At 44.5% G+C, this 261,123-nt stretch overlaps 2 protein-coding genes across 2 annotated transcripts; both read left to right on the top strand.

Annotated features, from left to right (window-relative positions):
- Positions 1-15,786: 15,786 nt before the first annotated feature.
- On the top strand, positions 15,787-77,865 carry LOC126282179 (UDP-glucosyltransferase 2-like). The gene is made up of 7 exons (XM_049981708.1): positions 15,787-15,974; positions 40,168-40,352; positions 49,623-49,801; positions 53,708-54,167; positions 56,023-56,245; positions 63,486-63,705; positions 73,846-77,865. The coding sequence occupies exons 2-7, from the start codon at positions 40,173-40,175 to the stop codon at positions 74,123-74,125; spliced, it is 1,542 nt and encodes a 513-aa protein (XP_049837665.1). The 5' UTR covers positions 15,787-15,974; positions 40,168-40,172; the 3' UTR covers positions 74,126-77,865.
- An 11,281-nt stretch (positions 77,866-89,146) lies between these two features.
- On the top strand, positions 89,147-241,680 carry LOC126282177 (UDP-glycosyltransferase UGT5-like). The gene is made up of 7 exons (XM_049981705.1): positions 89,147-89,269; positions 167,218-167,408; positions 174,949-175,127; positions 210,397-210,856; positions 211,355-211,577; positions 229,771-229,990; positions 240,914-241,680. Exons 2-7 carry the CDS (start codon positions 167,223-167,225, stop codon positions 241,191-241,193), a joined length of 1,548 nt encoding a protein of 515 aa, XP_049837662.1. The 5' UTR covers positions 89,147-89,269; positions 167,218-167,222; the 3' UTR covers positions 241,194-241,680.
- The last annotated feature ends 19,443 nt before the right edge of the window (positions 241,681-261,123 follow it).

The raw sequence follows: 261,123 nt of genomic DNA, 5'->3' as shown, positions 1-261,123 counted from the left end.
ATTTCTTTTTGCCTGCTTCATTTACTGCATTTTTATATTTTCTCCTTTCATCAATTAAATTCAATATTTCTTCTGTTACCCAAGGATTTCTACTAGCCCTCTTCTTTTTACGTACTTGATCCTCTTCTGGCTTCACTACGCCATCCCTCAGAGCTACCCATTCGTCTTCTACTGTATTTCTTTCCCCTCATTCCTGTCAATTGTTCCCTTATGCTGTCTCTGAAACTCGGTACAACCTCTGGTTTATTCAGTTTATCCAGGTCCCATCTCCTTAAATTCCCACCTTTTTGGAACTTCTTCAGTTTTAATCTACAGTTCATAACCAACATATTGTCGTCAGAGTCCTCATCTGCCCTGGAAATGTCCTACAATTTAAAACCTGGTTCCTAAATCTCTGTCTTACCATTATATAATCTATCTGATACCTTTTAGTATCTCCAGGATTCTTCCATGTATACAACCTTCTTTTATGATTCTTGAACCAGGTTTTAGCTATGATTAAGTTATGCTGTGTGCAAAACTCTAACAGACGGCTTCCTCTTCCATTTCTTATCCCCAATCCATATTCACCTACTACGTTTCCTTCTCTCCCTTTTCCTACTATCGAATTCCAGTCACCCATGACTATTAAATTTTCGTCTCCGTTCACTACCTGAATAGTTTCTTTTATCTCATCATACATTTCTTCAATTTCTTCGTCATCTGCAGAGCCAGTTGGCATATAAACTTGTACTACTGTAGCAAGCATGGGGTTCGTGTCTATCTTGACCACTATAATACGTTCACTATGTTGTTTGTAGTAGCTTACCCGCACTAATATTTTCCTATTCATTACTAAACCTACTCCTTCATTACCCCTATTTGATTTTGTTTTTATAACACTGTAGTCACCTGACCAGAAGTCTTGTTCCTCCTGGCACCGAACTTCACTAATTCCCACTATATCTAACTTTAACCTATCCATTTCCCTTTTTAAATTTTCTAACCTACCTGCCCCATTAAGAGATCTGACATTCCATGCTCCGATTCGTAGAATGCCAGTTTTATTTCTCCTTATAACGACGTCCTCCTGAGTAGTTCCCGCCCAGAGATCCGAATGGGGGACTATTTTACATCCGGAATATTTTACCCAAGAGGACGGCATCATCATTTAACCATACAGTAAAGCTGCATGCCGTTGGGAAAAATTACGGCTGTAGTTTTCCCTTGCTTTCAGCCGTTCGCAGTACCACAACAGCAAGGCCGTTTTAGGAACCACACGTTTGTCTGGCCTCTCAACAGATACCCCTCCGTTGTGGTTGCACCTACGGTACGGCTATCTGTATCGTTGAGGCATGCAAGCCTCCCCACCAACGGGAAGGTCCATGTTTCATGGGGGGATCGCAACCACAGGTGGAAGCAGAATCGTCCAAAGACACTTCTTAGTAGAGGAACATAACAACCTACGGCAAGCTAAGGCACACAAACAAAGCAAATAGCAAAACATGCATCACAATAAAGCTGACTGGCAGCGCTAGGTGAATCACACAGCTGCTCAACCGGCCACAGCAGGGCAGCCAAATTTTGCACACTAAACACAAACAGAGATCACACAACCTTGATCGATTCTGTGACCAACAGACCACTAAAATGACGACTGTCGCTGCTGCAGTTACGCAGACGCTGCAGTTGACCCAGGAGGCATCGTCGGTGCCCCGTCTAGTTCTTCACGTCGATTCGGACTGATACTCTTACGAACCTAAACTATGACACTCTAACCAAGCATTGCTCGATACCCAATCACTAACTAACTTACCCTTGCATGACGATTGTTCTTACTATCCGCCCAGACTGTCACAGAGTCTTTTTTTCCCTTGGCTCTTGCCTTGGCACTTTTTTCCCTCTGCCCTTAAATCCGCTAAAATTCATCGTTTTTCTTCCACTTGTATCACCTATCTGGCACAGTGTTAGTGGGTAATCCTACCCAGACGTACGGACAACATCACGGCTCCACATTCCGTGAACTCCTCGATTCCCAAATAACAGTATAGAAGTGATAGTAAAAACCTGTTGAGATTGTCACCACGTCGATGAGAGCGTGGAGGGGCTCCACCCTTTCTAAAAAAAAATTGCTCAGAAGTTATTGCTCTGCAGTATAATAAGTGGTACAAACATAGAAGCCCGTTTATTAATGCAGATATGTAACCTTCCGCGAGCGGTGCCAAATTCATCGAAGTCCTTCTTACTGCCAGGTCGTATTTAAAGCACTGACATAACCGAAGATTCTGTTGTGTCGAAACAATCTCCCTCAAAGCGTAGATCGTTTTTGGCGGAGATAGGCACCGCACGTTTGGGTATTGCGTCTCTGCCGGTGTCATAAGACCACCATTGTCTGTATTATAAGTTTAGACTTTACGACTTACCAGTGACGTTTTGGGACCAATTTAAACTCGGACTCGGACTTTGTAGTTCTGGAAGGGACGCATTATATATACGTACCCACCTCCAGTAAAACCAGTAAATGCAATTTGTAACTTATCTTTCGTTTCTGGCAGATAATAGTAAGAGAAATAGACTGAAAAGCCAAACAAACTGGTACGCCTGCCTGATATCGTGTAGGGTCCCCGCGAGCACGCAGAAGTGGCGTAACATTACGTGGCGTGGACTCGACTAATGTCTGAAGCAGTGCTGGAGGGAACTGACACCACGAATCCTGCAGGGCTGTCCATAAATCCGTGAGAGTACGAGGGGGTGGAGATCCCTTCTGAACAGCTTGTTGCAAGACACCCCATACATGCTCAATAATCCTCACGTCTGGGGACTTTGGAAGCCAGCGGAAGAGTTTAAAGTCAGAAGAGTGTAACTGGAGACACTCTAGCAGCTCTGGGGTGTCGCATTGTCCTGCTGGATTGCTCCAGTCCGTCAGAATGCGCAATGGACAAGAATGGGTGCAGGTGATCAGACAGAATTCTTATGTACGTGTCACCTGTCAGAGTCGTACCAAGACGTATCAGGCGACGCATATCACTCCAACTGCACACGCCTCACACCATTACAGAGCCTCCAACAGCTTCAATAGTCCCCTACTAACATGCAGAATCCATGGATTCCTCAGATCGTCTCCATACCCGTGGACGTCCATCCACTAGATACAATTTGAAATGAGACTTGTTCGACTAGGCAACATGTACCCAGTCAACGATAGTCCAATGTCGGTTCTGACAGGCTCAGGCGAGGCGTAAAGCTTTGTGTCCTACAGTCGTGAAGGGTACACGAGTTGGCCTTCGGTTGCGAAAGCCCATATCGACGATGTTTCGTTGAATGTTTCGCACACTGCCACTTTCTGACGGCTCAGCACTGAAATCTGTAGCAATTTGCCGAAGGGTTGCGCTTCTGTCACGCTGAACGATTGTTTTCAGTCGTCGTTGGACCAGTTCTTGCAGGATCTTCTTCCGGTCTCAGCGATAACGGAGATTTGATATTTTACTGGATTTCTGATATTCACGGTACATTCGTGAAATGCTCGTACGGGAAAATCCCCACTTCATCGCTATCTCAGAGATGCCGGGTCACTCCCCGACTGTAACACCACGTTCAGACTCACTTATATCGTGATAACCTGCCATTGTAGCAGCAGTAGCCGAACTAGCAACTGCGCCAGACACTTGTCTTAGACAGGCGTTGCCAACCGCCGTATTCTACCTGTTTTACATACCTCTATATTTGAGTACGCATGCCTATACGAGTTTTTTGTGCTTCCGTGTATTTCAATGTTATTGAAGTTGTGCATTTCAAGAATAAATGTTTGCCTCGGGAAAGATACGCCACAAATCTGATGTCACGATGCGGTTAATAATATGACACACTACTAGATTCAACCAAATTTTCTGCTGTACTGAATCACTGTTACTGAATACTATACCATGTCCCAATGTGGTATTTTGATGTATCAGGCACTTGTGGGTACTGAACATCATTTACTGTAGGCTCGCTGAACGTGAAAATGCTAAGTGAACTTCAACGTAAAAGTGGTAATGAATATTAATTCGCACTTCATAAAAACAGCATCTGCAAGTTAGACTTGTGGAAGATAAAACGCTTAAACGACGTGATGCGACAAGTGATCTGTCGTTATGCCTTCAATCAATGTGTGCACAATTTCCTGAAACAGCTTCTGGGACACATGAAATCATCAGAATAAAATTAATATGGTAATGATAAAAGGTGATTACAATGAATGCAGACATCAGCAATTATGGATAAAACGATTACTGTTCATAAGTCAGATATTACAACACATTACTCCTAATGCCTCAGAGTCAGAGCTGACAATGCATGCAACTTCAAGCATCAGAAATGGTTCAAATGGCTCTAAGCAGTATACGACTTAACATCTGAGGTCGTCAGTCCCCTAGACTTAGAACTACGTAAACCTAACTAACCTAAGGACATCACACACATCCATGCCCGAGGCAGGATTCGAACCCGCAACCGTAGCAGTAGCGAGATTCCGGACTGGACCGCTCGGCCACAGCGGACGGCCTTGAAATATCAACTAGCATGACATATACCCAGTTTCTTTCACAATTTGAGAGTATATGATTCTCACTTTCTTATTGAGCAATTGAGAAATTTTGGTTTCAAAGCAAGTAAGGTTAGTGTCTTGGCTGCTAAAGTTGAAAAATACATGTGCTTCGCCAAACGACTCACGCCAAAATTGTCGCTACAGTTACTGGGTTAGCTTTGTATCACGCACGCACCTCTTCAAAAAATTGGCTGAGACACTACGTCAGCAGAACATGGGTATTTCAGCACGTCCTGATGACGCAGTGTTTCAGTTTGTAGTGGAAAGGGGAATCTTTCCTTGTGAATACCTGGATTCGAAGGTGATACTCGACGAAATGACATTGTCTTGGATAGGTGCATTCACCAGTAAACTTAACAGACACTGCCATAACGGATCTAGATTACGGGTACGCGGCGAATGTTTGACAGAAGTTTGTCATCCCTGTTTTAGGGGAATGTGCCCGACTGTATTTTGACACAGACGTGCGCCTACTCGCCAACATTTTCAAGGAATCCCGGGATGCGTGCATGAACACACACACTCTGGATCTTGCTTATTATTACACAGCACCAGGGCTTTCGTGGGTGGCAAGGTAAAAAAGACACAGGTCAAACATTTTAGGTTGGACTTCGCCGGGACCATTCTTGAACGCTTGCACCCCTCCTCCCTCATCCACAGGTTATTCGCCTTGGCGTACCTATGCACACACTGGTAAAGAGGAACGCGAATCCCGCCTTTGGAAAAAAGAAGCATGACAACATTCGACAATAATTCGATATCGGCAAGTGTCTCGAATGAAACAACAAGTTTACTATTGCCAGTCGCTGTTTATTTAACTCCGCGACGCATTTCGGAATTTTAAACACCCATCAGCGGATGGCCGTATATGTGTTAATGCACTACTGGCCATTAAAATTGCTACACCAAGAAGAAATGCATATGATAAACGGGTATTCATTGACAAATATATTATACTATAACTGACATGGCCCGCATCTCGTGGTCGTGCGGTAGCGTTCTCGCTTCCCATGCCCGGGTTCCCGGGTTCGATTCCCGGCGGGGTCAGTGATTTTCTCTGCCTCGTGATGGCTGGGTGTTGTGTGATGTCCTTAGGTTTAAGTAGTTCTACGTTCTAGGGGACTGATGACCATAGAAGTTAAGTCCCATAGTGCTCAGAGCCATTTGAACCATTTTTTTTTTTTTTTTGAACTGACATGTGATAACACTTGCACCCAATTTGGGTGCAAAGATACTGAGAAATCAGTACCCAGAACAACCACCTCTGGCCGTAATAACGGCCTTGACAAGCCTGGACGTTACGTCAAATAGAGCTTGGATGGCGTGTGCAGGTACAGCTGCCAATGCAGATTCAACACGATCCCTCAATTCATCAAGAGTAGTGACTGGCGTATTGTGACGAGCCAGTTGCTCGGCCACCATTGACCAGACGTTTTCAGTTGGTGAGACATCTGGAGAATGTGCTGGCCTGGGCAGCAGTGGAACATTTTCTGTATCCAGAAAGGCCCGTACAAGACCTGCAACATGCGGTCGTGCATTATCCTGCTGAAATGTAGGGTTTCGCAGGGACCGAATGAAGGGTAGAGCCACGGGTCGTAACACATCTGAAATGTAACGTCCACTGTTCAAAGTTCCGTCAGTGCAAACAAGAGGTGACCGAGACGTGTAACCAATGGCACCCCATACCATCACGCCGGGTGATACGCCAGTATGGCGATGACGAATACACGCTTCCAATGTGCGTTCACCGCGATGTCGCCAAATACGGATGCGACCATCATGATGCTGTAAACAGAACCTGCATTCAACCGAAAAAATGACGTTTTGCCATTCGTGCACCCAGGTTCGTCGTGAGTACACCATCGCAGGCGCTCCTGTCTGTGATTCAGTGTCAAGGGTAACAGCAGCCATGGTCTCCGAGCTGGTACTCCATGCTGTTGCAAACGTCGTCGAACTGTTCGTGCAGTGGTTGTCGTCTTGCAAACGTCCCCATCTGTTGACTCAGGGATCGAGACGTGGCTGCACGATCCGTTACAGCCATGCGGATAAGATGCCTGCCATCTAGACTGCTAGTGATACGAGGTCGTTGGGATCCAGCACGGCGTTCCGTATTACCCTCCTGAACCAACCGATTCCATATTCTACTAACAGTCATTGGATCTCGACCAACGCAAGCAGCAATGTCACGATACGATAAACCGCAATCGCGATAGGCTACCATCCGACCGTTATCAAAGTCGGAAACGTGATGGTACGCATTTCTCCTCCTTACACGAGGCAGCACAACAACGTTTCACCAGGCAACGCCGGTTAACTGCTATTTGTGTATGACAAATCGTTTGGAAACTTTCCTCGTGTCAGCACTTTGTAGGTGTCGCCACTGGCGCCAACCTTGTGCGAATGCTCTGAAGAGCTAATCATTTGCGTATTACAGCATTTTCTTCGTGTCGGTTAAATTTCGCGTCTGTAGCAAGTCATCTGCATGGTGTAGCAATTTTAATGGCCAGTAGTGTATGACATGTGTGTGTTATGTTAGGATTCTGAAGGAGCTTGTCGCACTACCTAGAGGAGAAACACACTCTATTTCAGAATGTGGTTTTGGGGGATTTTTAGACTAAAAGCTAAACATCTGTCTAATGTGGAGTACCTCCAGTGGTAACAGGTACCTTTCACTGTAGTAACGTGTTACGTGTAAACAGTCACATTTTTTAAATAACTAGGTGCAAACAAACTACCCAAAACCAAGTTCTGAAATTAGTGTTTTGTTTCCCCCGAAATCGTAACACTCACATATCGTGCTAAAACGTATAAATGCACTTGATTATGGAGATTTAAACCTTCTAAACGCGTCGTGGAGATAAATATACATTGTCTGGTAACAGTAAACTTGTTGTTTCATTGGAGACACGTGTCGATATCGAACTATTGTTGAATGTTGTCATGCTTTTTCCAAAGGCGAGACCCGCGGGGCTCTTTGCCAGTGTGTGCATAGGTACGCCAAGGCGAATAACCTGTGAATGAGCGAGGAAGAGTACAGGCCTTCTTACGATCTGAGGTACATCATATACTTGGATGCAAACAAGCAACACTATGCAACAGTCTCTGCCGGTTGGAGAGTTCCGATGGTTGTCCGCAAAGGAAATGATCAGATAGGGTAAGTTCGGAGATGCGGCTGCAGGTAAGGGATAAGCCGTGGAGGCAGAACTGGCATATGCAGTCCATTTCCATGGCGAGCACGGTGACGTGCGGCTGTGTCCGGAGCAACCAGTCCCATACAGTGGTTCATATGCCCAAGCTGACGTCGACGCTGGAGAAAAAACAGAGATAAATCTTGTACTACAGAAGCCTCTAGCAGTGGATCATTTTGGGACTAGAGCTTATTAAAGTCATCCGCACCATCTCCTTCGACCTTCATCCCTGGTTGATACCGGAAAGAGTGCTATCGCGAGGTATGATTTTGAAAGCAACTTTTAATATTAATAAATGCGTCAATTTTAGGAGAAAAGTGTGGCAAAATTCTTTTAGTTAACCGCTGATTTAGTTACATCACCAGGTAAAAGCACCCTACTATCTTTTGTCAAGGATTAGTCGCTGTCGAGATGGCTAAGGTTGCAGTGGAGTTCTTGTAACTCGTCTGTGTTCGTATGTGTGCACTGGATCTTTCCAAACTCCACATAAAGCATTCCAATATAACCTTACAAGACGAAAATTTACCGATGCAATGTTACTTTATACGGACGCAAACGGTTTCATCTAGGAGGTGAAAGGCTGCGATCCATATCAAGTAATAAGGTACCACCCTGAAGCTTCGACGCGTTCAGATACGTGGCATAAACTCATGAAAACGAGAAAGTTGTCGGCCTGATAAAGGACGGAGCTAATGGTACACGGACTGTGGAGATTGTGTGGGGCTCGGATCGAAAATATAAGCATACTGTACAGATGCAGGCGCTACTCAGAGAGATGCTAACGGTATGCATTGCGCGGCCTGAAACGTTCTCTCAGTCGACGATTACGAGAGATGCCTGCTAGAGGGCATTGGTACCGTTCCACTAAGTGCTCCAAGTAGTCTTTAGATTGTGAGGCCTTCAGGTCCATAGTCCACTGCAGTTGGGCTGTTGGGTCATGATGACAAACGGTTCATCCGTGGGGAGACGATTGGCACCTTGCCGTACTCGTCCTGTTAACTGACTGAGAGTGTGGCTGTATATTTATTTATTTGTAAACAGTGAGTATGTGTGGAATAGATGGACGAACCACTTGTCATAGTTGTTTTGTTTGTGTGTGTATGTGTTGTAAACATAATGAATCTGTATTTGAATATTTTTTTCTATAAAAGTAAAAGTAACAGTTATGTTTTTAAGTAACTTTGCAAAAAAAAGAAATGTTTTGTAAAAAAATTCTTAATAAAAAAGAATTTTGTTATGTACTCGTTATAATTTACAAAGTGAAAGACCCTGATCCTTCCAGTACTGGGTACAGACCTCGAATGAATGTCGAAACTCACACAAGTAGAATAGTAAAAAGAGGGGATGGGGAACTTTATCCCTATTGGCCCAGTGACCTCGGCACACGAGAACAATGGCCCTTTGTTCCAGTACCGGCCCTCTGATACGATGACCTCGCCTTGTGTTCGAGAGGGGTCGGAGGGTGTTGACCCAGGCATACTAAACCTAAGGACCCCTTTGTTCCAGTACCTACTCCGCCATACTACTCAAGTCATGCTGGTAAGTGGGCTCATATTGCAAAGTTTCGTTGTAAATTTGACTCGGTATTGTAATCACAGAAATAACCTCACATAGCCTGTAACCCAAGCAGCTTTATTTCTTTTACTGCTCCCCTTCTCCTCCTCAACAGGCGGTGTGTTCTAGTAGTCAACCATCAACCTGCTGCATCACATCACCAGTCTGAGGTGCTTGACATAATAAAACACTGACCTCATTCTGCAGTGAGGTGTGACATCGCTGCTCTTAGCTCTAGCACGTTTTACTGTACTACATCTGATCATTATTGTTTTCATTACCCATGTCAAATAACTTTCGACAGAAGTTAGAGAATCAACATCAACAAGTTTGGTATTCTTTCGATAGTCAAGTCATTAAACACAGTATGTCAGCTCAGTTTTCTAGCAATGTGTAGAAATAATGGCCGACGATTTGCTTTGCGAAGCACATTTTGTTATTCGTGGTTTATGTAAGATGGCTTCAGTTGGGCTTGATTAGGTTTCCTCCAGGAAACGATTCCAGCTGTGAAGCGTTACATATGTCATCTCTGTGACGATAAGTTAGCCACATAGTAAGTTACGTAGTTAACATTCAGAAGAAAATGTATTCAGTATTTTACAAAAGTGTTACTATACAGTAGACTCAAATTTAATGACGTTGGACAGGATTTAGAATCTCGCGACAGCCGACAAAGAGTAGGTACTTCATTCATTTGTAAATTCTTTGATGGTCTCAGAGCTTTTCAAAATTTGTATACACGTTCTGCTAATAGACGGTCTCACCTCACGACACCCGTCTATTTTTAGTTTGGTTCTAGACAAAGTTATCAGATAATTTGATAGTAAGCTTGAAGATAAGCGTCAAGGACGTATCACAAGTGGGTAATTAGGTGTTTCCGCCGCCCATCCACGTCATGTATCGTAGTAGCAGAACTGTTCAGAGAACGTTTGGAAAATCGCGCGTAAATTCCCCGGTTGTGCCACAATGACATGAGCAGATTCAAACCCCCTATCTAAGGAATAAACGTACGCGGAGATCAATGGAGTCGAAGCACAATGATTCTTGTCACGTTGTGCTAAAAGTAATAACCGAACATTACTTAACAGTATTATAACACCTCAGTCGCGACAGAAACACTACATTTGGTGACAACATTTTCTTCGGTTCAGTGAATATAGATATAGCAAAAAGCAATTAAAGGATAAAATAACATTATCACTAGCGCTGTTTTCCATATGTTTTCGACGATTTTGTGTATTTTGAGTCTAATGCTTTCGTGGTCTCCTTTACAGATTCCTGCAATCATGCTTTCTTCTCCAGATGCTGTGTTATTTTTCAATGATTCTATTACTTACATGATCTTCTGGTGTGTTGGGGATTTGGAATCGAGGTTAGGTTCTGGCTTCTCGAACTGTAGACTCTACATCGAGTTCTCACGGTTTAGTTCTGTGTCGGAGAATTGCGCCAATATTTCACAGTTCTTTTTCGGGTATGCCTCAAGCGTTCCGTCTTGCCTTTTGAAACGTAAGTTCAGTGGTCCATATACTGACATATTTTCTCTGAATGTTCAACATAAACAAAACATGAATTTTTTGAGGAGTCCGCTTCTATCTATTTCAGTATGTTGTTTTCGTAACCTCTTTTTCCTCGACGAATTATTTTCGAAGTGGTCTTCTTTATCTTGTTGAATTCTTCCAATTTAACGGATGTTCTATGACCGTTAAATTTATGGCAGACTTGTATTTGTCTTCTATGGCTCTGTGACATGTCATTTTACACCAGCTACGTTTCCTCTTTCTCGGTGGTTGCCTCAATTTTATCAGTCCTTTCATTTTTTGTTACAGTTCTGTGCAGTTATTGCTGTCAATATTCTTAATTTTATGTGCTATTTCTTTCTTTTTCAACTCTAGGTCTGTTCTGAAAGTTCTTTTGGTTCTCTTGATCTGTACGTTGGTTATAAATTTCGTTCTGATTACTAGTAGGTGATGATCGGCTTCGAAAAATCCTACCCTCGTTCTTACATTCATAATTTCTCTGGCATTTTTCGTAGATATTGCTATGTGATCTATCTGAAATTCTATTGCTTGGTTTCTGGAATTTCATTAACATGATCCTGAAGTCTCAATTCTTACAGAAGCTTATAATGTTCTCACCATTCTTGTTTGTTCTTTCGGGCCGTGCGTATTCCCGTTGAATCTACGAATTGTCTTTCCCTGCTAGTTGGGCATTAAAAAATCTCCTGGCAATATTATCACGTGCTTCGTGGGAATTTTGTTGGTGGTTTCGTACAGGTCTTCTGTCATCTGATGGCTTTTCTTATTATTCGTATGGGGATAGGCTTTGTTTCCAAATCGTGAGTGTGGATGTTTTTTCTAACTTTGAAGTCAACTCTATCACAGATTCCAGTACTGATTTGAGTACTCCAAATCCTGTTCAGAAGAGTTTGAGATTTCTTCCTGGAATGACTTCCCTCTGTATATTCTGTAGTTTTGTGGTTAAAAGTGGTTCTCCTCTGAGAATCGTGTTTCCTGTATTGACACTGAATTTATCCATGGTGTTTGGCAGTTGTTTCAAGTTATCTGGTTTCACTAGTGTGTTGGTGTTGAATATTCCTATTTTCATAGACTTGCGGATTTTTGAGAAGCTCTGATTCGCCTCTTCATGAGATGCCTGATCCCCTGGAATCCGATGATCAGGGCTATTTACCCAGTCCTACTAACAGGGGTCCAGGGTAATTGGTTCTTACCCATTGGACGTTTTTATTGGTTTTTGTTGGGGTTTTTGTAGCGAAAACCCAAAGGACCGCCGGAACCGCGCGACCGCTACGATCGTAGGTTCGAATCCTGCCTGGGGCATGGATGTGTGTGATGTCCTTAGGTTAGTTAGGTTTAAGTAGTTCTAGGGGACTACTGACCTCAGCAGTTGAGTCCCATAGTGCTCATAGCCATTTGAACCATTTTGAACCCAAAGGACCTCATCTAATTTCGACCGCAGTTTTGAGTGCTAGAAGATTTAATCACGGCCGAGTTCACAGAGCCAACAGACGCCGCCCAGAGTACCGGTGACAACCACACACACGTCTCTCGTTTTGCAGGTTTCATATACGGTAATATCATTCACACGAAAAAATGATCGGTTGAAAAATTCAACTTATTCTTGGGTATAATTCGAAGATAAGAAAACTTAACAAGGTGGATTAAAAGAGGAGAAATACGATTCAGAGAAAGGCTGCACCCATTCCACAGGATCCTTCGTTACCGTGAGAATGTGACAAAATACTCGAAAAATTGTAGCAGTAGATGATGCTACAAAGGCATTATACTTCCTACAGAGTCTTACAAAATTCCAAGTATCCGCTTTAAACAGAAATCAAATAAGACATTATTTCCTCCAACATATCGCACGACCTTTATAACGACCACGCCGGTAACATTAGAAGAACTTGAGTTTATACAGACGAATGGCAACAATGTTTCTGTATGGTAGTCTATTACTCCGCAAATACACTCCTGGAAATGGAAAAAAGAACACACTGACACCGGTGTGTCAGACCCACCATACTTGCTCCTGACACTGCGAGAGGGCTGTACAAGCAATGATCACACGCACGGCACAGCGGACACACCAGGAACCGCGGTGTTGGCCATCGAATGGCGCTAGCTGCGCAGCATTTGTGCACCGCCGCCGTCAGTGTCAGCCAGTTTGCTGTGGCATACGGAGCACCAACGCAGTCTTTAACACGGGTAGCATGCCACGACAACGTGGACGTGAACCGTATGTGCAGTTGACGGACTTTGAGCGAGGGCGTATAGTGGGCATGCGGGAGGCCGGGTGGACGTACCGCCGAATTGCTCAACACGTGGGGCGTGAGGTCTCCACAGTACATCGATATTGTCGCCAGTGGTCGGCGGAAGGTGCACGTGCCCGTCGACCTGGGACCGGACCGCAGCGACGCACGGATGCACGCCAAGACCGTAGGATCCTACGCAGTGCCGTAGGGGACCGCACCGCCACTTCCCAGCAAATTAGGGCCACTGTTGCTCCTGGGGTATCGGCGAGGACCATTCGCAACCGTCTCCATGAAGCTGGGCTACGGTCCCGCACACCGTTAGGCCGTCTTCCGCTCACGCCCCAACATCGTGCAGCCCGCCTCCAGTGGTGTCGCGACAGGCGTGAATGGAGGGACGAATGGAGACGTGTCGTCTTCAGCGATGAGAGTCGCTTCTGCCTTGGTGCCAATGATGGTCGTATGCGTGTTTGGCGCCGTGCAGGTGAGCGCCACAATCAGGACTGCATACGACCGAGGCACACAGGGCCAACACCCGGCATCATGGTGAGGGGAGTGATCTCCTACACTGGCCGTACACCTCTGGTGATCGTCGAGGGGACACTGAATAGTGCACGGTACATCCAAACCGTCATCGAACCCATCGTTCTACCATTCCTAGACCGGCAAGGGAACTTGCTGTTCCAACAGGACAATGCACGTCCGCATGTATCCCGTGCCACCCAACGTGCTCTAGAAGGTGTAAGTCAACTACCCTGGCCAGCAAGATCTCCAGATCTGTCCCCCATTGAGCTTGTTTGGGATTGGATGAAGCGTCGTCTCACGCGGTCTGCACGTCCAGCACGAACGCTGGTCCAACTGAGGCGCCAGGTGGAAATGGCATGGCAAGCCGTTCCACAGGACTACATCCAGCATCTCTACGATCGTCTCCATGGGAGAATAGCAGCCTGCATTGCTGCGAAAGGTGGATATACACTGTACTAGTGCCGACATTGTGCATGCTCTGTTGCCTGTGTCTATGTGCCTGTGGTTCTGTCAGTGTGATCATGTGATGTATCTGACCCCAGGAATGTGTCAATAAAGTTTCCCCTTCCTGGGACAATGAACAGCAGTTCTCAGTGTGTGTGTGATCCTGTGTTTTATCGGTGGATAAAATGCTTGTATTGACGATTGCATCTGAATGGACACCCAAAAAGAGTATTAACAGTTCCCATTGTGCTTTAAAATATGGATGTTATTTGTCAGATAATAATGCAACTGAATATGGTTCGAAGTTACTGAAAGCACTCAATTTTCAACCAGTACTGCAATTACAACTCACCGGTTCATAAGAAAGTTGATATCAATTTGTATTTCATTTGAGCAATTACTTTTCACACTTGTTTCTCCATTACTCTTACTCCAAATCCCATTGCGTGCATGGGTGAATAAGTTCAGTGGTTGATGAAGATTCCCTTTAAAAGCGCAGTATTGAAGATTGTTGTGTGTTCCCAGTATTACTCAATCTGTAGACTGAGCAAGCTGCGAAGAAAACCAAGGAGTAGGTTGGAAAGGGAATTAAAGTTGGCGGAGAAGAAACAGAATTACAGTTTCAGTGGTAAACCTCAGAGTTTTTGTCAGAGAGGGCAAAGGGTTTCGAAGAGGACTCGAACGAAATTTATACTCTGTTGAAATTATGATTGTAATATGAACAACAAGGAAGTGAAGCAAGGGTAGTGGGCAGTATTCGAATTAAATCAGACGATGCTGAGAGAATTAGATGAGAACACTATGCTATGTGGGCAGTAAAATAACGGAATTTTACACTCTCTCTACTTCGACCATCATCAGACTGGCAGTATGAAGGGAAACACTGCTGAAAACGAAGAACTTGTTAGCACCTAACATCAGTCCGAGTGTTAGAAAGTCTAGACTTTGTCAAGTATGAGAGATATGTGAGAATGAGATTAACGTACCAAGACCAAAGGAACTTCAGATTGTCAATTGTAAAGAGCATCCAGAATCAAGTTACGTAATGTCTATGCTTTTTATTATTTTAATAAAGGTGTGTGAAAATTAATCAAGTTCTGTTTAAAGTTGGTCACTCTAAGCGTGCAAGTGGCATTTCTATCGTCTGACCTAACGGCAGAAGATAAACACTCCACAATAAGACCATGAGACATATTGCTGACACTCGCCTACTTCGTTAGAGCGACAAGTCAAATAATCTGATGGTGTGTGTACCGAAGGTCTTACAGTATTATCAGGGAGTTATTATTTTGATAACGGTTGGAAGTTTTGGTAGGTAAGAATTGTAGAGGGATGCCAAGATGGTACGCAGATTCAAATGAATATAGGTTGCGGTAGTTCTGCTGAGGTGAAGAGGCTCTCAGAGGACAAAGTAGCTTCGATAACAATCAAACCAGTCTTCGGACTGAAGACTGCAGCAGCATTCGTTATCAAATTCTGAATGTTGATGCAGATTGTGGTAGGGATCGGGCCGTGTGAGTGACAGAGTGGGGGACTGAGAATGAGTGGGAGAGGAGTTGACAGCGATAACCAGCTCCCCACTCCTGAAAATGACCAACAATTTCTCGTTCGTTCTTTTCCCGATGATTCACGGCAGACAGTAACGGCCGGGTCTGAACCCGCAACATCACGCTGCGGTGAGTGCCTCACGGATGACGCAACACGGCTGGACCATATATAAGCGCGCCGTGCGCCGTGCAGCGTCCAGTGAGCGCCGGAGCCGAACTGCGCGGTAGCGGTCGCCGTCCTGCCGAGACACCACGAGCGAACGAGCCCGAGGTGCTGCTGCGCACCGACGGACACGCCCGATTCTCAGAGCTGCACGGCAAAGCGCTGGCGTTCTGCCGCCTTAGACGGGGATTCCGGGGATCGCGCTCCGAAACACTTGCAGGTACTGGTTACCATTATCACTGGTCCCTAGTGACTTCAACGCAGTAGGAGATCACTGTAGTGGCGCGTGCATCTTGGAGTCGGTGATAAGAATTGTTGTTGTTGCCTCAGTGCCAGATAAGCGTCTTATCGTTGAGGAAGTTTCAGATATTGTTAAGCGGTGCTCAGCAGTGCTGTCGCTGAATTTGATTCTGCACCGTAAAAGCTTTGAATTTTCGGAGCCTGTATTTCAATCCATTTATGACTGCCATTTGTTGCAGAATGAGATTTAGTGTTGCTCCCAAGCACTGTGGATGAAACGCGAAGTTCTCCTGAGGAAACTCCAGAATTCGGATGTCTACCGTATCCCGTGCAGTTGCGGCATGTCGCACATCCACATCGGTCAGACCTTCGAGACCGTGGAAGACCAGTGCACAGAGCACGAGCCTTACGTATGCTATCAAGAGCCGAACGGTCTTGCAGAACATGGTCTCGACACCAGTCAACAGACTGAATTAACAATGCACAGAGCCCGGCGTAGTGATAGTGACGTAGATGATGAAATTAAATCAGCCAGAGACGTTATAAATAGAGAGTGAGGTTTCTTCTTGAATTGTACCTAGAACTCTGTTCTCTCCCTGGTAAAACAGCACAGGAACACATTTGGCGATGCTTGCTCATCCGTTGTTGAGTAACATTCTCACCGTGGTTCTTGAGTTTCTCCCGGCGTATTTGATGATCAAAATATCCACGGGTGTACTGCCGGTCTACAGTGTCCAAAGGGCACAATATTTCGGCGATCATACATCTCGCCATCATTAGGTGAACTGACGGACTGAGCTCCTGTGAACGTGCCGGCACGGACATCCGTACACTATGGCTGCTCAGAGGGAAGTGGGTTCGGTCGCGGCGGCGGCCGATTTAAATACCCTCCGCCCGCGGCGGCACTGGCCTTTGCGCACACTCGAACCTGCTGTATCCGAGCAAGTCGGCGGTCGCTGAACATTGTTTGTCAGAAAATCAAGGTGCGCGCTGTGTGGCAAAAACCACACGGCGGGTTACCAATGTTGTGAGGTCCACAAACGACACACGCAACAGGCAAAGGGCGCAAAGGCCGTCCCCCACACATGCAAACAAAACACGTTAAACCCATCCAGACACACAAGAAAACAAAACACGACAACACACACGGACAAGGCCTGGGTAAAACCGAGGCCGGACACACCGAGGGCGACTTATGCGGAAGTGGTTTCTCCTCTGAGGAACCATGAAAGCGTGGCCCAATCATCACAACAACAGAAACAATCACAAGAATAACACCAGGAAGCACACAGCAACAACGACCAGGTCCACCATGACAGAGGAAGCCCTAGGGAACACCACACACACTTCCCCCCCCCCCCCCCCCCCCATGGATCAGTTGTTAGGCGTAATGGTGCAGACCATGAACCTCGTCATGGAAATGATGAAGGAATTCAGAGAAGCCCAGAAGCAGAACACACAGATCCTCGTCGCCCTTCAGGCAACAGTCGAGCAGTCGCTCCCCTCTGCGACTCCCTCAGTAGTTTCAAAACCCCATCATGAATAGACGATCATACATCTCGCCATCATTAGGTGAACTGACGGACTGAGCTCCTGTGAACGTGCCGGCACGGACATCCGTACACTATGGCTGCTCAGAGGGAAGTGGGTTCGTTCGCGGCGGCGGCCGATTTAAATACCCTCCGCCCGCGGCGGCACTGGTGGGAAGCGCCAAAGATGACCTCGGTTTGAGGAAGGCCGGCGTGTACCAGATTCCGTGTCAATGTGGCAAGTCGTATATAGGTCAGACGATGCGTACCGTCGAGGATCGATGCCGTGAACACCAGAGGCACACTCGAACCTGCTGTATCCGAGCAAGTCGGCGGTCGCTGAACATTGTTTGTCAGAAAATCACGCAATGGAGTATGAACGCACGAGGATTCTGGTACAGACGTCGAGATACTGGGACAGCGTTGTTAGAGAGGCCATCGAAATTCGCACCAATGACGACCCCATAAACCGTGACCGTGGCTATAATCTTAGCAAGGCTGGGAACCAGCGATTGGGTTAATCAAGAGTAAATCGAGGAAACGGCGGACAGAGCCATCACTCCGACGTCATCTCAGACGCCGTCGCAATCTGTTCCACCGCGCGACTGTGGCGCGGGGCGCGGACAGCGGAGGGAGCGCGCCGCGGGCGGAGGGTATTTAAATCGGCCGCCGCCGCGGCAGAACCCCACTCGCTGAGTAGCAGACGAGGGTTGAGCATCGCTTCTCTGACTCGCTCACTGTCAGCCATAGGCCCCCGCTTGTACGGGTGACACACCAGGGGTATCTTCGGCTTTGCTTTTATTAAAGCATCGGCGGGAACTCAGTCAAGGTCTGCAGTAAGAAATTACGGCGGGCAGGATATTTTTTGGCGACGCCCGGCAGCAGAGTTGTGTTTTCTCTTCTAATTGCGGGATGTCGAGCTCCAGTGGTGCCTTGGGGTCGAAGCGGTCCACCGCTGTCGACAAAGGGCGCGTCTTCTTGTTGCCGCGTGCCGCGTCTCCGGCGATCTCGAGTACTTCAGCTGCCGCAGAGCTGGGCTCTGTCACCCCCCCCCCCCCCATCCAATCCAAGGTTAGGGAAAATGTGGGCCAGGACTTGGCAGCCGGCCGCGGAACTGCAGAGAAGGTTTCCGCAGCCGCCGATCAGACCTCCGCGTCCACTAGTAAAGTAGGGCCAGCAATGCAGCCGGGCCACCTAACGGTGTCAACGATGGCTGTATATGGCATCCCCCTGGCAGCAGCCCCACTCTCCGCTCCGGACATGGCGAGAAAAACTTATAACCCAGTCATACACAGTACGCCGACAACATAATACATAGTCAGTACTTGCGATCCTGCCCCTCCTAACCTCGTCCTAAGTCCGCTCCTGCTTGCCAACGCCACCGGCACACTACCCGAATACATTGCGTCCATGAAGAATGGCAAGCAGACGACCCGTCTGCCGACCAAAATCCTCCCCAAACCCACCCCCTCGTCTCAGTCTTCCATCCGTTTCAAATACCTTAAATCCCCCCCCCCCCCCACACACACACACAAGTCCACCACATCCAACCAGCGGCGTGTAAGGAAGGATAGGAAAGAGAAGCACTCCAAGGGAAAGAAGCACTCCACCACCCCCACCCCAACCACCTCCACACACTCCGAGGAGCCTGCGGCCCCGACAGCACCTGTCGTCGCACTTGGAGGGGACCAGGAAACAGCGGCACTGGAAGGGAACCGCGTAACCGGACAGGATTCGGATGGTTTCGTGCTGGCGAAGAAAACGTTTCGCCAGCCGAGGCTTCCGCCAGCCCGGGGAGTGGAACCCACCCCGAACAGATTTCAGGCGGTTGATGAAGAGCCAGAGACAACAGAAAACACAACACAAACACAGAACCAAGTCATCCACCATCTCCCCCCGATTGTCGCAGAGTTTGCGCAAAGCTACAAGGACCTGTTTGAGCTATTGAAGGCAAAAAAACGGGGGAGGCAGTTTCCAGGCAAAACTTGCTGGTGGGGACAAAATTAAAATCACACTACACACACTTGAAAACTACACCACAATCAAAACACTTTTAAACAACAAAAACATACCCCACTACACGTTCCCCACATCCAAGACAAGAAACAGAAACATAGCAATAAGAGACCTCCCAAGACGAGTGTCTCCCCAAGCAATCAAAACAGATTTGGCTGCCCAGGGATACATCGTCAAGGCGGTCCAGCAAATGGGCAATATTAACAACAAGTGGCCACTATACCAGGCCACACTCCCAGACATCCCCCAGAACAAAAGGGAGATAAAGATGGTCTTGGCTGTGACTGTCACCACTGAACCAGAACAAGACAGTGCAGTGCTTCAGATGTCAGGGCCTGAAACACATCGCCGCCTACTGCACCATGCCAGTAAGGTGCAGGAAGTGCGCAGAGGCCCACGACACAAGAACATGTACACTAGTACACACAGACCCACAAATAAGGTGCGCGCTGTGTGGCAAAAACAACACGGCGGGTTACCAAGGTTGTGAGGTCCACAAATGACACACGCAACAGGCAAAGGGCGCAAAGACCGTCCCCCACACATGCAAACAAAACACGTTAAACCCATCCAGACACACAAGAAAACAAAACACGACAACACACACGGACAAGGCCTGGGTAAAACCGAGGCCGGACACACTGAGGGCGACTTATGCGGAAGTGGTTTCTCCTCTGAGGAACCATGAAAGCGTGGCCCAATCATCACAACAACAGAAACAATCACAAGAACAACACCAGGAAGCACACAGCAACAACGACCAGGTCCACCATGACAGAGGAAGCCCTAGGGAACACCACACACACTTCCCCCCCCCCCCCCCCCCCCCATGGATCAGTTGTTAGGCGTAATGGTGCAGACCATGAACCTCGTCATGGAAATGATGAAGGAATTCAGGGAAGCCAAGAAGCAGAACACACAGATCCTCGTCGCCCTTCAGGCAACAGTCCCGCAGTCGCTCCCCTCTGCGACTCCCTCAGTAGTTTCAAAACCCCATCATGAATAGACGACCGAATATTCAAGGCCTGACAATGTGCGTCTTTAACGCAGACGGCATTGTTAATCAAGAGGTCGAGTTCAGAGAACTCATGAAGGAGTTCTCCATCGACATATGCATGATGGGAGAAACCCACCTAAAACCGGGAATAAAAGCGACAGTCCCCAACTACGTTAGCTACCGCAAAGACAGGCCAACTCAAGGCGGAGGAGTGGCCATATACGTAAAAAAGAGGGATCCCCCACCACCAGATATTCTTACCAGCTACCAACAAAATCGAAGCAGTGGCTGTGGAAGTAACCACTGCCACCGGACCCCTAACAGTTGTTGCAATCTACCGACCCCCACAAGACCAGATAGATGAGGGAGACATAGCTGCTCTAGGGCAAATTGAAGGCAAACTCATAATAGCGGGCGACTTCACTGCCAAACACCCTGATTGGAATTCTAGAGTAACCTCCAGAGCAGGCGCCAAACTACAGCAACCAGCGCCCACCCACCATTTTGAAACATGGGGTCCAGTCGAGCCCACACATTTTCCAAAAAATGGAAGCAGGCCCGACGTGTTAGACATAGCTCTCACCAGGAGGATCGCAGCGTTTGTGGCCGCAAGGACAATCAACAGAATGTCCTCCGACCACAACCCAGTGACTCTGGAAGTCGATGTGGGAGAATGGGTAGCATTTCCACGGTACCAGACGTCGTACAAACGTACAGACTGGGAGCGATACCAAGAAACTGTCGCCTTTGATATCGCTCGCGCTCCGCCACCTACTGCCGAAACAGTAGAACAAGCGATACAAGACCTAACAGGCACCATCTTGCAGGCAGCGGAAGAAGCCACCCTTCCACAAAGGGATGGCCCACCACCGCAAATACAGCTCCCGGAACATTTGCTAGCTCAAATTCGACATAAGAACAGAGTGGCAAAAGAGTGGAAGTTCACCAGAAATCAGGCCACCAGGAGGCTGCTCAATCGTCTACAGAGAGAACTGAAAGTAGCGCTCAATGAGCACAGAAACCAGCAATGGCAAAACCGCCTCACAGCTCTCAAAGTGGACGATCATACACTACGGCAAGCCACCAAACAGTTTACAAAAAGACGTGCTAGGATGCCGCCACTGCACGGCGAGCGGGGACTGGTCTACAGCCATGCTGGAAAGGCCAACGCCCTCGCCGACTCCTTCGAGAAGCAATTCCAAGCGGCGGAACCCCAAGATGAAGAGCATGAAGAGGTAGTCAGTCGTCAACTGGCTGTCTTCCTCAAAGCCGATGAGGACCCAGAGGACGAACCCATACTCTTTGCCCCCGAGGACGTGGCAAGAGTAATTATGTTCCTCCCTACAAAAAAGGCACCAGGGCACGACAGTGTCACCAATCAGTTAGTCAAAAATCTCCCACCCACAGCAATTACACACCTCGCGAACGTCCTCAACGAGATTACTCGATCCCGTGAGTTACTAGCTTGCTGGAAATATGCGGAAGTGGTCGCGATACACAAACCAGGAAAAGACCCTCTATTCCCGCAGCACTACAGGCCGATTAGCCTCTTACCAACACTCAGCAAGATCTATAAGCGCCACCTAGTAAAACCCATACAGGAACGTATTACCAGAGAGCAGCTCCTGCCGGATTTCCTATTTGGGTTTCGGCAGAACCACTCTGCCCCACAACAGGTCATGAGAGTGGTCGAAGAAGCCACAGAGGGCTTCAACCACAGAGTCTACTGCGGGATAGTGCTACTAGATGTAGCCAAAGCCTTTGATTCAGTATGGCATAGAGGGCTACTCTACAAGTTGTACACGCAAGGATTCCCCGGGAGCACAGTTAAGCTGATCAAAAGCTATCTCACCAATAGGACTTTCTCTCTCAAAGTCGAAACTGTCACCTCCACCAAAAGGCGTATTCGTGCTGGGGTGCCACAGGGATCGGTCCTGGGGCCCGTTTTGTACAGTTTGTACACCACGGACACTCCAACAGCCCCCCTGGTGCACACTGCGCAGTACGCTGACGATACAGCCTTCTACCTACACGAGAAAGGCGAACAAGGACCTGGTCATCCGTAGGCTACAAAAGGTTTTAGACGACACAGAAACTTGGGCCCGTCGCTGGCGCATCACCATCAATTCTGAGAAGACGCAGGCAATGCTGATTACCCGTAGGCTCGGAAGGCGCGAACCTCCTCAACGTCCCCCCCTCCATCTTCACCTAAATGGAACCCAACTCCCCTGGCGCAGAACCGCCAAGTACCTTGGCGTAACCTTGGACTCCCGTCTCACGTGGAAACCCCACATAGACGAGGTCCACATTCTGCGCCAGAATGTCCATCCTATACCCCATCCTGAACTCAAACAGCTCCCTTCCATGTCCAGTAGCAGTAAACGTGTACCTGGCCCTGATCCGGCCAGTCATGGAATATGCGTGACCTGTCTGGGGATACGCGGCAAAGCAGCACCTGGACAAACTTCAGAGGCTGCAGAACCGCGCCCTCAAGAGGGCATTGCACTTACCCCTTGGGTTCCCCATAGATGACCTGCACGCCGCAGCTGCTATCCCACTATTGAGAGAGCGCTTCCAAGATATGGCAAGGGCTTTCTACGAAGGTTCTTCCAGATCAGGAAATGCCCTCATCCACTCCCTAGGTCGGTACGACATGTCCCGCGATAAACATAAGCGCCCTATGACGATCTTTGACGATTAAGTCGAAGAGAAAATCCCAACACCCAATCCCTAATCCTGTTCCTTCCCACAAAACGCCAATCATCTCGCCTACCCCAGGCAAGTACCAGACACAAACAGAACAATCATCACAATATCACAGACACCAGAAAAATTAAAGAAAAATCACACACACACATTCAAAGGGGAGTAAAAGCCGAAAGGCTACAGACTCCCACCTCACACTTCCCCAAAGAGGGGAAAATACAAGATGAGAGCAGCAGACAGAACCCAGTTCCTCCTGAGCAGCCATAGCGTAAGGATCTCCGTGCCGGCACGTTCACAGGAGCTCAGTCCGTCAGTTCACCTGATGATGGCGAGATATATGATCGCCGAAACATTGTGCCCGTTGGACACTGTAGACCGGCAGTACACCCGCGGATATTTTCAACATTCTCACCAATTAACAACAGTCACGTCTAAGCCAGAAAGCGGGGTCGTCAGTGAAATACAACATTTAACACTGAAAGGACTTCTATGAGGACACTAACGTACAGTCCGAACAGAACAGACCTCTTCAACGGAGGGAGCAACTATTTATTCAAACCTCGAATATTCCAGAATGCTGGTACTTACACAACCACCGAAAATTTCATAGTATACAAGCATTACTCACATAAAATATTCCAGCAACCTTCCAGAATAAGACTCCTGCTGTATGTGTTTGAACTGGCTACCAGCGAAACTGACCATCATGCCGCAAAGCACGCAACACAGCTGGCGACAGTATCTCAATACCCAGGACGTGTCGCGTAGGACATGGTTGTTTTTAGTTCGTAGTGACGCTAGATTTTTAGCGCGTGTGTTTTCTTTCCTGCATACGCCGCCGTCTTTTGTTTCCCCGTTACCGTAGCACCGCACACCGACGGCTTAAATCGCCCGTTTCATTTGTGCCTTGAAAATAACGGAGTGATGACCATTCGAAATATCGGCTGTTGCCGACCACGTTAACCTATTGCGTCCCCGTAACTTATATAAAGATAACGGATGAAAGTTATGACAAAATTCTCGCCTCAAGAACAATTTACTTTGTATTTCCTGTCACATCCGTGTTTTCGTAAAGTTTCTTGGCACTTGATAGCATTTAGTTTCACTCCAGAGAAACTTTCCCTCTTTCGCGCTCTCCTCCCCTGCACCACCATTGTTCTTTAAGGAATCGAACACCCATTCATTTCACGCACTTCAATTTTATGGCGTCATATTCTCTGAAATATGTATCGTACAATGACACAATTCTGAAGGTACAGGGTGTTTCAAAAATGACCGGTATATTTGAAACGGCAATAAAAAGTAAACGAGCAGCGATAGAAATACACCGTTTGTTGCAATATGCTCGGGCCAACAGTACATTTTCAGGTGGACAAACTTTCGAAAGTACAGTAGTTACAATTTTCAACAACAGATGGCGCTGTGAGTGATGTGAAAGACAACGCAGTCTGTGGGTGCGCCATTCTGTACGTCGTCTTTCTGCTGTAAGCGTGTGCTGTTCACAACGTGCAAGTGTGCTGTGGACAACATGGTTTATTCCTTAGAACAGAGGATTTTTCTGGTGTTGGAATTCCACCACCTAGAACACAGTGTTGTTGCAACAAGACGAAGTTTTCAACGGAGGTTTAATGTAACCAAAGGACCGAAAAGCGATACAATAAAGGATCTGTTTGAAAAATTTCAACGGGCTGGGAACGTGACGGACGAACGTGCGGGAAAGGTAGGGCGACCGCGTACGGCAACCACAGAGGGCAACGAGCAGCTAGTGCAGCAGGTGATCCAACAGCGGCCTCGGGTTTCCGTTCGCCGTGTTGCAGCTGCAGTCCAAATGACATCAACGTCTACGTATCGTCTCATGCGCCAGAGTTTACATCTCTACCCATACAAAATTCAAACGCGGCAACCCCTCAGCGCCGCTACCATTGCTGCACGAGAGACATACGCTAACTATATAGTGCACAGGATTGATCACGGCGATATGCATGTGGGCAGCATTTGGTTTACTGATGAAGCTTATTTTTACCTGGACGGCTTCGTCAATAAACAGAACTGGCGCATATGGGGAACCGAAAAGCCCCATGTTGCAGTCCCATCGTCCCTGCATCCTCAAAAAGTACTGGTCTGGGCCGCTATTTCTTCCAAAGGAATCATTGGCCTATTTTTCAGATCCGAAACGATTACTGCATCACGCTATCTGGACATTCTTCGTGAATTTGTGGCGGTACAAACTGCCTTAGACGACACTGCGAACACCTCGTGGTTTATGCAAGATGGTACCCGGCCACATCGCACGGCCGACGTCTTTAATTTCCTGAACGAATATTTCGATGATGGTGTGATTGCTTTGGGCTATCCGAAACATACAGGAGGCAGCGTGGATTGGCCTCCCTATTGGCAAGACATGATCCCCTGTGACTTCTTTCTGTGGGGACACTTGAAAGACCAGGTGTACCGCCAGAATCCAGAAACAATTGAACAGGTGAAGCAGTACAGCTCATTTGCATGTGAAGCCATTCCGCCAGACACGTTCTCAAATGTTTCGGGTAATTTCATTCAGAGACTACGCCATATTATTGCTACGCATGGTGGATATGTGGAAAATATCGTACTATAGAGTTTCCCAGACCGCAGCGCCATCTGTTGTTAACAATTGTAACTTCTGTAATTTCGAAAGTTTGTCTGCCTGAAAATGTACTGTTGTCCCAAGCACATTGCAACAAACGGTGTATTTCTATCGCTGCTCGTTTAGTTTGTATTGCCGTTTCAAATATACCGGTCATTTTGAAACACCCTGTACATACAGCGGCATATAAGAATACTGCCTTCAGAATGTGGTACGAGTGCAGTTAGTAGTGAAGAATTTATGATTTAGAACGTCGCTCGTGATGATGTTTTACTGTACCAAAAGCGAGAAGGTACTTAGAAATAAAGGGTTTTTCTTTTCATTTCACTATTTTGTGAGGTGTGTGGTGAAAGGGGACGGGCGGTCACTGAGAAAAATTTTCAAAAAGGTTTGACATTACGTGTAAATTCTGCTGAAAGTCGCTAAGTGCTCTCAAATACTGGATGAGGTTTGCTGCATCAAGACGGTCGTACACAGTTCCTAACTTTGATACCTTACTTATTCCGTTCAACTTTTAACGTACAATTACGTCTCTTAATGGTTAGTCCATTAGAAGTACTGACAACCTTGAGAGAGCCAGTCATGTCAAAACTCTACCATCTGCTCAGCAAGATGCATCAGACAGGCGAAATACCCTCAGACTTCAACAAGAATATAATAATTCCAATCCCAAAAAAGCAGGTGTTGACAGATGTGAAAACTACCGAACTATCAGTTTAATAAGCCACGACTCCAAAATACTAACGCGAATTGGTTCAAATGGCTCTGAGCAGTATGGGACTTAACATCTGAAGCCATCAGTCCCCTAGACTTAGAATTACGTAAACCTAACTAACCTAAGGACATCACACACATCCATGCCCGAGGCAGGATTCGAACCTGCGACCGTAGCAGCAGCACTGCTCCGGACTGAAACGCCTACAATCGCTCGGCCACAGCGGTCGGCACTAACGTGAATTCTTTACAGACGAATGGAAAAACTGGTAAAAGCCGACTTCGGGGGTGATCAGTTTGGATTCCGTAGGAATGTTGGAACACATGAGGCAATACTGGCCCTATGACTTACCTTAGAAAATAGATTAAGGAAAGGCAAACCTACATATCTAACATTTGTAGACTTAGAGAAAGCTTTTGACAATGTTGACTGGAATACTCACTTTAAAATTCTAAGGGTGGTAGGGATAAAATACAGGGACCGAAAGGCTATTTACAATTTGCACAGAAACCAGATGGCAGTTATAAATGCCGAGGGAATGAAAGGGAAGCAGTGGTTGGGAAGGGAGTGAGACAGGGATGTAGCCTTTCCACGATGTTATTCAATCTGTATATTGAGCAAGCAGTAAAGGAAACAAAAGAAAAATTCGGAGTAGGTATTAAAATCCATGGAGAAGAAATAAAAACTTTGAGGTTCACCGATGACATTGTAATTATGTCAGTGAGAGCAAAGGACTTGGAAGAGCAGTTGAACGGAATGGACAGTGTCTAGAAATGAGGATATAAGATGAACATCAACAAAAGCAAAAAGAGGATAATGGAATGTAGTCGAATTAAGTCGGGTGATGCGATGGTAATTAGATTAGTAAATGAGACACTTAAAGTAGTAAAGGAGTTTTGATATTTTGGAAGCAAAATAACTGATGATGGTCGAAGTAGAGAGGATATAAAATGTAGACTGGCAGTGGCAAGGAAAGCGTTTCTGAAGAAGAGAAATTTGTTAACATCGAGTATTGATTTAAGTGTCACGGAGTCGTTTCTGAAAGTATTTCTATGGAGTGTAGCCATGTATGGAAGTGAAACATGGACGATAAATAGTTTGGACAAGAAGAGAATAGAAGCATTCGAAATGTGGTGCTACAGAAGAATGCTGAAGATTAGATGGGTAGATCACATAACTAATGAGGAGGTATCGAATAGAACTGGGGAGAAGAGGTGTTTGTGGCACAACGTGACAAGAAGAAGGGACCGGTTAGTAGGATATGTTCTGAGGCATCAAGGGATCACCAACTTAGTACTGAAGGGCAGTGTGGAGGGTAAAAATTGTAGAGAGAGTCCAAGAGATTAATAGACTAAGCAGATTCAGAAGGGTGCAGGTTGCAGTAGGTACTGGGAGATGAAGAAGCTTGCACAGTATGGAGTAGCGTGGTGTGCTGCATCAAACCAGTCTCAGGACTGAAGACCGTAACAACAACAACAATGGTTAGTTTATGACAGCTCTTTAAATTCCGCCAGTAGTTATGGGACATACTGAAAATGAAGCAATTGTCGCTCCTTCAAGCCTGTAGATAGGCGACCTGCGACTGGAACGAGGTAACCGTATGACCTTTCATACCTTTGCTCGTATAAGGGGCGATGAAACAGTTTCCGTTCGATGGCCAGAATCGGTATGCCAATATGGCGGGGGGGGGGGGGGGGGGGGGAAGAGGGGGCAAGCATCCCACAGACACCTGAGGTGTAAGTTATGCGTTTGGCAAAACACCGTGCACAGTGTCCTGGGCTATGAAGTCTGTGACTGCCGGCTGCACATCCTCGTCCGACAGGAACCGTCGACCGTGGACGGCCCTTTCTAAGCGACTGAAGCCGTGATAATCGCATGAGGGGACATGAGGACTACACAAAGTGTGCCTCTAGTGTCTCCCACTCGTCCGTAACGTGTGAGGCTGGCTTCCCACATCGGCCGGCGTCTGGTGTCGAACCGCGCCCAGTACGGAACTTGACGCACGGTTCCACAACGGTGGTTATGGCAGACACACTCTTCACTCTCCAATGGATGTCTGTCGGTGTTTGTCCTTCGCAGCCAAGAAAAGAATAAAAACACGCTGGTACTGTTTGGTTGCAACTGGTAATAACGTCGTCTTCGTTGAAGTTTCGCATTTACGGGACGCACGTTGTAATTACGTGAATGGCACACTAATCGCTTGCCTACGTGACCGTGCTAATACACTGAAGAGGCACAGAAACCGGTAGACCTGCGTAATACCGTGCAGGGCCACCGCGAGCACGCAGAAGTGCTGCAACGCGACGTGGCGTGGACTGGACTAAAGTCTGTAAAAGTGCTGGAGGGAATTGACACCATGAATCCTATGGGGCTGTCCATAAAACACTAAGAGTACGAGAGGGTGGAGATTTCTTCTGAACACCACGGCGCAAGACATCCCAGATGTGCTCAGTAATATTCATGTCTGGGGAGTTTGATGGATAGCGGAATTGTTTAAACTCAGAAGAGTGTTCCTGGAGCCACTCTGTAGCAGTTCTGGAAGTGTGGGGTGTTACGCGGTCCTGCTGGAATTGGCCAAGTCCGTCGGAATGCACAATGGACATGAATGCATGCAACTGATCAGACAGGATGGTTACGTACGTGTCACCTGTCACAGTTGTGTGTAGGCTTATCAGGGATCCCATACCACTCCAACTACACAGGCTCATCGCCACTATATTTGAAACGATACACTTACGACCAGGCAACATGTTTCCAGTCATCATCAGTCCAATGTCGGTGTTGACGGGCCCAGACGAGGCGTAAGGCTTGGGTCGCGCAGTCCAGTCATCAAGGGTACAAGCCATCAAGCCCCTATCGATGATGTTTATGTTCGCACACTGACACTTGTTGATGGGCCAGCACTCAAATTGCAGCAATTTGTGGAAGAGTTGCACTTCCGTCACGTTGAACGATTCTCTTCAGTCGCCGTTGGTACCTTTCTTGCAGCATCTTTCTCCGGCCGCAGAGATGTCGGAGATTTGATGTTTTACCGGATTCCTGATACTCACGGTACACTCGTGAAATGGTCATACGGGAAAATCAACAGTCCATGACTACCTAGGAGGTCCTGTGTCCCATCGCTCGTGAATAGACTATAGCACCACGTTCAGACTCACCTAAATCTTGATAACCTGCCATTGTAGCAGCAGTAGAAGAGGTAACAACTGCGCCAGACACTTGTTATATAACCGTTGCCGACCGCAGCGCCGTATTCTGCCTGTTTACATATCTCTGTATTTGAATGCGCGTACCTGTACCAGTTTCTTTGGGGCTTCAGTGTATAAGAGCATCGGGTTTGCGCTACGTTGCATGTACATTGCAGCAACGTCCTCATACGGAAACGTTTCGATCGTGCCTGATAGTAATACTGATTAGATGACCGTTAGACACAAATTAGGTAAGTGATATCTCTGCGTTTCGCTGACCATTCGATACGGTTTGCGCTGTTCGTGCTCTAATCCGAAGGTCGAATGTAGAGTGTGCAGTTGTCCCTCTGTGGCGCGACAAGCGGCGGAGCGTGCGGTAGCAGCTGAGAGCAGGTCGGCGACGTCTGCTCCTCGGTGCCAGCCGCTACCGCCTCAGCAGCCGGGCAAGCAGGCGGCCGCGTGCTGAGCACGTGGTCACGCTGACATAGCGACAGCTGTGCGAACAGCAATGGTGTTCACTGTTACACACTGGGAAAAGAGCAAGAGTGACAGTATGCAAAAAAATCGTGTGAATAACCGCTATCTGTACCATCCGAGCTATTGCAAAGCCGCGTACAACATAGAAAGGATATTTTCTTGTGTAAGTGGATAACTAATCGATGAAAAGGACTTATTTTCGATTTTAGATAAGGTGTGTAATTAAGTGCTGGTCGGAGTGGGCGTGCGGTTCTAGGCGCTACAGTCTGGAACTGCGAGACCGCTACGGTCGCAGGTTCGAATCCTGCCTCGGGCATGGATGTGTGTGATGTCCTTAGCTTAGTTAGGTTTAAGTAGTTCTAGGGGACTGATGACCTCAGCAGTTAAGTCCCATAGGGTTCAGAGCCATTTGAACCATTTGTAATTAAGTTCACAACTAGAAAATTAACATCTCTAACACAAAATGGACACGGTGACAGGTGCTATCGAATTGCTACAGACATTAGCAATTAGCCATCACACAGGACACACTGCTAATTACCTTGTCATTAATTCGTAACTAATTAAAAATAGACAAAAAGGTATGCGTCCCTGCGAGGCAAAAATAATACATAGTAATAAGAGAATTTTGCGTTTATGGATTCGTACGTATTTTATGTAATTACAGACTCCAAAAACTTTATGACGCTATTATGCTCAGATAAAATGCTTTGACGGATACTATGCCCTTCACTGGCGTACCAGCATATCTATTTTGGGACACCCAGAGCCAAGGTAGCTTGTATTTCTCCAATATTGTAAAACAATTACAGAACGAATCTTCCATTACGCAGCGAGATATTCGCTGGTATGAAACTCCTGCGGATTAAAACTGTGCTCTTGGAATGACAATTGCGTAGAAGGGCAGCAGCATGCGATAAATCTCGAGATATATGGGGAGGGGGGGGGCAGGGGAGGGGAGTAGCGCACAGATAATGGACACGTGGAGGCAGACAAGGGAAAACACTGAGAGGAACGCCAATCAATGTAGGTGGCAGCAAAGCCACAGTGCTATTTCTACATAGCGTATGCCTGTTCGTTGAGAGTAAAGACGCATTTTTCACAGAGTATGTATATTGTTCTTATTAAGTTTGGGACACGGTCGTATGTCAAGGTAACTTCGTACACATACACTCAACCAGCGGTTGTGTAAATGACTAGAGATGCAAGTTTCCGCTGAAACGTCCCCTTTGGAAAATTAAGAATGACAGTGGTGGAAAACTATGTTACTTGATTTTCAAACAGCTGAGCAAAACTCAACGCACTCAAACAGTTTTCTCTTTAGTTATTCTGATCATCACTAAACTGACACACAATATTTTTAGCGCAACGCAATCTGACTTTCATTAATCCCTACAATAGAATGGCCCTGACAAACAATAACCTATGCCTTTCATGATTAACTTACCTCACAAAAATCTTCGGTACTCGAATTATTGCAATAGAGCGAGCGCCAATACTGCCTGCTAAATAAAAGATTCTAACTACAGAAGGCGCTAACTACTGATAGGCATAGTTAGCAAATGAAAGATTTCGATAGCGAACAAACAGTGTATTTACCTTAATAGCGTTCAAAAGTCATTATGTGACATCCAATTTTTGTGACGGACACACGTCTAGATCGTCTGCTCAAAACTCTGCCATATCCCTCCCCATATCCCTCCAACAGCCGAACGCTACGCGCTGTTCACTTTCAACTGCCCAACACTACACAAGCGAATATTCCAACAATGAGTCCAACCAGCCACAGACTGCACATAGCGCAGTCAGCGATTTTCATACAGAGCGTTACGTGGCGTTACTAACACAAATATCTAAACAGCCTACTTAAAAGGTGACGAAAGTTATCGGATTGCGGATTGCGGATACACACATATACCCAAGGACACAATACCGCGTAGGCAAGGGCAGCGCATTATCGAAGTTGACATTTGTACTCAGGTGATTCATGTGTAAAGGTTTCCGACGTGATCATGGCCGCACGACGGTAATTAACAGACTCCCGGAGCTAGAGGCAAGCGACATTCCATTTCAGAACTCCGTTAGATTCAAATGGTTCAAATGGCTCTGAGCACTATGGGACTTAACATCTGAGGTCATCAGTCGTCTAGAACTTTGAACTACTTAAACCTAACTAACCTAAGGACATCACACACATCCATACCCGACGCAGGATTCGAACCTGCGACCGTAGCGAACGAGCGGATCCAGGCTGTAGCGCCTAGAACCGCTCGGCCACCTCGGCCGGCTTTCGCAATTATGGACGGCAATAAATGCATCATGGCTAAATATTTCTGCAAGTGACTTCCATTACTTTTGAGTCCTTGCCACATCGAGCTGTGGCACTATGTTCTGCAAAACGAGGTCCGGTACGACCTTGGGAGGTATTCCACGAATTCTGTCACCTTAGTGCAAACGAGCTTTCCGCCATGAGGTGAAGGCCCAAGGGACGTTGTAATCACCCCCACCTTCCTTCTTCCATCTATTGTCCATATTAAACAATGCCCAGTCCAAGTAATAAATAATCAAAGTCTTTTATGAAGATATGAGAGGAGCGTGATCACAATAATCTTTCAGGTTTACTTAGCTTGTCATGTTGAGGTGGATCCAGTTCTTCTTGTCTAGGGGTCTGCTTCTTGAAGCTGAAAATCTAACATCAGGTCATTTCGGTTGGTTTGGACTAAATAAATGTGAAGATTTCTGTTGCTCATTTTTTTTACGTAAATATATTTTCCACAGATTTTCTCACAGTATTTTGGATTCGGACATTAATTACACCTACTATACAAAAGTACGTCCGATCACATCAAAGGCAAGTTTACGACTCTCTCGCTCTGTGGATATTCCAAAGGGTTCACAATTTTTCTTAAGAAATGAATTCCTTCTAGTTTTCGTTACATTATTAATTTCGATTCATAAATGAATCCAGAAATAATCATTGTAAACAGCAGAAATATGCGTAATTAACAATAGAAATTTTGTGTGTGCAAATAATTCGTAATTTCAAATGTTTTAAAAAAGACATTCAGAACTAGTACTTACCGATTATAACATCGAAACTAAAATATTTTATGAAATAATTCTTTTTCATAAATTTTAGCTTGAAATATAACATGGTGTGTATAAAATTATATGAAAGTTTTCAGAAAAGCAACTGAGAAAATAGGGACCTGTGCAAAACTCGAAAAAAAAAAATAATACTGGTATCGACAACTACTGTAGAGGGAAAGTAATGCTAGAGGCGGATGTCCCGTTAAAACGTCAACCGTCAAGCGGGTCATGTCCTGCCTTGTGGCGTCGTGCAGACGCGGCATGAAGAATCACGTGGCCGGCACGCCGCTCTCTGCAGAGCTTCCAGAGCGTGGAGCTGCTGCCGCTAGATCCAGCAGCCCTTCATCTCGCATCACGACGCTGAGTCTTCTAGCCAGGGATGCAGTACCGGGAACCAACTCTAGCTCCTCCGCATGGCAGCTATCCATGCTGACCACCCAGCTATGGAAGTATGCTGGCAAGCTATGTACACAAGTGAGAAGGGTCAGATGTTGAGTGAGCACTGCGAAGCATACTGAAGTGACGCTTACTGGTGTGAGGCGGCATGTCAGCAAATGACACGGTTTTAAAGAGATTTCATCTGGCCGCCTGGTAAAATCGTGTAGTATCCAAATTTGTGGGGCATTCGGATGTGACGGTGGCCTCATGTAGGGCTGCTTCGGAATATGAGGGCAGCATCCTCGTCGTCAAGTTTCCGGTTGATAACGTCTGACCACCACAAAGGAGGTCTGCAGTATGGCTCACCACGTACAGTAAAAGCCCTTTACATTTGTGGCAGCACCCGAGAACAAGTGATGGACTCCCTTCAAGATTCTGTACCATCCCACATCAGTGGTCAGAAACAACCAGCATCTGGACTGGGGAATTTATGTTCCATGTGTAGGCTGCCATTAACACCGCAACTTAAACGGCTGAGTTTTGGAGTGGTCGGCAGGAAATACAGACTGCTAATGAATGGCGACGCACTATGTTCAGCGATGAACTGCGATTATGCACTACTCCGTAGGACCATCGCCGGTGAGTATGTCGGCGTCCTGGAGAGAGGTCCAATTCTTCCACTGTTTCGAGAGGACAGAGCGGTGTTAACCTCGATGTCACGGTGTGGGAAGGCATCGGGTATGACTTCGGGACATGCCTGGTACTGATTAAGACAATTCTGATGTCACAATGGTGCATCACGAAAATCCTGCTTTGTCATGTATTACCTCTTATACGACATCATCGTTGTGGCATTTTCCAGCAGGAAAACTCTCGTCCAGACGTGGCACATGTCTCTACGAACTATATGTGTGATATTGCACGGAAGACCCCCAAATCTATCCCTGACAAAACGTGTGTGTGACTGTGTATCACATCAAGTCCGTTCCAGTGGCAATACCAAGAATATGAAACACCAGTTACAACAGTTGTGACCTACCTTACCTGCGTAGTGGATACATGGCTACATGGCAGCTTTCCCAACCGAATCAGTGCGTACATGTGGGCCAGTGGCAGTGCAGTGTTACACTGATAAGTTGGATCCTACTCCAGTCTCGTAGAACATTTGACTCTATAATCACAGAAATAACATCACTTGCCGTCTGAAAGTGTGAAATTTCATTTCGTCTCCTCCTCCTTTTCTCGTATGAACTTTTTTTTCTGTCAGGCACTGTAGAGCTTGGACTGAGTTACAGTTCAGGAACATATAGATTGCAGAATTGTGGGCTATCTAATTTCTTAATTACCTTTGGATGCTACCTCTGATACATTGATGTAGTATCACATATCGATACCACTCCACTGGCGTTCTAAAATTGGTAGCGGAATGACAGGTTTTCGTTAGACGTGTGGGATTCGGTGGACCCAGTGGAGCACGCCCGATGAGCCACACCTTCAGCAGCCCCGTACCAGGAGCGCCCTCTGTCGCAGCAATATAGACGGCCGGTGGCAGCTACTGAGCCCACTTATTTTTGGGGTCAATGCTCTAGGACACCTTCGTCCGTGCTTCATCTTCATTGAGACTGAGATACCTGGACTTTGATTCTTGGTGCATTAATTGTACCACTTGGAGCAATACAAGTTAAGCAAACGTTCTGTTCACTATGTTAATCGGTTCGTTAATCGTTCCTGCTCCTGTACAGCTTTCCTTCGACGACAGCTGCAGCACCATTCCATAGCCAATCTCTCCATATGTTGTGTACGAAGTTGTACAGAACTGTTCACATTTGTTATGTAACATCCTGGCAGATCAAAACTGCGTACCGGACCGAGACTCGAACTCGTGACCTATTGCCCTTCTACCATCTCAGCTACCCAAGCACGACTAACGCCACGTCCCCACGGCTTCAATTTTGCCAGTATCTCGTTTCCTACTTCCAAACTTCACACAAGCTCTCCTGCGAACCTTGCAGAACAAGCACTACTGGAAGAAATGATATTGCGGAGACATGGCTTAGCCACAGCCTGGGGATGTTTCCAGAAGGAGATTTTCACTCTGCAGCGGAGTGTGCGCTGATATGAAACTGCCTCACAAATTAAAACTGTGTGCCTGTCCGAGACTCGAACTCGGGATCTTTGCCTCTTGCGGGCAAGTGCTCCACCAAATGAGCTACCCAAGCACGACTCACACTGGATCCCCATAGCTTCACTTCTGCCAGTGCCTCGTCTCCTACCTTCGAATCTTGGTCTGGCACACAGTTTTAATCTGCCAGCGAGTTTCACATCAGCACACACTCCGCTGCAGAGTCAAAATCTCATTCAGGATTTGTAATGTAGTCTGGATTCAATAAAATTGCTTCAGATATACAAATATTTCAGCGAGTCACTTGAGGAGTTACTACTCTTGAATGTAGTAGTAAATTTCATGATGTTGAACATTAACTTCGAACTTAATTTGTAAACCGAGCTTGGCAACGTTATTGATGCGCTTTCGAGCAATCGAAGCTGTTAGTCACCGTGTTCTCAGTTAAGCATTTATTAATATCAGTCAACAGTCTTCTTTTGAGCAAAAAGGTTCTCATATTGAATATTAATTTATCGTGTTCAACCTAAACACTGTTCAGAAATGAGTCTACGTTTGTATAATTTTTATTACAGCTTGATTAATTGCAGATAATAAACGTCTGCTCGCCTCTTGAGCATAAGCAGGCGATAGCAGCCGATCACGATGACCACGCATTGTTCGACCGACCTCTTATGTTGCCACTCGTCCACAGTTAACTGATCATAGGCAGCAGTATTTCACCTGAGAGCAAAACCGTAAGCCATAGGTATAGTACGAAGCCAGAGACAATCATTCATCGCGCACGAGAACAGGATTGCACCATATCGAGAGGACTTAATTTTGCCACTGTGGCCACTTCACGAGATGCATGTTGAAAAAAGAGATATGCCCCTCGGTTGATAGTATTGCAACATGAATTTTGCGCATAAATCTCCCTGCGACACATAACGCCAATGTTGTGGTTTGTCTCATTGAGGTTTCTTTGATCTTTGTTTTTGTGATGCTCTCGCGCTGATTAAAGAAACACACCACGAATGGCGCTGCTGTTCTTTGAATCTTATATATACACATAACAAATTTTTTTTTGCATCACCCCGGTTCCCAGAACTCCTGAAGATAGACGTTGACTGTGGATTTCACAGACGCGCAGTCGCTTTCACTGTTCAGAGATGTCGCTAAACCCGCCCGAAGATGTAAACAACCATGCATGAACAGCGCCTATTACACGGAAGGGGTCCGACAGCCCATCTGTTCCAGTCATTCCACCAGGAAGGAGATACACGGATCGTGTTGTCTGTAGTTCAAACATGCATAGATGGTCAATACTGCGGTTCGATAGCGTCCGCATTGTTACTTTGTGCCAGGCAGGGCTCTCAACAAGTGTGCAGGCGTCTCGGAGTGAACCAAAGCGATGTTGTTCAGACATAGAGATACAGAAAGAAGGGAACTGTCGATGACATGCCTCGCTCAGGCCGCTCAAGGCTACTACTGCAGTGGATGACCGCTACCTACGGATTATGGCTCGGACGAATCCCGACAGCAACGCCACCATGTTGAATAATGCTTTTCATGAGGCCACAAGACGTCGTATTACTACTCAAACTGTCCGCAATAGGCTGCATGTTGCCCAACTCCACTCCCCACGTCCATGGCGAGGTCCATCTTTACAACCACGACACCATGCAGCGCAGTACAGATGGGCCCAACAGCATGCCGAATGGGCCGCTCAAGGTTGGCATCACGTTCTCTTCACCGATGTGTGTCGCATATGCCTTCAACCAGACAATCGTCAAAGACGTGTTTGGAGGCAACCCGGTCAGGCTGAACGCCTTAGGGAGACTGTCCAGCGAGTGCAGCAGGGTGGAGGTTATGTTTTGGGGTGGCGTTATGTGAGGCCGACGTACGCCGCTGGTGGTCGTGAAAGGGGCCGTAACGGCTGTACGATAGTACAACCATATCGGCAATATAATGGCGAGGCATTCTTCATGGACGACAATTCGTGCATCCATCGTGCACATCTTGTGGATGACTTCCTTCAGGATAACGACATCGCTAGACTAGAGTGGGCAGCATGTTCTCCAGACATGAACACTATCGAACATGCCTGGGATAGATTGAAAGGGGCTGTTAATGGACAACGTGACCCACTAACCACTCTGTGGAATATACGCCGTACCGACTTTGAGGAGTGGGACAATCTGTGCCAATAGTACTTTGATGAACTTGCGGATAGCATGCGACGACGAATACAGGCATGCATCAACGCAAGCGGACGTGCTACTGGCTAATAGAGGTACGAGTGTGTACAGAAATGTGGTCCACCACATTTGAAGGTCTCGCTGTATGGTGGTACAAAATGCAATGAGTGGTTTTCATGAGCAATAAGAAGAGCGGAAATGATTTTTATGTTGACCTCTATTTCAGTTTTCTGTACAGGTTTCGGAACTCTCGGAACCGAGGAGATGCAAAACTTTTTTGATGTGTATATTACAAGCGTTTATCTGACTTGTAAAGGTTTCACACTGACGCGTGAAGCTCAGGAATTGGTTGAACGAAATTTGTGTAAGCGTTAGCTTTCTCGGGTAAATTATATTGCCATAGGATTCTACCAATTAGTTAGTCTCTGTTGTCTCCCTCCTTTACGAGTAGATGTATGTAGCAGTTCAACTATAAATCTTTCTGGACAAATACCGGTAGCTATTTGTGATTGGTTTCAGTGATGAACCTCCGATCGCGTTGTTAAACTGTTTGTAGTGTTTTCGTCTATTTATGTTGAGGATTAGATGCCACTGCTTTAATCAAACGCTTATCATCTGCTAGTTGTCCTATGTATCAAATTTGATTTATCGGTTTGAATTCGTTGTACACGACAATGTCACTTCCTACGAATCAAAATACTATGGAAGTCTCTCTCAATTAATATCAGGATTTCTGTAGTTGTTGCACGATGATTATCCATAATGTAACGTCAATTTGTGATGAGAGATGCAATTTCTTATTAGTCAGTCTAATTGTATAGGTAGGTTTTGTTTGTTTCCTGCAGGCTTGTGATTTGAGAGCGGTAACATCCAACGCCTAATGTGCATTTACAGTGCTAATGTGCATTTACAGTGTATCCTTCCGTTGCGTGCTGCAGTTGGCAGTTCGTTATCTTTGATCGTAGCCAGTCAGATGATAGTATAGGGCTGCCAATGAGAATCGTTTATACAATTTATGATCTTGGAAGTTACAAATATTTGGCTATTTTCTTTTATCGAATATGTCTCGATTTCCAAAGTTGTGATTAGGCTGGGACCTAATATCACAGTTTAAATTATTGCGAGAGGAACGAACAGCAATACACTTCATTGTATTTTCGGAATCTGCTACGATTTCCGAGAACGTGGTTAGCGCGGGAACTCAGAGCACAGCACATCGACGATGTATACAATCATTTTTGTCACAAAGGTTTCGCTGTTTTTCGTAATATATCGTGAGTTAATTGTTCCATAACCACTCATAAATATGTACCATCTATCTTTATTTATTTTTTGTTGTCGTCTTACATATTAATTCTGGTCTGATGAAGCTTCCCACAATCGTCCATCCCACTCAAGCTTCATCATGTCTGTGTAACTTTTGCAAACTACACTCATTAGAACCTGCTTACTATAGTCAAGCCTTAATCTCCCTCAAAAATTTTTATCCCTCATACTTTGCCTCACTACAAGATTGATTATTCCTTGAATCCACAGCATGTTTCCTATCAATCAATCCCTTCTTTGACTCAGTTTACGCTATAAGTTTCTTTTCTTGACCACTGAATCTCCATTCCTCCCTACTCCCTCCCTTTTCAATCCCCCCTTCCCAGCAGAGCGCCACCCAATACTGCTCTTAGTAGTCCTACCCTGTCCACACCATGTCCTTGCACACTGCCACATGCATCACTGCATATTTTCTCATTCCTACCCTATTAACCATTCCCCTTCAAGCCCCATGATCTTCCTAACTCCCATTAACCCCAGCTACACTGCTGCTCACATCAGGTGCAGTTGTAGTCATGCTTTGCGGGTGGTGACAGTGGCCATGTACGCAAGAGTATAATAACTCACCTTAAACTGCTGTGGGTAAAAGAAAATGCCTGCTAACTTCACTGACGAACCATACGAAATTAAGAACTAGCAATGTTATTGGCTGTCCCTCATCCCACTGGTGGTTTGTAATGTTTACTTCCCATCATTCATCACCCAAACCATTACCAACACGCTACGCAGACCCGCTGACACCGTAAGTGCACTTTCACGCATTCAGCATGGAATGGAGAATTAACCAGACTTTGGTATGCTATCGGAAGTCTTACAACATTTGCAGCAAACATGGGAATGGCGAGGGCGTGGCTTTTCTTGGTGCTCACCGCGCACTGCTCCCGGTCGGCAGACATCTTGTTCGTGGCGCCCACGTGGGCTGTGAGCCACGCACTGCCCCTGCACAAGGTGGTGACCGCGCTGCTCGGCAGGGGGCACCACGTCACCTACGTCACGCCGCATCCTCTGCAGGTAAGCTGGCTCTGTGGGTCTGACGATGCTACGCACTATGCACTCCAAAGGCACCTTCTGCGTAACTAACAGTGTGTTGATTTCCCAACAGCAAGTGTTACATTGTTAGAGCTACCGATACTCGTACACACGACACAATAATTATGAGGGTTGGAACTTAAATAGTGGCAACTATTTATTCACAACCGATGCAAAAGAGTTACATGTTTGCACCTGTTACTGTCCATCAAAGTAGTCACCAGCGTTGTGTAGAACCCGTTGCCAGGGATGTGGAAGCCGTAGTATACCGTTAGCAGAGCCTGTTCTTGTGATAGTACGCATGGAGCAGTGTAAAGTTATGGTGGTTCTCGTGTACGAGTGTGATGGTGTTATCCTAACGCATTAAGTTCGTCCACGGCAGACCTTCAGTGCACAGTATTACTGTTCGTTTTTGGAGCATCACCTGCGACCGGATTTGCGAAAGTAGCGGCGACACTTTCTGTGCAAGCCAGGCATCATTTTGCACGACAATGCGCGGGCGCATACAGCGGAAACTGTGGCTGCTGTGTTCGGTCGCCGGCCGCGGTGGCAGAGCTGTTCTAGGCGCTCCAGTCCGGAACCGCGCTGATGCTACGGTCGCAGATTCCAATCCTGCCTCGTGCATGGATGTGTTTGATGTCCTTAGGTTTAAGTAGTTCTAAGTCTAGGGGACTGATGACCTCAGATGTTGAGTCCCGTAGTGCTCAGAGCCATTTGAACCATCTGTTCGGTCGATGGGACTGGCAAGTACTGTACCATCCACCATATTCCTCGGACTTAAGTCCTTGTTACTTTGATTTGATTCCGAAGATGAAGGAACCACTTTGTGGCATTCGCTTCAGAACTGTTTCCAGAGATTCGACAGGCAGTAGGCCGCTCCATTCGCACCATCAACAGAACAGGCTCTGCTAACGATATACTACACCTTCCACATCGCTGGCAACAGGTTCTACACAACACTAGTGACTACTTTCAAGGACAGTAACAGGGGCAAACATGTAAATCTTTTCTGTCGGTTGTGAATAAATAGTTGCCACTGTTTAAGATCCAACCCTTGTATTTACCTTCTTCCTCTATCATAGAGAATAATCGTTGTAGCGTTTTAGACGAATTTCCACGAAACAGTCTGTCGTGTTCGGATAGAGATTTTGACCAGAGGAGTTTGTCGAATCTAGCAGATTGTATTTGAGTCACAGTACAATGCTCTTTGCGTCGTAGGCAGTAGAATTATGGTAATAAACTAAAGTTCAGATTTCCGACTTTTTCCACGATGAGAGAGGACAGCATTACCTAAAATATTTTCTTAAGCTCTTACATGATTGTTCTGCAAAATTTTACTTGTGCTATTCAGCTTTAGCTGCTTCGGCTATACAATCAGCACTTTGTTGTTGAAAATTCTGATATTGTGAGAATTTATTAATTTATTTATTCGCTAGTACCGACTTCTGAGTAGCTGCGAAGGAGATTTAATATGCGTCTTACAAGTCAGAGTATTATTATTTTCAATCTATTTTGCATTTACATTAGACTTAACAAACTGAGGATTCCATTCATCAATGTTATGAAAAACAATTTGTGATAAGTTCCTATTGAACCAAACTGCTGAGGTCATCGGACCCTAGTCTTACATACTACCTAATCCAACTTAAACTATGGACAACACGCACACACATGCCGAGAGAGGACTCGAACCTCCGACAGGGAGAGCCGCGCGATCCGTGGAAAGACGCCTCAGACCGCGCGGCTACCCCGAGCTGCCAGCAATGTTCTGTGGATGTGCTAATGTACTATAGCTGCGTGCATTGTGCTAATATGTTAACATACAAATACATTAAATATAATATAAAAGATTAAGACGGAATAACGATGTAAGCTATAGTACATGTTCTTATATTCCAAAAAAGCCTATGCTATGTTAGTTACATGTACTTATTGTGTGGTACTGTAGAGCTGGAACCGATTATTAATGTACAAGGTGCGATAAAAAGTTTCCGTTTGAGGGTGTTTCTGCAGCGTATACGTAACGTACGAGAATCTGGTGCATATGCATGTAGGCACGGGATTAATGTGCCACTCGTGTCTTTCCGATGTGCGTGCGGTAAATATGGAAACCTGAACAATTCCGTTGTTATTACCACATGCATCCAAATAGAACCAGTGTACTGCCCCTGGTAGCTGAGTGGTCAGCGCGACGGAATGTCATACCTAACGGCCCGGGTTCAATTCCCCAGCTGGGTCGGAGATTTTCTCCGCTCAAGGACTGGGTGTTGTGTTGTCCTTATCATCATCCTTTCATCCACATCGACACGCGAAGTGGCGTCAACTCGAAAGACTTGCACCAGGCGAACAGAGTACCTGAAGGGAGGCCCTAGCCACACGGCATTTCCGTATTGTATGAGGTGGACTATGGGCCTCATGGAAAAAGGGTGACCCGGCTGAGTCACACAATTTGACTCTGAACACGAGGTGTGGCCATTAATTGCACGCGTTGATCACGTAGGCTGACGTGAGGATCAATGAAATTTACTTGACGGGATGTATCTGGAACATCTTAGGAGATTAGGAAGTTAGCAGACAGGAATACAATTAAATACTTAGCTTTAATTCAGCATCAGCGATGAACGTCGATCTTGACTTTGTACTATAATATTTACAAGTGCAGTTAGAGACTGTCTGCGAATACTGCTTTACAATTCTGATTGCTTCACACAAATAGATCAATTGTCAATGCATAAACTGAATGTGGCGCCTGGTTAGGTCGTAGCTACTGTCTTAGCTGAAGGCTATGCTAACTAGCGTCTCTGTAAATGGGATCTCTGAAGCTGTAACAAGTGAATCATTCCTATTCCTGTAGAACTGGTCAGTGCGCCAGCTTGTCTCGTAAGACCAGCCGAGTGGCGGTGCTCGGTCTGTTAGCGTCTACAGTGGCGACTCACGTGTCCGATGTGCACTGACGGACCGCGGCCGATTTGAAGCCTACAGCTTAGCAAGTTCATCAGGAGCAGAAATGTAAAACCGGAGATTCCCTATAGACGGTGCTGGCCGTTAGTGTAGCGCCCGTGAGACCGCTTTCTGCAGCGCCGTCTGCTTCCTGTAACGGCCTGACGACAAATGTCAACGCACAGCAACCCAAGTTCCATGCATCGGTATCTGTTGTGTGACAGTTCTTCAGATCTTACTATCTTATGAATTCTGTGAATGATGTTTTCCCGAAAGTCTGATGGTACGTTACCAGTCTCATAGATCACATACCAAACGGAATATTCGTTTGCTTGCTACTTCCCCCAGTGGTTTCAGAAATTCCGATAGAATGCCTGAACTAGCAGGGCAGAGCGGATTAGGTTGTGGAAAGGGGCCAAAATAAGTTGCTTTCAGTTGCACTCAACATATAAACTTTATATCTATCAACACACAATATTACAACAAGTATGCAAAACACTCTCCTTTGGTTAACTTTAGATCGGCTGAAGGCCACGCTCAAAATCCAAGACACAACGTCTAAGCAAGAAATTGAAATACAAGGTCCTTCTGGAGGTTTCACCCAAATATATTTTCTAAATCTTCAATCTAAACAGGCTGGAAGCCGCATATTAAGCAATAAGAAGAGTTTCAATCAAAAGGCACAAGACCTTATCTTAAAATATTTCATGCAAAATTCGACTGAAGGCCCCATACGAAAGCATAACAATCTTGTGCCATACAAAACGATAACAATCTTGTGCCTTAAGGTCAAGACAAGAACATTAAGAGATGCTGAACGAAGCACATCAGCAAATAATTCAACGGCTTAAGCCCTACAAAGAAGAGTTTCAACTTTAAGACGCAGAAGGCCGTGTCTTAAAACACTTCACATAAAATTCGGCTAAAGGCCCCTATAAAGAATAACAATCTCATGCCTTAAGGGCAAGACAAGAACATTAATAGATATTGATACTCAGCTGAAGGCTACACGACAACCAACTAACTAAAACCCAAACAGGGAAATTACTATATGACACACAAGGAACGACACTCATAAGTTTCCGAGGGTCGGCCTGAGATTGTAACACTAACGCCCGTTTAGGTGAGACAGGCAGCCTGTCCAACGACTTCTTAATCTGAAGGCAACCCAACCCACAGACAGCCGACCGACCAATCAACAAAATCAGTTCCGCTCCACGCAACCAGCAAAACGACCACAAGATTTCAATACAACGGCACACAGAATATTGGCGCCCACAACGATCAACAGTACCTCAGCTATCGAACTACACACTGCGCTGGACAGCAACGACAAGGCAAGGAAAATGCAGTGCCGAAAATTTACGTCAACGACCAGGCATGTAAGCGGAACGTCAACGGCCACAAAGCAGGAGATACCGCTGATCAACTTCAGTAACGGGGAATAAATTAAGTTAAACTCCACACGAAGACGGTTGGAATCTTGTCCGACTTGAATACACACACGTTGTCGCTCGCAGGAATGTCCCAAAAGCGACAACCAGGATCAAACGAAGAAGTGTAGACAGTTGAGGCTCTATAGTAGATTAAGTGAGGACTCAACATTGATGTCCAAGATCGGTGGGCGACAAACTTCGTAGCACTCGCAAGCAGCACCTCACACTCCGCGCGTTCACACCGCCAGTGGCGGCGGAGACTTCCTCGCTGCTCCACGCCAACCGACCGACTCCCAGGCCCGGAAACGGAGAAAGGACCAAATATACGTCGGCCGATGAGGCAACCAACCGAACGACCAACCAACGGTCGTCCCGCTCCAATCTCCCTCCGTCAGACAGTGCATGTGTGTAGCCAGCAGTCGGCGAGCACTGGCTATCCGCGCCTCTCCGGCGCTCCGTCCCCACTGCGTCCCGACTGCACTGCTGGTCCGTCTCCAACTCAATGCCAGACACACGAAGACCCGGAAATACTATCGGTCCCTCCAGAGGTGATACGAGAGTGCACTTATCGATACCCGCTGCTGCTGCCGCTCACAGGCAAGTAAGGCAGGAAGTTACTGACGCCAGTAAATGGAATAAGAAACGATGCGGGAGTACCGTAATAGAAGATGACAAACAATAAATGCAGGAACACGAGCCGTGCACGGCTCAAGAACGTTATCTATACCTGCTGTCTTATTTGATCTCAAGTCTTCCTGGGCGAACCGAGCGTGGTGGCGCAGTGGTTAGCACACTGGACTCGGAGGACGACGGTTCAATCTCGCGTCCGGCCATCCTGATATAGGTTTTCCGTGATTTCCCTAAATCGCTCCAGGTAAATGCCGAGATGGTTCGTTTGAAAGGGCACGGCCGACTTCCTGCCCCGTCCCTCCCTAATCCGATGAGACCGATGACCTCGCTGTCTGGGCTCCTCCCTCAAACAATCCAATCCAATCCTTCCTGGGCGCTTTTAAATACTGAGTAATACTGCGTCTTCCATGTTGACTCCAGTTTCTTCTTCTATAACGTCCTCAGACAACACCTCCCCGTCATAGAGGCCTTCAGTGTACCCTTCCACCTATTTGCACTCTCCTCCAACGAAAAAATTCCTCTTGCACTCTTTTTGTTGAGTCCTTTATTTTTAATTTCAGATGGCCCATAGTGTTCGTTTGGTTCTCCGCATACGAAAATACACACAGAACTCCTAAACATAGAAGTTGACTGTGGGTATTGTATAACAGACACAGTCCCTTTCACTGTTCAGAGTCACTAAACCCACCCAAAGATGTAAACAGCCATGCATGACGAGCGCCTATTCACGGCAGGGGTCTGACAGCCGATCAGTTCCAATCATTCCACCATAAAGGAGATATACGGCTAGTGTTGTCTGTAGACCGTCAATGCCGCGGTTCGATCGCGTCCGCATTGTTACTTTGTGCCAGAAAGGGCTCTGGACAAGTGAAGTGTCCAGGCGTCTTGGTGTGAACCAAAGCGATGTTGTTCGGACATGGAGGAGATACAGAGAGACAAAAACAGTCGGTGACATGCCTCGCTCAGGCCGATGAGGGCATGACAGTTACCTACGGATTATGGCTCGGAGGAAGCCTGACAGCAAAGCCACCACGTTGAATAATGTTTTTCTTGCAGCCACAGGACGTCGTATTGCGACTCAAACTGTCCGCAATAGGCTGCATGATGCCCAAGTTCATTCCCCACGTCCATGGCGAAGTCCTTCTTCGCAACCACGACAACATGCAGAGCGGTACAAATGGGCCCAACAATATGCCGAATGGGCGGCTCAGGATTGGTATCATTTTCTCTTCACCGATGAGTATCGCATATGCCTTGAACCAGACAATCGTCAGAGACGTGCTTGGAAGCAACCCGGTCAGGCCGAACGCCTTAGGCACACTGTCCAGCGAGTGCATCAAGGTGGAGGTTCCCTGACGTTTTGGGGTGGCTTTATGTGGGGCCGACGTACGCCGCTGGTGGTCATGGAAGGCGTCGTAACGGCTGTACGATACGTAAATGCCATTCCGACCGCTAGTCCAACCATATCGGCAGCATACTGGCGAGCCGTTCGTCTTCATGGGCGACAATTCGCGCCCCCATCGTGTACATCTTGTAAATAGCTTCCTTCAGGATAACGATATCGCTAGACTAGGGTTGCCAGCATGTTCTCCCGACATGAACCATATCAAACATGCCTGGGACAGATTGAAAAGGGCTGTTTATGGACGATGTGACCCGTATTAGAGGTACCGGACTGTACAGCTGTCTGGACCACCACCTCTGAACGTCTCGCTGTGGTACAACATGCAATGTGTGGTTTTCATGAGCAATAAGTAGGGGGGAAAAGATGTTTATGTTCATCTATATTCCAGTTTTCTGTACAGGGTCCGGGACTCTCGGGACCGAGGTGATGCAAAACTTTTTTTGATGTGTGTCTTTTGTGCTAATTTAGGTTTGTTCGACTGTACTCGCAGACAGCAGTTTCGTACTATCCATATGACTGTATATATAAAACGATTTCCTACAGTTTTAACAATCATATATGTCAGAAACCAGTTTCGGATTCGCAAGTTGTCGTACAGCTCTTGCTAAATTATCGAACAACATGTTAGACCTCGTAAGTTCATACACACTGGTTTCCGAATCACGGTTCGTAATCTCAAGTTGGCGCTTTCCTGAATGTTTATATGAATGTGGGGGATCGCCCTGTGTCTGCATATGATTCTTTTACTGTTATTGACATATCACGACTGTCTCTTTCCGGCTACAATACCAGTAATGTCAAGTGATACTTCTGGCTGGAAAACGTTGCGCTAGCACCTAGCAGCTATAGCATAAAAGCAGTAAAGTTTGTGGGCAGTATGACGATATGCACTAACGACTTGTAGTCGCTACCCCCGACGCTAGTGAAGGAAAGTAGTTCACACTATGTATGAATATAAACCACAAAAAGGTTATCTCTTGTCAGAATTATTAAACTATTCAGGGCTATGATACCGATGTTGCATGATTTTCTTTCTGAAAACCAAACGAATCAAGAAATCCGACCACGGCATCACAGCACGGAATGTTGTAATAACTGTTATCTTTAGAATATTTGTTAAGAGATTATCTTCCGTTAACTGCACTTGTTTTAATAAAAATTTCGTTCTAAGGTTTTGAAGGCGTTATTAAGTGGTGGTTCGTTCATCTCCAGCCATGTAAAATGCACGTGCAAAGGTAGGATATTTTGTTGTAGCTGCCATGGCGTCAAGCAAATTCTGTATATTTTCAAACGGTGTTTGTCAAAGCGATGCGGTGTTGAATTGAAGCCTAACCAGAAAGCGCAGGCGGGCAATATATTTTTGGTCATCTGTCTACTGACTGGTTTGATGCGGCCCGCCACGAATTCCTTTCCTGTACTAACCTCCTCATCTCAGACTAGCACTTGCAACCTACGTCCTCAATTATTTGCTGGATTTATTCCAATCTCTGTCTTCCTCTACAGTTTTTGCCCTCTACAGCTCCCTCTAGTACCAAGGAAGTCATTTCCTCATGTCTTAGCAGATGTCCTATCATCCTGTCCCTTCTCCTTATCAGTGTTTTCCACATATTCCTTTCCTCTCCGATTCTGTGTAGAATCGTAGCGGGCAATAGCGTGATGAAACGTTACTCCAGCCTTGTAAAATGCTCCCCGCTTAACCCCCATTACCAGCAGTAGCAAATTTATTGCTTATATTCAGGATAGTGTATGTGCTATGCTTGACGGCCTTCATATCTCTTGCTCAGATTTTTTCTGCTTTTGGCCAATATATGTACAAGTTTCAAGCCCTTAACTAAGGGCTGACGCAAAATATGTTTTATACCTACATTATTTGTTTTTGCATTCCTGTCTTTTGATCTGGAAAAAGTGTGAAACTACTTTCAACTAGGCAAGGAAGAAAAATTGTAAATTTCAAAAACAATTTTTGTGAGTGCACAAGTGGTGGTTATGGACTTGCTATATTATTCGCAAGACTCTTCAATGGTGATTGTGCGCCTGCACAGTCAAACAGATGGCTGCTGGCCATCTCTACAAGGACTACAGTGGGTCTTTGCTATTGTGATCATAATTATGAAAAACAATTTCAAATCTGTATTGGCCACTGCCCAAAACAATTTGTAAAAATTTTTTGTGGGGAGCATGGGGGCTATGTAAGTAGGCTGTTTACGTTTTCTTATTGGTAACGCCACGTAGCGCTCTGTATGAAAAATCACTGGCTGTGCCGTGCGCAGTCTGTGTTTAGTTTGCATTGTTGTCTGCCATTGTAGTGTTGGGCAGCGGCAGCTGGATGCTAAGAGCACGTAGCGTTGTGCAGTTGGAGGTGAGCCGCCAGCAGTGGTGGACGTGGGGAGAGAGATGGCGGAGTTTTGAAATTTGTAAGCATTGATGTCATGAACTGATATATATATTATGACTATAAAGGTAAATACATTGTTTGTTCTCTATTAAAATCTTTCATTTGCTAACTGTGCCTATCAGTAGTTAGTGACTTCCGTAGTTTGAATCTTTTAGTTAGCTGGCAGTAGTGGCGCTCGCTGTATTGCAGTAGTTCGAGTATCGAAGATTTTTGTGAGGTAAGTGATTTGTGAAACATATAGGTTAATGTTAGTCAGGGCCATTCTCTTGTAGGGATTATTGAAAGTCAGATTGCGTTGCGCTAAAAACTAGTGTGTGTCAGTTTAAGCACAGTCGTGTATAATTTTTCAAAGAGGACGTTTCAAAACATGCAAGTAAAATGAGATAATATACATCTTTTATTATGTCCGTTATAAAAAGAAAAATGTCAACTTTCGTATGTTACAGCCAGAGAAGAACGAGAATTACACCCTGGTTGACCTGAGTCTACCTGACATGAAACCAGCAATAGTGAACAGGTCAATCTTGGCAGATACGTGGCCAATGAGACTAGTTGAAGCGTACCACGAAGCTGGTGTTCTATGCTGCAACAGACTGAAGCACCCAGCAATGCAAGAATGGCTCAAGTACGTGGAAGTTTCTTTATATTCTGAAAGATTTTTTGATTTATAGACATTAAAAACAGTGGTGCAGTAATTTCTAAGTCACCTCACGCTGTGTCTCTCAGAGAGTACTTAGTGCTCCAAGATTATCTCCCTCGTTCCCATTCGGTTTCTGGAAGGCACGAGGGAAGAGGGCCTGGCGGTATCCTCTATATGAGCCCTCATTTTTCTAATGACACCGTTGAGTGCATGTATGTCGGAAGAAGTAAAATTTTTCCTGATTAATTTAGGGATTTTGTAAGGTCAGAGCGCTGCACGCAGACTTTCTTGTAGTCTCTGGCCCTGCAGTCTGTGACGCTCTTAAAATGACTCAACAAACTCGTGACGAATCGTGCGGCTCTTCTGTGAAGCTTTACAACCTCTTTCGTTATTTGGATTGGTAAGGAATCCTTATCCGTATGCAGTACTCGAGGAATGGTTGTGCGAGAGTTTTGTAAGCCAGCTGCTTCCCCAACAGACTGCGTTTCCTTGGGATACTTCCAATAAATCTGTCTAGAGTCGCTTAGCTCCGGGCAAATTCTGCTAGACAGCCACGGTAATGACTGATTTCGAAGACTTATCACCAATCACGTAATCAGCTGCTAGTGTGCCTTATTATCTGTTTTAAATTACGTTTAATCATGCCCAAAGTAACTGTCAGTATTTACATCGAGCGCTCACGAGGCATAAGTCTCCCCGCATTTCCTAGCAAGTTTGTTTTAAACGGTGTCATCACTTTGCACAAAGTTCAAATGTGTGTGAATTCCTAAGGAAGCAAACTGCTGAGGTTTTCGGCCCCTAGACTTATACACTACTTAAACTAACTTATGCTAAGAATATCACACACACACACCCATGCCCGAGGGAGGACTCGAACATCCGACGGGGAGAGCCGCGCGAACCGTGACAAGACGCCTTGGACCTCGCGGCTACCCCGCGCGACAGCTCTACAAGATAAATACATGAAAGGCTATCAATAAAAGTACATTACTTGAAACGTACGAAGAAGGAAACAAACTGTGGAAAATCTTTATAAAATACAGGAAATGCACATCATAAAACAGCTAGAGCTCACCAAAATATGTACAACACATTCTAGGATGCAACTGACTCCCTATTAGTGAATAAAAGAAAAACAACACCTGTCCCTGTGTGACCTTCCAGACTTGTAAGTCGCAGCACATTGCTGCTATGTTTTATCTAACGTATCCTGCTTTTAAATACTATTACCTCAGTTTTTATGTTTTGCAGATTCTATCATAAGCGGATTATTATTGCACAAAACCGCTAGATTTTGATAGAGAACAAACAATGTATTTACCTCAATAGTGTTCAAAAGTCATAATGTATATAGCAATTCATGACATCCAGTCTCACAAATTTCAAAACTCCGTAAGCATTAATTGATAGTAAATTACGAATTTATTGTATTATATTATTTTATCCAACAGATAGAAGTTCGCTTATTTTAATTACATTTTTATACATAGAATATTTGATAACCAATAAATTGAATGATGTAATAGATGTAGTACAATGTTAGTGGACATTTAAAACTACATTTTATGAATCAGTTGTATCAGTACTTATGTATTTCAGAACATAAATTTTCATTAACGCCGTATTGTACTACCACCTGACGCCTACTTCACTTACTTCGATGTGTACAGTGAGTCAGTTTTCACTCAAATGTCATAAAATAATGTAGAGCACATATTTTGTATCCTTGTTTGACAAAATCAGTTTCGTCTTACCTAAGATTGTGTTGTAGACATTTTGGTGGGTTCTGCCACTCATTTTTACTATTTCATGTACTTCATCAACGTTTTACACTGATTGCTTGCTTCTTCCGTTTCTACGATGTACGTTTTATGTAACTGTACCAATGCATTTTTACTGATAGCCTTTCATCTGTTTCTCTTGTAGAGCTTTTGAGAATGAGGTAAGGCCGAAACGCGTGAGGCAGTATGGAATTAATAAACACCATGGTCATGACTAATATGAATTTTTGAGTATATAGCCAATACTAACACGTTGAGGGTGTTAAACAGTATTAGCACAGGAAGGGGAAGTGACTCCTCGAAGGTACGTGCAGATTTCTTCCAAAGTAGTGCATCGCGAACCAAGGTCAGCAACACAGCTGCATACTAACTGTGTCCGTACACATCCACATGGTCTGGGAACGCCGAGAAGAGCCCAGTTCTGCGGGTTGCACGCCTCTCCACCATTCGTTCTCCACGTGCCGCAGGTCTCTTGCTGTACACATCTGAAGGCTCGCCTACTGATGGGATCTGGACACGGTCCATGGATTTTACCAACCTTTCCAGTTGAGTAGTGAATTGTTACTTGTTAGTGACAATGCACGGTTCTCCTCAATAGTAACAGGATCTGAAAATGGCAGTTTGAGAAGGGCGAAATCACTAGTTTGTGAGGATAATTGTAACTGAGTCGAAAAATTTTAAACAAGCACACTATTGCTTGTATTTCACATCAAAATTCAAAAGTTTTTCCAGAAACAGAGAAGCATATACTTCAATATAAAAGCATACACTTAAACAATCTCGGGTTGATCTCGACACTTCTTTCCATAGGTGACCAAATCATAATACATGGACCTCAGACAATAGCCCATCAGGTAGAAACGATCTGTATAAAATTTTATGTTAACCGAAAAAACGAAAAGATGTTGCACATTGACAAATACCAACTGAGAGGAAATACATGGGTAGCTACTCTTGATACGCAAATGTATAAAAAATTAAAAATTCAACTCGATAGACGGTGTAATAACTACGAAATGCGTAAGGAGCGAATGGTAAAACTGAACAAAAGTGCATGCAGTTCCTACTTTAACGTCCGGATGGGAGGTCTGGGTGGCTGGGAGAAAAGATAAAGTAAAATTACAGGCAATCGAAATTCTGAGATGAGTTAAAGGCTGAATGGCATTAGAAATGTGAAATAAGATACGTGCATAGTCATTGACTGGGTGTGTAAATGAACACAAACAGGTATCACATCAAACGCATGAATAATGATATGTCATAAGTGTTACGGGGTACCAGCCAATCGCCATGGACTCTCCCGAAAGTGACACACTTGGGAACAGGCAGTACTTTGTAACTTGTGATTGGACGCTCTTGATGAAGCATTCCTGTCCATCAAAATTTAAGCTCAATGGTTCATTGCAGGAAGTTTTTCAATCTGTAGAAGTAGCCACTCGTTCGCCTTTGATACATACGGCATAGCGCACTGACGCACTGGCATCGCAGTTGACAGGAGCGGGTTCAGAGCCCAGTTCTGCCATCTGCACATACTATTTTCGACCTGTCCCGTGCCTGGACAGGTCCTTTCAAAAGAAGAGGATGGTTGCCTTTAAAGTCCATGACTTATCCAAGCTTGCAGTCCATCTGTGCTTACCTCGTCATCGTCGGAAAGTGTATGGGCAAAGTTTGAAAAGGGCCCTAAGAAAAGCTGCATTCAAGAGAAGCCTGATAAAGAATAAAGAAATATGACATTGGACCTGAGCATTAAAATTCGTCAAGGACCATGCGGAACACAGTCTTTGAGGGATGATACGACGAAGTATTTCGCAAAATATTTAAATAATGTTCGTATTCGTTGCCGCCAATGAACTTGTAAATTCGTCTCGACACTTTTGTTTTCGTTGCGTCTGTTTTTCTAGCTACCAAGCTACAGCACATCTGTAAATCATTTCTTGCTTCTATTGATAACAAGAATAGTAACAGCCTATTTTGCGGTCGTTAGTTTCCCTATTTGCATTATGATAGCTGTAACTAGAAGTTGGTTAGCTTTCAAAATATATCATAGTAATTATAATACTTTTCCAATCGAATGTAATCGAAATGTTCCTCATGACATTGTTCGTTCCAGGTCTGACCATAAGTTTGATCTCGTCGTCATGGAGCGTCTGCCGTACCAGTGTTTCTACGGGCTGGTGCACAAAGTAGGACTGCCCCCCATGGTTGGTATCCTGACACTTCCCGCTATGGCGCCAACCTACTACGCCATAGGCAACCCCATTAACCCAGCGTATCTGTCAGATGTTTTCATTGGATACACCGACCACATGAGTTTCTGGCAGAGGCTCTACAACACGTATTTCATCGCAAGGTTTCTCTATTTCTGGCAGACAACAGTACTGCCTGCCCATGAAGCCATCATGAGGGAAATTTTTGGCCCAGATCCACCATCAGTTTACGACATGGAGCGCAACTTCAGCATGCTGATAGTAGATGTCCATTTCAGTGGGGATTACCCTAGACCAAATGTACCAAATGTGATCGAAGTCACAGGACTGCACGTAGAAGACAATGTCGAACCATTACCACAGGTAGGTGTAAGGTGATTATGTAACATTTATAGCTTTGTATCATAATCTTATCTTTTAATACACGCTATGCGAAAGAATGAAAATGAAGGCCAGCAAAAATTTTATACTTTTGTTACCCATTCAGATTCTCTATTTTCTAGGACAATGTGTTTAGACAGGTTTGTAACAAAACCCTCATTTGCTTCTATCCCACGCGTATGTTACCATCTGTTGTACCCGTCACTTTGCGATTCCGAGTACCGTATTCTATCCGTTGCGTTCATGTAAGGGTTCTTCCATACCAAAGTGATTGCATTACAGACATCTTAAGACGTGAACCGACACATAATGTCTTTAGTTACGAGCTTTATGTACAGAATTATTCCCTCACCTGAGTCTACATACGCCTCATTTTTTCCCACTGAAGTTTGGATAGCTCGTATCAGAGCTTGTAGCGTTATTTGTCTGTTTAATCTCATCACAGCTTAACGTGATATTTCTTTAATATTTTGTTGAGTTATGACTGTTCGATCAACAATCAAAAATTTCAGATATGTCGGGTATACTCGTTATGTGCTGTTGACACTGTTGTGTGAAATGGAATACAATATTTACGATCTCGTGAAAACAGTTGAGGCGTTCGATGTGTGGTAGCCTATTATAGAGAGATGAAAACATAATGATTGGGTCAGGTAAACAATGATGAAGTACTTGAGCACCATGAAGTGCTAACCATCACCACACGCTGAAAAGTCTTTCTCTCAAAATTTCGGGCATTTTGTCATCCAACTGATCAGCGAAGGAAAGATTGTGAGGAACGTAGACATGGAAAGCGGATACTTCCATGGCCACAGAATCATTGATAGTTTCTTGACAAGGCATTGCCATGTTAATCTAGAATATCGAAAACAATATTTAATTACGGTCGCCAACTCTCTGTTTGGAACCAGAAACTTGGAAAAAAAAGGCGAAGATCGTCTGGCAGAAATGCACGCTTTCAGAATTTTCTTTCTTAGTTGCATCGTAGTTTCAGCACGATTACATTTATTTTGTTGAAAATTGCTTGCTTCATCTGCGTTGTTCTCTTGCTTTTTCTCTCTTTTGATATAATTTTTATTGACTGACCACAAAACGCTTTCAGTATCTCTACTGTCAGCTTTTTACAGTTTCAATTTCTAACGTTCTAACAGTGATAGGATAGCTTTAGATGACAGTTGTTGCTACACCTTTGTTTAAGGTGAACATACTGTCTTAGCATAACCTTCGAATTTCGTTTATACTTATTAAGAGTCCCCTAAATTTAGACAATCTGGTTGCATCCTTTGTCAATGGTAACACCTTGTTCTTCTTCCTCCTTTTACTGTCAACTCTGCCTTGTATATCTCTTTATTTTTTTCCATCTGTTGCAAGTGACAAAATTGATATTATTGTTCTTTTTGTTGACGACATTACTGGTCACGTTTTGTTTCCTGGGCAACGCTAATTTCTCATGACAGTATGATTTCCCCTTTCGCTTCATTGCATAATATATTGTGAAAATTCGGACACGTAAAGAAACGCATTAGAACTGAACGTTTTATGATATAAATTTGTTTTAGTAAATGCTTCCGATGCTTGGCTGTGAAATCTAGAAATATAAGTAAATTAATTGTTTTCGTTAAAAACATTAATTTACTTCAGTAGGACGTGTCGATCTGTATTAGATGTAACGTGAATTCCACCTATTCAAATATTTAAACTTGCATCACACTGGTTGGTTGGCGTATGTCTTACGTTATGGAGATAGATGAAAATATGGAATCTGTTTAAATAGATTTCTGAATATTTGACACTACAGACATGTAACGAGTGGGTGTTGTGATGCCCTGCTGTGTAGGATATCCAGAAGTTTCTGGACGAAGCAGAGCACGGCGTCATCTACTTCAACCTCGGCTCGAACGTCAAAAGCAGCACGCTGCCGGAACATAGAAGGCAGGCGTTCGTGGACGCCTTCAGGGAGATACCGCAGCGGGTTCTCTGGAAGTGGGAGGACGACAACATCCCTGACCTCCCAGACAACGTACTCGTGAGGAAGTGGCTCCCCCAGCAGGGCATTCTGGGTATGTGAACTCTGCGTCATTGTACAGCTCGCGCAAGTATATCACCATCAATGCGCCAAACGTTAGTGAGAGCAGTTTTATACGGTAGGTTACATTTGTAACGTGTAACATTTTTTATAATTCGATTAATTAACATTCAAGGAATAGAACTCGAAGTGAATAACGCTTTATACAGGTAAAAATTTGCAAATAGTACTAAGTAGCCTGTCTCGTGATTATCTACTACAGTTTAAATATTTCACTAGTTTACCAACATTTTCGGTGTATGTAAAATTTGTCGCAACGTTTCAAGGGAATAATCCTCACCAATTCGGAAGCAATAATAAATTCACACAATACTAAAAAGTTGTCGCAACGTTTCAAGGGAATAATCCTCACCAATTCGGAAGCAATAATAAATTCACACAATACTAAAAAGTTACTGTTACACTAGTGGCCATTAAAATTGCTACACCACGAAGATGACGTGCTACAGACGCGAAATTTAACCGACAGGAAGAAGATGCCGTGATATGCAAATGATTAGCTTTTCAGAGGATTTACACAAGGCTGGCGCCGGTGGCGACACCTACAACAAGCCGACATGAGCAAAGTTTCCAACCGATTTCTCAAACACAAACAGCAGTTGACCGGCGTTGCCTGGTGAAATGTTGTTGTGGTGCCTCGTGTAAGCAGGAGAAATGCATACCATCACGTTTATGACTTTGGTAAAGGTCGGATTCGAAGCCTATCGCGATTGCGGTTTATCGTATCGTGACATTGCTGCTCTCGTTGGTCGAGATCCAATTACTGTTAGCAGAATATGGAATCGGTGGGTTCAGGAGGGTAATACAGAACGCCGTACTGGATCCCAACAGCCTCGTATCACTAGCAGTCGAGATGACAGGCATCTTATCCGCATGGCTGTAACGGATCGTGCAGCCACGTCTCGATCCCTGAGTCAACAGATGGGGACGTTTGCAAGACGACAACCATCTGCACGAACAGTTCGACGACGTTTGCAACAGCATGGACTATCAGCCCGGAGACCATGGCTGCGGTTACCCTTAACGCTGCATCACAGGAGCGCCTGCGACGAACCTGGGTGCACGAATAGGAAAACGTCAGTTTTTCGTATGAATCCAGGTTCTGTTTACAGCATCATGATGCTCGCATCCGTGTTTGGCGACATGGCGGTGAACGCACATTGGAAGCGTGTATTCGTCATCGCCATACTGGCGTGTCACCCGGCTTGATGGCATGGGGTGCCATTGGTTACACGTTTCGGTCACCTCTTGTTCGCATTGACGGCACTTTGAACAGTGAACGTTACATTTCAGATGTGTTACGACCCGTGGCTCTACCCTTTATTCGATTCCTACGAAACCCTACATTTCAGCAGGATAATGCACGACCGCATGTTGCAGGTCTTGTACGGGTCTTTCTGGATACAGAAAATGTTCGACTGCTGCCCTGGCCAGCACATTCTCCAGATCTCTGACGAGCTGAAAACGTATGGTCAATTGTGGCGGAGCAACTGGCTCGTCGCAATACACCAGTCACTACTCTTGATGATCCGTGATGTCGTGTTGAAGCTGCATGGGCAGCTGTACCTGTACACACCATCCGAGCTGTGTTTGACTCAATGCCCAGGCGTATCAAGGCCGTTATTACGACCAGAGGTGGTTGTTCTGGGTACTGTTTTCTCAGGATCTATGTACCCAAATTGCTTGAAAATGTGATCACATATCAGTTCTAGTGTAATATATTTGTCCATTGAGTACCTGTTTATCATCCGCATTACTTCTTGGTGCAGCAGTTTTAATGGCCAGTAGTGCAAATTAACAATAAAATGTACGTCGAATTTGCGTTTATTAAGTCCCCGTTTTGACACGTTAAGGTTGTCCTGGCGTTGACCTGTAGAGTCGACGTTTTGTATGGCCTGCTGCAGTGCGGTGTAAGAGGGCCTTTACACACGTTGTTGCCTGATGCTTGGATCTCTATATAATCAGCCGCGACTGGTGGAAGTTGGCTATTTCTCCACTATCTTCTTCACACACAGTAAGATGTTAATTCCGAAATTAAGTTGGCCGTCGTTCAGAAACTGCTGGAATGTACTGCCCCAAATGAACTAGTTCCACTTAAAACTCGTGGTGCAGTGCTTTCTGTCTCTTCCTGCCCAGAGTCTATTGCTCCAGTCATAAAAGCATATCCCTAAGAAAGAAACTGAAAATTGTTTAATGCGCAACGCTATAAACTGAGTGGCCATCTTCGGCTCGTTCGAATGTCGTGGCCGAATGCTGTGTACGGAGCGAGCGCAGACGCCACGCTTGGGCAACCTAATGCTACAGACGAGTGCGTAGCGGACGTGCTTGACACAGTGGAAATGCGGCAACATAGTCGGCACATGGGTTACGGCACACCGGACGTTACGAACATTTTTGCTTTCAGAGGTCAGCTGTGTTCTGGCTGGATCAGGAATATCACAGAGACAGTGTTCTCGCACTCGTAAAACCGCCGCACAGGATGACGACAAGTGCTCGACGGATTCCCCCCGCGGCGCTCGTGCAGTCGACGGTCCACAGTCGACATTCAGACCGCCGCTGGTTTCAATGCGGGGAACACGGGGCTGTCCGGAGGCGACCTCACCGACCACCGACTCGAGTCCCAGAGTCTCCCCACGACCTCCGCCTCAAGTGCTACTGAGCGTTCTCTCTCTCTCTCTCTCTCTCTCTCTCTCTCTCTCTCTCTCTCTCTTTTGTCATCAGTCTACTGACTGATGCGGCCCGCCACGAATACCTTTCCTGTGCTAACCTCTTCATCTCAGAGTAGCACTTGCAACCTACGTCCTCAATTATTTGCTTGACGCATTCCAATCTCTGTCTCCCTCTACAGTTTTTGACCTCTACAGCTCCCTCTAGTACCATGGAAGTCATTCCCTCATGTCTTAGCAGATGTCCTATCATCCTGTCCCTTCTCCTTAACAGTGTTTTCCACGTATTCCTTTCCTCTCCGATTCTGCGTAGAACCTCCTCATTCCTTACCTTATCAGCCCACATAAGTTTCAACATTCGTCTATAGCACCACATCTCAAATGCTTCGATTCTCTTCTGTTCCTGTTTTCCCACAGTCCATGTTTCACTACCATACAATGCTGTACTTCAGACGTACACCCTCAGAAATTTCTTCCTCAAATTAAGGCCGGTATTTGATGTTAGTAGACTTCTCTTGGCTAGAAATGCCTTTTTTGCCATAGCGAGTCTGCTTTTGATGTCCTCCTTGCTCCGTCCGTCATTGGTTATTTTACTGCCTAGGTAGTAGAATTCCTTAACTTCATTGACTTCGTGACCATCAATCCTGATGTTACCTTTCTCGCTGTTCTCATTTCTACTACTTCTCATTACCTTCGTCTTTCTCCGATTTACGTTCTCTACGCATCCGAAAGGCAAAAGAGGAGCGTTACAGACATTTGTTCCGACGCACTATACCACTACTTGAAATTACGACGCATTAGCTTTTCAATAACAATTCCTCAATTCTGAAGGTACATAATACCTTCTCCGGCTGTCTCGTGAAATGATTTAATTATAGTATTCAGTGCTTTATTCCGTTACTAGTAGGATCAGTAGATAAATATTTCACAAAATTTGATTCCATCCATTCATATTTGTAGGGCGGCCATAGTGGTCGAACGCTACGGACGCAGATTCGAATCCTGCCTCGGGCATGGATGTGTGTGATGTCCTTAGGTTAGTTAGGTTTAAGTAGTTTTACGTTCTAGGGGACTGATGACCTGAGACGTTAAGTCCCATAGTGCTCAGAGCCATTTTTTTCGTAGTGGTCGAGCTGGCTGAGGTACCGTGTGGAATCCTCGTTCCAGTCCTTCTGTAACGGCCACGAGACCACTTAGCCTGCTATCAAATGAATGTAGCGAACTTTCTCGGGGGTAAAAGGCGACTGGGGTGGTCACCCTCATAGTGCTGCGGCGAAGAAAGGTAAAGGCTGCTCCACTTTCAGTCCTGCCAACATTTCCGTCACGAGCTGTGGGCCGCAGGCGGGGTGGGGTGTGGGTCGTGGTTTGAGGATAACCCTGTTATGCACAACACCAAACTACAGCGTGAGGAACCGTTCCCAACGATCGTGCAAAATGATTTAAAACAAGGATACTGTCGCATAGTCGAAATGTCTTATTTAAAGCCTCGCAGGGTAGCCGCGCAGTCTCAGGCGCCTTGCCACGGTTCGCGGGGCTCCCCTCGCTGGATGTTCGAGTCCTCCCTCGGGCATGGCTGTGCGTGTTGTCCTTAGCGTAAATTAGTTCAAGTTATATTAAGTAGTGTGTACGCTTAGGGAATGATGGCTCTGAGCACTATGGGACTTAACTTCAGTGGTTATCAGTCCCCTAGAACTTAGAACTACTTAAACCTAACTGACCTAAGGACATCACACACATCCATGCCCGAGGCAGGATTCGAACCTGCGACCGTAACGGTCGCTCGGCTCCAGACTGTAGCGCCTAGAACCGCTCGGCCACCCCGGCCGGCAGGGAATGATGGCTTCAGCAGTTTTATCCCACAGGAAGTTACCACAAATTTCCAAAATATTTCTTAAAAATGGTTCAAATGGCTCTGATCACTATGCGACTTAAGTTCAGAGGTCATCAGTCGCCTAGAACTTAGAACTAATTAAACCTAACGAACCCAAGGACATCACATACATCCAAGCCCGAGGCAGGATTCGAATCTGCGACCGTAGCGGTCGCTCGGCTCCAGACTGTAGCGCCTAGAACCGCACGGCTACTCCGGCCGGTAAAATATTTCTTATTTGAATGAATATTAATAGAGGTGGTTCAATTAAGCACGAAACTAACGGAAGCCACACGACTCATGCAGACAAATTAATTGGAGGAGAGATCTCTTAGTAACGAGAGGGAAAAAAGTCGTTATAAAAATACATTTATTGGCTTTAAACATGAAAATTAACCATTCATACATTAAAAAGAACAATTGGCAGACATGTCAGGAATCATAACTCTAACACACAACCTTGGCGTAGGTGGGTTGGGAGGATGAAACACAGTTTCGTTAATAATCCTCGGACATAACAAGTGACTGCCTAAGTTGTTTGTTACGTACTGAAAGCACACGGAAAGATAAAGGCGAACACGACGAGATTGCCAAAAGGCGCCCTGAGAGTAACCAGCTCGGTGCGCGACTATGAAACAGGTTTCTGTTCTCCTGGAAGAGGCGAGTCTACTCCACGTCTGAAGGGCATCAGCGGGTGCGACACAAGGAGCGGGGGAGGGGTGAGGGGTGAATACAGCACGCGGCGCGGCGGCTGTAGCGACTTGAGGACACGGTTCCAGCCCCCTCTCCGCATCTGATGCTCGACTGCACACATACTTCCAGCGGCATCATGGTTCGTCCCATCACACGTCTCTTAAGAGTCTCTCTCCTGTCCTAACCTCAAGTCACCGCTCCACCGAATTAAAAATCCAAGCCTTTACTGCCCGAAAATCTAAAGACCAGTGTGCCGGTATGAACACTCTACAACTTGGCTTTCTTCTTGCCAGACCGGAAACTCACTGCCTAATGAACACAGAGAGCCGGCCGCGCTAGCCGAGCGGTTCTAGGCACCTCAATCCGGAACTGCGCGACTGCTACGGTCGCAAGTTCGAATCCTGCCTCGGGCATGGATGTGTGTGATGTCCTTAGGTTAGTTAGGTTTAAGTAGTTCTAAGTTCTAGGGGACTGGTGACCTCAGATGTTGAGTCCCATAGTGCTCAGAGCCATTTGAACCAATTTTGAACACAGAGACTGCGGTTCAAAAGTACGTAACTCAATCAAGCAATCTCCTACCCTCCTCTGTCTCATTATTCCCAATCCAACAAGCGGTCACGCAGAACCAGGAGACTTCTCCAGTTCCACGACATGGTTCTGCAACAGATGAACGCCAAATCTTAAAAGTGAGAGAGATTGAGCCAATAGGATTTATGTACTCTGAAAATTTTGAACAAGCCGCGGACTCAACGACGCCTTCCACACAGAGCCAACGAAGTCACGTGTGTGTACCATTTTTTTCTCTTAGTCATGTCACAGAACTCTAAGAATTAATTTTCCCCGGAAATGGAAAAAAATCATTAAGATGGAAATGCTTTCACGCTACGTGCATCACCATTCCCAACATAGGCGGCTCCTTTTATTCCGTCAAAAAAGTTAAAACCTCTGTGGCATGCAGCATAGACAGACGGCGAAAAAGATGTGATTTTACCAGCAGGATACTACACGGAGGTATTACAAGGATTTTCAACTTATGTCCTTTCGTTTTTCGTATACGCAACATACACCACCACGTTAATAAAAACAGACTGTTCATGATAGAGCACATTAATTATTTTATATCAAGTATGCTTGTATGACAATGGCGAGATGCCAATAAATTAAAAACTCATCTAAATGCCTTGCTGGGGGAATTTATATGTCCTATACACCAGTACAATATCGTCTCTGCAGAACGCAAAAAACAATCCATGTGATACAGAAAATATTAAATCCAGAGACACAAATTAGTGTGAAGATTACTTCTTGTTGTGTTGGCAGAAGAGCCAACACCGTGTTACTAGAGGAGGCCGAAATGCACGCTTTTTAGCTCACGCGGGCTGGCGTGAGGAGGGAAGGACTATACTGACGTGAGGTCTCGAACATGACAAGGAATTATAATGCAGAAAGTGGACGTATTTAGTTTGATACTTAACTTTAATCCATTAATGATGAACGTCGTTCTTGAAGGTACATGATTCACAATATTATTTGTTCAGAATACATTCGTAGCAACTGAATATGGCGTCTCGCTGGGTCGTAGCTGAAGGCTATGCTAAACTGTCGTCTCGGCAAATTAAAGCGTATGTAGACACTGAACCATCGCTAGCAAAGTCGGCTGTACAACTGGGGCAAGTGCTAGGGAATCTCTCTAGACTAGACCTGCCGTGTGGCGGCGCTCGGTCTGCAATCACTGATAGTGGCGACACGCGGGTCCGACGTATACTAACGGACTGCGGCCGATTTAAAGGCTACCACCTAGCAAGTGTGGTGTCTGGCGGTGACACCACACTTCTCATTAGAAAAACAGAGCATCTCGCCATCGGCAGACGTCTATAATTTGCGAAACGACTCCTATTCTTTGACAGCTGTAGATTAAGAAAGAGTTTTTAGTGGTTCTGAAAAACCTGTGCTGCCTGAAACTAACGAAGCTTACGTTTTTCCAGCTCACCCAAAAGTGAAACTGTTCATCATGCAAGGCGGTATACAGAGCTTAAACGAAGCAGCGTTCCGGTCCATACCGCTGATCGCCGTACCGTTCTTCTCTGACCAGCGTCACAACTGCGCCAAGATAAACGCAGCAGGTATTGGTGTCCGAATTTACCTCAAGGACATCACCAAGGAATCTGTCCTTGATGCCATACACAAAGTTGTGGAAGACCCCAGGTAAGTAGCGTAAATGATAGACGTCTTTATTATAAGCACGGTCCACAAAGATACACTCATGTTCAGAAAAAAAAACAGAACATCTTGAACGAGTAGATATAGAACATTCATATTCTGTGATGAATGTGTGGGTGCTATTCCGTCATTCTGAGCAACAGATTAATCTGAGATGTACCCTTTACAGTGTGGCTCCTGCAAGTTGCAATTTCCACCCCCACACTACTACAGAAGTCAGACAGTAGCTCCTAACGTTCTAAAGAGAAATGCCTGAATAAATATCTTCTGGAGTCGTCCGCTATAAGGTAATGACACAAAAATTCACAAAATTTCTTACGTAACTATTGGGATACTTGGGTACTAGAGTAGTGCTAGTTAGTGTAAGAAAAACATGAAACTTACGAAAATTATTATTTTTTGCAAAACTTCTGAGAAATCACGATGACACTTTTAGTTATGAACTGAACAAATTTTTTCCGGGTTCTTTGCGGAATGTGAAGTTACCCCTTAATGATGGGATTCGCTAATCAAATTTCTACACAAAGTTTAAGATTGTTACTGACCTGGCACAATGGCTGAGAGCTGCACCTGTTCGAATAATTATCCTTTAGAATGTTGCTAGGTACGGTCGAGGCTGTCACGTGTGAAATGCCTGTTGCTTTTAAGAAGAAGTTGAAGCATTTCCTACTATCATCCGCATAAAATTCTCCACAAAATTAATGTGCAAGGCCAATCCTCTCATCTGTCAAATAGCAAAGCTAGCGTCTCCTATCTTGCTCCTGAGATGCCTTCCTCTTCATCTATCTCTATTAGCCACACAGTCTCCTTTTCCTTTATATTTTCCTTAATTATGTTTCATCATGTCTCTCTATTCTTCTCCTCCCTTCACCATGAGTCTCCCTCATACTCCCTGCTGCCAGCACTCCTATCTAAAATCTTTCTCTTCAATAATGTATTTTTCGAGGTGTACCTTTCTAATTGTTTATCTCACTTTTTGTATTAGATTTAGTTTAACATGCCTACTAAAACATAAGACTGTAAAATAAGCAGAATGCCTGGTTAGATGTAAGAGAGGGCCTGATGGCCCTAATCTTGCTAGGTTAAATAAATAAATAAATAAATAAATGCAGTGAAGTGCACTGTTGTGGAAGAAATCTGGGGCTTACAAGAGCTGTAGCGCACAATACCGTAAGCTGCGGTGACTGCTGTCTGCGCCACTCGCTACTGACAAATAAGATAACTCTCGCTCTATCTGGATTGACCTTCACCAATAAAACTCTCCCTACACCTTGATGAAGTCAAGGACTCCTATTCGCCCCTAGTCTAACTATTGGCGTGGTACACCTATGAGGTAACCAGTCCACCGCTATGCCACTCAAAAATTCGCTCGCAGGCGTTTAACTATAACTCTGTCCGTTCACACTGCACAATAAGTGTGTTGGCCAACACAGTGAACAACGCTTAATCGCAAGGACTCAATATAGAGAGTCGCACTCCGATTCGCTCTCGACAGAGGTGCTCTCCCAGTGAAGTACTGAGGAGAGACTTGTTCCTCGCTCCAAGAGCGACAACGGAACGGCGCCTCTCCACGCCAGACGTGAAGGGGTATATCTTTCGGTCTCTTCCATTACTCCTTCAGCTCAAGGCGTCAGTAACATCGTCTGCCAATCAGCATTGCTCTTCTAAAACGGGAGAATGACTTTTCGTTTAAGGCGACCAATCCTGAAATCTGTAGTATCAGCGTTTGTCATTTGCTGTGTCCCTGTGAAAATCTCTGAAACTGCATGCTATGTGTACAGAATGCGTAGGCTAGCCGCTCCCACACAGTGTACCGGAATTTGCTTTTACGCCGATCAAGGGGTCGTTCCTCCTTTCCCTCAGGCGAACGCTGTCCGCTCCACGGGCGGCCACCGACCGACGTAGATGTGTTGGGACTGGCCTCCTGGGGTGCGGTTGCCTCTCTCGAACTAAAAGCTCCTGTGACCGTCGTGTCTGGAATGAATGTGTGTACCCCTGCCTCGAGTATTTCATCCACGGTGCGCACTTGCGATTCATTAGTTATTTGCATATCGTTTACATGAATTCATATAACATTGACTTTATCTTATCGAGTTTGGGTTCGAATGAAGCTTCTTGATGTGCGGAATATGATAGTGAGAGCGGAATATGTAAGCAATGAAGGTCAGGAGACCATGACGTGTTACAGTATTCACACGACGTGTACATTAGTATGTTGTACAGAAATGATTAGCAATGCAGTGGTCTCGGTTCAGTGCGTGTCCTGTTGCCTAGCAGGCACAGGGTCCGCCAAGGCCCTTGGTAACTTGCTCCATCCGTGATGCCATCAACGCTTATCATGTGCGAATGGTGTTCAGTGATGTAGCCATCAATGCTGCATTTTCTTGGTTCCGAATTTAATCTGTGGCAGCTGGCGCTAGGTCACAGATCTGCGCCTGTCGTTTCAATATATCCCACACATTTTCGATTCTTGACAAGTCAGGTGATCTGGCGGGCCAGGGCAAAAGGCTGACATCCTATGGCACCAAAATTCAAGTGTTTGTGCACCAAGATGCGGTCATGCATTGTCTTGCTGAAAAATGGCGTCTGGGGTGTTGCGCAACAAGAGTGTGGGTATGGGTCGCTGGCTGTCGTTCACATACGTCACGATGATCACAGAGCCCTGGACACGCAAGGACTGTGGTCTGTGCTTGCACCCGATAGCACCCCACATTATAAGACGTTAAGCTGGCGCTATGTGGCTTGTGTGAATACAGTCACTCTGATTCCGCTCACGCTGTCTGCGTGGAACAAAAATGCAGCCATCATTTTCGGATATTCAGAGCCAGAATTCCTCCAGAATCGCTATCTGATGCCATTCCTGACCCCAGTGGCGTCGTTCCATACATCATTGCTATTTAGCATGTTTCTGCACATTCGTCAAAGGTAGTCGGAGAAGTGGAAGAAGCACACGTAACCCATACCGTAATAAACAGCGGCGGTTTGTCACCAGTGATAGTGTTTGATATATTCCATTGTTCCACTGTTGCGACAGAGCCTAGGAGGACGTAGGTCTGTCCTGCCATACCATTCGGACGAGGTGTCGATCTTCTCAGGGAGTAGCCTGGGTTGTGCGACGTGACCCATCTCGTCGTATTCTATGCCCTCCCGTTAACCATTCTGCACACACCCGTTGCACTGCCCAAACAATTCGTCCCGCACGAACAGTAGTTTCCCGGATGCATGCTTCACATTCTCTCACGCCAATAATGCACCCTGTTTCCAAAAAAATGGTTCAAATGGCTCTGAGCACTATGGGACTCAACATCTGAGGTCATCAGTCCCCTAGAACTCAGAACTACTTAAACCTAACTAACCTAAGAACATCACACACATCCATGCCCGAGGCAGGATTCGAATCTGCGACCGTAGCGGTCGCGCGGTTCCAGACTGTAGCGTCTAGAACCGCTCGCCTACTCCGGCCGGCGCACGCTCTTTCAGACTCATTGATCTGGCGGTACGATTCGCACATATCTCTGCGAGGCACCCTACACGTCTGTTCAAGTCACACTGACCCAGCACCTTCGGTTTATAGCGACAACGAGAGCCGCGTGCATATTTTACCGGTAGGTGGTGTTGCGCGGCGATATCGATGTTGAACTTGAACCTGCGACATGGTTCAAATGCTAATCATTTCTGTAGAACATACTAATGTACGTGTCCTGTCAATATGAACGTTCTATCTCTGGTCGTTCTAGGTGATCTGCTTTTTTGTCTGAACGTGAGTGTACAGTAGAAGGAATTTAGGCTTACTGCTGCTAATTTATTGCCCAGTTCTCTGAAACGCTCGACCAGTTAAAAAAGATGGATTAGCTCATTGTAACTGAAAACCTTTACAGTTTGTGCAATGAATAGTTGAATTTATACTGTTTTCCAATGAAGCATGTTTACCGTCATATTATAAAATTAGTTAGTTATTCATCTAAGGTCTTGCTAAATATTGTTAAAAGATAACCAAGAAAATATCAGGACTGAATAAAACTATTCCTTCTTCTCCCCAGTCTCTCACTGATACTGTTCTGTATGTAAGCTGGACAGATTATGCAGACATAGACAACGACCAGGCATTATGCTTTAATGGTTAGTAAAAGGTATCAGTGCAGGTGAACAAGCAAATGCGGTATGTAAGGACGAACGTGCAGATCTGAAGTGCCAAATTTATTAATGCTGGTGTCTACGCAACATTATCGTAATTTCTACTGGAAGATATAATGCATTTATAATGTACACAATCAAGGAAAGATGCCGAACCCAGTTACAGTTTGTTAGCTGTTTCGCTAACAAAGATTCCGCTATTTGTGTTGGAAAGTTTGGAGAAGCTTATTCAAAGTCAGCTATACAGAATTGTCCTAATATAGTTCACTGTGTTAAAACAAATAAGGTGTCTGATCTAAAGTTATGCTTTCTGAGCGCATGTTAATTGCTGTTGTAATGAAGTTTACTGCACCAAGAATTGATGATACACCCGTCTTGATGCATTGTATATGCAGATGAAGAATTCAGAAGACAGTGTCGTGTAGAATATAGGTTTGCAGTTCTGCGGTGTCGTCTGTTGCGTTACGTATTTGACCAGCCTATGAGAAATATGAGGTGTGTTATATATACATACGTGGGTCCGGACGTACAGATATTAATGTTGTGGTTGGCAGAAGAGCCAACACGGTGTTACTAGAGGAAGCCGAAAGGCACGCGTTTTAGCTCACGCAGGCTGGCGTGAGGTCTAGAACAGGACAAGGAAACTAGAATTTAGAAAAACGGACGTAGCTGGTGGAATACTTAACTTTAATCCATTAATGATGAATGTCGTTCTTGACGGTACATGATTCACAATATCAATAGTAACTGAATATGGCGCCTTGCTAGGTCGTAGCAAATGACGTAGCTGAAGGCTATGCTAACTATCGTCTCGGCAAATGAGAGCGTATTTTGTCAGTGAACTATCGCTAGCAAAGTCGGCTGTACAACTGGGGCGAGTGCTAGGAAGTCTCTCTAGACCTGCCGTATGGCGGCGCTCGGTCTGCAATCACTGATAGTGGCGACAGACGGGTCCGACGTATACTATCGGACCGCTGCCGATTTAAAGGCTACCACCTAGCAAGTGTGGTGTCTGGCGGTGACACTACAATTGATGAAAGCTGATGGTGCATAGTTGACTTTGATGAAAGCTGCCGCAAAATTTACGTTGAGAACGATGCAGGTCGATAACAGCTGAAACCTTATGAGCCATAGGGGTCTGTCATGACGAGATCGTGCACTAGAGGAATAATGGTTCTTGGGGGCCATGAGTGCAGGAAAGATGGTGTCTTAAAATTCTTAATAGAATCCTGTGTTACATTTCATTCCCTGTCAAAGCACGAGGGCTGATACTGTTAAAGGTTATATGTATATCGAAGTGTGACATTAAGATGAACAGTCCCTTTAGTGAATTAAGCAGAAATAGGCTGTGGGACACAAACGCAAACACCATACCCGCCATACGTTAGTTTATATGACGACGACTGGGGGAATATAATAGCAATCCAGCACCACTAGGTCGCAGGCAAGAGAAAAATGTGGAAATCAGCAAATTCCCATTGTTTTTCGATTAATCTCGCTTACGCATTTCATACCGAAATACTCTCATGTATGTTAGGCATAATCTGGCAGCTCGTATTGATGAGCGGCTTTGCACCAGATGTGCTGAGCTCAATCCGAGCAGAAAACAACTTCCTCACTGAGGTTACTGCCACTCCATCAGAATACTTCTGACGCCGGGTTTAAATGTAACGATTGCCATCCACTTGGCTTCTACCACTGCCCTTTTTACATGCACAGTACCTGGCATGTCGCTCATCGAGTATGTGTGGGATGTAGTTGGTTAGCAATTTGATCGTCACAGTACTGCTGCTACCAAAGTTAATGGTACGCAGAGTCTGACCCGTTCTCATTGAGCAAACATTCCACGACCTTGTGCAGGCTCCTCTCGATTCCATGCCAAGTTATTTAGATGCTCTCATCACAGCGCTTGTGGTTGCACATCGTACTGAATCTCAAAGTCACAACACGTACTGTTATGTAATGATAAATACGTACACTACGTGATCAGAAATATCCGGACACCTGGCTGAAAATAACTTACAAGTTCGTGGCACCTTTCATCGGTATTGCTAGAATTCAATATCGTGCCAGCCGCTGAGGCCGAGCGGATCTAGGCGCTTCAGTCCGTAACCGCGCGACCGCTACGGTCGCAGGATCGAATCCTGCCTGGGGCATAGATGTGTGTGATGTCCTTAGGTTAGTTATGTTTAAGTAGCTCTAAGTTCTAGGGGACTGCTGACCTCAGATGTTAAGTCCCATAGTGCTCAGAGCCATTTGAACCATTTTTAAATATCGTGTCGGCCAACCCTTAGCCTTGATCACAGCTTCCACTCTCGCAGGCATACGTTCAATCAGGCGCTGGAAGGTTTCTTGGGGAATGACAGCCCATTCTTCACGGAGTGCTGCACTGAGGAGAGGTATCGATGTCGGTCGGTGACGCCTGGCACGAAGTCGGCGTTCCAAAACATCCTAAAGGAGTTCTACAGGATTCAGGTCAGAACTCTGTGCAGGCCAGTCCATTACAGGGATGTTATTGTCGTGTAACCACTCCGCCACAGGCCGTGCATTATGAACATGTGCTGGATCGTGTTGAAAGAATCAATCGCTATCCCCAAATTACTCTTCAACAGTGGGTAGCAACAAGGTGCTATGTAAGCCTGTGCTGTGATAGTGCCACCCAAGACAACAAGAGGTGCAAGCCCCCTCCATGAGAAACACGACCACACCATAACATCACCGCCTTCGAATTTTACTGTTATCACTACACACGCTGGCAGATGATGTTCACGGGCCATTTTCCATATCTAGTCTCGGCCATCGGATCGCCACATTGTGTACCGTGATTCGTTAGTCCACACAACGTTTTTCCACTATTCAATCGTCAATCATTACACAAAGTGAGTCGTCATTTGCCATTTACCGTCGTCATGTGTTGCTTATGAGTAGCCGATGGAACTAGCAAATCCAAGTTCTCTCACCTCCCGCCTAACTGTCATAGTACTTGCAGTGGATCCTGATGCAGTTTGGAATTTCTGTGTGGTGGTCTGAATAGATATCTGCCTACTAGACATTACAACCCTCTTCAACTGTCGGCGGTCTCTGTTAGTCAACAGACGTGGTGGGCCTGTACGCTTTTGTGCTGTCCGTGTCCCTTCACGTTTCCACTTCACTCTCGAATCGGAAACAATGGACCTAGGGATGTTTAGGAGTATAGAAATCTCGCGTACAGACGCAACACCGATTCAGCTGACCACGTTCGAAGTCCGTGAGTTCCGCGGAGCGCCTCATTCTGCTCTCTCACGATGTCTAATGACTACTGAGGTCGCTGATATGGAGTACCTGGCAGTAGGTGGCAGCACAATGCTCGTGATACGAAAAACATATGCAGTTGGGAGTGTTCGGATACTTTTGATTACATAGTGTATGTATTATTACGTGCTAGAACACAATCTTGCTCTGGTATTCAGCCTGACGGATGCTTTGATGCTTCTCTCCACTATAGGCTATCCTGCGGAAGCGTCTTCATCTCCGCACAGCCACTGCAACAAACGTCCATTTGCGTCTGCTCTTTGGTTTGAAGTCTTGGCATCCTTCTACAGTTTTTATCCCCCACACTTCCCTCGATCAACAAACTGATGATTGCTGGATGCTTCGGAACGTATACCATCAACCAGTTCCTTCTTTAGTTCGAGTTCCACAAATATCTGTTTTTCAATTCGACTCAGTACCTATTCATTAGTTAGTCGATCTGCACCATTTTTCTGTAGTATTCTATTCTTGGTTTAATGGTCACCATCCAAGTTTAACTTCTATACAGTGCCATAGTCCAAATAAATACCTATAGAAGAGGCTTCCTAACACTTTATGTTTGATGTTAACAAATTTAGGTTTTTCCTAAATGCTTTTCTTGCTATTGCTGTTTCGCTCTCTACTTCATCTTCCATTTGCCTTTTTAATGCTCAAATAGCAAAACTCATCTATTACTTTCACTGTCTCATTTCCTCAGCTAATTTCCTGCATTCCATTACCTTTGTTTCACGTTTGTGGATGTTCTTCTTATAACTTCTTTTCAACTGCTCTTCCACGTTCTCTGCCATCTGTGATAGAATTACAATGTCAGTGGCAACCTCCAAGTTTTATTTGTCCTTTACTTTTAATTCCGTTTCAAATTTTCTACTTGCTTTCCTTAACTGCAAGCTGCTCATATTGTCGTGTGTATATTTTATAGTGAAGGGCAGTCACAATAAGACTAGCCCGACTAAAATACGAGTATTCCATGTGTCTTAAGGGAGGCATCCTGTGGTGTGCGAACTGTAAGACTTTCGGTACACACACCATCAGATTACTTGACTTGTCGCTCTAACGAAGTAGGCGAGTGTCAGCAATATGTCACGTGGTCTTATCGTGGCGTGTTTATCTTCTGACATCAGGTCAGACGATAGAAATGCCACTTGCACGCTTAGAGTAACAGATTGATGGTGACCAAAATTGACAATCTGAAGTTCCTTTGGTCTTGGTACGTTAATCTTATTCTCACATATCTCTGATACTTGAAAAAGTGTCTATACATTTATCTTCTACATCTACATCTACATGACTACTCTGCAATTCACATGTAAGTGCTTGGCAGAGGGTTCATCGAACCACAATCATACTATCTCTCTACTATTCCACTCCCGAACAGCGAGCGGGAAAAACGAACACCTAGCCCTTTCTGTTCGAGCTCTGATTTCTCTTATTTTATTTTGATGATCATTCCTACCTATGTAGGTTGGGCTCAACAAAATATTTTCGCATTCGGAAGAGAAAGTTGGTGACTGAAATTTCGTAAAAAGGTCTCGCCGCGACGAAAAATGTCTATGCTGTAATGACTTCCATCCCAAGTCGTGTATCATATCTGCCACACTCTCTCCCCTATAACGTGATAATACAAAACGAGCTGCCCTTTTTTGCACCCTGTCGATGTCCTCCGTCAATCCCACACCGCGCAGCAATATTCTAACAGAGGACGAACGAGTGTAGTGTAAGCTGTCTCTTTAGTGGACTTGTTGCATCTTCTAAGTGTCCTGCCAATGAAACGCAACCTTTGGCTCGCCTTCCCGACAGTATTATCTATGTGGTCCTTCCAACTGAAGTTGTTCGTAATTTTAACACCCAGGTACTTAGTTGAATTGACAGCCTTGAGAATTGTACTATTTATCGAGTAATCGAATTCCAACGGATTTCTTTTGGAACTCATGTGGATCATCTCACACTTTTCGTTATTTAGCGTCAACTGCCACCTGACACACCATACAGCAATATTTTCTAAATCGCTTTGCAACTGATACTGGTCTTCGGATGACCTTACTAGACGGTAAATTACAGCATCATGTGCGAACAGTCTATATACAGGAATATGATAATCTTCTTAGGTGCAGACTGAAACTTGACTATAGACTGGTACAAACTAATGCAGACTTGTACAGACTGGTGCAGACAAGTGCAGACTGACTAATTGGAGGTCTGAACACTCGTTATAATACCTCGCGCGTTCAGGTATCACTGCGCGAGTGTGATCCACGAGGAGAAAAGGTTCTATTCTAGCAGCAATCTCATTGGCTGCATTACATATTATTACGTAGATCGGTGGAAGCAGAATTAGGTCCGTCTCTAAGGCAGCACCATCTCGTAGTGCGGAGACAGACGAGCGCTGCGCCTGTGCTGTTGTGCTTAGCGGGGCGCGCTCTAGCGGGAAAGTTGTGTACGCGCTGACTATGCGGAACTATGTACACAACACATCCGAACTCACATCGTCAGCATAGGGGCACCTTAAGGTGCGTGGAATAGTTGCTGCGCCAGTATTACTTTGCCCGTCCTGTACAAAGTGACTTCCTGTCTCATGTATCGTGCTCGGTGTTCTTATTTTGATAGGAGTTGTTATAGCTTCAGACCTGATAGTGTGACGTCCTAAAGTTGTACGTTTGAGTTGAAAATCCAAAGTTTTCAGTGTCTGTCTTTTACTTGCAGCTACAAGGAGAGGATGGCGCAGTATTCTCGGCTGTTCCGCGAGCACCGCGAGCAGTCTGTGGAGACGGCGGTGTGGTGGCTGGAGTACGTGGTCCGCCACAAGGGAGCGCCGCACCTGCGCAGCGCCGCCCTGGACCTCCGCTGGTGGCAGCTCCTGCTGCTCGACGTCACCGCCTTCGTGCTGGCCGCCGCCGCAGCTGCCGTCACCGCCCTCTGGTTTGTGGCCAGGACGGTGCTGGCCGCCTTCACAGCGCGGACGCACAAGCTCAAGACTCACTGAGCCACTCCTACCAGCGACAGGTTACAGTAGCGTGATGTACAAAGTTACCGCAAAGAATGCTGCATCGAATAATTGATCAAATATTGTGATGATCCCTTCATTAAGGCAACATCGGGACTCTAATTATGTGGTGATTTACTGTAAACACAACCACAAACAATAGCCTTAAGTGTGGTATTTGCCATCGACGGAAGTAAAGTGGACTGGTTTGAGCTGCAAGAATGTAATTAATGTATATCATTGTTGTTTGCATTTCAAGACAACACATTTGTTTTCGACCATTGGTGGTAGTTACCGCGCAAGGTGGCGCAGTTGTAAGAAAATGGACTCTTATTCTGGAGGACGCCAGCTCAAATTCACGTCCGGTCTTTCCTGATTTCAGTAAATCGCTTAAGGGAAATATTACGATGGTTCCTTTGAAGGACAAAGTTGATTACTTCCTCAACACGAACTTGTATTCCTTACATGAACTCGTCTTCGATGGGACACTGAAATCTTACCTTCCACTTTTATTGTAGTGTTGTGGTGACGGGTTCGTTAGTGGAGGTAGATGGGCGGCATAGGTCATGAAGTCCGTCCCTGGTAGCTGAGTGGTGGTTAGTTGCCCTCTGTAATAAAAAAAAACTGAGTTAATGGGTCAACGACGAACTAAAACGGGTGTCTTCCGACGTCCGCCTCGAGAACGAAAAGAGATTTTTTTTAAAAAATGGTCAGCGTGACAGAATGTCAATCCTAAGGTTCCGGATTGTATTCCCGGCTGGATCGGAGATTTTCTCTGCTGGGGGACTGGGAATTGTGTTGTCCTAATCATCATCATTTCATCCCCATCGACGCGCAGGTCGCCGAAGTGGTGTCAACTCGAAAGACCTGCACCAGGCGAACGGTCTACTCGACGGGAGGCCCTAGCCACACGACATTATAATTATTATAGGTCACGAACAGCTCTGTGGCAGTTTAATCCTTAATTTTGGTAGATAGTTCATATCGAACACCCGATGCACTGTGCACGATGTGCGGACGGGACGTAGCCAGCAGTCGCTACACCCAGCTTGACTCGGTGGCCGTGCTATGTGGTGGACACCTGCTGTTGGGGCGGCTTTGACCCACTGGGCTTCAGGCTGGAAGACCGCCCCAGCGTATGGAGGACGCCGTGTGGTGCGGTGGCTGGTGGGGCCTCAGTTAGACCCTCTTCTCATTGATGCTGCAGCTACACACACAGGCCGGCGGACCTCTCAGGCTGGTGGTGGATCTATGGCGGTCTCATGCCAGAAGCCCACAGTACAGTGGACGCTGTCTCAACAAATCGCCAAATCGCAGCCCTAGCCTGGCTGTGTGGCTACTATTCACATGCACCAGGGCGGGAACGTTGTTGACTGGACACACCAGGTGTCGCGTACATCACTTGCTGTACCGTCACCAAAGCGTCTCACTTTACAGTAATACCGTTGATCGTTGACCAATGGGCCGTGTTGACGTACCGAGACAAATACCGCGTCGAGACGCTGTGCTGGCTGCTCGCAGCATTACCGCAACCATAGCAATCGCGGAAAATAACCCTTACCTCGGATCGCGCCGCTACAGTAGTTAACCTTTACAAAGTTCCATATCAACTGCAATACAACTGTAGTGTTTGCACTAGCATCTGAAGGTGCCTGGCAGATTGGGACACAAATATGGGACCTTCGCCTCTCGTGCGTAAGTGCTCTACCGACTGAGCTATCCGAGCACAACTCACGACCTGCCCTCACAGCCTGATTTTCCCCAGAATCCCGTCTCCTACAGTGAATAGCTCAACCAATAGAGCATTTGCCAGTGAAAGGCAAGGATACCAGGAGGTCTGAACCCCGATCTGGCACAGTTTGATTCTATCACAAAGTTCCAAATCAGCATACACTCCACTGCAGAGTGAAAATTATTTCTGTGTACCAGCATTTGCGAGAGTGTTTTATATCCTGTTTTCCTTCGCCAGTGTGTGTGCAGCAAGCTACACCTAGCGAGGAAAGTCCTTGGCTGTCTCTGCTACAGCTGTAAGCTCTGTGTGTCGATAATTCGACCATAGCATAAGTTATATGAAATGTTAGTCCTTCAGTCTTATCACACAGTATTTTGTTTCTGAAAATTGCATTTTTTGTCTTTCTTATAGCAATACATTCATTCATGTATGTTGTTCTGTGATTGCACTATTCTTTCTCACGCCATACCCTTCCCAAACTATATGCACTGCGTCTTCAGGCCACAAATGGCCCATCGGCACCATCAGACCGCCGTATCATCCTCAGTTGAGGATGCAGATAAGAGGGACGTGTGGTCAGCACACCGTTCTCCCCGTCGTTACGATGGTTTTCTTTGACCGGAGCCGCTACTATTTGGTCGAGTAGCTCCTCAATTGGCATCACGAGGCTGAGTGCACCCCGAAAAATGGCAACAGCGCATGGTGGCTGGATGGTCACCCATCCAAGTGCCGGCCACGCCCGAGAGCGCTTAACTTCGGTGACCTCATGGCAACCGGTGTATCCACTGTGGCAAGGCCGTTGCCCGCACTATATGCGTATATGGACAGTACTGTTCATCATTTATAGTCATCGTACACTGCTTACAGTTGTAATTATATTGTGTCTGCTAGACTGATGACTATCACAGCTAATGCAAACTGACCATCACATAAAATAAAATAAAAAAACCTCGCGTAATGAAACACTGATATAAATACTTCAGTCTCAAGTATATGGATCGTAGTGCTTTCGTCATGACAATGTCACACTCCATCAACATACCATTGTTTGAACCAAAACAATTAATCCCTTTTCCATCACACACGAGGGTTGAAAAGAAAACAATAATATGCCCCTCCTATTAATCTTTTCTCTGGTATTGCTATCCTGTTTGTTAGCTATTACTTTGAGAGAAATGGAGCATTGCTAGACCAACTTTAGCTCATTTTCGTCGGTATATTTCATCACCAGGCGGTGTACAGTCAGTGCATCGACGCAGACAGACCTGCGACTGTTACGCACCGTATGGGGGAGTGCGGCGTAATTGTCTCTAACTTGTCGTCACTGCCTGCACCCCTAAGCCTTGAGGAAGTTTAAGTGCCTCACAGAAAGGCCTTCTACACGTTCTTGTCAGTGTTCTCCCCCATTCCACTTTTCAGAATCGCCCTCGGACGTAACCTTCCTTTGCTTCTTCAGCTTAGATTCTTCATTTCACCCATCAAATAATTTCCGACCAATTCTTGTTGCTGTTGACTAAAACCCTCCATTCCCATATTAAAGGAAACACCCGCTCGCTTAAATATGTTTCCCATAAAAGCAGTCCAGGTTAATGCTTTGTTTTCAGTCTCCCTCCAATAATTTGTAAACTGCATGCTTTGTTGAATCATCGTAATTTTCGCTTCGATGCTCCTCCATCGTCCACTATCATTGACATGCAGATCAATAACTTGCTAAGTTTCTCTCTTCTGCACAAACAGTGGCGTCGGGAAACCATTCCTCGGGCACCACTGTGGTTTCAATAATGACATTGTTACGGAATGAGTATTAGTTGTTAAATTTTGATTCCGACTTTGAGCAGTTTAATTCAATGTAGTTACACGGTTTCCTGCAGCACTGTGTCGAAAACAGTACCTCATGTATTAATACTATTTTCTGTAAATGTTGTGATATTTTATGCAAATTTGTTAAATAGACTGAATATCAATAAAGTTTTGTGTTCTTCTCTGAAATATAGTCCTTTTCAATTAATTACACGTTGAACATTTATTCTATACATTAGAGCTTTACTTTTGTTTGTTTATATCATTATGTGTACAGATGATAAGAAAGCGTGCTAGAATGTTGATAAAATAAATAAGAATCATGGGCAGTATGTCATTCGTCACGAAGTTTAACAATATATGACGATAATAATTTCGGGCGGCGAGCTATAGTTACATTGCGATTTAATACACGGTGTACTATTTTAAATCTCCGGTGCCGACTTGCTCCACTAAGCTTAAATAAAATTTTCTGGGAAGTGACGGAACACCGTTCCGGCGCCTGCCCGCCAAAATTATTCCATGGCTACACGTTCCATTCGCACATGGAACGCGGGAAGAATGACTACTTAAATTCCTCTGGGCCGTGCTCGCTGCAATTAGCCTCGTCACCGCAGCACCTACGGGAACAATACATATAAGTGACTGTAGCATATACTAGGTTACCGAATAATGTTTATTCTTGAAATTTTGTAAATAGCTTTTAATGCGAAGGTTCCAGTGTATCAACAAGGCTGCTAGTTGGGGTTTTCCCGACATTACGTAGTATTCTACCTTGAGTCAAACAGTCACATGGCCTTTTGTGATGGAGAATTTCTCCACTGCTAATTAATATAGCACATTTTAGTGACAAACGGTCCCTGTAACGTCGATTTAATGTAACTTGTCTGAATGATTTTTGTATGTATCTAAGTATCGACACAAATGTAAAGAAAATGTAGCATAACTATATGTATGCCATGTTTTATGTTATTTGTGTGTAACGTCAAGGTAAAACAGAGTACTTTGTTTCAATGACTGGAATTTAATCCTTGTTGTTCTTTCGAAGACGGAAGGGAGAGTTGATAACGATCAGCTGAACACAGGAGGTTGAAGTGTGAAGACGACCTGGGGAGATATATCAGAGTGTTAGCGACATTTTGTGTAAAGAATTGAATTTCTTTGTGGTAAAAACTGTATCATCTAATGTGGAGTAACGAGACAAGATGGCGGTGGAATACGTCGTAAATGAAACAAATTACTGCATAATGTTAATTACTCCAACTGCTGTTCACACCACTCTCTGACTGATAAATCATCTTCAAAACTCTACAGAAAGGAGATTTAAATGCATCTTGCTAAGATACACAGACACTCAGTTTTCAAGTATAACAACGGATGCCCATGTGACAATATAATTGACTGGGCTGCATTTAATTTACACTACTGGCCATTAAAAATGCTACACCACGAAGATGACGTGCTACAGACGCGAAATTTAACCGACAGGAAGAAGATGCTGTGATAAGCAAGTGATCAGCTTTTCAGAGCATTCACACAAAGTTGGCGCCGGTGGCGACGCCTACAACGTGCTGACATGAGGAAAGTTTCCAACCGATTTCTGATACACAAACAGCACTTGATCGGCGTTGCCTGGTGAAACGTTGTTGTGATGCCTCGTGTAAGTAGGAGAAATGCGTGCCATCACGTTTCTGACTTTGATAAAGGTCGGACTGTAGCCTATCGCGATTGCGGTTTATTGTATCGCGACATTGCTGCTCTCGTTGGTCGAGATCCAATGACTGTTAGCAGAATATGCAATCGGTGTGTTCAGGAGGGTAATATGGAACGTCGTGCTGGATCCCAACGGCCTCGTATCACTAGCAGTCGAGATGACAGGCATCTTATACGCATGGCTGTAACGGATCGTGCAGCCACGTGTCGATCCCTGAGTCAACAGATGGGGACGTTTACAAGACAACAACCATCTGCACGAACAGTTCGACGACGTTTGCAACAGCATGGACTATCAGTTCGGAGACCATGGCTGCGGTTACCCTTGACGCTGCATCACAGACAAGAGCGCCTGCGATGGTGTACTCATCGACGAACCTGGGTGCACGAATGGCGGAACGTCATTTTTTCGGATGAACCCAGGTTCTGTTTACAGCATCATGATGGTCTCATTCGTGTTTGGCGACATCGCGCTGAACCCTCATTGGAAGCGTGTATTCGTCATCGCCATACTGGCGTATCACCCGGCGTGATGGTATGGGGTGCATTGGTTACACGTCTCGGTCACCTCTTGTTCACATTAACAGCATTTTGAACAGTGGACGCTATATTTCAGATGTGTTAGGACCCGTGGCTCTACATTCGATTCCTGCGAAACCCCACATTTCAGCAGGATAATGCACGACCGCATGTTGTAGGTCTTGTACGGGTCTTTCTGGATACAGAAAATGTTCGATTGCTGCCCTGGCCAGCACATTCTCCAGATCTCTCACCAATTGAAAACATCTGGTTAATGGTGGCCGAGCAACTGGCTCGTTACACTACGCCAGTCACTACTCTTGACGAGCTGTGGTATCGTGTTGAAGCTGCATGGGCAGCTGTACCTGTAGACGCCATCCAAGCTCTGTTTGACTCAATGCCCAGGCGTATCACGGCCGTTATTACGGCCGGAGGTGGTGGTTCTGGGTACTGATTCCCTCGGGTCTATGCACCCAAATAGCGTGAAAATGTAATCACATGTCATTTCTAGTATAATATATTTGTCCAATGAATACCCGTTTATCATCTGCATTTATTCTTGGTGTAACAATTTTAATGGTCAGTAGTGTATAAAAAGACTTATTACCCTGAAGACACTGTGATTCACGGTGTTCCCTTGACATTACAAAAGCCAGGATGCGGTTGTTAATAGAATGTGTAGTAACCACGATCGGCAATACGTGCTGTGGAACGTGCTTCGCTGCTGGCCATAAGTTTGGTAGGGCGTTCCATCCTCCCACCAGAGCGGCTGTTAACTTCTGGATAATAGTACCCTCCACGCTGCCCTCCAGTACTAAATTCGTGATCCCTTGATGTCTCAGAACATGTCCTACCAACCGATCCCTTCTTCTAGTCAAGTTGTGCCACAAACTCTTCCCAATTCTATTCAATACTTCCACATTAGTTGTGTGATCTACCCATCTGATCTTCAACATTCTTCTGTAGCACCACATTTCGAAAGCTTCTAATCTCTTCTTGTCCAAACTATTTATCGTCCATGTTTCACTTCCATACATGGCTATACTCCTTACAAATACTTTCAGAAACGACTTCTTGACACTTAAATCAATACTCGATGTTAACAAATTTCTCTTCTTCAGAAACGCTGTCCTTGCCATTGTCAGTCTACATTTTATATCTTCTCTACTTCGACCATCATCAGTTATTTTGCTCCCCCAATAGCAAACCTCCTTTACTACTTTAAGCGTCTCATTTCCTAATCTAATTCCCTCAGCATCACCCGATTTAATTCGACTACATTGCATTTTGTTGATGTTCATCTTATATCCTCCTTTCAAGACACTGTCCATTCCGTTCAACTGCTCTTCCATGTTCTTTTCTGTCTCTGACAGAATTACAATGCCATCGGCGAACCTCAAAGTTTTTATTTGTTCTCCACGGATTTTAATACCTACTCCGAACTTTCCTTTTGTTTCCTTTACTGCTTGCTGAATATACAGATTGAATGTTATGGCTATGTGATGTAATATAAATAATGCCAGATGACTGACGTCACCTGTGTACCAAACACTAGAAGTGTTCCACCCCAGTGGAAATAAAATTTACGTTATCACAGCTGTTTAACTTCATAGCCCTAATAAACTGAAGCAATGAGCAATATTACCATATGTACTGCGCTCGGTACGTTGGAGTGATGGTTCTCGTACATGTCTGCAATCACAAAGTGTTAAAAACAAAACAAAAAAACCCGCATTGAAACACTAGGATAGCAGAAGGCGGTCCTCTGACTAGTGTAATCTAATACTGTCTTCTCCTCTCTGTGGTCTACAGACGAGAAACGCAAATTCCCAACCACAAGAATGGAGTTAAGATAACGTCTCAACGTGGGTATAGGCAGAAGAAGTGCTCTCAATCACTGAACGCTGCATACTCAATGACGACTCCCCACCCAGAGGCGAAGTCCAGAATCGTATAAGTTTTCAACAGTACAGTGCCTAACCGTTCTAACTATAAAATCTCCTGAGAGGAAAACAGCAAGTCCTTCTCTGTCAACAAAAGCTGATACTGAGCGATCGTCAAACATGGGCACTCAAAACGGAAGACCTCTTTCTCTCCATTGCTGGCTTCCCAGCAAAGCTCTGCTCCACTCCCTCATAACTGCAAAAGGCGATTCATATTCTCAAAACCACGGAATATTCTCCCTCTCTACAGAGTCTAGCAAATGCAGACCAACCATAATTTGGTATCTTGACGTCCAGCATGGGAAGTTTGCGATAAAATATCAATCCTGGTTAATTAGGAATACATATAATGGTATGCTTCAAAGAGTAAAAATCGTCCGAAATAACGCACTAGTATAGGCAAGCACTCATTACGCCATTTTGATAACAAAGACACTCCGTCAGCTTTCATGCAATGAGCGTTAACAATTATTTACAAGGTGTATGTGACAATGTCTGTCTTCTTTAAATATTCATATATGTTATGTACAACCTATCAAATCATACCTAATTCCGGTAGTAAATCACGGCAAAGTATGTAGATGAGTGGTTGTAAGGTGCAAAACCATAGCAACCTTACAATGGTGAGGGACGCATAATGTTCAGGGGCACACTGACCACCCAATCTTTGAACACGGTACACTCACTGGTTAGCGTTATTACAACACTGTACTCCTTTCCCATGTGCGACTTGTCAGAGGTTTTCCGGCCCAGACATCATTTTTACGGATGGAAATCCGCTGCCGCAGGTGGAAGAGCCCTCGCCGAATGGACTGTCCTGTCCCTCCTCCCCCCCCCCCCCCCCCCCGTCCCCAACACACACTTTTGCGGGCTTTTCCACCAAGGGCTTAGATTACGCCTGCCATTTCATTTCCACAGGCATCCCAACCACTACTAGTATAGGCAAGCACTCATTACGCCACTTCCGATTTATTATCCAGTCGACCACATATGAGATTCGTGAGACGTATTGCAACACGGGCACATGCGCCAATGACAATTCAGAAGTGGGGAAATGGAGCGCCCTGGCACAAGAACTCCTCGCCAGCAAGGGAGCTCGCTCTGGGGCATGCACTGCCGTCCATGGCGATCGCACAGCCAGTTAACAAGCATGTTCCGATTTTCGTTATGTCCAGGGGGCTGTCTTAGAGTGCGGTAATTTCAGCGTGGTTATTGTTTAGGAAAAATATATCGTTTCTCTTCATCTCATTGCGTATTTCTTCTGTATTACACTGCAGCAGTTCTTTATATGTACCGTCCAAGCTATGTTACTTGACAGTGACTCATCATGTGAAAGTTACTTTCCTCCGTAGGTTTTGCACACAGGCGTAGATAACTTCCACATTTGAAAGAAGTCTGGGGTTACTGTTAATATTATCCGGTAGGCAACTAATATAAATCAGGTACAGCGAGATTTCTACTACTCTGGAGCACACATGAAGTTACTCCTACATTTGTCCATGACTCTCCATCTAAGATGACCTGATGCATCCCCCCTAGCGTGAAATTCATTATCCAGTCAAAATTTTCTTCGATACTGGGTATTATCGTCATTTCGTTGACGAGCACTAATACGGTAAGAGTTAAATACTGGGTGATGAAATAGTCGGTATAAATTTGAAAACTGAATAAATCACGGAATAATGTAGATAGAGAGGTACAAATTGACACACATACTTGGAATGACATGGGGTTTTATTAGAACTAAAGAAATACAAAAGTTCAAAAAATGTACGACAGATGTCGCTTCATCTGATAAGGATAGCAATAATTAGCATAACAAAGTAAGGCAAAGAAAAGATGATGTTTTTTGCAGGAAAAGCTCAATATGTCCACCATCATTCCTCAACAATAGCTGTAGTCGAGGAATAATTTTGTGAACAGCACTGTAAAGCATGTCCGGAGTTATGGTGAGGCATTGGCGTCCGATGTTGTCTTTCAGCATCCCTAGAGATGTCGGTCGATCACAATACACTTGCGATTTCATGTAACCCCAAAGCCAATAATCGCACGGAATGCGGTCTGGAGACCTGGGAGGCCAAGCATGACGAAAGTGGCGGCTGAGCACACGATCATCACCAAACGACGGGCGCAAGAGATCTTTCACACGTCTAGCAATATGAGGTGGAGCGCCATCCTGCATAAACATGGTACGTTCCAGCACGTGTTTGTCAGCCAGGCTGGGGATGATGCGATTCTGTAACATATCGGCGTACCTCTCACCCGTTACGATAGCACTTACAAAACCAGAATAACGCATTTCCTCGAAGAAAAAAGGTCCGATAACGGTAGATGTGGTAAATCCAACCCATACTGTGACTTTCTCGTCGTGCAATGGAGTTTCCATGACAGTTCTAGGATTTTCGGTAGCCCAAATTCTGCAGTTGTGGGCGTTGGCAGACGCTCGGAGCGTGAAATGAGCATCGTCGGTCCACAACACGTTACTCAAGCAATCGTCATGTTCCGCCATCTTTTGAAACGCCCACACCACAAATGCCCCCCGCTTCACTAAATCGCCAGGTAAAAGTTCATCATGCTGATGGATTTTGTACGGATAGCATCGGAGGGTACGCCTCAGTGCCAACCAAACAGTAGTGTATGGAATGTCGGTGCGACGTGCGAGTGCACGAGCGCTGACTTCCCCGTGCATAGACGAACCAACTACAGTCTCCATTTTTTCCTGAACTGTCTCAGCAGCATTAAGCCTTGTGCTCGGTTGGCGACTACGGGCTCTATCGTCTAAACAACCCGTGGCTTCGAACATCGAAATCATTCTCACCACAGCTGCATTTGTCAACGGACCTTTACCCTTTCTAATCCCCTTCCCATGGCGATAGGATCGTAACGCTGAACTAGCACAGTCCCAATTCTGATAACACAGCTTCACTAATAGCGCCTTTTCAGGTAACGTCAATACGATGCGACTGCTGGCGCATCTGATTCTCTCTCCCATTACAGCTCCTTTTATACACGATTGTCATGCGCAGTCACTGACATTTTGCTGTCCAGCGCCATCTGTCGGACATTTTGAAAACTTTTTCTTTTTTGTTCTAATAAAATCCCATGTCATTCCAAACACGTGTGTCAGTTTTTACCTATCTACATTATTCCGTGGTTTATTAAGTTTTCAGATTTATACTGACCTTTTGATCACCCGGTACTTTCAGTAAGTCAAGAAATACAGCATACAGAGTGTCACCTTGATCCACGGCTTTCGGGATGTCAAGAGAAGAGTACGAGTTGGGCAACGCTTGATAAGTGTTTACGGAATCAAAGATGGTTCGAACCCGGAAGGCCTTTTTCTTCGAGTTACCTCGATATGTCTTAACTCGGAATATGTGGTAAAGTTCTACTGCAGGTGGATGTCAACGAGATTGCACATTTCCTTTCTTGGCCATTTACGATTCTTGAAACTGGGTGTGTCTTGTGCTTCGTTTCAAACCCACCGAAAAGTATTTTGGTCGAAGGAGTTGCGGTATATCACGGTTATGGGAGAGGCTAAATGAGTCGCAAATTCAGTATAGAATCTGATAAGGATTCCATATGGGTTTGGTCTGCGAGTGATAAATAAACGGACATTACGCAAGCTATTTTCGTCTAATTTATTCACTGACAGCAGTACAACTAGAATCTCACACAACATGGAGATTACACGTGAACATCCGAATCTAGAACAAGCAAGGAGTGTATCGACCTGAAATATGAGTATAGAGGGCACTCGAATGAAAACGATAAAGATAGAAAAAAGTAGGTAAACTGTTTATTCTTTCAAAAGTAATCGCCATAACTGTTACTGTGTTGCCGGCCGGAGTGGCCGAGCGGTTCTAGGCTCTACAGTCTGCAACCGCGCGACCGCCACGGTCGCAGGTTCGAATTCTGCCTTAGGTTAGTTAGGTTTAAGTAGTTCTAAGTTCTAGGGGACTGATGACCTCAGAAGTTAAGTCTCATAGTGCTCAGAGCCATTTGAACCATTAGTTACTACGTTGTCAGTTCCTTCATAGAAAAACGCCTACGGAAGCATGATTGTGCGCGTCTTCGTCCAAAGCAATTCCATGACCACGAATGGCTTTCTTCAGGGCTCCACAAATATGGAAAGCATATGTGGAGAGATCGGGACCACCCATCGGTTCCATCGGATCAGGGAAGGATAAGGAAGGAAGTCGGCTGTGCCCCTTAAAGGAACCATCGCGGCATTTGCCTGAGGTGATTTAGGGAAATCACGGGAAACCTAAATCTGGACGGCCAGACGTGGGTTTCAACCATCGTCCTCGCAAATGCGAATCCAGTATAATAACCTCTGCGGCACTTCGCTAGGGGACTACGAGCAGGGTGTGTAAGGGCTTCCCAGCGGAACTAGTGTATTGTAGTGGAAACATCCTAGCAACAAAACGCTGGCCCACCCCCTGTTGCCAGGGGCGTTGAGATTACGATGTATAAGTTTCTCTGGGAAACCCTTACACCTCCCCCAATTCATTCCGCATCTCTCCCCGTAACCACGGTCTTTACATTTCAGCAAATGCAGACTGGCTGTCGTAGACGAGTATCAGTTTAATACACGCACGAATTGGCTTAGATTCTGCGCTGAACGTGTCGTTTGCACTATTATGCGAGACGCGAGTACCCGTTCTATCAAATCATTACCTTTCATCACTCAAATTTTTTTTAGCTTGACGCCCTGTGCTCCGACGATCGAACTGGGCTTCCGCTGCTCTACCTCGGAGGATCCCAACACACTCTGTCCGCGGCAACTGCCATCGATCGGCCGCCACTAACGGCGGTGTATCGATACCTACGACAGATTACAGGTTACAAATGTCACTGCATCATTAAAGAAACTCCTCATTCGGTCACAGAAGGCTAACTGGACCACTCTCCAGATCCTTCCTCTTAAAAAAGACGTCGAGCTGCCCCTGCGAATAAAACCTGTGATCTCTGCTTCAGTGGCCGGTAGCGCTAATCACTAGACTACCCCCTTTGACGCAGGCTATCCAACCAGCTGAATTTAAAATATTACTCCCTGAAATTTGTAATTAAAACTGTTAGCTCTTGTCAGTTACAATTCAAGTATTCGACCAAGAAAACAGAATTTAAATTGTTGCCGCGGGGCCAGTCACCAAAGGACTGCGTTGCCACGAGAATTGATTCATTTGACGTCTGCACGGCATGCACTTCCCTTTCCTTTGGTATAAACGTAGACGTTGAACGCCAAGTAAAACCTTTTTTCAGAAATAGGAATTTCACAACAGAGGGGCATTTGACAGCCAGTATAGAATTACAATGGTAAATACAATGGTAAGTTGGAGCCCTTAGACTAAACATTAGCACAGCGCTCCATTGTCCACAATAATGTGAAGAACTATCAGTCAGGCAATAGGATGATATGTGTACCTGTGTGTGTGTGTTTGTGTGTGTGTGCGGGTAGGGGGGGGGGGGGGGGTTCTGACAGTACGACATGTCAGTTTTCGAGTTTTCGGACTGTCAGTAATGTTTGTTAGGTTACCATGTGCTAGACGACCTCAGAGACGTCTGATGTCACAGTTTCATCAGTCCGCGCGTAACCAAAATTCTTTACGCGTTAATGAATACTTAAATTCGCTCCGAAATGCGTACGTTCGGACGATGAGGTCGGCTCCATCGTGAGCGCGGACGTAGATTAGATTTGTTTTTCGTTCCATAGATCGGTGCTGAGGAGATTCTCGCGGATGTGGAACACGTCAATTCTTTTTTAACTTGAATTAAGAATACTATTAGTATGAATATATACAATACATCATTTGTTCCTATTAAAAAATTCGTCAACGGAGTAGGAGCTGGCCACTAGTAAGTCTTTCAGGCTCCTTTTAAACTGATCTTTATTTGTAACTAAATTTTTTATGTTTGCTGGCAAATCATTGAAGATGAGTGTTCCTGAGTAGTGGACCCCTTTTTGAACTAAAGTAAGTGCTTTTAAGTCCTTGTGCAGATCATTTTTGTTCCTGGTCTTGCATGTATGAACTGAGCTGTTTGTTGGAAAAAGAGATATATTATTTAGGACAAATTTCATTAAGGAGTAAATATACTGAGAGGCAGTAGTTAGTAACCCAGTTCTTTGAAGAGGTTTCTACAACACGCCCGTGAATTATTCAACAAATAATACGTATTACAAGCTTTTGGATTCTGAAAAGTTTTGTTTGACTTGAAGAGTTACCCCAAAATATTATACCATATGACATTATGGATGAAAGTAGGCAAAGTATGCAAGCTTTTTCATTTTTATGTCGCCTATGTCTGCTAACACTCGAATTGCAAATACAGATTTGTTAAGGCGTTTCTGCAGTTCTGTGGTGTGCTCCTCCCAACTGAATTTATTATCAAGTTGTAATCCCAGGAATTTAAGACTGTCAACCGCTTCTATCTGCTCTTCTTCATACTTTATGCATATGCTGGGTGGAAAATTCTTACAGGTTCTGAATTGCATATAGTACGTCTTTTCGAAGTTTAGTGTCAGTGAGTTGGCTTTAAACCATTTATTATCAATAAAAATATCATTAGCAGTTTTTGCTAGAACTACACTCTACATACTATTTATTGCAACACTTGTGTCATCTGCAAACAAAACGAACACTGCTTCTGGCAGTTTAACTGATGAGAGATCACTAATGTACACAAGAAAAAGCAATGGCCCTAAGATGGATCCTTGTGGGACACCACATGTAATTTCTTCCCATTCTGATGATGACTGATGACTTAATTCACTAATACCTTGCACTAGCACCCTTTGTTTCCTGTTAGCGAGGTATGGCTAGAACCATTTTGCAGCACTGCCCGTGACACCATAAAATTCTAATTTACTTAAAAGGATGTTGTGGTTCACACAATCGAATACCTTTGACAAATCACAGAAAATACCTGCTGCTTGTAACTTGTTATTTAATGAACTAAGTTCATTTTCACTGTAGGTGTAAATAGCCTTCTCGATATCGGAAACCTTCAGAGATCCAAATTGTGTTCTTGATAATACGTTATTTGTGGTCAGATGGTTGAGAAGCTGCCTGTGCATTAGGTAGTGATGTACTGATTTGAAACGGTGGACCATCTTCGGCTGATGTCGGTCGTCGGCGGAATTCACGCATATCGGTGCCACAGCGCCCGCAGCCCGACAGGGAGGGACGGCGGCCGTGAAACACAGTGCGACCCTTCCGCCACAGACTGGCGGCGGGCGCTGCTGCGTCACGGCTGCTTACGTAAGAGGGGAGCCTGCAGCCGGGAGGCGGCGCGCCGTGGGCCAGCTGGAAGGGGAGCACAGGTCCCGCGCTCGAGACGGCGAGAGCGGCCAGTCGCGACGGCCGTGTCGGGGCGTGGACAAGCAGAGGACGGCCACGCTGCAGTCGGCCGCCGGCGTCTAGCGGCGGTTTAGAGGTAGGTTCCGCGAACCTGTGTCAGGCAGCGGTTTGGCCCGCGTGGTAAACTTGCCAGCATGGCGTAACGTCTCGGGTCTTATTCACTAAGGAATCTAAAGCTGTGCGTGAGTAGCAGCACACGCGTGAGCAGTTACTGTTGTTGCTGCGGGTTGGTTTGTTTACACGTTACCTTCCGTGCACTAGTGGCAGCTTTTGAACGCCTTGTCTTTGGTAACATTTATTTACCTTTCCAGAATGAGATTTTCGCTCTGCAGCGGAGTGTGCGCTGATATGAAACTTCCTGGCAGATTAAAACTGTGTGCCCGACCGAGACTCGAACTCGGGTCCTTTGCCTTTCGCGGCCAAGTGCTCTACCGTCTGAGCTACCGAAGCACGACTCACGCCCGGTCGTCACAGCTTTCGTGCTTCGGTAGCTCAGATGGTAGAGCACTTGCCCGCGAAGTGCAAAGGTCCCGAGTTCGAGTCTCGGTCGGGCACACAGTTTTAATTTGCCAGGAAGTTTCATTTGTTTACGTTGTTTCTGGATAGTATTGTATGGTGAAAAACACTAGCGTCATTTAGAAACTCACATGCAATTTGTTACAGAAGAATCGTCAGTCCTCTACCAGTAACAACGTGACATTACACTTCTCCTTTTCCGGCATTCGTGGTTGTGTGTAGTGTTGTTATTTTTCGACTCTCTTTCTCTCTCTTTTATCGATTAGGCGCTCACTTTAACTGAAGCATGTCTCTACTGACTCGTCATTTCAGAACTTGCTCTTGCTCTGGTAGCGCTCTGGTCGAGCAGTCGAAAGCGAGAACCGCGCTCGCGGCTCTAATTTCGATCAGTATAGAGGGGTATTAAAAAAATGTTTTCAGTTCTTTATTACAAGCTAAAACGTCCCCTTAGAAAAATTATTGAATGACTATACTGATAAACCTCTTACGTTATTTGATTTTCAAACAGCTGAGCAAAACTGAACGTACCCAGACATTACTCTCTTTACTTATTCTGATCAACACTAAACTGGCACACAATATTTTTAGCTCAACGCAATCTGTCTTTCAATAATCCCTACAAAAGAACGGCCCTCACTAACAATAACCTATACCCTTCATGAATCATTTATCTCACAAAAATCTTCGTTACTCGAACTAATGCAATACAACGAGCGCCAATACTGCCAGCTAAATAAACGATTCTAACTACTGAAGGCACTAACTACTGATCGGCATGGTTAGCAAATGAAAGATTTTGATAAAGAACAATGTATTTACCTTGATAGTGTTCAAATGTCAATATATATATATATATATATATATATATATATATATATATATATATATATATATATTTATTTATTTATTTATTTATTTATTTACTCTGACGGGCACACGTCCAGGTCATTCGCTCTCAAAACTCCGCCATCTCCCTTCCCACATCCACCACTGCTGCCGGCTCACCTCCAACAGCGCAACGTTACGCGTTGTTAACAGCCAACTGCACAACACTGGTATCACAATTTCCAACAACGCAAACCAGCCACAGACTGCACACAGCACAGTCAGTGATTTGCATATATAGCGCTACGTGGCGTTACGAACATAAAAACGTAAACAGCCTACTTACAAAGCTATGAAAGACAGAAACATGTTGAGTATGCTGGTCGATACAGGAAGGTTGACTTTTACGTTCGCACAAACAGTATATCGTACACCCAACATGAGCACCATGCGTTGTTCGAGAAACATCGTAATGCTAGTCCATTTTATTCCACACGCGAATCAACAGATCACTGTTTATTGAATCGACGTCTGCAAGAATTCGATTTCTCAGCTCTTGAAGAGTGGCTGCCATAAGTGGGGCAAAGACTGTCTTTTATTTTATCCCAATAAAAACTGCCGAGGTGTGATGTCTGATGAACTGGAAAGCCAAAAGCAATGAACTATGGATTGATTGCGTACAAATTCTAACAGACAAAATGATTTCTCCTTTGGTGCAGTGGTCATGTTACTCCAAACAAACAACACAACTGTGTGAAAACTTCCAACCTTCCTCCATCTAGTGACCTACGCAACTAGTTTCTATATTTTATAGTTTGCCTATCTATAACAAACAACTGAAATCCGTTCTTTCTTTTTTGAATCAGCCGGTGCTTAGTCTACGTGGGTCGGATCTCGAACAGGCTGTGCACTCCTAGGAGTGCAAAAATAAAGAGTGACATGTTATCTACACTATTCTGAGATTACTGTGTAACGCTATGTCTGTTTAAAGACAACTGCACTCCAGTTCAGAGGCCCACAGAGCAAAATAAGAAGAGATTTTTTTTCACGCTGCAACTGTAAACTGGTTTCCTAAGCGAAAGTAACATGAATGTTGACATTTACATAGGCATCTACATGTACACGGATACTCTGCAAATCACATTTAAGTGCCTGGCAGAGGGTTCATAGAGCCACCTTCACAATTCTCTATTATTCCAACCTCGTACAGCATGGGGAAAGAATGATCACCTATATATTTCCGTACGAGCTCTGATTTCCCTTATTTTATCGTGGTGATCGTTCCTCCCTATGTAGGTTGGTGTCAACAAAATATTTTCGCATTTGGACGAGAAAGTTGGTGATTGGAATTTCGTGAGAAGATTCCGTCGCAACGAGAAACGCCTTTCTGTTAATTATTTCTAAAAATAATGGTTCAAATGGCTCTGAGCACTATGGGACTCAACTTCTGAGGTCATTAGTCCCCTAGAACTTAGAACTACTTAAACCTAACTAACCTAAGGACATCACACACACCAATGCCCGAGGCAGGATTCGAACCTGCGACCGTAGCGGTCTCGCGGTTCCAGACTGCAGTGCCTAGAACCCCAGGGGTCACTGCGGCCGGCTAATGATTTCTAGCCCAAATCATGTATCATTTCTGTGACACTCACTCCCACATTTCGCGATAATACAAAACGTGCTGCCTTTCCTTGAACTTTTTCGATGTACTCCGTCAGTTCTACCTGGTAAGGATCCCACAAAAGAGGACGGACAAGCGTAGTGTAGATAGTCTCCTTAGTAAGTCTGTTACATTTTCTAAGTGTCCTGCCAATAAAACGCAGCCTTCCCCACAACATTTTCTATATGTTATTTCCAATTTACGTTGTTCGTAATTGTAATACCTAGGTATTTAGTTGAATTTACGGCTTTTAGATTAGACTGACTTATCGTGTAACCGAAGTTTAACGAATTCCTTTTATCACTCATGTGGATGACCTCACACTGTTTGTAATTTAGGGTCAACTGCCACTTTTCGCACCATTCAGATATTTTTTCTAAATAGTTTTGCACTTTGTTTTGATATTCTGATGACTTTATTAGTCGATAAACGACAGCGTCATCTGCAAACAACCGAAGACAGCTGCTCAGATTGTCTCCATAATCGTTTATATAGATAAAGAACAGCAAAGGGCCTATAACACTACCTTGGGGGAAGCCAGAAATCACTTGTGTTTTGCTCGATGACTTTAGGTCAGTTACTACGAACTGTGACCTCTTTGACAGTAAATCGCAAATCCAGTTACATAACTGAGACGATATTCCATAAGGAAGCAATTTCACTACATTAACAAGATGACCGACAAAAAAAGGCACATACTGTTGTTCACCTTCAGAGGAAAAACAATTACTTCCACCTGAGATCATCTTTTAGGAACAAGTCGTGCGACATAGTCGTGAACATAGCAAGTAAGACACACAGCTGCAATTAATTTCAAGTGAATGACTAAATTTAGTTTTTCCGTGAGAATAAAAATAAGCAATTTTGAAAACAGCTGCTGATGTAATAATAATAAACCGCTGAAACGGCACGACACAATGCACACGGTACCTCACTGGCATTAAAGGGGACAGGAGAAACTCATTACTTCGTTTTTTTTTTAAAAAAAAGGAATAGTTGTAGTAGAAGAGGATATCAATCATATTATTTTGTAGACAATCTCATAAGCGTCACGTCGTGTAAAATGGTTTGTCTGTTTGTTACTGTAAACGACTTTTAATACGGAATACCCGCTACCGTATTTACATTTACTTCGAACTACGTACGTGTTTCAATAAGATTATAGCAAATAGTTCATCGGAATGTTGGAGATTTGACTACTGAGTTGTGTCGGCGTGAAGCTATCGCAGCAGTGAAATCACTACCAGACCGTGATACCTGTAACTGAGTTAACAGATGAAAAACCGCACATCTCTTCTAACTTGAACATTGTTAATGTTGCTCATATCTTTTTTCATCTTTATAGGCCTTCTGTGATTTTCGTGCTGCCGTGCAGGAAGTGCGTTTACCGTGGCTCTCTGGCAGCATCGTTCGGCCTTACAAGCGCCAGAGCAGCGCTAAAGCTGTACCGTGTGGTCGCGCCCGCTGTTCCCACAATAGCTGCACACTGGCGCTGCTGCTGCAGCAGCAGCCTTGGCGAGCGTCTGAGGCCTTTGCCCTCTGGTAGGAAACTTCGCAAAGACGGTGTACGTTCCGCTACCGTTAGGCTCTGCTCGCGTGGTTACTCTGTTGGCTGCGCGCATTAAACGTGTCACACAATACGCTATTACTAGAATACGAGGAAAGTTCGCAGCAGGTTAAAGTATCACGCGTATTAAAATACTCCGGAGTCTTGTGCCGTGAGCGAGTGAATTTCTTGCACAAACCCCACGGTTTACCGCCATCCGCGAAGGAACAAGGGGTGTTGTAGCTTCTGCGAACGTCCGTTTCACCCCTTGACTCGCTACCGACAGAGGCGTGACGTCACATGTTTCTAACAAGGGAACCTCCCCATCGCGCCCCCCCTCAGATTTAGTTATAAGTTGGCACAGTGGATAGGCCTTGAAATACTGAACACAGATCAATCGAGAAAACAGGAAGAAGTTGTGTAGAACTATGGAAAAAATAAGCAAAATATACAAACTGAGTAGCCCGTGTGCAAGATAAGCAACATCAAGGATGATGCGAACTCAGAACGCCGTGGTCCCTTGGTTAGCGTGTGCAACTATGGGACGAGAGGTCTTTGGTTCAAATCTTCCCTCGAGTTAAAAGTTTCCTTTTTTATTTTCGCAAAGTTATGATCTGTCCGCTCGTTCATTGACGTCTCTGTTCACTGTAATAAGTTTAGTGTCCGTGTTTTGCGACCTCACCGCAAAACCGTGCGATTAGTAGACGAAAGGACCTGCCCCTCCAATGGGGAACCGAAAACATTTGATCGCAAGGTCATAGGTCAACCGATTCCTCCACAGGAAAACACATCTGATATATTCTATACGACACTGGTGACGTTATGTGCGTCACATGACAGGAATATGTTGTCGTGTAGACTTGCCGAATGGCTAAAAAGATTCTTCTACCTTGCCCGATTTAGGTTTTCTTGAGGATATGATAATCACTCCCAAAAAAGTGATGAAAACATAAGAGTTTGTCACGTAAACTGCAACAAATGAATGCAACAGTTCCACAGTCGCACAGTTTTCCCTGTGCTCGGTCAAAACATATATTTTTAACGTTTTCAAATTTTTCGGCTTAGCTGTAGCGTCCCCATACTACGGAGAAGTTACCTCACATTGGACGGACAGATAATAATTGTCTGAAAATAAAACATTTAATTTTTCACTCGAAGGTAGTCTTGAACCAAGGACCTCTCGCTCCGCAGCTGCTCACACTAACCACTGAGCTCACATGTCCTTGATATTGCCTATCATGCACATGGACTAAATGGCTCTGAGCACTATGGGACTTAACATCTGAGGTCATCAGTGCCCTAGAACTTAGAACTACTTAAACCTAACTAACCTACGGACATCACACACATCCATGCCCGAGTCAGGATTCGAACCTGCGACCGTAGCGGTCACGCGGTTCCAGGCTGTAGCGCCTAGAACCGCACACCCACCACATGCACATGGACTACTCAGTTTGTATGTTTTGCTTTTTTTTTCATATTTCCACACAACTTGTTCCTGTTTTCTCGATTGATCTGTGTTCAGTTTTCCACCAAGGCCCATCCACTGTGCCAACTTATAACTAAATCTGAGGGGGGGGGGGGGGGGGGGTGCGTGGGGAGGTTCCCTTGTAAGCGAGGCTCACGAGAAATACAGGCCGCAGCGCGTACGACACATAGACCTGAACTCCCTCGCCCGTTAAGCTCAGCAGACAAAACGCGTTTCTAAACCTATTAACTCGCAGCTGGGCTTCTACGCACTAACTAGAATTGCATTTTCTACTGGAATCTGCTATTATAAAGTCTTCCTGGTTAACGGTACTACAAAAAAATTTAATTTAAGATCAATACTCGATCTAAATGGTACAATGATTTGTTTATGGCATTAAGTCTCTTCTGCTTACCAGTCCTCATTTCATACAAGAAGTGGTGCCTTATGCAACTGATAATCATTTTGGCATGATTTTAATTCTGTGCCACCCCAGTACAGCCGTAACAAATTATAAGTAGGCCTATGGACTTCCGATGTCTCAGAACATGTCCTACCAACCTATCCCTACTTCTAGTCAAGTTGTGCCACAAGCTCCTCTTCTCCCCAATTCTATTCAATACTTCCTCATTAGTTATGTGATCTACCCATCTAATCTTCAGAATTCTTCTGTAGCACCACATTTCGAACGCTTCTATTCTCTTCTTGTCTAAGCTATTTATCGTCCACGTTTCTCTTCCATACATGGCTACACCCCATAAAAATACTTTCAGAAACGACTTCCAGACATTTAAATCTATACTCCATGTTAACAAATTTTTCTTCTTCAGAAACGCTTTCCTTGTCATTGCCAGTCTACATTGTATATCCTCTCTACTTCGACCATCATCAGTAATCTTGCTCCCCAAATAGCAAAACTCCTTTAATACTTTAAGTGTCTCATTTCCTAATCTAATTCCCTCAGCATCGCCCGACTTAATTCGACTACATTCCATTATCCTCGTTTTGCTTTTGTTGATGTTTATCTTATATCCTCGTTTCAAGACACTGTCCATTCTGTTCAACTCGTCTTCCAAGTCCTTTGCTGTCTGTGACAGAATTACAATGTCATCGGCGAACCTCAAAGCTTTTATGTATTCTCCATGGATTTTAATACCTACTACGAACTTTTCTTTTGTTTCCTTTATTGCTTGCTCAATATACAGATTGAATAACACCGGGGATAGGCTACAACCCTGTCTCACTCCCTTCCCAACCACTGCTTCCCTTTCATGCACCTCGACTCTTATAACTGCCATCTGGGGTCTGTACAAATTGTAAATAGCCTTACGCTCCCTGTATTTTACCCCTGCCACCTTTAGAATTTGAAAGAGAGTATTCCAGTCAACATTGTCAAAAGCTTTCTCTAAGTCTACAAATGCTAGAAACGCAGGTTTGCCTTTCCTTAATCTTTCTTCTAAGATTAGTCGTAGGGTCAGTATTGCCTCACGTGTTCCAACATTTCTACGGAATCCAAACTGATCTTCCCAGAGGTCGGCTTCTATCAGTTTTTCCATACGTCTGTAAAGAATTCGCGTTAGTATTTTGCAGCTGTTACTTATTAAACTGATAGTTCGTTAAATTTCACATCTGTCATACCTGCTTTCTTTGGGATTGGGATTATTATATTCTTCTTGAAGTCTGAGGGTATTTCGCCTGTCTCATACATCTTGCTCACCAGATGGTAGAGTTTTGTCAGTACTGGCTATGGACTTCCGATCATTGTAGACCTTATAACAATAAAACCCCATAGTAGCCGATTCCCGTAGAAGGTGCAATTCTCGTTTGTACGTACACACCTTGTTACGAGTTAACAGGTTTAGAACCGTAGTTTCTCTGCTGTGTTAAGCGGGCGAGCGCAGGCCTACCTTCGTGACTTACGCGCCGCGGCATGTCTTTCTCGTAGGCCTCGTTTTTAAGCGCAGCCACCCGCTCTCGGCTGGTGTAATCCGCTGATGCAAGAGCAGTACACATCTTCCGCAGCACCGGAAATCAGAACCGATACAGTTTCACACCCTTCTCATTCCTACAGAAATTACCGTGCGTGTAGTAAGCTTAATTGCCCTTTCTACAGCCTACTGTAGTATCCGGTCATGGCTGCAAAGAAAATCGTTTTACTTCAGTCAGTAGCGAGTCAGGGTGTGAATTGGACCTCCACAGTAGCTAGACCCCTTTCTCTCTCCTAATGTCGTTTCGAGAGAAAACGTAGGATTCCGCCAAGAAATGTATTCTACCAAGGCACAATATTCATCATCATCATCATCATCATCTCCTCCTCCTCCTTCTTCTTCTCCACCACCACGACCACCACCACCACCCGTTTCATTAGGTGCGTTATGTAGGTTTTGACAGTGTTAGTGACAGTTGCTGACTGAATGTTATTTCTGACATCACACCGCTCCCTTCCCCCCCCCCCTTCCGACAATACAATCTTGTCCCCCCCCCCCCCCACACACACACACAAACACACAACCACACCGTGATGGAATTCGTGAGACACCACTGTCTGTGTCCGTGTTAAAGTTTTCTAGTGTGTCTGAAGCGAACGTCGGTAACAGACCGACATTTGCCTGGTTGAATGTGGAGGGAAAAGCGCCTAAAACCACATCGAGGCTGCCGACACACCACCCTTCGTCCTCAGTACGCGAGACGAATTCCAGGCGAAGTCTCCCCTTATTCCGGAAGCGGCGCGTTGACACTCGCGACTGCCCGGGCCGGTCTCTGCCAAGGGACGAGAATCCAGAGTATTCCAGAGTGGCATTTACAAACCCCCATTTATCTGCTTTTTCTAGCACATTTATTGTCTCGTATACTTTCTAAAACGTTCTTCAAGCCGTTCTTGCAAACTTCACGCACGCAGACTTTCTTCATTTGAAGAAAATGCCGTTCTCTCCTCAGACCGGGAACATGCCTGCAGGGAGACTGTTAGAGACACTGAAAAACTCTCACGTAAATAGTGTGAGCGTGTGAGGTTGCTATTCTGTCATTCTGTGTATCCTTTACCCTGTGGCTCCTGCAAGATACAGTTTCCACCCCCCACACTACCACAGAAGTCAGACAGACGCTCCTAACGTTCTAAAGAGAAATGCCTCCTGAAAAACTTCCAGCAAGAAATATCTTCTGGAGTCGTCCGCTGTAAGGAAATGACACAAATATTCACAAAATTTCTTACATTGCTAGTGGGATACTTGAGTACTGGAGTAGTGCTAGTTAGTGTAAGAAAAACATGAAACTAACGAAAATTATTATTTACGTTGAAAAAATTATGAGAAATCACAATGGCACTTTTAGTTATGAACTGAACACGTTATTTCCGGGTTCTTTTCGGAATGTGAAGTTACCTCGCTAATGAAATTTCTATACAAAGTTTAAGATTGTTATTGACTTGGCACAATGGCTGAGAGCCGCACCTACTCAACTTGAATAATTATCCATTAGAATGTTGCCAGGTATGGTCAAGGCTGTCGCGTGTGAAATGTAGTGAAGTGTACTGTTGTGCAGGAAATATGGGGCTCGCAAGAGCTGTATCGCACAATACCAAAAGCTTCAATGACTGCTGTCTGAGCCGCACGCTGCTGACAAATAAGATAGTTGTTCTATCTGGATTGACCTTTGCCAATCACTCTCTCCCTAGGCTTTGATTAAGTCAAGGACTCCTATTCGCCCCTATTGGCGTGGTACACCGGCCAGATAACCAGTCCACCGCGATGCCACTCAAAAATTCGCTCGCGGGCGTTTAACTATAACTCTGTCCGTTCACACCGCACAATAAGTGTGGCGGCCAACACAGTGAACAACGCTTAATCGCAAGGACTCAATATAGAGTCGCACTTCAATTCTCTCTCGACAGAGATGCTCTCCCAGTGAAGTATTGAGGAGAGACTTGTTCCTCGCTCTTTGTGTACACGTACGAGCGTGCACGTTCTCATTACGTGTTCTTGCTCCAATAGCGACATGCCAGACGTGAAGGAGTATATCTTTCGGTCTCTTCCATTACTCCTTCAGCTCAAGGCGTCAGAAATATGTCTACCAATCAGCATTGGTCTCCTAAAAAGGGAGAATGAAATTTCGTTTAAGGCGACCAATCTGGAAATCTGTAGTATCGGCGTTTGGCGTTTGCTGTCTCTCTGCGAAAATCTCTGAAACTGCGTGCTATGTGTAAAGAATGCGTAGGTTGGCCGCTCCCATACAATGTCTGTTACGCTGGGGCTGTTTGCTAATCGTGAAACTCCTGCGGCAGTTACTGGATGCCTGGAAGACATTTCATATAAACTGTGCCAAGCCTCGCAGTGAGAGGGGAGTCCAATGTTGGCCTAGATGTTTGTACAAATTGGGGTGCCTGTGTGAGAAGCACGGCGTGGGCATGTTGGTTGCTTCGTCCTTCTGGCATCCACCGCAAACGGATGTACGGCCAGAACGTCTACAGTTTGTAGTGAGCATAGTGTGAACAAGTTCTCGTAGGATGTGCTCCCAGCCTGACCCTTAGCCTGTGTTATTTGTGGGTGCCGATCCCTTGTCTGTTACTGCCTGCGTGTGTCCTGTAAAATTTCACAGCAAAACTGTGTTTTTGTGGCATTCTGTGTTTCTGGATCAACCTCCGCCTAGAAAGGGGAAAGATTTGGAATTCCTTAATGCTGTAATTTAAACATATATAAAAAAAATTTCTTTCAGAATAAGCGCCTGTTTCTTTGGGACACTGCAGTTGAAACAGGAGTGGCGTAATGTTAATGAGTATTTGTTAATCGTCAAATGAAGTGTATCTAATGCCTTGGTGTTTCCTGGGACACGCAGCTGTGTTATGAACTCATTTTGAAGTGTTCTGTCAGGTAAATGACTGCTCCCCACTTTAGTGTATTCTTTTGAGTAGTATTGTAAGGTTTTTTGGATATTTGTCAGTGGGGTGTATTGATTCCATTTTCTTTTTCTCTTTCTTTTGAATTACGGTGAATTGTTTAGTTTATCTGGTTATTGGCTTAACTCGCGCTTCACGCACTAAATCAGCTGACATTGAAATTGTTTTTTTTTTTTTTTTTTTTTTTACCTGTTCAATGTCAGACAGATTCAAATGTAACTTCATTTATGTTATTTGAAATGAATGTGTTGGATTGACCTTAATGAATTATGTGCAATCGAAGTAAGGGACCCAGTCCTTCATTAGTGCTTAACAGTGGCGTGTGGTTCGGGTTGTGAGCCCCGTGCTCGGAGCAAGAAGTGTAGACATTTTTCATTGAGTATAGAGTGTCATTAATCCAAACACGTTTTTGAAATTTTACTGACTCCTATCTTACATATCAGGACTTAAGGGCTGTGATGAAATTTTCTAACTCGCTAAAAAGCCGTTTGTGGACTAAGTTGGAACAATATGGTAACAACTTTCGTTGCCGAAAAGAGCTTTTGAGGTATTTGTTACTTTGATTTTGTGAGCGTTTCTTTACACCTTAAGGGACACTGTAGTATGTATTTCTCTGCCAAAGAGAGTAGTATACATCAAGATGACCTCCTCTATCTATACTGCATTGCAAAATTACGTGAGTTGGATGGTGCGGACAGGCAATATGTGAAAATTCTCAACCTGAGGCGAATCGCAGCACAACTAATGTTCGTCTGTCCGTAATGGAACAGCAAACTAGACAGCACTTACGCACTCTCAGCCTTGTGGGAAGTAAAACTGCGAAGGACATTCGTCAGATGTTTGAATTCTACAGTGACGTCTCTTGACGATAATTTATTCACCTTCACGATAAATACGATGTGAGCAACTGGAGTTTTACGGTACAATCTGCGTATCAACTCTTAAACACACAGAATTAATCTATTAAAGTCGTTTTGAGTGCCCTGCCAGAAATGGTTACATAATACTTAAAATGCTAAAATAGTATGTCATGCGAAGAACCGCTGCAACATTGACGAAACGCCGGTCAATTTAGTATTTTTGCGTTTGAAGTGTATTAATAGATGTATACCCGAAACGATTTTAATAAAATTCACACGAGTTCCTACATACACTGCTGGAAATAGAAATAAGAACATCGTGAATTCATTGTCCCAGGAAGGGGAAACTTTATTGACACATTCCTGGGGTCAGATCCACAATGTCGGCACTAGTACAGTGTATATCCACCTTTCGCAGCAATGCAGGCTGCTATTCTCCCATGGAGACGATCGTAGAGATGCTGGATGTAGTCCTGTGGAACGGCTTGCCATGCCATTTCCACCTGGCGCCTCAGTTGGACCAGCGTTCGTGCTGGACGTGCAGACCGCGTGAGACGACGCTTCATCCAGTCCCAAACATGCTCAATGGGGGACAGATCCGGAGATCTTGCTGGCCAGGGTAGTTGACTTACACCTTCTAGAGCACGTTGGGTGGCACGGGATACATGCGGACGTGCATTGACCTGTTGGAACAGCAAGTTCCCTTGCCGGTCTAGGAATGGTAGAACGATGGGTTCGATGACGGTTTGGATGTACCGTGCACTATTCAGTGTCCCATCGACGATCACCAGAGGTGTACGGCCAGTGTAGGAGATCGCTCCCCACACCATGATGCCGGGTGTTGGCCCTGTGTGCCTCACGGCGCCAAACACGCATACGACCATCATTGGCACCAAGGCAGAAGCGACTCTCATCGCTGAAGACGACACGTCTCCATTCGTACCTCCATTCACGCCTGTCGCGACACCACTGGAGGCGGGCTGCACGATGTTGGGGCGTGAGCGGACGACGGCCTAACGGTGTGCGGGACCGTAGCCCAGCTTCATGGAGACGGTTGCGAATGGTCCTCGCCGATACCCAAGGAGCAACAGTGTCCCTAATTTGCTGGGAAGTGGCGGTGCGGTCCCCTACGGCACTGCGTAGGATCCTATGGTCTTGGCGTGCATCCGTGCGTCGCTGCGGTCCGGTCCCAGGTCGACGGGCACGTGCACCTTCCGCCGACCACTGGCGACAACATCGATGTACTGTGGAGACCTCACTCCCCACGTGTTGAGCAATTCGGCGGTACGTCCACCCGGCCTCCCGCATGCCCACTATACGCCCTCGCTCAAAGTCCGTCAACGCACATACGGTTCACGTCCACGCTGTCGCGGCATGCTACCAGTGTTAAAGACTGCGATGGAGCTCCGTATGTCACGGCAAACTGGCTGACACTGACGGCGGCGGTGCACAAATGCTGCGCAGCTAGCGCCATTCGGCGGCCAACACCGCGGTTCCTGGTGTGTCCACTGTGCCGTGCGTGTGATCATTGCTTGTACAGCCTTCGCGCAGTGTCCGGAGCAAGTATGGTGGGTCTGATACACCGGTGTCAATGTGTTCTTTTTTCCATTTCCAGGAGTGTATTAACACAGAATAAAGTTGTGATTAGCCCACAAGGAAATTCTCCAAGAGTTTGCTAGTATCCTTTGTGCAATAGGGGTTTGGAATTATTACTGAAACTCAAATTATATGTTATTTTTGTTATCATTGAGACACGTGCTCTTAATTTAGATTTCACACGAATAACTTTATTTTAAATCACGCGCTGTGACATTTATTACCCTCTGAATAAATCTTCAGTGCTCTGATTTATCCAGCATCCACGCGTGACCTTTGGTACAGTTTATTGCGTGTCCTACACAATATGCACCCAAATTAAACAGACGTGGCAACTCGTGTAATACGACCTACGTAGACGCTGCAGAAAACAAATGGTCTGAAATATCGTAGTCTATGATAAAATATAGGGAGCGAAAAGCTGGTTACAATTTGTCCCGAACCAGATGGCAGTTATAAAGAGTCGAGGTGCACGAAAGGGAAGCAGTGATTGAGAAGGGAGTGAGACAGGGTTGTAGCCTATCCCCGATATTATTCAATCCGTACATTCAGCAAGCACTAAAGGAAACAAAAGAAAAATTTGAAGTACGAATTAAAGTCCAGAAAAGAAGAAATAAGAACTTTGAGGTTTGTCGGTGACACTGCAATTTTGTCAGAGTCAGCAAAGGACTTGGAAGGGCAGCTCAACGGAATGGACAGTATCTTGAAAGGAGGATATAAGCAAAAGGAAAAGCAAAACGAGGATAATGGAATGTAGTTGATGATGAGATGCTGAGGGAATTAGATTACGAAATTAGATAGTTAAAATAGTAAATGAGTTCTTATTATTTGGGATGCAGAATAGCTCATGATGGTCAAAGTAGTTAGGATATAAAAAGTAGACTGAGGAAGGCAAGAAAAGCGATTTTGAAGAAGAGAAATTTGTCATCGAGTATAGATTTAAGTGTCAGGAAGTCCTTTCTGAAAGTATTTGTATGGAGTATAGCCATGCATGGAAGTGAAAAAGGGACGGTGAACAGTTTAGACAAGAAGAGAATTGAAGCTTTTGAAATGTGGTGCTACAGAAGAATGCTGAAGATTAGATAGGAAGATCACGTAACTAATGAGGAGGTGCTGAATAGAATTGCTGAGAAGAGAAGTTTGTGGTACAGCCTCACCAAATAAAGGGATTTGTTTGTAGAACACGTTCTAATGCATCAAGGAATCATCAAATTAGTACTGGAGGGAAGGATGTGGAGTAAAAATCGTAGAGGGAGACCAAGAGATGAATACACTAAGCAGATTCGGAGAGATGTAGGTTGCAGTAGTTGGTCGGAGATGAAGAGGTTTGCACAGGAGAGAGTAGCATGGAGAGCTGCATCAAACCAGTCTTTGGACTGAAGACCACAACAACAACAACAACGACGACGACGACAACGATGAAAAGTACAGGAACGCTGCCGATTTTATGTTTACATTCACCTGAATTACGATATCACACTACTGTTTCAAACATACGGGATACAATTAAGAATTGTCTTACATGATAGGTAAACTCTTTAAAAGCGGAGAGCAGCATCTTACAAACAGATCGTTTACTTGCGCAGTATTATGACTGCTACGTGTTTTGCTTTTTACATTAACAGTTTTGTCAGATTTTTCTCAGAATGTGTAACATAATGGAAATCTTTAAATGAGTGAAATAACAACTCAATAAAAAAGAAATTATTGGAATAACACAACTCGTGTGACTCAAGTAGCACGTTGAAATCGTATACTTAGAGAAGCGTGTATGATGTCATTGATTGTAACGATACGACCAACACACTGTACCAAGTATGCTATACAAAGGATAAGAAGTCTATGAAATTTTCTAAGACGTTTCAGGCATGAATGTTAATTGCACGCAGAGATATACTTTTTTTCTTTCTTCTTTCCCTTTTGCTTCTAAGTGATCTTAGTGACTACAATCCAGTTGAGCAAATAATGAAGGGTTGTTCATAATATAATGTCGTCGTGCTGTCCTGGCTTCTGAAACCTCAATTAACCGGTAACGCTTTGCGTCAGACTCTCTGACATAGTTTGCAATAGAGAAACGAATTTCAATAAGGAGGCCTTCACCTGCCGTTAGGTATTTAATATTAACCACAGAGAATTAGAGCAATGTTGGTGTCACAGAGGTGAGGACAAACGTGAGGTATGGAAACGGGTCACTACAAAATACTGTCGGATTTTGCATTTCAATACTTCAATAGTTCGGTCCACTTGTTTCAAATTTAGGCTCTATTTACCAAATCCTATGATGTCCTAAATGCCAAGGATTAGTACGTACAACTTTTGTTTGTAATTGTAAAGCTATGTGTTGTAGATGTGGGTGAAAGGCATTCTAAATTGTTAGCTGACCATCCCGTGTGCAGCAGGGATTTTTCGTGCATGCCGAAGAAATGAAGATTAGCGAACTGAAACCAAAGACGAGGATCCCCTATGATGAAGCTAAGAAAGATTTCAGACAACGTAACCTTCCGGTATCATCGCATCTTATGCAACAGCTCTTAAAAACTGCCAGGAAGAGGAACGTCTCAACACAAACTGACCTATCAGTCGCGCGCTAACACACCTACTTATTGCGGCACGTGAAAAGGGAAAAACTATGCTAAACCTTCTAATGCCACGAAGTCGATGGGTATTCCAAAATAAAAAGAATCAGCCTCAACAAATAAAGTCGGCTTCCGTCTGGATACAAACACCGCCGCCTCAGGTTAAAGAGAAATGTTCAGTCAAGCTGGCAAAAGCTAAAGTACATTGGATTATTCTATGAGACTGTTGACCGTTGTTACCTTTCGATTGAAGGCTATGTTGTGGACATCGACGATCCATTGGAGGAACCAAAAGACGACTGCTTATCTCCCCGCCTCCCCTTCTGTTATCTGCTGGACATTACCACGACAGACTAGAAATAGAAAAGAAATTCGCCACTAATCGATGGTTCCCATAATTCAACGCAACGTGATTCTGTTCCGATCAAATGTGGAAGGGCTCAATTTGCTAGCACAGAAAGTCATTGTGCCTGCGAGTGCAAGACACGCACAGTGGAAAACTACTGATGATCCTGTGCTGGAGATCAGCCTTATCCATAGGAGTGATGTTTATCGCGGAATGGCCAACTGTTGCGTGTCATTTTTTATTAGTAACACATGACCTGCCTAGCCTGTTCCACTCATCGCCAGCCGTTGTCAACAATGCGTCGCTGAAAATCACCATGTGCTGCAGGCCATCCTTCCCGCCCTATGACTAATTTGCTACAGGGCTCCCATGGATTTAATTCTGCAGCACCCCAGCCTATCCTGCTTATTTGGGATTTAAGTAGAAATCTTGTGCTTCATAGTCTTAACAGCAACTGTGTCTCGGGCAAAGTTATCCAGGATATCACTGTATGGAAAGATATATGTATTCCGAAAAGAGGTCAAGTGATGCATTTCAGCTCAGTTGTGGAATCGCTGTCAGTCTTTTACCTTTCCTTCCACTCGCCTCACCTCGATATAGCTGAGTGGAATACGGAGGGACAAATTTCATTCATCTGACCACTTCTGTACGGGCAAGCACTTTCCTGGCTGAAGGGAGTCCCAAAAGAAGGCGCCGAAGTGGGTGCTGTGCACAATGTTGTCAAATAGCTACGTTTGAAAGTAGAAAACATTCAGGACTAGGAGAGCGATTTTAAAAAAGTGACCGTCATACCACCGAGATATTCATAGCAAAGACGTTCGAACGCTCCAAGAGAGAGCCTGTGACTTCGCGTCAACGAATGTCCCACTGCAGTCAGTGATACGCGGGCAACACTGCGAACGTTCGAAACCAGACCATTACGAAGGAACCTAGAGGGTAAAAGCACGGCAAACTATTATAGAAGGCAGAAAAAACTCGTAGCAGCGCTGTCTTAATTCCATTAAACGTTTCACATCAGACACAAGAGTATGGCAGTCGATCAGTAGGGCCTCTGATCAAGACAGTCGACCACCTGTCATTTTGAGTGAGAGGATTATTTCAACTTCAGCTAAAATATCGCAGGTTAGTTACGCAGTGTAACATCTGAAGACAATCCCGGTTCCACACTCCTACGCCGTGTAGAAGCTACAGGCAGGGTGCTTTAGGACATTAGTTCAGACAAATGAGAAGAATCAAGTTGCCTCTTCTTCATGGGGGAATTGGGAAAAGCTTTTTTTGCGGTTATGTTCTACGAACAGAAGCAGTTGTGTGTGGCATCTCAAAATAAACATTTACTTTTTCGAACCACATATCGTCACGTAGTTACCAGAATTTACAAGATTTGTGGATGGAATCCATTATGACACCCCTCCTAAAACCAAATATGACACAATTACTGCTCCCTCACCCCTCACCCTCCCATCTCTCATAAGTATTCACCGTACTGTTATTCTTATAACCTAAGTGGGAAAGACCTTTGAGAACATGACAAACTACTGTCCATTGTCACTAGTCGCTTCCAGTGAGATTCAGATACGAGAGACAAGCTGACGCTAGTGGATGCAGCTCTACAGGAAAATTTCCCGCGCAGAAAGCACGTTCCAGGCATTTTCTTTCATAAGCAAAATGCATATAACGGTTAGTAGAGATGCAACAAATTCAGTGTTTCACAAATGGTTTGAAGTGACCCGCCAGGAATTCCTCTCCTGTGCCAACCTTTTCATCTCGGAACAGCACTTGCAACCTAAGTCAGTTTTTACCCTCTACATTTCCCTCTAGTACCATGAAAGTATTCCCTGACGTCTTAACATATGTCCTGTCGTCGTACCCCTTCTTCTTCTCAGTGTTCTCCAGATGTTCCTTTCGTCACCGATTTCGCGGAGAACCTCCTCATTTCTTACCTTATCAGTGCACCTAATTTTTGACACTCTTCTGTAATACTACATTTCAAAGGCTTCTATTCTTTCCTGTTCCGGTTTCCCCACAGTCCGTCTCACTTGCATATAATGCTGGTGATTGATATGAGTCGAGTTCTCTTGGCCAGAATGCCCTTTTTTCCAGTGCTGGTCTGCTTTTCGTACCTTCTTTGCCCTGTCCGTCTTGGGTTATTTTGCTGGCTAGGCAGCAGAATTCCTCAACTTCGTCTGCTTCGTGACACCCATTTTTCGTTGTTGTTAGCAGCATAGCTAACAGTGCAGACTCCACTGAAGACTGCTTGGCCGGCCGCTATGATAGAGCGGTTCTAGCCGCTTCAGTCTGGAACAGCGCGACCGCTACAGTCGCAGGTTCTAATCCTGCCTCAGGCATGGATATGTGTGCTGTCCTTAGGATAGGCAGGTTTAACTAGTTCTAAGTTCTAGGGGACTGATGACCTCAGATGTTAAGTCCCGTAGTGCTCGGAGCCATTTGAACCATTTGAAGACTGCTTGTAGACGGGTCTAGGATTTGCTGCTGCTCGTGTCTTACGTATACTATAGCTGTATAATTAGAGCTGACGCTTCAGAGACTGAAGAACTGAGCGCAAAAGACACGTTTCACGTTTTCAAAAGGTAAAAACAGTATCAGTTGACTTTAATAGAACACTCTGCTATTTTAATGAACCGGAACAGCGTTTTAATCAGTCAGCTACATTCGTGTGTCACATATTTGATCAAGGGCTTACATGGTTACCGTTCTTGGTAAATAATAAAAAATAAGAGCAGTTATATTCAGTGACATTTTAAAAATTCTCAGTGCAAAGTTGTAGGACGCAGAGAAGTACGGTCTACAGGAAGTGTATAAGGCATTCCTCCAGCCTCATCTTGGCGATGGGTGTACCACTGATAGACTATCTCGTCTAAAGTATCTGCACATCTTTCTGTAATTGATAAGATGATGTAAGTATGACAGGAGGCGGGGAATATTGTCAGTGAGAGGGCAGTGGGTCGGTCAGGAGAATAGACTTCGAATCTCGACTAGTCATTGGATGTCACCTGAGTAACAAATTACGGAATGAAATTTCAACCCTTCCAGGAGAGTCCAAGTCGACTGTTGGTGGTGTGATTGTGAAGAGGAAACGCGAGGAACAATTCAAATGGCTCTGAGCACTGTGGGACTTAACATCGGAGGTCATTAGTCCCCTAGATCTTAGAACTACTTAAACCTAACTAACCTAAGGACATCACACACATCCATGCCCGAGGCAGGATTCGAACCTGCGACTGTAGCGGTCGCGCGGTTCCAGAATGAAGCGCCTAGAACCGCTCGGCCACACCGGCCGGCATGTGTGAGGAACAAGCAAAGCTAAACCGAGACCTGGAACACATCATACACTGACAGACAGGAACTCTAGAACACGGTGGAAACTGGTTGGAAAAAAAACCGCATCATGTCAACGAAAGGAATCATTCGTGATTTCCAGAGTGCTGCCAGCCGCCAGCTAGTACAGTGACTGTGGGAAGGGAGTTAGAAAGAGCAGGGCACAACGGTGGAGCACCTTCTAGCTAAGGGACATCTGAGGTGGTGCAATGCAGTGGACTATGGAGGACTGGAAATGGGTGATTTGGAGTGACGAGTCACGCTACACGCTGTGGCAATCCGATGGAAGGGTTCGGGTTTGGCGAACGGTGTGATTACGTTACCTGCCATCATGTGGCATGTCATCAGCGAATTACGGACGATTTGGTGTTACGATGAGGGGATGTTTGTAGTCCCTTAAAGAACTTAGGGAAACGGTCAATGCGGAAGGATATGAACACTTTCAACACCATTGTGTACTACGTGCAGTGGAAGGAACAGTTCAGAGAAAATTATTGTTACACCAGTACAACAACATAAAGCAGCATCTCTCAGCCAATGGTTTGTAGACAATAACATCTCTGAAACGGACTAGCCTCCATAGTACCAACCTATACCCAATGGAACACCTTTTAGGCGAGCTATAACGAAGACTTCAGTAGAATCCTCAGAGTCGAACATCACTATCTTCGCTGGTTTCAGCTCTTCAGGAAAAGTAGGCTGCAATTCATTCACACATCTGAAGGTGTCCGCTGCAGAGTTCAAGTCATCAAAATGTCTATGGGTCGACGTACCCCAATTGATGCCCACTAATACGTGTCCTGACTGCGGAACAACCTCCATCCGTCGTCTTTGTGTCGAAGCTAGTGAGATATCACTTCCCATCCGACGGCAGCTCCTGATCGCGCAACTTGCGTTTAAAGGTGAATCTGCCAAAGAATCTCCAGTAGCCATCACTGCTCACCCACGGACAGTGTTGCCACTTCTCAACAAACCACGAGCCACAGTGCCATTATGGATCCGGGCGAGAACAGGTAACACAGGAGATACCGTAGTTCTGTGTGTTGGGTCAAGCAGCCACCGTGGCTAATAAGCTTAGACACATAGGATAATGACTGTTCTGTAAGCCGCAGCTATCAGACGTGTCCATATGTTGTACTGAGTTGATTTTCGTGTTTGATGGTTGAGCTGAACTACGAATGAATGGTACATTCACACTCAGGCTATGCTGGAGAGTATGAATGCGTTATACAGATCGCTGTAGGCATAACTTACCCACATTCTACAAAATTTCACGGAGAATTCGACAGAGTGTCATGCTGGAGATCGTTAACGAATTTACGAGCATACGTGAGAGGCTGGAAGACGTCTTAACAGAACCCAATACGTTGTCGTGGGCGGCGAGTGGTCATCGAGGACGAGAGTATCGTCAGGGCTGCCACAGGGAAGTGTGATAGGACTGCTCTTGTTCTCTCTCTCTCTCTCTCTCTCTCTCTATATATATATATATATATATATATATATATATATATATACGACGTGACAGATAGTACGATCAGCAACCTACGGCTGTTTGCTGACGACGTTGTGGGGTACGGTCTGGTGTCGCCGTCGATAGATGAAGGTGACACAGGAAGGGGAACAATTTGCCTTCACCCATGTATCGTAAGGTGGGTTTGCGGAGTGTGTACTGGGATGCAGATCAGGCACAAGGAATAAACCTTAACAGAATGAGATTTTCACTCTGCAGCGGCGTGTGCGCTGATATGAAACTTCCTGGCAGATTAAAACTGTGCGCCCGACCGAGACTCGAACTCGGGACCTTTGCCTTTCGCGGGCAAGTGCTCTACCATCTGAGCTACCGAAGCACGACTCACGCCCGGTACTCACAGCTTTACTTCTCCCAGTATCTCGTCTCCTACCTTCCAAACTTTACAGAAGCTCTTCTGCGAAGTCGTGCTTCGGTGGCTCAGGTGGTAGAGCACTTGCCCGCGAACGGCAAAAGTCCCGAGTTCGAGTCTCGGTCGGGCACACAGTTTTAATGTGCCAGGAAGTTTCAATAAACCTTAAGTTATTTGCCACGCGAAACTGACTTCTCACTCTTTTTCTTAGCACACATTGCTTTGTAGTTCAGGCGAGCACTGTAATGACAATGGTTTATCCGATTGGTTCCCAGGTAGGTGGCTTAGTTGGCTGTTCTGTTATTACCCGTGTCAATTCCCTAAGGATTCGCCTCAGGTGTAAAATTCAGAACCTTAGAATTCAGAACCTTACATATAACTGTGGTGGTTCACAAGCAAATGAAATGTGTCCATGAAAGAGGCAATTTACCAGCTTCGACTGGCAGAGCTCTCTAGGGAGCATACAGGCGATGTACGTTGATGAGAATCCAGACCAGAACATGTAGTAACCAGAGCACAATACTTAACACTTTAATCTCTTATCAGTTACCGGACATCTTGTTTCAGTATACATGTAGTAACCAGAGCACAATACTTAACACTTTAATCTCTTATCAGTTACCGGACATCTTGTTTCAGTATCTCGATCAGCTTTGTTTCTGTAACACTAGTCCAGTGGTCTCTGAGGAGTAAAATTAAAACTTGTTCCAGTATGAGATGGGTAAAAAAGTGTCATTTGTTGGTACGGTAGCAGGTCAGAATTACTGACAACGAGACCAGTCTTCTGATAAGTCAGTGATCAAGTAAGCCCACTACAGTCAATTAAGACACTAGTGAGGGCACTCGTGTGTCTGTTGGTAGGAGAGAGTGGAAGAAAACGTATTAGTGTACGTTAGGCGGAAAGCAAACACCCGGCCGTGAAGTACCACTAACCAGTCACTCGGAGGAAACTGGGACACAGCCCCTCAGCCCGCGGCTTGTTACAGCGTCTGCAACACAGCCACACCACGATTAGCCAAATTACAGTGACCGTGTTATCTATCGTAAGCCTAAAAATTGGGTGGTAATGCAATCGATTGGACTTGGTCGAAAGAAGGTAGGGAAATTTACCTCTACGGCAAACTATGACAGTTTCCTTCTTAGCTCCAAGTTCAAATGGTTCAAATGGCTCTGAGCACTATGGGACTTAACATCTATGGTCATCAGTCCCCTAGAACTTAGAACTACTTAAACCTAACTAACCTAAGGACATCACACAACACCCAGCCATCACGAGGCACAGAAAAATCCCTGACCCCGCCGGGAATCGAACCCGGGAACCCGGGCGTGGGAAGCGAGAACGCTACCGCACGACCACGAGATGCGGGTTTAGCTCCAAGTAAAATAATTACTAATTACGACGAATTACAGTGCCAATTGATAGAACTACTGAAGAGTAGACGTACTATCTGCTAAAAATGGAAAGAACAAAAGTAAACCGTATACATAAAAACGGTATTCTGTTCACTGAGGAAAATTCCTCTGGATAACTTATTAGTGAAGCACCATTTCGCGTAATTTCAGCGTAAAGACACACGTGCGCTTACATCAGACATCACGTGTACAACATGAAAATTCTCTCTTGCCGGCTCAAAAAAGTCAGTTTGATCTAAATAAACACTCTGTACATTTGTAGGTTACAGCCTGTGCAGAAAACAGCGATTCGATTGCTCCATGTCTCTTGCGCTGATATGAAGGGCTTATTCCAATAGTGGTACAAGTCCATTACCTCCACTTTTATGTCTGTAATGCTTCTGAAATTAACGGTCCAAACAAACAGAAATAAAGGTCCATCTCTAGCAAGAATCCGTATTCTTGAATATTTCTGGTATCTCAGCTGCAGATTTTTCAGCGCTCATTTAACTTTAGGACTCTGTGTCTCAGAATGAACAAAAGTGGACTTGTATCACTATTGAAATAAGCCCTTCATATGCAACATGGCAGCTCCGTGACATATCTGGATTCCAGGTGGGCCTGCAGGAAGAACAGCTACAATTTCTGCGCAATACCAAATACGAAATTACTAGACAAACGGAGGCCAACTGCAAAAGATAGTGGTGATGGAGGAGAATCTCTAATAGGAAGCTGCATGGACAGCAACATATTTTTAAACTGTATCTAAAACAAAGCCAAACAGTGTTTGGTGAAAATGATTCGAAAAAGAGGGAACTCAGCGATCACCAGTTCTATCCCTGAAACCTAAATATAAAAAAAAGAATTACCCACTGTTTCCCCATATAGTAGTTCAGTAGGAAAAATGCTCAAACACACTTGTTCTTTATTATTGACTGAGACACCAAATATAAATTTTCGTAGGTCTAGCTTCAAAATTGCCTTAATAGTGACATATTTTAAAAAAACCTCTCGCCTCTATTTCACGCTCTTAGCGGTGGAGGTCGAAAAATCACTTCTTAAACGCAGGCCGCTGTGGCCGAGCGGTTCTAGGCGCTTCAGTCCGGAACCGCGCTGTTGCTACGGTCGCAGGTTCGAATCCTGCCTCGGGCATGGATGTGTGTGATGTCCTTAGATTAGTTAGGTTTAAGTAGTTCTAAGTCTAGGGAAACTGATGACTTCGGGTGTTAAGTCCCATAGTGCTTAGAGCCATTTGAACCTCTGAACTTCTCAAACGACTCTACAGAATAAGATAAACACCCTCACCAAATTTCAAGTTTCCATGCTTAGGGGTATGATCTGGGCATTGATATGTCGGTCTGTCTGGACATTGCCTTTTATATCTTGAGACAGATGAGAAGCAAGTCTTTAGTATTCTGTGCGGTAACACCAGTACCCTCGACTCTTTGAAAGCATCGTATTCGCATGTATAAAACAGCTTCAGACGTCTGATTACAGATGAGTTAATGTGTTAAATATTTGACGATAAGGATGTAAAACTTTTATGACTGAAGGCACAAAATGCTTTCTTGGTTGGCTTAATTACTTTCGGATAATCCACTGGATGAGTATATTTTGCCTAATTTGTGTAGCGTTTTAAGAAAAGTAAGGTTTTCTAATGATGTATCACCTGAATTGTGTTTTGAACAGTGTTATAATATTGCACGTACATTCGATGGTATATGTGGATACTGTCTGCAAAATGTGTTGCGGATATAGTTAGTAGTAAAAAGTAATAAATCAACACGGCGCCTGATTTGAAGTTTTACTAAATGAATAGTGAAAATGCAATAAGAGCATTCATTATTTTGTGGGGGGTAGGGGGGGGGGGGGTATTGACAGCAAGAAAAAGGTTTGACATCTTTTGAAATAATGTGTAAAATTTTGTCATTGTCAAATACTGGTGTGGGTAATTCGTGCACATTGAGTTACAGTGCCTCAACACGTGTGCACAGTTTCTGATCATAATGCTTGGCTTATTGTGTTTAACCTGTAATGTAAGGTTAAGAGGTATAAGCAGTAAACTAGGGTAGCATTTTAAGATTTTGAATTCGATCAATAACATAAATGACTAGTGATAATCAAATTTTTGATGGTCCTGGCAACCGTTTAAGGGGAACCTGCAAAACGGACTGGGGGTTCGCTTTATCTAATTGGTGATATAGACAAGTGACATGTAGTAACCAGAGCACAATACTTAACACTTTAGTCTCCAATCAGTTACCGGACATTTTGTTTCAGTATATCGATCCGCTTTCTGTTTCTGGAACATTAGTCCCGTGCTCTCTGGGGAGTAAAATTAAAACTGGCTTCATTATGGCATATCACGAGTCCAGAATAACTGATTTTTTTAAAATAATTTGCAAGTAGCATGAGCAAAAAAATCATTAAAGCTCACAGAAAAAAGGAGCCCAGGACGTGATACATAAGAGCACCGCCAGTCTGGAAACCCCTAAACCACACATTTGTCTTAAGAAAGCTAAGAGTTTTTCGGGGAAAAACATAGAAGTTGCGCACTCAGCGCAGCCCGGTACATGAAAACTTCAGATTTCTAGAACGACCAAAACATTTTCACAAAAATTCGGTATTAAGTTGATAATTTCAGTGGTCCAAAAGAACAAGACCTCCAGTCACCGGACAAGTGCAAAACGTGCCCCACAACGCCCAAGGTTTTCTGAGGCTCCAGCCACGGCTTACATCAGCGCCATCACAGAGTCTTGTCTCCAAACTAACAGAGCGCTCCTTTGACCCGGGCTGAGGCACGCCTCCTTGCTCTAGGACAGATAAAAGAACCGCTTGGGCAGGTGACGAGTCGTACGGAAGCGAGGGTACGGAAGTTTCACCAGATAGGCGCCCCTCCACAGATGAAACCGTTTCGATCAACGTGCAGACTATAGGGCCCATCTTCATGCAAGGTACTTCCCTTCAGCGTATGGTACTGGAAAACCTTTGAAACATCGTGTGTATGTTCGAAACTGCATTTGAGAACATTTCGCATATTTTTTCTTTATTCTTTGTAAAACAAAGTAAGTGTTAACATTACTTCAAGAAGTAATTTTCGCTCTAAAATGAAGGAAGATGTTGAGTGAATTCCATTTATTTTAAGAAAAGTGAGTTGGCACTATTTAGACCTGGCTTTTTCGCACACCGGCCGCGGTGGCCGAGCGGTTCTCGGAGCTTCAGTCCGGAACCGCTCGACCGCTACGGTCGCAGCTTCGAATCCTGCCTCGGGCATGGCTGTGTGTGATGTCCTTAGTTAGGTTTAAGTAGTTCAAGGGGACTGATGACCTCAAAAGTTAAGTCCCATATTGCTCAGAGCCATTTGAACCATTTTGAACCTTGTCGCGCTCCTGCCTAGAGCTCCGACCACCAAGGCGAGTGGTCCTGAGGGACGAGGAGGGAACAGGAGGAGAAAAGCAAGGCGAGGACGCAGCCGGGCGCCGCTGGGGCCAGGCGGTCGGCGTGTCTCAGTTCGCCAACAGTACCAGCCGTGTACCCCTGAGCCAATGCACTTGTTCAAAGTAGAAGTGGAGGAGTCACATCATTCAATGATCAACGGCACTATTATGAGTTGGAAAACATTCAGTGAAACATCGTCACAACAGCTGCCACAAAGACGATGTGAGTAGGTAAAGAAACTGAGTTGAGGGAAAATAGAGAAGTGACAAAATATTTTTTGGTTGACATAATCAATTATTTGATTTCATCAATTCTTTTAGTGCAAGGTCAAGATTGATGCTATAAAACAAAAGTTGAAAATTCAGCTCCAAGTTCATGACACAGAACATTTCTCATAACTCAAGGTTATTAGTGGAAATATTTCGTTATGAGTTCTCAAAGAGATTCCGAGGCTTTGCACGTTGGAGACTTGTTTATTCGTCAGACCGTTCTCGCTTGTGGCTGCTGATGTGCCTCCCCATTACCTCTGACTTGAGCTGGGAGACGTACAGTCTAGCACCCGGCTCAGTGACATGTTACTCCAGTCCAGGAATTCACAAAAGTCATACAAAATGTTTCCTCAAGAGCCATATCCTCGACTGCACGGACAAGTCTGTAAAATTAGTTGTGTGTGGGTCAACAAAGTACGCAAACCGCTTTCTTTTCTCTGATGAAACTGAGATAGTCTCCTCCAACATATGGGTTTAACAGATTTTATCCTAAGTAACATCGCGTGCTTGTATCACGAACCATAGTTCGATATTTTATCTTGTAAAAAGATTTATATAACTTAATTTAATTAATTCATAAAAAAGATTATGCAATAAAAATATTCCAAGTGCTCTCAATGTAGCTATTTACTACTACACACAAAAATCCAAGCCAATTCTGAGAACACTAAAAAAATAAATAAAATAAAATTTTAGTTGAAAATAATGGAAACTTTGACTATAACAGAATTAATTTAAAAATTCATTTTGGTGTATGAAACTTCATTTGATGGACATCTCCCCACGAGATTATCGTTAATATCTAAAATTTTAATCCAATATCCGTATTACATGGTCATGTAACACTGAATCGAATATAAAAACAATTAAGTATTAATTGCAAAACGTAAATCGTATTTAATATTTTTAGGTTATAGTTACCATTAATATTTTAAATCTTATCCATTTTGGTATCTCAAATTCACTGAGGGATGGCCATCCCCCATGAGATTACCGTGAAAAATCAGAGTAAAAATGCCAAATCATGAAATTCATTATCATTATTTTTAAGTTTCTTCATTCACTTGCATTCCTTCAAATAATTGAAAATCCCAACCACTAATTAATTTCAAATATCTACCTGCTAAAATAATTTTAAGTCCATTATTCAGTTTCAAGCATATTTTATATCCATGTGTAGTATTCAAATATTCATGACTCTCGCGGTCATGCTCTTCAGTTTTCTGCCTCCAGAAAACAAAATAACACCCTCACCATCGCTTTAACCCCCCCCTCCCCCCCCACACACACACTTTGTTTTGACCTTTCCCTTAAGTGGGGGACGATGTCTGTAGTCAGACCATTCCCTTGCACACCCAGATTTAAGCTGTTGCTGCCCATTTTCTCTCTTTGCAATGTCTACCCGTCCTCGTCTTCTGCTGTCACCAGGGCCCTATTTTGTCTCGTTCATACCGATCGGTGCAGTAGGTTAGCCCTGGTAGTGACGTCAATTTCGGTTTTTTATCCGAAGTTCCTATTCAGTAAATTTTTTAGACCTGATACCGATGGGCCTCCTGCCGAATTTTCGACAACTGTACCAAGAGGTTTTGAATTTCGCCATGGTCCTCTCGTTCAGTTCGGTGTGGTTTATTTACACCTAGGATTTGTTATTTTAAGCATATTGAGCAGTTTTATCTTCGGATTTAGTGGTTGTGTTACTGAACAATCACCAGGACGCGTCCGGCAGGAAAGTGGGTTTATAATAGACCATTTTCCTTTGTTAGATATATGGTTCGCAATGTTGTTATTGTGAATGATGATAACATTCGGTCAATATTCTCACAAAATACTTGTTATTCATACGTAATTGTGAGTTTAAAAAATCATTTATTTCCAAAAGGTCGGCTGTGCCTACGTATATAACATGAATGTTACCTGAAACGACTAGTGACTTCGCTTACTCTTTTCCGAAAATGGTTTACTAATTAACTATTGAAACGCGTTTAAAACTTTTAAGTAACAGTGAAAAGGAATTTTGTGAAGCCTGATAGAGGAAACCTTCAAAAATTTCATGCATTTAGGGCTTACACCTACATCATTCGGCAACGAAGTCAGCGTGCGTCTCTCCCGAATGGAATTACAAAACATACAACGCTGATTGCATTAGAGTTGTAGTAGTGAAGTTGGTAAGGCGGTGAACTAAGGTGGCAAACGACGGCTGTTCGTATACTGCTGGATACGAAATTATTTTTTTTTCCTCCACGTGTTAGCAACACATTCTGAGACTTCGTTAATCGTCAAAGTTGAGCATTTTTTCTGAAATATTCGTTTTAATTTAAACGTAAGAGCGCGATTTCTCAGTAACGAGTATATCCGATTCCCTGACTTCCATATGTTTAAAAAATGAGAGATGATATTACTCTACGTGAAACAACAGACTGTGACATTTAAACTACTTCTTGTCACAAATAATTTTTTTCGGAATACGTAGCGATTTCCGAGAGTGTGGTCAGACAGGGATCTAAGAGCACGAAGTAAATTATTGCGAATGAAACTAGCAGCAATCGTCTTTATACTCTAGCTTGTCACTAACACTTATCTGCGATCGAATCCCTAACAACAGTAGACAGAGATGAAAGGTCCACGTCACAATATTTTGAGACCATAGCACCATATATGAAACATTCTGATTCATTAGATGCATGTTATAAACTACAACGAACTTTGATATCTGAACTCGCCACACGCTCTCGAAAAGGTGATTTTTTTTTAATGAACCAAGTCGTTGATGTATCATATAGGGTAATAGGCTACTTCATCATTAGGATCTCTAGGAGCGAGTTAAAACTATATTCTATGCACCTCCTTACTCTTTGACTCTCACATTCGGGTTCGTGAGATGTTCCGTCTATGCAACTAAGTGAAGGCAGTTATTCCCATACCGGTTTCGCTTCTTTTATTTGTGAAGCATCATCACGAATAAAGGAAGCGAAACGCGTATGGCAATAAACAAACTGCCTTCAGTTAGTTACACAGACGGAACATAATTCCATAAATTTTGAAGCAACTAAGGAACGACGGAAAACAGAAAAAAATGACGAGTTTTTCCGGTGTTCCTATAAACTTATCTGTACAATGTGGTACTACACTCCACTCCTAACTCTATTCCGAAACGTAAAATCCACAACAAGACGTCAATGTGAATGAGAATAAAATGACGTAATGAGACATTTACGACAGTGTCCAGGAAAACAGTCAGTATTCTATCATCATCATCATCATGCATTCATGGAAGCCTGTGGTCAGCGAAATTTGAACAGTATTACGTACACTAACCGCACTTTGTGATACTGTGAAGAATGGCATGCCTGTGTCGGCTGCTGGCCACTTGGAGTTCGAGCCACTGTAGCACTGCAGTGCGCATGCGCGGATCTGAGGCAGATTGCTTTTGATTGGTTGGCGCGAGGAGAACTGACAACAGCGTTTCGGTTCGCAAGGACCATTTGGCATCGCTTCCGAAATGCTTGCAGAATAATGTTGGTGCTCTTTCGAAAACAAGACCGTTTGGTGCGCTCAAGTAGCGAACCTATCGGCAAAATGGCGGAAAGATACAGAACAGGGCCCTGGCCAGATGTTTTGTAACTTACTGTTCAAAAAAAAAAAAATGGTTCTGAGCACTATGGGACTTAACATCTGAGGTCATCAGTCCCCTAGAACTTAGAACTACTTAAACCTAACTTACCTAAGGACATCACACACATCCATGCCCGAGGTAGGATTCGAACCTGCGACCGTAGCTTTCGCGCGGTTGGAGACTGAAGCGCCTAGAATCACTCAGCTGTTTGGCGACTTAAATGCCCACCATCCCCTTTGGGGCCAGGGCTCTCCACGCTCCTGTCTAGGAGGCTCTCTGCTACTAGATTTCTTCAACCAGCCCAGTTTAATCTGTTTGAACACCCACATTTCTTTCTGATTCCATGCACATCTTTTCGCACTTGGACCTTTCGATCTGTACTGCCTAGCTTGTTTGTCTCGAGTGGCCCGTTCTCTCCAGCACACACTCGAATGACCATTTTCCCTGTGTCATACGTTTGCTATCCCATCTGTGTGTCCAATCAACAGTCACCTTTCCAAAGCTGACTGGCAGCTCTATTCATCATTGGCCACTTTCGAAAAATTACTATTTCTCCTGCACTGATGACCATGTGGAATACCTTACCTGCCCTCACCTCCACGGAATGTTTCCGGCACGCTGATGGACTGAGGCATCGAGGCATGCCGCGACGTAATCCGTGCACGGAAACGATTCTCTTCGTTTTTAAACGCCATTGCACGATGGGATCTGTATCTGTCATAAACAGCTACGTGCGCAGTGTCACCTCATTTTCAGAGACAGCGAAAAAGCTAGTTGGCTTTCTTTTCAACGGCTTTACTCCCTCTTCTGTTTGGGGTAGTCTGTGTCGGCTTCCAGGAATCACACGGTTCATTCCCCAGTTCGTGATCTCACTATAGTCAACAATGTCATTGTAGATCCTCTTGATACCTCCAACACGTTAGACCGATATTTAACAGACATTTCGAGTTACAACCACCTTGTCTTCCTTCCTCTGAAACAGGTGGCGGAGGTAAGGATATCATCTTTCTCCTCCCAAATCGTGAATGTTACAATACTGCTTTTACTATGAAGGAGCTTAAACACGCACTCTCTTCGTCCTGGTCATCCGCTCCAGAACTAGACAGAGTTCATATTCTGATGTTGCAACACCTATCTCCTGAGTGCCTATGCTTTCTCCTCCATACATATAACCTCATTTGGACAGACAGCACACATCCCAGTCACTGGCGCGAGGCCATACCTAAGTCTGGTAAGGACAAATACCTTCCTTCCAGCTAACGCCCAATTTAATTCTCCAGTAGCGCCTACAAGATGATGGAACGTAAGAGTACTGGTTGGCTGGTGTGGTGGCTCGAGTATCGGAATCTACTCACTAATGCCCACTGTGGATTCCATAGGCACTGCTCGGCAGCCGATAATCTCGTCACCTTGGAAATTCATGGTGTGAAGATATATATATATATATATGCGGAAGTGATAAGCCGTGGTTTTTTATTTGGAGGTATCCTTCGTATTATGTACGAGTGAGGATTCCGGGGTCGCCGGCCCATTTTTATGTTCCAAGGTACTGAGGGCTTGGCTGTGTCGGACACTTTTTTCATTGAAGACTTTGCGATCTGTTGCCGCTCTCAACGAGCCTGTTTACTCGTGTGGCGTCTTCAGCGATGTCTTGATCATCTGATCATCTTTACTAGTGGAGCGTGAAGAATGGCTTCCGCTTTTTCACTGACAAGGCTGTCTGTATGAACCTGTGGCAGCGCTGGTAGTTTCTTCCTCCACCCCTACGTCTCGGGCTATTATTTCTTCTGATCGTTGACACAACGAAATTCTTGGGACTCAGGTTAGATAGGAAATCCTATTGACTTTTCCACGTCTCTTTCCTGGCAGCTCGTTGTACTCACTCCCTCACTGTTCTAAGAGTTTCGTGCAGTACCTCGTGGGGAGAGAATCGGACCATCCTCCTCCATTTATACTGGTCCCTTGTTTGTTTGAAACTGGGTGATATATCCATTGTATATTCATCTGCATGTCCATCTATCTTACGTCTTCTTAACAGCGTCCCAGAGTTTGTACGCCTGGAGAGAAGACCATTGTGCTTTCCGAAGTGATACTACATGCGTACAGACAGCGATAGGAACATCATCCGAGGGAACAGAATGACGAGCAGGCCGAGGGAGGAGAGCTGCAGCTTTGCAGCAGCATCAGCAGCCTCCTTCCGTGGCCTGCCCACGTGACCAGAAACCCACAGGAATAACACGTTGGCTCGCTCCACAGTAAGCGAGTGGAGGCATTCTTGGACGCACTGTACTAACAGGTGGACTGAGTACAAAGCACAGAAGCTCTGAAGAACACCGAGAATCTGAGCAGATTATCTATTTCGAAGCCCATGTCGCTGGATGTATGGGTGGCCTGATAAATGGCGTACAGCTCCGCGGTAAAAAATTGAGCATTCGTCAAGAAGCCGATATTGTAAAAGATCACTGCCAAGTACAAAGGCACACCAGAAGCCATGGTCAGTCTTGGAACAGTCAGTGTAGACCAACACATTGTTCCCAGGCCATGTGCGAAGTGCGAGGGACTCGCTCCAATACTCCAGGCTCCTCGGGGTGCGAATGGGGTCCTAAATGAACACCAATCCAGTGAGTAACTCGCACCCACGGGGAATGTGGCAGGGAGCGTAAAACAAAGCTGTCAAAGTAGAAAGCGAAAGCGAACCCCAGTAGGCCACAGAGGAAATGGCCACAGCCCATACTGGTGGTCAAGAGGATCACAAAAAAAGGAAGCGGAGGATGCGTGAGCAGGCATAGAAGACAGATGGCTCGCACAACGACTGAGGAGAACATCCCACCGGTAGGACAATGGTAAGTCAGCAGCCTTGGCTTAAAGCCTCTCAACGGCACTAGTGTAGATGTGCCTAACTATCCTGCAATGGTGGTTGCTGTTAAGAAGACATAAGATAGATGGACATGCAGATGAATATACAATACATAAATCACCCAGTTTCAAACAAACAAGGGACCAGTATAAATGGAGGAGCATGGTCCGATTCCCTCCCCACGAGGTACTGCATGAAACACGTAGAACAGTGAGGGAGAGAGTACAACGAGCTGCCAGGAAAGAGACATGGAAAAGCCAATAGGATTTCCTATCTAACCTGAGTCCCAAGAATTTCGTTGTGTCAACGATCAGAAGAAATAATAGCCCGAGACGTAGGGGTGGAGGAAGAAACTACCAGCGCTGCCACAGGTTCATACAGACAGCCTTGTCAGTGAAAAAGCGGAAGCCGTTCTTCACGCTCCACTAGTAAAGATGATCAGATGATCAAGACATCGCTGAAGACGCCACACAAGTAAATAGGCTCGTTGAGAGCGGCAACAGGTCGCAAAGTCTTCAACGAAAAGGGAGCCTGAGATACCTGTCAGGAGACACTCCGTAATAAGGTTAATGGCTAGAGCAGATAAGGAAACACAGAGCACAGAATCCTGAGCCACGCCGTTCTTTTGAATGAAAGTGTCTCCCAATAGCGTGGTCGACTTACTCTTGGTCCTCATGTAGCGAAATGGTCATTTTAGCCTGGCTGCGTATAGGACATTGCCGTTTTAGTCCCCACAACTCATTAAGTGGTGAACCTGTCCCACTGTGTGCCTACTGCTGTCAAGCCTTGCTGGTGCGCCACTTTCCGATCCAGTGCCCATTCTTCAACTGTTTACTTTTACATCTGTTTCCTGTCTACTTTATCAGATGTTCTAGTGGACGACACGCGTTGTCAATCGCGTTTTACTTTTTTTTTTCGTCACAGCCACATGGCGAAGCAAATTTGCTTCTGTTCCACCCACCCCCTCGCCCCTATACGTCCCCTCCTGCGGAGATTTTCACCATCTTAACTATATATTGAGAAATTGTCCCTAAGGACGTCCTTATCCTTAGATGCATCTCCTTTAAAGTTATGTGATAGAGTTTTGCCTTTTTCGTCTCAGGTTTTTCTTTAATACTTTTTTCTTACATTATGATTCAGGTTCTTATGACCTTAGCAGTTTTGCGCCCTAAAGCGTCAACCAACTAAGCCAAAAAAATTTAAATTCTATGTAATTGATAATTATTGAATTTAATGTTAACTGATTTTTCTTTGGTTTTGCCACTAGGTAGTAAAATCAATGCTAAAGCTGTTCACTTATATCGATAAAAATTTTATGGATTAATATTTTTTGTATTCCCTAACCATTATCATCAAGATCCAAGCCCACACCTAATTTTCTCTCTCCATACACTATTCTTCTGATTGTTGTTGGTGCTGTTTTCGCCAAGTGGTGCATCTTCAGCGTATATTCTCTCTGTTTGCAGCTAACTGTAGTTCGTTACCGGATTGGCGTCTAGATTCTAAATCCTTACTATTCCTGTAGACTGTATCATGTTCCTTACAAGCTTTGTCTAATGGATTTATGCCTTCATCGCCACGTGCTAATCATTCAAGTTTAGTAAAAGTTCCATAATATCCATAGCCTGGTAGATGCATCTCTGGCATTGGTAAATTATTTAAAACCTAGCTTACTAATCACTAGACATATTTAAACATACCAACAGATTTCAATTCAAAAACTTTGTCTTCACTGTGATTAATATACTTAAACATTCTTTCACTTATATTTCTTTTTCTACCTTCACTTTCAGGTTGAGCTATCTTTTTTCTATGTTCAATCTGTTTCTCATATTTACTCAACACATTCTGTGCTTGTGATTCACTTACAGTATAATCATACTTAGTAGGATGATCATCAGATATTTTATACTTAGTAGCTTGGTGTCCTTGTACAGCTCCAAGTTCTTCTGAAAGTCTATGACGATATGGAACCGTTTTTTTTTTCTTTCCATATAATTTCACCCCTTTCAGGAATGGAAACCTGCAGTACAAAAGCCACAGCTTCACCAGTCTTCAAGTTTCTGCCCTTTGTGGTTTGGATGATGATGAGTCAGTGTGGCAGGCAGTAGGGTAATTCCCTTTTATGTATAAGACTACACGGTCGACGTCAATTGTCCACTACTGTACAGTGCATTTTCTAGATATACACCTACCTGGTTGCAAGGTGCCTCGTTCATGAGAATAATATTTGGGATAATTAAGGATACATTTAAATTTGATCATTTATGTCTTAATTGTTGAAATAGGTGCAGCCCTCTTTGAAATGTTCACCAACATTTATTTTAATTTATACTGGAGATAAGCTGCTGGTAACAATAAATTTCATTATGGGATTGGAATGCAGATTAACCATTTGAGCGAGCATTCACAATGCTAGTAGTTTAAATAAATTACCGTGGTATAAGTTTCTGCGCTAGGCAGAGAAATTTTGACCTACTCCACAAATAGGTAGATGTGTTACGGGAGTAAGAGTTTGAACTGATGCTAAAATTAACTAGTTTCAACGTCAGTATTAAATTTGGTAGTTTTTAAATTTCGCTACGCACTATGGAATGTTGCCAACGATTATCCCAGGTATTAAGCTTTATTACGAATAACTTAAACTAGAAATAACGCATAGAAAATGTTGTTGTGCAAGAGAACCAAACGATGTGTGTTATTGACAGAACAAGTAGAAGATGGGAGAGACTTACTAAGGAGACTGCCTACACCAAGCTTGTCCTTTCTCTTTTGGAGTATTGCTGCATGGTGTGGGATCTTAACGGAGTACATCGAGAAAGTTCAAAGAAGGGTAGCAAGTTTTGTGTTACCGATATAGAGGAAAGTGTCACGGACATGATAAAGAATTTGGGGTGGGCATAATTAAAACTAAGTCGTTTCTCGATGTGGCGGGATCTTTTCACGAAGTTTGTCACCACCTTTCTCCTCCGAATGCGAAACTATTCTGTTGGCGCCCGACCAACATAGGGAGAAACGATCAATATAATAAATTAAGGGAAATCAGATCGTTCGTTTCTTCCTCACTCTGTTAGAGATTGGAATAACAGAGAACTACTGTGAAGGAGGTTCGATGAACCCTCTGCCACGCACTTAAATGTGATTTGCACAAGTATGAATTAGATGTAGATGTTCATGTAAACTGATCTCAACTCGCTGGCAACGAAGGCCGTGACATTGAAGTCCAGTGCAGTCAGTACACATCTGCGACACGAGCATGAGCAGAGATTATATTTGCACAGCGTGCAGACTGCACCGCTGTTGCATTATGCATGCCTTGCTGCGTTTGGCTGGACATTTATCTGTATTGAAATAGACGGCACCAAGTGTGGGAATACTGATGTGACCACAAAGTAACTGCGCAGAAGAGGTCCTTTTTTTCGCAAGCACACCTCTCAGACTGCTAAAACGTCTCCACACGTTCTGTTCCTAACATGATTTATTTTTCAGCCAGCACGAATACAGCTTCATTTAACCTTGTAATGCTTTCCAAGTTTTCTCGCTAATGACAGATACGAAGTGTGATTTCAGTGATTTCTTCAGTGGGACTAGCAGATAGCTGGATACGCTATATTTTCTACCAACCGTTACGATATATTGTTTTAATTACACACAAATTACAGACTTTCAGCTGTTCTCCATTCTGTTGCACAGCACTAAGTCGAATGAAAACAGTCGTTTCAATAAAACCTCTTGTCCTCAGCCACCTACGCTAGTTCAGTTATTCACTGATTGTTACATGGCCGGCCAGAGTGGCCGTGCGGTTCTAGGCGCTACAGTCTGGAACCGAGCAACCGCTACGGTCGCAGGTTCGAATCCTGCCTTGGGCATGGATGTGTGTGATGTCCTTAGGTTAGTCAGGTTTAATTAGTTCTAAGTTCTAGGCGACTGATGACCTCAGAAATTAAGTCGCATAGTGCTCAGAGCCATTTGAACCATTTTGATTGTTACATGGAACAAATTACCGCGTTAAATCTTCTTGAGGATGGTACCGCTGTGACAGATAGAACGGTGTCATTTCATTAATCTTCAATTTGACCTTGAGTCTCTGTGAAGATATGCGGAAATATTTTCTTAGCTTCGTACATTTTACCTGCAAACATGATAAATTATTTTCAGTTTGGAAATACACTTTTTTTAAATGCTCTGCTTTTTCTTATGAATAGCTTTTGAGTCTTAAGATTTGTAAGCCATATTTTTGATCGGAATGAAATATATTAGTTTTCTTAGTACACAATCTTGTAAGTATCCGGACAACTATCAGCATTTATTAATATAGATAAAATACATCTTTCGCATTTATGACGTTTTGAACTGTGCGAGGGACATTTTAAATGAGATGACTGAATGTCTGAGTAAGAGTTTGTTCTTTCTCAGAAGCCAAAACCAGAAAAATAGACGTTGGACGCTGGGGTCTGGTGCGAAGTCGCCGTTCTCAGCCATCCATAAGGTATTCCATTTGGTTCAAGATGGCGCTCGAGGCAGGTCAGTCCATTTTAGGGATGTTGTTGTCCAAAAGCAGTTTGCCTCACAGATGCTGTTTTGTGACAGGCTGCACTTGTTGATAAAGTCGTCCTCTCGGAAACGTTCCTTCAAAATAGGAAGCGTTCAGTGCTGTAAAGTGGGTTCCTACCCTTCCGCATTTAGCGTTTTCTTAAGCGCAATAAGGGAACCAGACGCCAACCACGGAAAACGCCCCCATACCCTCATACCACTTCCCTGTGCTTCTCTGTTGGCACTACACTTGATGGAGGAAATGTTCTCAAAGCATTCGGCAAACCCAAACCCTTCCCTCTGATTGCTACAGGGTACAGCGTCATTTACCACTCCAAATCCCATACACTCTCACGTTCTCATGCTTACACGACCTCAAGCGTCGCTTATCATTGACTTATGAGGAGTTACTCTACGACTGTACCCAGTTCTTGTCAGCTCCCTACGCACAGTCATCGTGCTAGACTGACTGCTGGATCGCTTCGGAACTCACAAATGGTTCCTTCTGCTGACTTCCTGATGCTCTTTCTGACGACCGTGCATCGCTCTCGACGGAGCCTACCCGTCATAACATGGTCTCGGTTGTTCATTCGCTTGTCTACTGCGCAGGCACGTCACCAAACAGTCGACTTGGGCATCGGTAGAGAGGTTGCAATGTTGCTGATGGGTCTGTTACTTAGCCGACAACCAATGATTAGCCCACGCTCGAAAGCTCATAAGACAGACGCACTCTGCTGTCAACTGCTTCTGAGGACAGCGTCCACACTGGCAGGGCCGCCCCTCGCGTCGTCTTGTGCTCACTCTCGTATTGTTCAAACGTGTGTCAAATCTTATGGGACTTAACTGCTAAGGTCATCAGTCCCTAAGCTAACACACTACTTAACCTAAATTATCCTAAGGACAAACGCACACACATTCATGTCCGAGGGACGACTCGAACCTCCGTCGGGACCAGCCGCACAGTCCATGACTGTAGCGCCCTAAACCGCTCGGCTAATCCCGCGCGGCTCGCTATCGTATTACACAACTGAGTTCCGATACTTTTGATCAGATGGTATAAGTAGTTAGATGCCCAGTAACCCATTCCGAACTTCAGTTTGTCTTTAATTACTGCATGGGATGAAGCTAAACCCACGTCAGTGTCTTTCTCCTTTTTCGTTGTAGTCTTGACTCCTTTTCTGTTTTGCGATTTTCGCCACTGTGTTTAAATGTACTTCTCCTGTGCAAAAAGTATTCAAAAAATGGTTCAAATGGCTCTGAGCACTATGCGTCTTAACTTCTGAGGTCATCAGTCGCCTAGAACTTAGAACTACTTAAACCGAACTAACCTAAGGACATCACACACATCCACGCCCGAGGCAGGATTCGAACCTGCGACCGTAGCAGTCGCACGGTTCCGGACTGCGCGCCTAGAACCGCGAGACCACCGCGGCCGGCGCAAAAAGTATTTTCTATGTAAATTTTCAGTGAAATTCTTTATTGTGAAATACGACGTAACTGACATGTTGGAAAAATACAGTGATGGATGTTATACTACCGTTTCTTTTATTCAAGCAGACGACTGTCATAACTATTAATTACTCATTTACACGTTACTTCTTCAGATTCAGTATCGTAGTGTTAGATGATCTCTTAACACAGAAGAGCAAACTTTGTGATAATAACCCATGGACCTCGGTTAAAATCCTTTTGATGCTTCGACATGCTGGATGTGAAATTATAGTTGGAACTGGTTAAGTGTGTAAATTTTTGAAAAATACCTTACTGCCAATGGAGATTAAATGATTGATAGATGATGTTTTATAACCTGTTACCAAGAAACAGCTTCCAACCAATAAATTAAGTAGTTTTTTTTTAATGGATTTTATTGTTCCTTGCCATCAACGATTTCAAACATTTATTCATTATCAGGACGAACCGTTAATGAGATCTTGGGTGTTTTGCGTGCTATTGTGCCTTATATTGAAAACATTTTAAATGATAAATATCCAGAAAGGAAATGATAATAAATTTCAATAATAGCTATATAGCACAGTTACTTACCACGAACATATCCTGGTTGCTTCGAATGCTTATATTTATATTATTTTCCTTGTAACACGCAATATGATAATGATCCTAGTCTTATAAACACTCTCTCGAAAAGGTGGTTCACCGTTAGCACATCTTCATTGAACTATCTGATTTGACATTAACGTGGCGTGTTTTACATGTATTGATAGCTTACAAAGACTCTGTGTAGTAGCAATATAACTGTCCTTCCTGTACTGCATCCATCCGATGAACCAAAGATCGAAACTGATAGGGGTAAGGAACAATAAAATGTGTAAAACCGGAAGTATTTAAATTCGTGGTTGGTAGCTGTTTTTATAACATACGTTACAACACAACCACGGAGTTCTCATGGTGTCAACTGCTGACAAAATAACTTGGTTCTTTTAGTAGTGTAGTCGATCATATAAATATTTAGGAACACCAATTTCGGACAGTGGTGGAGAAACGAGGAAATAAGGCACAGAACAGGAAAGGGAAAGGCGGCAACTAGGCAGCTAACTCCACTGATTTCGAATAGAAATGTCAAAAATTTGAAAAGAAAAATATAGAAAGCTTTAGTTGAAATAATTGCTCTGTGTGGTGCTGTCCTGTAAGAAGTCTGCAGTGTCAATGACAATAAATTAAAGGGCATGAAAATGGAGTTTCGGAGACGAAGTTATGAAGTAACAAGAAAAGTCAAAATAAGGAATGCAGTGCTGCGAGAACAAACGGGAGCTGTCAAAGTCATTGTAGACACGATTGAAAGCGAACACCCAACATGGAAATCTTCGAAGAATGCCGAAAGAAAGGTAGTGGAGATCACCACGATACAGGAAAACAGGAAGACGCTGGCTACAGTGGAACGACGGACTGAGGTGTGCGACTCAGGACAGAGCCACGCGCTGAGAGTAGATGGCGAGATAGTAGATGGAAACTTGGATGCGAAAGACGCCGCGTGGTGTAGAAACTCTCAGAAAGCATTAGTTTTCATATTTCAATGTTTCACAGAGCTGTAGCCGGTTTCGGCCAGCAAGTGGTCATTCTCAGGCTGTCACTAGATGAAAAATGGAGACCAAGAGTAATCTGTAAAATCTGCCAAGCATGTGGTTGGTTGAAACCGGTTACGGAATTGTGAAATGCCAATGCGATCGTGTCATGTAAATTATAACAGGAAAGAAGTTCAGCGATCAGCCGAGTCTTTGCATACACTCACCCACCTTTAGGTAATCACGTGGAATAATACAGTGCCTCTGTGAATTATTTATTTTGAAAATGAAAATAACGGTTTTCAGCAACCAATATGCGAGTCAGTTTCTGGTCTAGGAGGTTCTTCATTAGCAATGTCCGTTTACTCGTTGGTCTGCGGATCCGAAAATGATTCTCTCTCTTGATATAATGCTTCAACTTCTATTTTCTACTATTCTCTATAACTTTTTAGTGATTTTTCGTTCACTGCGTATCGTCTGCTTCCCGAGAGACGAAGCAGCGTGTCAGTATGCTCGATCTTTGTCGCTCAAATTATTCCGGTCACGATTTCGAGAAGATTGAGCCTTGGTGCACCACGGAATATTTAGTGGGGACGGAGACTTCTTTCTGCCATAAGACTGCATACACTGGGCATTATCACAGAACGTGGTCCGTGAGGGTCCTGTATTCGGCTGCCACAATTGGCTCAGTTTCTTTTACTGATTATCCATTCCTGTTTCTTATCAAGCAGTAGACGAGACCAGTTTTTAATTTTGAACGAATCGGTTGTATTCCGCTCCTCAACATATGGACGTAAGTAAAAGATTGACATTTAAGTTGTACAGAACTCCTTTTATGTCACATTTTTATTATGCTATCTCTCGTTCACACTGTCGCCTGCTGGTACGTATAAAGTATTACATCATTTATTTGTCCACCTAAGTGGACTAAAAAGTAATATCTTTAACGAATTGATTGTATTTCACTTTCTGTAACACGCTATGGGTGCACAATCTTTAACTGACAACGAGGATTCGAATTTTCTATGACACGAGAGGAGAATGAAACAGAAATATTTAAAAAAAAGAGTGAAGTGGGAGCCCAAGTTCAGACTGGACAAAGATGACGCGGATCATCAGCCCCACAATCGCTATCAGCAAATTAGGAATTGGCCAAACCGGACGAAATTTTAACACCGGATTTAAAGAACACGCTAGGAACAGTGACAGTAATCCTCCAAGCTTTTTTTTTTACGTGCAAACACCACAAAGCGGAGGAAATTGAAATTGCGTTAGAAATATTACGCAGAATACCGAAAGAACTTACTATGAAGTTTCTCGAAGAATCGGAAATTTATATCCATACAAGGAAATATTTACACGAAATTCTAAATGAACGCACTGAGTTTAGATATAAACGCTATCTAGAAAATCCGGCCACTGTGGCCGAGCGGTTCTAGGCGCTTCAGTCCGGAACTGCGCTGCTGCTACGGTCGCAGGTTCGAATCTTGCCTCGGTCATGGATGTGTGTGATGTCCTTAGGTTAGTTAGGTTTAAGTAGTTCTACGTCTAGGGGTTTGCTGACCTTATATGTTAAGTCCCATAGTGCTTAGACCCAATATATCTAGAAAACTTTATTCAGATAATACAACACGAAAATAGTCAAATGATAAACAAAACTTACACGGTCGTTAGATAAAATTTAAAGGTAAAAAAGAACGACGTTAGGTAACACCTCTGATTAGCTGTACATACTTTGTAAACGTATAGCATTACAGTAAAGAACTGTCAAAACTGAATTTTCAAAATGTCTGACAATAACCTATTTTTACGTTTCGATAGCTACAAGAACTATTACACTTACCGATATACGACAGAAAGACTACCCTATAGATTTAATACGGTCGTCACTACCAACTAGACATAAATATCAGAACATATGTAAATGTAAAACAGCCACAATTTATGTACAGATAATCTTAGTAATGTTATTTAGTAGGTCACTTGATAATGGCAGTAAGTCGAAACAGGCCTGTCGTGTGAAATATTAAAAAAATTGCTTTATTGGAGCTGGTTTGGAGCATTCATTACCATAATGTGTTATACCGACATATAATATGCTACAGGCCCAACAGAACGCAGAACCATGGAAAACTTTAACGTGAATGCCCAAACTGAAATTTATCCCTATGATGTGGGGATTACAGGAATGACGAGCACCACATTCACAAATGACCAATGGAAACACGATTACTTCGTAAATAGATAGACGGAGCAAACCAACGCTAATGGGAATCCATCGATAGAAAGAGCTCCTTTCACGCGCAGTAAGTAATGCTGAAATGTTACTATTTTAATACACAGACTGTGTAGACATGTCAACATGAATTCGAGAACACTATTTGTCTGAGGTTCTGCATGATGATGATGATGATAATTATGTAATGGACGCCCTTTGCACACTAAAATTAAAAGTAAAGCAACGAAAAAGGAAAATTCCTTTGATTATTATTCGCAAAGAAGACGGTAGTGCTCATCATGAAACAAGTAATTTATTGCTATAAAATATAAATGGAAAATTGGGCAAGAATTACACTCTTGACTAGTCTGCGCGGCTGTAACGTAGTGGTCTGCAATGTGTGCAACAAGAGATGGCGGTATGCGCCCTTTTACGTACTGAATAAACATTTAGTGAAAATATAGCCAAGGATAGTGCCTATAAAAGAGATCTCAAAAACGCCTGTGGACTGTGCTAATCAGCTAAGCAAACAATATTTCCTTACCTGTTATGTACACAGCTATATTTTGTCTGATTTGAATGAACTGATACTGATACGTCATCGAATGGAGAAGTTAGCTTAATAGATGTAACTAGTTGTTGTTACTATTGGAAATGTTAATTCATTCGCCTAAAAAGGCGATCAATTTACATACATAAAATTCAGTATTACGGAGAACACTGGAGAAGAAGAAGATTTTGCAACTTATTCCTTTACAAATTATAATGAAAACGTTAATAATCATCGAGAATGTCTACTTCACTTTTTGAAACTAATGTACTAATGAAGTATTGGTAAACGCTCTATTCGTAGTACATTTCTCTTCCAGTAATGTCCCAAGGCTCTACGCAAAACGGTGGAAAACTATGGCCAGTACAGAAACGAGATCTTAGATTCTTTAAGCAGTCGGCTTTCCGCTAGACAATGATGTTCCAAAAGAGACGTCATGCGCCATTGCTGGTCTGTATGGACCGAATGGACACCTAGCATGTTAGCATGCAGGATCTGAAATATTGTCACGTATTGACATGTCAATTCAGGGACTGACAATATTTATGTCTCAACAGGAGGTGTAATTTTGCAGATACAAGGAAAACTAGACATTAGTTCAGGAAACATATGAATGCTTATGTAAAGGAGACCAAGCCACCTCCACTTACAGTCAATTCCTCTTTATAAAGAACATGGATACTGTGCATTAGCTGATGCTCCCTACACAGTAGTAACTCTCCGTCCGAACAGTGCGCGGTAGGCCCAACAGTACTGACCGACCACCGCGTCATCCTCAACTGATACGCGTAACTTGATGCGCATATGGAGACGCATGTGGTCAACACACTTGCCAACAGCGCTCGGCAGACCTGGACGGTCACCCATCCAAGTGCTATCCAAGTCCGACAGCCCTTAATATGGTGAAATGACGGGAACCGGTGTTACCAAGGAGGCAAGGCTTCTGGCGCACTGGTAACAGCCTGGTACAGAATGGCACGCAGTACAGACAAGATGATTACGACGCCAGTTACATGACAATTCACGGCAGCAATGACCAGGAACAAGGTGAACACAAAAACTCAAACAAAATCACGTTCAGGCGCGGACATTGGCATCAGCAGTTTCATAGCACTGACATCCGATATATGATGATGTCATTTAGTCTCCGGGGTGCAGTAAGCCGTGTTTGTCTGTTGCCATTTGTAATACCTCATCGCTAGTATTAACGAAATTATCACACTGAGATTCTGCAATAATGCAGACTCATTATTGGAAATTTAATCGTTAATGGTAGCTATTCAATAACATTCAATGTGCATTATGAATTGAAAAGTGGAACAGATATGGTGAGACAGGTTAATGACGTAAATGAAGAGAATTTTAGCAACCTGAATTCATGTTTGATTTTAGTGTAAGGAGTGCAAGCTACCACAGTTCGAAATTTGTTTAACTTTGGCTGTTCCGCCTGTTTCACTTGCACATCATTTCCAGCAGTGGCTTCTGAGATTAATTAACATGGGCCACTGGGTTATATCAGCAGTAAACGTACGAGCAGTTGAGAGCTTACAGTATGAACACCTGCGTCTTTTTTGAGCTTACCTTAATTTCCAAGTGTAATTTCACAGTGGAGAACGATGCGCAAGGTAGCAAGAACAGACCCTCCAAGCTACTCGAACGGCCACTACAGCACTACTCAGTGTCTGTTTCAAAACGTTGTTTTCCTGCGAGAAATACTGACTACAGAGTACTTGAGAGAAAAACAAGTCGTGAACTCGTAGCCCGGCTTGTAACACTTTTGTGGTCATTTCCTTTCGAAACACTGCAGGAAGGGTCTTTTCTGCGTGTATTTGGGAGGCAAGTACTTCCATTTGGTGAGTGCCAAAGGGAGCGCAAACAACGTAGCGAGGAGGGAGGCAGCGGGGACGCCCCGTCAAAGCAGCGACTGGTGCAGAGGAGGTTCTTTGGTAACTACGGATTGAGGTGGACCTTCCTCGAAAGCAAACTTACAAACATTTAATGCACTCAGCGCAGTACGCAAAACTGTCACCTTCTCTTAAATTCCCATATCCATACCTAATACTCAAACTGTTCAGGCTACTTGACGTGTTAGGTTAACAGAATACTCACGTTAGCCTGACGTTTCACTCTGACGTGACGAAAGTCGTGGGATGCCTCCTAATATGGAGTCACACATCGTTTTGTCCGACGTAACGCAGCAGGTCGTCGTGGCATCGGCTCAACATGTCGTTGGAAGTCCGCTGCGGAAATACTGAGCCTGTCTACTTCCAAAGCCGTCCATAACTGCGAGAGAGTTGCCGGTACACACCTCTAGATTGTCCCATAAGCGTTCAACGAGATTCATGACGGGCGATCTCAAGGGCAAAATTATTCGTTCACACTGTCCAGATTGTCCTTAAAACCAATTTAAAACAACTGTGGCAGGGAAAGGTGACACATCGTCATCCATAAGAATTCCACCGTTGTTTGGGAACATGAAGTCCATGAAAGGCAGCAAATAGTCTCCAAGCAGCCGAACATAACCATTTACAGTGAGTGTTCGATTCAGTTGGACCCAGTCCGTTCCATGTAAACACAACCCACAACGTTATGGAACCATCACCAGCTTGCAGAGTGCCTTGTTGACAACTTCGGTCCAAGGATTCGTGGGATCTACGTCACACTCGAACCGTACAATCAGCTATAACCAACTGAAATCTGGATTCGTCTAACCAGGCCACGTTTATCCAGTCGCCTACGGACCAGCAAATGCGGTCACGAACCCGGGAGAGGTGCTGCTGGCGATGTCATGCTGATAGCAAAGGCACTCGCGTCGGTCGTCTGGGACCGCAGTCCATTAACGACAAATTCCACCGAACTACTCTAACGGATATCTTGTACGTCCCCAATTAGTTTCTGCTGTTATTTCACGCAGTCTCGCTTATATGTTAGCACCATCAACTGTACGCAAATGCCGCTGCTCTCGGTCACTGCGTTGTTCGTGGTGAGAGGTAATGCCTGAAATTTGGTACTGAGGGCACACTGTTGACACTCTGAATATTGAATTACCTAATGATTTCCGAGATGGAATGTCCCACGTGTCTAGCTCCAACAAATATTCCGCGTTCAAAGTGTGGTAGTTCCCGCCGTGCGGTCATAATCACGTTGGAAATCGTTTCACATGTATCACCCGACTACAAATGACAGCTCTCACAATCCGCTGCCCTTTAATACCTTGTGTACGCGATATTACCGCCATCTCTGAATACGTGCACACCGCAGTCCCACGACTTTTGTCACCACAGTGTGTGAGTAGTAGTCCATTTACATACATAAGTGTTTGAAATCTTTCGGTTATCCTTTGAGCGCTATTCGGTAAGAAACTCCCTTTATTGATGTTTGTCGATTAGTCCAAAAGCTCTACTATTAAATTTGTAATGTAATATTTGTCGTTAAGACGTAGCAGAATAGTACGAGAATGATGAAAGCGGTAGCCATTGGGATGTCAGATTGTGTTCAACTTGGTTTGTGGGCGGCAATAGGCTGCCTATTCTATTTCGCAAGTTCGGTTGTAAGTAGGCTGTTGAGGTTTTTTTATTGGTAACGCCGCCGCCACGTAGCGCTCTGTATGAAAATCACTGGCTGTGCCGTGTGCAGTCTGTGGCTGGTTTGCATTGTTGTCTGCCATTGTAGTGTTGGGCAGCAGCAGCTGGATGTGAACAGTGCGTAGCGTTGTGCAGTTGGAGGTGAGCCGCCAGCAGTGGTGGACGTGGGGAGAGAGATGGCGGAGTTTTGAAATTTGTAAGAATGCATGTCATGAACTGCTATATATATTATGACTATTAATGTAAATACATTGTTTGTTCTCTATTAAAATCTATCATTTGCTAACTATACCTGTCAGTAGTTACTGCCTTCCGTAGTTTGATTCTTTTAGTTAGCTGGCAGTAGTGGTGCTCGCTGTATTGCAGTAGCTTGAGTAACGAAGATTTTTGTGAGGTAAGTGATTTGTGAAACGTATAGGTTAATGTTAGTCAGGGCCATTCTTTCGTAGGGATTTTTGGAAGTCAGATTGCGTTGCGCTAAAAATATTGTGTGTCAGCTTAAGCACAGTCGTGTATAAATTGTTCTAAGGGGACGTTTCACGGTTAACATCGCGAATTAGAATTATTCCTCATGTGACACCATTGACGAACTAGTTTTTTAGGGATTTATGTTGATACACACACAGTTTGACTGTTGACTCACTAACTGCGAGTGACACTTAGAGTCGGCTATCGTGGATCTGGCTGCCAGGCACATTAATGAGAGGACTAGTGCCTCTACAACAGAGCTGTGCTTTAGAAGCTAAACCGCTGAATTCGACAGTAACTCTTCGTGTCGCCTAGCTCATTTCGTAAAATCAACTTCAGATACATTTATTTATTCACACTGGCGTCTGCAAAGAACTTTTTTATTTTATAGAAAATAAGAACTGTTTAGAAAATTTGTGCGTTTGGTATCTAGACAACAACTGATATGACAAAATCGTGTAAAGTAATTCCCATCATGCATTTATGTTCTTTCCCTCCCGAGATACGAATATAGAAACGTGGTGGAAGCAGTAGCAGGATAGTCATTGTGTTTTATCATCACGAAAAAAATGAAGCTACCTAATTTTTCTGGTTTGTTTTTAAGCAGAAATCTCCACTTCTGATGCACATTCAAATCCCAGCGGCACAGTATACGGTTGCACGCGCATCGGAAATATTGCAGTTGTCTGGCCAATCTAGACAGGTTCTTTAGTCGCCCCTACCGTTTCCGCGCGGGACGCAGCCGCAGGTGCGGCTTGTCTGAGCCTTACCTCTCGTGTTCTCCTGACACGACGCCCACTCACCTTCCTCTTTCCGTAGAAATAATGTCTCATACCGCAGTTCCTTTAGGCTGCAACGATTAATCAGAGAAATGGTTCGAAATGGTTCAAATGGCTCTGAGCAGTATGGGACTTAACATCTGAGGTCATCAGTCCCCTAGAACTTAGAACTACTTAAACCTAACTAACCTAAGGACATCACACACATCCATACCCGAGGCAGGATTCGAACCTGCGACCATAGCGGTCACTGCACTGTGACACGTAAGAGCGCTCTACGAAACATAATCCCGTACTGGAACATGCGCACTGGTAATGTTGGACGTTTTCAGTCCACGCATGGAAAATAATTTATATGGGTCTCACATGTTACAGTAACGTGATCAGATGGCGTGTTATCAAAAACAATAAAGACTATATTAAATCGACTAAGCAACTAATTGTTCTGATTGGGATCTTCAATGGCTCTCTATACTCGTAAATCAAATGCAAGAACTTGAAACGCCACCACAAGAAAATGAAGTTGAAAAATATGCACCGCACTGACAGCATTGGGCAGAACACACTCCCTCAGTCCCCTCCCCTCCCCTCTCCCTTTCTCCCTTCCTCCTTTCACCACAACCACCTCACCACTCCAAAGAACGTCACCAATAATCGGAAAAACGTGGGCTGTGTCGTATTTCCAACGAGAAAGCAGGCTTCACTTGATAGTACAACGGTGTAATTTGCTAAGGAAAAGAGAGCCACAAAAAATATTTATCGGTATTACAGCAGAACACGTTATCACTGTCAAGATTTCTATCAACGTCTTGGAGTGAGTGGCTACACAAGTAGCGCACGTCTCAGCTTCAAATTCTCGCTGCTTCAATAACGTGGAAATCTTTTCGACCACTAACCACTCCAGTTCATAAGGAGAGTAGCACTTAAAGAGCTCTTTTTACGATGGCAAGCACGTAGGAAAACGAATATGAAAAGGCAAAGGTCCCGAGTTCGAGTCTCGGTCCGGCACACAGTTTTAATCTGCCAGGAAGTTTCATAACGACGCACACTCCGCTGCAGAGTGGAAATTTCATTTTGGTAGCATCCCTCAGGCTGTGGCTAAGCCGTGTCTCCGCAATATCTTTTCTTCCAGGAGAGCTAGTCCTGCAAGTTTCGCAGGAGAGCTTCTGTAAAATTTGGAAGGTAGGAGACGAGGTACTGGCAGAAGTAAAGCTGAGAGCACGGATCGTGAGTCATGCTTGGGTGGCTCAGATGGTAGAGCACTTGCCCGCGAAATACAAACCTGTTCAAAAATGGTTCAAATGGCCGTGAGCACTATGGGACTCAACTGCTGTGATCATTAGTCCCCTAGAACTTAGAACTACTTAAACCTAACTAACCTAAGGACATCACACACATCCATGCCCGAGGCAGGATTCGAATCTGCGACCGTAGCAGTCGCACGGTTCCGGACTGCGCGCCTAGAACCGCGAGACCACCGCGGCCGGCTACAAACCTGTCAGGAAGTTTCATTTACTGGTAGTTTTACATTAAACAGAGACTGCCTCCTTGCAGTGAAAGTAATGCTTCCTACTGGCGCAGCTCATTTCTGAAAAATGCGATTTTTCCGTGTTCATTTGGTTTTCAGCAGACTACGAGAAAAGGTAAACTTGTTCCACTATTGACGTTACAGGTTGCAGTGCACTAAAGACACGCCTTCCAGTTAACTGCGCTGTTTTTAGTCTCGCGCGGTCTGTTAAAAGTGTATCTCAGAGTAGGTCTACTACACACACACATAAGCTCTGACAACATGAAGTTTTAAACCGCAGTGAAACGCTACAAAGTGTCTGTGTCGGAGCAAACAAACGCTTATGATAGTGAGGGACCATGTCAAACTCATTGCATAACAGAGTTGAAGGCCACGGTAATTGATAATCGCGTGTTGCGCAGACCTGTTAAGATACAGAGGTCACTGTGGTTATCAGAGTTTTCTGCACGATTTACTCTGTGGCAATAACAGCGTATATATTTATCCCTTAATTGTTTAACTTGCTACCTATGAACGGGGCTTGTCCTGCTCGTTCCATTTTTTGCCGTTCAGAATAAGTCTTCAGTATATGAGGCAGCCTATTTGTCCTTAACTCTGCAGTTTGGAGAGCACTACGTTGGTGTTTTATAATCGAATAGTTTAATATGAATCTGAGTAATAATTCCCTGTTGTGTGGCAGAATAAAATAGTGAGGCAATTGGTAAAAGACTTTCTGATAAAAAAAATAGATACTCGCTGAATTGCTCTTCTGCATCCAAGTCACAGTTGTGGTAATTCCAAAGTACAGTATGCGAATAGCTGAAGCCCTCCTTGGAAGCATTTGATGCCTTACGCCAAGAGACTGTCATATTATACATCTCAGAGGATGAGCAGATCGCCGGCCGGGGTGGCCGAGCGGTTCTAGGTGCTACAGTCTGGAACCGCACGACCGCTACGGTCGTAGGTTCGAATCCTGCCTCGGGCATGGATGTGTGTGATGTACTTAGCTTAGTTAGGTTTAATTAGTTCTAAGTTCTAGGGGTCTGATGACCTCAGAAGTTAAGTCCTATAGTGCTCAGAGCCATTTGAACCATTTGATTTGGATGAGCAGTTCACATATCTGTCTTTGTATTCTTACTTTATTTCAGCTTAACAGCTTTCTGTTTTCAAAGAAGACAGCTTTTTTTGGCAGTCTCACAGATTTCCGCTTAATTTACTGAAAGTAGAAACAGCAGTTGAAAGTTGTTTTTTTTTATTGCTTCCTTTTTCTGAAATACTGACATATGATGAAAAATGCAAGTTCAGCTTACGTAAGAAATTAAAACTTGGGATCACATATCTAAGAAGATAAAACAAACAAATTTAAACCTCAACGTTACTGGCATCGAGGCCAGAGAAAATGCGCCGCGCGGACCAGCCGAGCGGTCTCAGGTGCTGCAGTCATGGACTCTGCGGCTGGTTCCGGCGGAGATTCGAGTCCTCCCTCGGGCATTGGTGCGTGCGTTTGTCCTTAGGATAATTTAGGTTTACTAGTGTGTAGGCTTAGGGGCTGATGACCTTAGCAGTTAAGTACCATAAGATTTCACACACATTTGAACATTTTTCAGAGAAAAGGTGACTGAATGTACACTTTATGTACGGTTACAACCTTTCCGATCATGATCATCCAGGATTTAAATAGCTCGGTATGTGGCTGTTACAGTTCAGGGCTGTACGAAAATTTTATCATGTGTTTGATAATATAATTATGCAGTTCATGTAGTGGCGCTAAAACCAATGTAGTTTCTTTTATCGGACAGATTCCTATGTAGTTGCGAAGCTTAGACGGTCTAGTACTGCGTAACACAAAATACACTACAATTTAAGCAAATGACCAACTTTACAGACGAGACAAACACCGTATTCGTATGGCGTACTGATATTAAAAGAAAAGGGGGCGAGTCATTGCGCTGTTCGCACGAGAAAGGCACGGATACCTGAAAATGAAAGTTTTGGGCTGAGCTACGTGTATTCCGCTCACTGAGAGAGTGGTTTATTGTTATAGCTCTTTAGTTCGACAGTAAGCATTCTTCGCACCGGAGTACAGCGTCGTGCAGTTAACTGACTTCCAGATACCTCGCACAGTAGTCCCGCGGCAGGGTGGGGTATCCCCCGCACACGTTTGCCGCCACGCGATCGCCACCCTGCCACCCGGCGACTGCGGCGTGGTGGTTCACGGCCGGACGTCGCATCTCCAGATCGCTCGCCGACTCTAACGCAGTTTCCCAGCCAGCGTCTGGAGCAGTCCACGACGAAGGATGCCCTTACCGTCATACAAAGCTATGTGTGCTTATAAGCGGACAGTACTAACTTTTGGGTGTTTGCTGAAAACTGGAGATGTAACTACACTACTGGACGTTAAAATTGCTACACCAAGAAGAAATGCAGATGATAAACGGGTATTCTTTGCACAAATATATTATACTAGAACTGACATGTGATTACATTTTCACGCAATTTGCGTACATAGATCCTGAGAAATCAGTACCCAGAACAACCACCTCTGGCCGTAATAACGGCCTTGATACTCGTGGGCATTGAGTCAAACAGAGCTTGGATGGCGTGTACAGGTACAGCTGCCCATAAAGCTTCAACAGAATACCACAGTTCATCAAGAGTAGTGACTGGCGTATTGTGACGAGCCAGTTGCTCGGCCACCATTGACCAGACCTTTTCAATTGGTGAGAGATCTGGAGAATGTGCTGGCCAGGGCAGCAGTCGAACATTTTCTGTATCTACAAAGGCCCGTACAGGATCCACAACATGCGGTCGTGCATTATCCCGCTGGAATGTAGGGTTTCGCAGGGATCGAATGAAGGGTAGAGCCACGGCTCGTAACACATCTGAAATGTAACGTCCACTGTTCAAAGTGCCGTCAATGCAAACAAGAGGTGACCGAGACGTGTAATCAATGGCATTCCATACAATCACCCCGGGTGATACGCTAGTATGGCGATGACTAATACACGCTTCCAATGTACGTCCACAGCGATGTCGCCAAACACGGATACGACCATCATGATGCTGTAAACAGAACCTGGATTCATCCGAAAAAATGACGTTTCGCCATTCGTGCACCCAGGTTCGTCGTTGAGTGCATCATAGCAGGCGCTCCTGTCTGTGATGGGGCGTCAAGGGTAACCACAGCCATGGTCTCCGAACTGATAGTCCATGCTTCTGCAAACGTCGTCGAACTGTTCGTGCAGATGGTTGCTGTCTTGCAAATGTCCCCATCTGTTGACTCAGGGATCGAGACGTGGCTGCACAATCCGTTACAGCCATGCGGATAAGATGCCTGCCATCTGGACTGCTAGTGATACGAAGCTGTTGGGATCCAGCACGGCGTTCCGTATTACCCTCCTGAACCCACCGATTTCAAATCCTGCTGACGTTTCGTTGGATCTCGACCAACGCGAGCAGCAATGTCGCGATGTGACAAACCGCAATCGCAATAGGCTCAATCCGACCTTTATCAAAGCCGGAATCATGATGGTACGCATTTCTCCTCCGTACACGAGGCATCACAACAACCTTTCACAAGGCAACGCCGGTCACCTGCTGTTTGTGTATGAGAAATCGGTTGGAAACGTGCCTTATGTCTGCACGTTGTAGGTGTCGCCACCGGCGCCAGCCTTGTGTGAATGCTCTGAAAAACTAATCATTTGCATATCACAGCATCTTCTTCCTGTCGATTAAATTGCGCGTCTGTAGCACGTCAGTTTCGTCGTGTAGCAATTTTAATGGCCAGTAGTGTAGTATCTGTTTAGAATGGATGTCGTCAAGAATCCTGCCTTTCAACTGCAATGAAATGTGAGAATTTTTGCTTAGTCTCAGCAGTACAGTGTGTTTCAAAATGAAGGCTTTGTAGTGTTTATTTCATTCAACTTACCTCATAAATAATAAATTAAATGAAAGAGGAACTTGGACGGTTTTCTTTACAAGTGTTCACCGTGACCACCATTCGTCACACGTAGTCGATAGGCGAGTGCTTCCCAAACATTGTTTAGTGTGTCTCGAGTAATGGTTGTAACAATGCTGCTTCAGAAATCATACAGATCAATTGGTATACCTCGCGCAGGGTACGATGGCCGAAGTGACCAGTGCAATCCACTGGCCGAGTTCATTCGTTTGTTCAGAAGGGGCGACCGATAAGTGTTTTACATTTTTTGGCCGGCCAGCGATGACAGAATTGAGGCGTGCACCCTGCAATCTTTATCAAACGACTTTACAGAAACTATTCTGTAAAAAAATTCATTTTTGCTCTAACTATAGTTTTATATGTCAGGTTAATGATGATGTAGCCATAATTTCATTAATGGTGATAGCTATTCTGACATTTAAGTGAAAGTGAGACACTGCGTGAAATTCGAAAAGGCCTGCGGTGATAATTAGACGTCGCTATGATTTTGCGTTTGTTGCATATTACATAATATGGTGTTGCATATGAAATTTAGCTATAATAACTCAATTTTTCTTTAGACTTGGGTAAAGGTATCTGGCACCAATCTTGAGAAAACTGATCTGACATAGCACACTCATTTGCGATCGCGCGGCACTAGCGATACAGCCAGAGTGAAATATTCACAACATTCCTCATATTTGATTTGATCCATTCTAAATGGTTTTTGATATCCTGCGACTGTGAAAACAGTAGATTTGTTTATAAATAAATCTTCTGTTACCAGCCACGATTTTTCTTTATTTACTTCTCGCACGACGCGTTTCGGGAAATGATTCCCTATATTCAATTGCGTTTTCTTTTCTTTGTGTGCAATAAGCCACTTCTGTTGATGTTGTTCAATGTGTGAGAGTCTGCTTCATTTCGTTGACTTTTACTGCAGTATATAAGAAACGCGATTTTTCTAGTTAGTTATCGATTCTTTTGGTGAAGTTAGTGGCGAAATTTAGAAGAATTTGTACTTAGTTTTCTAATGGTCCATTTGTGCAGTGTCACACACACACACACACACACACACACACACACACACACACACACACACACACACACCTTGTTGTAAACTTTACACATCGAAAATTTCTTATATAAAACAAAACAGTTACAAAGTTCTTACAAGCAGTCCACGGAGATAACATTATAGGTCCTCCACAGAGTGTGATAACTTTTGTACAGAGGTTATTTATCTTAACAATTTGGCTAATAAATTACTTATATCGATTTTACAATTGTGCTTATTTCTATGTTATACTGTTTTATTTAAGCTTACCATCGAAACATCTGAAGAGATTTACTGATTCACTTTGCAGTTTTTTGTTTAATATTTTATCTTCATATTTTCTGTAATGTGAATATATCTCCAATTCTTCTATCAAATCCATTCTATGTCCTTTGTTTAGTCGGTGGAGTCCTTTGACATTTTGCACTATTTTTCCAAATAGGTGTCCTGTATTATGCATGTGTGTTGCTATTGCTGACGTAGTACGTTTGTTGTGTGTGTAGGCTTTAATGTGCTCTGTGTACCTGGTGTTGAAATTTCGACCTGTTTGTCCTACGTAGAACATGGGGCATACCTGGCATGTTATCTCGTATATTCCAGAGTCTGAATATGGATCATGAACCCACTTTATATTATGTATTAATTTTTGTTGTTGTTCATTAGATGCAGAAAAGCAAATTTTTACTTAGTAATTTTTTAAAATATTAGAGATCTTCTGTGATACATTGCCTATGTATGGGGCACTAGATATACAGTCCACCATGCAAACATTGCAACCATTCGCAACTGCAATCTTTTTCATTGTGTTTATTTCTTGTTGCATGTATTTCCGGTTCAGTGGTATTTTTGTTAGCCTGTGCAGCACTGACCTGCATGCTGCCTGTTTTTGGATATTTGGGTGACATGAGGTTCCAGGGATAGTGGTGTCAGTCATTGTGTTTTTCCTCTGTGCGTGTCTCTTGTAATATTTAGGTCCAGAATGTTGATGCTTTTATTTTTCTCATGTTCCACTCTAAATCTGATTTTCTCATGTAGATTACTGAAATGATTTAGAATGTCTGTGATGTCTTTGGTATCTCCTTTGACTAACAGTAGTGTGTCAACTACATATCTTCTATCAAATTGTATTTTCCTTAGGCAAGATTCTTGGGTGTTAAACAATTTTTGTTCTAAGTGATTTGTGTATATGTCAGCAATGGTACCAGATATACATGATCCCATTGCTAGGCAATCTGGTTGTTTATAAATGTTGCTATTAAAGATAAAGTAGTTGTAACTTAGGGTTGCTAAAGGAGTTCCATAAATTCGACAATCTCTGTGTATGAAAGTTTCTTCTGTTGCATAAGGTTCGTTTGTATTACTGTTAGAGCTTCTTGTATGGGTACGTCTGAGTAAAGGTTGGTGATGTCAAGTGATATAAACTGCGCATCTTGGGGTAGCTTTCTGCTTCTTTGTTCTTTAGCTAGTATCATGCTGTTTCTTATGGAATATGTTGTTTCATATGCATAATTATTCATCAGTATGGTGTTCAGTTTTTGTGACAGTTTGTATGCTGGGCTATATATAGAGTTGACCACCGGACATATCTTATTTCTAGCTTTGTATATTATGGCTGAGTTCTAAAGTGTGGTGCTTTTGGATTCATGCATGTAAGGTACTGAAATAATTTTGTTGGGTCTTTACAATGTGCTGAATATTATTAGTAGCAAAATGTTCTTTTATTTTATCTATGTATGCTTTCTCTTTAATCACAACTAATGTATTGCTTTTGTCTGATTTTAGAACTATGGATTGGTTCTCTTTCAGTTTATTATTTATAGACTTTTTTTGGATCATTTATTTTATATTTAGTTCTAAACTTATATTTATTCATTTCTTTCATAAGAGGCGTGCTTACTTTTTATGATCTACTGCTGCTATTGTATTTGAATTTAATTTTGCTGCGTCTGCTGCATTTTTAGTTGCATCTATAATCTGTTTCAGTGTATGGTTATAGAGGTTGGCTTTTACATTGTATTTAAGTCCTTTTTTGGAGTAGATTGTTTTCTCTTGTATGTATGCCATACATAGGCAATGTACTATGTTATCTCTGTGCACTATTTGTATGAGGAGCTTTGTAACTGTTTTGTTTATATAAGATATTTTCGATGTGCAAGCGTACAAGTTGTGTGTGACGTTTATTGTGTGTGAGAGACTCCACAAATGGACCATTAGAGAACTTTAAGTACAAATTCTTCTAAATTTCGCCACTAACTACACCAAAAGAATAGATAACCAATTAAAAAGACGCATGTTTCTTATATATTGCAGTAGGCAGACTCTCACACATTGATATCAACAGAAGTGGCTTATTGCACACAAAGAAAAAAAAAACGCACTTGAATATAGGGAATCATTTCCCAAAACGAGTCGTGCGAAAAGTAAATAAAGAAAAATCGTTACTGGTAGCAGAAGATTTATTTATAAAAAATCCTAGTCCTCATATTTCATAAACGTTTTCAGATATCGGAATGAGATTTTGGCAATTGATAGCACACAAAGAGGAGAGAGTTTTTCCATATGTTATTATGTAAAATTTCATTATCTACCGTGCTAATCCAATAACTATGGACTTTTTCGGTGAAAGAATGTAATTCTTAAAGGGTCATCGATAGCTGGTGAAACGAGAAATGCTATGGGCCTTGGAACAACATATGTGAATGTGAATGTGAAAGTATGCTTTCCCGGCGTATACAGCTGGCGAAGAGTTCTCGGGCTTCCAGCCGCGTGGCGGTGTCTTCAAACTGCGACGTTTTGACGAGTGACATACTCGTCATCTTCTGGCGAAGATTAAGAGTATGACACTCGTCGAAACGTCGCAGTTTGAAGACACCGCCTCCCGGCTGGAAGCCCGAGAACTCTTCGCCAACATATGTGAAGACATTACTCGTTTTTTTGTACTGATTATGTGCTTTTACATAAGCTACTGACATTACTTTTCCTCAGTTCCTCACTTAATAAACTTAATGAAACGCTGTTTCAGAATTCTCTTGCAAATGTGTCTGTACACACCGCTGAGTTTTCCCAAAAGAAGCAAATTTTGACATGGCAACCAGAGAAATGTGTATGTCTTACTTATTATTCGGCACTAATGACACTTCCCTGAAAGCTACAAATGGTTAACAAGCCAGGCGAAAGTAAATTGGTGCATTTTCGACGGAATTCTGTTTAGATACTAACGAAAGCAGAGGACAGTAGATCTTTTTGAATAGACACCATGCAAGTATGAGTGTAGATTGGCCCTACTTAATATGTACGAAAAAATGTGAGCAGTGGCTTCAGTTTAGAGCTGAAGTTCCCTCCGGCCCTCAGCATTTCCCATACAGCACTCTAAGCGATCTCCAACCACAGCTGCTCTCCCCATACTGCCTCTACCGACTGCGCATCTAGCGGCCACGGCATTTTGCGCGCACTATAGCGGAAACATACGATCGTTTATGAACTGCCAAAGGTAAAAATCGTATCACATCGAGTGTGAATGTGGAGGTCATACAAAACAAGCTCTGTCATCCAGCCCCTTGCATGCAATCCGGCGGTCGGGTACAACGTCTAAAAAATGTTCAAATGTGTGTTAAATCTTATGGGACTTAACTGCTAAGATCATCAGTCCCTAAGCTTACACACTACTTAACCTAAATTATCCTAAGGACAAAAACACACACAGACACACACACACACACACACACACACACACACACACACACACACACACATGCCCGAGGGTGGACTCGAACCTCCGTCGGGACCAGCCGCCTACGACCGCTCGGCTAATCCCGCGCGGCGGTACAACGTCTTTTAACCAATTGTGTACTGAGTTACGCCAGTGAGGCAGCGCCCCATCTTGCTTCCAAATAGTGTCCTGTGGTTTAGCTTCAGCGCAGAAAGGTAAGAAACACCTTTTATAGTTGCTTCACAGCAAAAGAAAGGCTCAAACTTTCCACCGGGATATGGCACACAAAATGTTCCAATTAGGAGAGTCTCGTTACAAGTTTACTATGTAGTGGGCATGTGCTGATCTCCAGATGTGTACATTGTGTGTGTTAACATTTCCACTTACGTGTGATGTCGATTTGCCACTGAAGACTGCACGATCCAGGAAATCTTCATTGTCGTGCAGCAAAGCTGGCACGTAAACTGTAGTCTGTGGGCTTCAAAGCAGGGCCGGCCACGGCGTACATACTTCACGTTTGCAAGATGTGCGGGCCGCAGCTCGGCCAGTGTCGGCTTTGTTCGTTCCTTCCCCGAAGTCCCCGGTACAGTTAGGCAGAATCATGCTGTCGGCACTCTTTACCCTCCGCTATTTGTTCGTGGTTCGAAGGACGACAGGTTCTGTGGATGGTTGCAAGAAAGGGGCAGTCTAGGGATCTGTCGCCACAAGGTTTTAACATGAATGGGAACTGTTTTGGTTGGCAGGAGAGCCAACCGTGTTCCTAAAGGAGGCCGAAATGCACGCGTTTTAGCTCACGCAGGCTGGCATGAGGTCTGGAACATGACAAGGGAATTAGAATTGAGCAAAACGGACGTAGCTGGTTGAATACTTAACTTTAATCCATTAATGGAGAACGTCGCTCTTTATGGTACATGATTCACAATACGTATCAATAGTTCGGATACTGGTGCCTTGCTAGGTCGTAGCAAATAACGTAGCTGAAGGCTATGCTAACTATCGTCTAGGCAAATGAGAGCGTAGAAGTCAGTGAACCATCGCTAGCAAAGTCGGCTGTACAACTGGGGCGAGTGCCAGGAAGTCTCTCTAGACCTGCCGTGTGGCGGCGCTCGGTCTGCAATCACTGACAGTGGCGACACGCGGGTCCGACGTATACTAACGGACCGCGGCCGATTTAAAGGCTACCACCTAGCAAGTGTGGTGTCTGGCGGTGACACCACAGGAACGCCAAAAGAGAAGGATGAGAATTCTTAATATATATTATGCAGCCATATAAGCGATGGGTACTGCAAGTTTCGTATGAAACGATGTTACAAAACCGTGCAGGAAGAATTTAAAGACTTAATCGGGAATGAAAAACCATTAGATTTCAACGAGCGACTGATGGTTGTTCAGTACATCAAGGAACCACTTCATGCTATATTTTCAGGCATGCACCACGTGAAGAAATTGGTGGTATGAATGAGAAAATTTATGAAGTTGTATGCATCATTCCACTGCCATTAGCAACTGTCTTTGATAGAACAGGAGGAGGAGTGTGCAGAGTTGAAATGTTACTGCTAAGCACTTCGGTTAAGTGAAGGCTCCTGCTCGGGACGATTTTTCGATTTAAAACTCGCTATCGTTGAATTTGTGAAGGGAAATGGAATGCAGGAACGAAAATTAGAACGTGCGGAATGGACTGGAGTCCTCACATTTTATGTGGACTTGATTGCACACTACCCTCAGTCAGACATCCAAGATGAGGAACAACTTATTTCCAAAAAGAAAGTCACGTTATAGCAGGGACACATTCTGACAAACACAGTTCAATTGCCTTGGCTCGCTGGCATTAAAGAAAACGCCGGGTTTGAAGAATTCATTGTAGCTTTGAAAGGATTACCTGAATAGTTCTCTAAAGGCTATGAGGACACTGTCAATCTTAAATCTGTTTTCGATTATTTTCGAGACCGTTTCATGTTTCAGTTGAAAGTGGCCTTCTGCATGTGGAGATATACAGGGTACGTTCCGAAAGTAATGCAATTGAATTTCCCGCGCCGCTCCTAGTAGTCGGAGTGGGAGCGGGCCACATGGAGTAGGTGGGGGGGACGCTAAGCTTTGCCGCGAAACCGGTTTCAGTGCTCTCCGAGCTGTGGAAGCGGCAGGACGTCTGATATTGTAAACCTCTGCGCGCCGACCGTGTCACGGAAAAAATGGAATCGACGATCGAGCAACGTTACGCGATTAAGTTTTGTGTTAAACTGAACAAATCTTTTGAGGAGACTAATAAAAAAATGATTCGTGAGGCTTATGGGGACTCTGCTCTGTCCTACTCACAAGTTTCGAGGTAGTTAAAGACCTTTAAGGAAGGCCGGGAAGAGGTTCACGACGAACAACGCTCTGGGCGGCCGTCAACCAGCAAAACCGACAACAATGTGGCTCGTGTGCGACAACTGTTGGACTCTGACCGTCGATTGAGTGTCAGGATGGTTGCCAATGAACTGAACTTGACGTCTACTGTTGTTTCTCGCATTGTTACTGAAGATTTAGCGATGAGGAAAGTGTGCGCCAAGCTCGTGCCCAAGGTGTTGTCAGACGACGAAAAGACCAACCGAGCGGAAAGTTCAAGTGAACTTTTGCAACGTGTTGAAATTGAACCTGATTATTTGGACAAAGTCATCACTGGTGATGAAACCTGGGTTTTTGAATACGACCCAGAAACAAAACGCCAAAGCTCTGAGTGGCACACTAATCAATCCCCCAAGCCCAAAAAGGCAAGAATGAGCAAATCAAAAGTGAAAACAATGCTCATTGTCTTTTTCGACAGCAAAGGAGTGGTCCATAAGGAGTTTGTTCCTCAAGGACAGACAGTTAACGCTGCCTACTACTTGGATGTGCTGGAAAGACTCCGCAAAAGGGTCGTCAGGACGAGAAAGGACATCTCCGCTATCTGGCAACTCCATCACGACAACGCACCTTGCCACAACGCGCTACGAGTCCGCGAGTTCCTGGCCAAACACCAGGTGCCAACGCTGCCACACCCCCCCTATAGTCCTGACCTCGCCCCAGCTGACTTCTTTTTGTTTCCTAGGATTAAGTCAGCCCTGAAAGGAACCCGTTTTTCGTCCATAGAAGAGATCCAATCCGCCGTGACGAAGACCTTGCGAGAGGTCCCAGAAGACGCCTTCCAGGGTGCGTACCGGTCATGGCAGAGTCGCTGGAAAAAATGTGTAGAGGCCCAAGGACAGTACTTTGAAGAATTTTAAGTGTTTGTGCAAATCTGTTCAATAAATTACTTTAAAAAAAATAATTGCATTACTTTCGGAACGCACCCTGTATGTAACTAATTGACCTGCAAGGTAATCTCAGTTTCAGTGACAAGTCTTTTTAAACCTATCCAGGACATCTACATTATTTTATTTATTTATTTATTTTTTATTTATTTATTTATTTAACCTGGCAAGATTAGGGCCATCAGGCCCTCTCTTACATCTAACCAGGCATTCTACTTATTTTACAGTCATATGTTTCAGTAGGCATGTTAAACTACATCTAATACAAAAAGTGAGATAAACAATTAGAAAGGTACACCTCGAAAAATACATTATTGAAGAGAAAGATTTAAGATAGGAGTGCTGGCAGCAGGGAGTATGAGGGAGACTCATGGTGAAGCGAGGAGAAGAATAGAGAGACATGATGAAACATAATTAAGGAAAATATAAAGGAAAAGGAGACTGCGTGTCTAATAGAGATAGATGAAGAGGAGCAAGATAGCAAGATAGGAGACACTAGCTTTGCTATTTGACAGATGAGAGGATTTGCCTTGCACATTAATTTTGTGGAGAATTTTATGCGGATGATAGTAGGAAATGCTTCAACTTCTTCTTAAAAGCAACAGGAGATTGAATTTTCCTCAAGGTAAGGGGCAGTTTGTTCCAGAGGCGGACAGCGGCAACTGAGAAGGAGTTTGCAAAAGTTTTTGTTTTGTGAGTGGGCACAGTTAGGATACCAGATAAGAGTGACCTCGTGTTTCGATTATGATGGTATGACAGGATTTTAATCTCTGAAGCTAGGTACTGGGGTGCTTGCGCGATGAGGAGTCGGTGAAGTAGACATAGAGTGTGGTAGTCACGCAGTTTGTCCGGCCGCAGCCACCCTAGCTCGGAGTATGAAGCACTAACATGATCATATCGGCGAATGTTGCAGGTGTAACGCACACAGGCATTCATGGTTAGCTCTAGCCGTCTTTTGTTTTCACTACTCATGCCTTGTTGAATCACATCACAATAGTGGAGGTTCGGTAGAACGAGTGCTTGCACGAGCTGGCGTTTCAAGTCCTGTGGGAATATGTTCCGAAACTTTTTGAGAGCATAGAGACAAGCAGACGTTTTTCGGCACACTGCGACTGTGTTCTCCGCCCAGTTGAGATGCTCGTCCAAAGTTACACCCAAGTTCTTCACTGTTTTCTGATATGGTATTGGAGTACCTTCGAGCAGAATAGGAGGTAGCCGTTCGCGGAAATCTGAACTTATTAATTTCTGATGGGCTATTAAGATTACTTGCGTCTTTTTTGCATTTAATTTAAGCCCCAGGTTTTTCGCCCATGTCACTACTGAAGACAGATCATCATTCATCAGAGCGATTGCAGTGTTTACGTCTTCAGGTCTGACGCTGAGATAGAGCTGGAGGTCGTCGGCATAGAAATGATGTTTACAGGAGGACAAAACCGACGAAATATCGTTGACATATAAAGAAAACAAAAGTGGTCCTAAGACTGATCCTTGTGGCACTCCCGAAGAAACATGTTTCCAGGAAGATTTTTCATTTGCGCAGACAACACATTGCTGTCTGTCTTTTAAGTAGCTTTCAAACCATCTCATTGCACTATCAGAGAAATTAAGCTGTTGCATTTTTCTGAGTAATATGTCAAAGTTAACAGTGTCAAAAGCTTTGCTGAAGTCCAGTAGCGTCAATATTGTTGCCTTTCGATTGTCGATGGCATATTTCAGGTCATCAGTTACTTTAATTAGAGCAGTGTTTGTGCTGTGATGTTTACGGAAACCGGATTGAAATTTGTCATATAGACTGAATTCATGCAAGTGTTTAGTGATTTGGTCATGAACAATATGTTCCAGTGCTTTGGAAACAGCAGGCAGTATGCTAATTGGTCGGTAATCACTAGGCAGTTGCGGGTTTTCGACCTTAGGGATGGGTCGAATTATGCTTCTTTTCCATGCAGTGGGGTATATTCCGTTCACGAGGGAAAAATTAAATATGTCAGTTAAGACAGGTACTAAGATATCGGCAACATTCTTAATCATGGTTATACCGATACTGTCGTTGCCTACTGCATCAGAAGAGATTCTCATTATTGCTTTTCTTGCCGTATTTGTTGTTACATGTTTTAGATGAAAGGTATCGTTGTTAGTTATCCTGTTTGGGGATTCTTGTGGACGGAAATCATCAGCCGTGCTGGTATTCAGAGGTGCAGAGAAGAATTCATTTAATTCATTAGCTGACACATGAAAAGTAGTTTCCGATTTTGCCTTTCCGACCCCCAAGCTACGGAGATTCTTCCATAGAGTCGTGGGTGTCAGATCGCTGCATACGAGGGAGCGAGCGTGCCTGATTTTGGCATTGCGAATGCATTGTTTCACTCTGTTCCGTAGCTTTCTATATTCTTCAAAACGTTCGGGTTTCGGATCTGCCTTGAAACGCCTGTGGGCAGCATCCCTATTAGTCATCATTTGACGTAATTCAGCTGTCAGCCATGGAGCAGGAGATTTTCTTACACGGACTGTGCGCACAGGTGCATGTTTGTCATAGAGGGCAGTGAGTTTATCACCAAGTTCATTAATTTTGCCGTCGATTGTAGGTTCTCTGATTATTTGATGCCATGAGATTTCTGAGCAATCGGCTGTTAGAGCGTCAAGGTCAATACGTTTCATGTTCCTACAAGTTATGTAACGCGATTTGATCCTTGGGGGCTGCACAGAGTAGGCCAGGAATATTACATCATGTGCTGAGAGGCCAGGGGCCGATGATTGACCAACATCTCTTACTTTGTCAGTCTGTTTCGTTGCGATCACGTCTATAAGAGTATGACTGTGCGCCGTATGGTGTGTAGGTTGTAACAGTTAGTTTCCACGACTCCATAATGAGTTTGCACCAGTGCTACAACATGTCGAATAAATAAGTCACGATTATGTAGCGAGAATGCGAAAATATGTGAAATTGTCTGCGTCTGTCCTTATACCGACAGTTTCCACAAGATAGAAATTGCATTACGTCTTCAGTGCGCCAAAAAAATTAAATAATACTTAATATTTATTTTGTTTGTGATCTGTGTAATATGAAATAGTTGTACACAGTGTGATTTGACTGCCATGCGCCAAGTTCGCAGTTTTCCCCTCTTCCCTCTCCTAAAGTTCAGACAGCGTGGCGTGACTTTTCAGAAAACGTACAGCGCTGCTGAGCGCTTTGGCACTCGTGCCTGGGCGCGGCATGCAAGCCGAAATCTTGGCCTCCCCTGGTTTAGAGCTTGTAACCACTGCAAACAATTAGGACTTAGTTGTAAGCGTCTCCTTAAGTATCCACACGGACGTCACTTTTGGGGCTACGCATGACAGTCTCACACGCTCAAGACGTTCTTCACTCACTCTTGGTGATTCCGAACTCTCATCTTTGTGTGCAGGTATACAAAACAAATTCAGTTGCTCTTTCATTTCCTGTATTACTTATAACTGTAAGTTGCATGTAATAAATGCCTTAAAAATCGTATATTCATTTTGAAACAAGCTGTATTTCTGATCGTTCAATCTTGCGTTACACATTCTGTTCTAGACACTGTGTATGTATGTCAACCAATAGTAAGAGCGTACGAATTCTGTTCCAAGCAAGCAACTTGTTCTTTTGTATTTGTTTGCCATATCAGGGAAACTATTTTCATACAACTGAGGCAATTTCTCTTATGCCACAGTGGCTAAAAGTATGCTGTCGCCCCTCCAATGAATATTAGGTTGAGAACAGAAAGCTCTGTATTCTTAACTTTACTTCATGGTTGTCATCTCATGCTGACTGTGTAGTTAGAAGATGTAAGTGTGAGGTGTTAGTGTCACACAATAGAGTCCGTACACCTGACTGTGGGTCGCTCAGGGTACTGTGGCTGATGTGCAGTTACCAGTTTTCGTACGAAGACCTGGGCGAGTTACTCGTTTGTTTAGAAGACGAGGCCGACAAAGAGTGTGGCACCTTTCGGCCGGTCGGCGATGACAAAATCGACGCGCACGCCCTGCAACATTTCTCAAATGATTTTACAGAAACTATTCTGTAAAAAGAATTTCATTTTTGCTCTACTTCGTATGTCAGGTTCATTATGACGTACCCATCATTTCGTTAATGGTTATTGTAGTTGTGATACTTACCTGGAAGTAAGACGCTGCGCGCGAAATGCGAAAAAGTTTGCATTCAAAAATTGGGGTCGCTTTGATTTTGTGTGTTGTGTATATTACATAATATGTTGCTGCATATTGAATTTTTCTTTAGATTTGGTTAGAGGTTCTGTCACTAATCTCAAGGAAACTGATGTGACGTAGCGCTCTCATTTGCGATCGCACTGCGCGAGTGAAATACTCACAACGTTCCTCATATTTCATAAACGGTTTGAGATATTGAAACGAGATTTTAGCAAATGATAGCACATAACGAGGAGACAATTTTGCCGTATGGTTATTATGTAAAACTTCTTTATCCACTGTGTTACTCCACTAACTACAGACTTTTCTTATGGAAAAAATGTAATTTTTAAGGGCCATCGACAGCTGGTACTGACATACGGCCGGGAGAGCGGTGTGCTGACCACATGCCCCTCCATATCGGCATCCAGTGACGGCTAGGGGCTGAGGATGACACGGCGGCCGGTCAGTCCCGTTGGGCCTTCATGGCCTGTTCGGAAGGAGTTTAGTTTATCGACAGCTGGTAAAACAAGGAACTATGGGTTTTGGAAAAACATACGTGAAGTCATTACACGTTTATTTTGTACCGAGGATGTGCTTTTTCGTAAGATGCTGACCTTACTTTTCCTGAGTTCCTCACTTAATAAACGAAATAAAGTATTGTTTCAGAATAGTCTCGCAATTACGTCTGCACATGCTATGAGTTGAGACTTTGTTAACTCCGCAATTTTGGCAAAAAAAGCAAATTTTAATATGGCAACAAGAGAAATGTGTAGGTTTTATTCAAAACTCCCAGCTCGTGACTCTTCTCTGAAAGTTACAAATGGTTAACAAACCAGGCGAAAACAAATCGCTGCGTCTTCGGTGCAATTCTCTTTAGATTTTAAATGGCTCTGAGCACTATAGGACTTAACATTGGAGGTCATCAGACGCCTAGAACGTGGAACTACTTAAACCTAACTAACCTAAGGACATCACACACATCCATGCCCGAGGCAGGATTCGAATCTGCGACCGCAGCGGTCTCGGGGTTACAGACTGTAGCTCCTAGAACCGCTCGGCCACTCCGGCCGGCTTCGGTTATTTCCCTTGTTAATTTTAAAATGTGATCTGCCCAGGTCAGGAACACTGACGTCATTAGGACGATTGAAAGAAGAACCTCAGTCAAAATGCCACGTAATTAACACATGTTAATTTTCTGTGTTCTTTTTTTCCCAAGAGTGACATTGTCATACGACTCCGTGCTGATTTTCAAATATAAATAAACGTTTGGTAAGTGTGAAATCGACTTCCATTTAAGAAATCTACTTATTACAACTTCTCCAAGATTAGGTGACTTTTTTCTAACAATTATAATCTGGAATACACTATGTCGTTTCTTGAATGTGATGGTGTTTCCGATTGTATGCAGTGCCCAAACTAATAATGGAATGTTTCATAACTAGCAAAGCTGTTTATAGTGATGACGAATGAGGAGCGCTCGTAGGTTTTTATTTCAGTACTCAAACTGTCACTGATGCACTCTCACATTACAGGGAAGAGATAATGCAGTAGCAGACACATCACAAAAATTACCCCTGAAAAAACTATAATATACACAAAGCGCACTGGAGAATGCGAATTACTTCCAGAAACGTCTCGTGAAAGAAATAACACAATTGTCACTGGCAATAGCAAAAGTAATGGGTAAAATAAATTTGGCAATCTCGGTACAAATTACTGCGTGTTCAGTTATCGTTTTCTGGTTCGCATGCCGTGGGGCTATTCCACGGCATATATTGGCCTATGTTCGGCCACATAAGCTATTAATCGCCCAGCATCCCCTTTGACGATCCCAGGTTCGGATTTCGGGGTACAAATAAGATCCCTCCTCACTCGGAGATGGGAAAACTTCTGGTGGGCTGCTAACTTTTCAAAAAAATCCGCACTATCAGACTGTTGCATGGTGGTTGTCCTTCCGTTGATTCCGGAACAAATCTATCTCCCAATGTCGCCTCTGCGTCGGTCATATCAGACTAAGCTAGAGCTCTAGTTAATATGACGAGCCACCCTCACGTTACGGTTATGGAGCCTTACAGACAGGAGGTCAATCCTGGTGGAATGTTCCTTCCTTTCGGTTCTCCAGGCGAAGCATGGTCCTCTGGATTCTTTGCCCCTAATATTGACAGACAACTCACGAACAGTTGAACTCATTCTCAGTCGTCTCCAGGAAAGTGGTTTTTGTTCTGGGGTATTACGTTTTTAACTACACTATTGGCCATTAAAATTACTACACCACGAAGATGACGTGCTACAGACGCGAAATTTAACAGAAAGGAAAAAAATACTGTGATGTGCAAATTATTAGGTTTACAGAGCATTCACACAAGGTTTGCACCAATGGCGACACCTACAACGTTCTGACATGATGAAAGTTTCCAACCTGTTTCTCATACACAAACAGAAGTTGACCGGCGTTGCCTGGTGAAACGTTGTTCAGATACCTCGTGTAAGGACGTCGTTTCCGACTTTGATAAAGGTTTATCGTATCGCGACATTGCTGCTCGCGTTGGTCGAGATCCAATGACTGTTAGCAGAATATGAAATCGGTGGGTTCAGGAGGGTAATACGGAACGCCGTGCTGGATCCCAACGGCCTCGTATCACTAGCAGTCGAGATGACAGACATGTTATCCGCATGGCTGTAACGGATCGTGCAGTCACGTCTCGATCCCTGTGTCAACAGATGGGGACGTTTGCAAGACAACAGTCACCTGCACGAACAGTTCGACGACGTTTGCAGCAACATGGACTATCAGCTCGGAGACCATGGCTGCGGCTACCCTTGAAGCTGCATCACAGATATGAGAGCCTGCGATGGTGTACTCAACGACGAACCTGGGTGCACAAACGGCGAAACGTCATTTTTTCGGATGAACCCAGGTTCTGTTTACAGCATCATGATGGTCGCATGCATCTTTGGCGACATAGCGGTTAACGCACACTGGAAGCGTGTATCCCTTATCGCTATACTGGCGTATCACCCAGCGTGATGATATGGGGTGCCATTGGTTACACTTCTCGGTTACCTTTTCTTCGCATTGACAGCACTTTGAACAGTGAACGTTACATTTCAGATGTGTTACGACCCGTGGCTCTACCCTTCATTCGATACCTGCGAAACCCTATATTTCAGCAGGATAATGCACGACCGCATGTTGCAGGTCTTGTACGGGCCTTTGTAGATACAGAAAATGTTAGACTGCTCTCCTGGCCAGCACATTCTCCAGATCTCTCACCAATTGAAAACTTCTGGTCAATGGTGGCCGAACAATTGGCTCGTCACAATACGCCATTCACTACTCTTGATGAACTGTGTTATCGTGTTGAAGATGCATGGGCAGCTGTACCTGTACACACTATCCAAGCTCTGTTTGACTCAAGGCCCAGTCGTATCGAGGCCGTTATTACGGCCAGAGGTGGTTGTTCTGGTTACTGATTTCTCAGGATCTATGCACCCAAATTGTGTGAAAATGTAATCACATGTCACTTCTAGCATAATATATTTGTCCAATACCCCTTTATTATCCGCATTTCTTCTCTGTGTAGCTATTTTAATGGCCTGTAGTGTAAATTCGTGTCAGGGGCGGGGGCAGGGTGGTTGTGATTGGGGAGTCTCCCTCCGCACACTGGCTCTGAGGGACTTTTGATCCTTCCTCCTTTCCTATCTCTTGCTTCAGGTGTAGCTCTCCGATGAATGGTGAATGGCTGTTCCGCACCTGTGACGATCTGACTATAGTGGATCGGTTATTGGGGCGGCTGTGCGAGGGATGGGTCCCTCTGCACAGAGATCATCAAGAGAGAATTTCCTCTCCCGCCCCCCCGCCCCTATTTCTCTCCCTCCACCTGCCTACTGTCTTTCTTATTTCTCTCGCCTTCTTTTATTATTGGCGGGCCAACTCGTCACTTGTACTGTTATGAATCTGCTGACTAGAAGGAACTCTTTACGCTAACTATGTTCCCCCTTAATTGTGTTGTCTGGGAATCGGATGCTGCTGACTCGTCTGCTCTGTCTTGGATACCGGCCCCGATCCGTACTCTTTCTTCTCCATGAATTATTTCTCATCTCACCCGTCAGTATTGCCTTCAGTCCTCAGTTTTGCAACTCTTGCGTACATCCATCATCCGATCACATTTCAAGTGGCCGCCGCTAACACCATATGAACGACCTCGCCTCATGACCGAAAGACTGAAGATCTCGCTGTGTAGTCCCTCAACCCTCAACCAGCCAACGTCACTACGGACAGACTGCCACAGGTGTCTGTGTTGTGATGTGTCATATTTCGTTTGCGTAGTGTGTCGCGTTGTGCTGTCAGTGATCTTTAAATACGCTTCAAATGCAAATGAAAGTTGAAGTTACTGTCGTTAATCCTTGCGTTAAAAACCGATATTGTTTCCAGAAAACCACATTAATACTCAAACACAATTATGACGCCAAAAACATTCCGATGCTGTGTCAGCATTTTTAACTTTATGGGCAAAAGCGCATAAGGCTCGTTTATTACATCTACACACATAACAACAATAGATTTCAGTAGGGTATGAATTAAGAGTGTTCTCAGGGATTTCACTCTGAAATGGAATAGTTTGTATGTAAAGGTGTAATACACTGTTGCTAATATTCACGTCCCACCAGCCTGTATTTTTTGTTGATATTCCGTGATCGCTGTGATGGCGAATACGGTAAACTGAACGTACTCAGCAGCTTATGTACGCTCCGAGAACTTTTTTTAAAATTGTTATTAAACATTTACCTTCAACCGTGGATAATGACTGAATGAAATTTTTCATAAATAAGTAGGCTTAGAGAGCAGTAATTGACAAAATTCATTAGGCCTCTAGTAGTGGCGGCCCACAATAGAGGACTGAAGCTACGTAAAAGTATCGTACATATCTCGGGTGAGGGCACCATATTACAAATAAAAGAAATTACTACACTTAAAACATTTACTACTGTATTATGAAACCGTTTAAGTGATTAAACAATTCAATTATTGTTAACAGGCCTGTATTTTAATAGCATCTATTACAATCACGTCCCATTAAGCCAGCGGTAGTCTTTACATGGCTAGAGTCAGCCTTTGTTCGCTGGACAAAAGAAGGAAGGAATAGTAATTATTAATGCGTTTTGCTATCTGAATCAGAGTTTATGCAGTTGTTGTCCATCAGCGTCGCTAATCACCTTTTATCACTCGCTTCACGCGATTTCTTTCGTTTGCTATCTCACGAATCAAAAATTATTCTGTCGGTTTTCCAGCAAATCCTAACCAGGAGACAGTACAGTGTTCCGGAAATTTAACCGTGTGCAGTACAGCGAGCCTGGTGACACTTCTGTGTTGGACTTGCCAACTATTTGATCGGGATTTGTTGAGTGTGTCCTTCGCCGACCGTGGTGTAACGACGCCGCGTAAGGACACTGACAGAGCGAACGACGGCTACTGACATTTGGTTCACGAACCCGTGCTGCTTGAAATGACGCGACCTAACTGACGCAGTAAACACAATGACGGCACTACCCTTCTGTCTGTATGTTAGCAGGGTAGTGCAGTCATGAATAGACGTGACGGCTATAAGGGAATGTGTGTTAGGTTTTTGTACAGTCCGGGTGATGCTACAGTTCTGTCACAGACCCCTCGCAGAAGGGAATAAAACACAGAAATATGAATGCTGAATGAAGTACTTTCCTACTGAGTAAGAGTCTGGCATCCAAACAATTGCGACTCTTAGTAGGGCACTATTTGACCTGGATGTAAATGGAAAAGTACTTTGATAGTTATTGATTAACTCAACTTGTGTACGTGCTTTATGGTAAAAAATGTACTCTTTGTGAAACGCACGGTTCTGCTTCTGTTCTTTTGTAGAGAAACATCGCAATGCCTTACAGGAAAGTATAATAGGACGAAACGTAATTGTAAGCGATTTCAAACATTGTTGCAGAGTCTGTGGATAAACCATTGTTCTCGTACTGTTTCTCATATGTGGCTTCGTTTGTAGGCGGTTCTCATTCAACAGCAGTCATTTTTATTGACTCAGAAGGAGAATGCTGGCGTGTCTGTCACAATGATTAAGACCACAACGTAACATATGTATTCGTATCGCAGCAACTGTCTGTAACAGTTGGATAACTCTGCGCTATACAAATCAAATGTACGCCAAATATGTTCATTATGTATGTGTGCAGTTTGGAACCGCGAGACCGCTACGGTCGCAGGTTCGAATCCTGGCTCGGGCATGGATGTGTGTGATGTCCTTAGGTTAGTTAGGTTTAACTAGTTCTAAGTTCTAGGGGACTAATGACCTGAGAAGTTGAGTCCAATAGTGCTCCGAGCCATTTGAACCATTTTGAGCCATTATGTATGGGAGTGAGTAGCTTAATGGGCTACAGCTACCAATGCAGAATGTATCTAATCATCTTTCACTTTGTCTTATTAATAATGATTTCTTTCATATTTCCTAAACACGTATGATAACGATATGTATCATAGCATCTATCATCGCAGCGAGACAGAATCCAAACTCTACAGCTGTATTCTCACCAACAACGTAGTCACAACTAATCAAGAAGGAGTATCCCAGAGCTTGCTCCTGCCGTCATCAATAACATACGAAACTGGGTCCAAATGTCTAATTTTAAGGAAGTATGTTAGTAATACTTGATGGCAAATGAGGAATAATAAATTAAACAAATCACCGTGAATCGTATCTGAAGCTGTTCTGGGATAGCAGAGCTGTTGCAAATCTATTAGAGCTTAGACTACCGTTGGTCGCAGAAGAAATTTGTAAATTTGTGGGGGTTGGCAATGTGTGTCGAAATGTCATCACACCAACATATTGCGAAAAAAACGAAATACGTGCTAGCGCAGGACCTATGTGAATAGGCCGTCCAAACTATAATTGTAACTGCATCACTACAGTGTTTGGCGCTAAAAGACCTATTTAGGCATGGGATGTCACTGACTACCGAAATAGTACCAACAGCTCGTAGACTTTTCTTCATCCTCCCTCTTCCTCAGTTCTCACAGTTTAGAATTGTACTTCTGTGTGTGAATCCTGACGTAAATATTTTTGCATTTTTCAATACTAATCGTGGTAAAAGTCCAAATTAAAGGAATTATTTGAATGAAATGAGTCATCACACAATGACTTTCCCTGTGGACAGCCTTAGGTGAAATCCTATTCGAGGTATTATCATTAAATTTTGTTAGTTTGGTATTTTAGGTATTGTGACTCAAAATACCGATCTGATATGAAATTCCGATAGGTAAAAGAAAGCAGAGTGCTGTTATCTTCGATAATTTTGCACATTATAAGTATTGAGATGATCTTCCCAAACTGAAAAGTTTGTCACACAGAGTGTGTGGTTCAACACACAAAATTTTAGATACAAGCCTTGAAAGAGAGAAGATTAAAGTTTTGGATGTTAGTGGCTCCATATTTACAGGCTTTCTAAATACTGAATGGTGAAAATTATCTCTGTCTGACACTGAGTTTCGTTAATGGATTCCTGACCAAAAGGTTGCGGCAGTGACTACCAATAACGGCAATTTTTAAAGATTTTGCTACTCTAATATATTTTGACATTCATCTAATTACTATGGATTTCATGAGTATGTCACTGAGAGAAAGGTAATTATACACGGATGTTATGTCAGTAACTTCATTACAGCATTTCTTATCAATAAGCATATCTCTTTGTGTTCGTTAAATTCGATATGGTTTCGCTTTTATCTTCCAGAAATTAGTTTTATATCTTCGGTATCTCTTTTTCTTGTGGTCACGCTTGTGGCCGAGCGGTTCTAGGCGCTTCAGTCCGGAACCTCGCTGCTGCTACGGTCACAGGTTCGAATCCCACATCAGGCATGGATGTGTGTGATGTCCTTTGGTTAGTTAGGTTTAAGTAGTCCTCAGTTCTAGGGCACTGATGACATCAGATGTTAAGTCCCATAGTGCTTAGAGCAATTTGAACCATTATTTTCTTGTGCTGTTTACACGTTACACCAGGTATGGAGCGAACTCAATAATGTCAAAGTGCAAATCTGTGAAGCGGTATTCATGGAATTTGTTACTGTCCAATGTCATTTCACGGTTATATAATGGTAGCGAAGCTGATACTAGAACGGGAACAGATGTTTTACACTACTGGCCATTAAAATTGCTACACCACAAAGATGACGTGTAACAGACGCGAAATTTAACCTATAGGAAGAAGATGTCGTGATAAGCAAATGATTAGCTTTTCAGAGCATTCACACAAGGTTGGCGCCGGTGGCGACACCTACAACGTGCTGACATGAGGAAATTTTCCAACCGATTTCTCATACACAAACAGCAGTTGACCGGCGTTGCCTGGTGAAACGTTGTTGTGATGCCTCGTGTAAGGAGTAGAAGTGCGTAACATCACGATTCCGGCTTTGATAAAGGTCGGATTGAGCCTATTGCGATTGCTGTTTATCCTATCGCGACATTGCTGCTCGCGTTGGTCGAGATCCAGTTAGTGTTAGCAGAAAATGGAATCGATGGGTTAAGGAGGGTAATACTGAACGCCGTGCTGGATCCCAACGGTCTCGTATCACTAGCAGTCGAGATGACAAGCATCTTATTCTCATGGCTGTAACGGATCGTGCAGCCACGTCTCGATCCCTGAGTCAACAGACGGGGACGTTTGCAAGACAACAACCATCTGCACGAACAGTTCAAATGCTTTAAATGGCTCTGAGCACTATCGGACTCAACTGCTGTGGTCATCAGTCCCCTAGAACTTAGAACTACTTAAACCTAACTAACCTAAGGACATCACACACATCCATGCCCGAGGCAGGATTCGAGCCTGCGACCGTAGCAGTCGCACGGTTCCGGACTGCGCGCCTAGAACCGCGAGACCACCGCGGCCGGCGCACGAACAGTTCGACGACGTTTGCAGCAACATGGACTATCAGCTCGGAGACCATGGCTGCAGTTACCCTTGACGCTGCATCACAGACAGGAGCGCCTGCGATAGTGTACTCAACGATGAACCTCGGTGCGCGAATGGCAAAACGTAATTTTTTCGGATGAATCCACGTTCTGTTTAAAGCATCACGATGGTCGCATCCGTGTTTGGCGACATCGCGGTGAAGGTGAACGCACATTGGAAGCGTGTATTCGTTGCCGCCATACTGGCGTATTACCCGGCGTGATGGTATGGGGTGCCTTCGTTACACGTCTGGGTCACCTCTTGTTCGCATTGACGGCACTCTGAACAGTGGACGTTACATTTCAGATGTGTTACGACCCGTGGCTCTACAATTCATTCGATCCCTGCGAAACCCTACATTTCAGCAGAATAATGCACGACCGCAAGTTGCAGGTCCTGTAGGGGCCTTTCGGAATACAGAAAATGTTCGACTGCTGCCCTGGCCAGCACATTCTCCGGATCTCTCACCAATTGAAAAAGTCTGGTCAATGGTGGCCGAGCAAATGGCTCGTCACAATACGCCAGTCACCTCTTGATGAACTGTGGTATCGTGTTGAAGCTGAATGGGTAGCTGTACCTGTACCGCCATCCAAGCTCTGTTTGAATCAATGGCCAGGCGTATCAAGTCCGTTATTATGGCCAGAGGTGGGTGTTCTGTGTACTGATTTCTCAGGATCTAAGCACCCAAATTCCGTGAAAAAGTAATCACATGTCAGTTCTAGTACAATATATTTGTCCACTGAATACCCGTTTATCATCTGCATTTATTCTTGGTATAGCAATTTTAATGGCCATTAGTGTATCTGGTGGTCTCACTCACTGCTACATACATTCCAGCATATTGTCTTAACTACCAGAACGGGCACCAATACTGCCTGAATAAGAAAGGCTTATAGCACGTACCTCATATTAAATGTATTAAATGACATGTAGGGTACAATGTAAAGAATAGGAAATACAGTGTTTGGTTAGCAGGGTGAAACTAGTTGTTCAGTGAGGTTTAACTAGTGTGTGAAATTTCTTTGCATTAAAGTTTCTTGTAACGTACTGAAATCTCCGTCCAGAGCCGAACAGAATGAGAAGTGGAACAGTTGAAAGGGTACAGTACCACCCGACATTGAAAATAGGTACAACATTCTTCGTTATTCTTGTCAGAACAAAATGTTTTTTGTAATAATAACTCGATTTCACTTAATACATAGAAGCCAGATACCAGTGTAGGAAAGAATGACTATTCATTTATTTAGTTGATCACATGTGCACTCCCACAAAATAAATCGCTACACCCAATTTGGTGAGATCTGTGAAATGAATGAATGTATGGTCGTCTGCTAACCACAGGCAGTGATTGTGTAATATATGATCATCTTTAAGACGGTCCTTTGGTCACCTTTGGTGGAACCAAAGACATGAAATTTACCTGAGCTTTGAGCGCCTGGGAATGTGGCCGTCCTATACGGTCCCCCATTTCGGCGGAGGTGAGAGATGACCTGAACAACGGCCATGTTTCAGTACTCTGCTGCTGGATCTTGTGTTGGTAAGACCTGTCTTAGGTGTGCTCCATAAAGACAAAAGAGTGGAAAGAATGGTATTGGTGTGAAATACTTAAGAGTAGCTTGGAATAATCATTTCTCTATTTCAGGAACTTTTGGGGGGAGAATTAAATGACAGGCAGGTAATATTAAGGGGATCGTAGTAATCTTCGGAAGTGACCAACGGTCATTGTGAATCCACGTGTAGCAAGTTGGAATGCTTGCGAGTGGTAGTACTAAGTTGAAATAGTTCTGAGTGGTAAAGGTAAGCTGAATTACTGGCGTGTGTACTATAAGTTGGAAATATTTAAGAAATGGCGTGTGCAGGACTTGAAAGTAGAGACGAGTATTCCACGTGGTGAGTACTGTGGGAGTCTCAATCTGTATATGAGACAAAGGATAAAGAGAAGTACTCGTCCATGGTATCAGTTGAGGACTCGCGTGTGTGACGAATATGTACTTAATATTACTTTGCGTGTTATGTTGCTGTGTGACACTGGATTCAAACTCTAATACTCTGAGAGAGAAGCAAGTGAGTCAGCCGTATATCCAGCAACGCCACTTGGCTTGCATTGCGCAGGAAGACGTGCATATGTAGTAGGAAAGAAAAGTTGCGAAGTGGGGCAGTGTCGTGTGAAACCGGGATGAATACTAATTGAAGTGGGAAAGCTGAAAGTGAAGTGATTCTAATGTTGTGACTATTCTTTGTGATGTATGTTGCGAGTGTGATGTATTTCATGTAATTTAAGTATGTGTGGTTTGCATGGGAGAGTAGCAAAATCGGTTCAGAGGCAGTGGGTTATGCATGTTCCTTTTTGTACCGCTCGGTCTGGAGAAAATTTTCGTGATGATTGGTGTGAGTCGAAGTGTGAGATATAGCAAAAGATCCACCATCCTATCCAGAAAGTGCACTGTAGCGTTAGATAATTACGAGACCATAAGACAGAGAATCACCAATGTAAAGCTGTGCCCATTGGGCGGAATTTTTCATGTGTTGTTGTTGTAGGTTATAAAATTTGTTTGTTTAGGTTATAGAATTTATCGGAATAAATAAGATAGTGGTGTGTTTAGGTTATAGAATTTATCGAAATAAATAAGATAGTGAAAAGAAAAAGATTGGTGGCCTTTTCCTTCGACTAGTATGTTGTCATGATACCCAGGATTTATAATGTGTGCGCCATTCATATTCAGTGCGATGGCCACTTGTTGGTCAAAGCCGTTGGGTAGGAAAGAAAATGTAGTATTGCCAGAGCGTAGTGAACAATCAGAGTTGTGTAAATTACTAATAGTCAGATGTGCGTTATCCGTTTCTGTTGCGTAATATTCAAACAGGAGAATATTTTGTAGTTTAATTGCGGGTACTAGAGCTCATAATCAGTCATTGATATTACACGAGAAATAACAACAAATCCACTCGCTTGGCAGACCACTCATCTTGCAGGCCTGACTGCTTGATGCCACAGTATGAGCAAAGCTTCTTGGTGCCTCTCACAGTTATTGACGAATGTAGTTTTAATAGATCTATTATTTAGATAAAAATGAATTAAAAATCAAATAAACTTGTAAAGTAGCTTCATTCAATTCTGTTCAGAGTGAATCGGGACGTTGCGCAGCCAGCCACACCTGTTGCTCCTTTGCAGGCGAGATGAGTTCCTGCCCGTGGTCTGCGCTGCTGCTGTTGCTGCTGGCAGTGGGCGGCTGCTGGTCGGCGGACATCTTGTTCATCGCGCCGACGCCATCCGTCAGCCACGCGCTGCCCATCAACGCCGTGATCGGCGCTCTGCTGGCCAGGGGGCACCGCGTCACGCACATCACGCCGGACCCCATGCAGGTAGCGTGCCGGGCTCAAGCCGGGTGTGGACTGGGGGAAAACACCGCCGCCTCACCGTCAGCCCCTCGAGACCGCGTGCCGGATTCACGCCTGTTCGAGACTTCGGCAGACTTCAGCAGTTCTCCTGCACGCTGCTCCTGCACGTTTCCTCACGCCATCTACCGGCCATACATTGGATCGTCGTCTTTGTCATTTCATATCTCCTGTAATCCAGCAACTGATCACCATGGACTGTGTATCATCCTTTCGCCTGGGTTAACGCCTCCATTTCATTTTCATTTCGGTCATAGTTAAATCTACTGTATGTTTCCCGATCCATATGATTTTCTATCTCACCTGGTGATTTCGAACAGAGATATCTAAATTGCATACCAAACAATCCACAGTTCTCCAATTTGTTTTTACCTTAATGGGGCATGATCAATGCGAAAAATAGGAATAGGATACACATGCTGACTGTGAGCTTTCCTTTTCAGACATACGACTGCTCCGTTTTGAAAACCCTATTTAGTTTACCAAAAGCATTCAGGATTGTTCTATTCTACATTCCTGTCATTTCACCGACAAAATTAATACAAATGTTTATCAACAGATTCCAACTGCTGTGTTTCATTCGCCTATATGCAAACTACTGTTTATAATTGCGGAAACATGGTTCAGCATCTGTCGCCTCCATTTCATTTTCATTACGGTCATAGTTAAATCTACAGTATGTTTCCCGATCCATTTGATTTTCTATCTCACCTGGTGATTTCCAACAGAGATATCTAAGTTGCATACCGAACAATCCACAGTTCTCCAATTTCTTTTTACCTTAATGGGGCATGATCAATGCGAAAAGTAGAAATAGGATATACATGCTGACTGTGAGCTTTCCTTTTCAGACATACGACTGCTCCGTTTTGAAAACCCTATTTAGTTTACCAAAAGCATTCAGGATTGTTCTATTCTACATTCCTGTCATTTCACCGACAAAATTAATACAAATGTTTATCAACAGATTCCAGCTGCTGTGTTTCATTCGCCTATATGCAAACTACTCTTTATAATTGCGGAAACATGGTTCAGCATGGAGTTCTCAGAAATGGAAACATATTCTTAGTAATACCTTCCCTAGTGAAAGTAGCTCCAAATACAGTTTTCCTCTGTTACGAGCTTAACTTTTTCACATTGTTAGGTTCTGTGGGATCATCTTTGCATTACAGTACATTGGTAGTTTGCCATCTGCAATTAAATCGTTCTCTGTCCCCCAAACCAGAACGGATTTAAAAAGCGTCGCTCGCGCAAAACTGAGCTTGCCATTTTCTCGTGCGATATTATGCAGGGAAATTCCATATTCCTAGATTTACGGAAAGTGTTTGACACTGTACCCCACGGCAGACTGCTAAAGCCCGAGCATACGCTGCACGTTCCCTTACCTGTGTGTGTCTCGAAGACTTAGTAAGTAATAGAACTCAGTACATTGTTCTCTACGGCGAGGTTCATCAGACAAGGGTATCGTTAGGAATGCCCAAGCGAAGCGTGACATGACCGCTTTTATTCTATATGTACATTAATCATCTGCCGGCCGAGGTGGCCGAGCGGTACTAGGCGCTACAATCTGGAACCGCGCGACCGCTACGGCCGCAGGTTCGAATCCTGCATCGGGCATGGACGTGTGTGATGTCCTTAGGTTAGTTAGGTTTAAGTAGTTCTAAGTTATAGGGGACTGATGACCTCAGATGTTAAGTCCATAGTGATTCGAGCCATTTGAACCCTTTTCAAAGAAATTACTTTATCTATAAAAGGGATTTTGCTGCACAAAAATATTCCGCGACTATATTTCACTATTAGTATTTCGAAATGTCCTTTCTCCGGTTTATTCGCATCTGTTGTGGGATTGTAAACACAAACACAACAAATGTTTATACGGAACTTTACCCATAGGTTTTACTTTCTCCCTTCACCAAACACATTGTTTACTTCGCTGCTGTGTGTCCAGTTCCTGTTGATGTTTACTTCTTTTCATACCAGTTACTACATTCTTACAGAACTGAATAAAAGTGTCCCCGATGATGACACAAAGGGGCTGAAACATATCTGAGCATTTCTAAATAACGATTGTCACCATAGGCGGACCTGAAATATACTAATTTTTGTCTGAAAATACGACCACTGCTAGATCTACAAAACCAAATCCTGAATAATAGATTCTAAGATCGCGTCAATCAGTTACGTTCGAAGCTGACACCCGTTACCGAAGCATAAACGGAAAGTATTTGAACGCATCGTATAATTTGATCCAGAAAGTTCCCTGCGTCCTTGTTTCGCAACTATAGATCTGCACTGCTCCAGTAATGCAACTACTAAGTAATACCTAACGCATAACCTTAGCTCTGCATTGCAACATCTGATATGTATCGGAATGTCAATTTGTCGTATTGAAGTGCACCAACATCACAGTTTAACGGAATTTAAGTTGCGAAGGAAGTCATTTCGATTCTTGAAAGGAGAACCGTTCGTCGCACTGGGTTGGATTACAATGTCTTCCTACCAATAATTCAGTGCTTGCTGCAACAAGGCAAGGCAGATGAAGGAAGCGCATAGACACGATAGCCGACGTGTTAAAGCTTCACAAGGTAACAGATATTAAGTAATTGGCTGCACTGTGAGGTCACTGTCAAAGAGATGCAAAACGACTTAGAAATGCCAGTGAATAGATGGCGGACAATCGGATTGTAAGGAACTGCATACGAGAGGAAAACCTTACTGCCACCGTGTATAGATCAGTATTGCTGACGAGCGCCTGTTTCAGTATCCTAAAGTATATTGTAACCTCAAATATTATGATGGTGGAGACAAAGAAAGATTGTCAAAACGAAACAGCATTTATACAAGGATAACTGCTCGTGCGTGAGACAGACTGCTTTAGTCATGCACGACACGATGCAAACAGTGTATCCAGCGGAACGAAAACTAGACCCCGTACTCGTGGATTCCCGAATTGCGCTACACTGTACATCATCGTCCACTACTGACCGGCTGAATATTTGATTAAAGGGAGCCAGTACGTTATACTGAACTGCGAGTGTTCAGCAGAAACGAAAGTGACATCGCGCGTGTCCCACGGAAGCGTCCCACTCTGTGGAAATAAACCACTGCCACTTAGGATCCATAATATTGGCACGAAATACTCTCCGCCATGCATTGTGTGGTATGTTGCAGTCGATAAATGTAGATTTGTTTCTTTGATGGTTTTTCCTCGTGTCTCACACTAACGTCCGTTAGTACCTCTGGAGGGCAAATAAACGGGTACATCAGGAGTTGGGCACGTTAAAACATTGGTGTCCTCTTAAGAACCCACAAGAGGTGAGCGAAAAGTTGGGGGAAGTAGGGAGCCGTCCAGACGGGTGTGCGGTGCGCCGGTGCCCTCCGTGTGAAACTGTTGTGAGGCTACGCAGTCGGTTGCTGGGCGGCAGTTACCTTCCTCTCTGCTCCATGCACTGTTGTTTGCCGATATCGACGTGTCGTAAGTGCTTTTGTACTTTCAACGACTTGACACGAGGATTCAAAGATTGATAAATGGATAAAGATAGCACGTACGGTGTAAGAAACAAATGAAACAAAGTAGCAATCAGATGGCTGACCCCAGCCCTCTTTTCTCTGCTTAATGTCAACCAATATGTGCACACTTATTTACGTTGTCTTATAGTAAACAGACGACACTACGACATGATGATAATTCACATAAACTCTGTGATGCCATTTGTGGATACAGTGTTCTTCTTGATGACACCGAAAGAAAAATACGTACTTCCTTGTGCCAAAGCATTTTGCTCTGTTATAAACATAAAACTAATTTCACGCGAAAGCCCTGAAGCTTACTTAACCAGAACAAAGTTCATGGATATTTATTAGGTATCAACAATTTCGTGTACAGGGTGATTCTTCCACGGTAGACAAACTCTAGGGATTGATCGATAAGAGGATACAGAAGAAAAATGTCTAATGGACTTATGTTCGGAAATACATGGTTTCCATGCTAGAGACCATTTATTCAATCCTACTTTGTTAAAGTGACTGGGGTATACGCGCTGTACCATGCAGCCACAGTTACAGTATGCTTGGTTTCCTCCAGGAGTACTGTTCCTCACACATCATACCTTAGCGCCCTCACCTGCCATAGTAATTGGTAATGTTGTGTCCGATTGACTTCTCTTGCTGACCCATCTTTTTGTAGATGTGATATAGCGCTGTACATAATGGTTGCATACCCGAATCGAGAGCTTGCCGAAATGGTGTTTAAATACGGAAAAGCAAATGGCGACGGACGGCGGGCAGCAGGGTCGTATCAGGAGACATAGTCCCGCCGACATCTACTGCAGCATTCGACGTTTGCAACAGCGTTTCGTCGTTGGTCTGAGACAGGGCCGTTTCAGGAAGCAGGAAATCATGAAGGACGTACCAGAACTGTTCGGACACCAGACTTGGGGGGGGGGGGGGAGGGGGAGGGGGGAAGTGATTAATACTGTGGAAGGCTAAAGCCGCCTCACTACCAGGCAATTGACCAACCAGTACAGGGTAAGCGAGAAGACCGTGTGCAACATTCTCCATGATAATTGCTACTGCCCTTATCACTTACAGCATGTATAGGTCTTAGGAGGCCATCTTTAGGCGGAGCAGTATCTTGAACTTCTATAACAGTCATCTGAGGGATAATATGCACAAAACCCATGGTATGGTGACAGCGAATTATCAGCATCGGTGCGTCCGGAATGTGTGGGCCGGGATAATTGGCAATCGTATTTTGAGACGAGTGCTCCTTGGAAGTCGCCTAACAGGCCGGAACTATCGGCATTTCTTGCGGATGACTTTGCCTCCGCTGCTGGAAAAAGTGCCATTGATGATTCGAAGGATTACGTGGCTCCTACATGATGGTTCTCCAGAACACTCCTCCGTTAACGTCCAGACACATTTCAATCGTGTCTTCCTGGTCGATGGATCAGACGAGGGGATCCAGTTGCATGACCTGCTCGTTCACCGGATCTCAACCCGTGCGATTTCTGGTTATGGGGCCATCTCAGGAGTATCCTACGTGCAGAGCCCAGTCCAGATGTGGAGACAGTGGAGACTTTGACGCACTTCGGATGCAGTATGGTCGATGTGAACGTGTGAGACAGAAAATGCTACGTCGCATACACGCATGCGTTAAGGCACATGGAAACCATTTTCAACACATTAACTGTGGCTGCACCGGCCGGCCAGTGTGACCCAGCGGTTCTAGGCGCTATAGTCTGAAACCACACGACCGCTCCGGTCGCAGGTTCGAATCCTGCCTCGGGCATGGATGTGTGTGATGTCCTTAGGTTAGTTAGGTTTAAGTAGTTCTAAGTTCTAGGGGACTGATGATCTCAGATGTTAAGTCCCGTAGTGCTCAGAGCCGTTTGTCATTGCACCGTATTAGACCACAGTCTCTGTAACAATGTATGATTGAATAAATGGTGTCTAGCATCGAAACGAAGCATTTCCGGACATAAGTTCATTAGACCTATCTTGTTCCATATCCTGTCATCGATCAATCCCTAGTGCTTGTGTATGGTTGAAAAAATCGCCCAGAATAGCATTCTTTAGTGGTTTACCTTTTTCTTGATTTCTTTTATGTTACTTACCAGATTTTATCAAAAGACAAATGGGAGCTCGAATCTTGTTTCTCCTTATTTTCAATATTTAGGAAGAAGACTCTCCATTAACTTTTATTACATTTGGTTATATACTCATGCTCATAAATTAAGGATAATTGGAGAATGTGGTGCCACACAACGTGGCACTACACCAAACTGGCCCTAATAGCATAGGCACATAGGGAACACACATGACACAGAACTGTAAGTCCACAGTGTTGGTGATAAGTTGAGAAAACCGTCGCGAAACACACGTGTTACAAAATGCCACTGTTCACTGCGCATGTACCCCGACATCAAGAAGGGATATGATCACCATGCACACGTACACAGGCCACACAACGGATTGGCATACTCTGGATGTAGTGGTCGAGAAGCTGCTGGGATATAGCCTCCCATTTTTGCACCAGTGCCTGTCGGAGCTCCTGAAGTGTCCTAGGGGTTTGAAGACGTGCAGTGATCCGTCGACGGAGAGGATCCCACACGTGCTCGATGGGGTTTAGGTCTGGAGAACAGGCAGGCCACTCCATTCGCCTGATATCTTCTGTTTCAAGGTACTCCTCCACCATGGCAGCTCGGTGGGGCCGTGCGTTATCATCCATCAGGAGGAAGGTTGGACCCACTATACCCCTGAAAATGCGGACATACTGGTGCAAAATGACGTCCCGATGCACCTGACCTATTACAGTTCCTCTGTCAAAGACATGGAGGGGTGTACGTGTACCAATCATAATCCCATCCCACACCATCAAACCACGACCTCCATACAGGTCTCTTTCAAGGACATTCAGCGGTTGGTATCTGGTTCCTGGTTCAAGCCAGATGAAAATCCGGCTAGAATCACTGTTCAGACTATACCTGGACTCGTCCATCAACATAACCTGGGACCACTGTTCCAATGACCATGTACTGTGTTCTTGACACCAGGCTTTACGGGCTCTCCTGTAAGAAGGAGTCAGTGGAATGCACTTTGCGGGTCTCCAGGCGAATAAACCATGTCTGTTCAGTCGCCTGTAGACTGTGTGGCTGGAGACAACAGTTCTAGTGGCTGTCGTAAGGTCCCGAGCAAGTCTACCTGCAGTGCTCCCTGGCCGTCTTGGGGCACTGATGGTGAGATATCGGTCTTCTTGTGGTGTTCTACACTGTGGACGTCCCGTACTGCAGCGCCTGGACACGTTTCCTGTCTGCTGGAATCGTTGCCATAATCTTGAGATGATACTTTGTGGCTCACGGAGGGCCTGTGCCACGACCTGCATTCTTTGACCAGCTTCCAGTCGCACTAGTATTCTACCCCTCATAAAGTCTTCAATATGTGTTCTTTGAACCATTTTCAACAGAGTCTGAAAACATCTGCACACTTACTCGCTGCACACATACACCAACGCACCTCTGCGTATGTGGACTGCTGCCAGCGCCACCGTGCGACGACTGCAGGTTAAATGCACCGCACGGTCATACCCCGAGGTGATTTAAACCCGCAAACCGCCCACCAGAGCGGTTTCACCATGTACCATCATTATCCTCAATCTATGAGGACGATTGTATAGATGACAGGGTGTTGTGATGTCCTTAGGTTAGTTAGGTTTAATTAGTTCTAAGTTTTAGGGGACTGATGACCATAGATGTTAAGTCCCATAGTGCTCAGAGCCATTTGAACCATTTTTGACGAGTGTATATTAAGATTCTGTTGTTCTACATCTCATCTGCCTTAAACCTTATTATATCTACTACATAGCGTATTGAAAGATGTTCTTTCGTCGATAGCGACATTTCTTTACTGCCCACAACACTATGTACTTCAAAGTAGTGGATGCTAGTACACGCAGATCTTGTGGGGCTACGTGGCCTCTCTTCTGTATCGACGCTTTCTTGCATTTCAGCTCCAGGACACAAAGTACAAGGCGATTGACCTATCAGCGTCCTACTCGTTCCTGCAGCAGCTAAACAAAACAGTGCTGGCCGACACGTGGCCTATGAAACTGGCCGAGGCGTACCACGAGCTGGGAGTCTTCTGCTGCACCGATGAGCTCAAAAACCAGGCTCTACAGGACTGGTTAAAGTAAGTGGTCAGTTCATGCCATGTAGCCTAATGTGCAGAACATATGTGGTGTAAGTACTAACACAGAATGGTGAAAATATTGAAATTGTTTGCGGAATACATTCCCAACGAGAAAATCTAGTACTAGCTTCGTAAGCAACACATACGAACACCGACAATAACATTTTGAAAGAAGTCCAGCAAGTAACACATTGATAGCCCTGATGAGCACCAGAGGGACCTAGCATGGTCCACTGAAAACCGTCAGAGTAGGTCTGAGAGGCTCATCTCCGATCAGCCGCAAAAGACGAGCGGTGTTTTATTTACTACAACTACCAAGCGCCACTTGGAACAAACATGATGCTACGTAATTACGTACTGAAACGGTAGCAAATTAATTTGCATTCGTTGCCTTAAAGTTATGTCAAACAGCACATGAAAGTAAGAAGACCTAGAAGACGCGCTACATATCAGCATGTAGCGCGTCTTCTAGGTCTACTTAGCTTCAAATGAGCTCCTGAGGCCCACCGCACGGCGTCCATGGAGACGAGGCGCTCGCCGGAGCTTAAGTCTTGGTGGTGACTTAGTACCTATGTACTGCATTTTTAAAATGTGACTACGGCTATTCAGGCTGTTTTAGTTTTATTTCTAGACCATGCCCACGTAGAAATATTATAGAATCACGTATATCTTCTGAAAAAGGATCAACTACTTGGGCTGAAACCTACGGAATGGTTGGTTTCATTACCACAATAGAGGCTGATAGTTTCTTATGTATTAGATTATCACGATTGTTAACTGGGGTGCAATGTCGAAAGTACTAAAATGTCTTAACCGCAACAGCGACAGGCAAATCGATACTAACAGTCGCTAACGTCCTAGCCACAGTGAAACCCTAACACGAATCACAGCAAAATATCTCTTACATAGTTATAATGAACGAAACGCATGTCACTAATAGATACCGAAGCACATAGTGAAGCCGGCCGGAGTGGCCGAGCGGTTCTAGGCGCTTCAGTCTGGAACCGCGCGACCGCTACGATCGCAGGTTCGAATCCTGCCTCGGGCATGGATGTGTGTGATGTCCTTAGGTCAGTTAGGTTTAAGTAGTTCTATGTTCTAGGGGACTGATGATCTCAGATGTTAAGTCCCGTAGTGCTCAGAAACATTTGAACCATTTTGAACTACATAGTGAAAAAAATTAAGAATTACTACACTAGGCATATTCAACATTATTTCGGCAGATGCAGCCGGAGTACCTGACGGAAATCACGGGATCGCGATATACACATTTAGAGATGGCGGTAGTATCGCGTACGAAAGGTATAAATTGGCAGTGCATTGCAATCTGGCGATTCGTGTGGAAACGTTTCCGACGTAAGGACCGCACGACGAAAAGTAATAGACTTTGAACGCCGGATGGTAGCTGGAGCTAGACGCATGGGACATTCTATTTCGGAAATCGTTAGGAAAATTCAATATTCCGAGATCCAGAGCGTCAACAGTGTGCCGAGAGTACCAAATTTCGGGCATTACCTCGTATTTTGGACAACAGTGGCCGACGCCTTCAGCTAACGACCTAGGGCAGCGGTGTTTGCGTGCAGTTAATGGTGTTGACCAACAAGCCACACTGAGTGAAATAACCGCAGAAATCAATCTGAGAGGTACGACGAACGCATGCGCTAGGACAGTGCGGCGAAATCTGGCGTTAATGGTCTGCTTGACGACTGACGCGAGTGCCTCTGCCGACAGCACGGCATCGCCTGCAGAGCGTCTCCTGAGCACGTGACCCTATCGGTTGGACCCTAGAGAATCTCGATTTCAGTTACGAGTTGATGGTAGGGTTCGAGTGTGGTGCAAACACTTCGAAGCCAGCCAAGTTTTCAACAAGGCACTGTTCAAGCTGGTGGTGGCTCCATGATGGTATGGACTGTGCTTACATGCAATCGACTGGGTCCTCCGGCCCAAATGAACCGATCACTGACTGGAAGTAATTATCTTCGACTACTTGACGACAATGTGCAGCCATTTGTGGACTTCATGTTCCCAAACAAAGATGGAGTTTGTATGGATGACAATGTCACCTTGTTCACAATTGGTTTAAAGAACATTATGGGAAGTTCGAGCGAATGATTTGGCCACCAAGATCACCTGACATGAATCATTTCGAACATTTATAGGCACAGAATCCTGCACTAGCAACACTTTCGCAGATTGGACAGCTGTAGAGGCAACATAGCTCAATATTTCTGCATGGGACATCCAATGACTTCAGTCCATGCCACGTCTGGTTGCTGCACTACGCCGGGAAAAATAAGATCCGAAACGATTTAGGAGGCATCCCGTGATTTTTGTCATCTCAGTATATAACTGTACATATTGATTACGTTCATATATATATATATATATATATATATATATATATATATATATATATATATATATATATATATATATATATATAATCAACATGAACTTATTTCATCTCCAACCTTAAATTAGCACAGTCCACATGGCACTCAGATCAAATGTGCTCCATAGGAGTGAGAGTAAAGAGTTTGGTTTCTTTTGTTTTTTTTTAAGCTTTCATTCAAAAATAGCTGAGAAACGTGCCATTGTCTGTGTATCCACTTATTCCAACCTTCTATCAGTCCATTTCCTCCTGCCCACTCTCTCCATCCATCTCTCCTCCCTCCTCTCTCAATCTTTTCACCCTGTCCATCACATACCATTCTCCCTCTCTCTGTCCACCTCCTCCACCTCACTTTCTGTCCATTTTCTCCTCACCGCTCTCTGTCGTTCTCCTCCTCGTCCCTCGCTGTTCGAAATTTGGGCACATGCACATAGTTCATCACAAAAAAGGCTTCGTGTGAATCCACCTTGTGTTTTTCAGAATTTTCAAGAACAGCACTAGGTCATTCCATCCATGACTCTCATCTTGTCACCTTTCTCCCTCTTCCCCTCTTTTGACGAATCCTGTTGGTGTGTGCCAAGGTGCTTTTTTACTGCAGCAAATTAGAAGAGCTATGTGCCATATTATTTTTACCTGTTTTATTATTGTTATTTTTATCTCACACAATTATGCTGGAGCAATGCTTCACGAGCATCGAACCCTCAGGGGGGTCGCCATTCTTTGTCGGGTTTGTACGGCAACCACAGGGCCCTAGCCTTTGGAACAGTTTTTTTCCCTTCTGTGCTGCATGTCTATATCTTGCTGTTCTTTTTCCCCTCCCTTGGGGAACATGTCTGCGGTATTATTGGGAATGCTCTACATTCTGTCACTGTCGTACAAACATTGTCACGTTTGTTTTTCACTCTTTTTTTCCTTTCGTTGTTTCCTTTCACCTCTCGTTCCTCCGCTTCGACGTTTGATGACCACCTTTTTTCTTCTTCCTCACTGTGCGTTCCTGAAGGCTGCCCCACGCGTCTGACGCGTAACGGGTGACTGAGTAACGCTTAATTCCCAGCCCTGGGTCGACAGGTAGGGTTCGCACGTACCCCCTGGTACAGGCCAGGACCAGGGAGGGGTGATTGCCGCTCAGGCTTTACCCTTCGCCGATTGGTGACTCTCTCAGGTGTGTCCCGAGGTGTGTTCTGAGGTGTGAATAATCTCCTAAGTTGCGTTCGCCCCCTTGTGAAGGGGCCCCCTGTTGGAAAGAGCGCGCCATCGGAGACGCTGGCAATCATCGGGGATTTCCTCACGATGAGTCAATCACCTTTCCACTCAATGTCTACAAAACGTAAACGTAATGAGGCTAATGAACCAAAGACCCTTCCCACTGCACCACTGTTCCTCATGGTCTCACGTGCTGAAGACGGTCAGTCCTTCACCATGGTAAATTCGTTTATTATTCAGAAAGGTGTTGATGCAATTGCTGGACTTGTGAAACCCTGCTCTCGTTAATGGAATGGCAATTTGCTTTGGGAGACCACTTTAGATTCTGGAGCACAAAAACTGCTTGCTGCCTCGCTTCTCCGCGGTTACACTGTTCGTGTTGAGGCCCATAGAACTTTAAATTCTTCCCATGGTGTAATTTGCCCCAGGCTGCTCGACAGTCTATCCAAGAGTGAAGTCCAGTCTTATCTCTCTGATCAGGGTGTCATTGCCATCCATGGCGTAATGAAAAAGGTAAATTCCCCATTAGTGCCCATCCAACCTCTCTTCCGTCCTAGATAAAAGCATGCTATGAAATTCACAGTCCGGCCGTACATCTTGCACCCGATGCGTTGCTGTCAGTGCCATCGTTTCAATGACACTAGAACGTCTTATCAACATCCAGCCAAATGTGTAACCTGTGGTAGGGATGCACACACGAGAGTGATTGTCCACCTGTTTCTCCCTGCTGTATCAACTGCAATGGCAGCCATGCCGCCTCCTCTTGGTGTTGTCCCGTGTATCTTGATGAGCGGGCTGTCCAAGAGATTCGGGTAAAGGAAAAAGTGCCTTACCCAGTAGCTCGCAAATTACTGGCTAGTTGCAAACCCTGTGTTCTCCCATCTGGCACCTATAATTCCTTGTTACCCCTTATTCCATGAAGGACATGGTCACGCAGACATGCGACCTCAAATTCAGCTCTGAGAATTTTAAATCCCCCCATCCCGCTGTATCACAATCGGAAACAGTCCCCTCAAGGGGCGAAGCCAACAGCTACTCAACCAATAGGCAGGAAAGGACGGGAGTAGTACTCCCGTGAAGACTTCCGCCGTCCCTCCAGCCAAACAACACCCAAGTCTTCCTCTAACTGTACAGTCCATCAAAGGCAAACGGTCTTCTGCTTCGGCAACTCGAAGATCCTCTGCAATGGTGTCGCCATGTGGTACTTTAGAGCGGCCAGCCTCTGCTCGATGGTGGACTCCACAGAACAACTGCACAAGCAATCCGATGCTTCTGTGGGCCCCATGAAACAGGATACTCCTTCTTCTGTGCTCTGAAGTAGCGACTCTACACTGGCTGTCACTTGGTGGGCGCCAGGTTGACACCCCCTACATCTCTTCCAACTCATGACTGTCCTCCAGTGGAACGTTCACAGCCTTCGGTCCCACAAAGAGGATTTACTGCTGCTTTTAGCATCACAGCATCCCCATGCACTCAGCCCGTAGGAAACGAAATTGCGCCCTCACGACCACTTTGATTTGTTTTGACCTTCCCCCTGAGTCTGCATTTCATCTCATGGGGATGTCATGCTCCTCATACGAGATGACATTCATATTCAGCCCATCTCCCTGACTACCTACCTTTAAGCTCATGCAGTTCGCCTTTTCCTTCCACACCTGACTTTTTCCCTCTGTACCATTTATTCATTCCTTCAGCTTATTGGGCAGCTTCCTCCCCCTTTTTTGCTACTTGGTAACTTTAATGCACATCATCCTCTTTGCGGTTCTCCCAGGACCTGTCAGAGAGGTGCCCTCTTGGCTGACCAACTTAACCTCTTCTGCCTTAACACTGGAGCACCCACTTTCCTTTCTGACTCCTCGCCACCCTATTCCCATTTTGGACCTATCCATTTGCACTGCCCATTGTGTCAGTGCCTCCAGCTGCATAGAGGTTTTACACTGAAGAGCCAAAGAAACTGTTACACCTGCCTAATATCGTGTAGGGCGCCGTGGACACGCAGAAGTGGCGCAACACGACGTGGTATGGACTCGAATAATGTCTGAAGTAGTGCTGGAGCAAACTGACACCATGAATCCTGAAACGCTGTCCATAAATCCGTAAGAGTACGAGGGAGTGGCGATCTCTACTGAACAGCACAGAGCCTCCACCAGCTTCAACAGTCCACTGATGACAAGCAGGGTCCATGGATTCATAAGGCTGTATTCATACCCGTACACGTCTATCCGTTCGACACAATTCGAGGTGAGAATCGTCTGAACAGGCACATTGTTTTAAGTCATCAACAGTCCAATGTCGGTGGTGACGAGCTCAGGCGAGGCGTAAAGCTTCGTGTCGTGCTGTCATTAGGGAACACCAGTGGGCCTTTAGCTCCGAAAGCCCATATCGATGATGTTTCGTTGAATGGTTCATACGCTGACACTTGTTGATGGCCCAGCAATGGAATCTGTAGCCATTTGCCTGCTGTCAGGCTGAACGATTCTCTTCAGTCTTCATTGTTTCCATTCTTGCAGGATCTTTTCCCCGCCGCAGCGATGTTGATGGTACACTCGTGAAGTGGTCGTATGGGAAAATCCCCACTTCGTCACTTCCTCGAACCATCGCTCGTGCGCCGATTACAGTACCACTTTCAAAATCACTTAAATGTTAATAATCTGCCATTGTAGTAGCAGTAACCGATGTAACTACTGTGCCAGACCCTTGTTGTCTAAAAAAGGTGATACCGACCGCAGCGCCATATTCTGCCTGTATACATTTCTCTGTATTTGAATACGCCTGCCTATACCAGTTTCTTTGGCGCTTCATTGTAATAGCTCATGTTTTTCAGCTCGCCGTCTATAGAACTAGATAATTAGAAAGCTCCCGTGAGCAGAAAGTTAATGGCAGGTACGTAGCGGTATTCAGAGTTTAAAAAGCATTAAACACTCCTCGTCTGCTACAGTTGTGTGTGTAATTTTCCATATAATTTTATTAGTGATGATCTGATTCTTCTCTTGAAGTCCTCGAATGTATGAGTTGCTGTCCGTTGCACTCCACACCAGAATAAGTTCCTGTTTAGCATTCAAAACAATTCACTGCATGTCTTCACTGCATTTTTAGAGGTATGCATGCAGTAAATCCTCGGTACTCTTCTTCTGTTCTGCCCACAGTCTCGACTATGAACCATCCTACACTTTCTAATGAGTTCGCATCAGAGGGTACTAATATTCTTTTTCTTAAATGACCCATCCGCCATAGACCATATGTGTTCCAACCTTGCGGTTCTGCTGTAATTAAATGGGGATGGGGCCCCTCCACGCCCACGCCAACGTGGTGACCAAACCAAAAGTTCTACTGTCACCTCCGTAAACATGTTAGTTTTTTTAATCAGGCGTCACAGGATGCGGGCTGTGATGTTGTCCATGCGTCTGGGTAAGATTACTCATTAACATGGTCCATCAGGGGATAGAAGTGGTCGAAAACGATTGAAGGGTAGTGGTTGTAAGGGCAGAGGAAAAATAGTGCCAAGGCAAGAGCCAAGGGAAAAAAACCTCTGCGACAGTAGGACTGGTAGTAAGGGCAGTAGCGGGTTGCTATCTGCGACAGTGCATGCAAGGTGTGGTTGTGTTAGTTCGAGGTATCGTGCATGGTTACCTTTGTCGTTGTTGGAGCTTGTTGCGGCGCTTGCTGCGGTTGCTGCGTCCCTGCAACAGTTCAAGGTCGTTGTAGATTAGTGGGCGATCGGTCATAGATCGGCTCGCAGACGGTGTAGGGTGTGTGTGTGGCTGGTTTGCGTGCTGTGTACAGTACGGTTTCCCTGCGACTGCCTGATTTTCGGCTGGTTGTGCATCTTGGTTCCCAGTAATAAATGTGTTGCAGGGGCTCGCCAGTACTGTCGTGTTAGCGTTCTATGGACCATAGAGGTTTAGTTCCTAGCCGGTAATGTCTTTGGTCTGTTATGCTTCCTGTTATGCTTCCAGAGAAAGAATAAACGGGTTGCACGAGTGTCTCGTGTTATTGTGCAGTCGTGTGGAGAGTTTTTGGAGTACCTGCAAGATGGTGTCTAGCCGGTATTCCCCGTGAAGGTCCGCGATGCGTGTATAGCGCGGAGCGTTGCTTATGATTTTGAGTACTTTGTTCTGCATGAGCTGCAGACGGCGCAGGCGAGTTGGTCACGTGTTGGATGTGGTCCCCCCAGAGTAGTTTCCTGTCCAGCCAGACACCGAGATATTTGACCTTCTCGCGGAAATGTATTGGGCGTGTGTGTAGTGTTATTGGGTTGCAGTGCTGGAGTTTGCGCAGTTGCTTCGGTCTTCTAGTGAACAGAACGGCCTCGCACTTGTCGACGTTTACTCTAACACGCCATTTCACCAGCCAAGGCTCCGCCGTTCTGAGTGCAGTCTGAGTTAATGTTAGACGGCTTCCAATCTTACGCGAGGATGGCAGTGTCATCCGCGTAGATTGCTACCGTCGTGTTATGTGTAGCTGGGAGGTCGTTAATGTAGAGGTTAAACAGTAAGGGCCCTAGGATACTTCCTTGGGGTACTCCTGCCTGTATACCATGTCGTGTCGATTGTTTGCCCTGCACGTCGGTGTTGAAACTCCTGTCCGTGAGATATGAGTGTATGAGACGTACGAGCCCGTCGGGGAACCCTGCGTCACTAAGTTTGCGTATTAGGCCGTTGTGCCATAGACGATCGAAAGCCTTTTCGATGTCCAGGAACACCGCCCCAGTTGCCTTGTTTGTGCTGTATCCGTGTGTTATGTATTCAACGACGCGGAGGAGTTGTTGTGTTGTTGAGTGGTGATTTCTGAAACCGAATTGCTCCGGTCTCAGGGCGTCATTTGTGATGCAATGCCTGGTGAGTCGTTTAAGTATTACCTTCTCAACGATCTTGCGGAGCGCGCTCAGCAGACTGATGGGTCGGTAATTTTGTGGGAGGGAGTGGTCTTTCCCCGGCTTCCTGAACATCAGGACCTTGGCCGTCTTCCAAAAGGCGGGGAAGTGTTCGTGCTTGAGTATGGCATTCGTGATGTGTGTTAAGTATTCTACAGCTTTGTCCGTGAACTCCTGGAGGACACGGTTTTTAATGCCATCGTGACCAGGGGCCTTCCTATCAGTGGTATGCATGATGGCCCATTTGATCTCTGCTGTACTAGCTTGTCGGATGTTGTTGCGCGCTGGTTGGGCCAAGATGCGTGTGACCTCCTGGTCCATAGCAAGTGTGAACGCTGGGTCTGAGGGATCCAGACGCTGCGAGTGTGAGGGCCATCAGTTCCGCTTTTTCTTCCGCAGAATATGCTGGTCCGTCGGGCCCTTGTAACGTGGGGGTGTACAGTTTCTCCCTGGTGAAGTGTCGGGCTAGCTGCCACACACCAGGTCGCGTGGTGTCCAACCCTTCGAGTTTCTGGTCCCACTGTTGTGTTTTGAATGTTTGTATTTTCTCCCGGATTATACCCTGGAGCCTGTTAATGAGCTGTTTGAAGTACTGGCGCCTGGTACGCTGCCAATGTCTCCTGAGGCGGTTCCTCATTGAGATTAGGCCCAGGAGTTCCTGGGGCAGGGCTGCACTGTGTTGTTGTGGCGTGCGGATTGGTATGGTGTCGGCTATTGCGTCCTGGACGGCGCCGGTGAGGGTTTCAACTGCCTCGTCAATTAGGGCTGTCTCGTTAATCGTGTGGGTGGGTGGGATGCGACTGTCAAGCGTTTCCTTGAACTGGGTCCAATTCGCGCGCCTGTAGTCTAACATCCTGCGTTGTTCCATGTGCTTCAGTGTTTCTTCAATGCAGATCGTTTTCAACAGCAACGTTGAGTGTCGTTGTTATGCCCTTGATGAGGGCCATGTCTAACACGTCTGGCCTGTGTCCCCTCCGATAGGGAATGTGCGTCGGTTCGGTCAGGGCTAGTGTGATGTAGTTTCGTCCTAGTGCGTGTTCGTATAATTTCTTGCCGTTGGAGTTTCGTATTCGTTAGTTCCAGTCAGGGTGTTTTGCGTAAAGATCTCCAGCGGCTATTACGCGCGGTGATATGTTGAGTATTGTGCTGATGTCGCGTGTTTTTAGAGCTGTTGCATACTGACACCAGTGTAGTGTAGGCCCCGTTGAACTTGACCGTGACGGCGGTTGCCTCTAGTTTTTCAGGTTCAGTGAGTACTATGTTTGTGTGTTCTATGTCTTTGTGTATGATGATGGCTGTTCCGCCATGACCTGAGCCATCCGGTCGGTCGGTGCGATAGACGCAGTAGCCGATGAAGTTTAGTTGGTTGCGTGGTTTGAGCTTAGTTTTGCTCAGTAGTGCGATAAGGATACCCTTACGCTCCATGAGCGCGGAAAATTCCGCCCTTTTGTTGTTGATCCCGTCTGCATTCCAGAACAGGATCTGTGTTAGTGTTCGGTTGTTTGCGTTGGGGGCGGAATGTGGCGTGTTATCCATGTATGGGTGTTAACAGTGCGGTGAACGCTGTTTTTATGGCCGCCCAGTACTGCCCAGGTTGAGCGGACATGAGCTGTGTGAAGAGTGTGGCGACGGCCGCCATGATGTTGTTAAAGATCTGAGCGGTCGTGTGATCGGGGAATATTGTTTCCAATAAACCATCAAATGTTGTGTTGGTGTTGTGTGTGTCGGCCTGTGGCTCAGTTGTGGTGTTGGCGGCCGCTGGTGCGGGTTTGGCGTTATGTGTGGGCTGGCCCTTGTGTTGCTGTTGTGTGGAACATTTTGAGGTGCCTGTGTGTCAGACGTGGTGGGGTCTGCTGTGAAGTTCTGTGCTGTGCGCTGTGTGCTGTATGCGTTGGTTTTAAATCTTACTCCCATGTGTCTTAGAGGTAGTCACCACGAAAGTCAGCAAGTTGGTAACGCAACTCCAGGTAGACCAGTGTCTGAACTGGCACTGGAATGTATAAAGCGTTGGTAGGAGTCCCAACAATCTTACACCCCATTCAAACTGATGGGAAGAATCCGTAAGCTGAATAAATCTGTCTATCGTCGAGATATGAGTTTGTTGCAGTGTTAAATTCAACACGAATTGTACTTACAGGGAGAATATCAACTGTCTGATCATATTTGTAAAATTTATTGGGATCCGTCTTCAAAACCTGTTCCTTTGTGAAACCCAGTAGTGCGCCTACTAAACCTTTCTTCTTAAAGTGAATAGATGCAGTCACCCTCCTTTTTCAGACTTAAGTGTACTGATATTTGCACGGAGCTCAATCCCCTTTCCAGACGGTTTCAAAATTTCGTTTGATTCGTAAATATCGTATGCACCAGGTGTAAATTCAATAATTTCGATTTTACCATTAATTTCCAGATGAAGTTTATTGTTAACCTCCGTGATATTTGGCATGATGTATCTCTCCAGTCCTATCAGCACGATACTCCTACCATAAAAGCTTAAATCAATTGGTGGGAAGTAATTCCCACGAAATACACCCGACCATTCTTTTAAGGTCAGAGTGCAGAACATTGTACAGTAGGTCACGAGTCCACTATACGCAGGAGGTGGCTACAAAGGAAGAGGGGGCTGTGTGGGCGTTTTTTTTTTAGGTTAGTGTGTCTCGAGAAAACAGAGAAAGGGCTATAGTCACAAAGGGGGCAGGCCAAATACAAGAAGAACGTAGATACAGGAACCATTGGTATAACAGTTGTAAATTGTCGTAGCTGTGTTGGGAAAGTACCAGAGGTCCAACCGCTAATACAAAGCACTGATGCTCAAATCGTTATAGGCTAAAACCAAAGATACGTTGCCGAAATTTTTGCGAAGAACCTAACGGTGTTCTGAAAGGATAGGGTCAACGCGATTGGCGGTGGCGTGTTTGTTGCTGTTAGAAGTAGTTTATCTTGTAGTAAAATTGAAGTAGATAGTTTCTGTGGGCAGTTGTCATTGTTGGAAACCTTTTACGGACCTCTTAATTCAGATGATACAATTGCTGAAAGGCCCAAAGAAAACTTGAGCTTGATTTTAAACACATACCCGATTCAAATAGTTACAGTTAGTTAGTGACTATAATTTTCCCTCGATATGCTGGCGAAAATTCATGTTTAACTTCTAAGGTACGCATAAAACAACATCCGAAATTGTGCTAAACGCATTCTCTGAAAATTATTTCGAGCAATTAGTTCAAGAGGCCACGCGAACAGCAAAAGATTGTGAAAACACACTTGACCTCTTAGCAACAAATAATACTGAATTATTAACGAGCATCAAACCGGATACTGGGATTAATGAACACAGGGGTGTCGTAGCGAGATTGAATACTGTAACACCCAAATCCTCGAAAAGTAAACGAAAAATACCAGTTGGATTCATAGGATACGTCCAGCCTTGAGGTCAAATAGCATTCTGAGGTACAACAGTAATACTAATTTATTATCAGCAAACCAATACTTAGGGAAAGACGACCTCCTGAGAGACAATCTCCACTCCTTCCAAATTAACAATACAAGTGTAGACCAGATGTGGCTTGAATTCAAAGAAATAGTATCGGCAGCAACTCAAAGATTTGTTGTTGTTGTGGTCTTTAGTCAAGAGACTGGTTTGATGCAGCTCTCCATGCTACTTTCTCCTGTTCAAGCTTCTTCATCTCTGAGTAACTACTGCAACCTACATTCTTATAAATCTGCTTAATGTATCCATCCCTTGATCTCCCTGTGCGATTTTTACCCTTCGCCTTTCCGTCCAATACTAAATTTGTTATCTCTTGATGGCTCAAAACGTGTCCTACCAATCAATCTTCTTCTAGTCAAGTTGTGCCCACAAATTCCTCTTCTCCCCAATTCTGTTCAGTACCTCCTCATTAGTTACGTGATCTACCCATGTAATCTTCAGAATTATTATGTAGCACCACATTTCGAAAGCTTCTGTTCTCTTCTTATCTAAACTATTTCTTGTCCATGTTTCACTTCCATATGTGCCTACACTCCATACAAATACTTTCAGAAAAGATTTCCTTACACTTAAATCTATACTCGGTGTTAACAAATGTCTCTTCTTCAGAAATTATTTCCTAGCCATTGCCAGTCTAGATTTTATATCCTCTCTGCTTCGACCATCATCAGTTATTTTGCTTCCCAAAGAGCAAAACTCCTTTACTACTTTAAGTGTCTCATTTCCTAATCTAATTCCCCCAGCATCACCTGATTTAATGCACTACATTCCATTGTCCTCGTTTTGCTTTTGTTGATGTTCATCTTATAGCCTTCTTTGAGACACTGTCCATTCCGTTCAACTGCTCTTCCAGGTCCTTTACCGTCTCTGACAGAATTACAGCCGGCTGCTGTGGCCGAGCGGTTCAAGGCGCTTCAGTCCAGAACCGCGCGACTGCTACGGTCGCAGGTTCGAATCCTGCCTCGCTCAGAGATGTGTGTGATGTCCTTAGGTTAGTTAGGTTTAAGTAGTTCTAAGTTCTAGGGGACTGATGACCTCAGATGTAAAGTCCCATAGTGGTCAGTGCCATTTGAACAATTTTGAACAGAATTACAATGTCATCGGCAACCCTCAGAGTTTTTATTTGTTCTCCATGGATTTTAATTCCTACTCCAAATTTTTCTTTTGTTTCCTTCTCTGCTTGTTCAATATACAGATTGAATAACATCGGGGAAAGGCTACAATCCTGTCTCGCTCCCTTCCCAACCACTGCTTCCCTTTCATGCCTCTCGACTCTTATCTCTTATAACTGCCATCTCGTTTCTGTACAAACTGTAAAAGCCTTTCGTTCCCTGTATTTGACCCTTGCAACCTTCAGAATTTGAAAGAGAGTGTTCCAGTCAACATTGTCAAAAGCTTACTCTAAGTCTACAAACTATAGAAATGTAGGTTTGCCTTTCCTTAATCTATCTTCTAACATAAGTCGAAGGGTCAGTATTGCCTCATGTGTTCCAGTATTTCTACGGAATCCAAACTGATCTTCCCCGAGGTCGGCTTCTACTAGTTTTTCCTTTCGTCTGTAAGGAATGTTCCAACATTTATACGGAATCCAAACTGATCTTCTCCAAGGTCGATTTCTACCAGTTTTCTCCATTCGTCTGTACAGAATTCGTGTCAGGATTTTGCAGCCAAGACTTATTAAACTTGAGAGATTTATAGCAAAGAAATTAACAAACGACGAATCTGATCCTCCTAGGTACAAAAAACGCGTCAGAACACTATTGCAGAAACAACGAAACATCACGCCAAATTTAAACACACGCAAAATCCCCAAGAATGGCGATCTTTTACAGAAGTTTGAAAATTTGGCGTAGACTTCAATTCGAGATGCTTATAAAAGTTTCTACAACGTAACTTTGTGTCCAAACCTGGCAGAAAATCCAAAGAGATTCTGGTCGTATGTGAAGTATGCTAGCGGTGGGACACACTCAATGGTTTCTCTGCTCGATACCAGCTGAGATACTGTCGAAGACAGTGCTGCCAAAGCAGAGTTACTAAACACAGCCTTCCGAAATGCCTTCACAAAAGCAGACCTAGTAAATATTCCAGAATTCGAATCAAAAACAGTTGCCAACATGAGAAACGTAGGAGTAAATATCCTCGATGTAGTGAAGCAACTTCAGTCACTTAATAAAAGCAAGTCTTCTGGTCCAGATAGTATACCAGTTAGGTTCCTTTCAGAGTATGCTGATGCAATAGTTCCATACTTAACAATCATATACAACCGTTCGCTCGACGAAATATCCGCACCCAAAGACTGGAAAGTTGCTCAGGTCACACCAATATTCAAGAAAGGTAGTAGGAATAATCCACTTCTTGTGTTGTGGTACAAGGTCTTCCGTAATAGTTCGCGTTAGCCTCAATGCTGGGGAAGTGCAAGCACTGCTATAACTACTACATGTAGCCATTGGCATGAACTGACAAATGCCAACTAGAATAGTTACTCAGTGACTGAGCTGACTGCGACTGGCTAACTGGAACTGCGACTGGCTGACTGGAACTGCGACTGGCTGACTGGAACTGCGACTGGCTGACTGGAACTGCGACTGGCTGACTGGAACTGCGACTGGCTGACTGGAACTGCGACTGGCTGACTGGAACTGCGACTGGCTGACTGGAACTGCGACTGGCTGACTGGAACTGCGACTGGCTGACTGGAACTGCGACTGGCTGACTGGAACTGCGACTGGCTGACTGGAACTGCGACTGGCTGACTGGAACTGCGACTGGCTGACTGGAACTGCGACTGGCTGACTGGAACTGCGACTGGCTGACTGGAACTGCGACTGGCTGACTGGAACTGCGACTGGCTGACTGGAACTGCGACTGGCTGACTGGAACTGCGACTGGCTGACTGGAACTGCGACTGGCTGACTGGAACTGCGACTGGCTGACTGGAACTGCGACTGGCTGACTGGAACTGCGACTGGCTGACTGGAACTGCGACTGGCTGACTGGAACTGCGACTGGCTGACTGGAACTGCGACTGGCTGACTGTAACTGCGACTGGCTGACTGGAACTGCGACTGGCTGACTGGAACTGCGACTGGCTGTCTGGAACTGCGACTGGCTGTCTGGAACTGCGACTGGCTGTCTGGAACTGCGACTGGCTGTCTGGAACTGCGACTGGCTGTCTGGAACTGCGACTGGCTGTCTGGAACTGCGACTGGCTGTCTGGAACTGCGACTGGCTGTCTGGAACTGCGACTGGCTGTCTGGAACTGCGACTGGCTGTCTCGAACTGCGACTGGCTGACTGGTACTGCGGCTGGCTGACTGGTACTGCGGCTGGCTGACTGGTACTGCGGCTGGCTGACTGGTACTGCGGCTGGCTGACTGGTACTGCGGCTGGCTGTCTGGAACTGCGGCTGGCTGTCTGGAACTCCGGCTGTCTGTCTGGAACTGCGGCTGTCTGTCTGGAACTGCGGCTGTCTGTCTGGAACTGCGACTGGCTGTCTGGAACTGCGACTGGCTGTCTGGAACTGCGACTGGCTGTCTGGAACTGCGACTGGCTGTCTGGAACTGCGACTGGCTGTCTGGAACTGCGACTGGCTGACTGGAACTGCGACTGGCTGACTGGAACTGCGACTGGCTGACTGGAACTGCGACTGGCTGACTGGAACTGCGACTGGCTGACTGGAACTGCGACTGGCTGACTGGAACTGCGACTGGCTGACTGGAACTGCGACTGGCTGACTGGAACTGCGACTGGCTGACTGGAACTGCGACTGGCTGACTGGAACTGCGACTGGCTGACTGGAACTGCGACTGGCTGACTGGAACTGCGACTGGCTGACTGGAACTGCGACTGGCTGTCTGGAACTGCGACTGGCTGCCTGGAACTGCGACTGGCTGCCTGGAACTGCGACTGGCTGCCTGGAACTGCGACTGGCTGACTGGAACTGCGACTGGCTGACTGGAACTGCGACTGGCTGACTGGAACTGCGACTGGCTGACTGGAACTGCGACTGGCTGACTGGAACTGCGACTGGCTGACTGGAACTGCGACTGGCTGACTGGAACTGCGACTGGCTGACTGGAACTGCGACTGGCTGCCTGGAACTGCGACTGGCTGCCTGGAACTGCGACTGGCTGCCTGGAACTGCGACTGGCTGCCTGGAACTGCGACTGGCTGACTGGAACTGCGACTGGCTGACTGGAACTGCGACTGGCTGACTGGAACTGCGACTGGCTGACTGGAACTGCGACTGGCTGACTGGAACTGCGACTGGCTGACTGGAACTGCGACGGGCTGACTGGAACTGCGACGGGCTGTCTGGAACTGCGACTGGCTGTCTGGAACTGCGACTGGCTGTCTCGAACTGCGGCTGGCTGACTGGTACTGCGGCTGGCTGACTGGTACTGCGGCTGGCTGACTGGTACTGCGGCTGGCTGACTGGTACTGCGGCTGGCTGTCTGGAACTGCGGCTGTCTGTCTGGAACTGCGGCTGTCTGTCTGGAACTGCGGCTGTCTGTCTGGAACTGCGGCTGTCTGTCTGGAACTGCGACTGGCTGTCTGGAACTGCGACTGGCTGTCTGGAACTGCGACTGGCTGTCTGGAACTGCGACTGGCTGTCTGGAACTGCGACTGGCTGTCTGGAACTGCGACTGGCTGTCTGGAACTGCGACTGGCTGTCTGGAACTGCGACTGGCTGACTGGAACTGCGACTGGCTGACTGGAACTGCGACTGGCTGACTGGAACTGCGACTGGCTGACTGGAACTGCGACTGGCTGACTGGAACTGCGACTGGCTGACTGGAACTGCGACTGGCTGACTGGAACTGCGACTGGCTGACTGGAACTGCGACTGGCTGACTGGAACTGCGACTGGCTGACTGGAACTGCGACTGGCTGACTGGAACTGCGACTGGCTGACTGGAACTGCGACTGGCTGACTGTAACTGCGACTGGCTGTCTGGAACTGCGACTGGCTGCCTGGAACTGCGACTGGCTGCCTGGAACTGCGACTGGCTGCCTGGAACTGCGACTGGCTGCCTGGAACTGCGACTGGCTGACTGGTACTGCGGCTGGCTGTCTGGAACTGCGGCTGTCTGTCTGGAACTGCGACTGGCTGCCTGGAACTGCGACTGGCTGCCTGGAACTGCGACTGGCTGCCTGGAACTGCGACTGGCTGCCTGGAACTGCGACTGGCTGCCTGGAACTGCGACTGGCTGACTGGAACTGCGACTGGCTGACTGGAACTGCGACTGGCTGACTGGAACTGCGACTGGCTGACTGGAACTGCGACTGGCTGACTGGATCTGCGACGGGCTGACTGGATCTGCGACTGGCTGACTGGAACTGCGACGGGCTGACTGGAACTGCAACTGGCTGACTGCAACTGCGACCGGCTGACTGGAAGTGCGACCGGCTGACTGACTGACTGCATGCTCTGGGGCTGTGGTCTAAATACTGGTCGTTGAGAGGGCATTGGCGATGCATTGCTCCAGGCTCTGTCTTTGGCCTCTCTCCTGATAGACGCACTTGATTCAGCGCCTATTATTTATCTTCTTGCAAAGTCTTTGCTGGCCAGTGTGCTGATGACAGCATAGGCCAGCAAATTCTCCCCCCCCCCCCCTCGCCTGCCAAAAATGCTGCACAGTTGTTGTGTAGGGAGGGTGCGAATGACAATTGGGAGGGAGGCAGGACGCTGGATGTAGAGATGACGGGGAGTTATGACTGTGTAGGACAGTGTACAGGAGCATCCTCCAGAAAACTGCTGACAGGGCACACGTTCAGGCCTGAGAGACAGTCCTGGGGCGATGACGGGGACGGCGATGGCGATGGCGATGGCAGGTCCAAATCCATCGAGTTGGCGAGTGGGTATGGTGGGGCCTGGGCGCGGGCGCATCGTCCATCCGTTCCTCCTGCGGTGCCTGGTGGCACCAGCTGGTGGCGGCTGCCAGAGCCTCGTGGTCCCCTGAGGCCGTGAATCTGGAGGAAGAAAAGCATCAGAATCGCGGAGCAAATGACACGCACAAATTTGGTTCTGGCGGTGACGCTGCAAACCATCGGGACCTGAGATCAAATACATATAATAACTAAAGTGTTCCTGGATCACGCCTCTTTCCCAGCGTCCACGGTTGATATAAACCCTGTAAAGAACAAGATCTCACGGTGCAAAGCGATACTTGCGGGACATTGGTGCGCCGGATGCTGCACGGGTGTAGAAAGTGTAGCAACGTCCAATGGCAGCCGGCATGCGGAAGTTGAGCTGTTGATTGTCCGTCTCGTGGGTGGGTGCGATAGGAGGCGAGAATGAGTTGCAGCGTCTGTTCCTGTGTGTGGATGGTGCAAAGCTTGGCCGTCTGTTGCTTAAAAGTGCGCATGAAGCGTTCTGCTTCTCTCTTGGACTGCAGGTGGAATGGAACATTTGTTAGATGACAAATGTCATTTCGTTCACAAAACTGTTCAATATCACGTGAAGTGAACTGTCGTCAATTGTCTGACGCAAGTACGTCTGGCAAACCTTCTATACAGAATATGGAGGGCAACGCTTAAATGGTGCTGCGTGATGTTGTAGAAGCCACAAGCACCGCAAATGGGAACTTACTGTAAGAGTCAACTATTAAGAGCCAAAATGGTCCCGCTAGGTCTATTTGCTTTCGTTGCCATGGCGTCTGAGTCTTAGGCCAAGCTGAGAATGTTTATGGCGGAACGGATTGGTTCTCCGCGCATACGCTGCATTGTGCCATCTTGTGTTCAATGTGGGCATCCATGCCTTTCCAAGTACAGTATCATCGCGCTAACTGTTTAGTGCGAAGAATTCCCCAATGTCCTTGGTGGAGTAATCGTAACGCATCGTTTTGCAACACTTTGGGTATGAGCACACGCGATTGTCCACTGTCATTTTGAACTACAATCACCCCTGCTGGCCTGAAAGGCTATGCCGACGTGCAAAATATCGGCGCACGGTTGACTTCTGGATACTGTTCGATGAATGACGCAAAGAGGTGCGAATGGAAAGCAAAAAAAATCTTGAGGTCTGGGTCTGCTTCCGTGGCCTGTGCAATTTTTCGGTAGTGCAAGGGAAAAGACTCAAGCAATTCAGAGTCCTACGCATCTATTTGGCGACAAGATGAGGCAGAGGCATCAAAATCAGCCCGGACCAATCGGAAGGCCAGATAGAGCGTCTGCATTGCCATGCTTTGCCGTAGGTCTGTACAGAATTTCACACTGATAACTGCGAAAGCAACAAAGCTCACCGTTGCAATTTTTGAGCACTGCTTGTAGGAATCGGCTTTGACCGATGAAACAAGGACTGGAGAGGTTTGTGCAGCTAAATAGAACTTGCGACCATACAAACTGTGATGGAATTTTGTCACACCATGCACAATAGCGAGAGTCTCTTTTTTATATTTTTACAATAATTGTACTGAGTTTGAGATAACAACTTTGTGGCAACAGCAATAGTTCTGTCTTAGGCACCAATTCTGTGCGAAAGCAAAGCGCCTATTCTGTGGGAAGAAGCGTCGAGTTGCAACACTACTGGCTTGGCACGGTTAAAATGCACTAAACATCTGTCTCTAAGTAAAGCATTTTTGAGATCCTGACTGTATTTATGCCACACAAAAAGTACATTTTTGCGGCACAAGCGATGCAATGGAGCCACGAACTGAGAGGCATTCTGTATGAGCCGAATGTAGTATGTCATCTTGCCCAGTACTGCTTGCAGTTCAGAAATATTGCAAGGAACAGGCAGGTCACGGATTGCCAGCAAATGAGATTGGAGGGGGTGCAGACCCTGACTATTTATAACATGACCTAAGTAGTGTAACTGAGTTTGAAAAATGTCACACTTTTCTAGACGACACTTGGGTCCTGCTTCTAACAACACTCGAAAAAGAGTACGCAGTGTTCCTCTGGTGTACGACTTGAGACAATATCGTCAAGGTAGTTTAAACAAAATGGCACTTCACCAGTCAGCTGTTCCAAGGAACGTTTGGAAATGGCGGGTGAAAAAGCATTGCAGCAAACACAAATACTTGAACAGTCCTAAGTGTGAATGTAAAAGAAACACTTTCTGTGATTCTTCATCCAATGAATTTGTAAGTAGGCATCACGCAAATGTATGTAAGAAAAGTAACGGCTAGCACCAAGCCTTCTAAGAGTTTCTCGGGGCCTGTAACGGATGAGTGTCAACTACTGTCTGGGGTTCACTGTAGACTTGAAGTCAACACAAATGCGACCAGAAGGCTTAGGCAACAAAGCGAGAGGAATAGCCCATTGACTAGCTTGAATAGGAGCAATTACACCATTATCTTGCAATTCATTCAATTCACAGGCCACTTCGTGTGTTAAAGCCATTGGAACGGGCCGGGCCTGGATAACCTTAGGCTGTTTCAGTGTAACATGCGCTACAGAGTTATTAGTTTCTTCCCATTCCTTCTGGAAATAGTTCAGGAAATTCTGTAACAAAAGCTTTTAGTGAAAACGTCGATACGGAATGTACATTGTCTTGGATGCTAAGGCTAAACAAATAAAAGGCATTTAAACTGAAAATATTCTTACTGTCTCTTGATTTCAGCATAGTAAAATTCACTGTCCTAGTGTGAAATTTCTCAGTGGCAGCTAAACTACACTGTCCAAGCACTGGAATTTCCTGTCCTTTGTAAGCAGTGAGGTGCTTACTAGATTTAGAAAGGCGTGGTGAGCCTAAGTGTTCGTATGTGACAGGATTAAGCAAAGTTACCTGAGACACCTGTGTCTAACTGAAAGTTCACACGACGGCCAGCAGTTCGTTAGAACGTCGTTGCACAGCACTAGAGCAAGAATGAGGCACAACCTTAACCTTACTTTTGTCAGACGCTGCTGTGGGTTTGGAAAACAACGTTCACTGCATATGCACGAGCCTGTTTTTTTTTCTGGGAGCGGGCAAAATTGGCGTTTTTGTGCCGTTGCAAACAAACTGCTTGGGCATTGCCTTTTTTCCGCATGCGTAACACGTTGCGTTACGTGATCAGCAGTTCTGTCTTTCATGGCGAGTAAAACATCTAGGGCAAGCCTTCACTAAATTCACAGGCCTGTTTATTTGTCTACGTGGCTGTCCGAACGGCTGTGTACCCGCTTCTGTTTGTGGCTGCTTGGGGCGGTGGCAAGCAAGGAGTGACTCGACCCGACAAATCGGGGCCTCGTCAAACTTATCGGCCGCTATGGTACTCCAACCATATTGCCATAAGATTTCCAATACTTGAAGTGATGGATGAGAAAGCTTTATGATCTGTTTCCGTATTCTGAGTGTTACTGCAACCCTAATCATTATGTCAAGTTGCCACAACTACACTTCAATTTACACTTCCCAGTCATGCCCGTTAATTCTGTGTACTGCTGACGTTACGTCTGTTCAGGCTTTTTTTTTCTGGCGATTACTTGGTCATAATTGAATTCGTCAGGAGACACAGTTGGGAACAGTTCTTGTATTAATATGAACAATGGGGACCACGCAATCGAAAGAAAGTATTGTTGCTTTACAGTACCTCGAACTCAATGAATTTCACTGTGTGCTTGGAACTGTCAGGTATTCGAGCCATTCCTCTTCTGTATCGTTCAGTTGCCAGAATGGTGATATGGTGGTCGGTGGCAATTGTTGGGATGATTTTTTTTTTGGTCTGTTGTGCAGCCGACGCGGATTGTGCAGCCAATAGTTGTTATGCTGTCGTTAGTAGGGCAGCAATTTGTTGGTGGCGGCCGTTCTAGGCACTTCAGTCCAGAACCGCGCAGCTGCTACGGTCGCAGGTTACAATCCTGCATCGAGCATGGATGTGTGTGATGTCCTTAAGTTAGTTAGGTTTAAGTAGTTCTAAGCTCTAGGGGACTGATGACCTCACATGTTAAGTCCTACAGTGCTTAGAGCCATTTGAACCATTTTGAATTTTTTGATTCTGAAACTGAAAAAGTTTTGTTAGATCCCTAACATTTGCCGTCTGCGGCGGAGGCGTGGGGACAGGAGGTGAAGGGGGCGGGGTAGCCATGGTTTACACAAATATGTTACAACAAAAATGCAAGCAAAGCCTTGAGTGCTGTGGCTCCCCTCTGGAATACATGCAAGAACACAACACATTAGCACATAGAAGTGAGCTCCCCTGCAAGGTAAAACACGAGAAGCAAGCAAAATCTTCTTCTGCACTGAATTATCCTCGTCGCCACTTTAGTGTCGTCGTTGAGACGGTAATCTTGTACCAGGGAAGCAAGGGAGAGGACGTTGTTTGGTTGGCCGGTATCCTCTTTCTACAAGGCAACTGTTCAGTTGTATTAACAGGGTTCTTTATTAACAAGAACAGAAGGCTATTTTCCTGAAGCTAGTCCATGTGTTGTGGTGCAAGATCTTTTGTAATAGTCCACATTAACCTAAATGCTGGGGAAGGTCAAGTCCCACTATAACCACTACACTCTCGTAGCCAGTGAGATGAACTGACAAACGCCAACTAGAATAGTGACTCAGCTTGTAACGGACTGACTGCGACTGACTGACTGACTGCGGCCTCCATTCCGCATCGGAGATCTCAATATTGGCGGTTGACAGGACGTTGGTGGCGCGTTGCTCTGGAGTATGTCTGTGGCCTCTCTCCTGATAGGCGCGCTTGATTTCTTGCAACTTCTTTGCAGACTAGTGTGCTGGCGACATTTTACGCCAGCACACTTCGTTGTAGGGTTTCCGATTTCTGCTGTCTCCATCATGCGGTTATGTCACTGTGTCTCCTGCAATTGCTCCGGTAAGTTTTCTGCGGTCTTGACTGTCCTGGCAATATTCACAGCACCCCTACCCAGTTAACCCAACGCCGAGATACCGGCCAGGGCAGGTATGAGGAATAGAGTAATTCCATCCACCGTCTTGGGTACTAATAGAACCCTGAGTGGTTTAATCGATCTTCTTTCTCTCGTTCCTTCCCGCTTCAGGCGGCTTTTAGTTTTGCATCTCGTGTCAGCATGCAGTTTTTCATGCACCTTTTGGTTTTCATCTTCTTCCTTAGCGCCGAACGTGCACCGCTCAAAACTTTGATGAACTACTTCACACCCAAAGCCAACTTAACTTTATCATGCATGGTCTTTTCAACTGCAAATGCTGCAATGCGTTGACCTATACCAAAATCCCTTCTTTCACAGAATGCCTTAGCTTTATTAGCTAAAATTTGATCTGCAGTGTGACGATCTTTATTTGCTGCATATGTGATGTTAATTTCCACACAGGTTTCGTCAGGTAGATTTATTCCTTATCACCACATGCCAATCATTTTGGAAGTTTTGTTCCAGGTCCACAGTAATTATATCCGTAAATGTGTAATTCGACTTGTAGTTTGTCGAGAATAGCACCCCCTCCTCTAATGAAGCTTTTTAACGCGTGTTACGCTGCAGTGTTTGTTGTGGTCTGCGCATCCTGTTACATCGCAAGTGGCCAGAATCGATCCAGCTGTTTTGTGATGCAGGAAAACCAACCTATTTGACTAATTCTCTGTTCCCTCAACATCTTATGATCTTCTCTTCGAGACAAAAGTCTGATTCTGAGTTCTTCTGTAACTCATCTGTGTAATCATCCTACAGTTTTAGTACTACTGCCGTCCTTTAATAGGTAGGTTCTAGGATTCTTTCTCGGCGCTTTGGAAACAGAATATCTCGGTTGACCAGTTTTCCATGTATGACTTCTCAGACGCTGTCTCGTGTTTTGAAATACGTACTAACTCACCGACATTGAATTGTTGTTTGCGTGGATCTAGCACTTTAATTCGGTTGCATACTGTATCTAGAAGTCTATAATCACGAACAATGATTGGTCTCATTCTTATTGTACAATGTTTGGTTCGATTATACTGTGCAGTCATTTGTGGGAGGATATTGGTCCATTTGTTTGAGCCACCAAGACTGAAATGCATCCACATTTGGGCTTTCACTGTTCTGCTCTGGCATTCGACGAAACTCAGCTTCAGGTGGGTGAATGTCGAGTAGTGATGTACTCCGTACCGCACCATCACAGTCCTGAAATACACTCCTGGAAATTGAAATAAGAACACCGTGAATTCATTGTCCCAGGAAGGGGAAACTTTATTGACACATTCCTGGGGTCAGATAAATCACATGATCACACTGACAGAACCACAGGCACATAGACACAGGCAACAGAGCATGCACAATGTCGGCACTAGTACAGTGTATATCCACCTTTCGCAGCAATGCAGGCTGCTATTCTCCCATGGAGACGATCGTAGAGATGCTGGATGTAGTCCTGTGGAACGGCTTGCAATGCCATTTCCACCTGGCGCCTCAGTTGGACCAGCGTTTGTGCTGGACGTGCAGACCGCGTGAGACGACGCTTCATCCAGTCCCAAACATGCTCAATGGGGGACAGATCCGGAGATCTTGCTGGGCAGGGTAGTTGACTTACACCTTCAAGAGAACGTTGGGTGGCACGGGATACATGCGGACGTGCATTGTCCTGTTGGAACAGCAAGTTCCCTTGCCGATCTAGGAATGGTAGAACGATGGGTTCGATGACGGTTTGGATGTACCGTGCACTATTCAGTGTCCCCTCGACGATCACCAGAGGTGTACGGCCAGTGTAGGAGATCGCTCCCCACACCATGATGCCGGGTGTTGGCCCTGTGTGCCTCGGTCGTATGGAGTCCTGATTGCGGCGCTCACCTGCACGGCGCCAAACACGCATACGACCATCATTGGCACCAAGGCAGAAGCGACTCTCATCGCTGAAGACGACACGTCTCCATTCGTCCCTCCATTCACGCCTGTCGCGACACCACTGGAGGCGGGCTGCACGATGTTGGGGCGTGAGCGGGAGACAGCCTAACGGTATGCGGGACCGTAGCCCAGCGTCATGGAGACGGTTGCGAATGGTCCTCGCCGATAACCCAGGAGCAACAGTGTCTCTAATTTGCTGGGAAGTGGCGGTGCGGTCCCCTACGGCACTGCGTAGGATCCTACGCTCTTGGCGTGCATCCGTGCGCCGCTGCGGTGCGGTCCCAGGTCGACGGGCACGTGCACCTTCCGCCGACCACTGGCGACAACATCGATGTACTGTGGAGACCTCACGCCCCACGTGTTGAGCAATTCGGCGGTACGTCCACCCGGCGTCCCGCATGCCCACTATACGCCCTCGCTCAAAGTCCGTCAACTGCACATACGGTTCAGGTCCACGCTGTCGCGGCATGCTACCAGTGTTAAAGACTGCGATGGAGCTCCGTATGCCACGGCAAACTGGCTGACACTGACGGCGGCGTGCACAAATGCTGCGCAGCTAGCGCAATTCGACGGCCAACACCGCGGTTCCTGGTGTGTCCGCTGTGCCGTGCGTGTGATCATTGCTTGTACAGCCCTCTCGCAGTGTCCGGAGCAAGTATGGTGGGTCTGACACACCGGTGTCAATGTGTTCTTTTTTCCATTTCCAGTAGTGTACATCAACAGCCGTATGGTGACCACAATCGAAATATCGTCGAATTTGATTTATGTTTTTAACAGCAACATTGTCAAATATGAACACTGTTAGGCTTTACTTTTTCCGGTGGACAGAAATCACTGCTCTCACTGAGTGTCGTGTATGTCATACGCTCTACACCCTGCAATATCTCCTGTAATAGTTGGTATCCGGGCTGAAATAGTGTTTTGGAAAATACACATACATGTTCAAAGCGGACTCCATCGAGATGTGTTAGCACCGGCATGAGAACTTCTGTCTTACTGCAGTTGGATGGACCCACAATTAATATACATTTGTTGTCAGAAAGGAGTACACCATTCTTCTTCTGGTCTTCTTCCACGCCGCCACAGTTCCAGTCCCTTACAACAAAGTCTTGATGCTTCATCCACCCTGCCATGAAAGATACCGACTATGCCAGGTACTGGCGTGCAATGGGCTTATACAGAGAATTTAGTTCAATAACATAATATTCTGCTGTTGCATGTTTCCAGTGCAAATACTGGTAGTAATAGCTTTAGTGCTTGGATATAATGAGAGGTAAGAAATAAAACACATGCATGGTTAAATACATTTTTATTCAGTAATTACACTTGGAGTGCACTACATCAACTGGTTCTTTCTTTATCTTAACATCAGTACAAAATATAGAAAATAAAACCTTCCTGTAAGCACAGAATTCAGCATGTATTTCTCTCAGACTTATTGGCAGTCCATTAGTTTCAGTAGGTACCATATTGACCCACTGTTCGAAATTGTCTACATAAACACTGTTCATACAGATATACTCCGCAATGTCACTATACACAGCTTTAACACAAGGCAGCCACCTGTTCTGTGTTTACAACACAATGGAAAGCACAATCTGTAGACCGAACAAGTTTGTAATGCTGAAGTGCTGAAGATAAATGAATGTGTCACCTGTTTTCACATGGAGTGAAGAGTCATCGTACACTGTTGTAATGGACAGAGTTAGAGGAGCACAGTAAATGTCTGGAGGAGTACAGCTCGGATGATACACAGTGGTCAGCTGCTGCTTGGCATATGCTTGACATAGAGCTTTGCACGACGCACTTCATCTCATTCCACCTCCATAAACTGCACTTTAACACTTCTAGCTGCATTCTCGATCTCTCTCACAACACGCCATCTCTGTCTGCTGAAGTTTCTATACCAATATGTAAACCCTTTCAACCATCAGCGGTTAAATTATACAAATAATGTGAACAGTAGTGGTGCACGGGGCGTAATCGGTATCTTCTCATCCAATACATCCTCATTTTGTCCATCACTGAATATTCTGCGATGGCGTGCATGATGAGGTCCACTACCAACTGCATCATGCTGTTTACGACTCCCTGTGCACTTCTGCGAGTCAGGGGCTGGCTGGGCGTCTTCAACTGACAAAAGCAGCTCATTCTCCTGCTCCAACGAGCTGACCAGCTGTGCGACTCGATCCCTGGGCGCTGCTACTGCTGTGGGTCCAAATACACCAGATAGTGACACCGCTGCGACATTCCCTCCAAAATTCGAAATCCCCTCAAATTCAAAATTCCCATGAAAAGGACAGGAGAGAGAAATAGAAAGGAGGGGAGGGGGCAGGTGTAGCCAACTTGCATAATTAAATTTTTATGTTGCCACATCTGTCGGAGGGGGGAATTTGACAACAGTGCCAAACTGTGCTGGTTTCAGCTTTGTCCCACAACTGACATCCGATTGGCTTTGCTGAAAAATAACTATTTTTCCGTAACTCTAAGAGGTGTAGAGTAAACGTCCTTTCGCTTTCACTTTCCAACATACTACTGCTGGCTTTAGTAGGAAGCACAAATTAATAGTGCCAAGTTCATCAACAAAAGCATTTGCTCCACCATGATTTGAATCATTTGTGAATGGAACTTCCTGGCAGATTAAAACTGTGCGCCGGACCGACACTCGAACTCAGGACCTTTGCCTTTTGCGGGCAAGTTCTCTACCAACTGAGCTACCCAAGCACGACTCACGCCCCGTCCTCTCAGCTTTACTTCTGCCAGTATCTCGTCTCCTACCTTCCAAACTTTACAGAAGCTTTCCTGCGAAACTTGCAGAACTAGCACTCCTGAAAGAAATGATATTGCGGAGACATGGCTTAGCCACAGCCTGGGGGATGTTTCAAGAATGAGATTCTCACTCTGCAGCGGAGTGTGCGCTGATATGGAACTTCCTTTGTGAATGTGTCATCTAAAACATTCAGTTCACTGAAAGCATATTCATCTCCTTTATTTTCTGAATCACGTTCATTAGTTATTAATGAAAATAATATACACTTCAACATGTTTATTATTATAACTCACTTTGTAAACACAGTCGTGATTGCATTTAGGTTTTTAATTTTTATTTTTTCGATGACCGGTTTCGATCCTCTGAGAGATCATAAAAGATGTACATTCCTTGATGACAGTAGGAATCGCTGGCGTGGAGCAGGTCTGTCCGTGCTGGCATGGAGAAGGTCCAAACAGTCATCTAAAAAATAAAAATCAACAACTTAAATGTGATCATGACTGTGTTTATTTAATAATATTAATAGATCTATGTTTTTCCTGGAACAATGTTCCGAAAATTTTTATACGTTTCGGATTGCTGAGATCTAGAAAGAAAAGAGCAGGGTAAAATAATACTATGACAAATTTAACTTAAGGAAGCGCTTGATTTGATATGATAATTTGACAGTCTTTAGTAATATACTGACCTGTGTAGTACTTCTTAAATCTGTTAAGTCGAAACAGTCAAATAACTGCAGCAACATACAGAAATATTCATTCTACAGTTTTCGAAAAAAAATGCGCCACCAAAAAGGCGCCAGAGAGAATAGTTCCCACTAACAAAATCAAACATTGTAGCTAATAGGTAATGTAAATAAAACTCATTTTACAATAATTAGGAAACAGCAGCAGATAAGAAGGTACCATAACTAAAATGAAAAGTTTTTATGCCTGTATGTCAGGCGACTATTCTTTTGGACAGATCCAGTGGCGATACAAATACTTATTGAAAGCCTTATTTCAGACAGGATCGAAAGAGCAGACACCACTTATACACATATGGCAATACAGTGCACCGACCAAGAACCCGTTCTTTCAGTGCGGATGCACACCAACCCTCATCTCTTGGAGCAATCCAAAATGGCGACTAAGGCATTCATGGGTAGACGACGCTACGCTTCGGTCGGATGGGAAGCGTGGTCGGATGGCTGAGGCGGTTAAGCAGGAGATCCAGGTTCGAGCCTCAGTTCAGTGCAAATTTTCATCTGTTACCATTGATTCACTTCAATATCGAAATGCAGCTAACGCCAATGAAAATCTTTGAATAAGGAGTAGTATCATATTTACTTTAGATTAAAACAGTGAGAAGAAAGTCGGAAAACGTCGCGATAAGAGCACTCAAAAAGCTCCTCTGGAGATCAACACACGGTGAAGTAATGCCTCTAAGAGTTCGTCCATCTATAATGGCACGAACTTAAGATTGTAAAGAGTACCCTGTGCTTTCCGCTGTATGGCAGCACTATACGGAGGCTGGAAAAGCGTATGCCAAGGCCAAAAACGGATTCCTTGAAGAGGGAAGCACGTTTTCCATTGCTCACGAAAGGGTTAAAAATGCATCTGGACACACACACAGAGTGGAGGGAGAATAGGAGGTGAAAGGGGGAATTGTGCATAAATGAGAGGGGGGATGAAATAGAGGTGACTTTCAGGGGGAAGGCGATGTGGTCTAGAACTTTTGTCCAAGCACACGCAGTATTTTATGGTGGTCATTCGCACGAACTACAGGACTCCAACCACCGTACCTCCCCCGTGCCAGTCCAAACACCTGCTTTGCACCCAGTTAATCCCTTAAACAGCGCTATGTTCACCAATATTTTCTTTGCCTGTCGTAAAGATGGAAAAACCATGTTCGTCATATCGAGCGCGCCAAATTCCAGGTCATGGGTAGCATGCGGACTATTCTTACCGTGTCATAGTGACGTCAGGTGTATAGTCACTTCATTTATTGATACTTCTGTCTACTCTGCTTCAATTTCTGTGTGTTATTTGGGTTAGGAACATCGCCTTTTTAATTCGTGATACTAGTTCACAACGGAAAAGCCTACCGTGATCTACTTCTTTTGAGTCCGCAGCTCGTTGCCGCGCGGTAGCGGGCTCCCGGGTTCGATTCCCGGCGGGGTCAGGGATTTTCTCTGCCTCGTGATGACTGACTGGGTGTTGTGTGATGTCCTTAGGTTAGTTAGGTTTAAGTAGCTCTAAGTTTTAGGGGACTGATGACCATAGCTGTTAAGTCCCATAGTGCTCAGAACCATTTGAACTTCTTTTGAAGTACATTTAATCACGGATAAATTGTTAGATTGTAATACACATCTCGGTAGTCACAGCAATCATCGTCAGACCATTAAGCATTAAAATAAATTCGTTGTTCCCACTGTTAACTTCTTTAATAACGATGGATTTTACCATTTGTTACTTGCAATAAATAATAATTTTACGTTAGTACTTGTAATTACACACTAGACATATGGAAACTAATTCCAGAAATATATCATAGAGCACGAAGATGTTCATATTTGTATGCTAACGGCACATCTGAATGTGTAAGATGCTTCACTATCAGTTTCCCAGCCTGGACGTTTCATCGGGAAACCAGGAGCATCTCAAGGGAAGGAATCTTCCTCTATAGCGAAATTCCACGGTACAGATGACTAATGGTACAATATTGCTCTGGAGCAATTCGTGAGGCATACAGTTATTACTGTGCTACTATTAGGTCATACGAGGGTAATCCCAAAAGTAAGGTCTCCTATTTTTTTACATGTACAGAGCTCTTTTTGTGTGGCCGTTGGTCACACTGTTATGAAGAGTGCTACACGCGCTGGGTGGAAACATGCGCAAGCCGCGCTGAGGCGCTCAGTCTTGACTTGGCAGCCGTTGAGAATGGAGCTCCCGTTGGATGTTACCGCCAAGTGCGAATTGCGGGCAGTTGTTCTGTTTTTGAACGCAAAGGGCACTGCGCCGATTGAAATCTGTCGCCAATTGACGGAAGAGTATGGCGAGTCGTGCATGGCTTTCAAAAATGTTCGTAAGTGGTGTAGGGAGTTTGCAGTCTGCCGGTAAAGCCATGACACCTGTTTTTTTTCGGATCGGAAAGGGGTATTGTTGATCGACTTTATGCCCACTGGGACCACAATTAACACTGACAGGTACTGTGAAACTCTGAAAAAACTCAAAAGGGCAATTCAGAACCGGAGAGAAGGAATGTTGAGCAAGGGCGTACACATTTTCCATGACAACGCTCGCCCACACAGCGCTCGGCAAACCGTTGCTCTCCTGCAACAGTTTCAGTGTAACATAATCACCCACCTAACCTGCAGTCCTGACTTTGCGCTCAGTGACTATCACCTGTTCCCTAGGTTAAAAGAACATTTAGCTGGAAAGCGAACAGCTCCGACGACGAGGTGAAAGAACAGGTTCATAACTTTCAGAATAGCATGGTGGCGAGCTGGTATGACAAGGGCATACAAAAACTGCCACACCGTCTACAAAAATGCATCGAGAGAAATGGTGACTATGTCGAAAAATAGGTAAACTGATGTAAACCATTGTAGAAATAAACAGGTCTATGTACTTATAAAAATATAGGAGACTTTACTTTTGGGGTTACCCTCGTACTTGTATAACAGAACAATAGTAATGGATGAGTTACAAGACTTCTTTATTACATACTAGATTATACAGGAGCTAGACTACACTAGAAACTCTCCAGAGAAATAAATTTTTCTTCTCCATTATACTACACAAATAATGTTCAGTTGTGTAATGCTTTCAACGGTCGCGCGGTACATCTTTAATAAGTTACTCACACTGCTTAGAATGAAGTTTTCACTTCCTAATATCTTGTCTGACCTAGATTCGCCCGGTGCAGTGCAGCCATGCGACGTGGCACGGACTCTACAAGTCGTTGGAAGACTCTTGCAGAAATATTGTGTCGTGCTGCCTCTATAGCCGGTGCAGGATTTTGTCCACGAACTTATGTTCCATCAATATTCGATGGGATTCATGTCAAGCGATGTGGGTGGCCAAACCATTCGCTCGAACTGTCCATAAGGTTCTTCAGACCATTGGTGATCGACTGTGGTCCGGTGGCATGACACATTATTATCCATAAAAACTCCATCGTTGTTTGCGAACATAAAGTCAACGAATGGCTACAAATGATCTCCAAGTAGCCAAAGTAACAGTTTCCGGTCAATGATCATTTGGACCAGAGGACTCAGTCCATTCCATGAAAACACAGCCCACACCATTATGGAGGAATCACTAACTTGCACAGTGCCTTGTTGACAACTTCGGGTCATGGCTTCGTGGAGTCTGCTCGGACCTTACCATCAGCTCTTACCAACCAGAATCGGGGGTAATGCAAGCAGGGCACGTTTTTCCAGTCGTCTAAGGTCCAACTGATACGGTCACGAGCCCAGGACCGGGCGAGGCAGCGCTGTGGTTAGCACACTGGACTTTCAAGCAAATGCCATGATGGTTCCTTCGAAAGGGCACTGCCGACTTCCTTCCCCATCCTTCCCTAATCCGATGGGATCGATGACCTCGCTGTTTGGACCCATCCCCCAAACCAGCCAACCAACCAACCAACCAACCAACGAGCCCAGGAGAGGCGCATTGGTCGTCTGCTGCCTTAGCCCATTAACGCCAAATTTCGCCGTGGAAGCGTTTGTCGTACATCCCAGACTGATTTATGAGATTATTTCATGCAGTGTTGCTTGTCTGTTAGCTCTGCAAAGGCCGCTGCTCTCGGTCGTTAAATGAAGGGCGGCGGCCACTGCATTGTCCGTGATAAGAAGTAATGCTTGGAATTTGATATTCCCGGCACGCTCTTGTCACTGTGGATCTCGGAATATTGAATTTCCTAACGGTTTCCGGAAACGAATGTCACATGCGTCAAGCTCCAACTATCATTCCGCGATCAAAATCCCTTAATTCCCGCCGTGCGGTCGTAATCACGTGGAAAGCCTTTTCACATGAATCACCTGAGTACAAATGACAGCTCCACCGATGCACTGGCCTTTTATACCTTGTGTGCGCGTTACTGCCGCCATCGGTATATGTGCATATCACTACGCCCTGACTGTTGTCACCTGAGTGTATATCTGGAATTTACAGTGTGCTACTCTGGAACAGGGAAGACCCAACTAAAGCCCAAGGGCCGAACACGGCTCGTTACGTCAGTTCATCCGGCCCGCCGACAATTCATGAATTTGCCTAATAAAACTTACGGAACACGTGACTTTGTTATATAGTTCAAATTGAAATATTTATTTTTTAGAATACTACGAGGTCTTTACACGTCTGCAGACCTCCTGGTTGCTATATGCCTTAAATGTATGCTGTTCAGTTTTAAATTATTGTATATAGATGACACAGAACATCTATCAATACATTCAAAGTCTTCCGGAAAGAGATGCTCTGAGAAATGTGATTCCGTGAAACTTCATTTAGAAATCTCTTCACGAGAAAGTTTTCTGGGAAAGAATCCGTCACTCGCGCAAGTCATAAAACGTGCACAAGGTGGCAGAATGGAGAAAACCTTTTACTGACGGCAAGTGTATCAAAGGGTGTGTTATGAAAGCAGTAAATGATTTTAGTGCCCAAAGAAATCTGATTTCTTTAGAAGTGTCAGACTTTCTGCAAATTCAATTCTGTGAGTGGCATAAGAAGTTGGAGGAAGCATAGTGCTACAGACACGCGAGAAGGCTAGAAACTTCTTATACCATTTTCTGACGCTGGATAGGTTCACTGATCTCACGAGTAGGTCACAACTTCGCTTGTTCATTCGTAGTGCCAGTTTAGGCTTTCAGATAACAGAAGAGTTGGTATCCGTTTGCACCATGTATGGGAACGACAATAGCAAAAGTTATTTTCATGAAAGTGGAAAAATTGTGCAAGAATATAATTTTTAGTGGAATCAGCTTCGATGTGTTACAGGGCAAGAAAACGTGGATGGAGTGAGTGATGGTTTGCTGGGGCAGATTTGGGCTCAGTTGGAAGGTTTGCAAATTCTGGGCCCTGGGTTCATACACATCAGAAAGCGCTCCGTATGAGAAAGACTTAGCTGTTTCTGGTGTACTGAAACCAGTCGATTCTGCTGAGAACTTCATTCGCGGCGATGCACACATCAGTCAGTTTCAGGCTTCGGTTGAAGAAACCGAGTCTGAAATCCGTGACTTGCCTTATAGCACAGCAGCGAGGTGGCTTGGTTGCAGTGAAGTCCTGTTTCGTTTTTACTAGCTCCAAAGCGAAATAGATGTCTTTCTCAGTGAACAAGGTTGAGCTGATCCACAGCTATCGGATGATACCTGACTGTCAAAGTTGTCAGTTTTGATCAACGACAAAAAAAGGATAACCTCTTATGTGATCTCGACAGCATAATCAGAGGATTTCGGAGAAAGCTCTTATTGTTTGGAGCACAATTGGAAGGGGAGAACTTTTAACACATTTGACTGTTTCGGAGAGTTTTATGCTACAATAACCGAAGACGTCAACCTCGATTTTCCGTAAAAAATTATTCGTGACTTGAAAAAGCATTTCTTGGAGATATTTTCAGATCGAGACAGAACTGCGAGTGACAATGTTCTGTTCCAGAATCCGTTTGACTGTCGGCTTAATGATGCGACAGTTGAACTAAGTTACAGCTCACTGATTTGCAAATGACTTGTTGAAAGAGAAGGAAAGCTCCCGAATTTTACCGCTGTTTAACTGATGTTGAGTTTCCGAAACTGAAGAAATACTTATGCCCGTGAGCAAAAATTTTCGGAACTTATATTATGAAGTCGGCACATCGAACGAGATTGACTGATGAACATTTCAAAGCAGCTCTTCTTATTAGATGCAGCAGTACCAAACCAAACATTGATGATATCTAGAAAGCATGACGTCACTTACACAAAATTTATTTAAGTTTTTGCTGCTTAGTTTGTGAAATTCGGATATGTGCATACTAGATCTGATGTAACTGTTTGTTTTCTAACGTCGCCTTCTTTGATAATTTTTTAGTAAACGTGTTGCGTATCCTTGTTTCCTATACTTTACATGCTCCCACCCATTACATGCTGAACTTAGTTTTTCGTATTTTATCCAAGAGCTTTCGTTCTGGCTTGCAAGTATTGCACAGAATGACGCACTGGCATGTTTTCGTTATGTTGTCATTATACGGTCCGCTGAGAAAAAAGTTTGGCGACCTCTGGTCTAGACTGATGTAATAGGCTTTCTAGAGAGGGATTCTTCGGTCATGTAGCGTAACTAATAATGTCGTTGGCGTGTTAATTATGCATTACTTAATGATTCATTACAAATCTTCCGAAAGTCAAGAATTATGTAACTATTTAATCTCCCCTCTTTATTAAAATTAATTACCTTGCAACAAGGATTCATTTCTCCATTTTCAGAAGAAAATTTTTCAACTTTGATTACCGGAATGAACGTGTCACCTCAGAATATTTGATTTTGCTTCCTGTTGTGTAAAGATATTCATTCTCAAAGAGACACATGTTTGTAGAGTATTTGGCTTTGTTATTGTAAAGTTTTAAATCAACAATTTGAGAACAAAAGCGGAAAGAAGTACTCGAGGTGCAAGATAGTGCATAACGAGTGAGACCTCCCAGCTGCAACCGCAACGTATTTTAATGTGGTAGTACAGACAAAAAGTATTGTGTGCAACAACAAAGAAAAGATTGTTACAGTGATACAGGAAAAACCGCAAGAAAAAATAGGCGATAGTACTTTATACAGTAGTAGTGAGAATGCTAATGTTCCTGAAACATTTGCAGGTCTGAACACCGGTTCGATCTCGTAATCATCGAGAGGCTTCCGTATCAGTGCTACTACGGGCTGATCCACAAGGTGGGGTCCCCTCCGATGGTTGGCTTCTTGACACTACCGGCTATGGTGCCGACCTACTACGCCATAGGAAACCCCATAAATCCAGCCTATCTGACAGATGTCTTTATTGGGTACACCGACCACATGAATTTCTGGCAGAGGCTGTACAACACTTACTTCGTCCTAAAATTCCTGGTTTTCTGGCAGAACACAGTACTGCCAACTCAAGAAGCAATTATGAGGCAACACTTTGGTCCAGAGGCTCCTTCAGTCTACGAAGTGGAACGGAACTACAGTTTGCTGCTTTTAGCCGTTCATTCCAGTGGGCATTACCCAAGACCAAACGTACCCAACGTTATTGAAGTGACGGGATTACATGTACAGGAAACAACAAAACCACCGCCTCAGGTAAGTCTAACTGATTTTGTCTTTGATGCAGTATTACTGATGTACAAACTAAAGTTGTTGTCTGTAAGACATTTTGGCCTCCACAGTTTCTAATTTGTGTGGTACAATAGCGCACATTTTTCTATCGCCCTGTATCTACTTCTTTTCCATACAGTTAGATAAACCGATCTGAATAGCTATCCGTTTACGAGAGATGGACGGTTAATAAGCATGGAAACGGATTTTGTTTTCATTTCTGGCAGAACTATATTTTATCAAAAGCCCATGAGGTATAAATGTTTAAACTATTTGATCGTCAAACTTCCCCGCCCGAAAATATTATTTTACAGCTCTATTCATGAAGAGAAAAGACATAAAACTTATTAAAAGCAAACTCTTATCTGTATTTATTTTGCTAAACTCTAACGATTTTATAGACAGTTCGTCATAGGGGAGTTCTGGAGCCCTCATTGAAAGCTACAAATTTCTTACACAGCTCTATTTTCTCTTTGTGTGCAGGATATCAAGAAATTTCTGGACGAAGCCAAACATGGTGTGATTTACTTCAATCTGGGCTCTAACGTGAAAAGCAGCTCAATGCCAGAACACAGGAGACAGGCATTCATCGACGCTTTTAGAGAGATACCGCAGCGAGTGGTGTGGAAATGGGAAGAAGAAAGCATTCCCGATATACCAGATAACGTGCTAGTGAGAAAGTGGCTTCCTCAACAGGAGATTTTAGGTGAGATTACGCATCCACTTACCTTTAGCAATCAGTGCAGTTGCAGTGCACAAAGAAGAGCCTTAGGATCAAGACACGGACTTCGGGTATTGGAAAGTGGAGTTTCATGGTTATCTTCGGTTTCTCTTCACTTCTGCAGGGGAACACTGATACATTTTGTCATTCTTGTATAAAACCACTGATCCCGGCGGAGGTTCGGGTCCTCCCTCGGGCTTGTGGTTTTGTGTGTGTGTGTGTGTGTGTGTGTGTGTGTGCGCGCGTGTGTGTGTGTCCTCAGGATAATTTAGGTTCAGTAGTGTGTAAGCTTAGGGACTGATGACCTTAGCAGTTAAGTCCCATAAGATTTCACACATATTTCAACATTTATAAAACCACGAGCTGCTATGAAACAAACAAATGTTTTCTACCATTTCCAATACATGGGATCATAATTAACCAACATGCATAGCAACTGAGAAAATGCATCATACGCATTTGACGATCTATCAGAGTAACCATTTGTGGTGAATGAAAAGTGTGATAACATAAATTTCAGAACTCCAAAGTTCTGTAGACGTCGGGTTTAGCAGTGGGTAGAGCCGGTGCAGCCCCCACACCGCTGTTGCCCTCAGATCTCAGAGAGTAACACTCAGGTGATTCTCTACTGCACAGGTCCACCCACAACGTAGAATACTTGCCTATATCAAGTCCACAGTGACTGAGCGTATCGGTTCGAGAAATGCGTGACTAATCGCTGCATTAAATACCAACACATATTTCTCTGCTCTTAACATCAATTTGTCGCAGTGGATTATGTGCTGCCACAGCTGATAAACCAAGCTGCACGTAAACAATGCCGCGTCGTCGGATTAGTGAGGGAGCTACATGCGCGGATACAGCGCTTGCTGATTTTTATTCTGAATGTACAGCAGGAGACCTAGTATGGAACGTTGTTGGGTGCCCAGCCTTCCAAGTGAAATTTCAAGAAACGCAAGTGCAACGCTGGAACACGTGCACCAAGATTTTGTGTACGGAACATTGGTGTCACGCGGACTAGTAAGAACTTGTCATCCACAAACGCCGCTTCGAAATTATCCCGTCACTCGAGTGGCTCTGTCGCTTCTTCGACTGGCCTCAGAAGTTGCTGGGTGATAGCATGTGGTTTTCTCACGGGTAACTGCCCCTCAGGGAGGGGCAAGCTCTCTGCATCCACGTGATAGAGGAAGCACCTTTGGTATGGCCCCTGAAAATCGTCCACAGTACAGGTAGCCCGCTGATAGGATGGTAACACTTAAGCGTAGGAAGATCTTTACCAGCCTTAGGTATGGCAACTACCTCAGTAGGGTTTCCACACTGTCGGAAGCGTTGGACAGCCCTAGTGTGCACTATCGGCAGTAGCCTCCTCCAGCTCTGGCCTTCGGAAATGCTAGCAGTTAGCACGCTCAGTCCAAACTACTCACATACACAACTTCCTGGCAGATATCCCAGGCAACGAAGACCAAATACGGGAAAAATTGGTGCTGGAGCAAATTTTTGTACAGTGGTAGGATGGAGTATCACAAATAACATACTAAAAGTGCTGGGTGTAGGACAGGGAGTAACGAAGTTGAGGACAGAGGGCTTATGGGAACACAGGATATATTCCAGGGAGAGTTCCCATCTCCATAGCTCAGAAAAGCTGGTATTGATAGGAAGAATCCAGATGGCGCAGGCTGTGAAGCATTCATGGACGTAAAGAATGTTGTTGGGCAGCGTGCTCGAAAGGACTGAGCGTGAAGGCGCGGGGCGTTTAAAGGACAATTTTGTCTACAAAAATTTTAGCGAAAATGTTTCCCATCAAAACATTAATCTGCATTCATTTTTCTCTAGAACTAATAGTATCTGCGTGCCAGGGGATGGAAAATTCGCAGAGTACTAGAACTATTATTCTAACGGATTCTAACAGTACAAAATTGTTATCTGTAAACAAAGTTGGTTAAAAACAAATATTAAATGTTAATGCCAATATTCTGAAGAGAATAGATTGCTACTCGGACACAGGTGCAACAAAAAGACTGCTAAACATGTGAGCTATTGGCCAAAAGCCCTCTTTTTGAAGTAGACAACACGTGCAGATTCATGCAGCCCTTACTCTCATACTCATGACCACAGCCTCTGGCAACTAAGTAACTGTTCATGATGAGAGAAGCAGTTTTGGTGGTGAGATTAAGTGTGAGGCTAAGGTGGGGAGGAGGGGGGGGTGGCAGGGTAGGAATGGGGGATGGTGTAAGGTGCTGTTTGTGGGGGCATGGAGGGGGTAGGGTAGGGCAGGGCACATAGGAGCAGTCAGATGGTTTGGGTGGGGAGGAACCGAAAAGGAGAGAAGGGGAAATGTAGACAGTGGATGTGTTGGTAGAATAGAAGGCTGTGTATTGCAGGAGTGACAGCAGGAGAGGGACAGGTGGGTCAAGGACGGGGACTAGCGAATGTTGAGGCCAGGGGTAATATAGAAACGTATTGCTGGGAGGTCCCCAATTGCAAAGTTCAGAAAAGATGGTGTTGGTAGGAAGAATCCAGATGGCGCACAATGTGAAGCTGTCATGGAAGTGAGGAATGTTGTTGGCGTGCATGCTGAGCAACTAAGTGGTCCAGCTGTCTCTTGGACACAGTTTATCATGTTGAAAGACAGCTTGTTTGTTATAATGCCCACAGAGAATACAGCACAGTGGTTGCAGCTTAGCCTGTAGATTACATGACTGCTTTCACAGATAGCCCTGTCTTTGATGGGGTAGGTGATGCTTGTGACTGAAGTGGATTAGATGGTGGTGTGAGATACATGGGATTGGTCTTGCATCTAGGTCTATTACAAGGCTATGAGACATGGGGCAAGGTGTTGGAGCAAGGTTGAAGTGGGGGTGGACAAGGATATTGTTTATGTCTGGTGGATGACAGAATACCACTGTGGGAAGGTGAAGGATAGTGGGTAGCATATTCCTCATCTCAGGGCGTGACAATAGGTTGTCTAAACTCTGGAGGGCAAAGTGATTCAGTTGCTCCACTCCTATGTGGTAGTAAGTCACAACAAGAATTCTCCTTTGTGGCAGGACAGTGACACACTAGAGTTGGTGGGTGAATGGAGAGATAAGGCACAGGAGACCTATTTCTGTCAAGGTTGGGAGGGTAATTTCGGTCTGTGAAGGTCTCAGTGAGACCACTGGTATATCTGGAGAGGGACTCCTCGTCACTACAGTAGAGATCCCCATGGGTGCTGGTGAGAAGTCTCTCTGCACTACATCCTACGTTCCTGTAACCCCTGTGGCCTCAACGTCCGTTAGTCCCTGTCCTTCACCAGCCTGATCACACTCCAGCACTACACAGTCTTCTATTCTGCAAACACACCCAGTCTTCTTTTTCCTCTCTATTTCTCTCCTCTGCCGCCCCCCCCCCCCCTCACCCCAGCCTCCTGGCTGCACATGCCTCCTCTTTCCTGCTACCACCATGCCCCTGCACGTCCTCCCACAAACAGGACTATACATTCCTCACCTCTTCCCTGATATCCCTCCCCTTCCCCTCGCTAGTTTCCTCCTTAATCGCAACAGCCAGATTGCTTCTCCCATCATTTGAAGTTGTTTGCAGTACAGTCTCAGTAGACAGAGACAGTGATGATGTGCATGAGAGTTGCATAAATTTGCATGTGTTGTCTATTTACGAAAAAGGGCTTTTGGCCGAAAGCTCACATGTTTAGCAGTCTTTTCGTTGTGCCTATGACTCATCTTTTTTGTGAGCAGCAATCTATCCTTTTCGTAATATTGTCATTATTCCATCCTGGATTTTCCATTGATTGATATTATATGTTTGTACCATATCTATGTGCAGCAGAACCTTATAAACAAATAGATTGTGTTCTGGGGATGTAAGCATGTGGAGAGGGAGTGTAGGTGGAGGGTAGTAGTGAGAAGGAATGCAGGTCAAAAAACTGTGCTTTTGTGCTTCGCTGCTACAGCTCACCTTGTGAAACACTAGTGAAGCTTTGTGCGGACGTGCTCAGGGGGGAGGGGGGTGTTTATTTTCCACAAAATGCGTAAACACTGTATGAAATGGAGACATGGATTACTAATAATACAAATGCAAGAAATGCACATGGACGGAGTCTATGCAAATATCTCTGCCGATAAAGGGAAATTCATTCTTTCTCATCCTATATAGCAGTTGCAATGTCCTTCTGGGAAAGTCAGTTTGTTCCACCAAGAGCACTGGTCGGCTTTCAGTTTACACACCTATACAAAATAACTTTACTGAACTTCAGTTTATATAGTGGAATTACTTTCAGTTTATTAAATGAGTACTTATTTGCAGCTGCTAAGTGAGCTATACGTAAAACCTTAGCAAGCAGGAGCTGCCAGCTCTCAACCACACTTTTGCAAGTGTAGCCTGCCGTAAGTATGTAATTAACAATGTCTATTTCACTGTCTCTACTATCAGTCCCTGGAAGGATATCAAACCGCAGCTGTTCCGATATCTAATGAGGCCCAAAGCTTAAATTATTTCCCCTCTGTAATAAAATTAGTTCACCTAGGTGTTATGTAACTTCAGATATTACAACAGATTACTGCTCCAGACTTGAACACGATCAGCCCCGTTCTAACAGTCGGATTCACACCCACTGTGGCGTGTGTGCTGTAAGTGGCTTCACTGAGTGCAGCCGACTCTACAAGTGCGAGCAGGCCCTGAGTGGAAGAGATGTATGCTATCTGGAACACATTAATGGTGAGAGAAATGCTGTAACTTTCTGGCAAGTCATTAATTCACTACTAACTACAACAAAACTGCACATGATTGACCCTATCGTCTAAACCTTTCCCAGCAACAATTCAGTGGCCACTGACCACCATCATATTAATCACGCTTCTCAGACATTGGTTGTAGGAAAGTGTTTTATATTCAAGTGCACTTAACAGCTTAAAAAATTGTTCAAATGGCTCTGAGCACTATGAGGCTTAACTTCTCAGGTCATCAGTACCCCAGAACTTAGAACTACTTAAACCTAACTAACCTAAGGACATGCGACTTAACATCTGAGGTCATCAGTCCCCTAGACTTCTTAAACCTAACTAACCTAAGGACATCACACACATCCCTGCCCGAGGCAGGAGTCGAACCTCCAGCCGTAGCGGTCACGCGGTTCCAGACTGAAGCGCCTAGAACCGCTCGGCCACATCGGCCGGCTGCTTCATGCAATCAGATACCAACGAACTCAGTACCCAGCCGCTTTCAGCCCTCTTTTATAAGCCTCAAATTGATTGTATGGCGTTCCTAACTAGATATAAGTAACATGTTGTTTTGTAGAGCAGGCAACCACAGCCAAACTTCTACAGTTTTTCAAAGACCGGTTCCGCACTTCTTACCGGTGCATCCTCAGGCAATCTGTACAAAAATAATATAATAAGAACTCGTATAAACTATTCGATCCCCCAATTCTGAGATGTAAATTAAACTTTTAAATATACAGGTTTTTGAATGAAACAAGAAAGTACTCACATACGCTATTTATAACATAGTACTGTTGAACATTGTCCTGTAGCCACTCCCCACCACTCACGTCCCATATACCGTCATCTGGTGAAAGTGGTAGTTAAAATTTAAAAATATTTTTTAAATATTTTTTTAAAATGATGGGAGCGGCTATGACCTAGAAAATGAAAATAAAATACGATGTTGATAAAACTCACCTAAATACAAACGACGAAGAACGGAACATTAGCATCAACAGACAGCGGAATTAGGGCCATGTAAACATAACAGAACATACCGTGCCTGACTGACTGGCCGAAACACGAAAATCGCTCACGCAGTGGCGCGAGAATCACCAGAGGCCGGATGACGGGTACAAGATGTGAAGAGAGGGGGGAGGGGGGGGCGGGGTGGGGGGGAGGCGGGCGTGCTGAACATTTGATAAACAATTCCTTATGTCTGACTATTTAAAAGTTTAATTTACACCTCAGAATTGGGGGATCGAATAGTTTATATGAGCTCTTAATATACGCTCCTGGAAATGGAAAAAAGAACACATTGACACCGGTGTGTCAGACCCACCATACTTGCTCCGGACACTGCGAGAGGGCTGTACAAGCAATGATCACACGCACGGCACAGCGGACACACCAGGAACCGCGGTGTTGGCCGTCGAATGGCGCTAGCTGCGCAGCATTTGTGCACCGCCGCCGTCAGTGTCAGCCAGTTTCCCGTGGCATACGGAGCTCCATCGCAGTCTTTAACACTGGTAGCATGCCGCGACAGCGTGGACGTGAACCGTATGTGCAGTTGACGGACTTTGAGCGAGGGCGTATAGTGGGCATGCGAGAGGCCGGGTGGACGTACCGCCGAATTGCTCAACACGTGGGGCGTGAGGTCTCCACAGTACATCGATGTAGTCGCCAGTGGTCGGCGGAAGGTTGCACGTGCCCGTCGACCTGGGACCGGACCGCAGTGACGCACGGATGCACCCCAAGACCGTAGGTTCCTACGCAGTGCCGTAGGGGACCGCACCGTCACTTCCCAGCAAATTAGGGACACTGTTGCTCCTGGGGTATCGGCGAGGACCATTCGCAACCGTCTCCATGAAGGTGGGCTACGGTCCCGCACACCGATAGGCCGTCTTCCGCTCACGCCCCAACATCGTGCAGCCCGCCTCCAGTGGTGTCGCGACAGGCGTGAATGGAGGGGCGAATGGAGACGTGTCGTCTTCAGCGATGAGAGTCGCTTCTGCCTTGGTGCCAATGATGGTCGTATGCGTGTTTGGCGCCGTGCAAGTGAGCGCCACAATCAGGACTGCATACGACCGAGGCACACAGGGCCAACACCCGGCATCACGGTGTGGGGAGCGATCTCCTACACTGGCTGTACACCTCTGGTGATCGTCGAGGGGACACTGAATAGTGAACGTTCTACCATTCCTAGACCGGCAAGGGAACTTGCTGTTCTAACAGGACAATGCACGTCCGCATGTATCCCGTGCCACCCAACGTGCTCTAGAAGGTGTAAGTCAACTACCCTGGCCAGCAAGACCCCCGGATCTGTCCCCCATTGAGCATGTTTGGGACTGGATGAAGCGTTGTCTCACGCGGTCTGCACGTCCAGCACGAACGCTGGTCCAACTGAGGCGCCAGGTGGAAATGGCATGGCAAGCCGTTCCACAGGACTACATCCAGCATCTCTACGATCGTCTCCATGGGAGAATAGCAGCCTGCATTGCTGCGAGAGGTGGATATACACTGTACTAGTGCCGACATTGTGCGTGCTCTGTTGCCTGTGTCTATGTGCCTGTGGTTCTGTCAGTGTGATCATGTGATGTATCTGACCCCAGGAATGTGTCAATAAAGTTTCCCCTTCCTGGGACAATGAATTCACGGTGTTCTTATTTCAGTTTCCAGGAGTGTATTATTTTTTGTACAGATTGCCTGAGGATGCACCTATAAGTGCTTCGAAATCGATCCTAGATGTGTGTTCTAATTGCATACGTCAACATGACCTGAATATTTTAAAGTAAAAGAAAGGCGAGGCCAAAGGACTTGCCGTTTTTCAGTATCCGCGCACTGTGTTGCCAGTGATTTGTAATGGCCGGCCGCGGTGGCCGAGCGGTTATAGGCGCTACAGTCCGGAACCGCAGGACTGCTACGGTCGCAGGTTCGAATCCTGGCTCGGGCGTGGATATATGTGATGTCCTTAGGTTAGTTACGTTTAAGTAGTTCAAAGTTCTAGGGGACTGGTGACCTAAGATGTTAAGTCCCATAGTGCTCAGAGCCATTTGCTTCGTAATGGACGCAGTGGAAGGTCGGCACAGCATTGTGAAATAACCTATAGTCGCTTCTCGTCACATAGCGGACAGATTGACAAACAACATGCTCACTCTTTAGTTTGCAGGGAAGCTCATGACCACAATCCAGCGATCTACCTTCTGTCGCACTTCTTCCCTCCACCTGCCCCCCCCCCCCCTCCATCGTCACCATCGTTTCAGATGACCCAGAACACAATTCATGCCTTAAGACGGCTCTACTGAACTTAAATGTAATACGGATATTTAATATTAATCCTTAGACCAATGGTTTTAACAACACGAAAACGGTTAGGCGTAGAGAAAAAATTGTAGCAATTTTTTGTATGAGACTGAATGTAATTTAATTTTTTACTGGGGAACAATTTCTCTAGAAGCCGCTGCTTTAGAGTTATTCAAGGAAAACATTAAAAAATGGATCTTTAAACGCCCTCCGCCGCCCACCCCACCGGTTGGGATTTTAGTACGTGTTTCATGACACTCTCACCTACCACATCTACATCTACATCTACATCTACATCTACATCTACATGACTACTCTGCAATTCACATTTAAGTGCTTGGCAGAGGGTTCATCGAACCACAATCATACTATCTCTCTACTATTCCACTCCCGAACAGCGAGCGGGAAAAACGAACACCTAAACCTTTCTGTTCGAGCTCTGATTTCTATTATTTTATTTTGATGATCATTCCTACCTATGTAGGTTGGGCTCAACAAAATATTTTCGCATTCGGAAGAGAAAGTTGGTGACTGAAATTTCGTAAAAAGGTCTCGCCGCGACGAAAAACGTCTATGCTGTAATGACTTCCATCCCAACTCGTGTATCATATCTGCCACACTCTCTCCCCTATAACGTGATAATACAAAACGAGCTGCCCTTTTTTTGCACCCTTTCGATGTCCTCCGTCAATCCCACCTGGTAAGGATCCTACACCGCGCAGCAATATTCTAACAGAGGACGAACGAGTGTACTGTAAGCTGTCTCTTTAGTGGACTTGTTGCATCTTCTAAGTGTCCTGCCAATGAAACGCAACCTTTGGCTCGCCTTCCCGACAATATTATCTATGTGGTCCTTCCAACTGAAGTTGTTCATAATTTTAACACCCAGGTACTTAGTTGAATTGACAGCCCTGAGAATTGTACTATTTATCGAGTAATCGAATTCCAACGGATTTCTTTTGGAACTCATGTGGATCATGTCACACTTTTCGTTATTTAGCGTCAACTGCCACCTGACACACCATACAGCAATCTTTTCTAAATCGCTTTGCAACTGATACTGGTCTTCGGATGACCTTACTAGACGGTAAATTACAGCATCATCTGCGAACAATCTAAGGGAACTGCTCAGATTGTCACCCAAGTCATTTATATAGATCAGGAACAGCAGAGGTCCCAGGACGCTTCCCAAGTAAAAAAATTTCCGACCACACCAATTTTTACGGTAATTTTCCTTCGTTGACTGAACTAAGGTTAAACCTTGCCAGGTTATGACACCCAGTCCCAATATGACACACTACAGAGTGATTTTTTCCACCGTGTACAAACTCTAGGCTTTGATCGACGAGAGGATGCGAAAAAAAAAGTATAATGACCTTATGTCCGGAAATGCATGGTTTCCATGCTAGAGCCTACATAGTCAATCATACTTTGTTACAGAGACTGTGGCATGATACCATGCAACAACAGTACAGTATGAATAGTTTCCTCCTACAGGGTGCATATGTGGTGCCCTGGCGCCCTCTCCTGCCATAGTAATTGGTAATGTTGTGTCCTATTCACTTCTCTTGCTTGTAGTGGATGTGATAAAGCGTTGTACACAACGGTGCCGTATTCTAGTCAAGAGCTTACCGGTATGGCGTTTACTTACGGAAAGGCAAATGGCAACGGGCGGCCGGCAGCAAGGACGTATCAGGAGGTCTATCCCCGCTGACAATAACCACAGCATTCAATGTTTGCGACAGTGTTTGGCCGTTTGTCTGAGACAGGGTCGTTTCAGGAAGTAGGAAATCATCATGACATGCCCTAAACGTTCGGGCACCAGACTTGGAGGAAATTGTGATCAACACTGTCGAAGGCGACTGCCGTGTCAGTACCAAGCAGTTGGCTCGCCACTACAGCGTAAACCAGACGAAAATATGCAACATTCTCCATGACAGTTGTTACTACCCTTGTCACTTACAGCGTATGCAGGGCTTCCGAGGGACAGACTTCCCACATCGGCAGTAGCTTTGTCACTGGTTTCTTCACCAGGCAACCACGATTCCGGAATTTGTGTCATCCACCCTATTGACAGATGAGGCCACCTTTACGCGGAGTGGAATCTTCAACTTTCATAACAGTCATCTGTGGGATGATATGCAGAACCCCCCTGATATGGTGACAGCGAATCATCAGCATTGCTGCAGCCGCAATGTGTGGGCCGAGATGATTGGCGACCTATTTTGGGACCAGTCTGCCTTCCAAGTCGCCTAACAGGCCGGAACTACCGGCGTTCCTTGCGGGTGACTTTGCCTCCCCTGCTGGAAGAAGTGCCATCGGTGATTAGAAGGTTTATGTGACTGCTACATGATGATGCTCTAGATAGACCACTCCACCGTTAACGTCAGGACGTACCTCAATCGTGTCTCCCCTAGTCGATAGGTCGGACGGGGGGGGGGGGGGGTCTAGTTGCATGGCCTGCTCGTTCACCGCATCTCAACCCGTGCGATTTCTGGTTATGGAGCCATCTCAGAAGTATCCTGGATGCAGAGCCCAGTCCAGATGTGGAGAAACTGGAGCAGTGTACTCGTGCTGCATTTGACACTGCACGGGTGTAGCCTGGCCAATGTGAACGTGGGAGACAGTACACACAACTCCGCGTAAACGCATGCGTTGAGGCACATGGAAGCCATTTTCAACGCATACTGCAATTGTGGTGGCATACCACAGCGCGTGTTAGACCGCAGTCTCTATATCAAAGTATGATTGAATAGATAGTATCTAGCATGAAAATGGTCAATTTCCGGACATAAGTTCACTAGCCTTTGTTTGTTTCGTGTCCTCTCATCGATCAATGCCAGGAGTTTACACACGGTAGAGAAAACCACACTGTATGTTCCACTGGAGGCCGAACCGCACAATAACCCTGTGTTTTCTTGTGGGGCGGCGGTGGGGTGAGTGGACTGCTGTAGCCTGTTGTGGGGTTATATACCACTGAGGGATACGGCGGGGACGGAGCCTCTCCGTCGTTTCTAGGTCCCAAGTTCCATACAATACAATACAATACAATGGTAATAAATAACTGCTCTACACTAGTTAGAATATTTTAAAAATAAGACAAACGCTACTGTGAATTTCGTGCTTCGTATTTGCTTTTCGTCAGCATTAACCGTGTACAACAGGTATCGTACTGAAAGCTTTCTCATAGTTAATCCACGAACTAAAATGTCTTTTAGAAAAACAATGACTATAGCATAGGTTACTTCATATATCTTGTTTAACAGTCGATGTTCCAGGTGCATATTGTGCTTTCGAATGAGGTTGAATTTATTCACTGGACTTTCCGAATATAGTACTAACGAAGGTGCGGCCTGTCCACAAATCTTCACCAGCTTTGTATCATCTTTCGTTAACGACACGCTGAGCTAAATAAAAATATGATAGTAAAAGATTCCAGTTTGTCAATCTTAACGAAAGACATACACTGAAGAGCCAAAGAAACTGATACATCTACCTAATAGCGTATGGGCCCCCGCGAGAAAGCAGAAGTGACGGAACACGACGTAGCATGGACTCAACCAATGTCTGAAGTAGTGCTGGGGGGAAATGACACCATCAATCCTGCAGGGCTGTCAATAAATCCGTAAGAGTTCTGTTTTGAACAGCACGTAGCAAGGCATCCCAGATATACCCAATAATATTTATGTATGGGGAGTTTGGTGGCCGACGGAAGTGTTTAAACTTAGAAGAGTGTTCGTGGAGCCACTCTGTAGCAATTCTGGTCGTAGGGGATGTCGTGTTGTCCTGCTCGAATTGCCCAAGTCTGTTGGAACGCACAACGGATATGAATGGATGCAGGTGATGAGACAGGTTGCTAACATACGTTTCACTTGTCAGACTCTTATCTAGACGCGTCAGCTGTCTCCTGTCATTCCAACTGCACACACCTGACACCATTACAGAGCCTCCACCAGCTTGAAATTCCCCTGCTGACATGCAGGGTCCATGGATTCATAAGGTGATCTCCATACCCGTACACGTCCACCCGCTCGATACAGTTTGAAACGATAATACTCGTCCGACCAGGCAACATGTTCCCAGTCATCAATAGTCCAATGTCGGAGTTGACGGGCCTGGCAGGCATAAAGCTTTGTGTCGTGCGGTCGTCAAGGGTAACGAATGGGTCTTCGGCTCTGAAAACCCATATCGATGATGTTTCGTTGCACGGTTCGCACGCTGACACTTGCTGTTGGCCCAGCACTGAAATCTGCAGCAATTTGCGGAACGGTTGCACTTCTGTCACGTTGAACGATTCTCATCAGTCGTCGTTGGTCACGTTCTTGCAGGATCTATTTCTGGCCGCAGCGTTGTCGGAGATTTGATGTTTTATCGGATTCCTGATATTCACGATACTCTCGTGAAATGGTCGTACGGGAAAATTCCCATTTCGTCGCTACCTCGGCGACGCTGTGACCCGTCGCTCGTGCGCAAACTGTAGCACCACGTTCAGGCTCACTGAAATCTTGGTAACTTGCCATTGTAGCAGCAGTAACCGGTCTAACAACTATGCCAGACACTTGTCGTATGTAAGCTTTTCCGACTGCAGCTCCGTATTCTGCCTGTTTACATCTGTTGTATGAACAAAACTATGCAGATAAAATTACACGATAAATGTGACTGCGTCTGCTAACACAGCAGGAACAAGAATTCCGTGGTATCGGCATCACCTGTTAAGCAGGCCAGTATGTTTTCTTCCCCGCCACATTAATACAGAATCGGAGCGTTATTGCCTGAACTGTCTTATTTAACAGCAGTGGTCTGTAAACTGATATCGCATGCGAAAAAGTTAATGAAAATCGCTAGTCAACAGGCCAATGTATCGGAACTTCCTGGCACATTAAAACTGTGTGCAGGGCAGAGATATGCAACCGGGACGTCTGCCTCTTGTGGGCAGACTGAATTACCCAAGCACGACTCACGAACCGCTGTCGGTGCCTTACTTTCACCATTGATGGTCTGGCACACTCTTTTAATCTGCCAGGAACTTTCATATCAACGCTCACACCCCTGAAAACCGAAATTTTACTCTCAAAACATCCCCCAGGCTTTTGCTAAGCCGTGCCTCCGCAATATCGTTCCTTCTAGGAGTGGTAGTCCTACAAGTTCGCAGCAGAGATTCTGTGAAGTTTGAAAGATAGGAGATGAGCTACTGGCGGAAGTAAAGCTGTTAGGACGGGTCGTGAGTAGTGCTTGGATAATACAGTACGTGGAGAACTTGCCAAGGAAAGGTAGAGGATCCGGGTTCGTGTCCCAGTCTGGCACACAGTTTTAATCTACCAGGAAGTTTAGTGTCAATGTACCCGCCGCCGCAAACAGAAAAATTCATTCTGGAGACCATGTATCGTTACTCAGGCAGTAAGAATGACTAATGTACCGGGCATCCGTGGCAAATACAGGCTGTTCATTCGTTTGATATCACAAGACTTGACAAAAGTCAGATTAAAAACTTTCGGTGAATTTTAAATTTCGCGTAGTGCTAAAAAGTTTTTGTTTTCGAAGGAGCCATCCGATTTTACACGGGTATATTTTCACATGCCCGTTTGCAGACTTAGGGCACTTTTTGTAATTACATTTAGGATCAAATTTTTTATTTGCCTTTCACAACCGTTCAATGTGTCGCCCTAAGGACACAACTAACATCCAGATGACAGTCAGACTCATAGAGCAGTTTTGTGAATGTTTCTAGAATTAGCTGTAACGGCGTCGCACTTCAGCCATCGTTGTTGGAAAGGGGGAAACACACATGCGGATTCTCTTACAAACACGCACACGCACACACAAATCCCATACTGTAAGATCAGGCGACCTTGGAGTCCAACGCTGCAATGCGAGGGCCGCCGATCCATCACTGAGGCAGCCCATTGTTTAGAGCTGCTGATCACATACGTCATTTTTTCGGTGAAAAAGAACCGGGCGTTAATCTTCCATGGGACAAGCGCACAGAATACGCGAAACAATGAAATGCTGTGTTCCCCATATTCTTAAATTTGTCGTGGCGGTTCACTTCTCCACTTAAATGTAATGTAGCCCTATCGGTGAATACTAAACGTAAAAGGAAATTATCTTCCATCTCAAGGCCCAGAATAAATTCACGGTATACTTGGTTATGATCGTCGCCGCCGCCGTCGTCGTCTTGAAGGGCTTGTAGCATTTGGTTTCTTTGCGGATGGCTCTCAATACAGCGATCACTCCCCACTCACTTCCACACACAGCCGTACGTGTGCTACTACGGCAATCAAAATACGTTGGGGGGGGGGGGGGGGGAGGAGGGGGGAGGGAGAGGCCTGTAGTGTGAGTCGGCACGTACACTAAAATGGTTAATACACCACTGGCCATTAAAATTGCTACACTACGAAGATGACTTGCTACAGACGCGAAATTTAACCGACAGGAAGAAGATGCTGTGATACGCAAATGATTAGCTTTTCAGAGCATTCGGACAAGGTTGGCGCCGGTGGCTACACCTACAACATGCTGACATGAGGAAAGTTTCCAACTGATTTCTCATACACAAACAGAAGTTGACCGGCGTTGCCTGTTGAAACGTTGTTGTGATGCCTCGTGTAAGGAGGCGTACTATCACGTTTCTGACTTTGAGAAAGGTCGGATTGTAGCCTATCGCGATTGCGGTTTATAGTATCGCGACATTGCTGCTCGCGTTGGTCGAGATCCAATGACTGTTAGCAGAATATGGAATCGGTAGGTTCAGGAGAGTAATACGGAACGCCGTGCTGGATCCCAACGGCCTCGTATCACTAGCAGTAGAGATGACCGGCATCTTATCCGCATGGCTGTAACAGATCGTGCAGCCACGTCTCGATCCCTGAGTGAACACATGGGGAAGTTTGCATGACAACAACCATCTGAACGAACAATTCGACGACGTTTTGCAGCAGCATGGACTATGAGCTCGGAGACCATGGCTGCGGTTACCCTAGACGCTGCATACAGACAGGAGCGCCTGCGATGGTGTATTCAACGACGAACCAGAGTGCACGAATGGCAAAACGTTATTTTTTTTTATGAAACTAGGTTCTGTTTACAGCATGATGATGGTCGCATCCGTGTTTGGCGACATCGTGGTGGACGCACATTGGAAGCGTGTATTTGTCATCGCCATATTGGCGTATCACCCGGCGTGATGGTATGGGGTGCCATTGGTTACACGTCTCGGTCACTTCTTGTTCGCATTGACGGCACTTTGAACAGTGGACGTTACACTTCAGATGTGTTACGACCCGTGGCTCTATCCTTCATCCGATACCTGCGAAACCCAACATTTCAGCAGGATAATGTACGACCGCATCTTGCAGGTGCTGTACAGGCCTTTCTGGACACAGAAAATGTTCGACCGCTGCCCTGGCCAGCACATTCTCCAGATCTCTCACCAATTGAAAACGTCTGATCAGTCGTGGCCGAGCAACTGACTCACCACAATACGCCAGTCACGACTCTTGATGAACTGCGGTATCGTGTCGAAGCTGCATAGGCAACTGTACCTGTACACGCTATCCAAGCTCTGTTTGACTCAATGCCCAGGCGTATCAAAGCCGTTATTACGGCCAGAGGTGGTTGTTCAGGGTACTGATTTCTCAGGATATATGCACCCAAATTGCGCGAAAATGTAATCGAATGTCAGTTCTAGTATAATATATTTGTCCAATGAATACCTGTTTATCATCTGCATGTCTTGTTAGTGGAGCAATTTTAATGGCCAGTACTGTAATAATTATAATAGACATTTATCTCAATGACCATGGAGGGAAAATTGACATTATTTTGTTATTTTTATGTTTAGCATTAATTATATTAAACTGAGCGGAAAATTCTAGTCTATGTCAGTTGTTGATGTTGCACCATGATCAAGGCCCTAGGCATCATTGAAAAATTTTTAGAGATCGGATGAATATAAAAAAAATAGCTCTAAGCACTATGACACTTAACATCTTAGGTCATCATTCCCCTAGCCTTAGAACTAGAGTCTGTCTGTAAACTCAAGAGCGAGCAGCGATATTGGTGGCGGAAGAACCCTGCCTCTGGCCTACAGGGCAACCCAAAATCAGTTGCCCGTTACCTATCTAGCGGTGTAGTTCGGCGTGCAGTGATACACGTCGTTTCTGTTCGTGGGATGTTAGTTGCCAATCTGAGTCAGCTGACGCTGTGTACTCGCTGATATACTTCAGTATCCGGAAGTGATGGATAATCGCCCTGCAGTGCAAGAAAATGTGCAGAATACGAAGAAGATACTTCCGCAGAACGACCGTTCGATCGTCTCTAACGTTATTACAGCTTGTGTTAAGGAGGCTACACAAAAAGAACTGTTGGCTAATATTACCAGTCCCAATCAAAGGGCTGCAGTTTATGCAAACGTCAGTCTCTCCAAAATAGGACGCATAAGGAAGGGACGCGAAAACAGGGCGCATGGTTTACTTGAATCGCCGCGAAGGAAAACTAATAATTTAGGGATGAAACCCATTGTTATAGACAGTTTCACAAAATCGGTCATTCGACAAACGATGGAGGACTTTTACATAAACCAAAAAATAATGCCCACATTACGGAAATTACTGGCGTGAAACAAAAAATACATTTTCGTTGCAGAAAGATGTTTTACACAACACATTGCCTGAAATGGGATTTACCTGGAAATACTTTTCAGACATGTTTACGAAGACAATGACCAAAAAGGCAGGGCGAATCGAACTAATACAACACACGTAATTATAAATTTCCGGTTACTTTTTAAATACTCTTCGTGTTGCAAGCATTGTTAAGTTTTAATGCAGCCCTTCAAAGAAAACTTCTACCTTTTAGTAGAAACACAAAGTAAGAACAAGCCTTAAATTCTACAGACTGATTGCACTATATCTGGTTCGTCTTACGAATAGAGGGACATACATTCATATGAATAGACATTGGGTTCTATGTTTGTAGTAGAATCCTGACTTCCGTTCTACTGTTAATATTATTTACTCTATAATGTTTTGTTTCGAAGAAGCTATCCTCTTTTGTTTTCCTTATAATCTTAACGCATTTGTCTAAAAATAAACGCAGACGGGACGTACCTGCACACGGCGTCGCCACAGATTTAATGCGCGCACAGCGGCAGGGACTGTACAAAGTTGTGGAACATCCTGTAGAAGCGCCCTGTGACGTAGCAGGGTAGGCAGAATGGGGATTCGCGCGCTCGCTCTTCAGTTTACCGACAGACTATACTTAAATCTAACTAACCTGAGAATATCACACACATACATACCCGAGGCAGGATTCGAACCTGCGACCATAGCAGCAGCGCGGGTCCGGACTGAAGCGCCTAGAACTGTTCGGCCACAGGGGCCGACGATTAATATAAAACAGAGTAAATTTAAGATGGTCGTTTTAATGCTTAAAGTGTACTTCATAGACTCCTCCCACCCCCACTTGTGTACAAGGCGCAGAACGTCCATATAACCAAGTGTAACTGTCATAAAAGTCCTTCCTTTGGCATGTTGTTCAACTCACACATCACATTGGTTTGTATGTCGGCTTGTCGTCAAAGTGACCCCTTTTGTGAATTTCTGCATTTTGTCATTTTGTTGTAGGTTCGTATTGATAACACCATGTTCCATCACTCGGGTCTTTTTTTTTCCAGAAGTGAATTGCCCAAGTTTTGAAATTCAATTCAAATCGCGGCAAGGCGTCCACGCGTTATTCGTTTTGTTCGGGTGTCGAGATGTCCGGAACGAGCTTCGCACAGGCTTTTATCTTCAATAAAACGTTCTGGAGAAAGCCTTGGAACACTTGATTTAAAGATGTTGATCTACTGCGATTTGTGACAAAACAACTTTGACACACTACAGTCGCACGTCCACTACTTAAGTCTGCTCGCAAATGGCCGGTCGAATGCACGTCTACTGTTGACAGTTATCAGTTCAAGCGGCCGCCATACCACTGCGATGACGTCGCTTGTACGCCAGGAATAAAATCAGTCTTCAAACATTTTAGACGAACTGTGCAAGCAGCACTCGAAAACTGCAAAAACCACACCTGAAACCACTATTTACGATTTAAGAAGGAAATTTATGTCGAAATAAGACATTTAAGCTAAGTGTATTACACCACAATTTTATTACCATTGTTACTGTTGTTGTTTGTTGCAGCTCATCCTAATGTAAAACTGTTCATCATGCAAGGAGGCCTGCAGAGTCTGAACGAAGCGGCATACAGAGCCATACCTCTGATAGCCATACCGTTCTTCTCTGACCAGACACACAACTGTGCGAAGATAAATTCAGCAGGAATTGGTATTAGAATTTATTTGAAGGATGTCACAAAGGAGACTGTTCTCGATGCCATCCACAAAACTATCGAAGATTCAAGGTATGTTCAATTGACTTTGATTTTGAATAAGATCTGGAACTGTGCATGCAAACAATTTCCAAATGAAATTGACTGGTGTGTGTGACATACACATAAAACAGCGCACTCTGACTTTATACAGCATACACAATTTTATGAAACAAGAAATTTTATATTGGAGTACTGATTACTACATATCTGAGGATTTAACGGAAATGCTTTAGAAAAAGCAACAGTCCATTACTGAACATTAATCATTTAGTACATGCTAGTACCGTATCCCTGAGTAAAGAAAAGGTTATGAGACTAAAGTAGTCCCGTTTGAGGTCATTTTATCTGTCTTCATTCAACATGTTGGAATTTGGGTGGTCATTTGTTTTTGTCGGTAAGATCACCCAAGTTGGTGAAGCACTGAAGATCATTGATGTATCAATATACTGTAGTTATGTCGCTGAAATAAGTTGAACATCCGTGGTGGAGTGTTAAGCTGTTAAAAATACGATAATATATAGTGAAGTTAGAACACATTCCGATGATAAATACTTTTGGTGAAGATAGGTGTAAAAGGAGGATCAATTTTGTTCACTGGATGCCTTTTTATGCCCTCCGACTACGTATAAGTGGTAGCAAAAAATATCAGGGAAAACTTGGAGCTGATTTAACGTAAATCACTTCGTCTTGTTAAAGCATCAGGTGAGGATCAACTTACCCACTGTACCGTTGGGCCTTCAGAGGCCTGCTCAGTCGAAATTTAGTTTTAAAAAACTATAGACCGTGTTACTCAAATAATTAAGGGGGTTAGTAGGGACAGGGAACCGTGTGAAATCGTTCTCAATCCCTTACCCGAAACTAACCAGGAGCAGCTAATCAGAGAACCGATTCGTGAAGATCTTCTGCTCATCAACAGGCCCAAGGTTTCCGACTCCGCGTAGAAAAGAAATAAGTCATCACACGGCCATTACAGCATTACTGAACACGGCTGTATATATGAATGTAAACAAGAAAAATAGGGAGATATTTCAGCTTAGCAACAGCGACGAAAAAATATTTCAGGTTACTTGAGCGGTCAATGTAAATCAACCAGCTCCAGGGCCTAAAATATAGAGCATCAGCTGACAAAGTTCAAGAGCATTTTCACACTAGCAGGCATGAACAACGCAAAGTTGTGAGCGATGGGGAAGATCCGCCGTATTGGAAAATTGCTACGAAATTAAATATAAACGTAGCTCGAACCTTTCAGACAAACAAAAACTGAAGGTAGCCAAGACTAGCGTAAGGAAAGCCATTCGTGAATCTTTCAACGATTTATTAAGTAAAATCCTATCTACCGACTTGACAGAAAATCTGAGAGGTTCTGGTCTTGAGTTAAATCCGGAAACGAATCGAAGTCCATTGAAGTCCTCTGTCCAGACACTCCGAGACCATAAAGACATCAAAATGGAGGATGAGAATCAGAACGCCGAAAAACTAAAAGTATTTTTCCAAAATTATCTCTCTGAGGAAGATCGCACTGTAATTCCAACCATACGTCCGTCACACGAACGTCAAAATGACACAAATCGAAGTAAGTTACCACAGAATAGAAAAGCAAGTAATAACAGTGGACCATCATTCTATCGTACGTCGCTGGAGGATTGAAGCGTTCATACGAATTAGAAGAAAGTGAAAATCATTCCCGTTCTCGAGAAGGATCGTCGAACAGAGGCATATATCTCTGAAGTTGATATGTCATAGAATTTTGCAACACGTTTTATGCTCATGCTTTATAGCCTGTCTGGAGACCGAAAATATCCTCTGTAGCAATCAACACTCGTTGTGAAATCCAGTTCGCTCTGTTCGTCCAAGAGGTTCAGAAAACAGGTAAATACCAGCGCCCACGTATATTCCGCGTTCCTTTACTTCCGTAGGGCATTCGATGCTATTTCCCACTGAAGCCTAAAGAGCAAACTGTGAGCTTACGGTATGTAAAATCAGCTGTGTGATTGGATTGAAGCCTTTTATAGACAACAGAATACAGCACTTTCTTCTAAACGGAGAGAAAACTTAAGACATAGATGTAACTTCGGGCATACCACAAGAGACGGTTATATGACCAACAAATTTCGCATTATATATATATATATCTTTGTAGACGATGGCGGAAGTTCTGTGAGCCTCTTGATGGATGATACTGTCATATACAGAGAAATCGCAACGCTAGATAACTGTATCGAAATGTAGGAATACCTCCGGAAAGTTTTTGTGTAGGGATCAGCTGTTGACCCTCAACATAGACGGGATTGCAGTACATTCCTCGGAAGCAGTCACATCCGTAAAATACGCTGAGGTGACTAAGGACACGGGATACCTCCTAATATCGTGTCGGACTTCCTTCTGTCCGGCGTAATGCAGCAACCGGACGTGACTTGTACTCAAAAAGTCGTCGAAAGTCGCCTGAAAAATGTTGAGCTATGCTGCAGGATTTTGTGCACGAACTGACCTTACGATTATGCCCCATATACGTTTGATGGGATTCATGTTCGGCCTGATCATTCGCTCGAACTGTCCAGAATATTCTTCAAACCAATCGCGAACAATTTTAGCCTTGTGACACGGCGCAATGGCATCCATAAAAGAATTTCTTTGTTCTTTGCGACCATGAACTGCAAATGGTCTCCAAGTAGCCGAACGTAAACATTTCCAGTCAATGATCGGTTTATTTACACCAGAGAACGCAGTCCGTTCCATGTGAACACAGCCCTTATCATTACGGAGCCACCGCCAACTTGCACAGTGCGTTGCTGATAACTCGAGGCCGGCCATTGTGGCCGAGTGGTTCTAGGCGCTTCAGTTAGTCTAGGGGACTAATGACCTCAGATGTTAAGTCCCGTAGTGTTCAAAGCCATTTGATAACTTGAGTCCATGGTTTCGTGGTGTCTGCGTCACACTCGAACCCTACCATCAGCTCTTACCAACTGAAATCGAGACTCATCTGACCGGGCCATGGTTTTCCAATCGTCTGGGCTCCAATCGATACTGTAACGAGCCCAGGAGAGTTGCTGCAGGCGATGTCGCACTGTCCTAACGAATACTTTCGTCGTCCGCCCCACATTGATTTCTGCGGTTATTTCACGCAGTGTTGCTTATCTGCTAGCACTGACAACTCCACGCAATCACCGCTGCTGTCGGTCGTTAAGTGAAGGCCGGGGTGGCCACTGCGTTGTCCGTGGTGAAAGGTAACGTCTGTAGCTTGGTATTCTCGGCAGAATCTTGACACTGTGAAACTCGGAATATTTTATTCACTAACAATTTCCGAAATGCAATGTCCCATGTGTCTAGTTCTACCATTCCGCGTTCAAAGTCTGTTAATTCCCGTTGGGAGGCCATAATCAGTGGGAAACCCTTTTAGATGAATCATTTTAGTACAAATGGCAGCTCCGCCAAATCACTGCCCTTTTATACCTTGGGTACGCGATACTACCGCTATCTCTACATGTGCGTATCGCTATCACACGACTTTTGTCACCTCAGTGTATGTAGGGGTATTCGTACAACATTAAATGGAACGACCAGGTGAAACTAACCGGAGGTAAGGTAAACACCAGACCAAGATTCATAGGAAAAATCGTCAACAGGTGTAATGCACTCACAAAACGTGTAGCCTAGTAACTCTTTCGAACAATACTTGAATAGTGGTCGTCATTCTGGAATCCGTACCAGATAGGACTGATAGAGGAAATAGAGAATGTCCATTAAACGGCGATATGTTTCGTCGCAGGTTCGTTTAGCAAGCGCGAAAGCGTCACGGCTGCTCAGCCAACCTCAGTGACAGGCAAAACAATCGTCCTGCATCACGATGTGGTTTCATATTTAACTTCTGATAGCGGACGTTGTTATAAGAGTCGACAAATATATTTTTCACCTACGGGCAACTCGCGAAAAGACCATAGAGAGACTGGAGCTCATGCGTGCGCTTACCAGCAATCGAACTTCCCGCGAACCATGCGCGACTGGGACAAAGAACAGGGGAAAGTGACACTGGTATACGAACCACTCTCTGCCACTTGTGGAGTATAAGTGTAGACGTAATTTCCTTCAATTCTGTTTACTGCAGTTCTCGCTTACAGGTGGCATTCAGTAATTACAGGGTCATTCGAAGAAAGTGTGACAGCTAAATTAGACTAATTCACAGTGATAAACAAAGAATACTCAATGTACCATAAAACTAGGAAGGAATGGGATGTGTTCTGAGTTACAGATACTGAGTTGGAGAATATTGGTACGAAAACAAATCGCATAATTTTGCTATGCAGAGTGAATCACCTAAAACTTGCATCGCAAACACTAAATGGAAAGTGACGTTGACCAGAAGTTTTCACAAAAAATTGGTAGTCAGTGGCTCGTATTATTAGTCAATGAACATAGTGTAAGAAAATGTATTTTACACATACACTTGGTTTAAATGGGACAATGACTACTGACATTAACAGCTAAAAGTAGTGTAAACTAGAATGTTAGTGGTGTTTGCTGCAGGATTCTAGTGCGAGTCGCTTACGGGATGTCGATTTCCGCAAAGTTCTCATAGCGACACTTGTTTATGCAGTTCAACTTGACTAGTTGCTAAGTACAATTTTTTATGTTTGCTTATATTGTGCTTGCGTGTTCTTAAGTGCAATGCGACTTGCTAGTCAGTTAGTATGTGACAGTCCAAGCAGTGTGTCGTAAGTTGGCGCTAGGACTTACCAGTGCAGAAAAAGCCGACATTGTCATGGCGTATGGACAGAGCAGCAAGATTGCAATTCATTCTTGTACAGTGTATGCGACAGGAGATCCCAATAGACGTCAACCATCTCGGCATTTACTTATCAATCTTTTCAACCGATTACGTGAAAGTGGTAGTGTAACACCCATACAGCGTTAACAGAAGAAAACAAGCGACGATAGATGAGGAGGAAATAGCTGTGCTTGCTGCAGTTGCAGCTGATCCGCACGTTAGCTCAGGCACAATCGTACGAGGAAGTGGCATGAGTCAGGCACATGCTCTACACATTCTCCATCGACATAGGTTCCATCACTCTCGCATCTCTCCCCATCAAGAGCTGCATGAAAATTATTACGAGAATAGTGTTAAGTTCAGTACATGGACATTAAGAAAGGATACGCCAGATGTATATAGTATCTTCGTCACTAACGAAGCCACATTTACCTATCATGGCCAGGTAAACCGCAGACGAATGCACTATTCGTCTGTTGACAATGCCCGTTGGCTTCATCAGGTGCAAAGTCAGTATCCAAGGAGTGTAAAAGTGTGGTGTGAGATAGTGAACCATCAGATCAAAGACCCGTTTTTCATAGACGGAACACAGAATGTGCACAAGAATCGCAGCCTCCTAATAGACGATTTTCCAGGGATGCTAGAAGACTTTCCTCTGCAGACTAATAGCCTGTGGCACCAACGTCACGAATTGTTTCCAAATAGGTGGAATGGACGCAGAGGACCTGTGCATTGACCCACACGCCCTCAGATTTGACTCTTCTGTGGGGAAAGCTGAAAGACGCTGTCTACAAGAACATACAGACTACACCCAATGACAGGCAAAGACGTATTACTGGAGCCTCCTCGAGCATCTCCGCTCAAATACTAGCACGTGTGCAGCAGTCGTTCCACCCCGGTGTGGAAGCGTGTATTGCCGCTGTCAGTGGTTATTTTGAACACAAACCGTGATGGTCAGTTGTCTCGTTACTAGTCTGAATCCATATAACTAGTGTATGCACTTCTGTTCTTCAGTATACGAGGTGCGACAATAAAGTAAAGAGACTGATTTTCTTTGCAAGATGTGGCAATCCTGTAGGCTTACGTAGGCACAATATTTTGACATCTATCTATAAGCTGCTTCTAGTCCAAGCGGCACATCGATGCAACTACTCAGTCGTGAGTTGTGCTGTAATAAGTTAACACGTGTTCGTATCTCTCGTCACGGAAATGGAACCGCATAATATTGCGCATCGGTATGCCATTTATTTTTTCTTTAAATTGGGTGTTTTCACAAGTGAAGAAAGTTGTTGTTTTCAGTACGATCGAGAGACAAAATGCCGAAGTTCGCAATGGTGCTCAAAGGGATCACCCAGACCAAAAAAAAGCTTTCATGTCAGTCAAAAGTGAAATGCATGCTTGTGTGGTTTTTTGATTCCAAGAGAATTGTTCATAAAGAGTCGGTGCCTCCTGGACAAACAGTTAACCAATATAACTACAAAGAAACTATAGAAAGACTTCGTAAATGAGTTCTTCATGTCCGTGCCAACATTGCTCATAATTGGAATCTCCATCACAATAATGCGCCATCCCATACTCTGACAATACAGCAATTTTTAACCTCAAAACAAATTTCAGTACCACCACAGTCAACTTATTCACCAGTTATCGCTCCATGTGACTTTTTTCTATTTCCAAGAGTCAAAACGGCTGTCATGGGACACCATTTTCAAACAACACAAGATGTCCAAAAAGCTGTGACGAGGATCTTGGAGGATATTACAGAAGATGAGTTCCAGAACTGTTACCATCAATGGCAGAAGCGCTGGAAAAAGTGCGTGCAATCAGAAGTTAACTACTTTGAAGGAGACAACACTAAACTTGACTAAAACGATAAGCAACATTTTTTTTCACATCAGTCTCATTATTTTACTGTCGCACCTCGTATGCTACCACAGGTATTGTACAAGTGTCGGTGTGGGAACTTTGCAGAATACGATATTTCGTAAACGACATGCACTAGAATCCTTCCTTTTCCCCCGTATATCCCCTATGCCAGCTTCTGCCCGTAACTGGCAATAATATCTTGTTCGTTTTTTCTACAGCTTTCTTGTCGTCTGCGTAACGTGAGAGCTGTGATTCTTACCATATTCTCCGCGCACAGCATCGATCTTATTGATCATAAACGCAGTCATATAAGTGTAGAGAACTTGTTACCTGTTTTTTCTTCCGTATTCCGAATAATTCTTTCGTAATTTCGCATGTTCCACTAAGGCATTTGGTCTTAGGTCTTGTCTTTTCACTTTAAAATTTTCCGTTGTATTCTGAGAGCCCATTTAAGCTCGTATTACATTTATTTCACTGTCATTACTTTCGTATGTTGTATTAGAAACTGAAGCCTGTTACTAAGGCAGGCTCTGAATTGCTGTTGCAAATACCGAAGCTGTAGGCTTTTCGGCTAGACCCAGTTGTTAAAACTGTTCCTCCTGCAATTTACTTCCTAGCACAGATAATATTCCCAAAAATTGGGCTGTATCGCTATTTACACCTTTGTATGTTATCATGTTTATGCTTCACACGTACAGCTGAAAATTACATCGTACTGACAGGGGAATGACCCATGTTTCTGTATCCTTCCTTTCATACGGGAAGATTTTGGCTTACTGCACAATAAGAGAATTTCTTGCCCCCATCACTTTATTTTTATGGACATACATTTTTAAAACTTTTCCTGCTGTGACATTTAAAGTTTCTAACATGAGTTAATGTTACTCGTTTTATTTCGGATTGAAGCAAAGGCTGTTACATTTTATCAGTAATAGAAGTCAGCAATCAACAACGTGTTTGTAGAGATAATGCTTTCATCATCAGGTTGTCAACACTCAGCGCATATGGTTAAGACACTAGAAATTCTAACAACACATTTGCACACCTCATGAGATAGCATAAGACACATTGGACGATGGTCCATCATATTTCTTTAACATCGTCATGTATGTCATTCACCGTGTCATCACGTACCGCAAGAGTGTAACAGTCCCTGGTCCCCTCACCAGCTGTTTATAGTGGGACGGTTAAGGACACAAGTGGCCGACATTGAAGTGAGACAAGGAACCATAGCCTAAAGTGTTTTATTTTATGAACACCGCAAATGCGCTCTTGGAAGTTTTAGTGTGTTGAGTGTTGACAACTATAGTGCTACAACGATGAAGAATAATATTATGACGATGTCAAACCTTATTTTCATGATATAAAGAAGAATTGACGATATTAAAAATATCATTATAATTTCATTGTTTTAATTTTTGTGCTGAGCGAGTCTAAGACTTTGTGGTGCACGGAATAAACTAGCATTGTTTGTACTACGAAACTATATATGATTGTTAAGTGAGAACTGATTCTATGTAAGACATTTTGTCGGGGCGGATTTTGTTCTCGTACTGGTCGGTAGACGATGTATGTAATGTGAATGTATAAAGGCTATAAAAAGGAGAGAGAGAGAGAGAGAGAGAGAGAGAGAGAGAGAGAGAGAGAGAGAGAGAGAGAGAGAGAGAGATAATCCTTGTGGACAATCACCATATTGTATAAGAAAAGGTAAATAAAAGTTATTCAAAACAAATATCTCTAAAGTGTATCGCCTCGTGATTTTTAAAGGCTGAAAATTGCAGTGTTTAATCTAAACCTGTCCTGAATAACAGCGAAGAACATTTATGTCATCATATATTTTCTTCGTTTGACCACGGTTGTGATTCGCATGTTACTTTTTGTTACGCGACGTGTTAGGAATATTTTCATTATATGCCCAAAAGTGCACACAGCTTTAGTCGAACCTGCATCTTTCGGAAACGATAACTCTTAATCAGTACAATTACGCAAATGCCGTCTAAATCGCAACCATGATCACAACAGTGTTTCCTGGGCCTGATTTTTATACAAGTGTACACTTGAAAGCAGCAATTGAAAAAAAAGGAACTGAACAACTTAATTAATTAAATATTAACAGGAAGAGAATAATAAATTTTAAAGATTAAATCATAGCAAAAATTTAAAGCATTTTAGCATCATTACGTTTCTTTGCATTAGTATTTGAGTATCAGATACCATCATATCTACACTCCTGGAAATGGAAAAAAGAACACATTGACACCGGTGTGTCAGACCCACCATACTTGCTCCGGACACTGCGAGAGGGCTGTACAAGCAATGATCACACGCACGGCACAGCGGACACACCAGGAACCGCGGTGTTGGCCGTCGAATGGCGCTAGCTGCGCAGCATTTGTGCACCGCCGCCGTCAGTGTCAGCCAGTTTCCCGTGGCATACGGAGCTCCATCGCAGTCTTTAACACTGGTAGCATGCCGCGACAGCGTGGACGTGAACCGTATGTGCAGTTGACGGACTTTGAGCGAGGGCGTATAGTGGGCATGCGGGAGGCCGGGTGGACGTACCGCCGAATTGGTCAACACGTGGGGCGTGAGGTCTCCACGGTACATCGATGTTGTCGCCAGTGGTCGGCGGAAGGTGCACGTGCCCGTCGACCTGGGACCGGACTGCAGCGACGCACGGATGCACGCCAACACCGTAGGATCCTACGCAGTGCCGTAGGGGACCGCACCGCCACTTCCCAGCAAAATAGGGACACTGTTGCTCCTTGGGTATGGGCGAGGACCATTCGCAACCGTCTCCATGAAGCTGGGCTACGGACCCGCACACCGTTAGGCCGTCTTCCGCTCACGCCCCAACATCGTGCAGCCCGCTTCCAGTGGTGTCGCGACAGGCGTGAATGGAGGGACGAATGGAGACGTGTCGTCTTCAGCGATGAGAGTCGCTTCTGCCTTGGTGCCAATGATGGTCGTATGCGTGTTTGGAGCCGTGCAGGTAGCGCCACAGTCAGGATAGCATTCGACTGAGGCACACAGGGCCAACACCCGGCATCATGGTGTGGGGAGCGATCTCCTACACTGGCCGTACACCTCTGGTGATCGTCGAGGGGACACTGAATACTGCACGGTACAACCAAACCGTCATCGAACCCATCGTTCTACCATTCCTAGACCGGCAAGGGAACTTGCTGTTCCAAGAGGACAATGCACGTCCGCATGTATCCCGTGCCACCCAACGTGCTCTAGAAGGTGTAAGTCAACTACCCTGGCCAGCAAGATCTCCGGATCTGTCCCCCATTGAGCATGTTTGGGACTGGATGAAGCGTCTGCACGTCCAGCACGAACGCTGGTCCAACTGAGGCGCCAGGTGGAAATGGCATGGCAAGCCGTTCCACAGGACTACATCCAGCATCTCTACGATCGTCTCCATGGGAGAATAGCAGCCTGCATTGCTGCGAAAGGTGGATATACACTGTTCTAGTGCCGACATTGTACATGCTCTGTTGCCTGTATCTATGTGCCTGTGGTTCTGTCAGTGTGATCATGTGATGTATCTGACCCCAGGAATGTGTCAATAAAGTTTCCCCTTCCTGGGACAATGAATTCACGGTGTTCTTATTTCAATTTCCAGGAGTGTATTTAAAAGACAGTGCGTAAATAAAATTGCCACCTTTTACAATAATTATTATAGCAATTCACTACCTGGTGAGAGCATTCTCTCTCGAAACACGTTGCTAGTTGGTGTACAGTACGATTAAAGTCACTCAATCCTTACAATTATGACTGATTCCAGTATAATTTCGGTTTTTCCTCGGTTTCATCTGGTTTTCTGGCTAGTTGCGTCTTCAGCCTGTGACCACACAACCCTGTCCTAAGTTATTGTGTGTGTCTCATCACGGCCTCCGTAACGTTATTTCGGTAGTCTAATCGCCTTGCGTAACCAGGAACAAAGCAGGTCCAAACCAGAAAGGGCATAGCGACTTTATCAAGAGAACAATTTCTTTGTCATGCTAGGGTAGCACGAATATTATATGCAGTATATTCGCATATAAAATGTATGAAACTATTGGCAAACGGAAGAAACTATACAGGTTCACAGGTTCAGTGTTTGAAAATTGTTGCAAAACAACAAACTCATAACGTTTTAATTAGCTGGTCAGTAGAAAGCGGAGGCATTTGTATGAAAGTATATAAAAAGCAAGCAAGCGCACACACACACACACACACACACACACACACAGAGAGAGAGAGAGAGAGAGAGAGAGAGAGAGAGAGACTATGGTCAAAAAGTTTCAGTGTCTTTACAAATTGACTTAATTATTTTTCAGCTACAAGAAAAATATGGAAGAGTACTCTAAACTGTTCAGAGAACACAGGTCGACTTCCCTGGATACGGCTGTGTGGTGGCTGGAGTACGTCATCCGCCACAAGGGAGCGCCGCACCTGCGCAGTGCGGCCCTGGACCTCCACTGGTGGCAACTTCTGCTTCTGGACGTCATCGCCTTCGTACTTGCTGTACTGATTGCAGCTGTGACGATCATATACTTTGTAGTAAAATATTTAGTGGTCATGGTCAAAGGCAAAAAGGAGAAGATCAAGGGACAATGAGACTGCGTTTGAGTTTCAAACTGAAATACTGCAACTTGTTGTTGTTCACCGCGAATAACGCGCGTACCTGATGATTCTGAGCTCTAAGACTGATTCATTGCCTTGGCACCAGAACGTGTTACAGTGGGAAAAAATAGAAAGAAAATTGCGCAATGGGCGTAACACGTTTTTAGTTCGAAACCAATTTAGAATATACTAGGATTGAGGTACATTGACTTACGGTGGCCCCCTTAAACTCTAAGACGATACTCCTACTAATGTTATAGTTAATAAACTTCCCACTATGTGAGAAACTGTAAGAGGCTTCTAGCTTCTGCTCATATTGTCTGCTGCGGGTTTGTGTTACTCGCATATTTTCAAAAGTGGTAATAACTAATAACAGGCGTTTCGTAATCGACAAAACAATACGCAACAGAAACTCATTTGTAAAGACAGTATTTTTTTTTATACTCATCTAAGCAAATAATAAATGTTTTGGGAAAATGTACGACTTTGTATTTTGTCCATGGGTTCCGCAGACCTATTTTCTTGTCCACATTCCTTGGCAAGTACATTGTCACGGCTTCTAAGTGTTACCATAAGCTGCAACTAATTCCAGTGATGTGAAGTATCGGCCTATTATACAATCTTCCGTGATAATACGACGTATAAATAGTACACTGAGGTGACAAAATTCATGGTAGATGATTCATGTCGGCCGATCTGGGTGGCCCAGATTGTCCGGGATGTTCTTCAAACAGATTGCTAACAACTGCAACATGGCGACATCACACACATCCATGCCCCAGACAGGATTCTAACCTGCGACCGTAGCAGCGGCGCGGTTCCGGACTGAAGCGCCTACAACCAGAAGCAACTCCCAGCGTTATCAAGCCACCACCAGCTTGCACAGTGCCTTGTCGACAACTTGGGTCCATGGCCTCGTGGGACCTGTGCCACACTCGAATCCTACCATCAGCTCTTACTAACTGAAATCGAGGCTCATCTGACCGAGTCACAGTTTTCCAAACGTCGGGCGGCCAACTGTTATAGTCACGAGTCCAGGACAGGCGCTGCAGCAGAGTGTCGTTCTGTTACCAAAGGTACTCGCGTCGGTCGGCTGCTACCATAGCCCATTAACGTCAAATTGCACCGAACTGTCCTAACGGATACTTTTGTCGTACGTTCCGCATTGACTTCTGCTGTTATTTCACGCATTGCTGCTTGTCTGTTAGCACTGACGACTCTACGCAAACGCCGCTGCTCCGGGTCGTTAAATGAAGGCCGTCGGCCCCTGCATTGTTATGGTGAAAGGTAATGCCTGAGATTTTGTAATCTCGGCACACTCTTGACACTGTGGGTCTCGAAACACTGAATTCACTAACGATTTCCGAAACGGAATGTTCCGTGCGGTTCGAAGTCTCTTAATTCCCGTCGTGCGCCCATAATCACCTCGGAAACCTTTTCACGTGACTCACCTGAATACAAAATCATAGCTCCGTCAATACACTGCCCTTTCATATCTTCTGCACGCGGTACTACCGCCATCTATTTTGTGCATAACGCTTACTCATTACATATATTGGGTTATAAGCTTTAAAATATGAGATTTGTCCTTACTAATTTTGCGTAACTTTGTGAAGTTAGTTTGAGTTTGCATTCTTGCTTAGATTTTGCTAAACTGTCTGTTATCTGATGTGGAATTGTTCTGTGTGGATAAAAGAGGAAGAGTCGACTGAGATTTTAAGATAACCGTCCGGACGATTCAGTGAGGAATGAAAAAGTATACTGTAATACTGAGCAAAGATGTGTGTTTGCAGGTCTCCAGGGCCGTAGATACTGTGACAATGAATACTGAAACAGATTGTTCAGTTGAACTGTGAAGGACCTTCCTCAAAAGGGCAGTCACGGAAACAGGACAGATAAATGTAGGTACATCTACATCTACATGACTACTCTGCAATTCACATTTAAGTGCTTGTCAGAGGGTTCATCGAACCACAATCATACTATCTCTCTACTATTCCACTCCCGAACATCGAGCGGGAAAAACGAACAGCTAAACCTTTCTGTTCGAGCTCTGATTTCTCTTATTTTATTTTGATGATCATTCCTACCTATTTAGGTTGGGCTCAACAAAATATTTTCGCATTCGGAATAGAAAGTTGGTGACTGAAATTTCGTAAAAAGGTCTCGCCGCGACGAAAAATGTCTATGCTGTAATGACTTCCATCCCAACTCGTGTAACATATCTGCCACACTCTCTCCCCTATAACGTGATAATACAAAACGAGCTGCCCTTTTTTGCGCCCTTTCGATGTCCTCCGTCAATCCCACCTGGTAAGGATCCCACACCGCGCAGCAATATTCTAACAGAGGACGAACGAGTGTACTGTAAGCTGTCTCTTTAGTGGACTTGTTGCATCTTCTAAGTGTCCTGCCAATGAAACGCAACCTTTGGCTCGCCTTCCCGACAATATTATCTATGTGGTCCTTCCAACTGAAGTTGTTCGTAATTTTAACACCCAGGTACTTAGTTGAATTGACAGCCTTGAGAATTGTACTATTTATCGAGTAATCGAATTCCAACGGATTTCTTTTGGAACTCATGTGGATCATGTCACACTTTTCGTTATTTAGCGTCAACTGCCACCTGACACACCATACAGCAATCTTTTCTAAATCGCTTTGCAACTGATACTGGTCTTCGGATGACCTTACTAGACGGTAAATTACAGCATCATCTGCGAACAATCTAAGGGAACTGCTCAGATTGTCACCCAGGTCATTTATATAGATCAGGAACAGCAGAGGTCCCAGGACGCTTCCCTGAGGAACACCTGATATCACTTCAGTTTTACTCGATGATTTGCCGTCTATTACTACGAACTGCGACCTTCCTGACAGGAAATCACGAATCCAGTCGCACAACTGAGACGATACCCCATAGCTCCGCAGCTTGATTAGAAGTCGCTTGTGAGGAACGGTGTCAAAAGCTTTCCGGAAATCTAGAAATACGGAATCAACTTGAGATCCCCTGTCGATAGCGACTATTACTTCATGCTAAAGAGCTAGCTGCGTTGCACAAGAGCGATGTTTTCTGAAGCCATGCTGATTACATGTCAATAGATCGTTCCCTTCGAGGTGATTCATAATGTTTGAATACAGTATTTGCTCCAAAACCCTACTGCAAACCGACGTCAATGATATAGGTCTGTAGTTAAATGGATTACTCCTACTACCCTTCTTGAACACTGGTGCGACCTGCGCAATTTTCCAATCTGTAGGTACAGATCTATCGGTGAGCGAGCGGTTGTATATGAGTGCTAAGTAGGGAGCTATGGTATCAGCGTAATCTGAAAGGAACCTAATCGGTATACAATCTGGACCTGAAGACTTGCCCGTATCAAGCGATTCGAATGCTTCGCAACCCCTAAGGTATCTACTTCTAAGAAACTCATGCTAGCAGATGTTCGTGTTTCAAATTCTGGAATATTCCATTCGTCTTCCCTGGTGAAGGAATTTCGGAAAACTGCGTTCAATAACTCCGCTTTAGCGGCACAGTCGTCGATAACAGTACCATCGGCATTGCGTAGCGAAGGTATTGACTGCGTCTTGCCGCTTGTGTACTTTACATACGACCAGAATTTCTTCGGATTTTCTACCAAATTTCGAGACAATGCTTCGTTGTGGAACCTATTAAAGGCATCTCGCATCGAAGTATGTGCCAAATTTCGCGCGTCTGTAAATTTTAGCCCATCTTCGGGATTTCGCGTTCTTCTGAACAGAGAAGATATGCGTAGTGGACAAAAATTAGGATGGTGTGCGAAAATCACTGGCAATCAGAGTAGCTTCCAATCGTCCTGGAATGGAAAAATACGACTTCCTATGGTTTTCAAGGGAAGCGTATTCCTCATCTTGCGAAACAGTCACAAGTTCAGCTAACCTTTCCACAGTAGACTACAAAATCTCAATAATAACGAAATCTGGTGACTGTGGCGGCCGGGAGCGACGCGACAATTCACACCCTTGTGCTCACAGAATCAGTCCAGGACGATGCGAGGAATGTTAGCGCGGTTCCCGTCGTTCTGGAACACAGCATCATCACTGAGGAACAAACGTTCTACCATGAGGCGACCCTGACTTGCCAAATCAACACTGGACCACCGCCATGTTTCAATCTTGGGACATAAACAATCAGAAACCGTGTCCAAGAAGTTTCACTTGAGCAAATTATTTCCTTCCATTGCTCTATAGATCAGGTTTCATGGGTTCGGGCCGCGTTGGATAGCGAGGTCTTAGGCACCTTGTCACGGTCCGGGCGGCTCACCCCCCCCCCCCCCTCCCCCCGTCGGAGGTTCGAGTCCTCCTTCGGGCATGGGTGTGTGTTGTCCATACTTTAAGTTATATTAAGTAATGTGTAGGCCTAGGGACCGATGACCTCAGCAGTTTGGTCCCATAAGACCTTACCACAAATTTCTAATTTATGGATTCCACTCCACCAAATCTCAGGTATTTTACCTCTCACCACGGACAATGCACTGGCCGACGGTCTTCACTTAACGATCGAGAGCAACAGCGCTTGAGTAGAGTTGTCAGTGCGGTGAGACTTGCTGTTAATGGGCTATGGCAGCAGACGACCGATGGGACGTTTTCTAAGAGCAGGACATCGCCTGCAGCGCACGTGGACTCGTGACCATATCGACTGAACTCTACACTCCTGAAAAACCGTGGGCTGGTCTGGTGAGTCCAGATTGTAGTTGGTAAGAGCTGATGGCAGGGTTCAAGTCTGGTGCAGACCTCACGAAGCCATGGACTCAAGCTGTCAACATGGTACTGTGCAATCTGGTGGTGGACCCATATTGCTGTGAGCTGTGTTTCCATGGAATGGATTGAGTCCCCTGGTTGAACTGAACCGATCACTCACTGGGGATGTTTATGTTCCACTACATGGAGTCAGTTTGTAGCCGTTCATGGACATCATGTTTCCAAACAATGACTGAATTTTTATGGATGATGAAATGAAATGATCTTATGGCATTGTTGGTCAGGAGATCCCACTCGGGGGAGTTCGGCCGCCGTAATGCAAGTCCTTTTTGGTTGACACCAGTTCGGCGACTTGCGAGTCAATGATGACGACGGACACACAACACCCAGTACCCTGTCGGGAATCGAAACCGGGAACCCAGGCCTTCTGCGTGGTAGGCGGTAACGCTACCGCTACACTACGGAGGCGGACTTTATGGATGATAATGCGCCATGTCACCAGGCCACAATTTTTCGCGACTGATTTTAAGAACATACTGGACGAATATTTGGCCATGCATCCAACAGTTATTACATATAATGGAGAGGTCAGTTTGTGCCCAAAATCCTGCACGGCACCACTTCCACAATTATGGGCGCCTATAGAGGCAGTATGGCACAGTATTTCTGTAGGGTGCTTCCAACGATGTTTTGAGTTCATACCACGTCGAGTTGGTGCACTTCGCCGGGCAAAAGTAGGTCCGACATGGTATTAGGAGGTAGTACATGTCTTTTGTCAGCTCAGTGTAAATCTGCGATATAGTGCCTCTTGAAACACCGAACACATCAGCTACCTTGGTGAGGGAAGCACACACCATACGACCGCCAACAATTTTCTCGCGTTCCCAAGTTCGAATTCTCGGACATTGAACAGGAGGCGTTTGTGGTCAAATACAACAGCAGTACCTGCAGGCTCGGCTAGCATCTGATTTTTTTTTTTTTCCAGGTATGCATTTCTCGCGGCGTTTCTGTATTTTTGTCCAATCACTGCAACTGCAAAGAAATCTTGGGTAACAGAAAAATACCTCAAGTTATCGACTGAAGAACGAAGTACAAAAATGTTCATGAAAAGAAAGGAATATAATAATATAAATAGTTAAGAATGAAATAGATAGGAAGTACAGGGAAGCCAAGGCGCAATGGCTGCAGGAAAAATACTAATTAATCGAAAAAGACAAGGTGGTCGTAAGGAGATTCAGGACACAGAAGAGTGGAAACAACATTTACAGAAATTCAAAGCAATTGCATCAACATAAAGAGTGCAAGGGGAATTCCATAATCGAACGCAGAGGAGATAACGGATAGGTGGAAAGAGTACAGTGAAGGTCTGTACGAAGGGGCGGAGAATACAATTATGTGATACACGAAGTAATGGGAACCGACATGGGAAACACAAGGGATCGAATATTAGAGACGGCATTTAAAAGAGCTTTGGAAGATATGCGATCAATTAAGGCAGAAGGAATAGATAACATTCCTTCGGAATTTGTAAAATCATTGGGGGAAGATGCTGCCCAACGACTATTCAAGGTGGTGTGTAGAATCTATGAGACTGGAGACGTGCCATCACAATTTCGAAAAAATGTCATCTTGAACTTCTGGACAACAATCGTATACTCACCATAACAGCTCATTCATCCAACTTGCTGACAAGATAGTGTACAAAAAATGGAAAAAAAAACAGGATCTGTTAGATGAACGATCAAAGAGACAGTTCTGATTTTGCACTTCACAGTGGAGTCAAGACTGAAGAAAAATCGTCGAAAAGCGTTCGAATATGTAAAATGGTGCCAAATGTTGGGATTTTCTTAAAAATTTTGATAAACTTTAGTGAAAGACGGATAATATACAATATGTACAAGGACCAGAGAGGTACAATAAGAATGTAACAGGAAGAGCAAGCTGCTCAGATTAAAAACTGTTCTAGGCTGGGATGCAGTCTTTCTCCTCTGCTTTTCAATCTCTACATCGAATAGGCAATGAGAAAATTTAAATAAAGATTCATGATTGGGATTAAAATTCAGGATGAAATGCTGTCGATGATATGATTTATGGATGGTGTTGCAATTACTAGTGAAAGAGAAGAAAAATTACAGGACACCTGTAATAGATTGAGCAGTCTACTGAGTGTAGGATATGGATTGAGAGTAAACTGCAGGAACACGAATGTAATGAGGAATAGTAGAAATTAGGTTAGTGCAAGAATTGGAGATCACGAAATAGAACTACTCTGCAAGTGATATTACACATGACAAGCTACGCAAAGAGGATATTAAAAGCAGACTGGCACAGGTGATGTGGGGCCATTCCTGGCTAGAAAAAGCCTACAAGGATTAAACATTGGTCTAAACTGAGGAAGAAATTGCTAAGAATTTACATTTGTTGCTCAGCATTATATAAAAGTGAATCACGGAGTGCGAGAGAATCGAAACGGAAGCGCTTGAGAAATGCTGCTTCAGAAGACTGTAGAAAATCTAGTGGACTTGAGATTCTCTGCAGAATCAGCTTGGAAGGAACATGTGGCAAACTCAGACAATAATAAGGAACAGGATGATAGGACGTGTTTAGACATAAGGGAATATATGACAATGACAGAAAGTAAAGAAATTAATTGAAATTTGTGTCACAGCCAGGACTTGAACCAAGATGTCCTTGCTTACTTGGCAGGCATGCCAGCTATTACGCCACAGTTGCAGAATAGGTAACATAACTGCCCCCACTACCCAGTGACCTCCTTCACTTCAGTTCACCTGAATTGAAGTTTGTGTTAGGCACGGCATTGGAGTAGGGTAGTTCGTGCAGCTACACTGCTAAAGTGGTGTAATAACAACAGCCTATGATAATGGTCCTTTGAATGGTCGACACAGGAGAAATACATGCAGCCCACAATGGCAGAAATGGTCAAGATTATATGGCTTTCTGCCACATTTATGATGCAACACCGCATGCTGCAGGGATTGTGATGCAGATGATAACTTCATTTTCACTAGGATTGTCATTTACTTTATTCATGTTAAAAAAAACTAGCATGCCTGCCCAGTAAGCAAGGAGGTCTTGGTCAAGTCCTCGCCGTACCACAAATTTTAATTCATTTCTTCAGATTTTATCATTATTGTAGATAAAGTTGAGACTCATATGTCTCAAGGTAAACTTAATTACATTGGGGAGTATCTTTCATGGTACTAGAGGAAGCTGCAGAATAGGGGAAGGCAGAGATTGGAATAATTCCAGCAAATAATTGAGGATGTTGGGAGCAAGCGCTGTTCTGAGAGAGAGAGTGAGATTACAGGAGAGGAACTCATGGCAGGCAGCATCAAACCAGTCAAAAGGCTAATGGCAAGAAAAAATGTTTTATATGCTTCTACTGTATAAGGAAGAGTGCTGTACCTTGGAGCACCAGTCTTGTAACAGAATACTTCCTTATTCCAGTCTGAAATTACACAATAGAGATCAACATAAACATCATTTCCACCCTTTTTATTGCCCATGAAAACCACACATTGCATGTTTTACCACCATATAGCGAGACCTTCAGAGGTGGTGGTCCAGATTGCTGTACACACCGGTACCTCCAACACCCAATAGCACGTCCTCTTGCATTGATGCATGCCTGAATTTGTTGTGGTACACTATCCACGAGTTCATCTAGGCACTGTTAGTCGAGACAGTCCCACTCCTCAACGGCGATTTGGTATAGATCCCTCAGAGTGGTTGGTGGGTCACATCATCCATAAACAGCCCTTTTCAATCCATCCCAGTCATATTAGATAGGGTTCATAGGGAAGTGGCCTCTAATTTTGAACTGAATTTGAATGTAATTGAGTTCAAATTCAACTGAATTTGAATTGATGTTGACTGAATTCAAACTGAATTGAAAGTGGGTCAGTAGGTAACTTAAGACTGGTTATGACCTGCTGAGTGAAAAACATGTTTATGTAGCCAATGGGCGCAGACTGCCATCCTTCATCTAACAGGCAGTCTTGGATCTGCATGGAAAACAAACACCCTTTGTCCTAGCTGTGAATTGGAAACAGGTTGGGTCTGCCTGCAGGATAAACATCCTTTGTCTTGGTTGAGACAATGCCCTTTCTCATAGAACTGGTACAGCAGGAGGGAGGATGACCTCGTGAGACAATGCCCTTTGTCCAAGAACCACTGACACACACTGGTAGTAGGAAAACATCTTTTGTCTAACAGGCAGGCTTGGACCTGCAGGGAAAACAAACATCCTTTGTCTGAGGTGAGAGAAGTCCAGGAAAATCCCAGGAAATGTGTTAACAATGCAAAGCACGCAAGTTTCCCAAATCAATCTTGGATTCTTGTCATAGAGCTGCACCAGAGCCCCAAGTCAACCATCTTGGATTCTGATCTGATAGAGCCTGTGCCAGTACAAAAAGACTGCCATAATGAATTTTAAAATTTTACACCAACATGACAATGCACCATCTTGGATTTTTGAATCTTCCACCAGTTTATACTTACAGGCTACACCTCTACGTCCATAGTGGCAACACAGTAGTGGCTTAGTACACTTGGGCTACTTTTAAATTGATCACCATTTGCTAAATTTATTGCCATTTTTTTAAAATTTCCTGCAAGTTTATACATAGGGTAAATGGCCTATGTACGAAATTTGGCAACAGTGCATAATGTCATACAAGGAAGGGAACAGAGGGGGGGAGGGGGAAGATCTGCCAATGATGCAAAGCACACCAGAATGCACTTATTGTACTTATTAATAAGAAAGTTAGCAGAGTCAATTTAGTGTACCAGCCACATAGTGGTTAACTTAGACTGTCACCAGTAAATGTTTTGCAAATGGTTAAGACAAGGGGAAACCCACTCCCTGCAGTCTCAGGGAATTCCACAACTGTAATGAGAGAGACGGTGCAGTAATGATGCACTGTGATTCATTCATTCATACACTGTGTTTCATTCATTCAATCGTTCTTCCTGCACTCCATATGTGAATGGAACAGGAAGAAACCCTAATAACTGGTACAATGGGATGTACCCTCTCTCATGCATCTCATGGTGGTTTGCAGAGTACCGATGTAGATGTAGATGATTGCACTATGAGATAATCACTAGCGAGGACATAGGCATCAGCAAGGAGCATGAGGGGACAATTTGCCCTGTCCTGGAATTTGGACTTCAGCTTTTTATTCATTATAGAATTCTCTCAAACTCGTAGCAGTCATTGTCTATAACTCCTCTAAAATGCAGGATGAATATTACCAACCACAGTGTGAAATACTGCAGCCTTAGCAATCATCAAATGTCTAGGGGCTCCTTAGTTGTCACTATGCTTGTGGGAAATCATGCCAATTTCTTGCTTTGGCTGCAGCTTCAGTGGTGATTTGCAATTAAAGATGGATATGAACCTTTACAGAACTGTGCCAAACCTTTACAGAACTGTGCCAAAATACTGTCTTCAATCTTTGCTCTGTCACGTTCTCATTAAGCCCTTACAGAGCAGAAAGGAGCAAGTGTAATGCCCTAGCACAAGATTTCATATGCAGTTTCCAAGGCAAATAAATATGGCAGCAGTATACCTGCCAGGTTTCCTTCTGCAATTCCCCTAAGAATGCAGCATGCCCCAACCCCTCCCCCCACCACAACAGAAGCACAACAGTAGTTCATCATTTATGTGTGGAAGAAGAAACCCCATGACGGCTTGTAGATTCTGCATCAGTTTTACATGACAGAGCTTTTGCAGTACACTTAAAAGGACATAGCCATGCTATATCATAGGTTTGCACACCTATACTTAATCCCAAACACGTTAATAGAAAAAAAAAAAGAGAACATCATTTTTTCCGCTAGAAGAGAGGGGAAAAAAGTGTGAAATTTCAAGGAGGAAAAAATGTGGTCTCCAGGATTGGAACCTTCTCCAAATCTACAGGTATAGCATGTAATCACAGTGATATGAATCCTGCATACCAGGTGGCGTGATGCACAATAATGTGAGGTGTGACATATAGTCACATAAGAGGCATTTGACTGTTTCATAAATATAGATTATGTTTTATACACTAATGTTATGGATGCTGGAGAAAAATTTAGCCACTTGATGGTAATCAGCTCATTTTCACAGATGTATTTCAAATAAACTCATCTTCAGAAGATCTACAGAATGATTTCAAAACTCACGAGGTACAGAGATTTTTTTAGTAATTACCAAATAATAAGACTTACATCCACCAAACAATTATTTCAACAGTTAAATATTCTACCCTTGTCATGCCTGTATGTACAAAAGAATGTAATTAGTGTAAAAATGTTGCATTGACAGTTTTGATACCAACCAAGATCTTCATTCTTACACTAGAAGGCTATGACTTGTCATAAAAATACTTATGCAAATATTTTAAACGATTTCGTTTTGCTTTTTGCTATTAGAATTTATGTTGTGATTGCAATTTCAGCATTAAGCCATTTTCAAGTATCTACAATACATAACACACTTTCCCTATTTAACATGTCATAACATAGAAACTACTGTACGAGGACCAATCTTGGTAGCATTAATTTCAAGGCCATCGGGAAGAGAAATAATGCAGAATTAATTTAATTGAAATACTGTTAATGTGCTGCTATGGTATATCATACCATTACATACTGGTACAATTACTGCTACAAAAGGGACTCAATATGGTCCCTTCAGTGTCCAGAAAAGTTTGAAAGCACAGAATTGCATTCTGCACAGCAAAATGAAGCATGTCCGTAGGTATGCTGGCTGCCTCTCTTGATATGTGCTTCTGATCAGCCCTTGTGTGAACATTCCCCTAGAAAACCCTGTCCTTGAGATAGTCCCACAATCAGAAATCACAGAGACCGAAATTAGGTGATAATGCCAGCCAAGCATTTGGATACACTTGGCTGATGATCTGATCATTTCCAAAAGTGTTTTGGAGAAGCAGGTGAACTTCACAAGCAATGTGTAGGGAGGCCCCATCTTGCATGAAAACGGTTGAGTTCAATCCATCTCTCTCCTGTAGGGTGGGTATGACAGTCTGGCAAAGCATATTGCAGTAGTGCTGGCCAATCAGACTGCACATCTTTGATACTTGCATGCCAACCTGTTCAAAAATGTATGGGCCAGTGATGAATGTAGCTGTGAAGTCACATCATATGGTGACATGTTCACCATATGGAGGAACTTCATGCACAGGAACTGGAGGTGAAGATCCCCATTCTCAGCAATTCTCTGTGTTCACCTCACCCTACAGAGAAAAATGAGCTTCATCTGGCCATAAGATGGTCCACGGCCAGTCCTCATCAACTTCAGCCTTTGTGAGAAAGTGGAAAGAAAAGTGAACATGATATTGTGCATCCTGTGGTGCAAACTACTGTACAATGTGGATCTTGGACAGATACCATACAGTGGACCTTCCATACAGTGGACCATGGGGTGTTCAACTGTCATGACACAGCAGGCACAGAGCCTTATGATTGGGAATTGAGCACAGTGTTATCTGTCATAGCAACAGCAATTCCATCACCCACCTGTGGTGCAACCAGTTGTCGGCCTCTTCTGGGAGCAACACCCAGTTCTCGAGTTGATTCGAACTACTTCATCATTCTCTGCGCAGCAGGCAGAGGAAGAGGACCCTTCTGTAATCCTTTGCGCTAGTGATATTCTCAAAGTGCAGCTGCTGCATTACTGTTGTTTTGATGATAGAATTTCACCAATATGCCCTGCTCCTTTTGTCCAAGCTCATGTTGACAAGTCAACAAGTGCACCACAGCTGATCAAGGTTGTGAGACTATGAATCTTGATGACTGATCAGGGCACCTGATGGCCATAACTGGAACTGGACAGTGGCACTGTGATGGATGGAAATCATGCACCGCATACTCTGAACATTAATGCTATCAAGTTTGGTACTTGTATGGTAATTAGTTTCTATGTTATAATGGTTAAATACAGAAAGTTTAATGGTAGCCACCCAGTGCAATGTAATGAGAACAATCTACAGTGGAATTAACAGTTGGCACAACCAATTTTGTGGCTTCCTGACATTCATATACTATGCTTTCAAGATTTTGATATTTTAGCAGAAACGACAATGAATAGCACAATTGCACATCAAAGAACAAGAGACAGCTAGCTAATGTCTGTGGACCAATTGGTCAATGAAGACAAATACCTCACCAATATGCTGCCGATGTGGTTGCACTATTGGTTGGAGGATGGCATTCACATATCATACAACCATTATCGTGCCTTTCATGACCACAAGTGGTGTATGTCAGCCCCACATAAAGCCACCCTCAAAACATCAGGGAACCTCCATCATGCTGCACTCCTGGGCAGTGTGTTTAAAGCGTTTAGCCTGACTGGGTTGCCTCCAAACACGTCTCGAGCAATTGTCTGGTGAAGAGAATGTGATGCCAGTCCTGAGCGGTCCATTCAGCATGTTGTTGGGCCTATCTGTACCACGCAGTATGGTGTCGTCGTTATGAAGATGGACCTCGCCATGGACGTCGGAAGTGACATTGCACATCATGCAGCCTATTGTGCACAGTTTGAGTCATAACATGACATTTTGTGGCTGCACAAAAGCATTATTCTACATGGTGGCATTGCTGTCAGGGTTCCTCCAAGCCATAATCCATAGGTAGCAGTCATCCACTGGAGTAGTAGCCGTTAGGCAGCCTGAGTGAGGCATGTCATCGACAGTTCCTATCTCTCTGTCACTCCTCCATGTCTGAATAATATTGCTTTGGTTCACTCGAAGACACATGGACACTTCCCTTGCTGGCACAAATTAACAATGTGGATGCAATCGAACCATGGTATTGACCATCTAGACATGGTTGAACTACAGACGACACAACACGAGCCATGTACCTCCTTCTTGGTGGAATGACTGGAACTGATTGACTGTCAGACACACTCAGTCTAATATGCGCTCCTCATGTGTGGTTGTTTAAGTATTTTGGTGGGCTTAGTGACATCTCTGAACAGTCAAAGGGACTTTGTCTGTGATCCAATATCCACAGTCAACATCTGTCTTTAGGAGTTCTGGCAACCAGGGTGATGCAAAACTTTTTTTTATGTGTGTCTAACCTTTCTTCTATCCAATGCCTTGTTTTCCTAACTCAGGACCACAATCGCGATTTGGAACTGCATGGATTTTCATCTTGAGTGGATAAAGATGTAACATTTTCAACAAGGTTGTCAGTATTTACTGATCTTATCTCTGCAATATGTTCCACAACCTCCTCCTCTAAACCAGCAACTACTGCATCACTACCTGCATCATCTTTATCAGTGCCCTCACCATCATTTGGCAGAACAAGTACAAATTCAAGCTCCTGACATGTGTCAAATATGTCACACAAAGTTTCATCTTCTTTTTCTGTGGAGAATACGATATTTAGAACTTCTTCTAAGTCCCTCTCTTTTTTCACATTATAACTGAAATAAATCTGACCAACTGCAAGAAAACAAACCTCTACTGCCCACCATATGATATTTCATATGTAAAAATATAAGTCAGTACCACAACAAAGCAAATAAAGTACTCTTTTCCAATTTGTGCTTATATGTTGCATTTAAGTATTCAAATTACTAATCTGTAATAATATGAGCGAAATTATGAACCTGCACATCACAATTTTATTATTACTTACTGCCTGTCCATGGCGAGAAGCAGCAGAGTCAATAGCACTAGAATAAATGCCTTCCATCAGGAAATAAACAATTCTGATCTCCACTGCTACTGTCAGTTTCAACAACGAACTTTAAAATTAATGTTAAAACATAAAAGAAATATTTCAATTATTGACAGCTTATGACAACAAATATGCCTGAGAAGAGCACACACACACACACACACACACACACACACACACACACACACACACACACACACACACAAACAAACAAACAAAAAGAGAGGGGGGAGGAGGCAAGCACACAACCGACAACGCCGACATCTCAGGCTGGAATGCCACAAAGGTATATAAAACATTATCATTATGCAGTTTTTAAAATCCATTATTTGAGTACAGCAACTTGATATAAATATTTTATTCTTCTTAATTTTTCAGGAAAGAAGATTTTTAATACCAATCCTTCTGTACTAAATGCAATTTTTAGCCAATCCTCTTGAAATTTATGTTTGGCGTAGCCTTAATACAGTTGTTAGATACCTCTACAAGGTTTTGCGTAAACTTACTGTGACAACCTGTACAAGTTCAGTTTTTTGTAAGGAAAAAGAGGGCATGTCACTAAATATCACTAATTCATTAACTTTGTTAAACCTAGCAAAATTAGAACTAACTATCAGTATTATTTAAGATGTCATTAAAAAATGTAACAAATGAATGTGCAAAAATTTATTATTTACGAAATAACTATAAAAGTCGTAAGATAGAAAATTATAGACTAGAATTAACTCTTTATAAACAGAACAAAACTTTGTAGGACCCTAACAATTTCTTTGTAAACTATGTTCATACATTGCATATCCATTTCCATTCTGGTTCTGCTTCTTAGCACTTGCACTTATTGATTTTGGAAAAACAGTGTCATCTTGATGACACAATTTCTTGTTATGCTTTTTTCCAATTTTGGAAGCTGGGAAAAATCCTGCCTAGCCGCTTCTCTGTTTTAACTGTCATAGGTCTGAATGCTTGTCATAAGTAATAGGTTGTGCACCTATAAAAACAACACATTCTTGTAGGTTTTTTAAAAAGTAAATGTAGGTGTAGTTGTTTACAAACTTTAAAATAAAAACTGTTTTAAGTAAATCATACAACATAAATTATGATAAAAATAAGGATGAAACAAAAAAACACTCTTATATGCATAGTCAAGTATAAAGAACTCTTCTTGAGGCTGAGGCTGTTCTCTTAGAACTGTAAGTAGATTGTTGATAACATGGCAATCCCAATGGCCATGGAATGTACTCCTGTATTCCAAGAATCGGGGATTCTCTTTTGCAGCCACTAATTCTCTCATTGGTGCCGGTCGGGATGGCCAAGCGGTTTTAGGCGCTACAGTCTGGAACCGCGCAACCACTATGGTCGCAGGTTCGAATCCTGCCTCAGGCATGGATGTGTGTGATGTCCTTAGGTTAGTTAGGTTTAAGTAGTTCTAAGTTCTAGGGGACTGATGACCTTAGAAGTTAAGTCCCATAGTGCTCAGAGCCATTTGAACCATCTCTCATTGGACTGGAAGGAAATGGACATTTCTTGAAATATAACTGATTGAAGTGTGTAGACCAATCTCTTAAAAACTCCCTGTCTACTACAACAACATAAAAAGGTTTTGCTCTTGTACACTATTTCCTCTATCCGGTCTTTTTATTATTATTTCTTATGTTATGTCTGGTCAGAAGTAGAAAGTGACGTGGACCTTGATCAAGCGTGACTTCCTTTTAACTGTACGGTATATGTTATATTCCATTTAGGAACTTTCGGGTAATTGAACATGTATCAAGAATTACGGATTTCTGTAGTTGTATATATAAGTTTGGATGTAGCTGTATTGCATTGATGTACTGATGGATATTGTGTGGTATGACTCCTGTAGTTGATAGTATAATTGGTATAATGTCAACTTTATCCTGATGCCACATATCCTTGACTTCCTCAGCCAGTTGGAAGTATTTTTCAATTTTTTCTCCTGTTTTCTTTTGTATATTTGTTGTATTTGGTATGGATATTTCGATTAGTTGTGTTAATTTCTTCTTTTTATTGGTGAGTATGATGTCAAGTTTGTTATGTGGTGTTGTTTTATCTGTTACAATGGTTCTGTTCCAGTATAATTTGTATTCATCATTCTCCAGTACACGGGTAAGGGTAAGGGCATAGATGTCAGTCGAGGCGGAAGTACAGAGGCAAAGAAGTTGTTGAAAGACAGGTGAGGTATGAGCGGCGGCAACTTGAAATTAGCGGAGGTTGAGGCCTGGCGGATATCGAGAAGAGAGGATATACTGAAGGGCGAGTTCCCATCTCCGGAGTTCGGATAGGTTGGTGTTGGTGGGAAGTATCCAGATAACTCGGACGGTGTAACACTGTGCCAAGATGTGCTGGCCGTGCACCAAGGCATGTTTAGCCACAGGGTGATCCTCATTACCAACAAACACTGTCTGCCTGTGTCCATTCATGCGAATGGACAGTTTGTTGCTGGTCATTCCCACATAGAAAGCGTCACAGTGCAGGCAGGTCAGTTGGTAAATCACGTGGGTGCTTTCACACGTGGCTCTCCGTTTGATCGTGTACACCTTCTGGGTTACAGGACTGGAGTAGGTGGTGGTGGGAGGGTGCATAGGACAGGTTTTACACCGGGGGCGGTTGCAAGGGTAGGAGCCAGAGGGTAGGGAAGGTGGTTTGGGGATTTCATAGGGATGAACCAAGAGGTTACGAAGGTTAGGTGGACGGCGGAAAGACACTCTTGGTGGAGTGGGGAGGATTTCATGAAGGATGGATCTCATTTCTGGGCAGGATTTTAGGAAGTCGTATCCTTGCTGGAGAGCCACATTCAAGGTCTGATCCAGTCCCGGGAAGTATTCTGTCACAAGTGGGGCACTTTTGGGGTTCTTCTGTGAGATGTTCTGGGTTTGGGGGGATGAGGAAGTGGCTCTGGTTATCTGCTTCTGTACCAGGTTGGGAGTGTCGTTGCAGGATGTGAAAGCTGTTTTCAGGTTGTTGGTGTAATGGTCGAGGGATTCAGGACTGGAGCAGATTCGTTTGTCACGAAGGCCTAGGCTGTAGGGAAGGGACCGTTTGATATGGAATGGGTGGCAGCTGTCATAATGGAGGTACTGTTGCTTGTTGGTGGGTTTGATGTGGACGGATGTGTGAAGCTGGCCATTGGACAGATGGAGGTCAACGTCTAGGAAAGTGGCATGGGATTTGGAGTAGGACCAGGTGAATCTGATGGAACCAAAGGAGTTGAGGTTGGAGAGGAAATTCTGGAGTTGTTCTTCACTGTGAGTCCAGATCATGAAGATGTCATCAATAAATCTGTACCAAACTTTGGGTTGGCAGGCTTGGGTAACCAAGCAGGCTTCCTCTAAGCGACCCATAAATAGGTTGGCATACGAGGGGGCCATCCTGGTACCCATGGCTGTTCCCTTTAATTGTTGGTATGTCTGGCCTTCAAAAGTGAAGACGTTGTGGGTCAGGATGAAGCTGGCTAAGGTGACGAGGAAAGAGGTTTTAGGTAGGGTGGCAGGTGATCGGCATGAAAGGAAGTGCTCCATTGCAGCGAGGCCCTGGACGTGCGGGATATTTGTGTATAGGGAACTGGCATCAATGGTTACAAGGATGGTTTCCGGGGGTAACAGACTGGGTACGGATTCCAGGCGTTTGAGAAAGTGGTTGGTGTCTTTGATGAAGGATGGGAGACTGCACGTAATGGGTTGAAGGTGTTGATATACGTAGGCAGAGATACGTTCTATGGGGGCTTGGTAACCAGCTACAATGGGACGGCCAGGATGTTTGGGTTTGTGAATTTTAGGAAGTAGGTAGGAGTGCGAGGTGTCGGTGGGGTCAGGAGTTTGATGGAGTCAGGTGAAAGGTTTTGTAGGGGGCCTAAGGTTCTGAGGATTCCTTGAAGCTCTGCCTGGACATCAGGAATGGGATTACCTTGGCAAACTTTGTATGTAGAGTTGTCTGAAAGCTGACGCAGTCCCTCAGCCACTGAGGTGAACTTCTTTAACCAGAAATTTGCTATTTTATCTTTTCCAGGGGCTTTCCAATTGTGAGTGGAATTAATTGCTTTGGTGACTTCATGTTGCAAAATTATCACTTCAGGCATTTGTGGTATCATCTTGTATGTGTCTGTTTCTGCTTATATCCACCGTGCATGCCTGTTATGCTGTACCAGGTTTGACCATATTTTGCTCCAGAAGTGTTCCATGTCTGTTATGTTTGGTGGATTGTCTATTTTAATGTGTGTGTTATCTATTGTCTGGTAAAATTTCTTTTGGTTTGTGTTGAATGTTTGCTTTTGTTTCCTTCTATTTTCACTTTTTTTGTATCTTCTAAGTCATTTGGCCAATGGTTGTAATTTCTGCTTCTTTTCATCTAATTGCTCTATCGCTTCTTGTTGTGAGATTTTACTAACCTTTTTCGTTTTTTTTTTCTCTGATATTTGATGTCTTATAAATTGTGTTAGCTGTCCAATGTCTTTTCTCAGTTTTTCTATTCTGATCTGTAGCCTGTGTTGCCATGCTGGTTTTCTTCTGTGTGTTGGTTGGTTCTGATCTCTGCCTGGTGTGTATATTTAGTGTAGTGAGTGCTCCTATATAAACCAGTAGTTGTAACTCTTCCATAGTTGTGTTTTCGTTTATTTTGTTGTGTATGATTGTGTTGATAGTTTTCATTGTTGTTTCGAATTGTGGGTTATTTGTCGGTCTGTGCAAGAATGGTCTAATGTCTGTATTTGTGTCTTTGTATTCTATATATGTCAGCTGAAATTTTTCTTCTATATCTAACATGTGTGTCACTTCATGTTCTGTTTGTGCTTGTTCTGGTGGCAGTCTTAAGATTTCGTTTTCCACTGACTGTTTAATTGATGTGTGTTGTTCCTTGTTTGTTTTGCTCTGTGATGTGTGAGTCCATTACTGTATTTTCTTCTTCTTCTTCTGATTGCACATTATTTTGTTCCAGTATTTGTTGTACTTGTTGTTTGATGTTTTCTAATTCTGACTGGGGTATCCTGTTGTTTTTGATTATTACACGGATCTGATCAGCTAGTCGCTGTTCTGTTAAAAATTTTAATTCTGGGTATCTGGTAATAAATGTTGTGTATACTTGTGATCTGTATCCAGTTGTGTTGGTTCCTAGGTTCGTTGCTTGGTAATAACAGAACATGAGGTTTCGATTAACATCTGACCATCTCATCCTCTGTCTTTGTTTTCCTTCTAGGATGGTTGCAGGAAGCATATCCTGCAAAACACCTCTATTTGGATTTAAATCATTTTCCAGTTGGCTAGCAGTGTCGTTACCATTGTCGACGGGCATAGGGTTCAAGCATCGTCCCCGACCATGACGGTGCTTGTCCGAGGCTTTTTTAGTTGTGTCCTGAACCAACTAATCACACTAAAAGGGGGGGTTAGCCCTATTAGTGGTTTGTTCTTTTCATCGCCTTTTACGACTGGCAGAACATAACGAAAGCCTA

This window comes from Schistocerca gregaria, chromosome 7 (genome assembly GCF_023897955.1).
Source record: "Schistocerca gregaria isolate iqSchGreg1 chromosome 7, iqSchGreg1.2, whole genome shotgun sequence".
In the NCBI taxonomy this organism is placed as follows: Eukaryota; Metazoa; Arthropoda; class Insecta; order Orthoptera; family Acrididae; genus Schistocerca; species Schistocerca gregaria.
This window is presented reverse-complemented; position numbering and strand designations above follow the sequence as displayed.

What these genes read in the sequence shown, in the direction of transcription:
- LOC126282177 (XM_049981705.1), top strand. Translation starts at nt 167,223, where the DNA reads ATGAGTTCCTGCCCGTGGTCTGCGCTGCTGCTGTTGCTGCTGGCAGTG. An exon ending in TCCTCAACAGGAGATTTTAG is followed by an intron (nt 211,578 to 229,770) that starts GTGAGATTACGC and finishes TGTTTGTTGCAG; the next exon opens with CTCATCCTAATGTAAAACTG. An exon ending in AAAACTATCGAAGATTCAAG is followed by an intron (nt 229,991 to 240,913) that starts GTATGTTCAATT and finishes ATTATTTTTCAG; the next exon opens with CTACAAGAAAAATATGGAAG.
- LOC126282179 (XM_049981708.1), top strand. Translation starts at nt 40,173, where the DNA reads ATGGGAATGGCGAGGGCGTGGCTTTTCTTGGTGCTCACCGCGCACTGC. An exon ending in ATGTCGAACCATTACCACAG is followed by an intron (nt 54,168 to 56,022) that starts GTAGGTGTAAGG and finishes CCTGCTGTGTAG; the next exon opens with GATATCCAGAAGTTTCTGGA. An exon ending in CCCCCAGCAGGGCATTCTGG is followed by an intron (nt 56,246 to 63,485) that starts GTATGTGAACTC and finishes ACGTTTTTCCAG; the next exon opens with CTCACCCAAAAGTGAAACTG.